The sequence below is a fragment of the Mesoplodon mirus genome, assembly GCF_964341445.2.
Source record: "Mesoplodon mirus genome assembly, chromosome: 4".
Classification (NCBI taxonomy): Eukaryota; Metazoa; Chordata; class Mammalia; order Artiodactyla; family Ziphiidae; genus Mesoplodon; species Mesoplodon mirus.
Genome location: NC_138979.1, coordinates 12,431,821 through 12,654,820, shown reverse-complemented (window position 1 = coordinate 12,654,820; position 223,000 = coordinate 12,431,821). Strand labels below are relative to the sequence as shown.

At 41.0% G+C, this 223,000-nt stretch overlaps 2 protein-coding genes and 1 pseudogene across 3 annotated transcripts; 1 reads left to right on the top strand and 2 right to left on the bottom strand.

Moving 5' to 3' along the window:
* Nucleotides 1-2,237: 2,237 nt before the first annotated feature.
* On the bottom strand, nt 2,238-119,333 carry LOC309802829 (uncharacterized protein C10orf67, mitochondrial; the record flags this gene model as incomplete). Its single annotated transcript, XM_082618719.1, has 17 exons — nt 2,238-2,674; nt 18,456-18,516; nt 18,603-18,689; nt 23,552-23,639; nt 31,596-31,661; nt 31,736-31,818; nt 32,483-32,542; nt 46,601-46,765; nt 47,416-47,475; nt 57,762-57,827; nt 67,946-68,004; nt 69,100-69,247; nt 75,418-75,573; nt 90,582-90,656; nt 93,035-93,178; nt 99,952-100,072; nt 119,170-119,333. 17 exons carry the CDS (start codon nt 119,331-119,333, stop codon nt 2,469-2,471), a joined length of 1,809 nt encoding a protein of 602 aa, XP_082474845.1. The 3' UTR covers nt 2,238-2,468.
* A 7,071-nt stretch (nt 119,334-126,404) lies between these two features.
* Nucleotides 126,405-127,112, bottom strand: LOC309803281 (large ribosomal subunit protein eL30-like; annotated as a pseudogene). Its single transcript has one exon. The product of its transcript is annotated as a large ribosomal subunit protein eL30-like (transcript).
* Nucleotides 127,113-186,870: 59,758 nt separating this feature from the next.
* OTUD1 (OTU deubiquitinase 1) lies at nt 186,871-190,125 on the top strand. The gene has a single exon (XM_082618266.1). The coding sequence runs from the start codon at nt 187,170-187,172 to the stop codon at nt 188,628-188,630; it is 1,461 nt and encodes a 486-aa protein (XP_082474392.1). The 5' UTR covers nt 186,871-187,169; the 3' UTR covers nt 188,631-190,125.
* Nucleotides 190,126-223,000: the final 32,875 nt, after the last annotated feature.

The following is a 223,000-nucleotide window of genomic DNA, read 5'->3' as shown; positions in this document are numbered from 1 at the left end:
AGAAATGAGACTTAACCTTAGCATTTGCAGACACCAAGGAGATTGAGCCATCTTTCACATCTCCTCAGTGTGTACAAATTTTTCTCTGCATGTCACGGGGTTGGTTATAGCCACACACATCTCTTCAACTTTCTGCCTTTATTCTAGTGGGAAGCTGCAAATGCACTCCCCTAAAGTAGAAGTGCAAAGAAATTGTGGCCACTCTTGTCTTTGTCAGTGTAACCTGTTGCTCTAAGGACATTTTATAATAAAGTCAGCCTCTAAGTCGTCATGCTTTATGGACATATTTTTTTTATGTTTTTAATGGAGATAGGCTTCACAGTTTGCACACTATCTGCAATGATTGATTTTTTTATTCAGCCAACTTTTATTTACCTTGCGAAAATGTTCTGGACCAATGTGATAAATTACAGATATGCAAATTTCTTTGAATGGTGTTGTAAGTGTGTCTAGCTCCAGCTGAATAACGCCTTGCAAGTCAGTCTGTGCGCGCTCAGGACCCCAGGGAGCTGATCAAAGCACCCATTCTCTTTCATCCCCGGTATTCTCCTCCAAACTATTTCGATACAATATGTTTCCATGATGCACTTAATGTGCTAGGGACATAGAACTCATTACAACCTAGCTAGTTCTGCCGACCTCTTTGTTCTGAGGCAGAAAGTCAAAGAAAAAAGGAAAAGCGCTGCCAGTTGCCAGCTTTCTGAAATGCTAAAGCATGCGTCATTTTTCACCAGGTCTCGTCGTGATATCCTCAAAAGACAAACTATGAAACCGGCCTCAGCCCTTTCTGGCATTAATTACACTGCTGTCCAGCCGATCTGTTTTTCCTATTATATGCATTTCTCAGCAGGGATTTTTTTTTGCAAGAGTAATGCAGCTGCAAGTTAAACTATGAATGCATTTTTTTATCACTATGGAAAAAATAAGTGAAAAGGCTGCAAAACATACAACTAAACTTTGTAAAGACTTCTAGTAGCTAAGATCTAGGGTGGGACTTAGGAGGTTTGTGCAACTTCTGTAAAACCTGAAATTGACTTAAGAGCCTCAGGCATTTCCAATGTGCCCTCGGTGTTCTTTGGAGACACTCGTGCCATGTGAAATTCTGCTTTGGTACCCAGATAAATCTTGAAGGTGAAACTTTTCAAGGTTTCTGTGAAAATTCTGACATGAAACAGTCTATTCTACACCCAGCCAGAAGACTGTTTCCAAGGAATTTCTGTCCAGGATAATAGCACAGAGAATATAAATTCTATTTCATTTCCTCCGTTTCTTGTAGGGTTGATTGGTTGGTGGAAATGGCTGGCAGCCAGTTCTGGGAAAGATTCCAGACCTGACTCCGATTAACCCTCTCTGGTGAAACTCTGCTGGAAACCAACTCACCAGCAATTGCCATTAATCTACTTACTAATTAAGCCAATTCATTTCTAAAGGAGAAAAATTCCTTTCTTTAGCCAAACTGATGGGAGGAAATTTGAAAGAAGCGCCAAACTGTGTAACTGTAATTCAGCCAAGGACTGCTAAAAAAAAGGTGTTGATATATAGCAGATTTAAAACAAGTTTCTAGGGCAACACTCCTTTGGAGACGGTGGCATATAGTGCATAGTAGATGAAGCTCGAATAATGCTCCACCGCGCTATGCCACCCCACGTATTCGAGTTAAACACGTCTCTCTCCAATTAAATCCAGTGCCTTTTACGCACAAATAACTCACCTCTGTAGCTTTCGTTTGAACCAGGGTATATCAGCTTTATGTGACAGCTACCACAAATATACTTCTTGAGATTTAATAAACAGCTTTAGAAATCTGCAATCCAGAGCCTACTGTCTTGAAACTGGGCTGCAGACTGGGCCTGACTTGTAGTCAAGGGAACAGAAAGGACCGAATTGACCACTGCGCCGGGAAGAAAGCAAACCGGTCTTTCAGGAAATGGTACCTGACATTCCGGAAAGAATAGATAGGTAAATCTTTATCTTGATCCTTACCTGGAAGCACTACTCCAAAGAGTTTCCACACTTACTAAAGGATTGTTTACGGCGGCGTTTAAGATACGTCTGGGAGTCCCATGCCTATGTCAGAGTGGACCTCCTTAGAGGAAATTTAAAATCCCCTTCGAGGTTTCCTGGTTCGCCTTTATGGGATCAGTTGGCAGCAAATCAGTTCGACTCGTGTTAGAGAGAGACGGAGTGGATTAGAGAGGGAATGACACAGGGTTAGTGCCTCAAACTTTACACTTTATAATTTTAATTGAAGTCCGTCCCTTCCCACACTAAGGCGTTGGGGCACCCCGCTGAGCCCAGGAAGCGCCTGGATGGATTTGGTGGCTGCTCAGGGTCTGTGCGCCCCGCTCACCAAGCGCCAGCGAGTGGGGTTTCCTTCTGAGCTTGGAAAGGTGCGCAGAGTGCGTACTTGGCCTTCTCTTCAAGCGCGGTGCTCCAGCGCGTGTGCGACATGTGGAGAGACAGAACAGTTATGTTAGAAACGCCTTGGAGATGGTGTCCCTTGTCAGGGAGGCAGTCCTTACGCCAGGATGGGGAGGGCCCTCTTCCTGGGGTCCCGCTCTGTGCAGCCCAGTGTCCGGTGCCTGCTCAGGAGTATCTGTGTCGTTCACTGGGGTGTTCTGGGGCATCGACGGCTTCTCCAAAGGCTCTTCTTCCAGGGATTCTGACAGCCTCACTAAACATAGGGAGAGATGAAGAGATGTGAAGTTTGTTTCACTTCTGTACATAAACCACTCCCCACCCATAGCTCTTTCCCTCCCTTTCAGTGGAGCCTCCCAGGCCTGGCTCCGGCTGGGGGGCCTCTTCAGTAACCTCGACGAGGGGGTGAGGACAGGTCAGTCAGGCAGCCAGATCCTCCTTGGCCTTCAAAATAGCATGTGCCCGTCAAGTTTTCCCCTGAGGTAGTTCTCCTGCTGCCCCAGACTGGAGAAATGGTCTGAGGTGCCTGTGACCAAGGCCTCTGACTCAGGAGTTACGAGCCATCGTAAGAGAATAAAACAAGGCAGGGGTTGTCTTGTGTTTGGGTTCTAGGATCTGACTAAGGTTTACATTTCCATTTGCGTTTTCAATCTTTCCTCTTTATGAAATAGCAAATTATGAATGACGAGAGAAGACAATCAACTTGGCGGGGTTCTGAATTTGGGGCGTGGGGAGGTTTGCCCTCCCTGCTCCCCACCTCCCGCCCCAGGCTGGGCTCTCTGCTCGGTAGGGAGGGACATTTACCTGGTGTGTAAATTGTGAGGAAAGCGTTGGGGGTCTGAGACAGCAAAGCCACAACATGGGATATGATGTTCCAGCTTTGAAGGGGAACAAAGGCCCCGAGCTAACCCCAGTGAAAGCCAGGAGCGTGGAGAAGGCAACAAAGACTTGCAGCCTGCGGTCACCGGTAGGTGTCAATGTGGACACTCACAGCCGGGGCAGTGGAAGAGGGGGACACAGAGCCAGGCTGTCATTCCAAGGCTTAACATGAACAAAGATAAAAACGCGACAAGCTCAGCTTTCAATGGTTGGGAGGTTCAAAGTGGAGTGCTAGGGAGTGTATCTGGGTCAAGTATTCTCTGAAGCAGGGCCCCTCTTTCTCTCGTCCAGTATCAGCCAGGGAAGTTCTAAGGCCCCTTTCCCAAGGTAACTTTTCTTACTAAAAGAAGAATCTTCAAAATAATGTCCGATTCTACCCACTGCCTAAGTTGAAGAAGATGGAGCTTTCAGCACTTCCGGATCCCAGAGACCCAGGTGGCTGCATTAACTTATGAACTGGAACAGCCTACCTTAACTTTTGGGATAAAGTTCATGTACTCTTGTAGGAATTTAATGAAAAGAAATAACATTCCTTTTATGAAACTGTGCATACATGTAGATGAATCGAAGGGTAAACATAATTTAGAAAGTATTCATCCAACAAAGAAGTTTCAGTAGTAAACCATTGAAAGAATAATGGAGACCTAGTAGAATTAAATATACCTGTGGTTTCAGATTCCCTATTAGAAATCAGCAGACAAGGCATTTACCAGCAAATGACTCCTCTAGAATCTGGGAAAGATAACTGGGAATCCTCCGCTAATGCAACGGATTAGCAAAGACCATCTTAGAGAATGAATAAGTGGAAATGATAACAAATTATGTTTATCCTAAGAAGGTGGACACACTGTGTTCCTTAAATTCTGCTACTAGAACCAAAATACAAGTTTTAAAAATTATAATAAAAATGTGATTTTCTTTAGCTGAAGTAAGTCTCCTAAATAATAATTTTTAAAAAGGATGTAAATATCCTTAAAAGACTAATGACATTTCACAGGTAATGCAATTTGGAAAGAAACACTTCCATGTTTTCTTTTCCGACAATGTGCATTTTTGTAAACTGCTATAAATTGCAATTCAAAAGCACTGATCTCGCCATCCCCAATCATTTTTTATACTGATCAAATGAATGCAGATACTCCCATTTGGGAGGGGCGACATGACATTTCACTTGGCAGTTCTAAACAGGTCACAGACCTTTCACAGACCCTAAGGCAGTGGGAGGGAGCTCTTTACTAAACCGTGTAACCAAATCAAACCAATGGTTACCCCTTTTCAAAACCATTGGAATGGTTTGCACAATGCTGTTCACATAGCAGCACAGAAACTGAAAGGATGGTCATCCAATGGAAATTTCTTTCCTTTTGTTTACACTTGCAGAGCTCAAAAAGTAATACTTGGAGGAAAATAATTACATTTGCTATGGTAAGAGTCTTAAATACTTAACATGCATTTCGGTTGGCGTGGCCCGGCATAGATATGACCATCCGTCGGTACATATATATATGCACATGTATGTATGTATATGCATGTATATTTATTGGAGATGTCTCTTTGTTTGAAACCTTAGGCACAAAGACACAACGTGGCTGCCCTCAAGATGACCTATTGCTTTCAAGTTGCTTGAACACATCAGAATTTCCATTGTTAAGGTTGATTAATTGAAACTGATAAGTTACCATGAATAAAGATTGTTTTTCTGTTTAATGTGGTGGGCCTGATTTGGTAAATGCCTTATTCATGTAGCTTTGCAGTGCAGCATATGGGCAAGAGTCATTCAGTACCACAAACATATACAATTTATTATGCTTGTATGGGCACAACCAAAGGCCTCTCTATTTTAATGACAAAGTTTCAATGAAAAATTCCATTTAAAGAGTCACTAGGAATATGAGGTGTGATTTTGTAGTTTATTCTTAAGAGTTTCCATCTCTGAGTTTCTGTGGGTAGTTTAAAAGATATCACATTTAAATACGGTTTAAAAAACGATGCAAACATCCACATTGCACCTTAGCGCTTGTCATTGGGAATACAGCAGAACTTATGTTACTGTCAGCAGACATAAGAAGAGGCGCCTTTCCATCAGATGCTACCTTGTGTGCTCTGCTGATGGTAAAGTTACCTCAAACGTTTCATTGAGATGCCAGCAATAAAAGCTCACACTGCCCAGTTTACAAGAAGATGCAAAGGATGCTGGTGAATAACATGTTAACTTCCTGACATCTTTTTCCCCCCTTAATAAATGAAATCAGAAGACAATATTTAAAAATAATTTAGGGACTATCACGTGAAAGTACAGCGGATTTATTAATTTTCCCACAATTTTACTACTGTTAGCTTCCTTTACTTAAAAGCTGATGTCACTTTTCAGACTACATTAAAAACTGTCATGAATATTTACCGATAAAGGTAAGTTTTAAAATTTTTTTCTAATGATGTACAGAAACGTTTTTCTCCCTTTTTCATTTTGGCTGCTCATGTAATCCCCAGAAGAATAACAACAACAACAAAAATCTATGAGAGATTTGCTAATGAACTAAAGAAATGACTGTATCAAACCATCAAAGAGATAGCTACCATATTCAGCCTTTAATGTCTTATCAAATAAATTCTCTGGTCATTCATGTCCATGAAACAGTTCAAGTTCACCCAACATTTCTCAATTAAATTAGATGGGTAATCCCAGTTCAACTCTTCGGGAGAGTAATAAACCACATTGGTCACAGTTGACCACAGCTAGTATGCGATTCATAAAGGACTGGGTGTCCATTGGAAAGCTAATCAGTGCACCGTCACTTGTAAAATTCCCTCCTGCATTTTGAAGCGATAATCTGTATCTAATTTTTAAAGAAAAATTTACTCTCCTTTCACTCTTCTGAGGCCAATTTCTTTTCTGGACCTGAATAGAGATCATTGGTGAAACAGTACCAAATAGCTCTGGTATGTGTGTAACAAAAACCCACCTCTTTGTAGAACATAACAAATTATGCAATGTTCACAGATGCGCTTCTCATTGTGTCTTTTGTGAGAAAATGAAGGCCCAAGTCAATTCCCCACCCCCCTCTTTATGAAAGCCTGGGCTCCCCATGCAATCTGTCCTAATCCTAGAGAAAAATCATTATACCTAATATGGAAGCTTCATAGTTAGTTGAAAAGGGATTTTTCATTTGCACTCTTGGTCTTTGTAATTTATTTGCACAAGTGTGAATTTGAAGTTGCAAGCAAATTTGTTCCTATAAACAAGCAAAGAGGATTAAAATGTTAACTGCTCCTCTAGCCCACATTTGATATTTAGAGGAAATGCTGTGTTCACACAATCCCATGGCTTGAATTTATAGGCTACCAAAGAAATATAGTAATTTTTCAATTACAATTAAAAAAAATTTACACACTGAAAATACTTTAAACATCGTTTCTGTATTTTGGCTTTTTATGATCTTTATGAGGGAAGGGGCTGCTAATGGCTAATCCTGATTTTCACCAGGTAGCAGTTTCTGCGGAAATGGTGACAAATGCAGAGAGGCATTTTCAGGTTCACCTTGCCTCGTGGGAACTCTGTAAATACTGCCATTACTTTTATTGAATGTGCTAATCTTTGAGTGTCCATCTTAGAATAGAAATTTCAAGCACTTAGAAGACTCTCTGCATCCTCAGTGCCTTGCCTAAGTCTTTGTTTATAGTAGGTGCTCACAGTTACCATATGATCCAACAATCCCACTCCTGGGCATATATCCAGACAAAACGCTACTTCGAAAAGATACATGCACCCCAGTGTTCATAGCAGCACTATTTCCAATAGCCAAGACATGGAAGCAACTTAACTGCCCATTGACAGACGAATGGATAAAGAAGCTGTGGTATATATACAGAGTGGAATACTACTCAGCCATAAAAAAGAATGAAACACTGCCATTTGCAGCAATATGGATAGACCTAGAGATGGTCACACTAAGTGAAGTAAGTCAGACAGAGAAAGACAAATACCATATGATATCACTTATATGTGGAATCCAAAATATGATACAAGTGAACTTATTTACAAAACAGAAACAGACTCACAGACACAGAAAACAAATTTATGGTTACCAGAGGGGGATGGGGGTGGGGAAGGGATAAATTAGGAGTTTGTGATGAGCAGATACAAACTACTATATATAAAATAGATAAACAGCAAGGTCCTACTATAAAGCACAGGGGACTATATTCAATATCCTGTAATAAATCATAATGGAAAAGAATATGAAAAAGAATATACATATGTATAACTGAATCACTTTGCTGTACGCCAGAAACTAGCACAACGTTGTAAATTAACTGTACTTCAATTAAAAAAAGTAAAATCTAGTAGGTGCTCATAAAGTCTGTGGAATGAATGAATAGATGAATGAATGAATTAACAAAAAGAAGGTGAAACCTATGAGGTTAAGAAGTGTGGGCCCCTCGCTACCCACAGCCTTTCCAGTTGCCTCCACATTGACCAGTCTTAGTCATGAAACTCGCTCTGACTAATGCGACAGAAGCCAATATGGTGTCAGCAAACTTCAACCGTCCTTGTGCGCTGGCGCTTACTCTTTTTTCCTGTTCTTGAGAACCCTAACACCACCATGAAAGCAAGACCAGGTTTGCCTGATCAATGATGAGAAATATTAAGATGTGGTTGCGACTGTCAGCCCAGCAGACGGACAGCCTGAGGCCACCGACAGCCAGCTAACTGTAGAATATAAGCAAGCCCCAGCAAGAGCAGGCACAAGACCCACCACCTAGGTGCAAGCATGTCTGAAGGCACAGAAGCATGGAATAGCATGGAAGAGTGGGGAACAGCAAGTCATTTGTTATGACTAGATTAGAGTGCTCATGTAGGGGAGAGGCAGGGATTATGCATGCTCTTATATGCTAAACTGAAGAATTTGGTTTTATCCTGAAAGCCATAGACATTTACTGAAGGATGCAGAGGAATAACAAAGTGTGTAAAAGTGAATCAAAGAATGAAATCCTTAGTGACCCCAACACTTAATGCTCAGAGCGGGGGCAGAACTGAGTAACCAGGAGAGACCGAGAAGGATGTTCTGAGAAGTAGGAGGAGAACAAGAACAGGTTGGTGTCTTGGAGTCAAGAGAAGAGCATTTCGGGATTCCCTGGTGGCGCAGTGGTTGAGAGTCCGCCTGCCGATCAGCGTCCGGAGCCTGTGCTCCGCAACGGGAGAGGCCACAGCAGTGAGAGGCCCACGTACCGCAAAAAAAAGAAAAAAAAAAAAAAGAGAAGAGCATTTCAAGAGTTAAGGGATGCTCATTAGTAACAGAATGCAAGGGGTGTGGCCCAGTGCCAGGGGGTACACTGGAGGAACTGAAAACTATTTCACATTTGAAGGATTCGCTAGGGAGGGTGCCCTAGGGAGGAACAGTGTCAGGGAGACGCAGAGCAGAAAGCAAGTGGAGTCATCTGGGGCTAGAGAAGGAGAGAGAGCAGGTTCCGATTTCTCTCCGGAGGGCTGACATTAAGGCGCTTGCCTTAAGAGGAAGGGAGGGGATGAGTGAGAAAAGAAGGCGGCGTCGACGGGATTACAGGAGGAGAGCACCGGGATGCGGGGGGACTCTTCAGCCAGAGGACAAATAGGGACGTTAGGTTGTTACGCAAGTTCATACAATTATGATGTGACGTGAACGTCAGACTCAATTTTATTCAACATTTATTGATCACTTACTGAATGCCTGGCAAGTGGCAGGCACATTTATACACAAGCCTTATCATATTTGATTCCTTAAAACGACAACATACCTTGAAGTTGGAGGAAGGAGCTTTCTAATCAATCACAGGGAGATGTCTCCATTACTTGAGACGTCAATGGCAGAACTCCTTACCCTACGATATAATGCCAACTGGAAACACAAGGTCCCTGAACTCACTTGGGATGGTGGCTGTCTATCTATTGAATGTGGATGTCATGGAAATTATCAAATTGCCATCCTGCTTTTAGCTTCCTAGAGCTGCTGTAACAAAGTAATATAAACCATATAGCTTAGAACAACACGTATTTATTCTCTCACGGATCTGGAGGCGGGAAGTCTGAAATCCAGGAGTTCACAGGACCTTGCTCGTTCTCAAACTCTGAGTACAATCCTTCCTTGCCTCTTCCTAACTTCTGGTAGTGGCTGTAGATCCTTGGGGTTCCTTGGCTTACAGCTGCACCTCTCCAATCGCTATCTCTTTCATCACGTGGCATTCTCCCTGTGTGTGTGTGTCCCAACTTCCCTCTTTTTTTTTTTTTTTTTTTTTTTTTTTTGTGGTACGCGGGCCTCTCACTGTTGTGGCCTCTCCCGTCGCGGAGCACAGGCCCCGGAGGTGCAGGCTCAGGGGCCATGGCTCACGGGCCCAGCCTCTCCGTGGCATGTGGGATCTTCCCGGACCGGGGCACGAACCCGTGTCCCCTGCATCGGCAGGCGGACTCTCAACCACTGCACCACCAGGGAAGCCCCCAATTTCCCTCTTCTTATAAGGACACCAGTCATATTGGATTAGGGCCCACCCCAATCACCTCATCTTAACTTGATTAAATCTGCAAAGACCCTATTTTATAAATAAGGTTACATTCACAGGAACCAGGGTTAGGGTGTCAACATATCTTTTGGGAGGGGGGGGACATAATTCAACCCATAACACATCCTTTTCCAGCAAAGGTAACTTATTGCCTATTTCACAGACAGAACACCTGGGGAAAGGACTTTTACTAAGGTGCAACAGAGACTTTTAAAATGTTCTTTCAAGAAATGGTAGATATTTAACACGTGCTTTTGATGTATAGGATAATAAGAAGTGGGGCCATTGCGTACAAAGGAGAAGTGTTCTTAGAACAGACTGTATACATAAGGTAGGCCTGAAATCAAATGAAGGGTCTTTGGTCTAGAAACATGAAGAAAACTGGTTTGAACATATAGGAATTTTTTGGTGGGGGGAGAAGGAAGTACAATATACCAAGTTCATGATTTATTACACTGTATGGACATGATAAATAACAATTTAAAAAGAAAAAACTCCAAAGATATACTGGGGGTCTTCCCTAGTGGCGCAGTGGTTGAGAATCTGCCTGCCAACGCAAGGAACATGGGTTCGAGCCCTGGTCTGGGAAGATCCCACATGCCGCGGAGCAACTAAGCCTGTGAGCCACAACTACTGAGCCTGTGCTCTAGAGCCCGCGAGCCACAACTACTGAAGCCCACGTGCCTAGAGCGCATGCTCCACAACAAGAGAAGCCACAGCAATGAGAAGCCTGCACACCACAACGAAGAGTAGACCCTGCTTCCTGCAACTAGAGAAAGCCTGTGCGTAGCAATGAAGACCCAACATAGCCAAAAATAAATAAATTAATAAAATAAATTTTTAAAAAACCCAAAAAACAAAGACATACTGGGATAAATAGATAAACATTTCTCAGGTAAAGAAATGTAAAACAATGAACAAGGCTGTTATGGGCTGAATTGTGTCTCCCCCAAAAGACGCTGGAGTCCTAACTGCCAGGACCTGTGAATGTGACCTTATTTGGAAATAGGGTCTTTGCAGATGATTGAGTTAAGATGAGGTCATTAGGGTGGACCCTAACCCAATATGTCTTCATCCTCATAAAAAGGTGAAATTTGGACACAGATACACACACACGGAGGGAAGACTGTGTGAAGACATGAGGAGACCACCATCTACAAGCAAAGGAACACGTGAGGTTCCTGAAGCTCTGAGAGCAGCATGGACAGGTTCCCCCTCACAGACCCCAGAAAGAACCAACCCTGCTGGCATCTTGATTTCAAACTTCCAGCCTCCAGAGCTGTGAAACCACAAATTTCTGTGGTTTAGCCAACCAGCTGCTGTACTTGGTTATGGCAGCCCTAGCACTCATACACAGGCTGAAACCACAGACCTGTGTAATTTCAGCTGCAGAAATTCACAATGACAGCCAGGAATAAAGCTCCTTTTTGGTGACAGAGGCTAAATGTGCTCCATGTTGGGTGAAAGAACAAACCACTCCTCAAAGACAGAAGCATGAATGAAAGGAAATTGGGAGAAAAAAAAAGTTTCTAACCTTGGGCTACTATGGTTTTTTAGAAAGCTCTGGGCTTAGGGAGGCTCAAAGGCAAAACTTACTTCACTCACAGGAACTGAGCCAAGTGACCTGATGGCTTAAAGGCTTCAAGACCCTATTGTCACAGCAGGACAGGCACCCCCAAACTTATAAGAACTGGCTGTAGACTGGGAGTGAGAGTGGCGGAAGTGGGTGCAGTTACCAAACTGTACTCAGGAAATACTGCATTCAGGTGGCGGGAGGGGAGAGGGAGAGAGAGAGAGAGAGAGAGAGAGAATGAATATGAATGAGACAGAGAAACTTGACCCTGTAAACCAAAATTCCAAAATAAATAAAGGAAAGGAATGCTAGGAAAGACAACAGAAAGATAAGCTATCAGAATACGAATTCACTCTAGATAAATTTCAGTTGGTGAAATAGTTTGACAAAGATTTAAAAATGTGTGTTTAGTATGCTCACAGAAATAATTGATGGTGTCCACTAAACAAATAAATTATGATGCAAAACAGGCCAGGATAAAATAAGAACTGGTGGCTCTGAAAATGAATCAATTTAAAGTCTTGGGAAATAAAAAAAGTCACTAAAATAAAACTAAAACATGGGCTAAATTGGGCATAGATGAAGAGAGGATTGGAAAATTGGAAAAGGTAACATCAGGAAATCCATCCATATGCACAACAGAGAAATAAACACAAGAATTAGAAAATGTAGATTAGAGGCATGAGAAGAGACTGTGAGGTGCTTCAGAAGAAAATAATGTGTAGGATGTTACACAAGCAATATTTGAAAAGACAATGGCTGAGAAATTTCTAGAAGTAAAGAAAGATATGAATGATCCAAATTGTACTCTGAATATTGATCAAGATTAAATACATTTTATAGAATGAGTACATTACAGTAAAACTACAGACCATCAAGAATAAAGACTAAACCTTAAAAGCTACATAAAGAAAACTTACATGACCACAAATGGTTGACAAATCTACAACAAACTTCAAGAAGCCTGAGCAGAGGCTCAAAGGCAATGGTATAATAACAAAATGTGGAGGAAAAAATAACTGCCAACCCAGAATATCGTATCTTGCTAAACTACCCTCAAGAGGGAGATAAAATTAAGACAAACAGAATTTATCATCAATAGGTCCTCACTAAACAAATTATTGAAGTAATGATACTTTTTAACATGCACATATACTAAAACATACACATACGCAATGGGTACTCAACATGTAATTCTGTGTTTTCTGAATATTTGAAATATTTCATAAAAAACAAAAACATAGTTTCTAAATTAGTCAACAAGCCCTTCCTCAATTCATTCTTACTGATATGTAAACACAAATAATAAGATTATTTTATAGTTGTCACTCTAGCTTACATTTGTGTAGCACGTAATAGTATACAACATACTTCTTCCTATGACCTACTTTTTTTCCATGTGATCATTTCATTCAAGATAAGGAACATGCATTAAAGAATCTGAACCAGCCTGGAACAGGAAAGGCTGAGGACTGAAGCCAAGTGACACTGCTCTACACTGACATAAATATCCGCTTTTCTGATCTCAATTTATTCCCTCAAATTCCAAACTCGGGGTTCCTCCCATTGAAAGGAATATTTACATGGTATCCTTCACATGCAAAGATGTCACTCCCAGTTCACTTAAGGGTGCAACTTGATATGAATTTGCATGAATCCATACACATCTTGTAACATTTTGTCATTTCTCTAACAGAACCATTCCTAAATTTAAAAATTAATACTCACTCAACACTAAAACCTCTCTCAATATTTTGTTACCACCATAAAAGGCTTATATGGTTTATAATGACTGGGCAGCAATGGGCAGCTGAGGTTTGGGATGAAATCAGTGGCCACAGGATCCAGAAAGGCTGCTGGAATCCAACTCATGGCCCAATGACTGAATAATAACACACACCAGAAACCATCTTTGCCTCATGCTACATGCTTTGGAGACCTCTGAGTACCAATTTGGGGCATAATTAGGAATATGCTTAGTGGCATTTATTCAATGAAACATTGTCTACAAATACTTAAAAGTATCACTAGACTGAATTAATACAAGATAGTCCATCAAATTAATAAAGTACACTTTTAATATGTATTAGTTGTGACCTTTTTTCCTACTAAGTTGTTATGATCTTACAAATTCAGAGTACTTTGCCTGCCTACTTGTTTCAACTATTAACATTATTTTCAAAGCATGTATTATCTGTTTTCATTTTTCACATTTTTCAATTCCCTATTTGACCAATGGACAAAGCTTCAGTTGGATAGAGAACTTCAGATTAATTCTCGAATCCAGTTGGTCATCTTGGCTCTTTTCTGTGCCATTGAGAATTCCCTGTATTTGGAAAGGTATGTTAAGAGACACACTGCTGATCTTCCAGGCTTTATTTGTCATTTAATATCCTAAATCCCATGCCTCGAATAGAAAATATCTCTAGAACACAGGCATAAAGAGCAAGGCAAATTCTTAAGAAAAGGTAGTTGAGAATCAGCCCAAATCTCAAAGACAAGGATGACGTATATAACTGAGCAATACAACATTTGAATTACAGGTAATTGGTGACAATAAGTAGAAAAGTTGGTGGCAGTGACATCATAAACATTAACAGACCCCTTAATACATTATATTTAGTAAATCAGGTTAGTCCTATTTTAACATTTTTAATAGCTATCAATTACATGCTAAGTGATGTTATATATTATGTATGTATGTGGTATATGTGGTAATACTGTAAAATATGCATTTGAATATGAATACCTTAGTAAATTATATTAATTACAGCTGAAGTCTAGAAACAATATGTAAAACAATGCTAACACTTATGCCTAAAATGCCTTCCTTTTTATCTTTTAAATTCCAATTACTTGTGTGATTTTTAAAATTATTTTTGTGTTTAAAACAAAAACAGGGTCAACTGAACTCCACTTTCAATTAATATTTATTTTTATAAATTGGTGGATAATACACTTAGTAAAAAAAAACACTTTTCAGGTCCAAAGTTTCAAAGGGTGAAAAGAAAGGTTTTAAAATCCTATCCAATGTATTGCGATTGTTCCACTATTCTTTAAAAGCCTTTAAAATCACTTCTTCCATGTTTCTTCCCTAAAAGTCTGAGAGAATTAACAATACAATGTAATCTAGGTTTAAATTTGGGTGTCTCCTGTGTTTCAGATATTTATGTTTGAGCTTTCTCTTACTGACAAGCCACTTAAAGGGTCACTGTTACTTTGAGGTTTTATCTATGAGATTTGTGTCTTTGGGGATCATTAGGAACATTTTCAAAGATTACAATGTCAATAGCACCTAATTACTGGACTGTGAGAAAGGTCTTCTTAAGTACATAAAATCTGTGGCAGTGCACAGTGCACAATGGGCAGCTCAGATCCCAAATTTTATCACAGTTAAGTAGCAAACAAATTAATAATGTTACCTGGGATCTTTTGGGATAATTACTACTGTGTAAAAAAAAGGCTTTGAAATTCTGCAGATAGTATGGTACCTCATTTTTTTATTCCCTTGTATTAATGAGGATTTATTTATCTCTTAAACTTTCTTTGTTGCAAGAATAACTCTGTTGTTCTTGCTAGAATTTTTTGGAGTAAAGCTTGCAACATAACAAAAAGTTAATTTCAATTTGCTTAGGAAAGGTATATCACCTGATATAACGTTGTTTTAAGTTATGTTTTGTTTTATTTTGCTCTTTTCAAAATATCTACCATATGATCTGATACCAGTGACAAATTTTATTCTTTCTTATGCTTGGTAGACAATTAGTTACTAAAGAATTAAAGGAGAGACCAGTTCTTTTAAATCACTAGCCTACTGCTGAGGACATTATAGCTCTCGTGTAGTAGATTAGAAAGCAGGTTTGCCTGACTTTATTTTGGGAACCCAGGGATTATATTATCCACAGCTCAGGAGGAGAGGCAGGGGTGGGGTTAGCTAGGCACTTCACCTCATTTAATCCTCATAACAAAGCTAGGAGGTGGGGTCGCCATCTCCATTTTACACAGCAGAGGGAGCTGAATAAAGTTACCCAGGGAGTGACTGGAATGAGACAGGAACCGAAGTCTGTCCACCTCCAAAGCCTTTCTGCTACATCACGTTTTCCCATTGTGTGTTGTTGAAAATGGGATCACACACTGTCATGTGTGAGTCTTGGGGCAAGTCAATATAATTGAGTGGTGACAAGCCTGGGCTCTAGGGCCACATTCTCTGGGTCTGAACCCAGCCTAATTTATAAATTAATAATCTATTTGTGGTCATAAACCTGGCAGCTTACTAAACCCCTCTGAATCCAATTGTCTCCTCTAAGGCTTGAGAAAGCAAGAGTGCTGACTTTATAGGGTTTTTGTGAGGATTAGAGTTAAAACTTAAAAGGCATTTGGAATAGTACCTACACCCACTAAATGGTAGTTATCCATAATTTTCAAAAGTATCTTGTGGTATGAAAATACAACGTAAGAACCTCTATCTTTGATGCAACACCAAGGATGCTGTTAACAGGGAGGATAAATATTCGTAGGGTATTTAAAATATTAATATTCTATTTATATAATATAAAAAACAGAACTCAATACCACAGTGACTTTACAGGGTTGAATTTGGCTTCTGTCACCATATAGGTTACCCCCGTGTTATAGAAAGTAATTAAGATTTGTCTATAAGTCAGGTACGTATGAACCATGTAGCTAAACACCTCTTTGAAAATGTATTTGTGAATTAGTGCTTGAAAACACTGATAACGTATTGAAATATTTCCTAGGGCCTGAGGGGGTTCTCCACCTTCTGAAGTACCTGAGAAGCTTGGAGTGATTTGTTTTGTGACGACAGTTTGGTCCTTTGACCGTCTAGTGTGAATACTGTTCAGTCCCCATAATCGTGAAAGGTTGATATCTAATGAGAAAATTCATCTACTCTCCAATTAGTGAATTTGTAATTCAGTTTCCTCCTGGCATTCATGTATTGGTTTTTTTATCCATTAAAAATAGAAAATTTATTTCTAGTCAATTTTGGATTAACTGGAACCCAATTAACCAGAAACTTTTGTTAACTGGATGATTTCCCCACACTATCTTCAGAGGGGAAAACATGACATGTCAACGTTATATCAGAGGTTTTGTGGAAAGAAACGTCAGGGTTATGCCCAGAGGCTTTCAGTGTGACATTGTCACCCACGCCTCTTCTGCAGTGCAGTCATGTTCAGAATGATGCGCTTTGTGGCATGCTGCAAAATTATGGATCATAAAATAGCATTTACTTTCAATTTTATTAGTAAGGCAAAAAAAGGGGGCTAATGAATTTTAGGAGGGCTTTCCGTAGACAGGGTGGAAATAACTCTACACTTTGCATTTTCAGGACAGAAGAAAGGGAGTGACTGTTTTGGCCAAAGCTGCCTTATGGCCCAGGTGGCCATCAAGGTCGGTTTGTATGACTACAAATGGACCTTTGAAAACTGGTTTGCGTGGCAGAGAAAAATCACTTTTGGATGTAAAACTGTCAATTGAATTTTTTGCTGTTAATTAAGCTCTCTAATTAAAATGTCAGGTGGAACACAGGTTCCAAATTTAACAATTTATATTTTTATGATAAATCATGAGTCTCTCTTCCCCTAATACATTGTAATATTTTAGAAATAACTTACTGTATGGGTTGGAATTTCCAACAATTCAACAGAGCTAGTCCCTTATTTAAATGCTGATATCTTCGGGGACTTCCCTGGCACTCCAGTGGTTAGGACTCCGCACTTCCACTGCAGGGGGCCCGGGTTCAATCCCTGGTTGGGGAACTAAGGTCCCCCAAGCCACATGGTGTGGCCAAAAGAAAAAACAAGGTGATATCTTTAAATTGCATGCCCTAGGCTAGCAGCTGCTACAGAGTCCAGGCTGGGTGTTACTGTCACCTAAATGCCAGTCCAGGAGGCAGCCAGCACTGTGACTGCTGAAAGATTCCTCTGCACCCAGGCAGGCACCTCCGGAAAAGATACTATCTAAGCACTACAGAAGAAGCCTCTCCACTGCATGGAGACCCAGAAGAGAGGTTCCTTTCTCAATCTAGTTTTCAAAAAGTTGATTTTAAAATTAGGGTCCAGCAGGAATAAAGATGCAGACATAGAAAATGGACTTGAGGACACGGGGAGGGGGAAGGGTAAGCTGGAATGAAGTGAGAGAGTATCGCTGACATATATACACTACCAAATGTAAAACAGATAGCTAGTGAGAAGCAGCCACATAGCACTGGGAGATCAGCTCAGTGCTTTGTGACCACCTAGAGGGGTGGGATAGGGAGGGTGGGAGGGAGACGCAAGAGGGAGGAGATATGGGGATATATGTATATGTATAGCTGATTCACTTTGTTATAAAGCAGAAACTAACACACCATTGTAAAGCAATTATACTCCAATAAAGATGTTAAAAAAAAATTAGGGTCCAGGATTTAAACTCATATCATACACTTCCTCCTTGTATAAAGATTCATTATAAAAGTCTACTTTTAAAGATTCCTAGACATGAAAAACAGAAATTACTGACACCCTTTGATTACCATCAATAATTCAAACAAATAACATTGCATTTCATTAATCCAACTTGTTTATTAGAGAAAAGCAAGCATGGTTGTTTCCTAAAGACTTACAGAAACGTGTGGACAAAATGTACTTCCACCTCCAAATGAGTCCAATTTGAGGCCGCACAAGGACTGATGGGAGATAAAGGATGCTATAAATAGTTGTCCTCTTCTTCTAAGCATTAAATTGGAAAAATAGGGATTTAACAGGAGCTCCAGGTTTGTTGGCAGTTTAATTAAAAAGAAACAGGATTCCAACTGAGACAGTTCCTGGTTTTGAAGTATGACTCAATTCATTTTCAGTTAGCAGAGATCAATATTCAGAAATACATATTAACATTCTTTTATTTATCATATCTATTAATTTAATAAATTGGCTGAAAAAAGGCATGCATTCACCCAGAAACCAAACATCTCAGGACAACAAAGAAAAGCATTATTAATCTTAATTACCCATCCTGCATGAACAATTTCTCCAACAATAAGGATTCTTACCTCTTGGTGAAGGAGGGAGGGATATGTGATCCCTGTCTAGGTCGACATACCTGTTGTCTATCTGTAGGTAAACCAAACCGTTTCATTACTGAGGCTGAATAATACTGACTGATTAAATGTTAAATAGGGAAAAAATAATCTACCTACCGAAGATGCATGATAAACATTTGCAGAAGATGTCGACGCTGTTACCGATTTCACTTTGGATTGCACAAATAAAGGTTTATTAACTTTCTGAAAGACACAAACGGTATGTACCGTGTTATCCAGGGGAAATAATGACCACCTCAAATGGATGTAGAATGTTTTTCAGTCCTTAGTTAACTGAGATATGAAAATCATGCTCTTAACTTATTTGCTCAAATATGGCTGGGGAAATCTTTTCCTTTAAACCCAAGGAATAGACCCCTTCCTAATTCAGGCTACTTTGAGAGAAAACTCAAGAAAAGTGTTTTCCTTAATGTCTCTTCTGACTCTACTTCCTTTTGATCATCCCTATGCCATATGGGATTTACTGCTTGTAACTGGTCAGGTACCACCAGGTCATCCCCAGCACCACCCAGCTCCTGGAAGCTACACAGTGATGGTCCTGGTTCCCAGGAACTGAAGAGTGAAAAAACAAAAGCATCTCTTCCAGGAGTTCGGAAGCAGTAGCACACAAGCAGAATTGCCACCAACATCATATACTGCAAAGTAAATCATGACATTAAAAACGCACAAGTGAAAAGGACCAAAAGTACACCAAGCATGATTATCAAAAAGAGGTCTGAGGTCCATGGATGCACCCTGGAAATTTATGTGACGTTCTCCCTACTCAAGGCTTCTCTCTTGTTGGTTTGTATGTGTGTATACACACATACATGTAAGTGTGTTTGCACGCATTTTTCTATTTCCCCACAGCTTGCTCCCACTCTGTTTTTGTTCCTCTCACCAAATAAACCATTTAAATATTTATTTTTATCTTTTATTTGAATACATTCTTGCAAAAATATGCAATTTTGTGCATGTATTTTAATTTGTGCTAATGGTATTATGTGATATCCTGTTTTGTTGATTCTACGGCATAGCCTTCTGATATTTTAACATCCCTAAAATCAGGATGCATCTGACAATAGATGGAGCATCACAGTAAGATTGGCAGCACTTTTTCTCTTTTAGAATCTTATAAAATCTTGAACCGATGTTGAGCACATCTTAGATTCTGGGTGAAAAACAGCATATCTTGTGTGTTCCACTTCTTTCACTAAGGACTATGTACAAAGGAATTTCACTAAGTACTATGCTTTTAAGGTCCATCCATTTTGCTGCATATACATAAAATCTAGCACCGCAGAGTACTACATAGTACTCCAGGCATGTGTCGGCCCCATTTTGCCCATCTGCTCTCCTAAGGTGGTCCAAGTCACACCATCTCTTACCAGCATCACCTCAATAGCTTCCTAATCTGCTTCTTTCCCTGCCCCTGGCCTCCATAGCTGCCAGAGTTGTCCCTTTAAAATGTTAGTGAGATTGTCTTACTGCTCTGCTGAAAACTCTGAAACGCTCCCAATTTTACTCAGAGTAATAGAAAAAAAATCAAAGTCCTATTATCCCTTTAACCATATTTATTCCTGTTCTCTCTCGTTGCTCACTCTGCTCCAGCCACACTGGATGTTTTGTTGTTTCTCAAACATGCCAGGCACACTTCTGTCTTAGAGTCTTCTGATGGTTCTTTCGCTGTCTAGAAAACTCTTTTAAATATACACATGGTTCTTTCCTTACTGCCTTCAAGTCTTTCATAAAGATGGTAAAAGAAGCCAGTGTTCAATGCATGACTGCTGAGAATTTAAGTTCCAATGTACTCCATTGTTTCATACCGTGGGTGTAGAAGAAAATACCACCTCTCTGACAGGGCTGAAAAAGGTAAAATCTGCTGAAGTTGGGGTCAGAAATAGGGGCTGTGCATATCAACCTGCCTTCCAGCTGAAATGTAAAAGGGAGATTTGAGCAACACACAAGAGAATGCAGTTGATAACACTGGGTTTCAACACATCTCACCCTGTCAAGGATGAGAGAGAAGAGTAAATAAAACAGGGACTATGAAAAAACTGTAGAGTCAGTTAAAGAAACAGTATCCTGAAATCAGAACTATATTCTTTAAAAAGTGACCTATTATGAGATCTAGATGAAAACTTCATTAAGCTTGCTGTCCCCAACAATAGAGTATAAGAATATACGACCTCTAGAAACTACTGACAAAAGTCTCTGGAAAAGAATCGGCGGAGATAAAATGCAAACTAACATAATATTGTCAACAAAAGCTATGACTTGTTTATGGATTAGACGATTCAGCACCTAAAAGGTGCCAACTGTGCCGAAACTGATCTATAGATTTAATGCACTTCTAATCAAAATCCCAATAGAATTTTTAATTTGTTTCTTATGGGGTTTTTTTAATACTGTGAATATTGACAATCTGATTCTAAAGTTTATATGGAAATGTAAAGATCCAATAAAGCCAAGGCATTCTTGAAGAACATCAGGGCAGGAGTATTTGTTTTATCAGAAAAAGATTTATAATAAAGGTATAGATATTAAACCAGTGTCACATTGATGCGAGAACAGACAAATAGAACAGTAGGACAGAATAGACAGAAACAGACTCATACATATATGAGCCCTTACTATAATATATAATGGGTGGAATTATGTATCAGGGGAGAAGATGGAATTTTTAATAAATGGTGCTAGATCTGCTGATTATCTATATTAAAAGAAAATGAAATCAGATATCTACCGTTCTGTACACTAATATCAAATCTAGGTGGATTAAACCTCTAAATATGAAAGGCAAAACAAGAAAAAAATTTTAAGTTTATAGAGAAGAAAATATTTTTTGTTTTTTAGGTTTTTTTAAATTATTGAAATATAGTTGACAAAATTATGTTAGTTTCAGGTGTACGACATAGTGATTTGACATTTGCATACATTAGAGAAGAATATATTTTTGATTAAAGGTTTTCTTAAATACAGAAAAAAAATAAAGGCAGAAAGGAAAATATTATTAAACTAACATTGAGATTAAGAACATTTATTTATGAAAAGACACCAAAACCTTGTCCACAAACTGGGAGATGACATTTGCAACCCAAGCATGCTTCTTGGTACATATTTGTACTCAAATATCTGTGAATGGACAAGTGACTAGAGTATAGGGAGCCAAGGGAAAATGTTGGTTTACCCAAAGTTCATTCCCTCATTCACTCATCACTCTCTCCCCTTCCCTCTGTCTAGTTTTCTTAAATATTCGCTGTCCACTTTGATGAGTGTCTTGAGTGCATATATACTGTGTAGCTATATAGATACGGATTCATGAGCCTGAATCCCAAATAAGTAGTGGCACACAGATGGATTCTCGACTACATAGAGTCCATCTCTCCTCCATAGGAAGACAGATTGCATGAACATCTGAGGCAGGGCCAAGATTTCTCTCAAGAAAAAACTGGATCTATTACTATGCTTGGACTGGAATGATTTTGAGATGTTAGAAGTCTGTGTCGTAAAGCCTGGACAATTCAAATTTGGACCAGAAAATTTTACCAGATAATCCTTAAAAAGCCTGCTTTTTGAGTAGCACAGCATTCTCCTGGGTCCTCCAATATTTTATTTGTCCAGCTGATTAAATATCTAAAATGAGGATTACTCCAATTAAAGTTGTAACCTTCAGTTGAGAAGAGAAAAAACAAAAAGGAGAAGAAAGAGACTTCATATATTCCCATCTATGTAGACCAGTTTTGGAACATTTCAGGGGAGTCAATTATTAAGATCCTCAGCAAGGTTCTTATTGCTATGTAAATTTAGTTAAAAATTAGAAATAATATTATCTTGCCAATGTTCTTAAGTTCTTTGATCTCTTGCAGCAACTTGGAGTTAGAAAACTGTCTTAAAGTGAAAATTGTGGGAAAAATTTTAAAAAGAAAGTGATTTTAGATTGTAAGCCTCTTGAAGCAGGAAACCAAAATTTATATTTCTTGTGACTTTTTCCACAAACCTGATTTGTCCTCAGAACACTTAGCTGTGTAGCAGTTTCTCAGTAGCATTTATAGTATGTTAAGCAACTGATTGGGTGCAATTTATTGATTATCTTTCTACACTGGTCATCATTTGCCTTTACAATTACAACTCCCAAGTGAAAACATTAAGTAAACAGTTTTAAAAATAGTCTATTTTATATCATATGATATCACTTATATGTGGAATCTAAAAAAATAATACAAATGAACGTATTTACAAAACAGATATAGGCTCACAGACATAGAAAACAAATTTATGGTTACCAAAGGGGGAAAAGGAAAGGGATAAATTAGGAGTTTGGGACTAAACAGATACACACTAGTATATATAAAATAGATAAACAACAAGGACCTACTGTATAGCACAGGGAACTATATTCATTATCTTGTAAAAACCTATAATGGAAAAGAATCTGAAAAAGAACATATATATATTCAGTTATGTATATATATATGTGTGTATGTGTATATATATGTGTGTATATATATGTGTGTGTATATATATATACAACTGAATCACTTTGCTGTACACCAGAAACTAACACAATATTGTAAATCAACTATACTTCAATTTCCAAAAAAAGTCTATTTTAGAATTGGGCTTTATCTACAGGTGACTTCTAGTATGAAAACGAATGGCTTGGTACTAGGAACAGATTCTTTTACCTCCTTTTTCCATTTGGAAGTGACTGGATACTTGGATCTTGAGCTGTGATAGTTCCTACATTCCATCCACGCACACAAATGGTCAGGTTGATAAATGCCTCCTGGGGAAATGAGTCCCCCTCCTCTGAAATTTTCACTTGCCTCCATTATAGCTCAACCATACTGTGTGGTAACAATTTGTTTACACATCTATGTCTCACACTGGATTGAGCTCTTTGGGTTCAGACACTCTGTCTTATGCCATCAGCATTCAGCAGAGTGATTCATGTACTATCTCCAGAGCCTCTAAGGTGAGGGGTTCAAAAAATGTTAACTTCAGAAAGAAACGTAACAGGTATCATCAAAGAGACAAAGAGCGTCTAGCCAGTGTGTACTTACAACATAATTGAAGGATGTGTCAGCCAGCACTGCAAACTGACGGAACAATGCGTGTCTAGTAAACATCTCGTTCTTAAGGACGTGAAAGCTGAAATAAAAGAAGCAGTGGAATTAAAATGAACAGAAGTTATAGGAAAGAGCAAATCGGTATTATGTTCTTGTGATTAGAAACTAGAATGTTCAGTGTCAGAGCAAGGAGATATAAGTAAAAATTTAAAAATATTAGTATGAACTTATCACTCTTTGATTTTTAAAATTATGTATTTTCCAGTCCTGAAAAGCAAATAGGAGGGAGTAGCCATACTAGATATTAACATATACCACAAAAATCATAGTATAAAAACAGTTTGGAAAGGAAAAATAAATGGAATAGAATAGGAACACTGAAACAGATTCGGGAATGTACTAGAACATAGTATGTGACCAAAGTGGCACCACAACCCAATCCGGAAAGGACTGGAGTAAAGACCTAAATATGAGAGGTAAATCAAGAAGGCTTGTCTAAAAACGTGGGAGAATATTTTAGTGGAGATGGAGAAAGACTTTCTAAACACACCTAAGGCAAAAATATTGATGGATAAAAATTAAGAATTTCTGTACAATAAAGGTCAGCATACACAAAGTTCATAGACTAGGAAAAGGTATTTGTAACATCTAAAATTGATAAGGAATTAAAAATAAGAATACACAAATAAATTTCACAAGCCAACAAGAAAGCAAAAGATGAAAAGAGTTCACAAAAGAGGGACGTCCTTTAGAAGGAAAACATCAGATCCAAAAAAAGCATCTGAAAGTCAGTTATTACCAAGTATTAGAACTCAATCCTTGTATCTCTCTATTTTTCTCCAACACTCATTCTTAGCTGATCTCATTTAATCCCATGGCTTTAAATACCATCTATACTAATGCATCCCAAATTTATGCCCCCAGCCTAAACTTTCTTCTGAACTCCAGACTCATATTCTCATCACTGCCACTAGACCTCTACCCTTAAGTGACTAAAGGCACCTTAAATCAAAATTGATTTCCCGCCAAAATGTACTTGCTTGCTTCAGTTGAAGGCAACTCCATCTTTCCCGTTGTTTAGGTAAAATCCTTGCAGTCATCTTTGACTTCTTTCTTTCCCACCTTATCTCCAATCTTTCAATACATCCTACTTTCAAAATATATCCCCAATTTAATCATTTCTCAACAGCTCCAGGTCTCCCATCCCAGTCAAATCACCATCATGTTTTGCCTAAGAGGGGTTTATTCTTTCTGGAGCTCTTAACTTTTCTCCCTGCTTTTCCTTTGGCTTCCCTATGGCCTTTTATCAACACAAGTCATAATTCTTTTAAGACGTCAGATCATTGGGTCTTTCCTCAGTTCAAGACTCTTCAGTGAGGTTTTAGGGTATTCTGAATATTGGTAAATATTGGATCAAGCATTTACCTTGCCTTATCTTGTCTGAAACTATATTTCAGGGTAAGCAGTGGGGAAAACTTTTTCTTTAATAGAATTTAGCTAAGAAATGCAGAAGGAAAGATAAAATTAAGGTATCACCAATTTGTAACCCTAATGAAATCTTGGATCATGGTTTGTGATCATTGATGGATGTTAAAATTATTTGGAGAAAGGTCAGTGATGAACCTTAAAATACATGAATTAGCCTGATAACACTTGATTAAAATAATATAGCCAGACACTATGTGCCCTATGATGCGATGCATAGGAATTGCATAGTAGTTCGAGTGAAATAGTCTTGCCTAAAATATTGAACCTGAGTCTAATCAACTCTCTGGATTTAAAGATCAGTTTGTAAGATACAGAGATAGAAGAACATGCTAGATGACACCACACATACATACACATGTGCACATAAACACTTAGTCAAATCCAGAATGGGGGACATTCTACATAACAAATGAGCATATTTCTCTAGCAAATCAGTGGGCTGGAAAGAACAGGGACGTAAGTGGGACCATCATAGAAAAAAAACAAAAAGATTTAAAGGATATAACACCCAAATGCAGTGGTCCACCTACCGTGAATCCCGATTTAATCAAACAACTGTAAAAGATTCCCTTGAGATAATCAAGGAATTTGAATAAGATTTGGTCAATAAGTAGTAGTAAAGGATTTATATTGCTAACTTTATTAGGTGTGGTAATGACCCAGTAGGCATGTAAAAGAGAAATTTTTCTTATCAATTAAAAACAAAGCTTCTAGTGATTTCCCATCTCAGAGCAAAACCCAAAATGTTCTACCTCACTGAGCTCTTATACCACTCGTCCCTCCCTGCTCACGTCTCTCCAGCCACCTGGCTTCCTCACTGTCCTTGAACACACAAGCAAACCCCCACCCCAGGATCTCTGCAAGTGTTGTTCCTTCACCTGGAAGTCTCTTCCAGATAATCACATGGCGTGCTCCCTCACTCATTCAGGTCTCTATATCTGAAGATAAATATTATCATGTGCAAATGAACGGAAATGTTTTAATAGCCCTACGGAGGAAGATGACTGTGTAGGCCCGATTAAACCAGGTATCAAGAGAGTCTGTCCGACACCAAAAACAACGGGAACTACGAATCTGCAGCCTCCAAAAAGGAGACCCCAAACACAGTAACATAAGCAAAATGAGAAGACAGAAAAAGACACAGCAGGTGAAGGAGCAAGATAAAAACCTACCAGACCTAACAAATGAAGAGGAAATAGGCAGTCTACCTGAAAAAGAATTCAGAATAATGATAGTAAAGATGATCCAAGATTCTATTTCCAAGATCCAAAATCTTGGAAATAGAATAGACAAAATGCAAGAAACAGTTAACAAGGACCTAGAAGAACTAAAGATGAATCAAGCATCGATTAAAAACACAAACTGAAATGAAAAATACTCTAGATGGGATCAATAGCAGAATAACTGAGGCAGAAGATCGGATAAGTGACATGGAAGATAAAATAGTGGAAATAACTGCTGCAGAGAAAAATAAAGAAAAAAGAATGAAAAGAACTGAGGACAGTCTCAGAGACCTCTGGGACAACATTAAATGCACCAACATTCGAATTATAGGGGTTCCAGAAGAAGAAGAGAAAAAGAAAGGGACTGAGAAAATATTTGAAGAGATTATAGTTGAAAACTTCCCTAATATGGGAAAGGAAATAGTTAATCAAGTCCAGGAGGCACAGAGAGTCCCATACAGAATAAATCCAAGGAGAAATACGCCAAGACACATATTAATCAAACTGTCAAAAATTAAACACAAAGAAATCATATTAAAAGCAGCAAGGGAAAAACAACAAATAACACACAAGGGAATCCCCATCAGGTTAACAGCTGATCTCTCAGCAGAAACTCTACAAGCCAGAAGGGAGTGGCAGGACATAATTAAAGTGATGAAGGAGAGAAAACTTCAACCAAGATTACTCTGCCCAGCAAGGATCTCATTCAGATTTGATGGAGAAATTAAAACCTTTACAGACAAGCAAAAGCTGAGAGAGTTCAGCACTACCAAACCAGCTTTACAACAAATGCTAAAGGAACTTCTCTAGGTAAGAAACACAAGAGAAGGAAAAGACCTACAATAACGAACCCAAAACAATTAAGGAAATGGGAATAGGAACATACATATCAATAATTACCTTAAATGTAAATGGACTAAATGCTCCCAACCAAAAGATACATATTGGCTGAATGGATACAGAAACAAGACCCATATATATGCTGTCTACAAGAGACCCACTTCAGACCTAGAGACACATACAGATTGAAAGTAAGGGGATGGAAAAAGATATTCCATGCAAATGGAAATCAAAAGAAAGCTGGAGTAGCAATTCTTATATCAGACAAAATAGACTTTAAAATAAAGACTAATAGAAGAGGCAAAGAAGGACACTACATAATGATCAAGGGATCGATCCAAGAAGAAGATATAACAATTGTAAATATTTATGCACCCAACATAGGAGCACCTCAATACATAAGGCAAATACTAACAGCCATAAAAGGGGAAATCGACAGTAACACACTCATAGTAGGGGACTTCAACACCCCACTTTCACCAATGGACAGATCATCCAAAATGAAAATAAATAAGGAAACACAAGCTTTAAATGATACATTAAACAAGATCGACTTAATTGATATTTATAGGACATTCCATCCAAAAACAACAGAATACACATTTTTCTCAAGTGCTCATGGAACATTCTCCAGGATAGATCATATCTTGGGTCACAAATCAAGCCTTGGTAAATTTAAGAAAATTGAAATTGTATCAAGTATCTTTTCCGACCACAGTGCTATGAGACTAGACATCAATTACAGGAAGAGATCTGTAAAAAATACAAACACATGGAGGCTAAACAATACACTACTCAATAACGAAGTGATCATTGAAAAAATCAAAGAAGAAATTAAAAAATACCTAGAAACAAATGACAATGGAGACACGACCACCCAAAACCTATGGGACGCAGCAAAAGCAGTTCTAAGGGGGAAGTTTATAGCAATACAATCCCACCTTAAGAAACAGGAAACATCTCGAGTAAACAACCTGACCCTGCACCTAAAGCAATTAGAGAAAGAAGAACAAAAGCATCCCAAAGTTAGCAGAAGGAAAGAAATCATAAAAATCAGATCAGAAATAAATGAAAAAGAAATGAAGGAAACGATAGCAAAGATCAATAAAACTAAAAGCTGGTTCTTTGAGAAGATAAACAAAATTGATAAACCATTAGCCAGACTCAACAAGAAAAAAAGAGAGAAGACTCAAATCAATAGAATTAGAAATGAAAAAGGAGAAGTAACAACTGACACTGCAGAAATACAAAAGATGAGAGATTACTACAAGCAACTCTATGCCAATAAAATGGACAACCTGGAAGAAATGGACAAATTCTTAGAAATGCACAACCTGCCAAGACTGAATCAGGAAGAAATAGAAAATATGAATAGACCAATCACAAGCACTGAAATTGAAACTGTGATTAAAAATCTTCCAACAAACAAAAGCCCAGGACTAGATGGATTCACAGGCGAATTCTATCAAGCATTTAGAGAAGAGCTAACACCTATCCTTCTCAAACTCTTCCAAAATATAGCAGAGGAAGGAACACTCCCAAACTCATTCTACGAGGCCACCATCACCTTGATACCAAAACAAGGCAAGGATGTCACAAAGAAAGAAAACTACAGGCCAATATCACTGATGAACATAGATGCAAAAATCCTCAACAAAATACTAGCAAACAGAATCCAACAGCACATTAAAAGGATCATACACCATGATCAAGTGGGGTTTATTCCAGGAATGCAAGGATTCTTCAATATATGCAAATCAATCAACGTGATACACCATATTAACAAATTGAAGGGGAAAAACCATATGATAATCTCCATAGATGCAGAGAAAGCTTTCGACAAAATTCAACACCCATTTATGATAAAAACCCTGCAGAAAGTAGGCATAGAGGGAACTTTCCTCAACATAATAAAGGCCATATATGACAAACCCACAGCCAACATCGTCCTCAATGGTGAAAAACTGAAACCATTTCCACTAAGATCAGAAACAAGACAAGGCTGCCCACTCTCACCACTCTTATTCAACATAGTTTTGGAAGTTTTAGCCACAGCAATCAGAGAAGAAAAGGAAATAAAAGGAATCCAAATTGGAAAAGAAGAAGTAAAGCTGTCACTGTTTGCAGATGACATGATACTATACATAGAGAATCCTAAAGATGCTACCAGAAAACTACTAGAGCTAATCAATGAATTTGGTAAAGTAGCAGGATACAAAATTAATGCACAGAAATCTCTGGCATTCCTGTACACTAATGATGAAAAATCTGAAAGTGAAATCAAGAAAACACTCCCATTTACCATTGCAACAAAAAGAATAAAATATCTAGGAATAAACCTACCTAAGGAGACAAAAGACCTGTATGCAGAAAATTATAAGACACTGATGAAAGAAATTAAAGATGATACAAATAGATGGAGAGATATACCATGCTCCTGGATTGGAAGAATCAATATTGTGAAAATGACTCTACTACCCAAAGCAATCTACAGATTCAATGCAATCCCTATCAAACTACCATTGGCATTTTTCACAGAACTAGAACAAAAAATTTCAAAATTTGTTTGGAAAAACAAAAGACCCCGAATAGCCAAAGCAATCTTGAGAACGAAAAACAGAGCTGGAGGAATCAGGCTCCCTGACTTCAGACTATACTACAAAGCTACAGTAATCAAGACAGTGTGGTACTGGCACAAAAACAGAAAGATAGATCAATGGAACAGGATAGAAAGCCCAGAGATAAACCCACGCACATATGGTCAACTTATCTTTGATAAAGGAGGCAGGAATGTACAGTGGAGAAAGGACAGCCTCTTCAATAAGTGGTGCTGGGAAAACTGGACAGGGACGTGTAAAAGTATGAGATTAGATCCTTCCCTAACACCATACACAAAAATAAGCTCAAAATGGATTAAAGACCTAAATGTAAGGCCAGACACTATCAAACTCTTAGAGGAAAACATAGGCAGAACACTCTATGACATAAATCACAGCAAGATCCTTTTGGACCCACCTCCCAGAGAAATGGAAATAAAAACAAAGATTAACAAATGGGACCTAATGAAACTTCAAAGCTTTTACACAGCAAAGGAAACCATAAACAAGACCAAAAGACAACCCTCAGAATGGGAGAAAATATTTGCAAATGAAGCAACTGACAAAGGATTAATCTCCAAAATTTATAAACAGCTCATGCAGCTCAATAGCAAAAAAACAAACAACCCAATCCAAAAATGGGCAGAAGACTTAAACAGGCATTTCTCCAAAGAAGATATATAGATTGCCAACAAACACATGAAAGAATGCTCAACATCATTAATCATTAGAGAAATGCAAATCAAAACTACAATGAGATATCATCTCACACCAGTCAGAATGGCCATCATCAAGAAATCTAGAAACAATAAATGCTGGAGAGGGTGTGGAAAAAAGGGAACACTCTTGCACTGCTGGTGGGAATGTGAATGGGTACAGCCACTATGGAGAACAGTATGGAGGTTCCTTAAAAAACTAAAAATAGAACTACCATGTGACCCAGCAATTCCACTACTAGGCATATACCCTGAGAAAACCATAATTCAAAAAGAGACATGTACCAAAATGTTCATTGCAGCTCTATTCACAATAGCCCGGAGATGGAAACAACCTAAGTGTCCATCATCGGATGAATGGATAAAGAAGATGTGGCACATATATACAATGGAATATTACTCAGCCATAAAAAGAAACGAAACTGAGCTATTTGTAATGAGGTGGATAGACCTAGAGTCTGTCATACAGAGTGAAGAAAGTCAGAAAGAGAAAGACAAATACCATATGCTAACACATATATATGGAATTTAAGAAAAAAAAATGTCATGAAGAACCTAGGGGTAAAACAGGAATAAAGACACAGACCTACGTGAGAATGGACTTGAGGATATGGGGAGGGGGAAGGGTAAGCTGTGACAAAGCGAAAGAGAGGCATGGACATATATACAGTACCAAACGTAAGGTAGATAGATAGTGGGAAGCAGCCGCATAGCACAGGGAGATCAGCTCAGTGCTTTGTGACCGCCTGGAGGGGTGGGATAGGGAGGGTGGGAGGGAGGGAGACGCAAGAGGGAAGGGATGTGGGAACAGATGTATATGTATGACTGATTCACTTTGTTATAAAGCAGAAACTAATTAAAAAAATCTAAAAAAAAAAAGAGAGTCTGTCCATCCTGTCTATGATTTAAATTTGAAACACTGAGATCAGGAATAAAACAGTTTTGAATTAGTTTTTCTTTGAAGTGACTTTGACTACTCTTTTTTTGTTGTTTTTTTTTTTGACTTTGACTACTCTTCTTTTTTAGGTCAGTTATTTTGCAACTCTTGAAAGAGGTATGTGAGGGCATTTCATATTAGTTAATATATACAGAAAAATGCAAGGCTCCCAATTTCCTTAAAAGACGATTAGTCGCATTTTTACAAATAGAATTTGTATATATCACCACACTATACCTGTTCCTGAGAATTAAGAATTTCTTTTCCCAGTTTTTGTTGATCTGATCTGATTCCTTCTTAACCCTGTAATAAATTTATAGGTGGTTAAATATCATATTAGCTGCAAATGAACAATTATGAATTACTATTACCAGTACCTCTCCAACTTCTTTTTCTCTTTCTCTAACTTAGCCTTTAACATTTCTATTTGCTCTTCCAAACCACGTTTCTCTTCTTCAATCTTTCAATAGAAAATACATCACAGAGTTAATTATACCGTAAATCTGAAAGTTTATTTCTATTAAATAGCATGCATATTCTAACTATCATCAAAAATTTGATGGAACAATGAGTTATATTTACTTGCAAATTCCCATAAACTGCAAGAATTTAAGATCCCATGCCTCCATTTCCTGTAAATGATTCACTTCAAAGCAGCCAGTGTGAGACAATATTACCAAGTAACCAAAATTTATCTTCATCACCCCTCCCCCCTACCATGTATCACTTTTTCTAAATCTCTTCATCATAGCAGCAGCTGCCCCCAGTTACTCTATTTCCTCTTTCTATCAAAACTGTTCTCAGGAAAGGATCTGACCAACTCAATCACATTAGAACTGTATGCCATTTCTCAGTATTGTTTCTACTTTACAAGGGGACAAAGTTTTGGCAAAGGAATGAAATCTGTAACAGTGGAATTGTAGGCATGTCATGAATGAGATTTCTTCGGGTGTGGCAGGGATGTACCCCAGAATCATACTAGAGAGGCAATCAGGTCCTCTGTCTCTTCATTAGACTGATTCTTGGTGTAGCTTTCAAAGTCATTGCTCCTCTCTAAGGACAGTCAGCATCAATATAAACCATATTTAAGTTAATAATAAGGGTCATATTAGTCATTATTATACCTTAGCCACTGATAGTCTCGCTTTTTCTCTATGCATTGCAGCAGGTATTCCATGTCTAACCTGGAAAGAAAATAAACCAAGGCAAGTATAACATTTCTAGTCAATGCATAAAGATGTGGTTTTTCTGCAGCTTAGAGAAAGGCAAATGAGACTAAAAATATGCCAACCCTAGTCCCATAGGGGTCTTGACTGCCTCATTTAATTTACAAGACTCAGTGTTTATACACTGCATTTGCAATTGGACAATTACATCCCATTAAAACCAACCTTCCCACTACTGTTTTTTTTTGTGTGTGTGTGGTACGCGGGCCTCTCACTGCTGCAGCCTCTCCCGCTGTGGAGCACAGGCTCCGGACACGCAGGCTCAGCGGCCATGGCTCACGGGCCCAGCCGCTCCACGGCACGTGGGATCCTCCCGGACCGGGCACGAACCCGCGTCCCCTGCATCGGCAGGCGGACTCCCAACCACTGCGCCACCAGGGAAGCCCTACTCTTTGTTTTTTAAATGCATTACTTTGTAATTATATATGGGTCAAATTTTACCATTACACTTTTTTTTTTAATGAAGTGGGCAGTTATTACCCAGTGAAGTCACAAGCTTAAAAAAAACCTTTTATTTTATTTTTCTCAACTATCTTTTGGATTAAGTCTAATGAATCCCAGTTATAGGTATAAAAACACTGCATTTCAAAATGGTTAAGTAAATCACATATTGCACTTTTTTGTTTTTTAGATTTTAATGCATTCGTTTGCTCATTTATTTAATAATAAATAAATAAACTTTTATTTTAAATGATAATTAAGACGAATTTTCACTACTATTCCTCTTGAATGATGCAGAGAGCAGATGGCAATGAGAAAATATACTGAATATAAAAACCTGCTTGGGGCCTCCCTGGTGGCGCAGTGGTTGAGAGTCCGCCTGCCGATGCAGGGGATACGGGTTCGTGCCCCGGTCTGGGAGGATCCTACGTGCCGCGGCGCGGCTGGTCGCGTGAGCCATGGCCGCTGAGCCTGCGCATCCGAAGCCTGTGCTCCGCAACGGGAGAGGCCACAACAGTGAGAGGCCCGCATACCGCAAAAAGAAAAAAAAAAAAAAAAAAAAAAAAAACCTGCTTGATTAGCTATTCTTATATTCCTCTACAGAACACAGACAGCAAAAGGTGCTTCTTATTACCACCACTACCTTCTCCAGTGGGTTCTGTGACCCAAAAGCTTTTGATCTGTTGCCCATCATGGGGGCAACAGATGGGGTGGGCTCTGCCACGCAGGGTCTGGAGCCAGGTCTTCAGAATAAAGTAAAAGGAACCCAGAGCTCCCTGGAGCAATCAGAAGTGAGGGCTGAGAAGAGCTAGAAAAGAAGAGAATGGCCAGGCAGGACCCCAAGGCTGGAGCTGCTAGTGTGTGGTGAAGCCACAAGTGCCCAGTGCCCAGGGGTGATGTCCAATATTCAATGTGAAATGGCATCTTGGTGATGCAGACTGTCCCTGTTACTCACCTTCTTCAACCTCGTCCAACTAAAGGTGTCCTGTGAGTGAGTGGTTTTAGTAGCAACCACAGAATTGGGTTGAATTCAGTGTCTGATTCAACAAAGTGTGAGCTGGGATGACACAGAGTGCAATGGGACTCAGAAATGGACTCGTTTCAGTGTAAGAAGGAGCCCAGACATAGCAACAACCACCAGAAGATGCCATGGGCGTCTGGAGAAACAAGTGGACACGTTTTCGGCTGCCACAAAGCACAGAATGTGGGTTTGAGCCAACTTTACTTATATCTGAAGGGGCAGAGAGAACCCAGCTGACATTAGCTGCCATGTAACAAAATTTGTAAGTAACAGCCATAAAAGTTATAAGTTTTTGAGTGCCTACTATGGGTCAGGCACGTCACACATATTACCATTTACTTCTATACACTAACCTATTGATTTCACCATCCCTGTCACTTTAGATTTTTAGTGATAGAGAATGCACACACATATTTTAAAAATAAACTGCAGATAGTATACGTGAACATAAAACTCTCACTTCCCAGAAGCCAAGGGTTTGGTTTTGTTTTAGTTTCTCTCGTCATTATCATTATAAATGAACAGTAGCCTTTATTGTTTGGACTCCCCACAAATAAAGATTAAGAATTCAGAGCATTCGAATTACCTTCCACCTTCTCTCTTCCCTCGCATGCCTGATTTTTTATTTGCAAATGTTTAGCTCTTACTGTGGTTGCCTTCATTATGACGTCAATATATGTAAACTTCTATATGGTGATCTACGAACTCCCTGCTGATAATTCCTGATTAGCCCCTGGCTGATAGGAGAATTTTCAGCACGGACTTAATCCTGAACTTGGACCCTAACCCACTGCTCTTACCTTAGTTCACTAAACTCTAACTCCTACTCCATCAGTCCCCTCAGTCCTGAGGAGCTTTCTGGTGGTCCTAGAACTACCCAGATTATTGTTCCCTTGGTTGTCTGCACACCTTCCTAGAGAAACCTACCACCTACAACCACCAGCATAGTGACTCAGTCTCCCCAAGGCCCATATGACAGGAAGTTAGCCAAAAACAAAGCCTGAGGCCTAGCAACACCTATTTAACAAAACAGCGGGAATCTTGGTTATCATTAGCCTCCCTTGGCTTCGAATACGTGGGGGTCACCCAAGTCATGGGAGGCATGCACTTTTGGGGCTCCCTCTACCTGTTTGCTCTCAAAGAGCACAATCCGCTTGAACTGCCTCTCTGACCAGGACGTGAGGAGTACACAGTGAATTCACTGCCACTTGGTTAACAGTAGACCAAGGAAATCATGGGAGTAAGAGCCCCAAGCTTTGGAGGGCACTTGCCCGTATGTTAACGGGAATAAACTAAACCAAATTTTAAAAACGAATCCACAGGAAGTTAGGAAAACAAACTGGCAAAACAAAATACGTTTCCACTTAGGAAGACATTTATATTTATTTATTTCACTCTATCTGAAGTCATATCAGTAATTTAAAGTTTATTAAAAAAAAAAAAGATTCTGGGACTTCCCTGGTGGCGCAGTGGTTAAGAATCTGCCTGCCAATGCAGGGGACACGGGTTCGATCACTGGTCCGGGAAGATCCTGCATGTCGCGGAGCAACTAAGCCCGTGTACCAAAACTACTGAGCCTGTGTTCTAGAGCCTGCGAGCCACAGCTACTGAACCCACGAGCCACAAATATTGAGCCTGCGTGCCACAACTACGGAAGACTAGAGCCCGTGCTCCGCAACAAGAGAAGCCACCACAATGAGAAGCCCACGCACCGCAACGAAGAGTAGCCTCCGCTCGTCACAACTAGAGAAAGCCCGCACACAGCAACGAAGACCCAACGTGGCCAAAAATAATAAATAAATAAAATAAAACTAAAAATTTAAAAAAGAAAAAAAGAGATTCTGTGTTTAAATTTGCATACAGTAAAAATTAGTTCCAATTTTCAAGGCTCCTTTTTCCTGACTCTCATATAATGATCAACTCTGTAATAACTAGAGATAAAACCATGCTAAACCATATCTTCTGTAAAGCAAATAATTATTCAATCTCTCCCAAAGACAATACTCTGACAATGACAAAGATAGCTTCTCTTTTCATTAAAAAAAAAAGCACCACATGTAGACTAGAGTGTTTGCTCTCCAGTTTGAGTTGAACTTTCAACTCCCGCTACAGCACGTTATATTCAATCCTGGCTCTGTCCACATTAAACTGTCATTTTGTTTTGCCAGCTGCTGGCGTTCCATTTTCTCTGGAATACATGTGCTGGTCTTTATGTGGCTACTTCATTGACAGGTGCAAACACTGGACTGCTAAACAGTAGATAGAGGTGAAAATGAGTGGTAATAGAAAAGGAGATAACTTCCTAAGTAGGAAAATGTAAATTAAATAATTACAAAGATAATCGAACATTGTGACTAGACATAATTCATTATAAATATTTCTCTTTTTTTGAATTTGTATATATATTTATAGCTAAAAATCTATAAAATTAAGAAATGTTTTATTTACAACAGAAATTTAAAAGTTTTGATCCTTAAATTTATTTCCCAGTTTAAGCACTTAAAACATGTTAAAAAAACACCCAACATTTAATAAATATAATCTAAATTTGGAATCAACAGCCAAGGTTTGTAATAACAGGAGTACAATTATGGTTATTAACTGTCATATGATCCACCAGATTCCTTATCATATCCTCTTTCTCCTTTTCTTGTCAATCAAAGACTCATCACATTCTTTCATTTCTCCCAATTTCCACAAACATCCCTCTTCTGAAACTTGGGCTGATCCTTCTGGGTTTAATGCCTCCTTGAGTCTCTCCTTTAAGCCATCAAATATATTTCTATCAAAACAATGTTTCTAACTCATGAAGAAAGATGATCTTCTGTCCCTAAAACGTCATTAATCTTTTTTTTTTTTTTTTCCGATACGCGGGCCTCTCACTGTTGTGGCCTCTCCCATTGCGGGGCACAGGCTCCAGACGTGCAGGCTCAGCGGCCATGGCTCGCGGGCCCAGCCTCTCCGTGGTATGTGGGATCTTCCCTGACCGGGGCACGAACCCGTGTCCCCTGCATTGGCAGGCAGACTCTCAACCACTGTGCCACCAGGGAAGCCCAAATGTCATTAATCTTGACTTCCATATTATCATTTTTTTTTCTGATTACCTTCTAAGCAAACAACTAATTTTGAATACCAGTAATGTGCCAGCGGGTGGTAGCTGGCATGGTGGTGGGTGGGGAGGGGAGAGTGATGCAACCATAGGAAGAGAGGAGAAGCGGCCTGTGTGCTTACAGTCTGGAAAGAAGAGACTTAAGAATTGAGAACACTGAGGATAGACTAGGAGGTTGTATGCAGTCAGGCACTGATCACTGTGTAAGCCAGAAGGCAAAACAGAACATTTACCTCCATATGTCACTGGTGAATTTTCTTCTAACAAAATTATTAGAATTCAATTTCAAAATTCTTTCAAAAATAGACAAGAGGGCTCCCCTGGTGGCGCAGTGGTTGAGAGTCCGCCTGCCGATGCAGGGGACACGGGTTGGATCCCCGGTCTGGGAAGATCCCACATGCAGAGCAACTAAGCCCGTGCACCACAGCTACTCAGCCTGCGCTCTAGAGCCCTTGAGCCACAACTACTGAGCTCATGTGCCACAACTACTGAAGCCCATGTGCCTAGAGCCCATGCTCCACAACGAGAGAAGCCACCACAATGAGAAGCCCGTGCACTGCAATGAAGAGTAGCCCCCGCTTACCACAACTAGAGAAGCCCATACGCAGCAATGAAGACCCAACACAGCCAAAAATAAATAAATTAAATAAATAAATTATAAAAAAATAAAGTGGCGAAAATGGTAAATATGTATTTGGCTCCCTCACAGGACGCAAATAATGTCACTCCCATACTAACAACAAGACAAATCCAGATACACCACAAAATCACAACTTTTCTTGAACTCATCTGAGAACTGAGGTCACAACCAGGTAACTGAATTCCAAAGAGGAGTGAGCCCCTCCAAGGAGAGAGGAGACACATGCACAGCCTCATCCACAGCAGAAGAAGCACCATGCCAGTTGCAACACAAGCAGGTAAGAAAAATGAGCTAAAATACAAAGTAGTGCGGAGCAAGTATGGGTTAGCAGAGCAGTCTGAAGTAGCTGGGAGCACGTGTTAAACGGTGAGTTCACACTCACTCACAGCTTTTGTCCCCATCCCCCACAAGATGCTCATGCGAAAAGCTGAGGGCAGAGCAGGGCAGGAGACTCGTGGATTGTGCAGGCTTGAAGAGAAGACTAGCTGCTGCTAAGAGAAAAGCACCTTCTATCCTAAGAAGCAAAAGTCTTAAGCCTCTGGGAGAGGGAAAGCAAACTCTCTGGCCAGTCAGACTCAAAGAAAGTGATCAGTGGAAAAGTGTCAGGCATCAAGCCCCATCCCCTTCTCTTAGGGCTTTGTTTCCTAGGAAGGAAAGTTTTGAACTGCTGGGGAGGGCAGCAAAGCCTCTCGCTCATAGGGCATAGGTGAAGGCATAGTATGGCAAGGGGGCAAATAAAGAAGATTTTTCCTCTTCTGGGTGAGGCGTCAGTAATTGTACGAGGCCTTAGTGGAGGCCTTAGTGTACTAATACCAAGTGGAGGTTTCCTATTGCAGAAGAAACAGGTATCTCCTGCCCAAGGTCAACTTCAGATACAAGGTGGAGGTAGACTGCCACAGGGAGGAGGGGCAGGAATCCTGAGAGAGCCCACCTCTGAGCCACAGGCACACAGCACTTCCCAAAGAGTAAGTTTGCTTTAGAACAACAGAGAACTCTTTCTGCCCTCACCTGTGAAGTACCAAGCAATAGCAGTCTATTACCAAGGAAGGCATAAGAGCATAGAGAGAGACTTACTCAGTGGCACAGGTGGATAGTTCTGCTGAAAGCTAAAGGTGGAGCAACACACAGAGAAAAGCACTCTGTTACCCTCATTCCCATTCTAAGCACACACCCACCGCAAGAATATCAAGGTTGTGGCCCACTAAAAGGAACCATAGCAACAACCAAACTCAATTCAACTTTTGGCTAGATTGGCTCTACCGCTTACAATAACAGTCTGTTACAGGAAGAGGCATGCCATTTCCAGGTGTGGACACTGTTTATTTCAGTCTCTACTATTCTACACATGATGACTGATATTCAATCGAAAATTATGAGACAGGGCTTCCCTGGTGACGCAGCGGTTGAGAGTCCGCCTGCCGATGCAGGGGACACAGGTTCGTGCCCCGGTCCGGAAAGATCCCACATGCCACGGAGTGGCTGGGCCCGTGAGCCATGGCCGCTGAGCCTGCGCATCCGGAGCCTGTGCTCCGCAATGGGAGAGGCCACAACACGGAGAGGCCACAACACTGAGAGGCCCACGTACCGCAAAAAAAAAAAAAGAGAAAATTATGAGACAGACAAAAAGGAAAAGAACCTATTGTCAGGAGACAAAGCAATCAACAGAATCAGATTCAAAGATAACCCATGGATCATGGAACTATCAGATGAGGACTTTAACTATAATTAAAATGTTAAAGAACCTAGGAGAAAAAGTGAACAATATAGATGGCAAACAATAAATAGATAATTTCAGCAGAGATTTGAAAAATGTAAAAAAAAAGTCAAATGTAAATATTAGAAATTTTTTAAAAAGATGAAGAAATTAATTTCTTTGATTAATCAATACAGCTGAGGAAAACAATTAGTAAATTTGAAGATAGGTCACAAAAATACCCCAAACTGAAACACAAAGAGGAAAAAGTCGTTTAAAATCAATGATCAGAATACCCAAGAATTTGGGGACAATACCAAATGGTCTAACATACGTGTAATCAGAATCTCAGAAGGAGAAGGGAGAGAGAACAGGGCAAGAGACATAATTAAAGATAATGGTAAGGAGTTAATGAAAGACACCAAACCCCAAATTCAAGAAAGTCCATCAGGACAGACAGAAAGAAATAGAGAGGAACAACAAACACTCCAAAACACATTATAGTCTAACTGTTGAAAAGCAAAGAGAAAGAGAAACTTCTAAAGGCATTCCAAAGTAAAAGACACATTACAGACAGAGAAACAAAGTTAAAATATACAGTAGACTTTTTGTCTGAAACTATGCAAGACAAAAGATAAGGGAGTGACATCTTCAAAGTATTAAAGAAAAGAAACTGTCAACCCATGCTTCCATACTCAGAAAAAAATCTGTCAAAAATACAGGCAAAATAAAGTTTTTTTCAGACAAGCAAAAGCTGAGAGAATGTGTTGCCAGCAGACTTGCACTATAATCCCTGCAAAAGGAAGTTCTTCAGGAAGAAAGAAGATGATACCAGACAGAAACTTAGATATATAAAAAAAATAAAAGCTCCAAAATGGTATAAATGAAGGTGTCAAATGCAAACCTTGCCGTGGCAAATCATATCCATTTTTGTTACATGAAAATATCTATATTAAATTATAATTTTCTGAAGAATATAACATGTTAGAAACTCCAAAGAACTGTACTTTTGATGGACACATTGGAAAAGATCCTCCAAAGGCACTCTGAGCAAGATGAATGGACAAATATGAGTTGCACAGTGACTTTCTGGAGAACTCTTAAACACTATCTTTACTGCTGAAGACTAAGCTATTTGGTGGGAGATTTCCAGGGGTTCCTACAAATTGCAATGACTTCTTACTGATCTCTTATCAACAAGCTGCTTGGGTGCTTCAGTCTGAAATCTTTTTTTTGTTGCTTTCCTAATAGATGTTCTCCTGGCTATTCCAGTGGTTGTATAAGAATCCAAAACTATTGAAACCTTTCTAATTTAAGTATAAAATTTACCTTTAAAATACACTTATGCCTTATTTAATGTAAACCAGACAGAAATGTTATGAATCTTAATCAGAATCCACTTGCATATATTCAACTAGAGAGAAAGACCACCAAAATTACTCTCTAGGACGTTCAGGCTCCTGTCTATCAGCTCTGGTGGCATGAAACACAGTATGGGTTCACCATATGCTTTCAGCCATTGGATTAACTGGACTCCATAACACTTCATGGCACTGGTTATAGGTAACTCCTTATTCTATTCTGGATATATATATATATATATATATTCATATAGTCAACAGAAGAATGTCTCCCACATAGAAATTAGTGAAGGAGATCCTCAGGATTAAAAAATCCTTCAAGATTTTTTAAAAGCCTGAAAATCAGTATACCTGATTCCCTAATAAGGCTGCATAGGCTAACAAAACATAAGAACTCTTTGGATTTGGCTGGCATAAAATCAATTCAGTGAGCTATCCTTGGTCATCTAAAGTTGATCAGAAATGCAAGTTAGCAGTAATATGTAATAGGTGAATATGGGGAAACAAATAGCTTTCCCTTAATTAGTTTAGTTTTTTGATGAACGAATGGAGACTACAACTGAGGCATTACATGAAGGAAAGTCTAAGTACCACCCTCCACGAAAATACATTACTAAAGAAAGGGGAATTGAAATATGTTGTAATTTATATAAACTAATCCCTAGGATTTGAAGAGAAACCTGAAGAGGTCAGGGCTGGAGAAACTGACAAGTTGGAAGAGCTGGACCTGAAGAGGGTGGCTGATAGTCCAATGCCAGCATCCAGTGGGGTGTAGGTACCTCAGGTTGACAGTGGTGAACGTCGGTATTAAAGCTGTTCTATGACAGTGAGTTTGTAATAGAATTCACAGCAGAACTAGTACATGCAATGATGGCAGTTAGGATGGATGGCAGCACGTCAAATGTTCAGGGGGTGAGACCCAAGTCCCAGCAGTGTCAGGACTCTGGCAAATGACCTGGTGTTCAAGACTGGCCCCAATTCCCAGGGAGAACTGGAAAGAAACCCACAGCTGAAACCCAGGTAAATGGAATAAAGCACACCATGCAGTGAGGGGTCAGGTGGCTGCCCTGTGGGCTCCTGAATGATGTTTCCTCTGTCACCACCAAGGAGACATGTGGTCAGGACCTAGCATCTGCCCTATGGCTCAGAGTGTCCAGGGAAGAATAGAAATTGATACTAATCTCTTCTTTTCCTGATTTCCACAACAATCTTAAGCCTTTAAATGAAATTATACTAAATATTGCAAACTCTACAAGTAAAATGGTATTATTCTTCCCCAGCAAAAATAAACAAGAAGACGACAAAGCATAAAACCTTTCAAGTGATTTTTAACAAAAACCATTTTTCATTTGTGGAACAAATGTTGGATATTATTTTCACTAAAATATTTTCAGTCCCAAATATACTGAAAGTACTTATTTATCATCAAACTACTTAGAGAAGAATAATACAGAAAGTCAATGCCACCTTTCAGTTGAATTTTAAATATGGTATTACTCAGATTTTTCAATTTTGGTCTCTGACAGCAGAATCTAAAGATGCATTCACTTTAGCGGCAAATGACAAATTTAATTTTAAAATAAAAAACAAGTAATTGTTGTGTATGATTTCAATTATCTCTACATTTTAAAGTTATTCCTATTCAGGAATTCCCTGGCGGTCCAGTGGTTAGGACTCAGTGCTTTCACTGCTGTGACCCTGGCAAGCTGCACGGCACAGCCAAAAAAAAAAAAAAAAAAGCTACTCCCATTAGGAAACAAAGATCCAGTACGATAAGGAAGATTCTTTTGTGTCAACATAATCTATCAAAATACAGTAAATATCCTTTGACAGTCCCTGAAGACCATACAACTGTACACGTGTCCGGGACTGTCCTAGCTCTGTATTACTCCACCACCCTGGGCTGCCAGGTCAGCAATGAGCAAAACGCTGGCTTTTTCACACAGCTCTGCAGAACAATGAACTACCTGCTTTATCAAGCCAAGCCCAGGGGAAAAATAGCGAAATAATGAAACAATGAACAGGTTATATGATTTTCTTCTCTGATGGAGTTTATTTTCAACTTCACAGGCAGCTCAGTCAAATAAAAGGGACGTACAGGAGAGGAATGGGAAAGATCTTTCTTTCACCCACCTTGCCTATAATACTCTACACCCATAATAATTCCATATCCCATAGTAATAATAATTTTTTAAAAATTACTAGCTTGGGGCTTCCCTGGTGGCGCAGTGGTTGAGAGTCCGCCTGCCGATGCAGGGGACGCGGGTTCATGCCCCGGTCTGGGAAGATCCCACGTGCCACGGGGCAGCTGGGCCCGTGAGCCATGGCCGCTGAGCCCGTGCGTCCGGAGCCTGTGCTCCGCAACGGGAGAAGCCACAACAGCGAGAGGCCCGAGTATGGCAAAAAAAAAAAAAAAAAAAAATTACTAGCTTGCAGGGTGACTATGGTCATACTTGGAAAACTATTGCAAAAGTACTTCACCTTGCAATTCTAGAATGTTTAAAGAAAAACGTTCTAGAGGTTTTAATAAGTTTTTTCTGATGTCCAAATTGCTTTGTATTGAATGAACTTTAAGAATGGGAATACGACTGACTTTGTCCCCTGTCCCATTTCCCACACGGAAGGGTCCTGATGCTTTCTGTGGATCTAAGCGCGTACCATATGTTCCGTCAGCGCAGACAGGTGACCCCATGGAAGCTCAGAGGTTTTCCAGGGAAGCATTTACTGGGTGCAGCCTTAATTAACTAATTACCCTGGAGCGGGGGCTGTGGGAGGGAAACCTGGGAATCCAAGTTAACCTTGCTTTGTGAAACCTCAGTATTTGAAATATTTTACAGCTATCAAAAAATAAACTTTACACAAAAACGCTGTCCAAATACAAATTTCATGTTGTGAAATCTTTCATAAACAGAAATCACACAGCAATGTTCCTATTGTGCTTTTCAGACTGAGGTTGAACACTCAGTTTATCACTGTGTGCGCCGCTGGGTGAAGCACGTGTGCTGTTCCCACCGAATGACACAGATTTCAAAAAATAAGTATGATTAATTAGATAAGGTAAATGACTGATGTAAAAAGTTCCTGCAGCAAGCTCTCCCTTTGGTCATTTACACGTGGTCAAGATGACAAAACCCTTTAAAGACAATTTTTAAGAAGTCCAACTACCTCAATATAATTAAATATTTAAAGGACAGAAACAGGAAAATGATAACCAGAGTGCATACAGAGAGAGCTAATCTACAATGAAGAATACACCACATGGGGAGGTGATGGAAGGGAGCACTCATTATAATAGGATCATTATTAACAAAAGTGTATATGAGAGTAATAACGGTGAGCTAGAAAAATATATTTCTCTTTAAAATCGAGTCAATTCCTATGAAAATGTAAACTCCAGCTTATGTCATCTCTCCCCTCCCCCAGTCCAATTTTTACTTATTGTTACACATTAACTTCCGAGTATCCCAGCTGACAAAATGTACTCTTAAGCTTCGGAAACATCTAGATAACAGTCATTACGGTCAGAAGGAGAGACTGTGACACTAGGAGAAAACCCTACTGAAATGACACCTTCTCAGAGACGCTGTCTGCCTTTGTCTCCCCTTCACGGTGTCTTTCCTGTAGGGGAGAACAGTGGTATTTCTGCCCCTTGTCGTTGGGACTTTGGAAGCTCAATTTTGATGGGTAAATTCGGGGCTTTGGAGTGTCTGCAATTCTAGGATTTAGTTAGGGCCCTGGGTTTGCTGTAGGGAAGGGGTTGCCCTGTCCCCGTCTCCAACCCCACTCTACAATGCCTCAGACCACAGACCCCTGGCACATACCCTGATTTCAAGGCAGCTGACAGAGGTTTATGGAACAGGACACTGCCTCGGCCACAGGCTCCCTAAGTCCCAGGCTTGGACTACAGCCCCTTGCCCAGTAAGGCGGGCCCCCCCCCCCCGCCCCAGGTCAGCAGGCAGTCCTGCATGCTCAGCCCGGGGGCGGGGGGTTGCTTTTTGTTTTCTTGCTTTGTTGTGGGCCTCCTCCCCCTGCCCCCCCAAATACTTCCCAGATCTGGATTCTAAAAATCTTACTTCTAGAACCCAGTCATTGGTCAGTCATGTACCGCATTCCCCAAATGTCCTTCTCCTCCTCAGGAAATTCTAGTTGTTGATACTTCCTAACTCTCTGCAAAGTGGAAGCGCTCTTAGAGGAGAATGCTTTTTCTCAAGTCCTGGGGTTTGCTTCCAAGTGGAGTGACTGCCACCAGTATTAACACCCCGGCCTCCCTCTACCTGCTGCTCCACTTCCCTCTTTCTCCTCCGAAAGGAGAGAAAGTGGTGGGTTCGAGTGGTGAGCCATCTGCCTGGTGAGTGAGCGAGAGAGGGCTACGCCTTTTCCTGCCCCCATTTGGAGCAAGGATGACACAGCGAGCATGATTCTGCTCTGTCCTCCTGCCCTGAGTGTTGGAGAGGTAGATTCCGCCCCCTGGGGGAGAAGGAGGAAGAACACGGGGACACATAGAAACAAGACAAAAGAGTCTGGGAAACCAAAAGATGCTAGTGGACAGACTCTTTCCAGGAAGTGCTGTACCTTGGCCATGTGTCACCCATCAGCCTCTAAGCTTTCTAAACATCAACGTGGAAAAGGAGCTTTGACCGGTTGCACGATTCACAGGGCCCACAAGACAGATCGATTGTTCAGAGAAATGTGACTATTCCCATAACTAAGCTCAGAAGAAAGTTCGCCCCAGGATCATTTTAAACGGAGGTATTGGTTAAAGCAGTGAGCAGTGTCTCTGCACAGTCCACACAATAAGCCAACACTGAGATGAACATCACAGACCTACTTCTTGATGTGCCCTTTAATATAGACCAATGGCACTGCCGTAGGCCCAGTAGAAGCAATTCTGATTATCTGGGGGTAAGGAAATTACTAGCATATAATTCACGGATGTATGTCTCTGATAGTATGAGCTAGTCCATGGTTGATTTAGAATAGTCCATGAGCAGGGCTTCCCTGGTGGTGCAGTGGTTAAGAATCTGCGTACCAATGCACGGGACATGGGGTTGAGCCCTGGTCCGGGAAGATCCCACATGCTGCGGAGCAACTAAGCCCATGCGCCACAACTACTGAGCCTGCACTCTAGGGCCCATGTGCTACAACTACTGAAGCCCATGTGCCACAACTACTGAAGCCCGCACACCACAACTACTGAAGCCCGTGCGCCTAGAGCCCGTGCTCCACAACAAGAGAAGCCACCACAATGAGAAGTCCGCGCACCGCAACGAAGAGTAGCCCGTGCTCGCCCCAACTAGAAGAAGTTGGCGTGCAGCAATGAAGACCCAACACGGCCAAAAATAAATAAACAAATAAATAAATTAAAAAAAAAAAAAAGAATAGTCCATGAGCAAATGGACTTTCCAACTGCACATCTTTCAGGGAGTCTCCAGGAAGCCTCTGATAGATACTGGGTAGTCATGAGTTACAGATTACATACCCTAGAAAGCGCTTGGAATGTGGCTTCTCTGTGTTGCTAATTTAATAGAGATCCACGAAGCCATGGTGACTAAGCCAAATAAAACACCACACTCAGGACAAGGGTGGCATCCTCCTGGGTAAGGTAAGGGGCCTGATGAGGACGCATCGGTGAGGGGAAGAGCAGCCAGAGCCCCCTGCCCAGATGCACGCAGAGGGAGTGGGGGAATCGGGTGTCTGAGACTGTTTGCAGGTGAAGGTGTCCCAGGGTGTGGTCCTCTGAGTGAGCCTTACCGTAGGCTGCTCTTCCTTTGAAGCCTTCTTTGGACTCTTGACTCTTTTGGCCTTAGAAAGCAATGAAACGGTGGAGGAAGAACGTGGCCTTGGAGCGCCTGCACTCCCAGGCTGTGAGGGCCACGGGGACAAGGTGGTTTCTTTCTCCTTGATGGCTCTGAGGCTCTGGCACAGAAAAAGAGCCAGCTCTGTTATTCTCACTATACATGCTTCCGATTCACCTCCCTCTCTTTTCCTCTCTTGTCCTCCTCTCCTGAGCTAGAATCGCAGTCCCGAAGGGCCTGGATCTACTCTTGCTCCCTGTCCCACCATCCCCGGTCCCCCAGCACCCCCAGCTCCTGCCTGATTTCATTTGCAGGTGAGGCCCGATTTTCCATTCTTCCCACTGATGCTCGTGTGCTAAGAAAAACATACCAAGAGATTAGTGTTTTCTGGAAGCACCTGGAAAGGTGGGGTCTTGGTGGAGTGGGGTGAGGTCGTAGCTTGAGGTGGGTGTCGTATTTGTACAGAGGTGGAGGTAGGCATCGGGGGCCGCAGGCAGGAGCGACGGGACAGGAGTCTGAAGGGCCAGGGCATTGAGCCCGGGGGTCGGGATGCCAGTGACACCTTCCACTCACTCCCTCCTCACTGCTCTCACCCACCAGTCCCTCGTCTCCCATGCACACGTCTTGCCTCACTTTTAAGTGTTTTCTCCTTCAAACTTGGATGTGGGAAAGTGAAAAGCCTCGGGATGGTGTGTATAGGTTCTTCAACCCAGATGCCCAAATAAGAAATGAACAGAGTAAGAGAAAAAAAAATAGAACTTAAATGCAAACCTTGGCGACTATAGTGTCAAACTTTCTTCTCATTTCAAGGTCCTCTTTCTGTTTATTAACCTGTGAAATTAAAGACCCATGTCATTTGTTATCATTTGCAAAGATTAAGAAAGAGAATTTTTGGTAAACTTCCCTTAAGCAATGAAAGAGTGGCATTTTAAACCATTTCACTGCCCAAACTATTATAGGAATATAAATTATAATACTGAATGTAAATTAGAAGAGAAAATAAATCTGCACCCAGAAAAAAAGTACTTTATAATATAGATTATAGGAAAACATGCAATTGTTTGCTTATGTGTATTTATTTTATTAACATTATTGTGTACCAGGCACTGTACTAGACTCTTAGAATAAATAATACATAAACCTTGCCATCAAGCATTTAGGTTCTAGCAGAAAATGGGTTTCTAAAATGCTCCAATTAGGGAATTCCCTGGGGGTCTAGTGGTTAGGACTCTGAGCTTCCACTGTGGGGGGCAGGGGGCAGGTTCAATCCCTTGTAGGGGAACTAAGATTCCCACAAGCCATGAGGCTGGGAAAAAAAATTAATTAAATGCTTCAATTAAAAAAATTTTTTAATATATACCAAAAAAGGAAACAGTGCAAATGTTAGTTAGAAATAATAAAAATATGACCATCCGACTTGAGGAAGAGAACAATAGCTACAGTGTTGAATCTCCCTGTGTAATTGTAAGTGTCCCATGACCACCACCCTCCCAACCAGGTAACCACTATTCTGAATTTTGTGCTCGGGATTCCCTTTTATTTTCTTGATAATTTTTTGTCGCTTTTATAGACTTATCTTTTTACCCCATTGGTATCCTTAAACAATATACAAATTTAGTTTTGCTTATTTTTAAACCTTGTTTAAAAATCATAATGTATGTGTTCTTCCTCAACTTGTTTGTTCCATAGTTTCGGAGATTAACCCATGTTGATACTGGAAGCGGTTCATTCATATTGGCTGCTGTATAGTATTCAAGTGTATGAATAGAGCATAATTTATTAATCCATTTGCTGTCAATGAACATTTGGGAAATTCTTACTTTTTTCTTTTATACATAATATGGCTTTGAATATTCCTGTACCTGTTCTCCCAGGCACATGTGCTAGGGATCTTCTGTGTGACGTTATATGCCTAGGAGCGGAACTCTGGGACAGATGTTAAGAGAATGATCAGCTTCAGAAGATAACCCAAATTTGTTTTCCAAAGTTTTTGTAACCATATACATAGTCCCCAGCAGTTTATGAGAATTCTCTACTCCACATTCTCACCAACACTTGGTACTGTTATATTATTAATGAAATCAAGCACATTTTCAATCAATGTTCATTGGCCATTGAGTTTCCTCCTTTGTGAAGGGCCTGTTAAAAACTTTTGCCCATTTTTCTATTGGGTGGTTCTTTTCTTATTGATTTGAAGGAGTTATTCACGTATTCCTGAAAACAGCTTTGTGAATACATAAATGGTGCGAATATCTTTACCAAATCGGTGGCTAGATTTTAAACTTTCTTTGAGGGGGTCTTCTGATGAAAAGGGGCCCTTAATTTTTGTGGGGTTGAAATTTTTAACTTTCCTTTTATGCTTTATTTTGTGTCTTGTTTAGGCAATAATTTCTACTTGCAGCTCATATGATTTGTAAAATTTTAAAAGACTGTTTTCCCTTTATATTTGAATACTTAATCCATATAAAATGGATATGTATCATGTGAGGTAAGGAGCCAGTTTCATTTTATGCAATTGTTGAATCAACTGTCAAGCATCTTTAGTGAAAATTTCACCCTATTTACATTGATCTGTGATACTGATAATATTATTGAGTATTTATGTATGTCTGGTTCTGCTCCTGGGTTCTCTATTTTCTCCCAATGGTCTATCCCTGGCCTAGTACCATGGTGTCCTAATTACCTTAAATTTGTATTAATAGCTTACAGGAGAAATCGCTCCCTACTCCATCATGTCATTATTTCACTTTGTTTCCTAGCTATTCTTGACTCTTGTTGTTCCATATTAATTTTAAAATAAGCTTGTCAATTCCACGAAAAACCTTGTAGTAATTTTGGTTGGAATTTTATTGAATATAGAGATCAGTTTGGTGAGAACTATTATCTCTAAGATAATCTAGTTTGCCTATGGTGACTAAGTTATAGCTCTCCATTTATTTAGTTTTTGTAATCCTCTTAAGTTTTTTTTAAAGTCTTTATTGAATTTGTTAATATTGCTTCTGTTTTATGTTTTGGTTTTTTGGCCGCGAGGCATGTGGGATCTTAGGTGCCCAGCCAGGGATCAAACCTGCACCCCTTGCATTGGAAGGCAAAGTCTTAACCACTGGACTGCCAGGGAAGTCCCAATAGGTTTTATAATTATTTTCCATGGAGATTTTTACAAATTTTTATGAGATTTATTTATGAGCCCTTTATAAACTTTGCTATTTAATTATAATTTTTTATAAATTATAATTTCTCCTAATTTTTGATTGAGAAATCCAATTGATTTTAGAATGTTGATCTTATATCCAGCAATCTTGTTAATTTAAATAATTTGTCTTTAGTGTTTTGGGAGATTGGCTAAGTGAACAATTGCTTCCTCTTTGAATAATAACAGTCTTGTTTTCCATTCTACTCCTCACACCTCTTGCTGTCTTTTTTCTTATTCTACTACACTGGCCAGAATTTCCAAAATAACTAAAAAAAATGGTATTAGGCAACCTTACCTTGTACTGATTTTAAAGAGAATGCTTCCTGTGTTTCACCAAGAAGTCTGTTTGCTGTAGGTTTTACTCTTTAGCAAGGTAAAGAACTTCCTCCTACTTCTCATGGGACAGCGGTGTGTATGGGCACATCTGTGTGTGCGTAAGATTGGATGTTATTTTTTCTCAAAGAATTTGCATGCATCAACTCAGAATATCATATACTTTTTCTCCGGTAATCTGATTGTGTGGGGAATTACATTAATAGCTTTTGCCCAATCCTTTTAAAACTTTATGCATTCTTTTGAATTTTGCAGCTTGAGCCTAATATTGTTTATGAGATTCATCCATATTGTTATATGTCACTGTAAGTTATTCCACAACTAATTTAATTTACTCTATTTTAGATGGACATTTGAATTGTTTCCAATTTGGGGCTATTACCAACAATGCTGCCCTGACATTCTTGAAAATGTCTCTCTTTTGTGAGTCATTCTAAGGTATCCTCATCTTAAACATTAGTAGAAAATTTGCCAAACAATTGTCAAAATTAGTTCTACTACCTTTTGAAAGTTATGAAAGTGCTCATTGCTTCACAACTTTGCCAACACTTAGTACTGTAAGCCTTTTATTTTTGTTTTTAAACAATCAATCTGGTGTGAGTAATACTATTTCTTCATGGGTTTACTCTGTTTCACTTATTGTTAATGAGGTTGGATATATTTTTGTAGGTTCCTCATCTGAATTCCCACTTTTCAACTCTTTGCCTATGTTTCTAGTCGATAGTATGTCTTTTATTAAATTGATTTTAGGGCATATTTATATTTTGGGGGTACTCATACCTTGTCAACTCTATGACTTGTGAAATCATCACTACAGTCAAGATAATGAACATCCCCACGACTCCCAAAAGTTTCCTTATGCCTCTTTGTAAGCCAATCCTGCCTCATCACCAGGCAACCATTGATCTGCTTTCTGTCACTATACATTAGTTTGCATTTACGAGAATTTAAAGTAAGTTGAACCGTACAAAGGTATTCTTTATTTTGCCTGGCTCCTTTCACTCAACATAATATTTCTGAGATTCATCCTTGTTGCTGTGTATAAGAATGATCCATTTCTTTTTATCTCTGAGTAGTATTCCACTGGGTAGATAAGGTACAACTTATTTACCCATTCACCTATTAATAGACATCAGGGTTATTTCTCCTACGAACATTTACATACAAGTCTTTGTGTGAATATACATTTTTACTTATCTCAGATAAATACTTAGGAGTGGAATAGCCAGATCACATGATAAGTATAGATATAAATTTTAAAAAGTATTTAAATTTAAATATTTTCTAAAGTGGTTGGATATTTTACATTCTCACCAGCAGTAAATGAGAGTTCTAGGTGTTCCTCACTTTTGACAACACTTGATGTGGTCAGATTTTGACATTTTAGTCATTTTAGTGAGTACAGAGTGAGTGATAGTATCTCACTGAATTTGTATTTCCCTAAGGATTAATGATGCTGAGCATCTGTTCATGTCATAGTTCGCCAGCCATACGTCTTCTTTAGTGATGTGTCTGTTCAGATTGTTTGCCCATTTAAAAAATTGGGCTGTTGACAGTGTTATTGAATTGTAAGACCACTTTATGTATTCTAGATGCAAATCTTTTGTTAGGTATGTTTTGCAAATATTTTTTTTCCAACTCTGTAGCTTGCCTCTTCAGTTTTCTTTTAACATTCTGAAGAGCAAAAGTTTTTAATTTTGATGAAATGCAGTCTACACTATTTAAAGAAATCTCTGCCAAACCTGATGTCACTAAAATCCTTTCTTGTGCCTTATTCTATTAATTTGTGGGTTTAGCGATTACATTTAGATTTATGAGTCATCTCAAGTAAATTTTTATATGAGGTATGAGGCAAGGGTTGAGGATCATTTTTTGCCTATAGCTATCCAATTATTCCAGCATCACTTGTTGAAAGGATCATCCTTTCCTGCTTGAACTGCCTTGGCACCTTTGTCAGAAATCAGTTCATCATATATGACCCAAAGGGTCTACTTCTTGGCTTTCTATTCTATTCCATCAATCTATATGTTTATCCATATGCCAATATCACTTTATCTTGACTACTGTGCTTTTAAAGTAAGTGCTGAATTCACGTTGTGTGAGTGCTTTCTCCAGCTTGTTCTTTTTCAAAATTGTTTTAACTATTCAAGGTCCATGAATTTCCATATACATTGTAGAGGAGTTTGTTGATTAAAAAAAAAAAAGCCTGCTGGGATTTTGATTGGGATTGTGTTGTATCTATAAATCAATTTAAAGATAACTGACAGATTAATAACATGCATCTTCTGAACCACGAACACGGTATGTTTCTCCATCTAGTTAAGTCTTCGGTTTCTCTCAGCAGTGTTTTGTATGGTTTTGTACATATTCTGTCAAATTTATCCATAACCATTTCATATTTTTATGTTATCGCAACTGGAGTTTTTTAAAATTTCAATTTTTGATTGTTCATTGTTAGTTCATAGAAATGCATTATTTTGATCTTTGTAACCTTGCTAAATTCACTTATTAATTCTAGTAGTTTTTTTCAGATTCCTTAGAATTTCCTATATAAATGATCCTACATAAAAACAGTTCTACTTTTTCCTTTCTAATCTGGATGCCATTTATTTCTTTTTCTTACATATTATACTCGCTAGGACCTAAAAAACAATGTCTAGTGGAAGTGATAAGAATAGAGAGTCTTGTCGCATTTTCTGATCTTAGACTTAAAACATTTAGGCTTTCACTATCAAATGTACTAACGGTTATGTTTTGTAGGTGCCCATTACAAGCTTTAGAAGGTTTCCTTCTATTCCCAGTTTGCTGAGAGTTTTTATCATAAATGTATATTGGACTTGCTCAAGTGCTTTTTCTACATCTATCTGCCCCCTGGCTCCAACGTTTTACATTTTTCCCACATGCAAAATACATTCATCCTCATCCAAGGCCTCAAAAAATCTCATTCTATAACGGCATCTGCTTAAAGTCAGGATCTCATTACTTAAATCAGGTCTAGGTGCAGTTGAGGCTCCTTGAATAAGTCTATCTTGATTGGAAGACCCAGGAACTAAAGAGACAAGTTATCTGACCCCACAGCCAACATACCATGGTGGGACATAGGATAACCACTAAAGACCCCCCCCTTGGATCATGGATTTATCTATTCCCACTGGAAATGTGTGATGGTTCCTAGGCAGAGAAATTCAGACATGTATTTTATTAGAGTAAATGTCTGGGTTACCAAAATATCAGTTTTCTAGCTGAATGGCCAAATGCTGGCATGTTACATGTAATAGAACTGGACAGACTTGAAGCATGGCTCAGAGGGAACTCAGGCAACAAGGAAACCAGTAATGGGATCAAAGCCCACTGCAAAGATAACTCAGTGCTGTGCCCTCAGAATGAGAGGCTAGAACAACCTTTGTAACTCCTTTCTATCTCAAGTCTGGATTGTTCCTAGAAATAAGGTGCACTGGGATGAAGTAGATAGAAAATTAGTTAAGGGTAAGAGTTCAATTATGGTAGTTTTCTGATAAGGACCCTCTTTTTTGTTAGCTTCACGATCAATGAAAGTTCAGGTTACAAAATCTACATATAAAAACCAGTAGCATTTCTATACACTAACAATGAATTATCTGTGAGAGTAAAAAGAAAATGATCCCATTTACAATATCACTAAAAGCAATAAAATATTTAGGGATAAATGTAACCAGGGGGGTGAATAATCTCTACACTGAAAACTACAAGACACTGATGAAAGAAATCAAAGAACATACAAGTAAATGGAAAGAAACTTCATGTTCATGGATTGGGAGAATTAATATTGTTAAAATGTCCATACTACTCAAAGCCATCTATAGCGTCAATATAATCCCTATCAAGATTCCAGCGGCACTTTTTACAGAAGTAGAAAAAACAATCCTAAAAATTATATGGAGCCACAAAGTCCCCAAAATACCAAAGCAATCCTGAGAAAGAAAAATAAGCTGGAGGAATCATACTTCCTGATTTCAAACTATGTTATAAACCTATAGAGTCAAAACAGTATGGTACTAGCATTAAAAACAGACCAATGGAACAGAATCAAGAATATGGTCAACTAATATTTGAAATGGCAGCCAAGAATACTCAATGGAGAAAAGATAGTCTCTTCAATAAATGGTGCTGGGAAAATTGAACAGTCACATATAAAAGAATGAAACTAGACCCCTATCTTACACCACTCATAAAATTAACCCAGAATGGATGAGGGACTTAAATGCAAGACAGGAAACCATAAAACTAGACGAAAACATAGGGAAAAGCTTCTTGACATGGGTCTTGACAATTATTATTTTTTTTTGGATATGACACCTAAAGCACAAGTAACAAAATAAACAATTTGGGACTGCATCAAACTAAAAAACTTCTGCACAGCAAAAGAAATAATCAACAAAATGAAAAGGCAACCTACAGAATGGTAGAAAATATATGGAAATCATATATGTGTAAGGGTATTATCCAAAATACATAATGATCTCATACAACTCAATAGCAAAAACCCAAATGATCCAATTAAAAAATGGGCAGATGATCTGAGTAGACATTTTTCCAAAGAAGATGTTCAAATGGCCAACAGGTACATGAAAAGGTGCTCAACATCACTAATCCCCGGGAAAATACAAATCAAAACCACAATGAGAGATCACCTCCCACTTGTTAGAATGGGTTATCACTGAAAAGACAAGAGGTAACAAGTGTTGTCAAGGATGTGGAGAAAAAGGAACCCTTGTGCACTTGTTGGTGGGAATGTAAATTGGTGCAGCCGGTAAGTAAAACAATACACAGGTTTCTCAAAAAATTAAAAATGGAACTACCATATGATTCCACTTTTGGGTATTTATCCAAAGGAATCAAAACACTATCTTGAAAAGATACATGCATCCCATGTTTGTTGAAGCGTTATTTACAATAGCCAAGACATGAAAGCAACCTAAAAGTCCATCAATGGATGAATGGATAAAGAAGATGTGGTATATTTATACAATGGAATATGATCCAGCCATAAAAAAGAAGGCAGTCTTGCCATTTGAGACAACATGGATGGACCTGGAGAGCATTATGCTAAGTGAAATAAGTCAGACAGACAAAAACAAATACTGTATGATCTCATATATGTGGAATCTTAAAAAACAACAACAATAACAAGAACAATAACAAAAAACTCATGGATACAGAGAACAGATTGGTGGTTGCCTGAGGCAGGGGGTAGAGGTGGGACCAAAATGGGTGAAGGTGGTCAAAAGGTACAAACTTCCAGTTATAAGATAAGTAAGTCCTGGGGACGTAATGTACAGCACAGTGACTGTAGTTAACAACACTGTATTGTATATTTGAAAGCTGCTAAGCGACTAAATCTTAAAAGTTCCCATGATAGGAAAAAAATTATGACGGGCATTCCCTGGAAGTCCAGTGGTTAGAAATCCACCCTTTCACTGCCGCAAGCAGTGAAACAACGAAAAGGAAAAACTGTGTAACTTCACGTGATGATGGGTATTAACTAACTAGACATATTGTGGTGATGATTTTGCAATATATGCATGTATCAAATCAATCATTCTGCTGTATACCTGAAACTAATATGATGTTATATGGCAATTATATCTCAATTTGACCAAAAAAAAAAAAAAGATAAATGAAAGCCACCAAGCGTAGGAATCACAGAAAGATTCGAAATTATTTCATATGCCTCTCCTAAAACTAACTAAGGGCACATTGTTCCATACTTCATTGCTTACCTATACTTACTGATCCTGCCTTTTCACTGCAACCTCTTTGACTGTTTAAACTAGGCTCTTAATAGGCCAGAAAATAAACTGTATTGAAAACAGTAATAGACAAGCATGGAACAAAAACCCTTCAGGGAGCACGTCTTTTAATTTTTACAAAGTGACTCTGGTCAACCCCACCTTCTTCCACTCCTCCATCTGGCCACAATCACAAATCTCCATTTCTGGAAAAAAGCACTGTAGCAACAAAGAAAGCCCTAATAGCCACAAAGCCAGCCTCCCTTGCAAGTGAATAACAGAATCCCTTGGTGGGGGGAAGGGGGGTGCCAAATAGTGATCTTGTTGGGCCCAAAATTATGCCATGGAAACCCAGTCCTAAGAAGAACCTTAAGTACACTCCCTTCTACTGAAAATATGAGGCTCCAGACCAGCTCTGAACACGCTGAAGGCTCTTGTGCTGTCGTGAGGTTTGCGACGCAAGATCTTGCTGCTTGGCAACAAGCGTGGTGCTCAACTTCTAAACAGCAAAGTAAAACATGATTGGTTCCCCGTGGGCAATATAATAGCACCAGTTAACCGCTTACAGTTCAAATAAAGCGGCAAAGTAATTCACAAACTGTGGAGTCCCTTCCTTGCATAGGCACGAACTCACTGATGGAGTAGTTTAATTTCTTCTCTAATACTGCTAACAAACTGACAGTTTAACATCTGCTTCCCACTCCATAAAAACACTTTGTATTTTAATGACAATGTGCACATTTAGTTGTTTGTTTTCAGAAGCAACTCCTGGACTGGGGGGAATGACAGAAGAGGAAGGGGGTGGGGCAGAAATCGACCACGGATACTCAGTTCATGGAGATGACTTTTATACACCAGGGATTTAAAAGCAAAGAGTTCAAAATAATACATTTGTTAACACATGGTTTCTGTGGATAGCTAACCATAATTTTTTTCCTGGCCTGCATTCCCAAGTTGGTTTCATAGAAGGCTTTATTGTAGTCCCAGAGCATTGTTTTGCATTAATTTCTATGACAAGGCACCCAAAACACATGGTGCTGAGAGTAACAAAACAGAGTTAGGGAAACAGTCATGACTTGGCACAAAGTGTGACAAGCTGTAAAAAAGGGAATGTTTCAATATCTGAAGTGGTGTTGATTTCCTATGAACAACCTTTTCTCTTCTAAACAGTATCATATTCTTTTCAAGCACATTTAGAACGCAAGTCAAGCTGTGTTTTATTTTTGATTATAATAAACACAGTCAGTTTACTGTAACAAAGACATAGTAGTGGTGATCAGTTGAAAGCCAAAGTACGACACCATGAGCTGTACGGGGGGTGAAGTCGGGGAGCCTGAGAGGGGGGCGGGTAGTCAACTGATAAAAGACCAGCCGTCTGGAAAGTTCGCTTAAAAGAACATAAAAAGGCAGTGTTTTCTTATGAGACTAACACAGAATGCCAAAATATCTGGCTGGGCTCTTTTTTGTTGTCACTTATGGCAATTTGTAACTAAAAATAGTAAATCCTTCAAAATACTGGGCTCTCATATTTGTTTTTTTTAATCCTTATAATAAAATACAAAAATTTTGTACACTGCTTTAAATTGTAATACTCTTTCTTGTATAAGACTCTTCTACATAGTAAGTATATTTATTAAAGAACTACTCAAATTGTTTTCTCCAAAACAATCATTAAAAAATATTTATAATTATGCATGCATTTAGATTATGGATAAAGGTGAAATGAAGAGTTCACAGTAAACAGTTACAAATAAAGTTTATAAAACTTTCATGATTAAGTTCCTGGATTCAAATTTATTAAGAAATAATGTAAATCCCCTTACCATTTCTTGCACTAATGATTTTTCAAAATCAAGCTCACATATTAATTTGTCTCTGCCACTGATTAGCTGAAAGAGAGGAATATTACATTTTGATTAAAGGTAAGAAAACACTCAAGATTCCTCCTCAGTGAAATCTAGTGAAACATTTTGATTCTAAATGTGAGAAAAATGGATCCCAATATGATCAAAGCAAAAATTAAATGTCCATAGATTACCATGTAATAATGATATACTACTATATAATTACTTTTATTATATAAGCAAGCAAAACATACATAAAAATGCCAATTTATTTACAACCTTTCTCACCCCACCCCCCAAAAAATGTGACTCAATGCATAATAAAGCAAGTCCTACTCTATCAAAAAGAGCAATTTTGCTTTACTCATTATATGAACCATTTCTCTTATTTTAGGTTTTGGTGCTATATTTATATGCATATCAAGCCATATTCATAACAATTGAAAATAGCCCTCAAAGCATATACTGCAGAGCCTTTGTACCAACTTGACTTGCTTCAGTATTTTATTTTTTTATTTTAATTTTTTATGAATTTATTTTACTTTATTTATTTTTGGCTGCGTTGGGTCTTCATTGCTGCACGCGTGCTTTCTCTAGTTGCGGTGAGCGGGGGCTACTCTTCGTTGCGGTGTGTGGGCTTCTCACTGTGGTGGCTTCTCTTGTTGCAGAGCACAGGGTGCACAGGCTTCAGTAGTTGCAGCACGCAGGCTCAGTAGTTGTGGCTCGCGGGCTCTAGAGCACAAGCTCAGTAGTTGTGGCACACGGGCTTAGTTCCTCCGTGGCATGTGGGATCTTCCCGGACCAGGGCTCGAACCTGTGTCCTCTGCATTGGCAGGCGGATTCTCAACCACTGCGCCACCAGGGAAGCCCCGCCTCAGTATTTTAAATGATCATTTGCAATTTGCATGTAGTATATACACTGACAAAATTCAACCCTTGGTTTTGACATCCAGTCAATTCAATTAATTCATATATTCATTAATTTAATAAACATGTATGGAACACCTTTCAGATGCCAGACATTTTGTTCGGCTGTGGAGGTAGGGAAACAAAGTTAAACAGATCCCTTCCCTGGAGCACCTACAGTATGCTAGGAGAGCAATGTGAACAAAATGACTGTAATACATAAGAAAAAAGGTTAATAAGTCAAATCTTCAGGTAGTCGAAAAGCATAAAAATCCACATAACCTGGCAACCGTAATTATAACAAGTTCTGCTATACCCGGTGTTAATGGCACAGAAGGGCCATTTGATAAGGGTCTTGAAGGATCTGCAGAAGTTCAACAAGTTGGAGGAAGAGAAAATGGCAATAAAAATAGCAAAGTAACCACAGAGAAGCCTGGAGTAATGGAGGAACTGGAAAAAGTTTGGTGTTTGTGGACCCAGGGTGCATAGAGACAGGAACGGCAGGAAATGAAGGGAGACAGAGATTCAGGGTGATATCATGAGGGGGCTTGTTCACCTCAATTAGGAGCGGAGGGCAGACTGGTGTAAAGTGCAGAATAGGGGTTGGTTCAAATCAGAGCTCTGCTGCTTACTAGCTGTGTGGGTAATTTAATTCTATGCTTCAGGTCTTCATTTTCTCATCTATAAAATTAGGATAATAAAACCTACTTTGAAGAGTTCTTCTGAAAAGAATTTGAGACAGCAAATGTGAAAGTGCTTAGCTGCTCCTGGCACATAAAAATCACCGGTAACATTTTGAGGCAGCCTGATTTTATGCTGAAGGCAATGGGAAGCCACTGAAGGTCTTAGCACATAAGATTAGGGTATTAATAACCACAGCAGGGGTGTGGAAGCTAGATTTGAAGGGGATGAGAGTGGAGACAGGAAAATGAAGTAGGAATCTATGGAAATGATGGGGCCTCAACTAAGTCTGTAACAATGTTGTTGCAGAGAAAGGGGATGGGGGTAAATTTTGGAAGGAATGTCTACAGACCTAATGACCAACTAGATATAAGGTAAGAAGGAGAGAGTAGATGGGAATTCCCTGGACTCCACGCTTTCACTGCTGAGGGCCAGAGTTCAATCCCTGGTTGGGGAACTAAGATCCCACAAGCCGTGCCATGCGGCGTGGTCAGAAAAAAAAAAAAAAAAAAGGAGAAAGTGGAGAAGGACCCTAGATTTGCCACTTGGTCCTCTGGGATAGATGCCAATGTCATTCATTTAAGTGGGGAACACAGCCAAGTCCAGATTTGAGGAGTAATGAGTTCAAGATTTGACACTGAATTTGATGAACATGTAAAGCATTTTTTTTTTTAGCAAATATTTTTGAGAGCTAATATAAAGGTAATAAAGGATAGACACAGTTCTGGACCTCCAGGGAGCAAATAGTCCCAGGTATGCGGGGGCACAGAGGAAGCCCCTAATTACCATAGGGGACAGAAGGGGACTGTCAAAGAAGTCTTCCCAGTGCATGTAACATGGAAATTGAGGGTGAGGACAGAGTTAATATTACAGATGTGATGTTCAGGGAAAACACGAAGCGGGGAGAAGGTTCGGAAGTTATCTGTAACCCGATGTGCCAGTTATGGGAGAGTTTGAAGTCAGCCAGAGAGAAAACAAAGCAAGGATAAAGAGAAATTCCCAAGAACAGCATTCAAGTGAAAGATGGAGGAGGAGGAACCATTGACAGATAGTGCTTAGGAAGGTGTGAGGAAGTGAGCAAAACATCAGAAGCAAGCATTGCTGCAGAGGGCATCTCTGACATGGGGCATAGTCCTGCCACAAAGAGTAGAAGATTCAAGAAGGAATGAGACTGAAAAGGATTGAGGGCAAGATGAACCTCATGGTGACCTTACCAACAGGGAAAAACTAGCAACAGGTGTGTGAAGAAGGGGCTAGTAGATACAGGTTTCTTTTAGTTGATATTTGAAGAAGAGTGAATGGTAATTACTTCAGGGGTGATCAGGGTCAAGGGACGCCACCCAGAATGATGGCTTGGCTATGTCTGTAGGCCAGAGGGAAATGCTTAAAGGCATGTGAGAGAGAGAGGGAGAGAGAGAGAGGCTGATGAAGAAAGGTCCCCGAAGAAGAAGAAGGAAGCTTGTGAAAATGACGATACTACCCAAAGCAATCTACAGATTTAATGCAATCCCTATCAAATTACCAATGGCATTTTTCACAGAACTAGAACAAAAAATCTTAAAATTTGTATGGAGACAAAAAAGACCCCAAATAGCCAAAGCAATCTTGAGAAAAAAAATGGAGCTGAAGGAATCAGACTCCCTGACTTCAGACTATACAACAAAGCTACAGTAATCAAGACAAGATGGCACTGGCATAAAAACAGAAATACAGAACAATGGAACAGGACAGAAAGCCCAGAGATAAACTCATGCACCTATGGTCAACTAATCTATGACAAAGGAGGCAAGGATATACAATGGAGAAAAGACAGTCTTTTCAATAAGTGGTGCTGGGAAAATTGGACAGCTACATGTAAAAGAATGAAATTAGAACACTCCCTAACACCATACGCAAAAATAAACTCAAAATGGATTAAAGACCTAAATGTAAGACCAGACACTATAAAACTCTTAGAGGAAAACATAGGAAGAACACTCTTCGACATAAATCACAGCAAGATCTTTTTTGACCCACCTCCTAGAGTAATGGAAATAAAACCAAAAATAAACAAATGGGATCTAATGAAACTTAAAAGCTTTTGCACAGCAAAGGAAGCCATAAACAAGACAAAACGACAACCCTCAGAATGGGAGAAAATATTTGCAAATGAATCAATGGACAAAGGATTAATCTCCAAAATATACAAACAGATCATGCAGTTCAATATCAAAAAAACAAACAACTCAATCAAAAAATGGGCAGAAGACCTAAATAGACATTTCTCCAAAGAAGACATACAGATGGCCAAGAGGCCCATGAAAAGCTACTCAACATCACTAACTATTAGAGCAATGCAAATCAAAACTACAATGAGGTATCACCTCACACTAGTTAGAATGGGCATCATCAGAAAATCTACGAACAATAAATGCTGTAGAGGGTGTGGAAAAGGGAACCCTCTTGCACTGCTGGTGGGAATATAAATTGATACAGCCACTATGAAGACAGTATGGAGGTTCCTTAAAAAACGAAAAATAGAATTACCATATGACCCAGCAATCCCACTACTGGGCATATACCCAGAGAAAACCATAATTCAAAAAGACACGTGCACCCCAATGTTCATTGCAGCACTATTTACAATAGCTAGGTTATGGAAGCAACCTGTCCATCCACAGACAAATGGATAAAGAAGATGTGGTACATATATACAATGGAATATTACTCAGCCATAAAAACGAATGAAATTGGGTCATTTGTCAAGATGTGGATGGACTTAGAGACTGCCATACAGAGTGAAGTTAGAAAGAGAAAAACAAATATTGTATGTTAATGCATATATGTGGAATCTAGAAAAATGGTACAGATGAACCAGTTTGCAAGGCAGAAATAGAGAACAGAAGTAGAGAACAAACGTATGGACACCAAGTGGGGGAAAGGCGGGTGGTGGGATGAATTGGGAGATTGGGATTGACATATATACACTAATATGTATAAAACAGATAACTAATGAGAACCTGCTGTATAGCACATGGAACTCTACTTCGCTGTACAGTAGAAACTAACATAACATTGTAAAACAATTATACCCCAATAAAAAAAAAGTCAGAAAACAAAAGAAGGAGGAAGAGATGGAGTCAGGCAAATGGGTGGAAGCATGGGTCAAGGCAAAGAAGAATGTCCCTTCTTCTGATGAGAAGGAGTAAAGGTGAGGCTAGGTAAGCTAAGTGACAGGGTGGGCAAGAGAGTGGAGAGGAGAAAAAAAAATCCAGGAGTCCGCTATGTTCTCTGTGAATTAGGGAACAGCGAGGAGGAATGGAGTATGGAGTTGGGGAAAGTAGTAATGATGGAAAGAGTGGCAGTGGGTGGTTAGAAAGGGTGCTAATTACAGATACAAATGACTGCCTATAAAATAGATAAACAACAAGGTCCTACTGTAGAGCAAAGGGAACTATATTCAATATCCTGTGATAAACTATAATGGAAAAGAAAATGAAAAATAATATATATGTATATATATAACTGAATCACTTTGCTATGCACCTGAAACTAATATAGCATTGTAAACCAACTGTATTTCAATCAATCAATCAGTAAGTTTTTTGTTTTTTTTTTTAAGGATACTAATTAGATCCAAGGGAAAGGATGGGTAGAGGGAGGGCATAGCACCTAAAGGCAAGGATCAGCTTGTCTCCAATGGCACAGCTCAATCCCTGAGCAGGGCTGGGGAACAGTGGGTACTGGTTACATGACAGCCTCAGAAGGGGAGGTGGTGGTGTAGTTGAAGATGTGAAAGGCTGAACAGTGGGTTTAGAAAAGTAAAGGAATGAGAAGTGGAAGGAAAGGAAAAGGTTTTGTCTTGAGTCTTATACATTGGTCTGAAGTGTCATTGTTTCCAATGGGCATCAATTACTGGCGAACACCAAGGCCACTGGCCCCAACCCTTCCTGCCTCCGTAGATGTCTCTCAGCAATTATCTCTTCTCTCTGTTGTACTTTTACCTTCTCATTCTTCTTTCCATCGACGTCATTTAAAAATACTTTAGTTTCATCTTTTAAAAAATTCCTTCCTCAACCCCATGTCCCCCTCCAACTACTCCCCAACCTCTCCCTGGCCATCCACAGCCAAACTTCTAGAAAGTTGCACATGCCCACTGTCTCCATGTCTGCATTCACCCCCCATTCTCAACTGCTTCCACGTTCCAGTAAATGACCCTCATTAATTACCAGGGTCATTTTACTTGCCAAAGCTAACTGTCCAATCCTCCCTTTTTAGCCTTTTGCACACCTGGCCTCTGGGCAGCACTGGGCACGCTGAACAAGTCCTTTCTCTTTGAAACTCTTGCCTGGCTTCTGAGATAGCCACTCTCTCTCCTGCTTTCCCCCTGCTCTACCTCTGTTGTCATTTTCATTTGAATGTCAGTCTTCACTTCTCTCTGCTTAATCTCTCCCGCCTTCAACCTTCTTAAAGACCACAGCTTTTACTGCCTAACCATCTCTTGAATTCATCCATCCCCTTCATCCCCGTGTCACCGCCCTCTTTCTGTTTCAGGACTTTATACAAGAAATCCTAGTTTATACAAGAAATCTTTTAACTGGCCTCTCTGGCTCTGGATTTTCCTCCCTCTCGTTCATCTTTTTTCTGAAACATGAATTCGATCCTGCCCCAACGTTCAAAGCTCCCCATCCGCTCAGAAGGCAACTCAAACCCCTTGGCAAGAATAACACTCCTCCACGATGTGCCCTGCTTCTCACCACCCCTGTTCCCACACCTCCTTCCGGCCAGAGCACGTCATGTGCCCTCTCCCTTCTCTCGTTCTGGCTCGTCCACCTCCTTCACCCTTGTTAACGCCGACCTTGCTTCCAGGAGTCACCTCGGTGCCCCTCCTCCAGCCTTCCCCGATCCTTTACAGTCCAGGCTGGCTGTGCGACCACCTGCCCCCACGGCAAGCTGCCCTGCTTCCTGACACTGATCACACCTGGGCTATCATCTCTGACGACTGTCCCCTCTCAGAAGGAAATTCATATTTACAAATTTATAAATTCATGTATTCAGCCACAGCTGGAACACAAATCCAGCTGTCATTTGATTATTAAAATTTAAACATAAAAGCTACTGAATCCCATAATTGACAGCATTTAGCCCATGGAGACGGCAAGAGGTCAGCCTACCGAAATTCCATCCCATTTTCAACTTGTTTTTCATTGCATCCTGGACTGAAAAGGGGAACATGTGGCTTATCCAGAGGCTGCTGAGCTGCCCCTTTCCTCTCTTCTGGTTCTGTTTACTCCTCCCTCACACCCCAGACTCGCCCCTCTTCCTGCCCCAGCACAAATTCTCACCACGTGGTCTCACCAGATCCCACCTCCTGCTCTAGCCATACCAAATCACAGAGTTCCACGGGCGTAGCTTACACTTTATGCATTCACACGCTGTATGCAGCTCTTCCGCCCTCCTACCCACCTGGAAAAATCACTTCAAGTGAAGGAGTGTGAGATAGGTGTGGACGAATTTGTGAAGCCTTTTTCTAGAACCTTCCAGGTAAAGCCAGGCATCTCTTCTCCATGTACGTACTTCTATTACTGTCCCTATCACACTGCCCTATGGTTTTTGTCTCTCCCTCCAGACTTGATCTCCTCCACAGAAAGGCTGCGTGTGTGTGTATGTGTGTGTGTGAGATGTGTGTATATAACACTTTTGTATCTCAGCAGTGCCTGGCACTAAAAGGCATCTGACGAACATTGCTGAATTAATGGATTTAGTGGAGGACATTGGAAACAAACCGGTAAATATCGGCTCTCATTTTGTTCAACAACTCCCGATCTGCTTTCCAACTGACAAAAAGCACTTGGACGTACATTATCTCACTCTGTCCACACAGTAAGCCTGGGAGACTCAGGAAGGAGGATGAGGAACCAGCCCAAGCGGCCATAGTGTCAGAAATGGAACAGGAACCCAGGGTTCTAGATTTTTCCTGATCAATACCAAATTATACCTACACTCAACATCTGGGTAAAGGCCCAGTGAATATAAAGAAAAAAGGAAAAGAAAAGAGACAGGATAAAAAAAGATGATCAAACAAACTACAGATTTGCTATGTTTGTCTAGAACAGAGTTGTCGAATAAAACTATAATGTGGGCTTCCCTGGTGGCGCAGCGGTTGAGAGTCCGCCTGCCAATGCAGGGGACACGGGTTCGAGCCCTGGTCTGGGAAGATCCCACATGCCGCGGAGTGACTAGGCCCGTGCACCACAACTAATGAGCTTGCGCATCCGGAGCCTGCGCTCCGCAACAAGAGAGGCCACGACAGTGAGAGGCCCGCGCACCGCGATGAAGAGTGGCCCCCGCTCGCCGCAAATAGAGAAAGCCCTCGCGCAGAAACGAAGACCCAACACAGCCAAATATAAATAAATAAATAAATAAAATAAATTTTAAAAATATATATATATAATGTGAGTCATATATATAATTTTAAACTTTACAGTTTATAGTTGAACTTATAGCCTTGTTAAAAAGGTAAAAGAGGGCCTCCCTGGTGGCGCAGTGGTTGAGAGTCCGCCTGCCGATGCAGGGGATACGGGTTCGTGCCCCGGTCTGGGAGGATCCTATATGCCGCGGAGAGGCTGGGCCCGTGAGCCATGGCCGCTGAGCCTGTGCGTCCGGAGCCTGTGCTCCGCAACGGGAGAGGCCGCAGCGGTGAGAGGCCCGCGTACAGCAAAAAAAAAAAAAAGGTAAAAGAAACAGGTGAAATTAATTTTAATAATATATTTTATTTATCCCAATAGCTATTCAAAATAGTATCATTTAAATGGGTAATAATCCACATTAAAAATCATTAGTGAGATATTTCACATTTCTTACGGTACCTAAGTCTTTGAAACCCAGCGTGTATTTTTCGCTTAGAGCACATCTCAATTTGGGGGCTAAAATTTCATGGGAGATACTTAATCTGCATTTAGATTTCATAAAATTTACAAATAAAAAGGTAGATTCACATATTCAAGTTATTCAAAATATACATAAAAGTTTTTCAGTAACTGAAACAAATATCAGTATTTTTATACTGAAATTTAAAAATTAAAATTAAACAACTTAAAATTCAGTTTCTCAGTTGGTGTTCAGCAGCCACCCATGGCTGGTGGCTACCACGGGGCACTGCGGCTCTAGAAAGCTGAGGCAGCATTTAATCGAAATACTTAAACCCACAGAGGGTATATAACCAGCCACTCAGGGGGGATGTTTCTTTCTAACTAATGGCTTAACGGTGAGAGTTTCTGCTTTAATTTCCTTGAACTACCCCCAGAGAAGAGTAGGCTCATCTGACTCATCTTTCCCAGCGACAGTACTGACTGAGTAGTTTAAGAAACATTTACATAAACTTAATAAACTTGCAGGTTATTAAGCGAAACTAGAAAGCTGAGATTCCTTTTTTAACCTTAGAATTTGATGCCAAGAAAGTTAAACTTGTCAGTTCTGTAGACTCTTGTTATCTCTGTAAGAATGGCATTTGCACCCTCATCACTGAAAACAGGATGAAGCACAAGAAAATGACATCATGTTGTGAAAACCCGTGATGGATTCAGTGATCACAGAAGACATCTCCCAACTCTGACCGATCATGGTATACATTTGTTTACAAAATAGTTCTTGGAAGTAATTTTATCTAAAACCTAAGAATTACCCAGAGCTGCAAAATCAGGTTGAAATCTGAATCTAAGTCACCTGAGCTCTGGATATGAGGCTAGTGTGACTGAGGAACTGAATTTTTAATCTTATCTAATTTTAATTAATTTTTATTTAAAAATTAACACTCGATTCAGTTCGCGGAAAACCTTTATGTTTATTTGGAATAAATGAGGCTGTAAATCCACGTTTCGTCTATGAATTTTATGAACTCTAAGTACATTCTCATTCTCTGAGTCACTCAGAGAGTATTTTTATTTTTAAGTGCGCCGGCACCGTGCTGAGCGCTGGGAAGAGATCAGAGACGGAAAGATAGTACTGTCTCTGGGTTGTGGGGTCTTCGGCGAGGCAGACTGACCATCACAGAAAAGGGTTTTGAGAGCTAAGAAAGCACAAAGCAGGAGCCCCTGACGTGGGTGTGGAGGGCAGGAACTGCCGCGGCAGTTCTAATGCGTGCGGCATTAGATGCCCCAGGAAATCTTGATCTTCATGATATCAAAAGAATTTCCTGCTCTAAATACAGATTTCCTGGATATACAAACCAAGTTCATTCATATACAGAAAAATGAACATAAACCAGCATCTGATTTGAAAATAAGGCTGATCATTTATAATAATATCATTTTTCCACAAGCACATCTTCGGACTCCCTGTGTCATATGCTTTTTCAGTTCTTACAGTCAATAAGGTAGATACTCAGTTATCCCAAATAAAAGAAAACATGAATTTGTTTTCAAGATGGGAATCCTTTTTCATTACTAAAGAAATAATCCTGAGTAACGGGCAAGATTAAATACAGAAACTGACTTTTCTCTACATCATAAGGCAAGGGGGACACAGGGTTATTTCACCAATTATGCTGGTATTTCCATTGAAAAGAGTCATTCATCAATGTAAAAAAGTTACAGTACCTTTTGAATGGTTTTATGATCCTTTTCTGCCATCTCTTTCAGACTTATAATTTCATCTTCTGTAAACAAAAGGAGAGAGAGGCCAACCATGAAATTACAAGCTTATGGCCCTGTATTCAATCTGCCTGCTTCAGGGCAGGCTGTACACTGCTGGCAGGCATGGTGGACGCAAGTCCTAGCAGGACTGTGACCTTCACAACTGCCCTTGACATTCACAGCCTTATTCCTGCTGTTCAGATGGCTGGTCAGATAGGGATTAAGAACTAAGTTCAAGATCCAAGTGTGGCTGAGGGTTGAAAGCTTTTCATCGATACTAGCAAGAGACATTTTTGCTGTTAGTCACAGCCAATACAAACGGCTTTAGCAGGTGGTACTTTATGACTCAGTAAGAACTACCGAAACCTGAAAAAGCATTACTATACCACATCAGAAGAGAAATGAAACTACACTGGCGTGGTATAATTTTACATGCAAGGAATATTGTCCTATATCTGATTTTATCAATGTTTTGCTGTAAATTTTGAATTGCCTACTCACAGCTTTTCATACTGCAGATTAAGGGCATCATTGTGTGACTAACATAAATACAAAGATACCAGTGCATGTAAAGACTTTAAAGCAATCTAACTTGGTGATTTAAATGCAATATTTACCAATGGTTATAGATATAAAAAAGAGGGGTTAAAGTCTACAAATGGAAATTTGTACCAAAAATTGAAGATAATGTAGTAAGTAGTAGCATATTTTTCTGAAGGGCCAACTCTGTTTCTCCACAAAGCACACCCCAATATTATGCTTAAATATTAAAATGTTATAAATTTTAGATAATTGATTAAGCACATGAAACAGAAATCAGCACAAGTTTCTATTTGTTTATAATATTTCTAAGTGATATAGAATACTGATTAGCACATTTTTTTCAGAGGCCAATGCTTGGCTTAAAAAACAACCACCCTGAGTTAAAAAGGCATGGCTAGGGGAGTATGACCAATTTCTGTCTCAAGAAAAGAATGAAAATCAAAAGTGGCTAAGAAACTGATGTTTTAAATGTAAGTAACCAAACAAACATATGTTTGGAAAAGACAAGCATGGCTATGAATTTTATAAAGTGCCCAATGTACAGAGTTTTCTCAAAAATGACTTTAAAATGTTACCTAATACTGAATTTTCTTTTAGATTGAGTTGGATTTCTTCTTTGAGTTCTGAAATGACTTGAAGCAGGCTCTCATTTTCCACTTTGTACTCCAAATGTTCCTTTTCCAGAGCTGTTCTTAGAGGGCTGCCGTCTTTGATAAAGGAGTCCTAAAAGATGGAGAATTCCATATTTCTAAGCAGGGAGCCAAGGATTTAAATATGCAACACAAGACAATACAGATACAGAAGAGCTATCATATAATTTTCTGAATTCTATTACACACTTATAATATGAATAGTAAAAAGGAAGGAGACTAAATAGAGCTTGCTGGGAGAAAGGCTGCAGTACATTCTGTACAAAGACCACAGCACATGGGGACAGTTTATTGACAGGAATAATGCATATCATACTGTTTGTGTGCCCTCATCATTCAGGTCAATTCATTATGGAGGCAGCTGGGGCCCCTCCACCCACACTTCCCTCTGTGTGTGTCTGAAGTGCTGTCCGCCCCGTAACCAGGCAGGCTGGGGAGACCGCGGATGGGCAGCAGCCGGGGGGTGGGGGGATGGGGGGGAGGGCAGCCGCGCGGGGGGGGCGGGGCAAAGCGCACGGCTAAGGAGGGGGGCTTGTCGCCTTTGTGGCATTCCCCAGTGTCAGTGCTGCCAGTGTCATGAGGAGCACATCACATGTCAAAGTGGTGACGTTTTCAGGCTGGGAGCCGCATGGAGTCCATCAGGCACACGGATAACCACACAGTTGGTTTTCTGCTTGGTGAAGGAGCCACCCAGAGGCAATTCATATTCTGAACATTAACGTGGCTTTGCATGCCTGTCACACTGGGACTGTGCAGGCGTTTAATGCTATTGAGGACTTCGGTTTAAATCTCTATGCAAACAGTGATTACCTTGTAAGAAGGTTTCAGGATAACTTACAACAAAAGACTTTAAAGTTATAGTTTTAGTAAAGCAAACTCATTTACATTTTTATTATGTGCATCTTTTGTTTAAATCCTGCCACGTCCATTATGGGAGAAGCTTTTTCTTACGCAGTAGAAGCTTATGGGGACAGCTAGTCTTCTTTTCTTCTTCTTCTTCTTGTTTGTTTCAAAGCTTTTGAAAACATCTGAATATGTTTGCTTATGGCTGTCTAGATTTCACTGCCGTACTTTTTTTTTGAATTAAGATGTAAAGAATTGGAGAAGCTGGTGTAGAACTTTATACTTCATGATGATAAAATATTAAACTGATTATGCAATCTCAAAATACTAAAGAGCGTGCTTGAAAGTCATTGTATTGTTACACTAAAAGAGAGAAGCGTCTACATGCCTTCCTTCAAAATTAATATAGACACTAGAAATACTTTTGAACTTTAAATTAATCTTCAGATGAATTATAAGCTATTCTTTTTGTAGCAATGCCATGATTGCAAATACACAAGAATAAATTCTCCTCTCAAAAACAAAACCATTCCTCCCAATATAACTGGTGTCCCTTTGGAACTATACTTTTATTTAACTTTAGAGATATCTGAAAGTAAATTATTAAAAATGTTTTCCTCTGTGGTCATAATGGTTCAAAAGAAAAATAAGTGGGTACAATGTTTTATAGTACATGAATAAATCCTTGAAAAACAAGTGACTTACTAATGAAGTTAGTTATATCAGAGTTAATACTTAAAATAATGTTAAATTTTACACTAAGCCCAATTATGAATCTTCATGATTTTGAGTCACCATTCCATTTAACCCCAATTCATTCTTAACTAACAAATCTAATAGCTAATAAACAACACTGTTTTCTTAATAAAGAATCCCAGTCATTAATTTCTTGTCCCACATGGTTCAACTTGAGAACATCACAGAATGTATTTATAGACTAAAAAAGCTTTCTTAAAGACAAACAACATCTGCCTTAATAGGCTTAAGCATACATTTCCTAACAGTGGCAGAAAATGAACATCCACTGTGGATTACGTGAGCACCCATTATTATAAACTAAACGAGAACTATTTGAATTAATCAGATGAAGTGTAAAATTTACTAGTGGTAGCAGCTAACACCTAAGTGGGTTTTCTAAAAATCTGGTAGAAAAGCAGGAAACAAGGAAACGCGTCCAACTCGAGGGGTTTTTTTCTCTACAAATCCATCGACAGCCCCTGTTCCTGAGAGGTTAACCTTTAGCTCTGTCCCCACCATCTGTCAGCTGCAGGAACTGCAAGTAATTAACTATTCAGATTCTCACAGCAACGAGGACACTCATTAGCAAAATGAACAAAGGGATAGTTCTGGGCGGCTACGGTCATCTGTTACACTCTGAGTGGCAGGTTTTGTGGTGGTGTTCCTTCTACCATCTGCCCACACCACTAGCTTTGGCTCACTTAAACCATGAGACTTCTTTAAAACAAACTGCATTAACAAACCGAAGTTAAGAAGGATGGAGATCATTAAAAGGTGGCTAACTAGTTAAAGCTATTAAAAGCCACATTATAGCCTAAGACAGCCTGTGTGTGATCCATAGTCACTCTGGAAATTTAAATTTATAAAGTAACTTGCCAATTGAGAGTTTTTCTATCGTGTAGTGAAAGCTAGGACTTCAAGTGGTGGCTTACATGCTATAGCAGTTCTCTGGTGAGCCAAGATGTGCAGTATCACTGTTCCCAGGTTTCCGAATCCCAAACTGAGTCATGAAAGAATCGTTTCTGAAAACAGGTGTACTCCAGAGCCTTGCCACTCAAAATGTGGTCCAAGGACCAGGAGCCTCAGCATCACCCGGGAGCTTTTTGAAAATGCAGAATCTCCAGCCCCAGCCCAGAATCTGTATCTTAACAAGAGCTGCAGGTGACCCAAACACACAATAACACAATAAAGGCTGAGAAGCACCGTTTGGAGCAGCGCAGGTGCCTTCCCAGCAGTCTCCCTTCTGCCATATTGGCGTCTCAATCCTGCAGGCTCCACGTACAGTACTTGGACATCTCAATTTGATGCTGCGGCTGGAGTGGGCTTCTGCTGCATGCCCATGCTGCATGACAGTCACGGAGAAGAGCAGGTGCTTTCCCAGTGAGTGACAACCAGGAAAGCGGCACACTGGGGCAGTGCAGCCCTGCAGAGCTGCCACTTTTGAATGACAGCTCTGTTTCAGAACTGTCAGCAACAAATAGTTACGTTCACCTATTGGTGGGGGGGAGGGGATGTGGGTGTGATAGTTGCATAGCTCAACCATGTTGGGTAAGAAAGAAAACTGAAAAATCTTTTCAAAACAACTCCAATTGCACTGAAAGCACATGCATGTGCCTGGGCACACGGACACACAGGCACACATACCTCGACAGGCTAGTTTCTTCAGCAACTCTCAAGTGGATTTATCAGCGTACTGCATGGCAACCTGATAACTACAGCAGTGTGCCATTAAGTCACTGCAGGTTTTTACAGAACCTGAAAAGACACTCAGCCCTTGAATGTAGTTGGTCTGGGGTTGGGGGGTGAGGTGGGGGCAGGAATTCAACATTAAACGTGTTCTGACCTGGAGAGATGAGGCTTCTGGAACTTGAAGAGATTCCTTTTTCTGATTTCCATTTTGTCATAAATATAAGTTAAACTAGCTGTTTATTAAACCTTCCCCTTCCTATCATATTCTTAGATTTCATTCTACAACAGTCCTAGAGAGGGATTATGACTATTAACTATACAGCGATTTATATAATTGGACTATGAGAAAGAACAAACTAGAGCGTTTCCTTACTGTTTATTCAGTTTGTTTATTTCAAGCTTTTTGCAAGTTTTTCCATTGCTGCATTGAAATTTTCTAATTGTTTCTCCAAATTCGGTTTTCCAAATCTAGTTTCAGATACTTGCTGTCGCAAGTTTTTTACACCACTAGAGGGAGCAGTCGTATTAGATGAAATTTCAAATTTAAAAGGTAAATCACCTAGAACTTGAGTGGCATGGCGTTCTAGGAAAGCTAGTTCTTAGAGGATCTTTAAAAAGAAAATTTCAGACGTTTATTTTATATAACCCGTGATCTGCTTTTGCAGTGTTCATGTCCGTCCTCCCAAATGTACACTAGCCCTGCTCTGCGTTGTCCTCAGTTAGCCTGGCGCTTTGCTGGGGTCCTAAGGAGCTGGGAAAAATGTATACACCCGGGTCATCAGAAGTCTCACTTTCCTCAAATCTTAAGGTGTTTACAGAAAGACTGATGTGGTATCCTTGGGGACAAACTACAGTGAAACAACCAAGGTCTTCAGGATGCCACCCGAGCCAGAGAACGCCTTCTTATACAAGAGCAGGGTGCAGCCTCCCACTTTCTGTGGTCCTCACCAAGCCCCGCCTACCCTCATCCTCTATACTCAGGCCGTCCAGACAGACCAGTTAACGTCCAGACAGACCAGTTAACGGGTTGAGGACACTCAGGGGTGTAAACACGCCAAAAAAGACCTCGTGTTTTACTGGAAGAAGCTCAATTACCAAATTGGGATGTTCTCAGCAGTGCACTTCATGGAATGTAAACCACATGGTCGTAAGGACTTGTGTATTTCCTCATAATGATAACTAGAATTTATATGCATGTCTTTCTTCAAGGAACTCACGGCATTTCACATCCACTACAACAGGTATCCTCCTCATAACTCTGTTGGCTAGGCAGGTATCACCTCCCATTTCACAAATGGGAAACAAATGGATCAAAATTGACTTGTTAACTGATACTGGACATTGGTAGCCAAGGCAGGATTAAAAGCCAAAACTGTTAGTCTTTTTTCAGCCTTTTCTATTAAATTATCTTCTCCAAAAAATAAGAGTAAATGTAGACCCAAGACAAGAAAAGTAAATGCAAAAATTGGATGTGCCTCTCCCTCCAAGGCAATCAGAACACGTAGAAAGAAATAATATTCAATTTTATTAGGTCTACGATAATAATACTTAATAACACATTGCTTAGAAGATGCTCTGGTTTTTTTTAGAACATAGAGAATTCTAACAGATTAAACAAAGCACTCCTTCCCCAGTTTGTAAATAAAGTCCTTTAGAATGGTGCAAGTTCAATTTCTTATCGTTTCTAACTTTGGGGTTTTAAGTAAGAATACTAGTGTGGGACTTAGATAAACCAAGGACTGCACTTAAAGGGCCCAGAAACCCGCAAGTGTTTCTTCTTAGTGTTAACACTTTGATGTATAACTTCTCAGGCTTTTTCCATACATTTATATGCATGTGTTGATATTTATGTGTATCTATATACAGGTATTAATATACACTATATATTAATTATAACATACATTATAATGATATACCTATAGATCATAATACCATAACCTATTATAATAATATAATGTGTGTGTGTGTGTGTATATATATATATATATATATATATATATATATATATATATATATATATATATATATAGCAACTTTAATTCTTCCTCTATACAGAGGATAAAGCTCCTCCCTCCTCATGCGGGCCTTTGGATTCAGCTGGAGCTCGGTTCTCATGCCACGTCAGCATTTACCAGCTGCGGCCGGGGTGTACGGCAGCTTCCTTATCGGTAAACTGCGCTGTGATGTGAGGAGGTACCCCTGCCAGTTGACACTCAACAGCCTGTGATTCTCTGGCCTCCCTGCTGGCCTCTCCTACTCAAACCATCCACTTCTTGCTCTTAGAACCTAATACGAAAACCCCTCTATGGCTCTGGGCTGTGCTTGGGCAGTAGAGCCGGCAGCTCAGAGCTGATCTGAGATGAAAATAAACTCGCCTCTAGGGTCCACACTTTCCAGATCCTTCACATTCACCTCCTTGACAGGCAGCTAAGCTCTCCTTTCTGCTTTCTCTCTCTTTGCATTTTTTGTTCTCGTCAGTGCTTTGAGCAGTAAAGCAGCTCCTGGCTCCTACTGCAACGGGGAGAAGAGGGTGAAAACCCTCTGAGAATTTTCCTTCTTGACATTTCCACTTAAGGTCATCCTGTTCCAAGTTGGTTTCTTGGAAGCCTCTGACTTGAGATTGTTTTGTGTCTTTCAAATTATCTGGACTGCAAAAAAGGTGGGACTCTTCCGAATTAAAACAAAAATCTCTTTACATTCTCTTCTAGGGTGGGGAAATTTTTGTAGTGGGAGATAGGTTATTTTATTTCTATTACAATTAAAAATGGAGAACAATTATATTGCTCCTATTTATAATTATTATGGGTTTTCTAGACTATGGTGTCGAGCAGAAAAGGGTTGGACTGGCTTATGTTGTGGAGAGATACCCAAAATACATGCACTGTAATCCCTTTATTCCGACCCCAAGCTTTTAGACAGTTGTAACTTCATTTATATGTATTAAAATGAATTACTCTTTGCTGTGAAACTTACAATTTTTTGAGATCCAAATTCTTCATATTGGTCCAGTTCTTCTCTTAATTCCTTAATGAGTTTTTCTTTCTCCTTCAGTTTTTTTAACAAAATCTTCATTCTGACAGTCATTGTGTCATGCACAGGTGTCTTCTCTTCTTCTACCTCAAAGTATTGCTGGGGGGAAAAAGCAGCATTAAAAGTCAGACACCATGCTAGCACCAGCAGAAACCATTTCATGTTTTATTCAAGCTCCTGTCTTGTAAAGTTATTTTATTTTTGCAACTTGCACACAAGTTTTAATAAACAACTATGTTTATATTGAACAATACACTAAAGTGCCATGGTATACGGCACAGTATTATTCTATGAGACAAAGCATGAGTCTGACTGCGTCAGCCATGCCAGTAATAATAATAATAATCGTAAACCTTAATAGTAAATCCACATCATGATTGTGAATGTCCTACCTCAATCTTCCTCCAGAAAGGAAGCCAGCAAAAATTTTTACTATGTAAGAAAGGAAATGTACTTCAGTGGTGCAACTAATCCCCTCAGCGGTTTGGAACGGAGATGTGAAAAGAAGAAGAAGCATTTCTCGACAGCCTATTTTAAGCATTGAGGTGCTCACCTATTTGCAGTCATTGCTCTGAAGAATTGTATCACAAGACCAAAACAAGGAAAAATGCTTTAAAAATGATGCTGTGCTTTACTGCCAACATATAAAAATCTCATTTTCAACACATACGTGCAAAAGCATTTTGTCCATTTTGGACTCTTGGGAATTACAGAAGAATTATTTTACTTTTGTCATTTGTTTGTTACTAATACATTTGGACACATGGACATTCAGGAAATATAGTAAAACCTAACCATATCTGCTAATATATTATATTTCAGAGAGTTAGATTTACAAACTAAAATTGTTCTAATGTTATATGATGAACCCTGGCAGACTGAGAAGAAGAATAATACGTCGAGGTAGCATTAAGAGTCAAGCTAGGGCTTCCCTGGTGGCGCAGTGATTGAGAGTCCGCCTGCTGATGCAGGGGACACGGGTTCGTGCCCCGGTCCAGGAGGATCCCACATGCCGCGGAGTGGCTGGGCCCGTGAGCCATGGCCGCTGAGCCTGCGCGTCCGGAGCCTGCGCTGCACAACGGGAGAGGCCACAACAGTGAGAGGCCCGCGTACCACAAAACAAACAAACAAAAAAAAAAAAAGAGTCAAGCTGAGGGCATAACACTGACACAGTCTACACCACACTAATGAAAAACATCAGTAAGTGAATATGCAGTAGAATTAAAAAGTGTGAAAATAGAACAATCCATATGACAATATTAGCTTTTTAATTGGGAGATTTTAAAGAACAGCACTGAGTATGTAGATCTATTCTTCACGTCTACTCTGTTTATGTCTACAGTTCAAACGCTCTGCAGAGACTAAGACAGTTACCCCACTGGTGCTCTGAGTGTAAGTGACAGGGCAGCTCAAATCCAACAGGTCTGAGCGGAGGTTTCCCATCTTCACTCTCCTCCTTTCTACCTCCCCCATTTATAACAGCAGCCCAAGCCAGAAACCGATTTTCTGTCATTTTAAGGATCCCCTCTCCCCTCACCTCACTAAATCCGTCCAACCCACCCCTAAATCACTCCCGAGCCCACCCTCCCCTTCCCTGTTCCCCCGCCTTCATGTTACCACCAAATCCGGGGGCCGCTCACCCACACGCAGCAAAGCCGATCTACCGACACCGGGTTGCGGTGCCGTGTGTTTATTGTATGGCGCCGAGCCGGGAGTCCAGGACGGCTAATGCTCAAAACACCCGAAGCCCCTGATGGGATCCAGCAAAATATTTTTAAAGGCCAGGAGAGGGAAGGGAGCCCAGGATGTGCCATCAGCTCGTGCACCATTCTCAGAGTGGCTGACGGTGAGGTAGCGGTGGGGGGGGGGGTGTCACAGGGGTTAATATTATCAGTCCTTAGGCTCCAGGAGGCCTGAGGGCTGGGTGCTCATGGTCATCAAGTGGTTAACATCTTCCATTTGGTGGAGGTTTTAGCATCTGTGAAACAACTCAGGAAATGTGCATCAGATACCGTTATCTGGGTACTTCAGAAAGGAGCTATAGCAGGAGACCTGGGGGAGGGCTCTGTCCCCGGAATGCCCCCTAGGGTCCTGCTCAGTTACAGTGGGAGTCCTTGTCTTCACCTGGACTATTGTACTAGCCCTTAACTCACCTCCCTGACTCTTCTTTTGTCCTCTCCAACCAATCTCCACCCTGTGGCCAAACGGATCTTTCTAAAATGCAACTCTCCCCGTCCCCATAGTCTAAAGTCCAAATCCCTTAGCACAGTGGACAAAATAGCACCCCTGTTGCTCTGCTGCTGGCTGACCTGCCCCCTGACTCGTGCCAGCCTTCTGTCCCCTTCCCCCGCCAGCCTGGGCATTTAATCAGTGCTGATACTCAGCAGGCAATTTCTCAGAAGCACCGTGGGACCACAGGTCTCCACGCACTTGGAATTTCTAGGCCACCTAATCAGCTCTTACTTGTCAATCTCCTGAATGGCATTAGAATAGGTTAGCCTGGGCCTGAAGACCAGCTCTGTCACTTACTTAGTAGCTTTGTGAGCTTGAACAAGTTTCTTAAATCCCCTGTGCCTCAGTTTTATCATCTGTAAAATGGGACAAACAATAACACTACCTGAATTGTTGTGAGAATTAAATAAGATAATGCATGTAAACAATTTTGGACAGTGTTTACAGCACCGTCAGCTCCCAGTATTATATCTCAGTGTTTATTATTGTTGTTACTGTTTGTCATCCAAACCCAGATGCCACCTGCTCTGGGAAGCCTTAGCATCCCTCCCCTGCCCACCTGCCTTCCACTGCTCTGTTCTTTCTATATCTTATAAACATTCTTCTTGGGTCCATTTGTTTATTACTTGTTTTTTGCTCACTAATCTTTATGTTCTGAATGGGATGGATTTATTTGTCCTCCTAAAAAATAGCAAAACAAAGATGCTTCTGACAAGCTGGCCGAGTCACCTCCTTTATAACACAGCACAAATGACCTCTGGGAGCTCATTTAAAATCCCACCAGAAACTGGGCTGAGATGCTGCACACACATGGCATCGCTGGGGCCAACCTGCCTTTAGGATGCACTCGGCCCCTCTGGACTTCAGGGCAGCGGGGGCCAGAGTTCGTTGGAAGAAAAAAAGTTTCACTTTTGACATTTCATAAAGTAATCGTAAGGCTCAAACACATTGCATTCATTTCTCTTCATCTCCAGGAATGCTTCTGATGTTTTACTAGTGTTTATTGAATGAGCTGGGCTCAAGAGGAGGTGAGCAGAAAGCAGGTTTTTATTTTTCACCACCCCTTCACATCTGATATCCTGTCTCATGTTTCAATCTCTTAGAAGAACTCTCGGGAAAGTGCCATGACTTTTTTTTTTAACTCTTAGATAGCTACAAAAACACAGAAAGAAAGAAAAAGAAAGAGAGAGAGAGAAAGAAAGAAAGAAAGAAGAAAGAAAGAGGGAAAGAAGAGAGGGGAAGGGAGGAAGGAAGGAAAGAAAGAAGGAAGGGCCCCAAAAATTTTTAAAAACCCAAAACTCAAACCCCCAAATTCCAATCCAGCTGACTCTTACCCATCAAAGCTCCTGACCTTTCCCAGTCCCAGGCTCCCTTACACTAGCAGCCTGCAGGGGAGGAGAGGGGTTGAGCCTGGCTTCCTTTTCTAGGAAGGCAGATTCTTAACCACTGCACCAACAGGGAAGCCCACCGTTCAGAGACTTTTAAAAACAATTTTAGGGTTCCCCTGGCAGCAGAGTGGTTAAGAATCTGCCTGTCACTGCAGGGGACACGGGTTCGAGCCCTGGTCTGGGAAGATCCCACATGCCGTGGAGCAACTAAGCCCGTGAGCCACAACTACTGAGCCTGCGCCCTAGAGCCCGCGAGCCACAACTACTGAGCCCATGTGCCACAACTACTGAAGGCCGCACGCCTAGAGCCCGAGCTCCGCAACAAGAGAACCCACCATAATGAGAAGCCCGCGCACCACAATGAAGTGTAGCCCCCGCTGGCCGCAACTAGAGAAAAGCCTGCTCGCAGCATCAAAGACCCAATGCAGCTAAAAAAAAACCCAAAAAACAAAAAACAAACTATTATTTTACCATTTTAACAAACTCATTTTTTAACATGACAGCCTTGAAACAGATTTGGGTAATTCTGAATTGAATCTTCATCTACATTTGAGAAAGTAAAGAAGAGGACAAACCTGAAATGCTTTCCTTGAAACAAGCACTGCTACTTGCTATCCATAAAAAGGTTGCAGTTCTGCAAAATGAACTACGAGTTGTTTGCAAGATCTCTTCAAAGTTACCAAAAAAGACACATTGAGTATTTGATGGGGAAGACATCATGGGAGAATATTTGAAGTCAAGTTATAACCATTTTCCATTCCAGTAGATGATGGCTTAGCCAGAGGGGAGAAGACATGAATATCAGGCTTTTCTCCAAATATCTGAGTGAGGACACTCAGAAGAGGAGTTAGTTCCATTTACCTTTCCTTCTGAACACCGATTATAGTCTCACCGAAAAGGAAGGCATTGAGATAAAAACTTAGGTATTAAAATCTGCATTTTTCTGCAATCCATTTGAGTTTAACTCTAGTCTTTTTTTTGTCTTTTTATAGAAATATAATCAATATGATGCTACACATGAAGCATTTTGCAGAGTGCCTGGGCCATAGTAAATACATCGCTAAGTGATAACTGCTTTCACTGTCATTAATTATCTGCCTAGGGAAAAGGAGGAAGTTTCCCCAAGCACTGTTACTCACAGATCTTTAACTAATGCCCTGTCACCAATGCCACCTAAGACAAAAGAACTGGAGCCCCAGACTATGTCAGATTCCAGGAGATCAGGTCTGCGCAGAACAATGGAGGTACAGCTTATGCAGGGCTCTCTCTACTCCTGTCCTTTTCTCAGGGCAAACATCCCTCCCCATCCCCCTCTTCTCCTCCAAAGTCCCCCCAACAGTCAGTTCCCTAAGGCCCTCTGACTGGCCCAGACTTTACTCACAGAAGAAAGAATACCCACTAAGAAGGTAATGACTTCATTCATTAGCCCCCAGTTAGTAAAGGAGAGGGAGGTGATTTGATTTGAGGAAATGAAATTCTGATGGTTCTATTTCAAGCACTCTGGATGTGCCTAAGGCTTTTGAACAATAGGACGTATTCTCCTCTTACTCTGGCACCCTAAGAGAGCTCTTCTACACAAAGAGTCCTGCAAGAACACATGAGCATCTATTCTGTACATATTCATAGGACCTACTATGCACAGTTCTGGGCTAGTCACAAATTATTCTATGTATAAGAAAAGCCTCATCATTCAGTGTAGACAGAGAACACAATAAAGCTGCTAAGTCTCTCTAAAATTCTCTTTAAAAGACCTGGGAGGCCATCATCTAAAGAAGCATCTAAGTACACACAGTACGTAAGACACAGGAAGTGAGCGTATTCCAAACTTGAAAGCAAAATTAAACCATGTTCCATGCCAAAGGGTCTGAACTGAGAATCACCTCCACCAGGCTGCCAGCCTTCATCTGCACTTCACCTTGATGCCTCTGCAACACACACATGTCTTAGTCTAATTCAGACTGTTCAGTTTTATAAAAGCCACAGGACTCTCTTCTCTGCCAGGAGCTACATGCATCACATGGGGTGTGAGGCTGGTTATAGGTTTTCCCAATGCATTAGTGCCAAAGAACTGTGTCCCTACCCCAATTCTGCTCCCTCCTTAGGATACACATTTGATTCCCCACCTTGACAAGGCGAGGAAGCGCCCAGTCCTTCTCCATTCAGGAATGAGGGGCAGAGTCTAAACCACTTGGGCCTCTGTAAAGGGACTTGATTCATCTCAGCAACGCTTTTCTGGGAGCACTTAAGAACCCAACCTCAGGAGTTAGACCACCTCTGTGTCATCCATTCTAGCCTGATTTTTCTTAATCTTCTCTGGTTCCCTGATCCCCATTTGGCTATGTACACCTAACATCCATCTCAAGTCCCTCTGACTTTAACTCTTTTTTGACCTACTTTTCTGATGCAGTTTTGGCCTTCCCGCATAAATATATATTCTATTTTTACTTTATTGCCCAATGCACCAAGACTGTAGGTTAATGACATTTCTACAATCAGCCCATCTCAAAGGACGAATTAGTCTGACCCTCCTTCCATCCAGCTGCTCCAACAAGGAATGGATTCAATAAACTATTCCAAACAAAAAGCTGTTCTTATGTTTAATGATGAATTATAGGTAGGATTCCCTTCAAATTCAGTGGAAATGATCACTCTTTTGAGTACTATTTAATATTGTTCTGCAACTTCTGTCTAGTGTAAAAAAGTGATATACATTTGAGAATTTAAGGCATATTATCATTTTCAGTTAGTAGATGTAAATATTTAGAAAATACAAATGGGACTTCCCTGGTGGCACAGTGGTTAAGACTCCACACTCCCAATGCAGGGGGCCCGGGGTTTGATCCCTGGTCAAGGAACTGGATCCCACATGCATGTCGCAACTAAGGGTTCGCATGCCAAAACTAAGGAGCTGGTGAGCCACAACTAAGGAGTCCGCCGGCCCCAACTAAGATCCGGCGCAACCAAATAAATAAATAAATAAAATAAAAAGAAAATACGAATAAATTAAGAACTGTTCAAATGAGATCTGATAATCCCACATTTGGAAATCTATCAACAAAGTGGTTGGAAACAGTAGTTATAAAAATGAGTGGTTTCACATCAAAAACATTATGCCGAAGTAAAAGTCAATTGAAAGAGCACATATTGTACAATCCCACTTATATGAAATAGGCAGAACAGGTAAATCCATAGTGACAGGAGTTTAGCAGTTGCCAGAGATTTGAAACAGGAGAGGAAAAGGGAGAGGGGAGAATAGGGAATGACTGCTCATGGGTACAAGCTTTCTTTGGGGGGTGATGAAACTGTTTTAAAATTAGCTTAGGGTGGGAATTCCCTATCAGTCCAGTGGTTAGGACTCGACGCTTTCACTGCCGGGGCCCAGGTTTGATCCCTGGTCAGGGAACTAAGATCCCAGAAGCCATGCAGCCAAAAAAAAAAAAAAAAAAAAAAAATCAATTAGGGTGACGGCTGCACAACTCTGTAAATATACTATAAGCCATTGAACTGTACACTTTAAATGAGTGAATTTTATGCTGCGTAAATTATATCTCAATAAAGCTGCTAAAAATCAACAGTTTCCATGTATATCAAAATACTCAAAATATGACAAAAATTATCTCATCTTCTAAAAACATAAACTATTTAGGAATAATTTAGTTGTATGAAAAAGATATACAACCTACATAAATAAAATTATAAAACTGCATTGAGATACATGAAATAAGACATAAGTGAATCAAGAAATATTCTTGGATAGGAAGACTGACTATTCTAAATGATACAAATTTCTTCCAAAATTCATGAATAAATTTCCAAACAGTTCCATTTTAATAAAAATGCCAAGGAGGCCGTTTTGGAATGGAAGTAAACACAATTATTTTTTAATTTATGTGGAAAAATAAGAGAACAAAGACATTTTCGAGAAAGAGAACTAATGAAAAAAGACCCAAACTTACCAGATATTAACATATTATAATGTTAAAAACATTAAATACCAAAACAGCAATGGAGAGCTATAACACTGCATAGATAATCTTATATAGCCACAAAATAGCAGAGATAACCTTGAGATAAACCTTACTGTTGGCATATGATGAGTGTTAATTAAACAAGGAGGCCATCAGACTGAGGTGGCTCTAATACCTTAGCAGCCTACTTAAGCAAACCCAAACCTGAGCCTGTAAATGCCTCAAGGTTAAGAAATCAATACCTAAGGACAACCAGTCACAAACAGACAATGAGGCTTTTCCATAGAAGGCAATCCCTTAAGCTACAGCCAATAACCTCCTTGCTTTGCTTCTTCTACCTTTTCTCTTTAAAAGTTTATCCCCTGAGTCCTGTGTTGGAGTGCTCCTAACCACTTCTGATTTAGTGCTGCCTGACTCGAATCAATTTTCGCTCAAATAAACTTAAAAAAAAATTTGTTCTTTTTACTCATCCCTCCCCCCTTTTATTGAAATATAATTGACATACAATATTATATTAGTTTCAGGTGTACAACATAGTGGTTCAATATTTATGTACATTACCAAATGATCGTCACAGTAAGTCTAAGTTACCATCTGTCAGCATACAAAATTATTACAATTTTATTGACTATATTCCTTATTTCGTACATTACCTCCCCATGACTTATTTTTGCTCAAATAAACTCTTAAAAATTTAACACGCCTCAGTTTATCATTTAACATGAGGGAAACATCATAAATCATTGAAAAAGGAAAAGATATTCAACAAATGACGTTGGGAAAATTGCTTATTAATTTGAAAGCTAGTGACAGTCTCCCAAACTTTTATCCCTCCAGTCTCTCTAAGGGATTTTTTTTTTTTTTTTTTTGGCTGTATTGGGTCTTCATTGCAGTGTGCAGGCTTCTCATTGTGGTGGCTTCTCTTGTTGTGGCGCTCAGGCTTCAGTAGTTGTGGCGCGCAGGCTCTAGAGCGCAGGCTCAGTAGTTGTGGTGTACGAGCTTAGTTGCTCCTTGGCATGTGGGATCTTCCCGGACCAGGGCTCGAACCCGTGTCCCCTGCACTGGCAGGCGGATTCTTAACCACTGCGCCACCAGGGAGGTCCTCTCTAAGGGTTTTTATATGCTCCTAAATCCCTCTGTGTCTGAGGGACCTAGAGTAGTGTGTTTTCTTATCTGAATCAGAGCTGATACATTTCCAAGACCAAAAGAAGCTAAATAAAGTGTAATTTTTATCAAAACTTTTTCTTTTATCTGAAAATAAGGTAGTATAATATCACACAAGAAATTGTTTTAACAGTTAAATAGATTTAAAACCTTGCTCCATAGCTGAAAAAGCACTTGTATCTGTATCCTAAACTGGTCTCCAGAGGGCAGCAGAGAGTCATTTACACTTAACCAAAAGTGTGTACTTGGGCTGTTTTTTCAACTCTTCTGTTCTTTCTTATGACTAAGCTTAACAAACTGGGTGGCCAGGATTTGGAAGGCTGTCTGAGGCCATGGATCAAAGTGATGCCAACAAGCCAAAGCAAAGATTCAAAGAATCACTTTTATATCTTTAAAATAATTCTTTAATTAGATAAACCAATGAACCACAATTAATACACTGTTGGCTAAGCATATTTAACTAGCACATGTTTATGAAACACTGATACATATAAAGCATTTAATCCTTTCAGGGCTTTCTATTCCTAGACATACAAAAAGTATATAGAAAGAGTGATAGTCACTTATTCTGTCATATTTTTTGAGCATTTGATACACACTAAAAGTTTATCAGTGACCCAGAAATTGTTGAAGACACAAAGGGTTATAAAAGCATGTTTCACAAAAAAAAAAATCATGTTACTCTGACTTACTTTGTAAACAACAAAAATTCTGGATCGATAGGTGAAATGCTTCTATAAGCTGACGAAGTAAGGAATAGTTCAGCCAAAATTAAGTGAATGCAGACATCCAGAGACTTATGCAGGACACTGAAGCTGGCCTGTACTCCAGGGCATTGCAAAACCAGGTAAATTTGAACTTTGGTTTTCACCTCTTAACAGGGCACAGAGAAAAGGCATCATTCACATAGGTCTTCCTCAAAGTGGTGATTCTAAATAATAGGAGACCACCCCATTAAGGTTGAGACACCAAAGGGCCATCTCTTCAGCGTGAGAAGGAACTAGAAGTAACCACCTTGAACCCTGTACCTCCTCCCATCCCAGTAAAAGTGAAATTGCCTCCTGTCTGGAAACTTGGCTCAAAGTACAGAGGTGGAGAAAAGTCTCTTCTGAGTTTTATAAGCATGAGATGGCCCACATTCATACATCTGGGTGGTCTAAAATGCCTCAAGTTGAGAATTAGGTTAAAGCGGTCACAGACCCAGGAGTCTCGCAGAAGCAAACAGAAATCTTCTCTACAGAGACTCACCTCTATTCCAGGCCTCAAAGAATTTCTGCAGAAATATGAGTTCACAGTCAAAAATCATGAAACCCGAAAGTAAAGGACATATCATGAGCGACAGCCAGTACTTATTAGACCCTCAAAGATGAAAGACATGGAAATTATGAAACATGGAAGATCAATCAAGTACACTGAAATATATTTATAGAAATAACAGGACAAGTTATGGGCAAAGAGCCAGAGCCATTAAAAAATAACCAAACAAACCAAACATAGAACTCCTAGTCATAAAAAACATTATAAGTGATATTTTAAAACCCAATGAAAATGGATAAAATAGTAATAAAAATATGCAGTGGGGTTTAAAAATATAGGATTAAAAGATACGAGAGTAATGAGATATATATTAAGCCTTTATTCCAACACATTTTTGAGTTTAAAGGAAATAAAGGCCCTAGACAAATATTTCACTATATCTGACTCGAAAGGAATACAAAACCCAAATAGTCTCATAATCAGTAAGGAAATTGGGAGTTCAAAATATGTCAATCAATCAGTCCACTCCTCTAGGCCCAGGTGGCTTCTCTGGCAGTTCTAAATATTTAAGGAAGAAAAAGTTCTAATTTTACACAAATGCTCCTAGGAAACAAAATGCGGGTAACATTTCCCAGCTCATTTTGTGAAGCTACCATAATCCTGATTCCCAAACCTAAAAAGAATAGTATAAAAAAGGAATCTCAGGGCTTCCCTGGTGGTGCAGTGGTTGAGAGTCCGCCTGCCGATGCAGGGGACATGGGTTCGTGCCCCGGTCCGGGAAGATCCCACATGCCGCGGAGCGGCTGGGCCCGTGAGCCATGGCCCCTGAGCCTGCGCGTCCGGAGCCTGTGCTCCACAACGGGAGAGGCCACAACAGTGAGAGGCCCGCGAACCGCAAAAAAAAAAAAAGAAGTATAGCTCACCACACTGATGTTCACAGGTTTAAAATATCCTAAGCAAAAGATTAACACACTAAGTTCAGGAACAAATTTTAAAAAGAAAAAACCCATCATGACCAAGTTGGGCTTATACAAAGAAAGTAAGGTTGATTTCACATTTTAAAAAATCAGCTAATTAATTTCACCACACTAACAGATTAAGGGGAAAAATCATATGGCCTCTCAATAGATGCAAAACCCCCACATTTTACAAAATTAAAATTCATTCATGATTTTTTCAAAAGTCTCTTTGCAAAAGAAATAGCCTGATAGTATCTACAGCAAGTATTATGTGTAATGTTGAAATACTGTATTCAGTATTGATATAAAATAAGGATGCTTGCTGTCATCACTTTTACTTAACAATATGCTAGATGCCCCAACAGTGCAGCTGGCAGAAATGAATGAATGAATGAAGAAATGGTGTAAAATTGTAGAACAGCAAAATTTGCCATCCCCAAATGTGTCTCTTTGGCATGAGGATTAATTGGGCTGATTATTTTTAAGAAACAGAAAACTCAGAAAGTTTTTCTTGTTACCTCCCCATTAGCTGCTTAAAGAATTTAGATAAAGGGCCTGTCTCCAGAATGGAGCTATCACCGGAGATATCTCTAAAGAATATGGACTAGGTGTGCTGGGAGAAACGTGGCAGGGCCTATAGATCAGGGTCCACACTGTATCCCATTGTCTCTGCAGGACCCAGCAAACATTTGTTTATCAAACATTTGCTTTTCCATCTCTATTTCCTTCCTCCCCCTTGAGGTCCCAAACCATACCAACATCCTCTTTTTGTCTCCAGGGAAGCCCTATAGCAGCATTTTTAAAACAAAGCACAGAACGTGGAAACCATGAGGAAAATATAGGAGTTCGACTACATTAGTGTAAAAAAAAAACCTTTGGTTTATTAAAGAACACTGTAAGAAGAGTAAACAGGGGACTTCCCTGGCGGCACAGTGGTTAAGAATCCGCCTGCCAACGCAGGGGACGTGGTTTCGAGCCCTGGGCCGGGAAGATCCCACATGCTGCGGAGCAACTAAGCCCGTGCACCACAACTACTGAGCCCACACGCAGCAACTACTGAATCCTGCGTGCTCTAGGGCCCATGCTCTGCAACAAGAGAAGCCACAACTACAGAAAGCCTGTGCACAGCAACGAAGACCCAATGCAGCCAAAAAATTAAAAAAATTTTTAAAAAGAGTGAACAAAAACCAAGAGAAGACATGTGCAACACATAAAACAAACAAAAGATGAGTATCCAAAATATGTTTTTAAAAATACTCTTATTAACCAAAAAGAAAACAAATAACACAATAAACAATGAATTTGAACAGGAACATCACCGAACACGAAAACTGAATGGCCGATACACATATTTTTAAAAGGGTTAACCGTATTAATAATCAAGGGAAACACAAATCAGACAAAATGAAATAGTTTCATGTCCATGAGATCAACAAACATTTAAACATCTGACAATATCAAGTCTCGACGAAGAAGAGTAACCAATATTTTCATATTATGATCAGTTTGGAAGGCCCTTGGCCTTAGATAATAAATATGAAAATCCACATACTCTCCATTCCACTCTTACAAACATACTTTAAAAGCACTCTCGCACATGTGTACCTGAGACAGTACAAGAATGTTCAGAACAAAACTGTAAGAGCAAACGGCAATTTCATATGCCTCAACATAATAAAAATTGATAAGGATTACAGATATCTTAAGGGCACTTTACTATATCTGAAATCTGTGGTCAGTGGACAGAAAACTGTAAGCCTAAACACTAACACAGGATAATAAAGGGCCAGAAAAAGACACCAACACCAAGGAGTGTCATCAATTTGTATAAGAGCTTATTTGTTTCACAAACATTTAGACTGCACTTATCATGTGCCCAACACTGTTGTAAGTGCTTCACAAGGATCAGTTCATTTCATCCTCAGAACAGGTCTATGAGCTGGGTACTAATAGGATCCTCATCGGACAGATGAAGAAACTGAGGCAGAGAGGGTGAGTATTTTGCCCAAGGTCACATGCAATTATGTGGCAGAGCCAGGATTCGAACGCAAGTAGTTTGACTCCCAAGTCCTTGTATTAAAACATACACTATGCTAACTCCTAACCATGATGCTATATTGTGCTGGCAGAACCACTAGGGAAGTAATTTATCCAACAAATGCAATTAAATCGCTTATTGACGTGAGCATAAGGATACCGTTCCAGCTATCTAGTTATTGCTGCATAACACAGCTCCCCAAACTTAGTGGCATAAAACAACTATTTATCATGCTCACTCACTAAGGAATTAGGACAGAATAGCAGGATGGCACGCTCTTGCTCCTTGCCAGGACCCCAGATGGCAAGACTAAATGCCTGGGGGCTGGAGGACTTGAAGGCTGGGCTCAGTTGGGCCAAGGGCCCCAGTCCCACATGCAGACTCTCCAAATGGCTTGGGCTCCTAACAGCATGGCAGCTGGATTCAGAAGGCGAGAATCCAGAGAGCAAACATCCCGAGAGCATAGGATGTAGTTGCAAGGCTTCCTTTGTCCCTGCCTTCAAAGTCGTGCAGCACCACGTTCTGTCTTTATGACCAAGTCACAGAGGACCCTCAGATCCAGGGATGGGGAATTAGGCTCCACCTCTGGGTGTGGGGGAAGCAAGGTAACCTTGCGGAAGAGCAGTTGAGTGGGAGACAGTGTCAGGGTCACCTTTGGAAACACAACTTGGCCCAGAGTCACAGAGGCTGTTGACAGGGCAATAGGTTCTGGGATATTTTTAGCCACAGGTAACTGAACAGGCAATTAACAGTGGCTTCAATTCTACGGGGGTTTTTGTCTCATGACATAAAAGGGCCAGAGGCAGGGCAAGTCCAGAGTTAGTTGCTCGGTGATGTCATCAAGGACCCCAGTGCTTTCTGTTTTTCTAGTCTGCTACCCTTAGCACATCCTAAGTATCCCACTCCTTGCTTTTAGGTTGGTTGCAGCAATTCCAAGCATCAGAAGGAGACATAATAATGTCAAACAAAGAAAAAGAGGGGCATATTTTCCCTTGAGTCTCTTTTAATTAAAAAAAAAAAAAAAGTAATAGGGACTTCCCCGGCGATCCAGTGGTTAAGACTCCGGAGCTTCCACTGCAGGGGGCAGGGGTTCGATCCCTGGTGGGGGAAGTAAGATCCCACATGCTGCAAAGCACAGCCAAAAAAAAAAAAAAAAAAAGAAGAACCTCCTTTCTAAACCTCACAGTTAACTTACCTTCAGGTCACATTGGACCTGAACTTGCCCTTGTTCATGCCATAGCTGGGAAAGAAGCTGAGAAAGGATCTAGCATTTTGGCTTCATAGTAAGAAGTGCTTCTGCTAATAAAAAAAAAGGAAGGGGAAGAATGACAGTGGAGCCACCAGTATCTGCCACAAGTTCAGGCAACCTCCCTTCATTTAGCAATTATTAGCTGATTGCTAATTGTGTACCAGGCACAGTGCTAAGGGGCAGGGCATGGCGGTGAGCAAGACAAGCAACCCTACCCTTATAAGGCTTACAGTCCAGCACAAAACAGAGACATGTAACAAGCAATCACATAATTAAATCAAAGGTGTTCAGTACCACGAAAAAGAGGTATGCAATCAAAGCACGATTTGCTGTAAATAAAGCAATATTTCTTTATGGAAACATATTGCAATGAAAGACAAGATTACAGCTATAAATACCAAAAGAATCACAAGGTCCTTGCTAAGATGAAAAAATAATGATTGGAAATGATGAAGAGAAGGAAGCATGGTGTCTGGCAGATAGATCGCGTCCCCATCATTAGAAAAGTTACTCCATTGAGGATCTGAGACTGTTCCCTGGGATTTACTACAGACCTGATGAAGCCTCTCTTGAGGCTCCCTGACCTCTTTCTATCAAACTGCATGCTCACCAAACAAACTCTGGAATACTGCATCACTTGCCCAGGTGGACTAGATACCAGACTGGAATTTTTCAGTTTCTGAAAAGTTCTATCTGTCACCATAAAGTGTTATTTTGGTCAGTTTAAAGTAAGCATGAACAGTCTTAGACCTTCAAAGCTAAAATGGCTGACTGGGAACCCACGGTGAGCCCCACCCTGGGCACTCACAAGATACCAAGCCGGTTTTACCCACGATGGCAGTCAAAACTCACCTGGTACCTTCCTTTGATAGTAGCTATGGCATCGGCCAGCTGCTGATTGTAGCATTTTCTTAAGGTATCCTCATTCTGCAAATGAAAAATAAATACACCGAGCACCACAATGTATTTCCAAATGCAACTCTCACACCTACAAGGGAGGGGCTCAGTACAAAACCATCATTCAAATCATATGCTCTCTCAAAAACTTCACTTTGTAATCATTTCCCCTATGCTTACAGCTAATACAACACATTCCATGTTCACTTACACTGAACCAAAAACAATAGAGAGCTCATATGGATAAAATAAATACAGATAACGTGAACATTTTCTCTCATCTTCCATATCATAGTCTTTTTAATGTCTTAGAACTGCTTATAAAATAGTGAAATTGGGGGATGGGATAAGTTGGGAGATTGGGATTGACATATATACACTACTATGTATAAAATAGATAACTAATGGGCTTCCCTGGTGGCGCAGTGGTTGAGAGTCCGCCTGCCGATGCAGGGGACACGGGTTCGTGCCCTGGTCCGGGAAGATCCCACATGCCACGGAGCGGCTGGGTCCATGAGCCATGGCTGCTGAGCCTGCACGTCCGGAGCCTGTGCTCCGAAACGGGAAAGGCTGCAACAGTGAGAGGCCCGCGTACCGCAAAATAAATAAATAAATAAAAATAAAAATCCTAAAAAAAAGAAAGATAACTAATGAGAACCTAATGTGTAGCACAGGAAACTCTACTCAGTGGTGACCTAAATGGGAAGGAAATCTTTTTTTTTTTTTTTTTTTGCTGTACGCGGGCCTCTCACTGCTGTGGCCTCTCCCGTTGCGGAGCACAGGCTCCGGACACACAGGCTCCGCGGCCATGGCTCGCGGGCCCAGCCGCTCCGCGGCACGTGGGATCTTCCGGGATCGGGGCACGAACCCGTGTCCCCTGCATCGGCAGGCGGACTCTCAACCACTGCGCCACCAGGGAAGCCCGGAAGGAAATCTTTAAAAGAGTGGATATATGTATATGTAAAACTGATTCACTTTGCTGCACAGCAGAAACTAATACAACATTATAAAGCAACTATACTCCAATAAAAATTAATTAAAAAATAAAATAAAATAGTGAAGTCTATTTGGAGTTCACATCCTCTTCTGGTCCTGGTATTTTTGGATGAATTATGCTCATGGAAAGAAATCTAGGGCCACTAATCCACAAACTAGAGTCATTTTCTGATTAATCAAATTATTTGATCCTATCTGTTATGGATGACAATGAAAGATAGTACATTAAAAAAATACTCTTGTATGGAATCTAAAAAAAAGAAAAAGAGTTCTGAAGAACCTAGGGGCAGGACAGGAATAAAGACGCAGATGTAGAGAATGGACTTGAGGACACGGGGAGGGGGAAGGGTAAGCTGGGACGAAGGGAGAGAGTGGCATGGGCATATATACACTAACAAACGTAAAATAGATAGCTAGTGGGAAGCAACCACATAGCACAGAGAGAATAGCTCGGTGCTTTGTGACCACCTAGAGGGGTGGGATAGGGAGGGTGGGAAGGAGACACAAGACAGAGGAGATATGGAGATATATGTATACGTATAGCTGATTCACTGTTATACAGCAGCAACTAACACAACATTGTAAAGCAATTATACTCCAATAAAGATGTTAAAAAAATACTTGTGATTCTGATATCAATTTTGATTCTAGCATGGAGTGTAAACCACCAATGGGCTTTAGAGTCAGGATTGGATTTTAATGTCACTGTGCTACTTACTGTCTGTCTGACTTTAAGCAAGTGACTTAACCTTGGTGGCTCAGTTTCCTTAACTGCAGAGCAGGGTAAGAGGATTTCCACTTAGGGATTGTTGAGGGACTTGAAGAGGAAATGCATTAAAAGGTACTTTAAATGGTGGGGTCAACAACACGTGGGTGTTTTGTTTTATAGCAGAAAAATAACACTGATGCCTGTTCTTAATGACAGATAAATATGCTAACCTGATCAAAGATTTTAGGCAATTCCTCAGAGCAGCAGAGTTTTCATGTCTTTGGCTCCTACAGAGCCATTAAAACACAAGTCATATAAAACTGTAGTTAAGGGCTGCAAGTCAAGCATTAAACTATCTGGCCTGGAAACTAAACCCTGATGGTTTTTTAACTGGTGACCTTGAGCAAGTGAATTAACCTTTCTGTGCCTTGGTTTCCTCATCTGTAAAAGGGGTATAATAATTGTACCTACTTTGTCAGGTTAGTCATGAGCCTTAAATGAGTTCATACACAGGGTACTCACAAAAGTTTCTGCACATAGTAAAGCTATAGGTACCATACAGCTTTATGTAGTCATCACATGAGACATAACACATACAAATTAAATTGCCCTCATAAGTTGCTAAGCTAAAAACTGTAGTACCTACACATCTAAACACAAAATTAATCCACATATGAAACAGAGGAAATGAGAGAACTTCTACCTGTTGGTAACGTTTTTCGATTGTCAGGATCCTGTCATGTAGAGAAGTGAAGAGTCTGCAAGATTCCTCTTTAAGACGGTCCTCAAACTTCAGTTGAATCAATTGTTTGAGGAACCCAAAATCCACCTGAAGAGATTTAACAATCTAAAAATGGAAAAACATACGTTATTGTAGAGAGTAAGGGCCCTCTGTGTAAAGATTCTAGCACCTGGTCTGGTCTGGGCAGATCACTTGGGCACCTGGGTCAGGGGCTTGTCCTGAATTGAAGATTACCTCTCCAAAGTCATGTACACTGGGGGTTCCAGTTAATCTGCTAAACTAATACATGCTGATGGACGAAGGGAGAGGAGGTTCCCAGCAGTTTCCTACCATACAGAGTAAGTTATCCTTTGCCATGAATCAAAAAATGATTGAAAAAATGATTTTCAATATGTGATTTTCAGATCAGGAAAAATGGGTAAGAATCAACATTTGTTGTGAATTTACTAGCGAAGTACTTAAATATATAACCAGTGTGTTGACTAACAACTGGTTGGTATCATCCAAACGCAATGTATTTTTGTCTCCCACTGTCTATTTAAAATGTATTCACTAGGACTTCCCTGGTGGTCCAATGGTTAAGAATCCACCTTACAATGCAGGGGACGTGAGTTCGATCCCTGGTCGGGGAACTAAGATCCCACATGCCACGGGGCAGCTAGGCCCGTGCGCCACAACTACAGAACCCATGCACTCTGGAGCCCGAGCCACAACTAGAGAGAAGCCCACGCACCACAACTAAGACCCAATGCAGCCCAAAATAAATAAATATTTAATTCAAAAAATAAAATAAAAAATAAAATGTATTCACTAGGTAGTCTTCCCTCGCCCTGAATGGAAACTGTAAGCAATTCCTACCCATTCTTGGGAACAGAAAGTCCCATCATCACTCAAAACACAGGCCGAAAGTAGCATTTAGAATGTGACACTTCCAACTTCATTCATAGGTAAGGCTGCTCTCTGCACTCCAGGCCAAGGGCAGTAACTGGCAGCTGCAGGTCTTTAAGGAAGAGAGTGGGATTCACTCTTGAGCTCTCTCCCCTCTTACCTCCTCCCCCCACACCCCAGCTGCTTCTCCACCACAGACAAGGCAGAAGGGATAAAGGGACACGGCTGTTCCTACCTGGCGGGGGGCTTCACCCTGGTCTGGTAGGGCAGGAGAACGGCCCTTATTCCCTCGGGCACCAACAAAGCTTCTCTAGAGGTTCCCGCTGCAGATACCCTCTTCTCCTGTGGATGCACAGGGACAAGCAGCTGCTTCTCTTCTCCCGGTGATCACTGCTACTCCGCCCTCAGGCCCTATGAATCTAGAGTTTTACCCTTTCTTCTCCCTTCTGTTGGGGGCCCTCTGTCCTTCTCAATCCGTCAACTGGAGAGGACCCAGAATGACCCCAAGCTGGCGCTCTCTCTCTTTTTCTCAGAGGCCACATGTGGTCCACAAGAAACAATCACACAACCCTCACCCCAGCAACTCTGGCAGTGCCGACTGATCCCAGCTCAGCCGCTCCCCCTTCTTGCCCCAGCCCACGTTAGCTTCCTTGCACATGAATCGGCACCGGTCCTCTGAGTCTTCCAATAACAGCAAACATATTTCAAGTTCCACAGAAGCCTGCCTTACTGGCTTTGGGCTGAGGAAGAGCCCTTCTGCTACCCCTCCCCCAGAAAGAGCATGGCAATAGTGTTTCCTAAAGAAACTGCTTCAGCAATTTTTCCCCTTCACCTCCTGATCCCCGTTTTTATTATCCTTGGTCTGATTAAAGAGCTAAGAGTCATTGATCTGATGTGTAACGTTCTCTTCGTAAATTCTGCAAATGGGATCTCACACTCACTTCGGAATTTGATACCTGGCTACTAGCATGCTGGGAAGAAGCTCGATTTTAGCATCCTGATACTATGTGGAAGGTTTTACTTTGCAGTTGAGGATTTCAAGACTTTGAGAGGTTAAGTGACTAACTAGTCCATCATTACATGGCCAGTAAGCAGAAGGTCCAGATTTGACCAGAGTTGTGACTGACTCATACTCCTTCTTTATACCATGTTGTCAACTTATGAAGGTTACTATTTTGAGAAATAAAAAAAAAAAATTCTACTGCAAGTGAAAGCTTAACGAATTCCTTAAATTCCAGGGACAAGATGAAATGACTTTGCCTTTAGAAGATCCAGCCCTATATGGACGGCTTGTTCTGAAGAAGGGAGGGACAGGAATCCTGGTATGGTCAAATAAACTCCTACTGGCCTAAGACTCCCATGGATCACAATTTACAAGAGATGTACCTAAGATACAATGACACAGAACTGAGGTCAGTGTAGAAATAAGAAAGTTTTACCAGGCAAACAATGTCCCAAAGAATGTTACTATAGGTATATTAATATGGAACAAAACGGACAATATGTGTATGTGCATGTAAGTATATATGCACCCATGTACATATGTGTGTGTGGACATATATATATATGTATATACACACACTCAACAAATACAGGTTATTTTTAATTTCCCATTTCCATGGCACAATAATGAAGACTGAACTCACACAAAGCCTCAGGACAAGTCGCAACAAAGACCAAATAATTCATCTCACAAAGACTGTCCGCTGACAACGAAGCACTGCAGTTAAAACTCAGCAACATAACGGTAACTAAAGAGCATGCCTGGAGATCTAACCAACTTCTTATGAAACAATGGGCCAACTAAATAAATGGGAAATTGGAGCACTTAAACCTAAATACTAATAAAAATACCACATCTCAAAATTTGTGGGATGACGTTAAAGAAGTAATTAGTAGGATTATATTGTCTTAAATATTGTCATTTATACTGTCTTTAAATGCTTATGAAAGGAAAGAAGGGAGCCTCAGAATGAATGACCTGTAGGCATGGATAGCTAAGAGCCCCGTGTCCATCACACAGGTCCTTCCTGACTGAGACAAGCACGACTTTGTCGGCGCAGTAATGTGCCTCACCAACACACTCACTCCTTCAGAACCCTTTGCAGTTAAAGGGGTCATGTGATGTAGTTAAGGCCAACGATAAATACGCTGGGGTTTTCGATGGAAAGTTTTTGCTTTTTCAGTAGAGCTACCACCACTCCATTCCACTTCTCCCCTATTCTCCTTCCTCTGTGAAATGCAGATGGAGGCTGGAAATGGAGCAGTCATCTTGTTACTGTGAAGTCAGAAATATGATAGCAAAATCCATGCACTAATGATGGACCTGTGAAAAGATAAAATGAACCTGGTACACAGATGACATCAGGGAGCTACTGCCCTAACTTGTAACTCCAGATATTCTAACCCAAGACTTCCTGTTAAGTCAATATAGTTGCACTGTCTGTACACAGAGCTATATGACATCCCAACTAATACCCAGATCCAGTTCACGGAATTAGAAAAAGAAAAGCAGAGTAAACCCAAAGATAGTAGGAGGAATTAAATAAGAAAGATAAGAGGGACTTCCCTGGTGGCGCAGTGGATAATACTCCGAGCTCCCAATGCAGGGGGCCTGGGTTTGATCCCTGGTCAGGGAACCAGGTCCCACATGCATGCCACAACTAAGAGTTCGATGCCACAACTAAGAAGCCCACATGCTGCAACTAAGACCCAATGCAACCAAATAAAATAAACAAATATTTTTAAAACACATAAATAAGTAAATAATAAGGATAAGAAAAGAAATTTATGAACTAGAAAATAAAGATATGATAGAAAGGATTAATAAATCCAGAAGTTGGGTCTCTGAAAAAAATTAATGAAATAGATAACACTGTCAGGATTCATCAAGAAAAAAGAGAGGAGGTATGAAGACCATATTAAGAATTTTTAAAGAAATATAACTACGGATACAATAAAGACCTAAAAACGATATGCAAAGACAATAATCAACACCATAACCAGCAATTTGAATATTCTGTAGAAAAATATAACATCAAACCGACCCAAGAAGATTTAAGAAAACCTTAATATAATCACAACAAAACAATAATAGCAGTAAAAATAAGCAGTTTTACATGCAAGTTCACACTGAAGAAATAGATATTTCCAATCTCAAGCCAGTAATTCCAGAGAATAGACTAGGGAACACTTCCCAACCCACTTTATGACAATACTGTAACCTTGCTACCAGGACTGAACAACAGCATAAGGAGAAAAGAAAATTATAGGACAACCTCACTTACGAACACAGATGGAAAACAATCCTTAGTAAAACAGCAGCAAATAATGCAATGCCAAAGGAAATATTATAGTCCAGTTGGGTTCGTTCCAGGTTTACCATCAAAAAATCAAATTTCTTCACATCATCAGATAAAGGAGAAAAACCGTATGACCGTACGACCATCTCAACAGATCCATGAAAAGCATTCAAATCCAGCCATTCATGATTTTTTTTTAAAAAATGCCTCTCACTAATTTGAAATAAAGAAACATCCTTAATCTGATTTAAGCATATTGCATCAGATTTTGGTTCAGCTATATTAAAAAATCCAAATAACAGAAGCATAAAAGAGAGGTAAGTTTACTTCTCTTTCACTAGGTGGTGAAAATGACCCAAGATCCTTCTATCTCCTTAGTCTTCTGTATACCTCAAAATCATGGTGTAACTGGTAGCATCCATGGTCTAGGCACTGAAGTAAAAAGAGGAAGGCAAGAAAGAGAGGAAGGAAAGAGGGACGGGATGAGGAAGAAGTAATGTGGCAGACAGTGCATTGGAACTGTGCCTTAAAGGTTGCCCAAAGCGGCCACCCAATATTTCCACCTAAATTCTACTGACCAGAACTTACTCATGTGGACGCTAGTTGCAAAGGAATAAAGTTATAACACTTTTCTGAAGGCATAAAAGAAGACAATAAATTGGGACATATGTGGGAAAAGAGACATCCTCAAAAGTGGGAGTGTAAATTGGTATAATTTCTATGCAGGGCAACTTGGCAACATCCTTCACAATGATTAATGCATGCATCCTCTGACTCAGACATTTCACTTTTAAGAATTTACATCCCAGTTTTACTGGCATGTGAGTATGAACAGAATTATTCATTGCAGTGAAAGATCTGAAACGACTAAAAAATGATGTCCATCAGTAGGAGGATAGCTAAATAAAAGACGCCAGTTTGTGATACAATGTACTTGTAAAATAGATGAGGAAGCTCTTTATGTACCAACGTACATAAATGATTTCCAAGTTATGTTGTTAAGTGAAAAAACAGAAGCAGAGCAACCTAAAGTATTTGTAGTAGTATGCCACCCTATGTCACAGTTTTATTGATTAGGACTTTTTTTTTTTTTTAAACAGTGGTTAGTAACTTTGTGTTTTTTGGTTTTTTTAAGCTATACTTTTTGTTGTTGTTGTTTTTTAAAATTTATTTATTTTATTATTTTTTATTTTGGGCTGTGTTGGGTCTTCGTTTCTGTGCGAGGGCTTTCTCTAGTTGTGGCAAGCGGGGGCCACTCTTCATCGCGGTGCGCGGGCCTCTCACTATCGCGGCCTATCTTGTTGCGGAGCACAGGGTCCCGACGCGCAGGCTCAGTAGTTGTGGCTCACGGGCCTAGTTGCTCTGCGGCATGTGGGATCTTCCCAGACCAGGGCTCGAACCCGTGTCCCCTGCATTAGCAGGCAGATTCTCAACCACTGCACCACCAGGGAAGCCCAGGACTTTTCATAATAACTCTTGATATCTAATGTGTATGAAATGTTCTGTTTCTTTACAATCAAAAAAGCCCCAAAGCTTTGCTGTACAGAGAAATAAACACAACATTGTAAATCAATTATACTTCAATAAAATTTAAAAAAACATTTTTTTAAAGCCACAAAGGAAATATGATAGAATATGGAGATCTGAAAAAGCTGTATGGTAGTATAGGGGAGCAAAATCTGCCACCTCCAAGTGTGTCTCTTTGGCATGAGGATTTATTTCGGCTGATTACTGTTAAGGCCCCAAAGGCTCAGGAAGAGCCTCTGACATTCCCCACAACTTCCTAGAAGAATGCAGATAGAGGACCTGTTCCAGGAAGGGAGTAGCGCCATAGATAACTGCAGTGTACTATGCACGACCTGTGTAGACCGGGAGGGACCTAGCAAAGCCAGTTAAAAGTCGCCTCTGTGTCCCACTGTCCCTGCGTGGCCCAGCAAACATTTGTTTACCAAACATTTGCTTTTCCATCTTCATGTGAGTTGTCTTCCTCTCCTAGGAAGTCCCAAACCACTATCCTCAACATCCTCTTTTGTCTTTAGCTGAAGGTGAGCGCTTTGGCTATTTTGGCAAGTCACTCAGTTTTCCTGGGTCTCTCCCACATATAAGTTATTAAATTTTTGTTGGATTTTTTCCTGTTCATCTGTCTCGTGTCAATTTAATTCTTAGACCAGCCAGAAGAACCTAGAGGGACAGAGGAAAATTTCTTCCTCCCTGACCATGGGTGACACAGTTATTCACTACTGTATATTATTCTTGACATTTTTCTATATGCCAAAAATATTTTGTAATTTTTTAAAATATCCTAAATAGTAAATGTTCACAGATGTCAAAAGAATTCTAAAGAGAGTAAGGAAACATTTCACTAAACAAGTTAACATATATAAGCACGACATAAATATGACACAAGTAGTAGTTTATACTAATAATTTTAAAAAACACGACTGTCTGAGCTTCCCTGGTGGCGCAGTGGTTGAGAGTCCGCCTGCCGATGCGGGGGACGCGGGTTCGTGCCCCGATTCGGGAGGATCCCACGTGCCGCGGAGCGGCTGGGCCCGCGCGTCCGGAGCCTGTGCTCCTCAACGGGAGAGGCCATAACAGTGAGAGGCCCGCGCACCGCAAAAAAAAAAAAAAAAAAAAAAAAAAAAAAAAACACAACTGTCATCCAACTCAGAATAAATCCAGATTTACCTCCACTAGCTTTTGTGTAGATGAACTCAACTCTTTTAATGGCAAAATCTCACTGGAATCTGTTTGAGTAGCATGGTCTGAGCTGAAAAAGCCAACCTTCAAATCATCTGAAATGTTAAATCTGAAAAAGAAAAAAAAGGGAGGACAGAGAGATTAACTGTGGTTTATATAATAGATATTTCCTTAAAAATATATTTAGTGAGCATATTTCATGCAAATCATATTTTACAGGTTCAAAGGATTGGTGAAGTGAGGAAACCACTGAATTATCTTCTCATGACTAGGGGTTTTCCCCAGGACTCTGCTGGATTATCAGATTCCCTGGACACTAGCACATTGCTCCACGGATACTCATCTTACTTCCGTTTTCTGAGACATGACCAATTTATGAGCCTACTTTTAATATCTTATTTACGTTTTATGTGTGCTTCTGCTTGAAGCCATTATAAATTATGCACGGGCATAGCAAGCAAAATTACTTTTAGATCGAGGTTCTCAAAGTGTGGTGTGAGGAACCCCTGGAGGTTCCAGGACACTCTTTCAGGGAATCCACAGGTCAAAATTATTTTCATAACAATATTAAGGTTCTATTTGCCTTTTCCATTATCATTCTCTCACAAGTGTTCAGTGGAGTTTTCCAGAGGCTACAGGTTATGTGACTGGATGACAGATTGAATGCAGAAGCTGACAGGAGAATTCAGCCATGTGCCATTAAGCCAGGCATTGAGAAGACTTGCAAAAATGTAAAACAATGACACTATTCTCATTAAAGTTTTTGCTTTGAAAAATAGAGTTCATTTTTCTTTAAAATACATCACTTATACTAACACAGAATTGGTTTATCATTATTTTAAACGTCTCTCCTTTAAAATTTCTAATATGGTAACTCTGAATAGATATAACATAAACTAAAGCTCTTTGAGGGACCCTATAATTTTTAAGACTGTAAAGAGGTCCTGAAAACAAAAGATTTGAGAACTTCTTCTTTAAGATAATCACACCACTGTACTATATTTGATTTTAAACAGAATTCCCCCCAAAATCTAAGTAGGAGCAAGTATTTGTAATGTTCTCCTACAGACTTTTAACTACAGGCATCTCAGACTGTAACAAGAAGGCCAGTTTTCTGGATGTACTCTCTCTGTCAATTTGACCAAACTTACCACAACTATTGGTTTCTAAAATGTCAGGTGAAAAAAGAGAGCCGTGAAAGCTCAAGTAGAATTCCCAGACTTTTCAGTGCAGGCTCGGTAGACGGAGCGTCTGTGTTTCTACCCCTCACTTGTCTGCTGACCAGGTGTGGCAGACTGTGATTGGGGGCACCCCATGGCAAGCCCTCTCTTTTTACCGCTGGCAGAGCCTCAGATTTATCTCCCATGGAACTCAGGGGAGGGTGATCATATTCCCAGTATCAAGGGTAACCCTCGTCTGGTCTCAGCCCACCACAGTGATCCCATTCTTCTGGTCAGATATTTTAGGGGTGGGTGTGGGACTCAGTTCTGGTGAGTGTGACGGGAGAAAAGATCTGTCGGGGGCTTGTGGGAAAGCTTTATACACAGAAGCACCAGGGAGAGGCTTCCTCTATGACCCTGGACATTGCCACGTGTGGAAATGAGGCCAGGAACTGGCACAGTCATCTGGTGACCACAAGAGGGGCCAGCCAGAGGGCAAAGCCAGTGCACAGATGACGAGCTTTTAAAAAGATGGAAATAATTTTGACTGCTGACTTTGTTTAGCCATTGACTCAACTCTGACACTCGTCACACTTCTGGTCTTCCTGGAATGTCATACAATAAATCAACAATTTGTGAGAGTTTCCGTCAACCACAGCTGAAAGCATCCTAACTGATATTCAGCGTGACGTTATGTAAATTACTTACCTTTTCTGTGCCTTGGTTTCCTCTTATGCAAAGTAAATAGTGCCTATTTCATAGAGTTATTGCCAGGACAGTGAGTTGAGAAGTACTCTGAATGGTGTACGTCACACGGGAAGCCTTCACGAAATGTGACCTATTTTTGGTGCTGTGACAGTAGCTGTTGCTATCACCACTGTATATTTTTAGATTTTGATATTCACTACACTGTAATGATTTTCAACTAATCCCACTAAATTTTCAACTAACCTTCCGCACACCCATCAATATTATACTGATGACAGACCTAGTCAGCAGCATTATTCAAAGCAGAGGGAGCATCCGTAATGCTGTACATCTCAATTTCAATGAAAATTTCTAGTGTTTTCCCACAAAAAAATTGTATTTTAGATTTGGCCTACTTTCTTTTAGGAGGCTATTTTTTTCTCACTAACACAGTACCTTTGGGAGAGGCAATCTCCATTGGCCCAAGGGTCCCTGCATGTTCCTTCTGGGCATGCCAAGAAATACAAAGGCCCTGATCACTCTTTCCTTGGGCCATTCCTGAGTTGCGTTTGCAGTGAGCAACCTTGAAGGATGAGGTAATGCCTTTCCCCTGCCAAGAAGCAGGCTTGCTACTCCTTACTGAAAAAGTGGAACCCCCCAAACTCAGGGATCCTCTCCTTTAATACAACTCACTACTGTGTATAGGCACCCATGGTAGGTCTTTTGTGACACCCTCATGGAACTTAGGGGGCATGGGGAATCCATGCAAATAAACATGAATCACTAATACTGTTTTTGCCATGATGAAGTCCTTTGTCTCTGACCCAGGAGTCATGTCTTCTGCCAACAGCCATGAAACAGTAACAAGCAAACATATTAGCTTGTAAGGAGGGTAAGATCTCACACACTGCACAGTCCTTGACAAGTACCTGACCCATAAAATCCTCTTGATAAATGCTTGTTGTATTCAATTCCTTAAAAAAAAACCCAAAAAAACTAAGATATAGCAATTAACTGAAAAGATCACCAATATTTAAGGCTTTGTCTATCTAAAATCTATAACCATTTTTGAAAATAACTTCTGAAAACCACTACTAAATTATAATCACTATGTTAAAGTTAAATATGTATAATATTGTACTGAACTATAGAAATGGATGAATCATATGATCAAGTATGATAAAAAAATTTTAATGTACTTTTTCTTCTTTTTTTTTTTTGTGGTACGCGGGCCTCTCACTGTTGTGGCCTCTCCTGTTGCGGAGCACAGGCTCTGGACACGCAGGCTCAGCGGCCATGGCTCACGGGCCCAGCCATTCCGCAGCATGCGGGATCCTCCCGGACCGGGGCACAAACCCATGTCCCCTGCATCGGCAGGCGGACTCTCAACCACTGCGCCACCAGGGAAGCTCTAATGTACTTTTTAAAGCAATTTATAACAAATAGGAGAAACCAACTTTTAAGTGGTGATGACATAAAATTTCAGGGAAAATGTTCTTGGTACTTTTCAAAGCTGACAAATATTGATGACAAACTGTCCATGTGGTAAATTTTTTTCTAGAATATGTGTTTTAGAAATTTTAACGAAATTCTTTTATGATACATTTGGGAATCTTTTAAAACATGAAATAAAAATAAAATCATTATACTTCTGAACAAGCGTCCCACAAAATATAGATAATAAACATTTCCTAAAATGACTGCATCTCCAAATCTTTTGTCATTTTCATCTATCATTCCCATTGTTCTAAAACTCAGGTTGTACCACTACCCCACTACGGAGGACTTTGATAGCCTTCCCCTGCTTAAGAAAATGAAACTCAATCTTCTTATTCTGACCTCCAAAATATGCAGGCAAACTACTTTTCGGAGCTTCGTGCGTTTAACAAAGAATAACTGAGTACCTACTATTTGCCGGGCACTATTTTTGGCACCAAGGATAACAGCAGTGGACAAGGCAAAGGTTTTGTTCTCGTGGAACTTACAGTCTAATGGGAGACAACCAGTAAACAAGTAAACAAAAACATGTTACATGTTCTGAGGTAGTGTTAAGCCTCATCTCTCATTAAGTATACCCCATGTGGGCTTCCCTGGTGGCGGAGTGGTTGAGAGTCCGCCTGCCAATGCAGGGGACGCGGGTTCGTGCCCTAGTCTGGAAGATTCCACATGCCGCGGAGAGGCTGGGCCCGTGAGCCATGGCCGCTGAGCCTGCGCGTCCGGAGCCTGTGCTCTGCAATGGGAGAGGCCACAACAGTGAGAGGCCTGCGTACCGCAAAAAAAAAAAAAAAAAAAAAGTATACCCCATGTACCATCTCATCTGTCACACATCTTCCTGTTAAAAGTTCCCAAAATACATCTGTACCTCAGCCTAGGACAAAGTTTCCCTACAGTTCTACCTATCAAAACCATACGTAGGGCTTCCCTGGTGGCGCAGCGGTTGAGAGTCCGCCTGCCGATGCAGGGGACGTGGGTTCGTGCCCTGGTCCGGGAGGATCCCACATGCCGCGGAGCGGCTGGGCCCGTGAGCCATGGCCTCTGGGCCTGTGCGTCCGGAGCCTGTGCTCCGCAGCAGGAGAGGCCACGGCGGTGAGAGGCCCGCGTACCACAAAAAAAAAAAAAAAAAAAAAAAAAAACCATACGTAGTCACTTTCTTTTCCATGTTCCTTTTCCTTCCCTTCCCTTCCCAGAGGACAGGAATCAACATGGTGGCCAATGAGATGGGTCAATTGTTCAATGATGAAAAAGCTTGGGAGCCATGCAGAGGAGAAGGCCAACGGTTCCAGTAGCCAAGGATGGAGGGAAGTTGGGAGAACACGGGCAGCAGCACAGAGGCAGCAGGCAGAGGAGAGCCCACATGCCTGGGAGATCGGATACATTGAACCAACGTGTAAATGTACTGAAGATGATAGAAGTCACGTTCTTTAGTCCCCGAAATGATATTTACAAACTTAAGAAAAGAGTAGGCTAGAATATACCTTGAGACAATGTAATGGAATTGGAAGTTCTGGCATGAGGGCATGGTTTTATAATTATGTACGTAGATAGATAAATAGTTATAGGTACATACATGTGCATATGAATGTGTGCATATATCATACATATGTACATATATTTATATACCTTTGTTTCTAGTTCTGTCCAATATGAGAGCCTAGAAGCAATGACACCCCAGTAACAACGAGCACACTGAACACTCAGATGTTGGTTTTTAAATACCATTCTGCACTAAAAGGAACCAGGGCTTCTTGGAAAAATGGCTGGTTCCAAAGCTGGGCTAAAAGTATAAAATGAGCCTGGAACATCTTGTTACTCCAGAAAGTGAGGAAATACTCAAAAAATGATGGGGACACCTGAGAATGACACAGAAACTAGATTGAAGAGATTCCCACTGGCCATATCTGGGACAATTTGAGCATCAAAATAAATGATGAGGGACTTCCCTGGTGGTGTAGTGGTTAGGAATCCACCTGCCAATGCAGGGGACACGGGTTCAAGCCCTGGTCCGGGAAGATCCCACATGTCTTGAAGCAACTAAGCCCATGTGCCACAACTACTGAGCCTGCAAGCCACAGCTACTGAGCCTCCATGCCACAGCTACAGAAGCCCACACGCCTAGAGCCCATTCTCTGCAACGAGAAGCCACCACAATGAGAAGCCCGCACACTGCAACGAAGAGTAGCCACCACTCGCCGCAACTAGGGGAAGCCTGCGCACAGCAATGAAGACCCAATGCAGCCAAAAATAAATAAATAAAATAATTTAAATAAATAAATAAATGATTATAAAGTATCAGCTTACAACCTATTGAATGAAATATGAATCCAGCAGTCCACACTGACATAAATGAATGAATAAACAGATAAATGAGAATGGGAAGCTCTAGTAAATGTATTAGAAAAGAATGATGAAAACAGAATCACCATTTGGCAACCACCATAGAGGTGACTGATTAAGGTGGGAGTTATCAATGGCAGCTAGGGCTAAGCTTAGCTTAAAGGCTAAGGCTGGTCAGTGGAAGTGTTTGATTAGGAAAAGGATATTCTGTTGAAAAATTAAGAACAGGACTACTAGGACTTCCCTGGCGGTCCAGTGGTTAAGACTCCATTTCTCCAGCATTCCTGCCAAGAATGCATGACCTGAGTCTGGTTATAAGGAAACACTAGATGGACCCAGGTAGAGCTGGTCATGCTACAGAATGTCTGTGCTTTTTGAAAAAGTGTCAAGGACATGAACAACAGGGAGAGGCTGAGGAACTCTTCCTGCTGAATATGTCTGAGGGGACAGGATAGCTAAAGACAACACACACTCCTAGATAGGATCCTGGACCAGAAAGGAAAGAAAGAGTCATTGCTGGTACACTTGGCACAGCTTGAAAGGGGCTTGTTATAGGGCTGTGCAATGTCAATCTGCTGATTTGAGAGCCGTGTTGGTCATGTAGGAAAGTATCCCTTCTAGGAAAAACACACTTGAATGCTTAGGAGTGATGGGAACCATGTCTATAGCTTGCTCTCAAAAGCTCCTAAAAAGACTGATAATAATGAATGTCTGAGTGTTTGTATGTGTGTGTGAATGTGTACAAGGGGAGAGGAGGAAGAGGAGAGAGAAAACAAATATGGTAAAATGTTAAGAATTTTAGAATCTAGGTGAAGGGGATGTGGGAGTTCTTAGTTCTGTTCTGACAACTTTTCTGTAGATCTGAAATTATTTCAGAATAAACTATTTTTTAAAAGTCACGTGCATCCTTCAAGCAAGCTCAAATTTTACCAATTTCACCCAGTAAGAACTGTCAGTATGTTAGGCCTTAATGAACAATGAAATGTGAATTGGGAAGCAACATATACCACATTTGTGTGTGCTACTTCAACCCGTTTTCCAAGTCCCAAGTAAGGAGCCGACTTTTATTGGAGCCTAGAGTAAGAGAAATCTAGATTGCACTGCAAGCTGCTCTTCCACTTGGACGTCACGAACCAGCAGATACACTGGGACTCTCAAGAGTGTCTGGAACAACCAGGTATGCTCTGGTTGACCCTTTGGCGAACGCCCATCACAAAATCGCAGCATAGACCTCTAGGATTTTGAAGTACATCTTATGCCGTCTTGTGTAGATGACTATCATCCTTTTGACAAAAGAGCCTCTAGCCTGCTTCTGAGCCTTGGAAGAGACTGAATGCCTAACCATGAGTCACCAAGTGACCTTATGGCCTGGGTTTCCCAGGACAAACTGGGTTTTATCTGAACCGCCAAACCATGAAGCTGGGCAAGGGCAGCTTCAATCTCTCATCAGGTGGGAGGGGCGTATCAGACACCAGACTCAGGCAGAAGGAAAGCAATTTATAGGAGTAAGTGGCCCTGTGCCTCTTCCCCCTCAATCCACAGCTATGGCCTCATGGGAAGTTCTGGATGATGAGCTGAGGAAGAAAAAACTCAAGCCTGGTTAACGATGGAGCTGCCACCAGAAGGTGGATACCTGCCGTCTTACAGCCTCACTTGGAGGTGACCCTGAAGAATAGTCATGAAGAAAAATCCTCCCACTGAACAGAACCTGAAGTAGTACATTTGATTTACTACTTTTTCTGGATGAGAAATGGCCAGAACCACACATCTGTATTGATTTATGGGTAGTTGCTCAAGGCTTAACTGGATGGTCAGGAACTTGGAAGGAACAAGATTGAGAGACTGGTGACAAGCAAGTCTAAGGGAGAGTTCCATGGATGAGGCTTTAAGGATGGGTACGGCCTGTAAAAATTTTGTGCCCCATGTGAATGCTCACGTATGATCCACTGCAGAAAAAGTGCTCAGTAATCAGGTAGGCAACAAGACACACCCTGTGGATATCAGTCAGTTTCCACAGCCATCCCAGTTCTCGCTCAATAGCCCTTCAACAAAATGGCCATGGTGGCAGGGATGGAGTTCAAAAAAATGGACTTCTCCTTACCAAGGCTGGCCTGACTGCTGCAAGCCCTGAGGGCCTAATCAGCCCACGTAGAGAGCCCCTAATATGGCCATATTTACTAGTGAGGATAGCCAGCCACCTGGTGGCAGGTTGATAACATTGAACCTCTCCCATCATCCTCATTGGGACAGACATATACTGGATATGGATTTGCATTCCCTGACCATAATGCATCTAACAGAACTGAGGCAGGAGATAGGTGGGCCCCAGGCTGAGCAGCAGGGGTTTGTCCCCTGTGGACAGATACTCCAAGTTGAAGAGGAGGAGGAGCTGAGCCCTGCCCAGATAAGAGGCCATATATTTCTCATTCTTGAGGTCAAGGAGACCCTCCTGACTATACAAGAGCAGAAAGGCTCCTTGGAGGTCAAAAGGGAGTGACGTCAACCTACGCACAGGCCTCTTCACTAGAATCCATCTTGGCTAAGAGATGCGTGCACGCAGGGGAGGACCCTGAGATAAAACAAATACGGACTCAGAACCAGGAAAAGCAAGTTGATTGGCCAAAGGAAACCCGGAAGAAATGCCCCATATAAGTGATTCAAACTACCACGAGGGCATGACTCTCTCTCTCTGAGGCCGCCTGTGTGTCTATCCACACGTACTCTTTTTCCTCCTAATAAGCACTTTGTTTCACTACTTCCCATTTCTTTGTGGAAATTCACTTTCTGCAAAGCTGTACGGGCCAGGGCCTTGTCACTGGCCACTGTTCCCTGGTGGTCTAGTGGCTAGGATTTGGGGCTCTCACTGCTGAAGCCTGACTTTAATCTTTGGCCGGGAACCAAAATCCTGCTTCATGCCACTGCGGGCCAAGGCCACCTGAGATCAGAACCATCATCCATTGATTCACAGAAGGCCTTATCCACCATCATAACATTGGGCATGGCATCAGTTCTAATCAAGGTACTCTATTTCACAGCAAAAGAAGTACAGCAATGGACTCATGCTCATGGAATTGACTGGTCTTATAAGCAGATAAGGTAGGAGGGTTCATGAAGAAAGAGAGCCAGGCATGGCTTTCTTGACATAAGAGAAGCCATTTTTGGCCTAAGCCATTTTGTGATCTAAGCCTGGCCACAATGCTTGTCCTTGAACAGGTCTCCATAATTAATGACCTTACCGGAAGTGAGGGAAATGCAGGAACAAAGGAAATGCAGTCAAGAAACAACATGTCAGTGACAAAACAGGGTCCTAGTTCCTCCTCAAGAGACATACATAATAATATATCTTTGAGTTCTGCAGGAACTAAGGCCCCCACCCAGGTGGAGGATGGAATGATGACGTTGACCCTCTTGACTTCAGTCAACTAAAGCTTGGACTCTGTCAACTTCTGCCCCAATTCTATGCTGAATTCTCCTCTACTCAAGTCCCTTCATGAATATGCATGTACTCTCAGCTTAAAACTTCCCCAATCTTGCTGCTTGGGGACACACTGCTTTGGGAAAGATCCCTGGTGTTCTCCTTACTTGTTGCAAGTAATAAATCATTCCTTCTCCCGATCTTTGGCTTGGTTGTGTCTTTTGGCTCAACACCCACCAAGAGGTGAACCCAGTTTTGGGATAACAGTCTTATCACATATCCCATACCCAGTAGAGCCAACCTAGTGGAAAGGTAGAATGGCTTATTGAAGACTCAGTCATGGCAGTTGAGAGACAAATCCACGAAAGGATGTGGTTCTGTCTTATAGGATGTAGTACATGCTTTCAAAGGGGAGCAGAATTTGCCACCCCAAAATATGCCTCTTTGACATAAGGATTATCTTGAGCTAGTTATTTTTAAGAAACTACAGGACTTCCCTGGTGGCGCAGTTGTTAAGAATCCTCCTGCCAATGCAGGGGAAGATCCCACAAGCCACAGAGCAACTACTACTGTGTTGCCACAACTACTGAGCCCACGTGCCACAACGACTGAAGCCCGCGTGCCTAGAGCCCGTGCTCCACAACAAGAGAAGCCACTGCAATGAGAAGCCCGGGCACCGCAACAAAGAGTAGCCCTCGCTCACCACAACTAGAGAAAGCCCATGCGCAGCAAAGAGGACCCAACACAGCCAAAAATAAATAAATAAATAAATAAATAAATAAATAAATTTATAAAATAAAATGGTAAAATATTTTTTTTTAAAAAAGAAAGAGGGCCTCCCTGGTGGCGCAGTGGTTGAGAGTCCGCCTGCCGATGCAGGGGATGCGGGTTCGTGCCCCGGTCTGGGAGGGTCCCATATGCCGCGGAGCGGCTGGGCCCGTGAGCCATGGCCGCTGGGCCTGCGCGTCCGGAGCCTGTGCTCCGCAACGGGAGAGGCCACAACAGTGAGAGGCCCGCATACCGCAAAAAAAAAAAAAAAAAAAAAAGAAAGAAACTACACACACAGGAGAAGCTCTGAAAATGGAATAAAAGTTACCCTTTTGTATGAGACATTTACATTTGTAAGGAAAATCTCTGTTGTAAGCTTGTCTTCCTGGCTGTACCGGGAAGAGGAGAATGACTAAATCTCTAGAAACTCTTACCAATGTAGAAGACGTGGACTTAAAGCTGCATAACAACCATCCCCTTGTTTACCGTGCTTTTCCTCGGAACCTCCCATAACTGGCTCCAACCTCACCCTCAACATCTTCTTTTGTGTTTAGCTGGAGATGATATTTAAGGTGGTGTCATGGGCCATTTCAGGGAGTTACTCAGTTTTCCTGGGTATCTCTTTTGTATACAGGAGGTATACGTGTTATTAAACTTCTGTTGGTGGTATTTTTTTTTCTCCAGTTAATCTGTCTTTTTTTACAGGGTGGGGTCGGGGGCGCTCTCAGCCAGTGACATAGAAAGGGTAGAAGGAAAATTGTTAGGGGAACCACTGACTGAAACCGCCCACCCTGGCCAGACAAGGTAGTAGCCACTTGCATGAGTTTCTTGACAACAGGAGGTCCTGGTAAGGAACGTGGAACTAACAAGCTACCACCACCCTGAAGAATTCAGGAAAGGTCAGGAGAGAGGAGATGCAAGCCCATATGTCCTACCAACCTCCCAGAATCCTTCTCGCTGGAATCCGTCTTGGCTGAGCGATGAGTGCACCACCAGGAAGGACCCTGAGTCAGAATGACTGGCCAGAGACAACCCGGAAACTAACCCCATTACCGTAGAACCCGAGACTGCAAGCCCCGTGGCAGAGCAGTCCTCCTGGGGTCCCTCATCCTGCTGCTCTCCACCCAGGCACCCCTTCCCAATAAAGTCTCTTGCTTTGCCAACACGTGTGTCTCCTCGGACAATTCATTTCTTAGTGTTAGACAAGAGCCCACTCCCGGGCCCTGGAAGGGGTCCCCCTTCCTGCAACAAAATCACTTTTCTTCCTCTACACTTTGAATCAGTACAAGACGCCATCTCTCCCACAGCCACAGGTCCAGAAATTGAGGGGTGAAAGGGGAAGAGGGTCCTCTCACCCTTACACCTAATAATCCACCCCTAAAATCACTGCTTTCCTGTCCCAGCAACTCCATGAGCTGCTGGCTTGGAGGTCTTAGTTCCCAAGGGGAGAATGCTTCTACCAGGAAGCACAACAATGTTTCCAGTGAATTAGATGAGAGTGAATTGAACTGGTACCTGGCCACACTGTGTGATCCTTACACCACTAAACCAAAGGCAGAGAAAGGGGGCACTCTACTGGTTGAAGTGATTAATTCGGATTATCAAGAGGAAAACAGCTTGTGGGTACACAGTGGAGTCCAGAACGATGTCTGGAACCCAGGAGTTTCTCTGGAGTAACTCTCAGCATTTCCATGTCCAACAGCAGAGATTAATGGAAAAATACAGCAACCCCCCCAAACAAGACAGGACTTTTGAGGACTCAGGACCTTCAAGAATGACGAGATGGATCTCCCAGCTATGTACAGAACCTTGGCTTGCCTGTATCTTTCACCAAGTTCCTTGGCCACTCAACAAGCCATGCCCATGTGAAATGGAGACGGACCCTATGGTGCTTGCCCCCCATGTCCTCAGGCTGCATTTTGCCTGTGGAAAAGCTTTAGCCAAAGAATAAGTTTAATCAGAGAAGTGAGAAAATGCAGAAACAGAGGAAAACAGTCAAAGGAGACCAAATAATAATAGTTTAGTCACTAAGCAAAGTCAAGGACCTTTAGTTCCTCCTTAAGGGCTATAGGTAATATTCTGAGCTATATCCCGTGAGCTGTCTTATAGATACGGAAACCCTCACCAGGTGGAAGAAGTTAACTACGTGATGACCAGGCTGTAGCCATGACATAAGCTGCCACAATTCCAAGAATTGGCCTCAAAGAAATGGAAACAAACCGACCCTGGAACTGAAGATTAACTGTACCTAAAACAATCGAGATGACGCAGGTCAGACCACTGATGACCAATTTCAAGACGACTGTCAGAGCTGACTGCGCTGTTTCTGCAGGTAGCCGCCTTGCTCTGTCTATAAAGGCTCTTGCTTCCTGATTGTCGGAGTTGAATGGGAGTCGGCCTTGGAACAGGCATCCGCCCTCCCCGCCTCCAGTTGCGGGCCTCTGAAATAAAGCAACCTTTCCTTCCCTACCGACCCTTGTCTCTCGACAATTGGCTTTCCAGCAGCGAGCAGCCGGACCTTGGTAACACATGGACCAGCTCTTGTTACCAGGAAGAGCTAAATCAGACTCCATGTTGGATCTGTTTCTTTTATTTTAACCTTTGCTTCCCGTTGCTTTTGTTCACTAAAAGGATACCCTCTATACATAATGGCCTGCCTTGGGGAACCCTGCCCCTCTGCCTGAATGTTAAACAAAAGTGCCTTTGTTCAGGGAAACATCCTGACCCTGTCCACTTGTGAATGGCTGCAAGAAACAAGAAATTAACACATCCCCTCCCTGAGGCTGGCCATTCCAGGAGATATTTGCAGGAATTATGGCCTTTTTACTTTACTTCCTCACCCCCTCCCCCTCTCTGTTCCATCAAAGAAATTGGCATCCAAACCCCGATAAGATGGGGTTTTTTGGAGATATTAGTTTCCCATCTTTTCCGTCTGTGGCTTTCCGAATAAAGCCTCAACACCTTGTCTCCCGATTTACTTGCCTGTAGTACGGCGAGCACTCTGGGCAGCACCCTCTGGCAGGTGTCTCTACCACCAGCCGCATCCTCTCCCAAGAGGTCTTAATCTCAGCATTTGGTGGGGTGGGAGCCTGCTAAATCTTAGTCCCTTCTGTGCTTACACCACCTCTGCCCTTGGGGTCACAGCTGCATTTGCATTCCCTACGACAATGCTGCTTAGGGTCTTTTATCACCTTTACCACCTTTTACTAGTTAAAAATCCTCTTTAATATTTAATAAGAAACGGGAAATGTTTGTTCCCTGTTCAAATACTGGTGAGGTTTCTGCCTCCTATTTGGACTCTGAGTGCTATATCAATACAATAAATACAAACAACAACCTAAACTTAACCTGTTTCTTTATATTCTGCAACGCCTCCCATTTAATAGAACTCAGTGACTCACCCCTCCAGCCTGGAAATGCAATCCTTTACCCTTTCCAGCACCAAGCGGCTCCTTTTTACTACTCAGCTGCATTTTTCAATAAGCTTGACCACATATGTTCTTTCCTTTCTTCCCACTTTAAGCAAAAGATCTGTGGTAGGTGGTAAATTATGAATGTGAGTAGGTTTTATGATAAATATATAATGTTACATGTCAATTAGATCTCAAAACTAGAAAAAAAATAGAGGTGCAAAAAAAAAAAAAACACCCCAAATACATATATCTTCAGGATATGATTTAGAAACTTGGAATAATGTTTTCAGCTATTCCGTCTGATGCCATAATATTATAGTAATACAGTATGATATTTTAAAACCAGGTTCAAGAATTTTATAGATACCTCCTCCAGGGTGTCTAGAAATAATATTAGTGCCTATTTACTGTGTTAAAGAAAGAGAAAAACACAGGCTCAAAATGGCATTACTTGTTCTAAAGCCCATGATACCAAATCTAGACTTAATACTTGACTTAACTGCAGTTTCAACCTTCCCCAGAAATGTAATCCTAATCAACCAGTCGAATTTTCTGGCAGCACCAAGAAGATAATCTGTCACGGGGGTGTGGGGGGCTCTCCATTCCGCCCCCAGAGGAAGAAGAGGCAATCTGCATGATAAAACCCCTGCCTTTCCCTTTCCCCAAAAAGATAAGCCCTAGCCTAAAAGCATTGCTTTCTTCTCTTTCACTAATAGCTTTTTCCTATAGAAACCTCCTATTTTGTACAACCCCCTTGGAGCACCCTTCTAATTGCTAGGCAGAATGCTGCCCAATTCATGAATCACCTAACTAAACCAATTAGATCTTCAAATCTACTGGGGTGAATTTTGTTTTTTAACAATTGAATGCGGACTTCCCTGGTGGTGCAGTGGTTAAGAATCCACCTGCCGCTGCAGGGGACGCGGGTTCGAGCCCTGGTCCCAGAAGATCCCCCACGTGCTGCGGAGCAACTAAGCCTGCGAGCCACAACTACTGAGCCCGCGTGCTGCAACTACTGAAGCCGCACGCCTAGAGCCCGCGCTCCGCAACAAGAGAAGCCACCGCAATGAGAAGCCTGCGCACCGCAACGAAGAGTAGCCCCCGCTGGCCTCAGCTAGAGAAAGTCCGCGCGCAGCAACAAAGACCCAACGCAGCCAAAAAAAAAAAAAACCACAATTGAACGCTTAACTTGTCCTATGTGCTTAGTCAAGATATACGTCTTGATACACACACACTTTCTTCTCAGGTTATCTACCTTTCTTGTTCTGAAGATATGGAAGCTGAGGCTCAAAGATTGTAAGTACAGTAAGTCCCCTAATACGAACCTTCAAGTTGCGAAGGTTAATCTAAAAATCACAAGCCTGGGAATTCCCTGGCGGTCCAGTGGTTAGGACCCCACGCTCTCACTGCCGAGGGTGCTGGTTCAATCCCCGGTTGGGGAACTATGATCCCGCAAGCCACATGGCATTACCAACAAAAAACAAAAAAAACAAAAAACCACAAGCCTGAAGTGACAGAGTCTTACCCTCCATCCCTGGTGAGAACAGGCCTATGGATCTACTATCCCTAACTGGTCCTAACTTTTTGAGTGACTGATTTAGAAAGTTCTGGCTCATTCAGAATCTAAGTGAAACATGAAAGTTCATTCTTCAGCTTCCCATCAAATTCCAAATGTGTCTAATTTTAGATAACAACCCCTCTGCCTAGAATGGAAACCAACATCACAACAAACTAAGTGGTTCCTACACAGTCCTTATTTACAGGTTTAACAATTTGATTTCTGAATAACAGCTTAGTTATTATGCATAAAATACAGTCTTGGAAAAATAGCAATTACAGGGGGTTTTTCAAACAAATTAGATAAAAAATTAACATGTTAACTTATAGAAAATAGATCCATGAATATTTTTTAATAGAATGCAATGACATGTCTCACTAAATCCTAGAATAATCTATCCTAACAAATGCTCATTAATGAATTAGTCAAAGAAAGTGGCATTAAGTGCACCAAACTTTCACTATGGTGTACTGCTCAATTTTAACTAAGGAAAATATTGCTTCCACCTTTTTCCTCTTCAAAGAGCATACAACTTTGATGTGCCCCAAGGCTCACACACTTCTTTTCACTCACTGCCTGGGTGATCTGACCAAGTTTCCCAGCTCTAGATCCATCTTTGTGTCAATTACCCCCACAATGGTACAGCCATCCTGAGCCTCTCTCTGAACTTTAGGGTTTAAAGGTAGCAGAATATGGCACCCTGAAATATGCCCCTTGAGCATAAGGATTATTTTGAGCTAATTATTTTTGAGAAACTGCAGACACAGGTGAAGCCCTGGAAACAGAGTAGAAGTTACCCCCCTTTGTAAGAGAAATTTACATTTATAAAGGAACTCTCCTACCAGTAAGATGACTCTAACTCACAAAAGAATCTTATTAAAGGAGAAGACACCCCTTTAAGTCTGCATAACAGACCTTACCCTTTTTTACTGGACTTCTTGGTAACCTCCCATAACTGGCCTCCCTCCACCGTACATCTTTCTTTTGTATTCAGCTGAAGATGGTATTTAAAGTGGTGGCTTGGGCCATCTTGGAGTTTTACTCATTTTTCCTGGGTAACTCCTAGGTATACATGAGACATGCATGTTAATAAACTTGTTTGTTTTCCTCTTGTTAATCTTTTATAACCGGGGCTGTCTCAGCCAAGAACTCAGAAGAGTACAGGGTAAATTACTGTTCCTTCTCTAAAGACTCACATAATCAACTACCAACTTAACAGCCTAGATGGATGGCTAAGAGTTACATCTGAGATATTATGTCCAAAAGTAAGCTTATGATATTCCCCCCAAAGCTATTCGTGTCCTAGTCTTCTCCATCCCAGTTCATGGCAACTCCATCCTTCCAGTTAGCCAGCTCCCACTCTGTGCCTATCAGTCCTACCTTCAACATAGATCTAGAACCTGACTAGTCTCACCACCTCCAACTCCTATTACCACCACGGTCATTTTTCACCAAGCATGTTGTCCTAGTCCCTTAACTGGTTTCCCTGTTTCTTCCCCGGTCCTCACTATAGTCTAATATCAAAGCAATTGCCAGAGTAATTCTGTTGAAAGATAAACCAGATTATGTCATTCCTTTCCTGCAATGCCCTCGTGTCTTCTCATCTGTGACAGTGTGATTTATAATAAACATATATATATTGGTCTTCATCCGTGCTTCCTGCCTCACAGCAGGCCAAACCCTTGGAATTTCCTAAGCGACAAGCACAATGAGAGAATCTTTTGTTATATTGATAATATTTGGTCTTCTGTCCTCAGTTTCTGAAATGGTGGGAAAAGGTGAACGGGGTGTCTTTGGCTATTCGTGAGAAGCCCCTTTCAACCACACCTGATTTTATGTGAATGAGGTGACTTTTGAAAAGCCCCTAAGGATGGGGGTGGTTGCCAGGGGAACCAACCATGATGAGAGGGTTAGAACTTTCCATCCCAACCCCCAATTCCACCTCTGGAGAGGGCTGGAGGTTGAATCAATCACAAAAAGTCAATGATTCCATCAATTCTGCCCATGCAATGAAGGTTTCATAAACATCCCTGAATTACAGGGTTCAGAGAGCTTCCAGGTTGGTGAACAAGAATGAACTCATGTGCCAGGAGGGTGGTGCACCCGAAACTCTACAGGGACAGAAGCTCTTGTGCTCCAGACCCTTCCAGACCTTGCCCTATGTATCTCTTCCTCTGGCTCTTCATTCATATCCTTTAATATTCTTTGTAATAAACCAGTAACCGAGTAGGTAAACTGGATTCTTGAGTCCTGTGAGCCACTCTAGCAAATCAACTGAACTTGAGGAACCTCTGAGTTATAGCTGGTTGTCAGAAGCACAGGTGACAACCTGGACTTGCAATTGGCCTCTTAAGAGGGAGGACAGGGGCAGTCTTGTGGGACTGAGCCCTTAACATATGGAATCTGACACTATCTCCAGTTAAACTACAGGACACAAGAACAAAATAGTGGTTACCAGTAGGGAGAGGGAAAGAGGGAGGGGCAACACAGGGGTACGGGATTAAGAGGTACAAACTATTAAGTAAGCTACAGGATATAATGTACAACATGGGGAATATAGCCAATATTTTATAAGAACTGTAAGAGTATAACATTTAAAAATTTGTGAATCACTATATTGTACACCTGTAATTTACATAATATTGTACAGCAGCTATACTTCAATTAAAAATAAATAAATAAGCAAACTACAGGACACACCCAGTCAGTGTCTGCTGAGAATGGGAGAATTGCTTGGCAGTGTTGAAAAAACACATCTGACCACCTCATTCAAGGTCAATGCTGAAGTCCTTACAAGGATCTAGGTCCCAAGCCATCCGGCACCATCCCCTTACCTCTGACCTCATCTCCACTGCTCCCTCCTCCCCCACTGCTCCCTCCTCCCCCACTGCTCCAGCCTCCTGGTGACACCCACGCCCACTCTCTTCGGCTTCCTGTCTTGCCTGGAACACTGTTTCCTGAGAGGGCTCCCCCTCCAGCCTGCAGGTCTTCCCCCCAAAGTCATCTCCAAGAAGCCTTCCTTGACCACAGTATCTAAAATTACAACCTCCTTCCCCACACCACACACTATTTCTTCGGCTCTGTTTCCCCCTTAGCACTCACCACCACTTAACTTATTTATTATAGAGTCTGCTTGTTTATCGCTGGTTTCCTGACTAGAACTAAACTTCACAAAGGACGGGCTTAGGTTGGTTTGTGGACTGCTGCTTCCTCATGGGCTGATTCTTCCCTCATTCCGGGACTGCAGTCAGTACCGAGCCTCTCCCGCTCACACCAGACACCTGAGCACCAGCACAGTTCCCCCCCCCCCCCCCAGCACTACAGGTGAAGAGAAACTCACACGGGCATCAGTGGTTCCTTTGTTCACCCAACAAGCACAAACTGAGCCCCTGGCACTGTCAGTCTGGCCGCTGAGCACCGCCAGCGCGTTTTGCTGGAGAAGCTCCCCACCACGGAATGCTGCGGAACCCAAGGCAGGGAGTCATTGCTCTCAGTCGACCACTAGAACAGGTGAGACACTGGGCCCACCGAGCTTACCATCCGCTGCTGCCAATATGTTTTCACAACCACCAATCAACCAGGTTCTGATCCCTTTTAACAAACGCACCCACTTAATACAGTTGAGCGGGGGCAGCTGGTCTGGCGGCACCATTTCACTGCGTCGGTCCCCACCACTGGGCTCTGGTCCCTTCTTCCCACTCGGGAGCGGCCTCAGTGGGCGGGGCTTGCCTCTCAGCCCGCCCACCGGGCACCACGAGGCCCTTGTGTTAGGGCCTCCACAGCAGCCAACCTAGTGCAGGCCACTTACGGATTTCGAAAGGTTTTTAGAAAGAAAAGTACCTTTTTTTTCCCCCCCAAGAAACATCACCTCTACATTATCCAAATAAAACTGGAGCAGAGGGGACAAAGAAGAATTATGAGATCGAAAAACTATAGAAAAGGGTCAATAACAGATAGTTATATTGGCAAACACTTCTGTGGTACTATGTACGCTATATGTATGGCATTCTTCCAAACACTTTCCTCAGATTAACTCACTGGAGGTTCGCTATGAACTATTAAGGAGGCACTATGCGCCACCATCACCATCGCGGCTGCTTCCCCGATGAGATAACGAGGCACAGAGACGTTAGCTAACTCGCCCAACTCTTGGGCCCTGTATCGTGTCATTAGGATTCGAACCCAGGCAGTCTGGCTCCAGAGTCCGTGCTTAGTGTACAGTAGTACATTTTAGAAATCAAAACAGCAGCCCTGTGGCCTGGAGCCCGGAGCCCGGGGAGCGGTGGAGCGCGGGAAGGGGCGCGGGGCGCCATGTTGACCTGGGGAGGGGCAGGGAGCGCGGGCCGGGGCGCCGCAGCTCGCGCCAGTCACCTGGGTCTGAACCGGAATTGTTCAATAGTGGACTCGAGGTTCTCGATGATCTTCCAGCACTCCTCGGTCTCGGGCGCGTCGGCACAGCTCTCCATCGGAGCCGCGGTGGTGGCAGCTGGGCCGGGCGCCTCCCGCCGAGTCCAGGACCCGTCGTCCGTTGCCATGGCGACTCCCGGGGAACCGGCAGAGCGCGGGAATCCTGAGGGCGCGGGCGCGGCGGGCGGCCTGGAGACTGCCCGGGAGTCGACCCGCTGCCGCTTACACTGCCCGCCTGGCTCACGGCTTCCTGTTCTCGGTGCGCACGGGCCAGGCCATGTCCCCAGGAGAGCTGGACTCCTGTAGATAACCCTGCGGCAGCCCACCACGCCCCGAACTCTCCGCGCCTTCTCCTGTGCTAAAGCTCTGAGCTCAGCCTCCTGCGAGGCCCGCGCACTTGGGGGGCGTGGATGCCTAAGCTGCCTCCCTACGTCATCACCCCTCTCCTCGCGACATTAGATGGAAGCTCGACGGCCCTCGCTTTCCTGACCTTCCTCCGTAGGCTAAAGGTCATCTTCCGGGAGGATGAAAAATAGTGCACCCATCTAATAGCGATGCCCTTTGCATGATGAGCCTTGGGATCTCAGAGCAATCCCATAATAAGAGGGAAGCAGGCAGCCTGATGAATTGCCTATACCTGCCAGTTGGCCACAAACGTAAGTGTTCGTGGACAAAAATTTTTTTGCAGAGATTAATCAGGTTTACATTCCTATTTAATATAAAAGGTCAGAACTAACGCATCGTTTTAAGCTATACTGTGTTGTGTGGAATGCATTTTTACTGCTTCTACAATAAGTTCCTTATAGTGAAACTGTTGCTAATCCTTTATTTTAAATGATGTACCACTCATTGACAATGATAGCAAACATCTATTCTGATATCATCAATATGTCATTGCCTGGTTTTGGAAGTAAGTAATTTCAATTTAGAACTAAGCATTTCAATCTGTTGTCTATAGGAAAACAAAATATTTTCTTCTCTCTCATAATAATTATGTAAAAAGTTAATTTGGTATTGGATGCTCAACATACAAAGAATAAATCACTGTAGCATTATCACTACTCTTATATTTAAAGACAAAGATGAAAAGTCCCAAATGCCAAACAAAATTCATAACCAGTGTCAACACAATCTTCCGTGAAGATTCATTTTTCCTTCGGGAAGTTGAAGAAAGGAGAAAAAGAGCTATTTTTACTCTACAGTGGTTTTTATTTTCAAAATCTAACTTCTAAGTCTACATAGGAAATTTTTACTATATAGTGAAAAGAGTATTTTAAAAATATATGTATATGTAAGTGTAATATATGTATAAATTAAATTGTCTTAAGTGAATTTTTATTTTACCACAATGCTTATGAAATTTTTTAAATGAGTAAAATTCCAAGTTAAAAAGCCTGATCCATTTTGAACCAGGCCAAGATAGTGAAAAGACTGACAAGCTGTTGGCTGTTTCACTAATGCAATGCTAAATGAATATTTTGAAACTGAGGAGGGAGATCTCACAGTAGATTTCATGAGTCATTGCTCGGTTCTGTGCAGTGTTTGTTGACCTATAGGGACTGCATAGTTACACCATCCCACAAAAACATGTACTGAACAAAACCTCTTTGTTTGCCCATGCTATATAGCATATCAAGGAGCTTCAGATTTCAGTGTCTAGGAGACCAAGTTATGATGATGATTGTTTTTTGAAACTATGAACTACATAACACTTATCAGTTACCTACATTTATCTCTCAGGTGTTCTGCCTTATAAAATTGTTCATTTCAGATCATATTCCTGCCTCCAATACTGTCACTGTCAGAGAATTTATTATACTAAATGCAGGCCTTTGGTATCACGTGTTGAGTTCATTGATGGTTGTTAATGGAAAGCTTGTGAGCTGTGGATTAAACATTTAAAAAAAATAGCTCTGAAACTTGTTTTAGTACATTGGGCAAGGTTTTTGTTTTTGTTTTAACATCTCTGAGCCTCTCTTTTCTCACCAGTATAAACTAGATAATCAACCTGTCTTGGGGTGGTTGGAAATAATCCATAAAGCAAGAAAAGCAGGCAGCACATAAAACACACTGCAAGTAGAATGCTAACCAGGACTTCAAAGAGTGTGTTCCTTCCTTCTAAACCACAGCCGAGGAATGTACTATTTTAAGTTTTCCATTTTAAAAATGTTGGATATTTCATAAGCGAAAATAATTTTTACTTGCTAAATTAATAGGACTAAGGCCCCAATTTTAAATTTTCAAGTGCTTCTCTGAAACATGTATAAATATAATGTGTCCTTATATGAAAATATCACCTACCAATTATTAAAAGTGTAAACATCTCAGATGAAATAGCATGCGGATTTGATTGAGTCAAGTGCTGGCTCTAAACATAGAAATTTATATATTGCAATTGGATATTATCAGTTCTAGAGTCTAGTAAAAGTAAAAGCCAAGAGGGTTTCAGTGTCGGTTTGTAATTTAAATTCTTTCTAGAGCATCATCCTGCGTAAAGTGCTTATTTTTCTTTTATCATCAGCTGTAATCTAAGATTATGTGGTACAAGCTCTGTTATGTAAACTTGTTTTATGTCGTGCTTCATCCAGAACCAAAGTTCTTAAATAAAGAGTTGTAACAAGAAATAGCAAGGCCCTTAGCCAGGACAATATTATGCTACTAAATCCTTCATGGAAAAACTCCTGAGACTAGATCATTTTAATGTCTTAAATTTTCCTGCCATGAGATAACATGTCCACTCTTTTTTTTTTTTTTTTTTTTTTGCGGTACGCGGGCCTCTCACTGTTGTGGTGTCTCCTGTTGTGGAGCACAGGCTCTGGACGCGCAGGCTCAGCGGCCATGGTTCACGGGCCTAGCCGCTCCGTGGCATGTGGGATCCTCACGGACTGGGGCACAAACCCGTGTCCCCTGCATTGGCAGGCGGACTCTCAACCACTGCACCACCAGGGAAACCCCATGTCCACTCTTATAAAAATCCATCAGTAAGTGTTTGTTGTCTGGCTAAAGCTGAAAACCAAGATGAGAAGCAAGATCGGGAGTCTGGACAGGAGTAACTTTGATATGGAGCTTAGATTTTACTTCCAAATGCCCTTGACTGCTGTAGTAAAGGGTATCCTCTATTTAAATCTAAGTTTACAAGGGAAATCAATAAAAATGTGAAAAAAATGGTAGAGTTTAGCCATCTGCAGAAGTCAGTCTATCTGAGATGGGGATTCCCTGGGGGTCCAGTGGTTAGGACTCCCTGCTTCCACTGCAGAGGGCACAGGTTCCATCCCTGGTCAGGGAACTAAGATTCCCCCAAGCCAGATGGCATGGGCAAAAAAAAAAAGTGAGTCCAGGGGCTTCCCTGGTGGCTCAGTGGTTAAGAATCCGCCTGCCAATGCAGGGGACCTGGGTTCGATCCCTGGTCCAGGAAGATCCCACATGCCACGGAGCAACTAAGCCCGTGCGCCACAACTACTGAGCCCACACGCCACAACTACTGAAGCCCAGGCGCCTAGAGCCCTTGCTCTGCAGCAAGAGAAGTCACCGCAATGAGAAGCCCGTGCACCGCAACGAAGACCCGACACAGTCAAAAATAAATTAATTAAATAAATTAAAAAAAAAAAAAGAAGTGAGTTCATTTGAGAGAAGATTTATGAACCTGGGGCTGAAGGGAATTTGGGAAATCTCCAAGTCTGGTCATGTGACCAGAGTGGATCTTCATGCCTGGGACATAGGGCATCTGTAACATGTCCACTGTAATATATAGTGAGGTCATCCAGGAAATGTAGAAGTCTGAATGGAGAGCAAAAAAAAGCAGTTACTGTATTTCATGCAATCTATCCAAAGGTGTTAAAAATGTGAATCTTAGAATCAGTGAAAGAAGGTATAGTAAGAACTTATCAGACAGAAATCTGTTCAGGGCGCTCCATTTCATCACATCATAGAGGGATCTAGTCTCATGAGATGTGGAACACTCATCAGGCTTTTCCATAACTTGGATAAAGTACCCGCATAGTACCTTCTAGTTCTCTGTTCTTTCTCCAGTGTCACAAGGCAGCTTGCCAATAACTAATCCAGACTCACAGGTACATAGATTTCCAAGAAAGACTTGGTGTAAACAGCAAAAATGTGATTTTGGTTAGTGTGAGTATTCCTCTGTAGCCTGACCTAACGAACTGATAAAATACAGGATTTAGACCCGCCTTCACAAGGGCTAGACTCAGAGGCAAGGCTTTCCCCACAACAAACCTGCAAGTCAGCCTTTGCCTGGGCAGTCAGCCCAACTCATTAACGTCCTGTAACTGCAATTTTAGGCATCCATCATTGTCCTTCAGCTTCAAACCCTATCTTGGAAAAGTGGTAGAAAAAAAATACAAATTGAGCAATTTCAAAGTCTTCAGCCTGATGATCTTCAAAGCAGAACAGTAGCATCAGCTCTCCTCTGGGTCTATAGCCTGCTTGTCCACCCTGCAGATTTTGGATTTGCCAGTCTCCATAGTCATGTGAGTCAATTTCCTAAAATAAATCTATCTATATACTATATTAAATATAATCATCCTATTGGTTCTATTTCTCTGGAGAACCCTAACAGAGTGACCAATGAAAAATTAACAAATTAATCAGAGGATACCATTATATTCTTTGTAGCACTTAATGTTGCTAATTGTAAATATCATGGTTAATTTTTTTTTTTTTTTTTTTTTTTTTTTTTTGCGGTACGCGAGCCTCTCACTGTCGTGGCCTCTCCCGTTGCGGAGCACAGGCTCCGGACGCGCAGGTCCAGCGGCCATGGCTCACGGGCCCAGCTGCTCCGCAACATATGGGATCTTCCCAGACCGGGGCACGAACCCGTATCCCCTGCATCGGCAGGCGGACTCTCAACCACTGCGCCACCAGGGAGGCCCCTCATGGTTAATTTTATATCAACTTGACTGGGCTAAGGGATGCCCAGAGAGCTGGTAAAACATTATTTCTGGGTGTGTCTGTGAGGGTGCCTCCTAAAGAGCTTAGCATTTGAATGGGTAGACAGAGTAAAGATCCCCCTCACCAAGGTGGGCAGGCATTATCCCATCTGTTGAGGAACTGTATAGAACAAAAAGGTGGAGGAAGGGTGAATTTGCTCTCTGCTTGAGCTTGGACATCTATCTTCTCGTGTCCTCAGACATGGATGCTCTTGGCTCTCAGGCCCCCGGAGTTAGGCAGGCACTTAACTCCATCGGCTCCCAGTTCTCGGGCCTCCAGGTTTGGTACAGAACTATATCACCAGCCTTCTTGGTCCTCCAGTTTGGTCCTCCTCAATCTACAGTGGATTGTGGGACTTCTCAGCTTCCATAGTCACGTGAGCCAATCCTTCATAATAATCTTTCTCTATATCACTTATATTCCATTGTTTCTGTTTCTCTGGAGAACCCTGACCAATAGAGTAAGTATACTAAAAGGACCGAGAAAAATAATTATTACAAGTCTAACATCTACTGAGTGCTGACAATGCCAGGAACTTTTCTAAGCACTCAACACACTACTCATTTAGTTGATTACTCACAATTTAAAAAGGAGAAATGGAGACACCAAGAAGTGGATTTTCTTGCCCAAGTTCACCTTGGCTTGCAAGGGTAAGCTCTGTGCACTTGGGCTCTGAGCACTGACGGTCACACTCCAAAGCCTACACACTTAATTGTTATGCTATATTGCTTCACCAAATTGTCATGAGAAACAAATTATTTAGTTCTTCCCATGATGTTAGTTTTGGCAAGTGGCCCGAGAATTCTCTCTAAAGCTGTCAGGCCCATATCAGCAACTTAATTATGAATCTATGTTGCTAGGGCTTGTAGAGAATTTGTAGAGAATCAAATACATTAGCACACTGTCTACCAGACCCCAGTTACTGGGAAAATTCACCTTTGTGCAGTATTAATGAGAATAAGAAATGAAGCAGAAAGATGTGTATCCTTAGAAGCTACAAAGTTCATGTTGAGGACCTATTTGCTTTACTCCTAGGAAAGCTTCTTAACCTCTTACTCAGACCCTGTATATCCTAACCATCATGTACAATTCTAACAGTCTGATATCTGCTTTCTACCTCTACAGCCAATAAAAGTTGGGGGACGAGCTGCTGAAAATGATCAGGACATTGACAGCAATGAAAGGTAATGGCTGGCACAAAAAAGACTAAAAAATTCATAACAAAAATTCAGATCACATGGGAGGCTTAGGCCACTGTGAGTAATAAGGAGACTTATACTCATCACTGGCCCTGAGACCGTCACTGTAAAATAACTAAGGTTCATAATAATGACCACGAGTCACTGATTCTCCTTAATGCAACTATTTTAACACACTCTGTTTAAAAGGCCGGTGTGTGTATAAAACAGTTAAAAAATATTGTCCCAATTCTACAAGTTATTCTAGCTGGATTCATTCTCTGAGATAATTTTCTATAAGCTGAAACTTCATTTTATTCCTTAAATGATATGTAACATTTCTCTGTCATTGGCATGGGATTGCTTTGCGGTGTGGAAATGTCAGAGATTTCAGAGCTGAAGGGACCTTAGAGCTGGTATACGTTAGTCCTTTCAGTCAAGGACATACAGATAGTTAGGCCACAGCTACATCCAGGGTTTCTTTATCCATTGGTCTGTCACAGTGTATCAGTGTATTAGGCTGTCGTATGCTACAGCAGCAACCAATCCTAAATCTCAGTGACTCAGTACAACAAAAGTTAATTCCTTATTCACACTACAAGTCCCACAGTGTTGGCAGGAAGTTCTGCTGCACACAGCCACTTAGGGATCCAGCTGATAGAAGCTCTGTCTATCTGGAACATAAGGCCTCTTGAGTTACTTTACCAAGAAAAAGAAGGAGAAAGTGTCAGGCACCAGTTATTAAATACATTGGCCCCTTCCACCCACTCCATTGATCAGAGAGAGTCACGGGGCTCCACCAGTTGCAAAGGCAACTGAAAAGTCTTTTCTTCCAAGTGCTCAGGAGGTAGAGGGGAGCTGATGCTGGGGAGCACTAGTAATATCTACCAGGATTCCTTCCATCACATCACCCTTCTTAAGTAACTTTGCAAACAAGGTAGTGATGGAGATAATAACAATGATGAAGGTGATGATGGTGATGATGGTAATATCTGATGTTTGCACAGGTCCTGAAGGTCCAGAAAATGCTTCTCTCATTTACTTTATTATTATTATTATTCTTTTAAAAAAACAAGCTTTGGCCAGTTTTATTAAAGAAAAATTGTGCATGATTTACTTTTCACCAGTCTGTTCTGGCATGCTTCTAATGATAACAGAATCACCTGGATCAATGATAGCCAGTGTGCACACTCTGTAGTATTTTCCACATGCTGTGCCCAATTCAATATTATTGCTAGTGTGGTGATAGACACCAGTTTTGGCAACATGGCATAATACTCTATTTCAGATTTCCTCAAGGCTGGGCAGTCATTGGTGAGGCTGACCGGTTTCGCTTTGCCTTGTCTGATCATTTTCAGAGTCTGCTTGTACCCCAGCGCATACTTTCCACTTTTCATAACGAGTTGGAGCCTAGAGTTGATCAACTCCAGTGACTTTTTCAAGCAGCTGCCAAGATGGCTGGGGAGCAAGAAATCTCTCATTTACATTACTTTTTTTTTTTTTTGGAAGATTTATTATTTATTTATTTATTTTATTTTTGGCTACGTTGGTTCTTAGCTGCGGCTTGCCGGATCTTCATTGAGGCACGCAGGATCTTTTGCTGCAGCGCACCAGCTTCTCTCTAGTTGTGGCACGTATGTTCCAGAGTGCATGGGTTCTGTAGTTTGTGGCACCGTGGGCTCTCTAAGTTGAGGTGCCCGAGCTCAGTGGTTGTGTCACCCGGGCTTAGTTCCCCTGCAGCCTCTGGGACCTTAGTTCCCCACCCAGGGATCGAACCTGCGTCTCCTGCCTTTACCACTGGACCACCAGGGAAGTCCCTCATTTACATTATTAATTCAACAGTGTGCAATAACATTCCTTTTTCATATGAGAGAACTGAGCTCAGAGAATGTTCAACTGAATGGAACGATTGGCTTAGGATCACATCAATGAGTATCTAGGAGATGAAATACTGAACGTTTAGTCACAGCTAAAGAGGAGGCCCTGAGGGGAAAGTGGGATAGGAGTTTAACCCAGGAAACGGCTGACATGAGAAACCCAGTCCCAGAATTCACTGCAAAGGAGCTTTGAAGCATAAGGGATGAAAGAAGTAAAGACAATAGTGGAGCTCGTTTCTAGTTGTGACTCATTTACTTCTGACCACATACGCCCTTTTCTTTCACAACAAAACATGCCTGGCCTATAAGCAGAGACACTTAATATTTATTACACTAATAAAAAAGAAAGTAGGGCCTCCCTGGTGGCGCAGTGGTTAAGAGTCCGCCTGCCGATGCAGGGGATACGGGTTCGTGCCCCGGTCTGGGAGGATCCCATATGCCGCGGAGCGGCTGGGCCCGTGAGCCATGGCCGCTGAGCCTGTGCGTCCGGAGCCTGTGCTCCGCAACGGGAGAGGCCACAACAGTGAAAGGCCCGCGTACAGCAAAAAAAAAAAAAAAAAAAAAAAAAAAGAAAGTAAAAAAACGCATGTCCCGAATAGCATGTATTAGGTGTTACGTAAGAACACTATTTGATTTGAAATATCACATCTGGCCTAGAAATTTAAGGCAACTCATTGCCTTCAACTCATTGAATCTAGATGTGACAAAACAAATTACAGTTGTGAAATAAATGGATCCCGCTTGAACTATGGGAGAACTTAGCAATCAGGATTTCAGAAGCAAAGGTAGCCAAATGAGAACGGCAGACCCAACCCCACAATAAATATTTAGCTGTACTTTTAACATTAAGTTTGGCACAGAATACAGAGGAGACGTCTGGTCTTCTGGAAACTTACACATTGATGAAGAAGACAAAACTAATACATGTAAAATGATACGCATTCCTGTAAAACAGTCTACAATAAACTGCTGTTTTGTACAGTGAAAACTCCAAATGATGTAGGAAACGTGAAGAAAACGAAATGCTAAGAAAGAAAGAGGGAAAAAACTGAAGGAGGAAGACTCAGTGAACCCTTCATAGAAAAGCTTGATGTGGACCCAGGAATGGAAGCTGAATAGTCTGGATAGGTGGAGAGGAAAAGAGAATCAGTTCTGGAAACAGCATGAACAAAGGCTCCAGATACACTGTGTTCCTGAGAAAGTGCCTGGCCCTGGCTATGGCTCACCAACTTGCGTGTTCTTAGTTGTGTATGTGTATCTCTGTCCCATAGATTATAATCATCTCCAGGAAAGGGCCTTATTTATCTTTGTGTAAGTGGTACAGGCATTGCATGTGGCACACAGAAGGTGCTCAAAACTCTTTCACTGGGGGGCTTCCCTGGTGGCACAGTGGCTGGGAGTCCACCTGACAGGGAAGGGGACGCAGGTTCGAGCCCTGGTCCGGGTGGATCCCACATGCTGCAGAGCAACTGGGCCCGTGCACCACAACTGCGGAGCCTGTGCCCTGGAGCCTGTGCACCACAACTGCTGAGCCCTCGTGCCACAACTACTGAAGCCGGCGCGCCTGGACCCGTGCTCCGCAACAAGAGAGACCACCGAGGTGAGAGGCCCATGCACAGCAATGAAGACCCAATGCAACCAAAAATAAATAAATAAAAATTTATTTAAAAAAAACCATATGGTAATGTATGGAAACTAAATTTAAAAACAAAAACAAAAACAGAAAACTCTTTCATTTGGAATTCCCTTGTGGCCTAGTGGTTAGGATTCCAGGCTTTCACTACCGGGACCCCAGGTTCTATCCCTGGTCAGGAAACTAAGATCCCGCAAACTGCAGGGCCAAAACAATAAAAAATAAAAAGAACCTGGAAGAATGGGTAGGATTTTAAAATAAAGAAGAAGAACTAACCTTCAATAATACCAACAGCAACATCTGGGGGTTTATCTAAACTTGACAAGAGTTGTGAGTAGTATCACCTCAAAGACAGGGAAACAGATGATGATGCCTTCTCAGACGTAGTGGTTATGGACGTTTCTGCTGCATTGCTAATGAAATGTTAGTTTAACGAACTTTTATTTACGTCTCAGTTTTCTGAGACAGAATCTATATTTTATTGGCCTTTGGGCAGATCAGTAGAGGAAGGACTGAATGGGTAATTTACCTCCTCAGTCAGGAAATCATTCTGCCTAAATGGGTTTCTTAATGAAGTGCAGCATCTTAGCCTATCTCTACTTCCTCTCCTTTGGCACAAAGGAAATGTTCAGCTCTTTTGTTTTCAAAAACCTCAAGGTGTATCAGTTAACCAGCTGTCCTGGATGTGGCTTTGCTGGTTTGTGTACCACTATTGAATGAATTAGAAAAGAAAAGAAAGAAAGAGAGAGAGAGAGAGAGAGAGAGAGGAAGGAAAGGAAGGAAGGAAGGAAAAGAAAGAGAGAGAAAGAAGGAAGGGAAAGAAAGAAAGAAAGAAAAAGAAAGAAAGAAAGAGGGAGGGAGGAAGGGAGGAAGGGAAAGCAAAAAACGGCCAGGCGTGGAGAGAAGTGATTATAGTAAAAAGATCCAAAGCACCAGTGGGTGAGTTTCAGCCTTGTTTAGAAACTCTAGTGACAGTAGAGGCCACTCAACACCTACTTGATTGTTTTTTTTTTCTTAAAAAAGAACTCCTTTGCTTTAGGAATCAAAACATCTAATCGTTTTCACCAACACTGTGCTCTGTGGATGTCTCTCAATGCATTTTCTCACAAAGATTTAGTAACAAAAGTTCCAATTAGGTGTCATGTTCTCAAGACTTTCCTCTTAGACAACATTGAGTCAGGTGGTCTAAGTGCTCAACCTACCACCTGGGCATCAGCAAAACATCTGAGGGACATGCATGGATCCTTCAGTGGACCTCAGCCCCAGACATTTAAAAAAACACATTTCCCTTGCAAAGTCCCAGGAAAGCAAGTACATGGGCTGATCTGTGGACGCATAGAAGATTATATTCGATTTTTATTTGGTTCAATGAATCAGAGGTGCATTTAGATGGTGATGTTGTATACTTTGGTTGGTACTGCCTCTCCCCTGGAGCCTGCCAGGACCATGCAGCAGGCGGCACCCCAGCAAACCAGCCAAAGACAGAGCAGGGATACTTCAGGGCTGACTTATCTCCATTACCCTGGAATTTAAAACCACCACCACTATGCTGTGTAAAATGACCTCCCAGGATATTTTGCTGCTTTCTCCAGCCCTGGGCTTGTACGAAGCTTTAATAAATACTTGCTTTGAATTTTATCTGCTCGGATCCTTTTAATGGAATCATTTATTTCTCAATCATCTCTATAACTTCTCTTTGACTTCAATCCTCAGCTGTTGGAAATAGCACTTCTAAAAAAGCCTTCCCTGACCACGCTGGCAGAAACTTGTCTTTATTCTCCATTTCCCTCTTTTGCTTCATTTTTTATCATAGCACTTATCACCACCTGACATAGTATATATTCACTTGTTGATTGTTTATCTCATGTGCAAGCACACACATGTGCATGCACACACTAATATAAGCTACACGAGAGAAGTGAATTGTTTCATCTGTACCTTATACCAAATGCCTAGAAAAATAGATGGACAATAAATTTTTTTTTTTTTTTGCGGTACGCGGGCCTCTCACTGCTGTGGCCTCTCCCGTTGCAGAGCACAGCCTCCGGACGCGCAGGCTCAGCAGCCATGGCTCATGGGCCCAGCCACTCCGCGGCATGTGGGATCCTCCCGGACCGGGGCATGAACCCGTGTCCCCTGCATCGGCAGGCTGACTCTCAACCACTGCGCCACCAGGGAAGCCCAACAATAAATTTTTTACAGGATAAATAGTTCATTGAATCTGCCTCTCTATTCATTGATTCATCCATTTAAATACATAGCTTGCATACAGGTTAGGATCATGGGCTCAGGACACAGACTGCTTGAATCCCAATTCCTCCACTTAGAAGCTGTGTGGCCTTTGGGCAATCACATAACCTCTCTGTGCCTCAGTTTTTTTGGTCATTAGTGTAACAAATAATAACAATATATATCTCACAAAGTTTTTATGAGTATTAAATGAGACATTAGACAGAAAGCACTGAGAACAATGTCTGGCCCATAAATAGCACATAAGCACAGCGCCTATGAAATCTCATGTGCTCAATAAATGTTAACAATCATTGCTCATTTACTCAGCAAATATTTTTTTTTAGTTTTTTAAAATTTATTTATTTATGGCTGCGTTGGGTCTCCGTTGCCGCGAGCAGGCTTTCTCTAGTTGTGGCGAACAGGGGCTACTCTTCGTTGTGGTGTGCGGGCTTCTCACTGCGGTGGCTTCTCTTGTTGCCGAGCATGGGCTCTAAGCACACGGGCTTCAGTAGTTGTGGCATGCGGGCTTAGTTGCTCCACGGCACATGGGATCTTCCCGGACCAGGGTTCGAACCCGTGTTCCTGCGTTGGCAGGCGGGTTCTTAACCACTGTGCCACCAGGGAAGTCCCAGCAAATATTTATTGAATGTTTACCACAGGCCAGGTGCTATACTAGGTGCTGGGAATACAATGGTGGACAAAACCAAAAATGGACCCTGCTCTTATAGAGCTTATAACACAGTGGGAGAGACAGTTATTAATCTAAGTAACCACACACATGAATGCAGGATTAAAACTGCCTTAAATGTTAAGAAGAGCTTGGGTGAGAGTATATTTATAGGGTCACTTGATCTGGTCAGAGATGGAAGAGAAAAATTTCTGGGGCAGTTATGTATGGTGGGGTGAAAATGGATATGACATCCAGTGTCAAGTTGTTCTGTGTTCTGTACTATTCCGTCACCCCCTCTTTTTCTTCAAAGAGTCAGCAAGATAAGCATGAGTGAACAGCCTTGAGTTAATGGTGATTTTGCCTTGAAGGAGAAGAGGCTGGTCTCTGCTTAAGGAGCTGTGCTGAGAATGGACTTCAGCCCCAGGCACGTGGGCAAGTGGAAATGGACAGGAGACTGAAGTCTCCTCCCCCTGCATCTATGCTGGGGGTTTAAAAAAAAAATCCTAGGAAAATATGGGGATGTATAATTAAGCCATTTTATTTGGACATAAAGGAAAAGTGGGAGTGAATTCTAGAGGGGTTTTGAACATCTGTTCATTTAAATAAACATTTGTTCATAAATAAAATAATTGTTTTATTTATAAATAAAATTTTGTAAAATGTTTACCTCTGTAAAAAATAATTGTTTTTCCTTTTTGGTTTTCCCTTTCATTCTTGGGCTATTTAAACTGTAGCCATTCTTAAGTGGTTGTACTCATGGGGCACAAATAATTTCATGGCTTGCTTTTATGTGGTGGTGCATAGTCTTCATAATTATTCGTATTAATCATCATATTTTTATAAGGAGAGAAACTGAGCCTTAGAACATTACTGATTGCCATCCTCAGCAAATTAAAGGCTAATGGCTCTTTGTTTGAAAGGCAAGTGTTTGGACTGGGAGAATTCAGTTAGTTGCACTTCATCCCCTCAGCTAACCCAGCACTTCGGCCGGATGACTACACAGGTGCATTTTAGAGATGGGGGTTAAGGAGTCTAAAGGAAAAAAGCCACTCCTGTGTGTCTCCTCTATTCTCAGTACTCCACTACAACGCTACTTCACTTCTGACCCCAGATGTGTGGGTTTTCTACACATCAAGCCATTCTGCAACATCAGCTGGGCGTCCTACAAGTTAACTCAATTCTGACACTATTTACCTGGAGCCAGCATCAGATCCCACAGGCTAAAGGCTCAGTACCGCAAGAATGCCCCTGTCCTCCCCCTTCCGGGGCCAATTGAAAGTCCAGGTTGTCACTTGTGCTTCTGACTGACCAGCTAATTAAGTTAGCTATCAATTCATTTCCTAGAGTAGCTCACAGAACTCAGGAATACAGTGTACTTACTCAATGACTGGTTTATTCTAGATGGAAGAGATGCATAAGGCAAGGTCTGAGGAAGACAGCGAGGACGCCTTCTCCGGTGCACCAGCTTCCCAGTACTTCCATGTGTTCCCAGCCTGGAAGCTCTCCAAACCTTTCTTATTGGGTATTTATGGAGGCTTCATTACATAGCCATGCTGGACTATAACTCTGGTCACTTGTGACTGATTTAACCTCCAGCCCCTCTCCCCTCCCTGGAAGTTGGTGGGTGGGATTGAAAGTTCCAATCCACTAATTTGATTTAATCCTGATTGGTTCCCCTGGCAACCAGCCCCCATCCTTAGGGCTTTCCAAAAATCATCTTTTATTTTTTTTGGTCATGCCGTGTGGCATGCAGGGATCTTAGTTCCCCGACCAGGGATGGAACCAGTGCCCCCTGCAGTGGAAGCGGGGAGTTTTAACCACTGGACTGCCAGGGAAGTCCCCCAAAAGTCACTTATTAACATAAATTCAGGTGTGTCGGAAAGGGGCTTGTTATGAATAACAAAAGACATCTTTATCACTCTATCTTTTAGGAAATTCCAAGGGTTTTAGGACCTCCATGTCAGAAATGAGGTGAAGACCAACATATATATATATATATATATATATATATATATATTTTTTTTTTTTTTTTTTTTTTTTTTTTTGCGGTACGCGGGCCTCTCACTGCTGTGGCCTCTCCCGTTGCGGAGCACAGGCTCCGGACGCCCAGGCTCAGCGGCCATGGCTCACGGGCCCAGCCGCTCCACGGCATGTGGGATCTTCCCAGACCGGGGCACGAACCCGTGTCCCCTGCATTGGCAGGCGGACTCTCAACCACTGCGCCACCAGGGAAGCCCTATATTTCTTATTACAAATCACAATATGGGTGGGGGGAGGGTCAGAGGGACAGTCTGTGGCCGGAGGGAAGGCATCACAAGCCAAGCCCATGATCTTGGACACATTGGTCTCATCAGCTTATTCACTGAGCTGGCCGTCTGAGAAGACAACGAGAATAAAAAACAAAACTACAAATTGTTTCAAGCTTTGGAGTCCGAAGAATTATTAAAAGTGATCAAAGTATAGTAATAAATAAGACACTGTTGACATCAAGATAGGGAGAGATACAATTAAAATTCATTAAGACACAATAAGACACTCTCATCTAGGCTTGCAGTAAAAGGAACTTTGCCAAATGAATTATTCAAGGAGAAATGAGCTGAATGAGGGAATCCTCTCTTGGCTTGGCAATAGTTTAGACTTAGTGCAAACTTTCTCCCCAGGTAATAGTATAGCAAAAAGTTACAAAGAAGCATGTTCATTTGTTACTTGAGTACTGTACAACAGTACAAAGCTTGGCATTAGTCCTCTGATTATAGTCTGAACCTTTCATAGTAACTGAGGAAAATGAACATCTGGAATGTAATCTTCTATTTTAAAATTAATAACAGATTCAAGAAAAGTTTGTGGAATCCATGTGAATCCTTTTCCTACTATTCTAAGGGAAATTTTTAAGCAATATCAATGAAAGTGTTTGTGGGGTGTTTGTTTGTTTGTTTGTTTTTGTCATTCTTGAACATGTGCCCAAGGAAAGAACCCAGATACAAAAAGCCATGTGCTGGATGATTCCATTTACGTGAAGTATCCAGAATAGGCAAAAGAGACAAAGTGGATTAATGGTTGTCAGAGGCTGCAGGGAAAAGAGAAGAGGTACAAGGTTTCTTTGGGGGTGATGAAAATGTTCTGGAATTAGATAGAAGTGATGGTTGTCAGTGGCTGCAGGGAAAAGAGAAGAGGTACAAGGTTTCTTTGGGGGTGATGAAAATGTTCTGGAATTAGATAGAAGTGATGGTTGCACAACTCTGTGAGTATGCTAAAACCACTGAATTGTACACCTTGAAAGGGTGGAGAAATTCCCTGGCAGTCCAGTGGTTAAGACTCCACGCTTCCAATGCAGGGGGCGCGGTTTCCATCCTTGGTCGGGGAACTAAGATCCCACATGCTGCACGGTGCAGCCAAAAAAAAAAAAAAGTAAAAGGGTGGATATTACGGTGTGTGAATTATATCTCAATTAACAAAAGAAGAAGCATGAACACTTCTTTACCAGAAATTCTCAGAAAACGTCTCCTTACATATCAATGATCTGAACTACAGTACGTGAATGAACCAGTGTCCTGGGGGACGCCCTGTGTCCAGTGAGAAGCATGTGGGTCCTGAGTGGCTTAGATTCCTCAGGGCCCATCCCCTAGAGCTAGGATCAACCCTCTTCACCCTATGACTGCTACATAAAAGAAAGAGGTGCCAAGGATGTGGGGCAAACACAATTTCTATTCTTGTACTTCTTTTCTCCTGGCATCCCACATCTTGGGCATGTCTTTATACCTGCTCGTATTCTATTATAATGTATTATAATTGTCTCTTTGCTGTCTCTGCTACTATATCGCAAGCTCCTTGAATGCAAGGGCATCTGAGTATCCCCAATGGCTAGTACAGTGTCTAGTCATGGAAGGTAATCAGTAAATGCTTACTGAATAAATGATTGATTTGAAACTTGGAAATATCTCCTATTCTGGCTGATGGTCAAAATCCCCAGAATCAGCAGTTCCTTATTTGTATGAAGCAATGCCTTCTGATACATCCTTAATGCATTACCCCCAAAAAGTTAAGTATTGAATCACTCACAGCTTTGTGTGAGCTTGTTTTATCAGCTCCTCTCTGACTCAGGGAAGAAAACTAGCCTGGGCTTCCCAGAAGTAGAAAAACATGGAGAGGAACTTGTCAACCTGACCTTTTAGTCTGGAACCAGCTCATGTGACAAGATCATGACCTAATAGTTTTTTCTGTGTGTGTGTGTTTAAAATATGAATTTCCAGGCTTCCCTGGTGGCGCAGTGGTTAAGAATCTGCCTGCCAGTGCAGGGGACACAGGTTCGAGCCCTGGTCCGGGAAGATCCCACATGCTGTGGAGCAGCTAAGCCCGTGAGCCACAACTACTGAGACTTCAGTGCTGCACCTACTGAAGCCCACATGCCTGGAGCCCGTGCTCTGCAACAAGAGAAGCCACCACAAAGAGAAGCCTGTGCACCGCAACAAAGAGTAGGCCCCGCTCGCCACAACTAGAGAAGTCCCATGCGCAGCAATGAAGACCCAACGCAGCCAAAAATAAAATTAATTAATTTAAAAAAGTATGAATTCCCAATTGTTTAAGATATACCAATGCTTGATCCAACTTGTTATATCTCACACACACACACACAGTCACATCCTCAGAGATAACTCTCTCCAGTTTCTGAAATGGAAAAGAGGCATTAGGCATCTTGAAGCAAAGATAAAGGGGAAATGAAGTCTTAGTAATTTAAAACAGTTCTTTGAGGTGGTAAATCAGCGTGGACAAAGGGGGAAGGATAGAGATAATTTATATTTTGTTTGAATCCCAGGGGCCTCTGATAAGGAGCTTAAAAATTTTTTTTTTATTTATTGGCTGTGTTGGCATTGCAGTGTGCAGGCTCTTTGTTGCAGCACAAGGGTTAGTTGCCCTGCAGTCTGTGGGAGCTTAGTTCCACAACCAGGGATTGAACCCGCATCCCCTGCATTGGAAGGCAGATTCTTAACCACTGGACTACCAGGGAAGTCCCTAAAAAGGAGCTTTTGATAAGATATATAAGGATATCTTCAGCTCTAAAGCCTTAAAGTTGTGGGATTCATCACAGAATAGTTTGTTTGGGAAAGCAGTTAAAAAGAGGTCATAGGGGGCTTCCCTGGTGGCGCAGTGGTTGAGAGTCCGCCTGCCGATGCAGGGGACACGGGTTCGTGCCCCGATCCCGGAAGATCCCACATGCCGCGGAGCGGCTGGGCCCGCGAGCCATGGCCGCGGAGCCTGTGTGTCCGGAGCCTGTGCTCCGCAACAGGAGAGGCCACAGCAGTGAGAGGCCCGCGTACAGCAAAAAAAAAAAAAAAAAAAGAGGTCATAGGAAATAATCTACGGCTTCAATTCTTTAGCTAAAAACTTTTATAGTGCTATAGTTAATTTGGAAAAGCAAGTATACCATGAGCTCTGAGATTTATGGATACAGTAAACTCACTAAGCAGGCATTAACAAATCAGTGAAGGGAGGAAATTTCAAGTCTACATTTGTAGGCAGAAAATAAGGCAGGCGGAGCTTTATTAAGGGCAAGTGACAAGTAATGCAATTAGAGAAAAACTATCTAAGTCTGTAAATTGACAAATTTTGAGCTATCAGATACAACCTGGGAAAAGGATTAAACATTATCATGGATATGAGAACTATATTCTATAGAAATACACACAAAATTGGATGTTTACATCAATACTATTTATAACATTGAAAAACTGGAATCGTAATCATTTTTAAAATGAAATTGTTTTTAATAAGTTATTGTACACGTATCCATGAAATAATATATAGGTAAGAAGATACACTGTTCTAATAACTACCTGGAGGCACTCTGGGAATTTGATGAATTACCTTGATGCATGAAATACTGGCTTGTGAATCCATGATGTCAGTACAAGTAACAGGTATTATTAAAAAATGATAAAAATGTAAAACGTGTCTGGTGACTCAAGAAGGTTTTCGTGGATTGTCTGGGGCCAGTTATACTAATTCTAGGGGACTCATTGGGACGCAGAAAAAGGTCTCCTGCAAAACCACATGGGGGATGGAGGACAAGGTGGGAAGGTGAGGAAGGAGCTATTTGGTTGTTTACATCTTTTTCAGGAAGCATGCCTGAACTCCACAAGGAAACAAGGCAGAGGATTCAGGGCTGACACTCAGAAAACCCCTCAGGACCAGGGGGCCTGAGCTGCTGGCAATGCCTTCTCTTAGAATTACAGCCCAAATGTTTTCAAAAGACACTTTAGAAGATATGATTAAATAGATGACAACCTATTTTTAAGAAGGTAGATAAAAAAAATCTTTCCTCCAGAGGTGTTCCATGTGAGTCCACTTGGATCAGAAGATGGAGTCACTTCTGAATGTTTCCCGCAGCCTCCGAAATTCAGTAGCCCATTACTTCCACAGAGAACAAAACTCAAGAGTGAAGGGAAGAACGGAAGAGCTTCGAAGGGCCATTTCCACTTGCTCGTAAACACTCTGAATGAAATGTAAGCTGTTCCAAGTGGTACCAGATTGATTGTATATTGCTCCATCTTTATCTTGGCTGTCCAGACAACACATTCTGTCTGGGATTTAATTGTCCTTTACTTCCTCGTACCTTCTCCTCCCAATCAATTAATATTCAGTAAGACTTTAATTAAGCATTCTCATATACAGTGTGTAGGATCCTTTGATAAAGACACTACTGAAGAGCGCGGAGCGGGAGCGGGAGCGGGAGCGGGAGCGGCAGCGCGCGAACCACCAGAAATTCATCTACATGTGGAACAACTCCTACAGAACACCTACTCAACGCTGGCAGGAGACCTCAGACCCCCCAAAAGGCAAGAAACTCCCCCACGTACCTGGGTAGGGCAAAAGAAAAAAGAATAAACAGAGACAAAAGGATAGGGACGGGACCTGCACCAGTGGGAGGGAGCCGTGAAGGACGAAAGGTTTCCACACACTAGGAAGCCCCTTCGCGGGCGGAGACTGCGGGTGGCGGAGGGGGAAAGCTTCGGAGCCACGGAGGAGAGCACAGCCACAGGGGTGCGGAGGGCAAAGCGGAGAGATACCCGCACAGAGGATCGGTGCCGACCGGCACTCACCAGCCTGAGAGGCTTCTCTGCTCGGCCGCTGGGGCGGGCGGGGCTGGGAGCTGAGGCTCGGGCTTCGGTCGGAGCGCAGGGAGAGGACTGGGGTTGGCGGCGTGAACACAGTCTGAAGGGGTTAGTGCACCACGGCTAGCCGGGAGGGGGTCCAGGAAAAAGTTTGGACCTGCCGAAGAGGCAAGAGACTTTTTCTTCCCTCTTTGTTTCCTGGTGCGCAAAGGGAGGGGATTAAGAGCGCTACTTAAAGGAGCTCCAGAGAGAGGCGCGAGCCAGGGCTAAAAGCGCGGACCCCAGAGACGGGCGTGGGACGCTGGGGCTGCTGCTGCTGCCGCCGCCAAGAGGCCTGTGTGCGAGCGCAGGTCACCGACCATGCCCCCTTTCCGGGGAGCCTGTGCAGCCCGCCACTGCCGGGGTCCCGTATCCAGGGACGGCTTCCCCGGGAGAGCGCACGGCGCGCCTCGAGCTGGTGCAACATCACGCCGGCCTCTGCCGAAGCAGGCTCGCCCCGCACTCCGTACCCCTCCCTCCCCTCCGGCCTGAGTGAGCCAGAGTCCCCTAATCAGCTGCTCGTTTAACCCCGTCCTGTCTGAGCGAAGAACAGATGCTCTCCGGCGATCTACACGCAGAGGCGGGGCCGAATCCAAAGCTGAGACCCGGGAGCTCTGAGAATAAAGAAGAGAAAGGAAAATCTCTCCCAGCAGTCTCAGAAGCAGCGGATTAAAGCTCCACAATCAACTTGATGTACCCTGTGTCTGTGGAATACATGAATAGACAACGAATCATCCAAAATTGAGGAACTGTGTGGATGAAAGGCTCTTGGTGCTGCAGCCAGGAGTCAGTGCTGTGCCTCTGAGGTGGGAGAGCCAACTTCAGGACACGGGTCCACAAGAGACCTCCCAGCTCCACATAATATCAAATGGCGAAAATCTCCCAGAGATCTCTATCTCAACACCAGCACCCAGCTTCACTCAACGACCAGCAAGCTACACTGCTGGACATCCTATGCCAAACAACTAGCAAGACAGGAACACAACGCCACCCATTAGCAGAGAGGCTGCCTAAAATCATAATAAGGCCACAGACACCCGAAAACACACCACCAGACGTGGACCTGTCCACCAGAAAGACAAGATCCAGCCTCATCCACCACAACACAGGCACCAGTCCCTTCCAACAGGAAGCCTACACAACCCACTGAACCAACCTTAGCCACTGAGGACAGACACCAAAAACAACGGGAACTACGAACCTGCAGCCTGCAAAAAGGAGACCCCAAACACAGTAAGTTAAGCAAAATCAGAAAACAGAAAAACACACAGCAGGTGAAGAAGCAAGATGAAAGCCCACCAGACCTAACAAATGAAGAGGAAATAGGCAGTCTCCCTGAAAAAGAATTCAGAATAATGATAGTAAAGATGATCCAAAATCTTGGAAATAGAATAGACAAAATGCAAGAAAAAGTTAACAAGGGCCTAGAAGAACTAAAGATGAATCAAGCAACGATGAGCAACACAATAAATGAAATTAAAAATACTCTAGACGGGATCAATAGCAGAATAACTGAGGCAGAAGATCGGATAAGTGACGTGGAAGATAAAATAGTGGAAATAACTACTGCAGAGCAGAATAAAGAAAAAAGAATGAAAAGAACTGAGGACAGTCTCAGAGACCTCTGGGACAACATTAAATGCACCAACATTCGAATTATAGGGGTTCCAGAAGAAGAAAAGAAAAAGAAAGGGACTGAGAAAATATTTGAAGAGATTATAGTTGAAAACTTCCCTAATATGGGAAAGGAAATAGTTAATCAAGTCCAGGAGGCACAGAGAGTCCCATACAGAATAAATACAAGGAGAAACATGCCAAGACACATATTAATCAAACTGTCAAAAATTAAACACAAAGAAATCATATTAAAAGCAGCAAGGGAAAAACAACAAATAACACACAAGGGAATCCCCATCAGGTTAACAGCTGATCTCTCAGCAGAAACTCTACAAGCCAGAAGGGAGTGGCAGGACATAATTAAAGTGATGAAGGAAAAAAACCTGCAACCAAGATTACTCTACCCAGCAAGGATCTCATTCAGATTTGATGGAGAAATTAAAACGTTTACAGACAAGCAAAAGCTGAGAGAGTTCAGCACCACCAAACCAGCTTTACAACAAATGCTAAAGGAACTTCTCTAGGCAAGAAACACAACAGAAGGAAAAGACCTACAATAACGAACCCAAAACAATTAAGAAAATGGGAATAGGAACATACATATCGATAATTACCTTAAATGTAAATGGACTAAATGCTCCCAACAAAAGACACAGATTAGCTGAATGGATACAAAAACAAGACCCATATATATGCTGTCTACAAGAGACCCACTTCAGACCTAGAGATACATACAGACTGAAAGTAAGGGGATGGAAAAAGGTATTCCATGCAAATGGAAACCAAAAGAAAGCTGGAGTAGCAATTCTCATATCAGACAAAATAGACTTTAAAATAAAGACTATTAAAAGAGACAAAGAAGGACACTACATAATGATCAAGGGATCAATCCAAGAAGTAGATATAACAATTGTAAATATTTATGCACCCAACATAGGAGCACCTCAATACATAAGGCAAACGCTAACAGCCATAAAACGGGAAATCGACAATAACACATTCATAGTAGGGGACTTCAACACCCCACTTTCACCAATGGATAGATCATCCAAAATGAAAATAAATAAGGGAACACAAGCTTTAAATGATACATTAAACAAGATGGACTTAATTGATATTTATAGGACATTCCATCCAAAAACAACAGAATACACATTTTTCTCAAGTGCTCATGGAACATTCTCCAGGATAGATCATATCTTGGGTCACAAATCAAGCCTTGGTAAATTTAAGAAAATTGAAATTGTATCAAGTATCATTTCCGACCACAATGCTATGAGACTAGATATCAATTACAGGAAAAGATCTGTAAAAAATACAAACATATGGAGGCTAAACAATACACTACTTAATAACGAAGTGATCACTGAAGAAATCAAAGAGGAAGTTAAAAAATACCTAGAAACAAATGACAATGGAGACATGACGACCCAAAACCTGTGGGTTGCAGCAAAAGCAGTTCTAAGAGGGAAGTTTATAGCAATACAAGCCCACCTTAAGAGACAGGAAACATCTCGAGTAAACAACCTGACCTTGCACCTAAAGCAATTAGAGAAAGAAGAACAAAAGCATCCCAAAGTTAGCAGAAGGAAAGAAATCATAAAAATCAGATCAGAAATAAATGAAAAATGAAGGAAACGATAGCAAAGATCAATAAAAGTAAAAGGTGGTTCTTTGAGAAGATAAATGAAATAGATAAACCATTAGCCAGACTCATCAAGAAAAAAAGGGAGAAGACTCAAATCAATAGAATTAGAAATGAAAAAGGAGAAGTAACAAGTGACACTGCAGAAATACAAAAGATCATGAGAGATTACTACAAGCAACTCTATGCCAATAAAATGGACAACCTGGAAGAAATGGACAAATTCTTAGAAATGCACAACCTGCCAAGGCTGAATCAGGAAGAAATAGAAAATATGAACAGACCAATCACAAGCACTGAAATTGAAACTGTGATTAAAAATCTTCCAACAAACAAAAGCCCAGGACCAGATGGCTTCACAGGCGAATTCTATCCAACATTTAGAGAAGAGCTAACACCTATCCTTCTCAAACTCTTCCAAAATATAGCAGAGGGAGGAACACTCCCAAACTCATTCTATGAGGCCACCATCACCTTGATACCAAAACCAGACAAGGGTGTCACAAAGAAAGAAAACTACAGGCCAATATCACTGATGAACATAGATGCAAAAATCCTCAACAAAATTCTAGCAAACAGAATCCAACAGCACATTAAAAGGATCATACACCATGATCAAGTGGGGTTTATTCCAGGAATGCAAGGATTCTTCAATATATGCAAATCAATCAATGTGATACACCATATTAAGAAATTGAAGGAGAAAAACCATATGATCATCTCCATAGATGCAGAGAAAGCTTTCGACAAAATTCAACACCCATTTATGATAAGAACCCTGCAGAAAGTAGGCATAGAGGGAACTTTCCTCAACATAATAAAGGCCATATATGACAAACCCACAGCCAACATCGTCCTCAATGGTGAAAAACTGAAACCATTTCCACTAAGATCAGGAACAAGACAAGGCTGCCCACTCTCACCACTCTTATTCAACTTAGTTTTGGAAGTTTTAGCCACAGCAATCAGAGAAGAAAAGGAAATAAAAGGAATCCAAATCGGAAAAGAAGAAGTAAAGTTGTCACTGTTTGCAGATGACATGACACTATACACAGAGAGCCCTAAAGATGCTACCAGAAAACTACTAGAGCTAATCAATGAATTTGGTAAAGTAGCAGGATACAAAATTAATGCATAGAAATCTCTGGCATTCCTGTACACTAATGATGAAAAATCTGAAAGTGAAATCAAGAAAACACTCCCATTTACCATTGCAACAAAAAGAATAAAATATCTAGGAATAAGCCTACCTAAGGAGACAAAAGACCTGTATGCAGAAAATTATAAGACACTGATGAAAGAAATTAAAGATGATACAAATAGATGGAGAGATGTACCATGTTCTTGGATTGGAAGAATCAACATTGTGAAAATGACTCTACTACCCAAAGCAATCTACAGGTTCAATGCAATCCCTATCAAACTACCACTGGCATTTTTCACAGAACTAGAACAAAAACTTTCACAATTTGTATGGAAACACAAAAGACCCCGAATAGCCAAAGCAATCTTGAGAACGAAAAATGGAGCTGGAGGAATCAGGCTCCCTGACTTCAGACTATACTACAAAGCTACAGTAATCAAGACAGTATGGTACTGGCACAAAAACAGAAAGATAGATCAATGGAACAGGATAGAAAGCCCAGAGTTAAACCCACGGACATATGGTCACCTTATCTTTGATAAAGGAGGCAGGAATGTACAGTGGAGAAAGGACAGTCTCTTCAATAAGTGGTGCTGGGAAAACTGGATAGGGACATGTAAAAGTATGAGATTAGATCACTCCCTAACACCATACACAAAAATAAGCTCAAAATGGATTAAAGACCTAAATGTAAGGCCAGACACTATCAAACTCTTAGAGGAAAACATAGGCAGAACACTCTATGACATAAATCACAGCAAGATCCTTTTTGACCCACCTCCTAGAGAAATGGAAATAAAGACAAAAATAAACACATGGGACCTAATGAAACTTAAAAGCTTTTGCACAGCAAAGGAAACCATAAAGAAGACCAAAAGACAACCCTCAGAATGGGAGAAAATATTTGCAAATGAAGCAACTGACAAAGGATTAATCTCCAAAATTTATAAGCAGCTCATGCAGCTCAATAACAAAAAAGCAAACAACCCAATCCAAAAATGGGCAGAAGACCTAAATAGACATTTCTCCACAGAAGATATACAGACTGCCAACAAACACATGAAAGGATGCTCAACATCTTTACTCATTAGAGAAATGCAAATCAAAACTACAATGAGATATCATCTCACACCAGTCAGAATGGCCATCATCAAAAAATCTAGAAACAATAAATGCTGGAGAGGGTGTGGAAAAAAGGGAACACTCTTGCACTGCTGGTGGGAATGTGAATTGGTACAGCCCCTATGGAGAACGGTATGGAGGTTCCTTAAAAAATTACAAATAGAACTACCATATGACCCAGCAATCCCACTACTGGGCATATACCCTGAGAAAACCATAATTCAAAAAGAGACATGTACCAAAATGTTCATAGCAGCCCTATTTACAATAGCCCGGAGATGGAAACAACCTAAGTGTCCATCATCGGATGAATGGATAAAGAAGATGTGGCACATATATACAATGGAATATTACTCAGCCATAAAAAGAAATGAAATTGAGCTATTTGTAATGAGGTGGATAGACTTAGAGTCTGTCATACAGAGTGAAGTAAGTCAGAAAGAGAAAGACAAATACTGTATGCTAACACATATATATGGAATTTAAGAAAAAAAAATGTCATGAAGAACATAGGGGTAAGACAGGAATAAAGACACAGACCTACTAGAGAATGGACTTGAGGATATGGGGAGGGGGAAGGGTAAGCTGTGACAAAGTGAAAGAGCGGCATGGACATATATACACTACCAAACGTGAGGTAGATAGCTAGTGGGAAGCAGCCGCATAGCACAGGGAGATCAGCTCGGTACTTTGTGACCGCCTGGAGGGGTGGGATAGGGAGGGTGGGAGGGAGACGCAAAAGGGAGGGGATATGGAAACATATGTATATGTATAACTGATTAAATTTGTTATAAAGCAAAAAAATAAAATAAATTAAAAAAAAAAAAAAGAAAAGAAATTCAAAAAAAAAAAAAAAAAAAAAAAAAAAAAAAAAAGAAAAGGAAATAAAAGGAATCCAAATCGGAAAAGAAGAAGTAAAGTTGTCACTGTTTGCAGATGACATGACACTATACACAGAGAGCCCTAAAGATGCTACCAGAAAACTACTAGAGCTAATCAATGAATTTGGTAAAGTAGCAGGATACAAAATTAATGCATAGAAATCTCTGGCATTCCTGTACACTAATGATGAAAAATCTGAAAGTGAAATCAAGAAAACACTCCCATTTACCATTGCAACAAAAAGAATAAAATATCTAGGAATAAGCCTACCTAAGGAGACAAAAGACCTGTATGCAGAAAATTATAAGACACTGATGAAAGAAAGATGATTCAAATAGATGGAGTGATATACCATGCTCCTGGATTGGAAGAATCAATATTGTGAAAATGACTCTACTACCCAAAGCAATCTACAGATTCAATGCAATCCCTATCAAACTACCATTGGCATTTTTCACAGAACTAGAACAAAAAATTTCACAATTTGTTCGGAAACACAAAAGACCCCGAATAGCCAAAGCAATGTTGAGAACGAAAAACGGAGCTGGAGGCATCAGGCTCCCTGACTTCAGACTATACTACAAAGCTACAGTATGGTACTGGCACAAAAACAGAAAGATAGATCAATGGAACAGGATAGAAAACCCAGAGATAAACCCACGCACATATGGTCACCTTATCTTTGATAAAGGAGGCAGGAATGTACAGTGGAGAAAGGACAACCTCTTCAATACGTGGTGCTGGGAAAACTGGACAGGTACAGGTAAAAGTGTGAGATTAGATCACTCCCTAACACCATACACAAGAATAATCTCAAAATGGATTAAAGACCTAAATGTAAGGCCAGAAACTATCAAACTCTTAGAGGAAAACATAGGCAGAACACTCTATAACATAAATCACAGCAAGATCCTTTTTGACCCACCTCCTAGAGAAATGGAAATAAAAACAAAAATAAACAAATGGGACCTAGTGAAACTTCAAAGCTTTTGCACAGCAAAGGAAACCATAAACAAGACCAAAAGACAACCCTCAGAATGGGTGAAAATATTTGCAAATGAAGCAACTGACAAAGGATTAACCTCCAAAATTTATAAGCAGCTCATGCAGCTCAATAGCAAAAAAACCAAACAACCCAATCCAAAAATGAGCAGAAGACCTAAATAGAGATTTCTCCACAGAAGATATACAGACTGCCAACAAACACATGAAAGAATGCTCAACATCATTAATCATTAGAGAAATGCAAATGAAAACTACAATGAGATATCATCTCACACCAGTCAGAATGGCCATCATCAAAAAACCTAGAAACAATAAATGCTGGAGAGGGTGTTGAAAAAAGGGAACACTCTTGCACTGCTGGTGGGAATGTGAATTGATACAGCCACTATGGAGAACAGTATGGAGGTTCCTTAAAAAACTACAAATAGAACTACCATATGACCCAGCAATCCCACTACTGGGCATATACCCTGAGAAAACCATAATTCAAAAAGAGTCACGTACCAAAATGTTCATTGCAGCTCTATTTACAATAGCCCGGAGATGGAAACAACCTAAGTGTCCATCATCGGATGAATGGATAAAGAAGATGTGGCACATATATACAATGGAATATTACTCAGCCATAAAAAGAAATGAAATTGAGCTCTTTGTAATGAGGTGGATAGACCTAGAGTCTGTCATACAGAGTGAAGTAAGTCAGAAAGAGAAAGACAAATACCATATGCTAACACATATATATGGAATTTAAGGGAAAAAAATGTCATGAAGAACCTAGGGGTAAAACAGGAATAAAGACACAGACCTACTTGAGAATGGACTTGAGGATATGGGGAGGGGGAAAAGTAAGCTGTGACAAAGCGAGAGAGAGGCATGGACATATATACACTACCAAACGTAAGGTAGATAGCTAGTGGGAAGCAGCCGCAGAGCACAGGGAGATCAGCTGGGTGCTTTGTGACCGCCTTGAGGGGTGGGATAGGGAGGGTAGGAGGGAGGGAGGCACAAGAGGGAAGGGATATGGGAACAGATGTATATGTATAACTGATTCCGTTTGTTATAAAGCAGAAACTAATACACCATTGCGAAGCATTTATACTCCAATAAAGTTGTAAAAAAGAAAAAAGAAGACACTATTGAATAAAATATAACAAGGGGATGTGCATTCTATTTGGGAACGTATGTTTATTGTGACTCCTGAGTCGTTCTTTTTTTTTTTTTTTTTTTTTTTTTTTACATTTTCCTGAGTTCTTAATCCACTAATGTAAAAATGACCCATCAGGGGAAATGGTGCCAGCTGATGAACCTGTTCCCTGCAACGTTTCAATGCAATTCCCAAACCCTGTATACTCGAGTGGACCTTTCTGTGCAAATTTGTTATTGTTATTCTTCAAATCTGATCCATCTATGCCATATTACGTAACAAATAATAGGCTACAAATGAATCCATGGTACAAACCTTGATTTCACCAAGAAAGAAAGTATATCATAATTACTAGGTTTCTCTTTGGTGATTAATCAGAGAACTTTGAACTTGCCTTCCACAAAACACAGAGGAATATTCCCATGCCATTGCAGAACGTTTGGGGTATCACTGCAAGAATGGGTTTCATGCTCCCTGAAATATTTTAGCAACCTCTGACTCTGCCAAATTGTTTAATAACTACAGGATAACACAAAAGAATTTGAATAGTGTTTCAATTATAAATGCTTCAGAAGAAATCTAGTGATGTGAATATTACAAGGAAAAAAAATCCACGGTCCATTTATTGAACTCGATGTGAAATAAGCACACTGCAAACAGTTGCTCTGATTCATGCCTCAAGGCTGTTCTACTTAAGCAGGCTCTCAAGATCCAACAAGTCATCTGGTGACTCAGGCAACTACTGAGCAGAAAACAAAATTGCTCCGTCCAGTATGTGTTTCTGAAGCATTTACTGGGTGTAGCTTTTATGATCCAGCTGAATCCTTTTTTTGCAAGCCTTGCAACAAATTATTGAATCAACAAAGTGAAACAAGTCTGTAGCATTCCAGAAGGATCCCTAATCTAGATATAAAATATGCAAGTTACAACTAATCTGCACAAATGCACATAGGGAGGACTGTGCTAGACCAATGTAATAAAAAGGCTAATGCTGGCAAAGTGCATTTAATTTGGTACAGTTTCATCAATTAGTTATACTTGACAAAATCAGAACAAAAATATTTTAAAATTTGACAGTTTGGATTAATGAGATCAACTCAATGGACAATCTGCTTAAACAAATCTTATGCACTATTAAGGTTATTAAGAAAATTATAAGCTATGGTCTATATTCTGACATCTTAAAGAATAGGAACTCAAAGCATTTTTATAATTACACCTTGAAACTTTATTCACCTTTTTGCTGTTGGATATGATCACACGGGCAAACACAGATGGGATTTCTGAAAACTCAGGAATAAAAAGACTTGTGAATCATGAGAAAATGACTCTACATTTTAACTTTTATAGTACTTATTTTCCCCCAGTTTTATTGAGATATAATTGACACAGAGCTCTGTATAAATTTAAGGTATCCCACATAATGACTTGACATATCTATCTATATATATTGCAAAATGATTTAGTACTTTTTTGCATTTAATTTTTGTAGCACTTAATTTCTTAGCTTTGGAAATTTTTGTACTTAAAGCAAATACTTCTTGAAAGGCAATTATTAAATTGAGAATAAGAGAGTCTACAAGAAAATAATGACACAAAAAGAAGTTCACTTCCGTTTTTATGTCAAATATTGAAACTATATTGGTGCTTAACTATATATTGGGGTTTGTTAACTGCACTATTTTGAAACACTTCCATGCCTCCCCCGCAATTTTTATTTTGAAAACAAATAAACCAACAGCAACAACAAAAAAAACTATAGAAAAGTTGAAAGGATAGTACAATGAAGACATATATTCTTTACCTAAATTCACCACTTTTTAATATTTTATCACATTTGCCTCACCTATTTATCTATCTATGCACATATTCATACAAATATATATCTGAAATATTTTGACTTGATTAAATTCTTTGCTATTCATATATATACACACACACATGTAGAAGGAAAGAGAGAAAGGGAGAATTGTTTAAGAATAAGGATATCTTTTCTAATTTTACTCTTTTTGCCTTTTTTTTTTGGCTGTGCTGAGCAGCATGTCGGATCTTAGTTCTCTGACCATGGGTCAAACCTGCGCCCCCTGCACTGGAAGCGCTGAGAAGGATATCTTTTCTATAACCTATCCCAGTATAATGATCATACTTAAGAAAATTAACGTTAGTTATATAATACCATTTAATATACAGTCTATATTTGAATTTCCTCTGTTGTTCCAAAAAAACCTCTCATAGCTGGGTTTTTTTTTTTTTTCCTAATCTGGGTTCCAACCAAGATTGCACTTGGTTATTCTTCTTTAGTTCTAAACTTAGAGCAATTTCCCTGACTTGAAAAACAAAATTCTACCTCAGTGACTTTTCTTCCCCAAGAATCTTGAACAATGTCCCACATTTTGGATTTCTCTAACATGTTTCTTCATTATTAGATTTAGATTAATCAAATTTGGTGGATATACTTATGTTGCTGGAAAGCAGTATTTAAAAACAAATCTTGAAATTTCTTTTCTTGATATTATTGCTCCCCTAAATTTCTGGTGTATCAATAAACAAGTTTTGTTTTAAAAAATTATTCTATATAATAAACAGCACGGTCCTACTAGCAAATAGAACATGTGTTTCTTTAGTATATGTAGTTTTTGTGAGGCCAGAAGATGTGTCTCACAGTCTTTCATTTTAAACCTTCCTGGGACTGCCCTGGTGGTCCAGGGGTTAAGACTCCACCCTTCCAATGTAGGGGCTGTGGGTTCAGTCCCTGGTCGGGGAGCTAAGATCCCACATGTGGGCGGCACAGCCAAAAAAAAGAAAAAAGAAAAGAAAAAAAACCTTCCTAATACCAAGCAAATGCCCGGTATACATAGTTCTTTACTCTCACTCATGCAGTGAGCACTCGTGGGCATGTATACACAGCTCATCATCTGAACCTTAATGAGTTTACACAGTTGTTGAGAACACACACCATGAAAATAAACATCAAGTAAACAACACTACAGATAAAAGTACATGTTGGCTTATGACATTCTGATCTTTAACAATTTTTCTTGTTATTAAAATTGCCATGTGGCTTTGAGTTACTGGCCGTCACAATTAAACCTATACAATAAGCACAATTCCCTATGACTTCCCCCAAATTTACTAGAGTTTTTAATGAAGCAAGGTTGCAATCAGGGAGATTAAATCTTCTAATAATTAATGAATTGGTCTAAACATCAACAGAAGTGGATTCTTGTCTCCATCAGTATTGTCACGATCATTATTGAATCACATTTCCTGGATTACCACAAGGTTTATTACTCATCCAGATTATTAGGATCTGATGGAGATCTTTGACTTAACTTTGAGATTGGGATCTCACCAGCTAATTTAACATTAGCCTGTTCACTTACAGAAAGAAATAATCCTAGAATCGTGAAACTGATAGAAATTTCAAAAGGACATTGTATACATTTCTTATCATTAGGTCAAAACTCTCCTATCTGGCAGCTGAATATCTACCCTATTTGTAACAATCCTTTGCATAGCAGTTTTCTACGGCTTTTGGGGTAAAGTACTCCATTGTGAGGATATTTTATATTTACCTTAAATTCATTCTATATGTAACTGAGCAGTACCCCATGGGAGCCTTCCTGGGACAGGCTTTCCCCCATGTCTTCTGCTTTAGCTCTTCTCTGAAATACCTAGATAATAGTATTTGATGCACATTACCTGAGTTGTTTTGCAGATGTAAAAAAAAAAAACCCTCTCCAGCAAATGGAAGATGTTAACTTCTTGATGACCATGAGCACACAGCCCCCAGGCCTCCTGGAGCCTAAGGACTGATGATGTTAACCCCTGTGACAGCCCCCCCCCGCCCCGCCTCACTGTCAGCCAATCAGAGAATGGTACACAAGCTGATCACACCCCCTGTGACCCGCCCCACCCCCATTCCCCTGGCCCCCACTTACCTGGGTTTTTTTTTTTAATTGTTAATGATTTATTCATATATTGCTCACAAGGGTTCTCTTTTGGTCAGTTTAATGATAAACTGTCTCCAATATTTATGAAAATCTTATGCTCAATCTTTGGGGTTTTTTTCTTGTATTATCTACAGAGATAGAAATCATATATGGACAATAAGAGTTATAAAGAATTTCCTTGCCATGGAGTGAGTTGTATATAACAAATTGAGTTTGAAATGTACCAAAGTGAAATAGATTAGAATGAGTCTATTTAGAAACTTTATTTCATTTGAATTCAGATTCACTATGAAATCAGAACAGTGCTGGCTTGATCTATTATGGTTTCTAAGACCACACCATCCTGTGGTCCCTCGTGAGCTCAATGCCATGGCTCGGGGCTCAGTAGGGGCTGTCTCCCCTACACCCACCCCCACTGTCACCCACAGTCTGTGGCAAATGACATCCACAGTTCTTTCAATTCAGTTCAACCAAACTTTATGGAGCATCAGGCTCTATGCTTAGTGGGTTTGGGGATTTTTGTTTGTTTGTTCATTTTGTTTTGTTTTGTTTTTAACATCTTTATTGGAGTATAGTAGCTTTACAATGGTGTGTTAGCTTCTGCTGTATATCAAAGTGAATCAGCTATACATATACATATATCCCCATATCTCTTCCCTCTTGCGTCTCCCTCCCTCCCACCCCTCTAGGTGGTCACCAAGCACCAAGCTGATCTCCCTGTGCTATGTTATCTGGCTTTTAAAAGTGCTTTGCCAAAACCCTTCGGGGAGTTAGGTAGGGGCTTTTAGACCATGAGCCACCTGTCTCCTTGCATGGCCTTGTAATAAACCTTTCTCTGCTCCAAACTCTGACCTTTCAGTTTGTTTGGCCTCACTGTGTGTTGGGCACACGAACTTGCGTTAACATATATGGTAGCTTGGAGACAATAGCTATCCTTAAGTTGAAAGTTTTTTCTCAAGTTTGGAATCACTCTTGTGGCTGCAGACAGAATAAACAACGTCTCGTTAGCCTTTCCTCATGGGTCTTGTTTCCCAAACCTTTAATCATTTTTATGGTTTTCCTTTAAACTCTCTCCAAGTTTTCCGTCCCCTTTTAGATACAAAGCAGAGAATTAAATATAGTATTTGCAAGAATATGATTAGTACCAAATTTAGAGGACAATTACTGCACAGTTCTTACATTCTGTGCTCTAAGATTTGTTAATTGTTTTCAAAAATTATCAGACTTTCCATAAAAAACAACCAAGATCCCAAGGAGTAGTCTTGAATACTATATGGTCATGTTTTAAAACTCATTTGACCTTGGTCCACTTTAGTGGGACAAAAGCCGTCAAAGCCCACCTAAGGGACTTCCCTGGTGGTGCAGTGGTTAAGAATCTGCCTGCCCACGCAAGGCGCACAGTTCGAGCCCTGGTCGGGGAAGATCCTACATGCCACGGAGCAACTAAGCCTGTGAGCCACAACTACTGAGCCTGCACTCTAGAGCCCATGCTCCGCAACAAGAGAAGCCACTGCAATGAGAAACCCGTGCACCGCAATGAAGAGTAGCCCCTGCTCGCCACAACTAGAGAAAGCCCGTGTGCAGCAACAAAGACCCACGACGGCCAAAAGTAAAAACAAACAAACAAACAAATAAATAAATTTATTTTTTTAAAAAAGCACACCTAAGTCTCACTTTCAGTGAAAAAGTTACTCAAAACTGCAGAAACATCTCAGAAAGAATTATAAGTATAATTCCTTTGAGCCACAATGCATTCATGTCTTAAGGTCTAGTTACTGCAAAATTATAGGCCCAGAAGAGCTGATGCAGATTTACATTACTGCTTACTCTGGAGTTAACCAAACAATGCACAACTGCTACACGCGTTCTGAGGAAGCTACACCAAAGTATTTTATATTTAAAAGGAAGATGACCCAACATTAAAAATCACAATGAACTCAAAACTCTGTTGATCATGACCTGATAACATGGTAACCTTCTGGAAAATTGTGGAAATTTTAATCATGTGCGAGTATGGGTTTGCAATGTGAGCCTTTGCATCATTGCCACGCATTTCGTAGCAGGGAAAGCTCCTAGTGGATAACTGAGGACTGTCTTTGGGAAACTCTAGCAATATGTTAATTTTCCTTGCTAGTAATATCAGCCAAGCTATCATTTACTCAGTGCTTACTATGTGTCGGACAGTTTATTACTCCCTCTGTACACATTTTCTCCTTTGAATTATATCAGCTTTGTGAGGGACATGTTATTAGTATAGCCTATTTATAGATGAGCCAATTGAGGCCCAAATATACATGGTTAGTGAATGTCAGAAAGAGGATTCAGACCCAAGTATTTCCAACCCAGTATAACTATTGTTATACTGCCTACGCATATTAAATTTCAGTAATTTAATAGTTTACTAAAAGCAGAACTCATTCTTATTTTAAAATGAAGTTCTCTGAAGATGTACACCATTCATGTGTAAAATCAGAGGAAAGGACTAGCGTTTTTAGATGTGTTCCTGGTCCCAGGAGAATGTTTTAAAACCACTTTTGTACAGCACTTACACATAAAATAGATAAGCAAGGATTTACTGTATAGCACTGGAAACTATATTCAGCATCTTGTAATAACCTATAATGGAAAAGAATTTGAAAAAAAAGTATATAACTGAATCACTTTGCTGTATACCTGAAATGAATACAATATTGTAAACCAACTATACTTCTATATAAATAAATAAACTAATAAATAAGAATTACTGCTGGGATTTCTGTACTGGATGACCTTTATTTTTTTTAATTTTAAAAATTTTTAGCCATGACGTGTGGCTTCAGGACCCAGACCAGGGATTGAACCCGGCCCCCCTGCAGTGGAAGGGTGGAGTCCTAACTACTGGACCACCAGGGAATTCCCTGAAGGACTTTTAATGTTTCAGAACTTAGGCAAGGTTAAAAGACTGGAATTCATTTTAAAAGGAAATGTTGGCTGTTGCTTCTCTGAAAGTGGCTCTGAGGACTACAGTCAACACCTCCTGCCCATAAGCCCCAGAAGGAGGGGCCCTATGTCTGGGGAACCTTGCTCTGCTCTTCTCTAGCTGTAACCTCTGGGTGAGGAGATGGGGCCAAAGAGATGTGTCTGCCCAACACCCACGCCTTCTCCTTCTAGATTATGCTCCAAAGTACTCAGGACCCCAGCTTTTCCTACCCAAATGGCCTCAGGTTGATTTACAGTGTTTGTCCTGACTTCATTTGGGGTCTCTTTCCCCAGCAGGAGATTGTGCAGCCAGGACCCTGGTGGGTGATGCTTAGTGCAGAGCTCTTATCCACTAGGAGCACAAGAGCCTTCACTGTGTGGGAAGAGGAGGACCAGCGAGGTTCCTGTGCAGCCACCCTTGGCTTCTAATGCCAAGGAGTCAGAGACACCTCTGAGATGGAAGTCGCACCTTCCAGGTCATCACAAAGGTATGTTCATCAAAGTATACAGATTGAATGCAATCTGTTTAACAATGTGCTAGCTTGGTGTATAGTCAAATATTTAGTCATATGGCCTGTGGGCTACCATTTTACTCATGTCCTGGACCACAAGTAACAGGGGCAGCCATGCGCTTGACTGCGTAAAACAATGCCTCTCCCAGAATCATTTTGACTGTTGTCAAACCCAAGCTCCTGCGCCCACAGTGCGGCCAAACAAACTGAAATGTCGGAGCTGGAGCAGAGAAAGGTTAGTATAGCAAGGGTCAAGTAAGGAGAACAGGAAGCTCATGCTCCCAAAATCCAGAGTCCCCAATGGTTTTCGGGGAAGAGTTTTTATAGCCAAACTTTGGGCGGAAGGCTACAAGGTGACTTTCTTCTGATTGGTTGGCGGTGTGATTTGTGCTCCAAGAATCTTGTGCTCAGCCTGAAGTTACCATCCTCCAGCTTGGCGGGGGGCCTTAGTTCCTATAGAAGAACTCAAAGGTATATTGTTATGTATATTCCTTGAGGAGGAAGTAGGACTCTGTTTTCTCACTGCACTATTGTTTCTTGACTGCTTTTCCTTTGTTTGTGCATTCTCTCCCTTCCCTGATTGGAAACTGTTTGAATCTGCCCTTTGGAACTCAGGGAAGGTCTAGGAGCCTGAAGCCTTTTCCTACAAACTAGAAACGGGGGACAAGGCAAGGCTTTTGTATCAGGGAGGACCCCTCTGGGTGCTGCTTGATTTCAATTACACTTATAACAAAGGCACAAATGTTAGAGTGCTAATTTTCTGATGCACTTCATCAGCATAAAAATCCATTTTTGGAAGCAGTGGAGTCTGGACTGCCAGACCCTATTTGAACTCCCACTGTCGCATCCCTTACGCACTTGACCTTGGGGAAGCTTCTTTTGTAAGCCTGTCTGGAACCTGGCTGACCCAGGATTAAATGGGAACATCCATGAAGTACTTTTGGCACCTGCTACATAGCAGTACTCACTGCAAGTGCTCTGACTAGTGGCTTGTAAATCCACAACTTTTGTCTTTGACCTGTTTTCACATTACCATTCACATTTAGGGCTGAAGACTGTAGAATAATTAAGCTGAAAGAATATGTAGTCGTTTTGCAGAACATAATATTTAGGAGAACAAACTTTGGGCTCAAACCGACCTGAATTCTGGTCTCCCTCTATCCCCTGAGTTCTGGTCTCCCTCTATCCCCTGCCAGGTGTATAAGTCACTGAACCTCTTTGAGACTCAGAGTCCTCAATTATAAAATGACATTAATAATAGTAACTAATTCATTGCACTATCATAAGTATTCAATGAGAAAAATTTGCAAAAATCCTCGTCACACAGAAAGTTGATTATCTTCTTTAAGTGTTATACTTCAAACCTATACTGAATTGCATTCAATATAATATTCTATTGAATTTTATTCAATAGACAATTTCTCTCATTTACTGGGATATTCCAAATATTGGTGAGGTCAACCAAATGAAAATCAAATTTGTGTGTAATTATTCGGTAAATGCAGGACAGATACTTTTTCTAAATGTTGTTGTTGTTATGTGGTTGTTTTTGTTTTCACTGGAGAATTGTATTATCCTCTGCTTTTGATTCCATTTATACTGCTGACAGAACCTTGTCTTTCATACTTGGACCTTCAAATGAAAGATAATTATCACCCAAACAAAATCATAAAATACGGTGTCACTTCCAGCCCTTTTAAAAGCCTAAGAAAATAGCGATCGTATTTGAAGTCAAAATAAAATGTTACAGAAGAGCTGAGAAAAAGAGAGGTATGTGCTTTTTTGAAGTCTCTGGAACTTTCCTTGACAGTCACATGCATGTCTTCCTTTCTTCCTTGTGAGCACTTTGTGAAGAGCCGTGACCTTGAATTCACTCAGAGGGACACAGAGACCCATGGAGCTTGGCTCAGAGCATGGGAATTCCGCAGACACACAAAGTCCAAGAACCAGAGTTACTCAGACACAGGCTGACACTACATTTGGACTGTGACTAGTACAGTTTGGAGAGAGAAAGTGCCAGCGACTCAGACTCACTTTTCCTTTTCTCCTTCCTCTTCCAAAGAGACTATTTAATAGTCTGTTTACACACCCAGCACTTGCTCACTCTAATAATAGCCCCTGCGTCACTGCCTGTCATACAGCGTCCTCAGCTGTTTCCACGACTTGCGTGGCTGGCTCTCAGTGCTATCTGGAAACCTCCAGGAATGTGCAGGGCAATCGGTGATTTTATTTTATTTTATTTTTTTTTATTATTATTTTTTTTTTTGCTGTACGCGGGCCTCTCACTGCTGTGGCCTCTCCCGTTGCGGAGCACAGGCTCCGGACACACAGGCTCCGCGGCCATGGCTCGCGGGCCCAGCCGCTCCGCGGCATGTGGGATCTTCCGGGATCGGGGCACGAACCCGTGTCCCCTGCATCGGCAGGCGGACTCTCAACCACTGCGCCACCAGGGAAGCCCGCAATCGGTGATTTTAATTTTCACCATGCATGACATGAGGGATCTTCTATTTATCTCCAGTGACCTGTCTTTAAAATACAGAGTGTAAGGATGAAAGAAAATCAGGAGAAAACTTTGGTGTGAACCCCTGTGCAATAATATACGTGGGTACATACAAATGTATTTTAAATATGGTCACACAAAATGCACATTACTACTATTACTACAACATGTAGTAGTATCAATTTGCTTACACAATTGGGACAAATACCTGTATAGATTAAAACTGTTATTCAGTGGGCTTCTGGGGTGCTGAGAGTGTCCAGTTTCTTGATCCTGTGCTAGTTACATGAGTGAGTTCAGTTTGTGAAAATCCATTGAACAAAAGACTTACTGTGTGTGCATTTTTCTGTGTTACATTTCAATAAACAGTTTTATTTATTTATTAATTTACTTGGCCATGCCCTGCTGGCATGCAGGGTCTCCCCCGCAACCAGGGATCGAACCTGAGCCCCCTGTGGTGGAAGGGCAGAGTCTTAACCACTGGACTGCCAGGGAAGTCCTCAACAAACAGTTTTAAACACTTACTATTTAATCTCAGTTTTCTGAGGAAAAATGTGATCAAGTGCAACAGCACACCATATACACAAGACAATACATATCTGAACTGTATCAAAGACCAAATAATGTTTGAAAATTTTACAAAAAGTCCAATAGACCTAAATCTCTCATTTAAAGGGGGTTCTATTTTATCTTTTAGAAATTTCCCTCCCCAAAACCAAAATAACATTTCTTATCTCCTCACAGTTATAGCGATGTAATGAATTGAATTTTAAAATAACTCCTCCCTTTGGTCTAACATATTTTTGTTGTAAAAAAGTCTTAAAAACTAAACTGGTACATATTCTCTGCAGGGCAATATGTATAAAAATACAAGATGTTCATGAATTCGATGAAGAAACTTTGCTTTAGGAATTATTCTAGAAATACACTGCGAAGTCTGTGGCAGTTTTGATATTTATTCATTCATACACTCAACATGCAATTGACCTATTTATTGAGTATCTACTCCATAGTAGGTGTGAGGCTGGGTTCTGGGGATACATTAGTGAACAGGACAGCTGTAATCCAGCTTTATTTTTTTCAAATTTATGAGTAACTTATTATATTATAGAGTATATGCCCCAAGTAAAAGAAAAGGATTTTAAGATTGGATAATAAATACTTAGGTATTTTAAAACTTCACAAAGTGTCTGTGTATAGAGAGACATTTAAAAAGTAAGGGTAGTATAAGATTGAGAAATTAAAGAAAAGCAAGCTGATTTAACTACTGATACACTTACTGATGAGCCTCATTAAGAAGTTGGACAGTAGGGATCCTTGTTCCCCTCTTCTTGTCCCAAACATGGGCAAATGTCTAGGGGAAGAGCCTTCATTACTGCACTGCAGATGCGCTTCTGTCTTTCCATCCAGCCTGGCCACTACTGTTCTGCCTCTTCCAGGAAGCCACTTCTCCATCACCAAAACTGTTGGACCTGTGATTCAGTAATTCCCTTCTTAGCCTGTTTGTATTGGTTCCCTTTGTCCTTGAGTCTCTCAGGGGTGACACAGAGGGTCCACGTGGAGTCTGCACATAGGTTGGGCTGTCTTTGTAGTCCAGCTTTGATGGAGGACTCCCACAAATTTTATATGCCAGAAGAGAACACAGATATCAAACAAGTCACATAAGTCATGATTTGGTTACACATTTAATTTAAAATTACAAAAAAACCCCAAAACCCCACAACATCTAAAACATGACAAATTATTCAAATATTATTTAATCCCAAATGAAGGATGAGTACAGGCCATTATGATTATGAAAACATGCAATTAAAAGATGTGGATCAGTCTGGAGAAGTGAAATAGGAAAAAAAAATTGGAACGAACTAAGGATCATGAAAGGTTAAAAGTTTTAAACCATTTTGACAAATCTGTAAATAGAATCATATACAGCTGTCTTAAAGAGTTAGGCAGTTGAAAAGCATGTAAATATGCCCAAGATAAATTATAAATTTGAAAAAACAAGTTGCAAAATAATATGTGTTGTGGTGTTGTCCTATACTTGTAAATGAAAACAGTTATAACGTACAGTTTTATGTATCTAATACATAATGAAAATATAAAATATGAATATTTGTGTGTGTGTGTGTGTTTGCTTGTGGCTGGATGTTCACCATAATCTGCTTTTAACTTTTGCCTGGGCATCTGTGTAGACATTTCCCAGCTTTCTTTGCAGTGAGGTGAGGTCAAGTGACTATAATCTCACAATAGAATATGACTTGGAGTAGTGGGTGGGTCTAGGGTCTTGCACTCTACTTTCTCTTCTTCCTTTCCACCAACGGGAACCTGGACTTGATGGTGGCCTGTCTCTAACTATGACAATATCATGGGGATGGCAGAGCAATGACTTGGAAGGAACCTGGGTCCTTAAATGACCATATGGAGTAGAATTTCCCTAACAGCTGGAAATTTCCCTAACAGGTGGAATTTTCACCTTAACATTTTTTAAAAGACTTTACTTTCTTAAGCAGTTTTAGGTTTACAGAAAAATTGAACAGAAAGTCTGTACTCATCATCCCCACAACCCCCCTCTCAGTCTCTCCTATTATCAACATCACGCATTAATGTAGTATATTTGTTGCAGGGGATGATTATTATTAACTAAAGTTCATAATATTCATTAGGGTTCGCTCTTTGTGCTGTAGACTCTCTAAGTTTTGACAGATGTAAAATGACAAGTGTCTACCATTACGATATCATGCAGAGTAGTTTCATTTCCCTAAAAATGCCCCGTGCTCCACCTATTCATCCTTTACCTGCCCCCCTCCTCAACCCCACAACCCCTGGCAACCACTGACTTTTTCTCTGTTTCCATAGTTTTGCCTTTTCCAGAATGTTATATGTAGTTGGAGTCATGTGTTATATAGCCTTTTCTCACATCAGCAGTTTTAGGTGAGAGAAAAATAAATGTGTTTTTAAAGTCATTTATTCCCTTTGTAATAACAGCTTAATCTTTATCCTAATGAAGTTAGTAAAGGCGTAGAACAAATTTAGAAGACTGTATACTACATTAATAGAGACTTTGTCCCCACTTGGGGTTTTGGGAAATTATCACTTTAGGATATTTATTTTACTGACAGGGGCTCTCCCTGACTTAACTTGAATTGGACTCCTAAGCCTGATCTTGGGTTTCCCTCTCTGTCCTCACAGAATCCAGTTTGAGCATGAACACTGCTAAATCAGTTTAAAGAAAATACCCCACCCTTGGCATCTGATCAAATTCCTCATTCCCCACCCTCCACATTTTACCATTCTGGCCTGCCTTCAGCAAGAATTCTGTTGGATCTAGTAAGAATTCCTTACTGTCGATGTTTCCTCTCAGTAATTTTTTGTCCACTGCCACCCCAGCCTGTTCCTTGCATGTGAATTCCCACTTGTTCTCGTTGGAGTGGAGTCTCTCCTTCTATGAAGCCCTGTTGTTGTAGCCCCTCCCCACCCCTTGAAAAATGTCTGCCTTACCATCTTTAACAAGTGTCATGAATTATTTTTTAATGCTGTAATGTTTGAATTTTTAATGATTACTTATGATTTTGTGACTGGAAAAATAATATATATACACATGTAGATTTACAAATTGTCTTAAATTCAGAGGGATCAAAAGTAATCACGAGGGCTTCCCTGGTGGCGCAGTGGTTGAGAGTCCACCTGCCGATGCATGGGACATGGGTTCGTGCCCCGGTCCGGGAGGATCCCACATGCCATGGATCGCCTGGGCCCGTGAACCATGGCCGCTGAGCCTGCGTGTCTGGAGCCTGTGCTCTGCAACGGTAGAGGCCACAACAGTGAGAGGCCCGCATACCGAAAAAAAAAAAAAGAAAGTAATCACGATATTAATAAGTTTAATCTACCTACAGTGCTGTTATAACCGATTGACAGGTGTTATACAACTGAGGCCAAAACATGCAAATATGACTCTGCCCATGTGCAGGTAACTTAGCGCAGGGGAGTAATACAAAAAGAAGGCTGCTTTTTAAAGAAACTACACAGTAAGATAAAGATATAGAGTAAAACCTGGAGAGCCTGCCAGCTAAACATTCATTGACCAGAGGCAAATTAGCTTGGAAAGGCTTAGATCTGGGACACTATCACATAGAGTGATGTTTTTCGATGGCTGTGCAGAAGCCATTTTACCCCGGAACGCAGGGCTGAATAATCCCACTGGTAGGGGTTAGTGGTATGAACAAGTAAGCTTTAGGAAGGGATGTAAAATTGTTTCAAGATAGTTTAAGAAATGTGAATACGCACCACTATTCCGCAAATACTTTGTATCAAGACTTTCTTACTTTCGCCTAAAAGTTTTGTTTTTTTGTTTGTGTATTTTTAATTCAACACACCTGGCTGACTGTGCCTTAAGGACACTCTAAAAGGAAAGTTGCCTTTCAAGGTTGTTATTGATATTTGTTCATGTTTATTGGTTGCTTTTGATGGGTCCAGTACAGTACTAAGCAAGTCTATGTGTATGGTCTCATGTCATCTGCACAACGTCTGAGGTAGATACTAATATTAAACTCATGCCAGCTCTCCCAACAACCCTATGAGGCGGTTACTATTATTAGAAGATCCATTTCACAAATAAAGACCCTTCCCAAGGATGCATAGCAAGTAAGTGGGCAGAGCCAGTGTTTGAAGTCAGGTTTGTTTCCATTCCAGGCTTCAACTCTTACTCACACTGCTTTGTCTAAGAAGAAATACAGGGGAAACGTTCTTGAGAGGATGGCCTCAAGAAGGAAAACCCCCTAATCGCAGACGCACGAAGCTGGTGGACCTTCACTATCCAGATGGGGAGGCTAAGTCATGTGGCTCTCAGTCACATGCTTGTGGCTGAGCCAGTGCGTGGAACCAGGACCTCCAGATGCAGAGGCCAGTCCTTTGCCATTTCTGTCTGTACTTGCAGACGTTGGTGTGGTGGTGATGGGAAGCTTATCTGCCTACCGGAGAATGTCTGTAAGTCCTCCATTGTTGGTGAAAGACACAGTCAGGTCCATGGCTTCCACGCTCCTGTTACTTAACATTGAACTGTGTGGCTCTCTGAGCAAGAATTCCACGTCTAAAGTTATTACTGAGCTACGCCCGTCATTTTAAGCATCATTTAAAAATTTTGCTAAATGTATAATCTAGACAAAACGCTTGATTAAGAGCAGGTGGTTGCCAGGGGACGCGAGACGGCATTCACAGAGCACAAACATCTTCTTAATATAGTTTTTCTAATAAAAAATAGAACGCTGAGAAAGCAGTACATTTAACTAGGGTGAGGGAATTGAAAAAATTAACCATGTTTCATGGACTTTTTTTTTTTTTTTTTTTTGCAGTACGCGGGCTTCTCACTGCTGTGGCCTCTCCCGTTGCGGAGCACAGGCTCCGGACGCGCAGGCTCAGCGGCCATGGCTCATGGGCCCAGCCACTCTGTGACATGTGGGATCCTCCCAGACCGGGGCGCGAACCTGCATCCCCTGAATTGGCAGGCCAACTCCCAACCACTGCGCCACCAGGGAAGCCTCTTTTTTTTTTTTTTTGGACCTTTTTTTTTTTTTTTTTACCATGTTTGATACCATTATTTAAACTCCAGTCAGTATCACAGTCAGTATCAAACTCTGATGGAGTCAAACTCTTAGAACTTGCCTCTGTGTATTTGGAGTGTCTTATACCTGTGTTACCGTTAACTATAAATAGATGATCTTCAAAACTACTTACTGATCAGGTGTGCAGTATAACTACTCTGTCACTAAACATGCCTGTGGTGTCTTGTCAGGGGCACAGGACAGAATATCACAGAAAGGCTGAGAGAAATGGACTCTAAACGCACCTGGCCCAGAACGTTCTATACACACACACACACACACACACACACACGCACGTGTCTCTTTCTACATGAGACAAAGTGATACCTAGTTGCATTACCAATTAACGTATCTTTCTAGAAGCCCCTCTAAGCATTCCTCATGATACAGTTTGGGGGAAGACACTAGTAATCCCTGAACACCCTCACCCAATACAGATTTCTCCCCTGTGGTTTGCTGTTGCAGCCCCTCATCTGTTTCCCTTGAGAAAGAAAAAAAAAAAAGAGGAGCCACCAAAATTCAGAAGCTGTCCAGGCATTCACAGCTGGGCCATGTTTTTCTGCTCTTAGACATAAACAGTCTCATGGCACATCAAGCTCAGACCAGGCTACTCTGAGACCAGGATAAAATGAGACAAGGCAAGGCCACTTCATCATCTTGTCTCAGCACAGACAAAGCCAGGCCACTATACAAGCCACAGAATAGCAAACATTCGCTCTCTTACTGAATGTGTAATGGCTGCGTCTGTACCCAGGCAGAGAAACACCCCCGCTTTCTGGCAGCATCCAACGTGAAGCGAAGCCCCACTTCCTTAGACCCTCCCCAAGTCACCCAACTGGGTTCTTCCAACCAGATTTTTTCTAACACCCTCTCATGGAGATGCTCCACAACTCCACATGGTGTGGGTTCTCTTTGCTGTGACTAGTAATAAACCAACTTGTTCAGCCACAGGTGGTCTTTGGCTGGAGGGAACTGACCCCTCATAGAGTGGACTAAATGTTTTAATTATTTTATCTGTATACTTTTTCTCCCATTTCCTCAACTAGACAGCAGGCTTCCAGAGGTCAGAGACCATGCCTATTCTGTCCTCTATTATATTCAAAGTACCTAGGCCTTATCTGGACTATAGTAGATGCTCAGTATTTGCTGACTAAGTGAAAGAAGGTTTGCGCGGGGGGGTAAGGGGGTGGAAATCTTGAGTAGATTCATATTCCCTGCATTCCTCACATCTCTCCTATAAGAGAGGAATTCAGCAATTAGGTAGTTGTCAGCCCGTGGGGAGGAAGTACTATCAACGTACACTGGAAAATGTACACAAAACCACATTATAAACCATACTTGCTCTTATCCTAACATTACTGTTAGCGGTAATAAAAATCATTCCCCTCAAGTTTGGATTTCAGCTGTTCCCATCAATAGCTGTGAAGATGATTTCTTAGTTCCCCCTCCTATATTCTTTATTGCTTTATTGTTTTGCTCTCTAATTACAAAAGCAATACCTATCTGTTTCAGTATTTGGAAACTGTGGAAAATGTAGACATATGAAGTACAGAAAATAAACCCATGTCCTGTTCTCAAAGCAGGCTCCTTTTCCCCAAATTCAAGTTTACGTAACCTCGTGGTTTGGAAATTGAGACTCAATATTTAAGTATTTAGAGATTTAAAGAGCAATGCAAATTATGTGAGGTGATTAAGAAAGGAATTTTCGAAGGTATTAATAAGAGGACTCAGGAATGCCAGCATCCTGCCCTGTCAATCAGCCAATCACCTTTCTGCCTCTTAGGCTTGCTCATCCCACCCTGAATAATGGCCACAGGAAACAAAGTTTCCCTTTATTATTTGTTCCTGAGCTTCAGAGAACCTGGGTAAAACTAGGCTGGCATTGGTAGTTAGGCATAGAGCAGTAGGACAGGTAGGGATGGGACAGGAATGGTAGTGGAGAAGTGGTGGTGTGTGTGGGGTGCTTCCTATCTCTGACTGCAGTCCAAGTCTTGTGGCCAGCCTTATATACAGTTCAGGAACCATCAGCCATGACCAGCAGGCTCAGAAATACATATCTATATCATCTATCTTTTCCATTCCCTTTCCATCCATGATAATTCTTTTTATTATCTTCCTCGATGGATTGCAATCCTTTGAACGAGTTCATCTGACCAAATTGCATATATTGGGAGAGCATCAATTGCAATTGTGTACCTCCTTTCTTCTCTCACAAAATCGAGTCATATATTTATCAGACAAAAATCATTATCAAAAAGTTGATAATAGGGCTTCCCTGGTGGCGCAGTGGTTGAGAGTCTGCCTGCCAATGCAGGGGACACGGGTTCGTGTCCCGGTCCGGGAAGATCCCACATGCCGCGGAGCGGCTGGGCCCATGAGCCATGGCCACTGAGCCTGCGCGTCTGGAGCCTGTGCTCTGCAAAGGGAGAGGCCACAACAGTGAGAGGCCTGTGTACCGCAAAAAAATTTAAAAAAAAAGTTGATAATATAAAAACTACACAGACCAGTGCTGTGGTTCTGATGTCAATAAGCAAAAACGTTAGTTGATACCAACAAACAATATTGTAAGTAATACACAGACACTTTAGCACTATTTACTCATTACTGCTCACAATTTAGCAGTCCCTCTGTACTTATGCATGATGTTAATTATGTGTTAGGTTGATAAAACTGGGATTGTTAAAACTCTAGCATGTTGGAACACACTAGTAACCATCTGCTCCATCAGGAATCCCTATGATGTCATCAGCAGCCGATCAGAGCTTTTGTTGGCATGTAGTCACTCGACTAAATAACTGTTTACTCCCTACCATGTGCCAGGCATGTACTGAGTACTGTCCCAAGGTAGATGGATGAAACAGTTCCTTTGTGGAGAGCTCATAGTGAATCACCGGTGTAATAACCACCCTGTCAGTGTATTACAATAAAAAGCAAAGAAATTGATATTTAACTGGTTTGTGTAACCTTATGAAATTATGATTTTTACTCATCTTTAAAAAATATTAGAAATAGCGCTCATTCCCCATTATTAGGTTCCTGGACTGCTGGTGGGGACCACTGATAATGTCACAAATTTCAGATAATAACACCAATGTCTCAGTAGGTCAGAATCTCTATTCTCAGTTTATTATTATTAGCCTATGGTTTTAAAAAGGCTTAAATATGAAAAGCTCTTAGTTATCAGTTATAAAATGAGGAGAAACATAATAAAGTACTTTGAAGTTGTGAAACATATCTGAATTAAGTGGTATTGCTTCCAACTGGATCCCAAGATGCTGAAGTTCTTACAGTTTTTATCAGGATGGTCTTAGATGCAAAACTCCAGTCATCACTGTCATAAACTTAAAGTCACTCTTTAAAATAAGATATTATTTAAGAACTTTGTATATTAGGAGCCCCCTTTCTATTCCTGTCAAAGATCATCATTCCATTTACTCAATTAATTGCTGATCTGACTCAACTAGATAAACACAACACTTACAGAGTAACACACTCCATTTCAGTTTCATAAGGTTTTCAGATGGGTCTTAGAAATTTCATTCCAAAAAGCACCCAAAGATCTTCAGAATCTGCTCTAATTAGACTCATCTTCGTCACAAAGATCTACTCATGAGACTGAATGGAATTTCCTTTCTCCCCAGGAAAGACCTTGGACCTGGGAGTTGTATGGTGCAACAATAGAGTGTTTGCTCTGGAGTGGCACTGCCTAGGGTTCAACCCCTCTCTTGCCACTTACTGTATATTCTGCACCTTAATTTTCTCACCTGTAAAGTGGTATAAATAATAGTGCTTACCTCATAAAATGATTGTGAGGGTGAGCTGAGCTAATATATGGAAAATTCTTAAACAGTGCCTGGAACATACTGAGGGTTCAATAATGTTAGTCATTAGTATGTGGTTTTACTCAAAATTGTTCTGTTAAAAATGGCATTTCCTGGGCTTCCCTGGTGGCGCAGTGGTTGAGAGTCTGCCTGCCGATTCAGGGGACACGGGTTCGTGCCCCTGTCAGGGAAGATCCTACATGCCGCGGAGCGGCTAGGCCCGTGAGCCATGGCCGCTGAGCCTGCGCTTCCGGAGCCTGTGCTCCGCCAACGGGAGAGGTCACAACAGTGAGAGGCCCGCATACCACACACACACACAAAAAAATGGCATTTCCTGATGTGAAGGTAATCAGAAAATTTCTCAAGTAGTGGCTTGAGGAGAGGTGGGCTCCCCAAATAAGTTTTTTTTAATTTGTTTTTTAATAAAGGTCCTTTGATCTTGGCTTATTAATGAGTAAACAGAGATCCAACAGAGAGTGCCTTTCTTCCTAGATGGCTTTTCAGTAGTAATGCAAAAATTGCTATGTACTTAAAAGTTTGCTTCCTGAGCCTAGTGGGGTTTTTTCCCAAGTATCAAATAATGACTGATAGAATTTATTGACGTAGTAAGAATATTCTGCCTACGTCTAGCTATCATACTCACAAGGAATCCATTAAATGAATCAATATATGTTCATGGTAGCCAAGATGCAAAGAAATTCGATATCCCTAATGTTGTAGTGAAGGGACCACAGTTTTAGCAACATTTATTGACTCATCTTGCATCTCTCTGAGTCATTTGTAACCTCCCAAACTCTTCCTAAACTTAATCCTCCTCTGAGAAAAGGTCCAAGTAAGTGATACAGTGCGGTATTTTTGAGGCTCTGATCTCACTTACAGAGCAAGAGATAGAGGAAATTTCTCTATGGAAAAAAGAAGAAAAAAGCCCTATAGAAAAGGAGAAGTTTCTATTTTCCACCAACTATTTTGAGATTGTTTTCCTACCCTCGTTTTTTTTAGCTCTGGAGACTCGTGAGTACCTGAATGGGTAGGAGAGATTGCATTCAGATTTCTTTTAAAAAAATGACTTAGCAATCCAAAAATATTTAACCAGAAGCTATTTTAATGAGTGATTAATCTTTACATTAGTGAGATTTCCAGAGTGACGGCAGAAGTTTTGTGGTGCAAGCCAATTTAGTATAGTGTAGGTTAGAAAGTCTTATGGAATGACAAGAATAGCTTTTTTCTATTTGGAGGATTACTCAAATATCTCGGTGGAGATTACTTCCTTTAGACTCTCAATTTCATTTTTTAAAAAATAAATTATTTATTTTATTTATTTTAGGCTGCATTGGGTCTTCATTGCTGTGTGCAGGCTTTCTCTAGATGCGGCGAGCAGGGACTACTCTTAGTTGTGGTGCGCGAGCTTCTCATTGCGGTGGCTTCTCTCATTGTGGAGCACGGGCTCTAAGCACATGGGCTTCAGTAGTTGCAGCATGTGGGCTCAGTAGTTGTGGCGCCCAGGCTTTAGTTGCTCCACGGCATGTGGGATCTTCCTGGACCAGGGCTCAAACCCATGCCCCTCGCATTGGCAGGAAGATTCTTAACCACTGCACCACCAGGGAAGTTCCTAGACTCTCAATTTTAGAACAGTAATTCCTCACACAAGAAAGAGGAAGAAGGAAAACGCCTATTTAGTTATTTGGTTTTTAAGAGAAAAATAGAAAATGTTCAACTCAATTTACTCAGGTACAAGGGATATATGTTTTATTCAAGAATTATGGTCAGTTAAGGGAATGAGACACATTTTGAGGAAGGAAGTAAAAGGATAAAAACTGTGTTGATAAAATGCCTAGTAATTCATTCTCTTTTAGCAGCTTTATTGAGATATAATTCACATACGGTACAATTCACCAGTTTAAAGCATACACTCAGTGTTTAAAAATATATTTACAGAGTTGTGCAACCATCACTGTAATCCAATTTTAGAACATTTTCATCACCTCCCAAAGAAACTTTGTACCCATTGGCAGGCACTCCCACTTCCCCATCCCCCCTCATTTCCCCGCCCAAAGACCTAGGCAACCACGAATATACTATCTGTCTCCATAGATTTGTGTTTATTTTGGTTAAAGATTGTCCAGCGGTGAGAAGTTTATCTTATTATTTTTTTTTTTGGCCTCGAGGCATGTGGGACCTTATTTCCTCCACCAGGGATTGGACCCATGCCCCCTGCTGTGGAAGCACGGAACCCTAACCACTGAACACCAAGGGAATTCCTATATCTAATTGCGGTTTTGATTTACATTTCCCTAAAAACAATGGTGTCGAGTATCTTTTCATGTGCTTACATTTCCTTTGGAGAAATGTTTATTAAAACCCTTTGCTTATTTTAAAAATTAGTTTGTCTTTTTATTGTCGAGTATAAGAGGTCTTTTACACATTCTGGAGAAGCCCCTTTTCAGATATGTGATTTGCAAATATTTCTCCCAGTCTGTGGGTTGTGTTTTCACTTAGTAATTGTTCTTTTGACCACTCCTTATCCCTGGAAACTCCAAGTCTTCAATCCAGTTCAACAGATCCAACTCTGCCTCCCTCCTTAAACTTGAGCATCTTTACTTGCAACCCTCCCTATTTTTTTTTTTTCAGCAGGCAGTCTAATAATCCATTCCCACTTCGCTATGTCTTCTTCCACAAAAACAAGTAGTTCTGGTAGATTTGCCTCCTTAATCCTTGGCTTCCTTCAGAAAATGTGATCTCAGATCTCCGTGGGAAAGCCTACACACAGTCTAAAGACAGGTACTCTCCTTTATTTGTAACAAGAAATGTTTTCAATTTTCTGCTTGAGAAGGTGTTCTAGACATTTGGTTCAAAAAAAATTCAGAAGGCTAAAGGCCTCTCTCTCATTTTCAGGCATTAATTTTTAACTAAGTCATTATCTGAGGCTTGTCACATTGTTTTCATCAAGAATAAAGAATAGGATTTACCATTGCAACAAAAAGAATAAAATATCTAGGAATAAACCTACCTAAGGAGACAAAAGACCTGTATGCAGAAAATTATAAGACACTGATGAAAGAAATTAAAGATGATACAAATAGATGGAGAGATATACCATGCTCCTGGATTGGAAGAATCAATATTGTGAAAATGACTCTACTACCCAAAGCAATCTGCAGATTCAATGCAATCCCTATCAAACTACCACTGGCATTTTTCACAGAACTAGAACAAAAAATTTCAAAATTTGTTTGGAAAAACAAAAGACCCCAAATAGCCAAAGCAATCTTGAGAATGAGAAATGGAGCTGGAGGAATCAGGCTCCCTGACTTCAGACTATACTACAAAGCTACAGTAATCAAGACAGTATGGTACTGGCACAAAAACAGAAAGATAGATCAATGGAACAGGATATGTGGCACATATATACAATGGAATATTACTCAGCCATAAAAAGAAATGAAACTGAGCTATTTGTAATGAGGTGGATAGACCTAGAGTCTGTCATACAGAGTGAAGTAAGTCAGAAAGAGAAAGACAAATACTGTATGCTAACACATATATATGGAATTTAAGAAAAAAAAATGTCATGAAGAACTTAGGGGTAAAACAGGAATGGAGACACAGACCTACTGGGGGTGGGCTTGGGGATATGGCGGGGGGCTGTGACGGGGCGGGAGAGAGGCATGGACGTGTATACACTGCTGGGCACGGGGTGGATGGATGGTGCGGGGTGGCCGCGTGGCGCGGGGGGATCGGCTCGGTGCTTTGTGGCCGCCTGGAGGGGTGGGATGGGGAGGGTGGGAGGGAGGGAGACGCAGGAGGGAGGGGATGTGGGAACAGATGTATATGTATGACTGATTCACTTTGTTGTAAAGCAGAGACTAATAAAAAAATAAAAAATAAAAAATAAAAAAAAGAATAAAGAATAGGGAATTCCCTGGCGGTCCAGTGGTTAGGACTCGGCGCTCTCACTGCTGGGGCCCGGGTTCGATCTCTGATGCGGGAACTAAGATCCTGCAAGCCTCTCGGCCTGGCCAAAAAATAAAATAAAATAAAGAAAAAGTTTTACCACTCAAGAGTAGAACTATAACCAGGTATCATGGTATATATAAGTAATTTCAAAGAAGAGTCCTAATTAAGGACTCTTCTATAATAGTGCAATTAATTACACTCATTATTAGTATCTATTTTAAGGTTTAAGATTCATCTACCCCTTTTACTTCTAAATGTATATATGAATATTTATATCTCTCTTATGACATGATAGATGTGATTAGTTTCCTTGGGTTAAAAAAAATACCTACACCAACATTAAAGATACTCTAATCATGACATATATAACTAGATGCCTATTAACCTACTATTAAAAATTAATCATAAGCATACATTGTATTTATAATTTCTTCTTTGCTCCACAGTCCTCAAAGTTTAATACAATGGAGTAAATATCCTTTCCCATTTTATAGGCTGTGAAATGAAAGCATAGGCTGCAGTCTAAGATGTGAGAGGCATTTATATATGTACACATAGTAAATATAAGTACAGATTTGTTTTGTTTTAGTCTTTTTAGGTATATGTGAACTTCCTCAAACTGAAAAGATGTATTGTTTTCATGAGGAAAGTGCCAGTTCCTCTTTAAACATTGATTTATTCAACAAACATGGTATTTTTTTAACAGCAATATTACCTTTTATTAATTTATTAATTAATATATGTATTTATTTTTGGCTGTGTTGGGTTTTCATTGCTGCACGTGGGCTTTCTCTAGTTGTGGCGAGCGGGGGCTACTCTTCGTTGCGGTGCGCGGGCTTCTCATTGTGGTGGCTTCTCTTGTTGCGGAGCACGAGCTCTAGAGCACAGGCTCAGTAGTTGCAGCACAAAGGCTTTGTTGCTCTGCAGCATGTGGGATCTTCCCGGACCAGGGCTCGAACCCATGTCCCGTGCATTGGCAGGTGGATTCTTAACCACTGTGCCACAAGGGGAGCCCAACAATCATCGTATTAATGGAGAGCCTAAGTGATAATTCAACAGGGAAAAGGAACTGATCATTTCCTGACCTTTACAAAGCTTGTTTGTAATCCAGGAAATGGGCAAGTAACGGAATGGTACCCAGACTTGCATGGAATAAGCATCACCTAAACTGAGACCTCATGGGTGAATCAGTTATCCAGATGAAGTGTTCAAGCAAAGGGAGCAGAATGTGCAAAAGCCTAGAGGTTAGAGAGACAGGGTCCCGTTAGGGGACTTAATGTCATTTCCTATAACTGGAGGATAAAGGGGAGACAAATCATGAGTGTTGGGAGGTGAGGGCTGAAAAGGAAGCCAAGAGCCTGACCACCAAGCCCACTAAACTGTTAGGAAAAGCCATGGGGAGCCACACAGGATCTGAAGCAGAGGAGGGTAACAGGATGAGATTTGTAGTTTAGAGATATAAGAGTAATGATAATAACAATAATGATTGCTAATATTTATTGTGTTGCTAACATACCAGACAGTATGCTAAATGTTTTATATCATACACTTTCTAATATATATATATATTTAAAATATTTATTTTATTTGTTTATTTTTTTGGTTGCATCAGGTCTTAGTTGTAGTGCAAGGGGTCTTCGTCGAGGTGTGCAGGATCTTTCGTTGCAGCGCAGGCTCTTCCTTGAGGTGCGTGGGTTTCTCTCTAGCTGTGGCGTGTGGGTTTTCTCTCTCTAGTTGTGGCACGTGGGCCCCAGGATGTGTGGGCTTTGTAGTTTGCGGCACGCGGGCTTCTCTAGTTGAGGCGCGCATGCAAGCTCAGTAACTGTGGTGTGCAGGCTTAGTTGCCCTGTGGCATGTGGGATCTTAGTTCCCCGACCAGGGATCAAACCCGTGTCCCCTGCATTGGAAGGTGGATTCTTTACCACTGGACCACCAGGGAAGTCCCTCTAATATATTTTCGAGTAAGATGACTGTAGCTGGCACTAAAAGCTATATACATTTTGTTATAATTGTCAGAAACTGGAAAGGAGAAACACATTTTAGTTCACTTAAGTAGGGCTTTGTTCAGTAATCACCAGTACGAGTGTGACTTGATGTGAAGAATGGACCCTAGCTTTAGAGAACATAATTTGAAATTGTAAACAAACAGGATACTTTTCATTTTGAGAACATAGAATTATTTGGGGAAAGTGGTTAAACTATAGAGTACTTTTGAATAAGTTTGAATTATTTTTAATTTATTTCCCTATAGTGCAGTTTTGTGTCAGCGTAATAACTGTGTGTGTGTGTGTATGTGTGTGCGTGTGCGTGTAAGTGGTAAATCGGGATTTGGTGGAAAGGCCTTGGAAGAATGTTACAAATGTGTGCCTTGGATGGAAGTATACATAACGTTTTTTTTTTGTTTTTTGTTTTGTTTTTCAGTACGCGGGCCTCTCACTGTTGTGGGCTCTCCCGTTGCGGAGCACAGGCTCCGGATGCGCAGGCTCAGCGGCCATGGCTCATGGGCCCAGCCGCTCCGTGGCATGTGGGATCTTCCCGGACCGGGGCATGAACCCGTATCCCCTGCATCGGCAGGCGGACTCTCAACCACTGCGCCACCAGGGAAGCCCTACATAAAGTTTTGAGAAGACATAAAACTATCAGGAAGATAGCATCTTCATACTGAGTTGTTTCTCAAAGACATTGTTGAAATGAAGAGCTATAGAAACTATTATGAAGTAACTTTGCCAGCTATAGTCTGGACATGCTCCCAGAAATGACATAAAAATATTTAGTAACCGAAAGGATACAAGTACCAATTAATCAAAAAGTATTCAGATCGCAGAGCTGGAGGCTCCCTGCTGGTTTCTGGGTGCTGCGGATATCCAGGGGGGCTGAAGAATGCACCATAGATGTTAGAGCAGCTGGGAGACCTTGGAGGTCATAGGGAGTTGGCTGTTTCTCAAGGAATATGTAACTATTTCAATATTTTATTACCAACCAGTATGACCAGAGCAGTAGGTATTGGCTTAATATTAGCTGTACATGTTCCTATTTTTAGTATGATAAGAAGAGCTATCCAAAGACAGCAAGATGGTAAGCATCTGCACAAGGTACAGGAAAAATGTGCTCAGAGGACACTGCATTTGAAAACAATCAGTAAATTTAACATCCTTCAAATAGTCTTATGTTCCAAAGAAAATGAGTCAGAACCTCAAAACAGAGCATAAGCAGAGTCCAACTTTTTTAAAAAAGTGTAACATTCATCATGATGGAGATAGATTGAACTCAACATTGGAGGAAACATAGCTTTGGTTCTTCACTAAATAAGGATATAAATTTGTCAGAATGAACTCCCATTTTCAAATATTTATTGAGCTCTTAGAATATACAAGAATGTCAAGAGCAAAAATAACATTCTGCATTAGTAAGGACCTTTTCCTTGTCAAAGTGTATGTCAGGAGGTGAAAGAGTAGAAGTTGGAAAGTGAGGATGTTTCAGGTCTATCACTTGCTGCTGGATGATCTCCGACAAGTTAATGTATTAGAATACTGGTTTAACTGCTTCCATAGAGATCAAAATAACAGTGGCTTAAATAAAATACATTACTTTGTTTCTCTCTCACTTAAAAGTCCAAGCTGGTAGGCAGCTTCATGTGGTCATTGGAGGACTAGGATTTTGCTATGCCATAAGGTGTGGTCTTACCTGCATTGTGGAAGCTGACTCAACGCTACATCTGTGTTCCTGCCTACTGGGAATGGGGGGAATATAGGGCAGTGGAAGGTATTCCTGTAAAAGGCAGGACCTACAAAGTACACTCATCAATTCTAGTCACATTCCATTGGCTATTATTCCACTTGGCCGTACCTAGCTGCAAGGGAAGCTGAGAACCAAAATCTCTAGATGACTAGTCATGCACTCACCTAGAACTATGGAGGTTCTAGTACTAAAAGGAGAAAGAGGGAGTCCCCTGGTGGTCCAGTGGTTATGACTTGGTGCTTTCTACCGTGGGCCTGGGTTCAATCCCTGGTCGGGGAATTAATATCCCATAAGCCACGCATCATGGCCCAAAACCAAAATAAAAATAAAAGGAGAAAGAAAAACTTGGTTATTGGGGAACAATTAGCAGACTCTGCCACCTTTAGCTACTCTGAGCCCTCAGTTTCACCTTTGTGAAATGTAGACAATTGTATTGAATGATCAGTGTGTAGAAAACACCTAGCCCAGTGCCTTGCACATGCTCAACAGTAACCCTAAGTCTTGGGCCTGTGGGTGTGTTTGATGCTGCAGCATAGGTCAAATCCTGGATCTGGTTTCATGGAAGGCTGGGAGAATGGATCCAGGCTTCTAGCTAGGGAGGAAATATCAGAAAAGGGTATTTAGGGACTTCCCTGGTTGTCCAGTGGCTAAGACTCCATGCTTCCACTGTAGGGGACATGGGTTTGCTCCCTGGTTGGGGAACCAAGATCCTGCATGAGGCACACACGTGGCCAAAAAAAAAAGGAGGGTGTTTTAAAGAAAGATGCTGGGCAGTGAAAAATATGACAAATGCCCTCTATAGTGTATGTGTGCTGTAGCTCATTTAACTTGCACACAATTATGACTATTAGCTTATTAGGCAATTGTGATTTTAAATAGGGAGTGCTCTTTTTTTAAAATTGAAGTATAGTTGACATACAATATTACATAACTGGCAGCTGTTCAATATAGTGATTCACAATTTTTAAACATTGTACTCCATTTATAGTTATAAAATATTGGCTATATTCCCTGTGTTGTACAATATATCCTTGCAGCTTGTTTTATACACAGTGATTGTACCTCTTAATCCACATAGGGTGTGCTCTTAACAAAACTGTGAATTTGACAGCGTGTTTGACCTCGCACTTAAACTCTTAGCATCATTTTCTTCAATCACAGACTCTCTCTCTACATATATTTTTCTGTGTTTCATCTGAGAAACTTGCTCTTACCTAATCACCTTATCTTTTTTTTTTTTTTTTTTAATTTTCGCTGGGTTGACAGAAGAAGCGAACTCTCTTGAGGCCTCCAATTCTGTTATGTATTTGGTTGCTCACATTTTGAATCCAGCCCAGGTATTGTTACTCAGGTATTGTTACTCAGGTATTGGTATTGAAATGCTCTAAGAAATTGTATTTTGGGGGAAGGCTAGGATATTACATAAACCAGTTACCCCATTTATACTTTTTAGTCTTTTTATAAAGCTGTTTTCATATCATTTCTTATGGCATAAAGTCATATAATTTTAAGGTCAAAAGGAATCACGGAGATCACTAAACCCTCATCTTATAGATGAAATAATGAAGGGCCAGGGAGATGTAATGGTTTGCTCCAAGTCAATCATTTAGTTTTGACATTGAGAGTAGAAGTCAGAGCTCCCAATTCTAGCTTCTATTAGCAATTATAAGACTCCTACACCAAATATCAGAGATCCTGGGTTTTCATGGATATAATAGAGGAATGAGGGCTGGGGGAGAAAGTAGGAAAACATATGAAAATAACTATTTTCTCTTCAGTCAGAATTGATGGGGTGACCACACATGCTATTTTGTCTGGGACACTTCTGATTTACCCCTCACGTCTGGAATAATTATTAAGAAGAAGCCCTTTCCCTCTCAAAAGTTTACCGGTTCAGAACATAAATTATAGGTTAGCTCACTTAATGAAAAATTTCTTTGTTCTTCAATGATTCCATTTGCTCAGCAAATGTATTGATGTAAAAGAGTTGGCTTATACTGTAATACAATGATTAATCAGAGTAAAACTGAAGCTGTAACGCTGTGGTTTTCCAATTCCGAGTCACAACCATTGGTGGGCCACAAAATGAATTTGGTGTTATGATCCTTCAAAAGGAGGAAAAGAATAGTACATAAAATAGAGTGCATATACTTAATAAAGGGAAGTGGGGTTTTTTGTTTGTTTGTTTTGAGGGGGAGGGGGACTGCACCACTCAGCTTGCAGGATCTTAGTTCCCCGACTAGGGATTGAAAGAGCCGAACCCTAACCACTGGGCCGCCAGGGAATTCCCCTTGTTATTTTTTGAAACTTGTTTTGGTTATACATACATATAGTAGTGTGCTTGTTCTCAGTGGAAAACCTATTTCTTGTTGTGGGCCGCAGTAAAAAAAAAAGTGGGGAAGCCACTGCATAGAGAAATTCAGGGCTTAAAAGAGCTCTACAAAACTAGATGCAAGCTCATGGCAGTTTATACCACTTTTCAGTCAGCTACTAGATGAACTGGCTGTATCAACAAGGTAACTAAAATTGACACACTTTGAGACACAGTAAAGAATAAATATTAGAGTTTTCACTGCAATTATAGAGTCAGAGGAAGCAATAATCACCTTAAAGTGTATATTTTTTAGTTGCTTTAGTTGTCTTCATATTCCAAGGTATTATTAAGCAGATAACAGAAAACAAATCCACCTGCTGCAAATACTATTTGGCACTTACGGAGTGCCTTTATGTGAGACTGTTACAAGATTTCTAAAAGACTCAAGGATAACTGATTTATTAAAATGCTATTAGAGAAAAATGTTGTAGAAGTGTGTTTTTAATATGAAAGATATTTTGACATATCAAGTAAAAAAATAGTATACTTTTCTTTTAGTCATCATACCATAGATACGGCATGGTATCTATGGTATGATCCCATTCTTGTCAAAAATAGTGTGTGTGTGGGCCTCCCTGGTGGCGCAGTGGTTGAGAGTCCGCCTGCCGATGCAGGGGATACGGGTTCGTGCCCCGGTCTGGGAGGATCCCATATGCCGCGGAGCGGCTGGGCCCGTGAGCCATGGCCGCTGGGCCTGCGCATCCGGAGCCTGTGCTCCGCAACGGGAGAGGCCACAACAGTGAGAGGCCCGCATACCGAAAAAAAAAAAAAAAAAAAAATAGTGTGTGTGTGTGTGTGTGTGTGTGTGTGTGTGTGTGTGTGTGTATCAGGATTCGTCAGTCTTGGTACTGTTGACAATTTGGGCCAGATAATTATTTGTTGTAGGGCTGGCCTATACACTATAGGACACGTAGAAGCATCCTTGGCCTCTACCCACTAGATGCAAGCAGCAGTACCACCACGCCCAGCCCCCAACACACACACACCAGTTTCTCCAGTTGTGACAAAAAAAATGTCTCCAGATCTTGCCAAGCCACCTCTGTTGAGAACCACTGATACAGATATAACTGATTAAGGAGTTGACTCTTTAGTGGATGGACTTTTTTTTTTTTAATTTTCTATCTCTTTCACTTATTTAAAGATTCTGATTTTTCTATGTAATGAGCATGTATTATTTTCATAATAAAAATCCCATAAAACTGTATTTATATTGAAAAAATGTATTGGCTTCATAGCAGTTATTTTTATAACTTTGATGACTGAGATTCTTAAGCAGAAAGATATTCCTGGAAAATCAAGTAGGAAGCTCACATGTACAATTGCTGTGGTCAAGTATAATTTCTTTCATTTTGTTTCCATTCATTCTTTCATTCATTCATTCAAAAATGTCTACTTATTAGCACCATGTCTGTAAGTGTACATATGATACAGAGAGAGCCTTCAGAAATACAGTAAGTGCTATTTTCCGTGTCTCACAGAAAATTGGAGTTACAAAATATATTTTGTCGATACAACAATTTCCAAAACAAATCAGATACATTGACATTCAAAACCTCCCCATGTTTTGAAGGTAAGCCTTCTCATGAATTACCTTCTAAAATGTTTATAAGAAATTGTCCCTCACATAAAGGTGCAAATGTAAGTACAAAGATGTTCTCTGTGACACTGCTTGACTAGTAAGTGACAAAGTTAAAACAATCTAAATGTCATTAAAAATATATTATCACACGTCCACACTTTGGAATTCTTTTTCTAGACATTAGAAGAATGAGGTAGAGCTGTATATTGTCACATGAAAAATGCCGAGTATAGACTAGTTAAGGAAGAAGCATAAGGCAGAGAAAAGATGCACAGTATTATCCTACTATGAAAAAATTTTACAGGTACATATGTATATGGATATACAATCTATATATGCTTATAAAAGTTCCAGAAATATCTAAAACAAATTGTTAACAGCGCTTCCCTCTGGAGTGTGAAATAGGGGAGATGGGATGGAAGGGAATTTCACTTTTATTTTTACACGTTTGCATCGTGTTACTTTTTTACAACATACATATACAATGGAATACTACTCAGCCATAAGAAGAACGAAATAATGCCATTTGCAGCAACATGGATGCAACTAGAGATTATCACACTAACTGAAGTAAGTCAAAAGAGAAAGACAACTAGCATATGATATCACTTATATGTGGAATCTAAAATATGGCACTATTGAACTTGTCTACAAAACAGAAACAGACTCACAGACATAGAGAACAGACTTGTGGTTGCCTAGGGGGAGGCGGGTGGGGGAGGGAAGGATTGGGAGTTTGGGGTTAGCAGATGCAAACTGGTATATATAGGATGGATAAACAACAAGGTCCTACTGTATAGCACAGGGAACTGTATTCAATATCCTCTGATAAACTATAATGGAAAAGAATATTTTAAAAAAGAATGTAAGAAAGAAAGAAAGAATAATAAAACATGATTTATTAAAACGTGAAGTAACTTCATGTCTACCCTCCATCTTTTCCTTTTCTTAAGTCTTGGCAAAATAGTTACATAATGGTTGGGCATTTTTACAATTGACTTCTTAGTCATTAAGGGTGTATCACTCAGCCTGGCCTTCTACCCATATAGAAGGAGAGCAGTGTGACAAGGTACCTCCTCCCTCCCCATTCGTCTCTAAGAGGGGTAAGCCAGGCTATCATGTTCATTTGCTTACAGCTATTTAACTACTATGCAAACATTGAAGATTGTGGATATTTAAAATGTTGGCCTACAACTACCAGACAACTGGGTTGTAATAGAACCACCCTTGGCAACAGATTACTGCATACACTGCATTGTTATTTAACATTGGTGTGTGTATGGTGTCTTGTTTTCCCTACCTTATGTTAAGTGCTTTATAAACAGGAGCTGTCTTAATCCATTTGGGCTGCTATAACAAAATACCACAGATACCAAAATATTGGTATACCAAATTTTGGTATACCAAAATACCCAGCTACCACTGCGTAGCTTATAAACAACGGATGTTTATTTCTCATGGTTCTGGAGGCTGGAAGCCTGAGGGCCCTCTTCCGGGTTACAGATAATCTTGTTTTGTCCTCACAAGGTGAGAGGTGTTAGGGACCTCTGGAGCCTCTTTTATAAACACTTATCCCATTGCTGAGCTCTCTACCCTTGTGATTTAAGCGCTTTTCAAGCCCCTACTTCCTAATACCATCTTCTTTGCAGGGATTCCCATGAATGAATTCTGGGGGGATACAAACATTCAAACCACATCATTGACCAAAGGCTATATTTCTCATTCTCCCTCTGCAACTAGCAGGACTAGTTATTATTAGTAGATCTCATCATTATACTGGTTAAGGCAACCAGAAGCAGGCAACAGAGTACGGAACAAACTGGGTCTGGTCTAACTACCCATTTCCTAACATAATCCCAAATCTGATGAACGGAATTCAGGAAACAACTCAGGTTTGGGGCTTCTCCCCTTCGTGCTGGAATGATTCAAAAACTGTGTGTGGGAACTGATTATTCTGTGCAAATGATGTGATCTGAACCTCTATGCGAGTGACAGCTCCGACTTCCTTTCTCTCAATAGTCCACTGAATCCACAAGATGAAAAATGCCATTGCATAGGTAGCGACTTGAACCATATTCTAATCACCAGGGGAACTGTGGGCTATTTATCAAAAGGATCTGCACATTTTCCAAGCCTAAATATAGGAGTCAATGATTATGTATACTCTCCAGCTTTTTCTCCATTCTTTGTTCTATTTTTTTTCCTACAAAAAGCAAAAACTTCTTGATTACCTGATCTAGTTATCATCAATTGATTTATATTTCCTGGAGTTATAAGATCTTTAGATAATAGGATTTTCAGTGATACTAATATAATTTTAGAAGAGCCATAACGTTTAAATAATTGAGAGGAGCTTTCCCTTCTGCCTGAAAATTTCACTTCCAGCCAGTGACATGTCAGCAGTGGAAATATGCTAGAGAAAGAATATTGTGGTGTTTTCATGAGGTGGTGCCCTTTATTTATTTGTTCACTTTAAATTGTCAGTTCAATAGCATGAATATATATCAACCTACACAATACTTCCCAAGTTGCTTGCCTTTATTGCTTATGTTCCATTTTATTTGACAATATTCAGAGAAAATTTACTAAGGGCCTGATGTGTCTCAGGCACTTTTTGGAATCTTTCCCACACATATTATATATTTTAAGTTTGGTTGGTTCTATATATGGTTAAACTGGGACATATTCCCATATGCTTTATGCATATTAGTGCTCATTAAATGTTTATTGAAAAGAATATAAAATTATTTTTTATATCATGATGACTACATAAAAAACTCAAGAAAAAACAAAATTATAAATTCAAGTAGCATTTCACTAGCCCAGCTCTTCAAATATCCCTTTCACTTGGGCATAAATGATCGATTTGGTTTCAGTAAGTTTCAACTCCTTTATATCATATAACAATTATACTTAAGTGCTATATAGAGTACTGTGCATTTGTTAGAAAAATCATTAAGATACATAAAATGCCCATAATTTATGAAATAATGTCACAAAGTAAGTGTTGTTGCTGCTGAGACATTTATAAATAATACATAATCATCTTTTTATATCAAGCACTTAGCACAGTACCTTGCTCATAGTAGGTTTTTTCTTTTAAAAACAGTTTCATTTAGATGTAATTCACATGCCATAAAATTCATCTTTTAAAAATGTTCAGGACTTCCCTGGTGGGGCAGTGGTTAAGAATCCGCCTGCCAATGCAGGGGACATGGGTTCGATCCCTTATCTGGGAAGATCCCACATGCCATGGAGCAACTAAGCCTGTATGCCACAACTACTGAAGCCCGTGCACCTAGAGCCTGTGCAGCAACAAAGACCCAAAGCAGCCAAAAATAAAAAAATAAAATAAATAAAAAATAATAAAAATGTTCAGTTTAGTGGTTTCTAGTGTACTCACAGAGTTGTGCAATCATCACCATAATCTAATTTTAAACATTTTCATCACTCCAAAAGAAATTCATTCCCATTGGTAGTGACTCCCTGTTCCCCCTTCTCCCCAGTTCCTGGCAACTACTAATTATTTCCTATCTCTATAGATTTGCCTATTCTGGACACGTCATACAAATGAAATTATACAACATGTGGCCTTTTGTGTCTGGTTTCCTTCACTTACAATAATGTTTTCAAGGTTCACCCGTGTTGCAGCAAGTATCAGTACTTCATTCTTTTTATGGCTGCATAGTATTTCATTGTGTGGATATACCACATTTTGCTTACCCATTCATTAGTTGATGGAAAACTGGGTTGTTTCCACTTTTTGGCAATTATGAATAATGCTACTATGAACACTGATATATACATTTTTGTGTGGACATACATTTTCACATCTCTTGGTTATATGCCTAGCAGTGTAATTACCGGATCATACGGTAATTCTATGTGTAAACTTTTGAAGAATCGCCAAATTGTTTTTCAAATTGCTTTCAAAGTTCCATTTTAAAATTCTACAAGCAATGTATAAGGGTTCTAATTTCTCCACATTTTCACCAACACTTGCTATTGTCTGTCTTTATTTATTTCAGCCATTCTAGTGGGTATGAGGTAGATCTCACTGTAGGTTTTGATTTGCATTTCCCTAGCGACTAACGATATTGAGTATTTTTTCATGTGCTTATTGGCTGTTTGTATATCTTCTTTGAAGGAACATCTATACAAATTATGTGTCCATTTAAAAGTTGGGTTATTTGTGTTTCTACTATTGAATTATAAGACTTTTTAATACATTCTTTATATATTTCAAAGTCCCTTATCAGATGTATGACTTGTAAATATAGTTTCCCATGCTTCAGTTTGTCTTTTCACTTTATGGTGTCCTCTGAAGCACAAAGTTTTTAGTTTTGATGAAGTCCAACTTACTATTTTTTTCTTTTGCTGTTTGTCTTTTTTTGGTGTCATATCTAAGAACAATTGCCTGATCCATGCGCACTGAGATTTCTGCCTCAAATCTCTTACACAGATTTGATAATCTTAGCTCTTACTTTTGATCCATTTTAAGTTAATTTTTTTTTAAATTTATTTATTTATTTTTGGCTGTGTTGGGTCTTGTTTCTGTGCGAGGGCCCTCTCCAGCTGCAGCGAGCAGAGGCCACTCCCCATCGCGGTGCGCGGGCCCCCCACTATCACGGCCCCTCCCATTGCGGAGCACAGGCTCCAGACGCGCAGGCCCAGCAGCCGTAGCCCACGGACCCAGTCGCTCCGCGGCATGTGGGATCCTCCCAGACCAGGGCTCGAACCCGTGTCCCCTGCACCGGCAGGCAGACTCTCAACCACTGCGCCACCAGGGAAGCCCCTAAGTTAATTTTTTGAAGGTCCAGCTTCATTCTTTTGTATGTAGATATCCAGTTGTCCCAGTACCATTTGTTGAAAAAGCTATTCTTTCTCCCATTTAATTGTCTTGGCACCCAGGCAAAGACAATTGATCATACACATATGGCTTTATTTCTGGACTCTCAGTTCTATTCCACCAATCTATATGTTTACCTTTATGCCAGTACTACACGGTCTTGATGACTGTAGCTTTGTAGTAAGTCCTGGAATTGGGAAGCACGAGTCTTCCAACTTTATTCTTTTTCAAGATGATTTTTCATATTAGGTTTGTAAATAAATGATGATTTAATGAGTGACTAAATGAATGGATGTTAGCTTTTTTTTTTCTTTTGGCCACACTATGTGGCAAGCGGGATCTTTATTTCCCCGACCAGGGATCGAATCTGTGCCCCCTGCAGTGGAAGCCTGGGATCTTAACCACTGGACTGCCAGGGAAGTCCAAATTGTTTGCATTTTTTAAAGTTTTATTTTGGTAGGAGGGGAAGAGGTTAGGAATTTTTTTCTTTAAAGGAATGCAGCTAAAATACATACATACATGCACATATCTTCAAAAAACATGCTGGGATTGGGTCCTATTTTACAAAGATGCCTTTAGTGGTTAGGTTTCTGCTGCCTGGGCTGCAGGACAGAATCTGTGTCTGAATTCCCTGTAATTGGCACCATGCTGGGAGCAAAGCTGGTGCTCAATAAATATTCATTGATTAAATGCCTTGTCCTTTTTGTTTTGTTTTAACCTATTGATTGTCTTGTTGCTAACTTTTGGTGGCTAGTTGCTGAAATTTTCTGTTTTTTCTAGCCTACTCAAGAAGCCTATTTTTCTAAACTTCTGCCAGTTTTCTGCACGGCACCGAAATATGCTAGACAGATGATTTTCCAGAAGACAATCATTAGGAATTCTTTTCAGATGGCACTTCAAGGAACTGAACTTGCCTCCCTCTCTTTCATACCCTAATCTCTTTGCTATCACTTGCAGGCCTTGCCTTCTCTTACACTCCAAGGGCAGAAAACAACTCCCATTTCCAAGACTGGCAATCATCCCTGCTTTGAGTCTCTTGAAGTACCATCTCCTCTAGGAAGATTTTCCAGACCAAGATATAGAGTGGACACTGACTCTCAGAGTGAATATGCATTGAGGTATAGTCTACCATCCCCACACAGACTAAAAGGAAAAATTTTTAAAAAGAGGCTTCACGTACATTAAAGTTCTGAATCTTCACATCTTTGTTGATATTTGTTCCTGTTTTAAAAAATAAAGAAAAAATAGGCCCGAAAATGGTCCCACAACAACAAACCAAGACTTAATTGCAGTTTCAACCTTCTGCTGAAATGTAATCTTAATCATATATGGGAAAACAATCTGGAAAAGTGTATCTATCTATCTATATGTATCTATATCTATATCTATATATATATCTGAATCCCTTTGCTGTACACCTGAAACTAACACACTGTAACTTAACTATACTCCAAAATAAATAAATTAAAAAATAAAGGAAATATCTATGAAAAAAAATTTTTAAATGTAATCTTAATCAACCATTTGGAATTATTCTGATTGGCACCATTGAGCTCACCTGTCATGTAGGCCTTCTCCATTCCCCAGAGGAAGAAGCAGTCTGCATGATAAAACACTCACACGCCGCCACCCCACACCAAAGTCCTGACCTAAAAATAATTTTCTTCTTTTTTGCTAATAATGCCCTTACCCCACCCTTCTTCCTATAAAAAAACAATTTCCATTTTCTACAACAGGTGGAAGCACACTTCTAGCTGCTGGATGGGACGTTGCCTGATGGAATTAAGCCCGAATCTCTTAATAAAGCCAATCAGATCATCAAATTTACTCAATTGAATTTTTTTTTGACATTCTTAATTTGGTACATCAGACCTAGCCTGTCTTCTGTGTACCTAGCCTTGTTTGTTTTGTTTTCCCGTGTTTTTACTCCAGTCTATTCAAAACACATTCTTGCTCTAGGATTTGCATTTTTTTTAAGTTTTCTTATCTCCCTCCATGCTCCTGTTTGCTAGCTCGGCTAGGCACACGATGGCTGCTCAGTAAATACGATTTAGGGGTTATTTTATTGTTAATTGTTTTGTCTTCTGTTCCAGAACGCCAGCTACTGAAAGACTACAGGTAGAACTCAGGGTGAACTGCTGAATACACAGAGCAACAGATAACCCTCAAAGCAGTGATGAAATCTAAGTAATTTCCCTTTTCTAATTAGCCAGTGGGGTCTACAAGCTCCCAATGGGGTGTCACCAGAAGCTGAAAAGACGGTTAGACTTTTAAGTGGTTGTTTTTCCTTCTGAGTTGATTTGCCTAACAGGTTCATGTGACCCGAGCAAACGCTGCTGGGATCCTGCAGTCACACCCACCACAGCAAATTAAAAGCCCTGGCTGAGGTCAGGAGACCGGGATCGTAATTCTGGCATCTCCAGTGTCTTGGGAACTCCTCTTCCATTAATTCATTCATTCAGTAGATATTAATTAGTTCCAACTACGTGCCAGGCTCTGTGCTAGGGTTCGTAACTCTAACAAACCTTTTGTTTCCAAGACTAAGTCTTCCATTCATGGAATTTACGTTTCAGCGGAAGGGTCGGGGGAGGCGTATGCCACAACGTAAGCTATTTCCTCATCAGTAAAACGGTGGGACAGCTTCCTAGGTTCCCTTTGAACGTTTAGGGCCTGTTAGTTTAGCATGTGATCAAAGCTCAGAATACAGCAAGAGCTGCCTACTACTATACAGTCAGTACACGGTTGATCATGTGCGTATTACGGCTTTCCTTTACAAACAGGGACAACTAACACAATTGGGTAGAACTATGTTCAAAATTCTATTCAATTTCAACACATTCGCGATGCATCACGACCCTCTCTACTTTGCCTCTGACCCATGGTTAGCAGCTGCCCCTAATTTCGAAAGGCTCGGTTAGGCATTTGGTATTTCGCCCGTCTTGTATTTGCTCGTCGTCACGGGTTAGGGCTGCAAAAAAGTTGGTTTCGGTTTAGCAGGGCAGCAAGGTGCTGGGGAGAAAGGGAGGCATCACGCTACGTTAACATTACAACCCAAGGGACTGAATGAAAAAGACGGCAGTGGTGCTATGACCAGGCAGAGGCCGTGCAGGTTTCAGGGTAGTTCTCCGTTCTCCATACCGAACCCGGAAGCTTCTTCCGAAACGCGCACTTTCAGCATTCTAGCCCGCCCCAAGAAGTGCCCATCCCGCCACGACCGCTGCAGCAGCCCAGAAAAGCGCGGCGTCTAAAACTGCGGCTGAGATGGTGCAGCGGCAAGGAGCCCCTTGACCATACAGAGAGTTCCGAGCCTCCTCGCTCTCCCACCCGCGCGCCCGCGCCGCGGGCCACGCCCATGACGTCGCCGAACGGGGCGGAGCGAGCCGGAGGGGCAGGACGAACCCGGGCGGTTGAATGGGGCGACGCGACGAGCCGTGCATTCCAGCGGGGGCACGTGACGCGGCCGCGCGGCCTGAGGTAAACAACCGCGGCCCCGCCTCCTGGCCCCTTCGCGAGCCGCGCGCTGCTCTTCGCGGGTGGGACGCGCTCCAGCAGGGCGGGCGGCTTCCTCCGAGAGTCCCAAGCGGCCGCCGCGGGCCGGAGCAACGGCAGCGGGCGCACGCGTCCCGGGTCTGCGGGCCGAGCGCGCCGGCAGGGGTCGAGCGCGCGTCCCCTCCCCGCCCCCACCGCGTGCTGTGGCGCAGCAGGAATTTGGCGGGGCCCCGCGCGCTATATGCGGCTCCTGACGCGCCGGCGGCCCTTTGGTCATTGCTATTCTAGGGGCACTGGGTCACCGCGCTCGGCCGGCCCCCTCTCCCGGGCCCGGAGGGTGTGTCCCCCTCACAGGGGCTCGGCGCGCCTATAAGGGGCCGAGCGGCGGGCAGGGACATGCAGCTCTACAGCAGCGTCTGCACCCACTACCCAGCCGGGGGCCCTGGTCCCACGGCCGCAGCCCCCGCTCCGCCCGCCGCCGCCGCCGCCGCCGCCGCCCCGTTCAAGGTCTCGCTGCAGCCCCCGGGACCAGCCGGCGGAGCGCCGGAGCCCGATACCGGTGAGTGCCAGCCGGCCGCGGCCGCCGAGCCCCGCGAAGCCGCCGCCGCCCCCGCCGCCAAGATGCCCGCCTTCTCCTCCTGCTTCGAGGTGGTGTCTGGGGCCGCCGCCCCCGCTTCGGCCGCCGCCGCCGCCGCCGGGCCGCCCGGCGGGTCCTGCAAGCCGCCGCTGCCGCCGCACTACACATCCACGGCGCAGATCACCGTGCGGGCCCTGGGCGCCGACCGGCTCCTGCTGCGCGGCCCGGAGCCCGGCGCCGCGGCGTCCGCCGCCCCGCGCGGCCGCTGCCTCCTGCTGGCCCCGCCATCCGGCGCCCCGGTCCCGCCGCGGCGGGGCTCCTCGGCCTGGCTCCTGGAGGAGCTGCTGAGGCCCGACGGCCCCGAGCCCGCCGGCCTGGACGCGGCCCGCGAGGGACCCGACAGAAACTTCCGACTGAGCGAGCACCGCCAGGCCCTGGCCGCCGCCAAGCACCGCGGCCCCGCGCCGCCCCCGGGGAGCCCGGAATCCGGCCCCGGCCCGTGGGCCGAGGAGCGCCCGGCGGAGAGGAGCCTCCGGGGCTGGGACAGGGCTGGCGACCGCGGCGACCCTTCTCCCAGCGCCGACGAGCCGCGGCGGCCCGACCCGGAGGCCGAGGCGCCTCCGGCGCGGAGCGGCGAGGCGGTCCCGGGCGGCGCGGCCGAGGCGGCGATCGTCTCCAGGTCGGATCCCAAGGACGAGAAGCTGGCCCTGTACCTGGCCGAGGTGGAGAGGCAGGACAAGTACCTGCGGCAGAGGAACAAGTACCGATTTCACATCATTCCCGACGGCAACTGCCTCTACCGAGCGGTCAGCAAGGCGGTGTACGGGGACCAGAGCCTGCACCGGGAGCTGCGGGAGCAGACGGTGCACTACATCGCTGACCACCTCGACCACTTTAGCCCCCTGATTGAGGGCGACGTGGGGGAGTTTATCATCGCCGCTGCTCAGGACGGGGCGTGGGCCGGGTACCCTGAACTTCTGGCCATGGGGCAGATGCTGAACGTGAATATACATCTAACTACTGGCGGGAGGCTGGAGAGCCCCACGGTGTCTACCATGATTCACTATTTGGGCCCAGAGGATTCCCTAAGGCCTAGCATTTGGCTCAGTTGGCTCAGTAACGGACATTATGACGCGGTGTTCGATCACTCCTACCCGAATCCGGAGTATGACACTTGGTGCAGGCAGACTCAAGTGCAAAGAAAACGCGACGAAGAACTCGCCAAGTCCATGGCCATATCCCTATCCAAAATGTATATTGAACAAAACGCATGCTCTTGAAGTGTCTCAACCCCTCCACCCCGGGAAAACTGCAGACCTAATTTGTGTTTGCAGAATCACGTGAACTCTAATCAGGGTAATAGCACTTTTAAACTTTCAAGTAGATTTACTGTAGGTGTAATGCCTTAATCCTTTTTTTGAATGTTTTCTCAGAGCTGAAGGTTGCTGGGCACCTAAGTGATGTTTCATGATAGCTTTGGGTGATCCTACTATTTATCATTTGCTGTATAAAGTTGGCACTACTTAATTTGCAAGCTGATTTCTCAGTGTAAATTTTGTTCATTCCTGGTAATCTATTTTCTATAAAAATGTATTTTTGCACAACATTTTTAACAATTGGTGTATCTTCATCTATGACGTGTTCCATTTTGACACACAGCTTTCCGGCATAAATCCAGAGAAGTGCTTTATATGAAGTTTATTATTTTGAACAGAGTTTGTGATTTAGTATTTTTTGTTGTTGAATTTGAATTTTACAGTTCGTAGGTAATTATTTAAAATGGATATTGAAGCATTCATATTACCAGGTGATTGGCCCATTCCGTTTTTTTTTTTTTTTTTTTTTTTTTTTTTTTTTTTTGCGGTAGGCGGGCCTCTCACTGCTGTGGCCTCTCCCCCTGCGGAGCACAGGCTCCGGACGCACAGGCCCAGCGGCCATGGCTCACGGGCCCAGCCGCTCCGCGGCATGTGGGATCCTCCCAGACCGGGGCACGAACCCGTGTCCCCTGCATCGGCAGGCGGACTCTCAACCACTGCGCCACCAGGGAAGCCCGGCCCATTCCGTTTTGATGAAACAGACTTGTTTGGAAAATCATTATTTTTCTAGAAATGGTCAACCTTTTAAAGAGAAAATACTTAAGGGGAGGTTATGGGAAGAATTTTTTTTTTTCTTTAAAGAATAGTACCAGCTCTTACTTGAATGAAAGTCTGATATTTGCTGATGGCAGAGTGATTATTCTGTACTCTGGTTGAGGTTTAGAGTAGATTGTCTGGTGCTCTCAATTGTTTTTATTTATATTTGTCATTTTGTTGAAAAAATAATTTTAACGTGATAGAAGAGTTTGTGACGAGATAAGCCTCCTGCTTTATATATAGCCTCTTGGATTCAACCGAGAGATTGAAAAACTAATGGCATAAATGCCCCCAACCAACCTTGGCAGTTATTTTCCAGCAGAAGAATACTGTCTTCATAGTCTTTTCCTTTTAAATTCTTTCACAAGGCAAAATAGGATTGCCCTGAATTATGTACAAATAAAAATGTCTGTATACAAGAGCTTGTATGGTTTGCTGGGTCAAACAATGTTTCCAACCTAAAACCTATCTCATTTCCACTTTAACTACTTTTAGTCGTATTTATTAAGTAATGCAGTTTGTACTTTTTTATTTTGTAACATTTTGTGATTTTTTTGTACAATATCGTATTTGTACAATTGGGCAATTCTCAGCTGATGGAATGAATGAATAAAATGTGTAATTTTACTTTTACGTCTTTTTGGCTAAAGTGATTTTTTTTTTTTTTTTTTTTTGTGGTACGCGGGCCTCTCACTGTTGTGGCCTCTCCCGTTGCGGAGCACAGGCTCTGGACGCGCAGGCTCAGCGGCCATGGCTCACGGGCCCAGCCGCTCCGCGGCATGTGGGATCCTCCCAGACCGGGGCACGAACCCGTGTCCCCTGCATCGGCAGGCGGACTCTCAACCACTGCGCCACCAGGGAGGCCCTGAAGTGATTTTTAAATGATAAAGTGACATCTGTAGGAACATTTCTTACATGTATACAATTTTTTTTCATGTGCAAAGATGTTAGAATTATGAGAGGTTTCTTAAGTTCTCACGTAAACAGGATAGCACAACCAGTAATTTCAGAGGATAAGTCTCAATGAAATGTAATTTAAAGGTGGAGTAACTCAGGAAATTGTTCTCATTATTTCTCATTATAATTCCTATCTAAGACTATAGATGTACCAATGGCTAATGAACAGGGAAGTGCAAGTATTGTGTTAATCAGCACAACGTCTAAGTATAGTTTTGTGTGCCACTCACTGTCAGCACAGATTTTAATGTTAAAAAGTAAACAAAGCAGTGGCCTAACTTTTATCCAGTCTGGCCTTTTGAGATCAAGGGAATGCATTAATTTTAAGATGTGTTATCAGATTTAGTTGAGAAGTGTGTCTGTATACGTAATGCTGGTATGCCTATTGCAGGATAAGCACAGCTAGTTTGGATTTTTTAGTTTTCAGTTGATGTCATGGTTATAGACAACTGACTTTGAGTTCCTCGCTTGACTGTGGAAGGATGGCCAAAGACCAATGGAGGGAATTCCCTGGTGGCGCTGTGGTTAAGAATCCGCTTGCCAATGCGGGGGACACGGGTTTGAGCCCTGGTCCGGGAAGATCTCACATGCCGCAGAGCAGCTAAGCCCGTGAGCCACAACTACTGAAGCCCACGCGCCTAGAGCTTGTGCTCTGCAACAAGAGAAGCCACCACAATGAGAAGCCCGCACACTGCTATGAAGAGTTGCCCCCGCTCGCTGCAACTAGAGAAAGCCCATGCGCAGGAACGAAGACCCAACGCGGCCAAAAATAAATAAATAAATAAATAAACAAATAAACAAGGACGAGTGGAAGGATCCCCTTGGTTATCAAGGAAAGGCAATTGGTCAAAGGTTTAAATGTTACCTGATCATGAATCTCTGGTTTTTAGGTAAGATAAGGTTTGCTTCATGGCTTCCCTAATTATGTAACTTGGGAAGAAAGAAATACTTTTATTTGAATTATGCAGCTAAATGTGTTCCCCCTTTTCTCCACCTTATTTAGAGACATATAAAATTTGCGGTTGCTTAAAGTTTACAGAAGGAATGAATAGACTTAATTAGGTATAAGTTCCTAAAAGGCATCTGTAAGCCCATTACTATTTTGAGGAAACAGTTTCCTCTATGTTCTGTTTCATTTTCAAATTAGGATCCCAAGTCCTTGATTTAGACTCCCAAGGAGGGTGATATGTTTAAATAAAATTCAATGGGTCCCAAGATTGTATTACGTGGCACCGTGTTATTTTGGTTGTCTTGCCTGAAAGGTTTATGTTTTTCTCATCCTCTTTCTATAGTTTTTCGTTGTCGTCGTTGTTTGGAAGAAATGTAATATTCGTCACTCCTTATGCTACATGTTTATTTTCTACTGCCATACCAGTTTTGTTTGTTAGTAGTAGCAATTCTGGATCACTGAGGACTTGAACAGTGGAAGGTATGGAAGTGTGGTTGACTCTGATTTCCTTTTAGCAGACAGATTTATTAAACAGTTCATTCCTTCAGTTACTCATATAGCAGCTAAGAGGCTCAAAACCTTGTGAAGGAAGCAGGAAGCAGTTGATGCTATGAGCTAAAGTTTCTTTAGAGTTTACTCCCCCATAAATTATGATGGGGGAGTGTAGAATCTATAAGTAAATCCAATTGTGTTTTCAGGTAAAGTAGTATGAAAATCATACGAGTAACTTAAACTTTTATTAAAGTGGTACCTAGATAAAAACTATGAGACAAATAACTATTAGTGTGATTTTTTTTTAAATTACTGTCATTTAAAAACTAAAATGGCCTAGTAGGTCAGGAGTTCAGTGAAAACCTAAAACCCAATTCCTTGATCCTCTTGTTCATTTTCCACTCACATTTTTCTCTTAAGATAAAACAGACTCATGGTATCATTTTTAATTGAACTTAGTAAACCACTATGGCATGTACCTGTGATTCTTCAGTTACATTTCTCTAAACTGGTAGTCTATATGCTTTATGTAGTAACATTTCATTAGGCACAAAGCCTTTTCTCAGAAACCACATTTTATAGAGGAGAGGAAATGGATTAGCATCCTTTGAACATCAGAATTGGTTATCTTCAGCTTGGGTAAATACAGTCTTATACTGCAATGTTTTTGTCATAATTTTTGTACTGAAAAAAAAAGGGATCGAGATAATCTCACTACTTTATGTGTTTTTCCTCTTTCCCAAAGAGATGAGAAAGTTTAAACTCTAAAATTTTACTGTGCTATTCAGTGTGCTCATATGAAGGAAGAGCATTGAAAATAAAAATAGATTTCAGACCTTTGGACATCGGATAAATTCATATGTAGGTAAATGTAGTGGAATAATTCAAGAGTGTATACTTCAAATGTGTAATGTATTCAAATTTAAGGTATTTGTCACGAGATCATAAGTCCAGACCTTATTATTTATTTATTTTTAAATTTTTATTGGCGTATAGTTGATTTACAATGTGTTAGTTTCAGGTGTACAGCAAAGTGAATCAGTTATACATATATCCACTCTTTTTTTGGTGTTTATTTCTTTTGACATCCCTAGAGTGTCTATAACTATCTCAAAGAGGCACTGAGAAACTAGATGGCATTTCATTCAGTTTCATTCCCCAAATGTACTAACTGCAATGGGCATGGGCTCTATTATGTTCCCTCATGAGTCTCCTGGGTTCCAGCCCAGTACCTAGCAGAGTAAATGTTCAGTAAATACTCACTGAAAGAAGAAATTTTTTTTTAAATAAGGCATCTCATTTTTATTTAACTTTGCATACCTTTTATTGAATGGGCCATATCCTTTTTTATATATAAATTTATTTTATTTTATTTTTGGCTGCGTTGGATTTTTGTTGCTGCACGCGGGCTTTTCTCTGGTTGCGGCAAGCGGGGGCTACACTTCGTTGTGGTGCGCGGGCTTCTCATTGTGGTGGCTTCTCTTGTTCAGGGGACCACAGGCTCTAGGCACGTGGGCTTCAGTAGTTATGGCACATGGGCTCAGTAGTTGTGGCTCGTGGGCTCTAGGGCGCAGGCTCAGTAGTTGTGGTGCATGGGCTTAGTTGCTCCATGGCATGTGGGATCTTCCCAGACCAGGGCTCGAACCCGTGTCCCCTGCATTGGCAGGCGGATTCTTAACCACTGTGCCACCAGGGAAGCCCCTGAAGGAAGAAATTGAAGGGAAGTATGAGCTTGGGAATATTTAGTTGGTGGATGTGAAAATTAAATAAAGATGATTTGCCTGTACAATTACTGGGAATCATCACTGCCAAAGTAATTCTGAGCATTTTAAACGGAAGTAGTATTATAAAAAGGGTATTAAAGTATTGAATTCTATAATGGGAAAAAATAAGTTTTGGAACCAAAAATTAGAATTTACTGATTTTATCTTTGTGTCATGTTCCAAATCTTGAGGCCTCAGCTCAGAAAGATTATTTAAAAGTAGAACTTCACTAATTTGAAGTGATTTTGAAGGTCCATATCCAAAAGGAGTTGCTCTGACTTGCTTTAGGGGTAACATCCAACCCAAGTCCAGTCTACAGCAATTCCTAGTTTTGCTATGTTTTCTTTCTGTGGCTTGGTTGGGGAAGAAGTGTTGCACAGATTTCAAGCATTCTTTAGGACTGTTGTGTTCAATAGTCCTGGCTGCATGCTTATGCCATTGGTATGGGGCCTGGGCAAGTAGCATGAATCAGATCAAAACAGATCTATTGGGAGAAAAATCAGTGTATTTCTTCCTACTGTAAATTAGGCCAGTGGCGATTATTCTATGAGCAATGTTCAGAGAGTTCACGGTCATCAGATTATTCGTAGTAAAACGTTATCTAGGCTGCTTTCTCACAAGTGAATTTTCTAAATAAATGAACAGTCCATTTATGTGTAAAATAAAAAACAGAAAGACTGCTTTTGATAGAATTCATTAAAAAGTAATCTATGGGGCTTCCCTGGTGGCGCAGTGGTTAAGAATCCACCTGCCAATGCAGGGGACAGGGGTTCGAGCCCTAGTCCGGGAAGATTCCCCATGCCACGAAACAACTAAGCCCATGCGCTACAACTACTGAGCCTGTGCTCTACAGCCCATGTGCCTAGAGCCTGAGCTCCGCAACAAGAGAAGCCACCGCAATGAGAAGCCTGCACACCACAGCAGAGAGTAGCCCCTGCTCGCCGCAACTAGAGAAAAGCCTGGGTGCAGCAACAAAGACCCAGTGCAGACAAAAATAAATAAATTTAAAAAACCACCATTCACTTTATAGCAGTATACCATATATACTCAATACATTTTTTTTAAAAGGAATCTATGGTACACTTATTTGCCTTTGTAAAATAACAATACAGTTTAATCTTCCCTTAATGACTGAGGGGCCTCATGATGGCATGGGTCAATGGCCGTGAAGCCTTGGAAGATTGCTGAGATGTGACAGTCCCTTTATACTTTAAAGGCTCTCAGAGAATTGGGACTTTTATCTTTGTGTTTTATTCTTTCCTGTCTCCTCCCTCACTTTCTGATTGTTCCTCTCACCACTGTCTCTTTCCAGCCTTAATTCTCCATCATAATTTCCCATGTTGAATTAGAGACACCATCAAACATGCTTGTCAGAACTGACTCTTTTTTTTTTTTTTTTTTTTTTTTTCTTTTTTCGGTATGCGGGCCTCTCACTGTTGTGGCCTCTCCCGTTGCGGAGCACAGGCTCCGGATGCGCAGGCCCAGCGGCCATGGCTCACGGGCCCAGCCGCTCCGCGGCATATGGGATCCTCCCAGACCAGGGCACGAACCCGTATCCCCTGCATCGGCAGGCGGACTCTCAACCACTGCGCCACCAGGGAGGCCCAGAACTGACTCTTAAGATAATAGGAAATGGGTTTCTCATTCGCGACCAGGATGCTCTGCTATGAGTACTGTGTTTAAGCTTTAGTTTTTGGTCAACCAGAGAGCTTTTTGCCTTTGTCTTCTTCTTTGCATTCTTTAGTGGTATCCTGGAAATGCTGAATTTGTCTGATTAAGGGACTTGTGAATGTGTGCAGTGGCACATTAAAACAAAAAAACAAAACAAAACAACATGGGTTAGTTGTCCTAATCCTCAAAGTTGGAGTTGACTTGTCACTGCCTGGTTAGTATTTTGCTCCATCTCTGGCATATGGAATCCTTTATAGCATGTACCTGCCATTGTCTTCCCTTTGCTTATGCATTTTTATCGATAGTGTTTATGTTTTCTAATGGTGTTTTTAAAAAATATATCAAAGTTTTAACTTTTTAAATAGTCAAATCTTTTGAATTTTTGTGATTCTTTTTTTCTTCCAGTTTTCTTGAGATATAATTGGCATACAGCCTTGTATAAGTTTAAGGTGTACAACATAATGATTTGACTTAAATACATCGTGAAATGATTACCACAGTAAGTTTAGTGAACATCCTTCATCTGACAGATACAAAATTAAAGAAATAGAAAAAATAATTTTTTCCCCTGTGGTGAGAGCTCTTAGGATTTCCTCTCAACAACTTTCATGTGTAACATACAGCAGTGTTAATTATATTTATCATGTTGTACATTACATCCCTACTACTAAGTTATAACTGGAATTTTGTACCCTTTGTCTTCATCCAGTTCCTCCTCCCCTGACCCCTGACCTCTGGTAACCACAAATCTGATCACTTTCTCTGTGAGTTTGTTTGTTTGTTTTTGAAGTACAATTGAACTACAACACTATATTAGTTACTGGTGCACAACATAGTGATTTAATATTTCTGTACCTTTCAAAATGATCACCATGATTAGTTACCATGCTATGCATTTTTGTATTTAGTTCTCCAGTCCACCAAGATGTGCTAATGATGAAGTAATTCAAATATCAGGTCTTCATCGAAGACTCCAAATCACAGTACACATAGGTCTAGTACAGATAAGAATTTAAAAAAAAATTTCCTCTAATACTTCTTTAATAAATGTATATTATGTCTGCATTGTGTAAATAAGTTAGTCTTCCTCATCCTGGCCTTCCCTTTCCTTGAAAGTAAAATTTTTTCCCCATACTGATTAGAATGGTTGAACAGGTTCAGTAGGCATCTTGCATTAGTATGCTGACAAATAGAAGTTAGACAATTTTTGACAATAGACAATAGAATGACAATTTTTAAAATTTAATTTTTATTTTATATTAGAATATAGGTGATTTACAATGTTGTGTTAGTTTCAGGCGTACAGCAAAGGGATTCAGTTATACATCGCTTCTCGGCCTTTTGGCTAAGATCAAGTGCAGCTATACTTATCAGCTATACTTATACATATATCCATTCTTTTTCAGATTCTTCTCCCATGTAAGAATCTTCTCTTATGTAGGTTATTACAGAATATTGAGTAGAGTTCTCTGTGCTAGACAGTAGGTCCTTGTTGATTATCTATTTTATATATAGTAGTGGGTATGTGTTAATCCCAAACTCCCAATTTATCCCTCCTCTCACCTTTCCCATTTGGTTACCATAAGTTTGTTTTCAAATAGACAATGACAATTTGACAAAAGTCCAGTGGTATGTGTGTATTTTATGTTAAAGCAGTTAAAGTAGAACCCTCTCCCTTTCTTCCCACTCCCTGCCCTACTCCCTTCCAGCCTTTTATACTTTGAATTGGAATGATTTTAGGAAGTGTTGATGTCAAGTAGATTGGCAGTGTGTAGAGAGGCAGTCTCAGTGATTTTGCTTGAAGTAATGATTGAGTCTAAACGAATGTTCCACTTAGAAGTTCTCTGAATAATTTTAGCAATGGACTATGTGGTTGCATTTCTTAGCTTATCAAGGTTCAACGAAGTGGTGTGCAAAATAGGTAATTGTGGAGGGAATTTATACCAATGTGTCACAGAACACCTGTGCAGCCAGTTTGTAAAATAAACTCAAATAAGGCTTTCAGTTCTAGTGACAAACAGGAAACATTCACACTTTTTGTTTCTTGCAGTGAAATTTGAGCTATACTGGTGATGTAATAGGAATGAAAGAAAAGGAACACAGGAAATTCTTGGCTGTCATTTCACTGCCTTTGCTGTCGTGTTGAAAAGTGCAAACCTGGGGGAGTAAACAATTATGCCTTTTACTTTAAACAATGCTCATGTCTCTATAAACAGTAGGTGCCTGAGACGGACACCCCAGTAATTCCAGGTATATACAGAATTCCTCAGTAATTCTAGCTTATACAGAATTCCAGGACAATGAAGAGAGAGACTTAAGATGTATGTTGAACTTTTCCATAGAAGATAGTTCTCTGACAGATTTTTCATTACTTTTTCATTTTATTGATTGACTGTTGGCAGATGTCACTACTACTCAGAATTGTGGCAATTTGTAAAGAGATGGCTATACTGATTTAGAAAACAGCTTGACCCTACAGGAATAGACAGCATAATTTTAACAGTTAAGCTAAGCTGTTGTAATAAAAAGAAATTAAGAAGAAAATTCTTTAAGAAGAAAATTATAATATTGAAGTATCTGGGAATAAAATGAATAAAATATACATTAACTTGTTTTGCATTACAAAGATATAAAAGTAGAATTAATAGTTGCCATAATTTAGGGTTCCTGATCAGCTCCTCAACAATGTGTTTGTCACAGATTAAATATATACATGTTGCAAAGCCTTCCATATTTTGAGAAGGCTGCTATTCTTCTATTTCTATTCTTAATTGTTCTTTAGTATATCAGAAATATCTCAATAACCTGGCCTTCAACACAAGCCTTGGTTTTCTTCAGAAAAAAAAGTATATAAAACTTTTTCCTTTTTAGGTTTTTATGGATCATGCGTCTTTAGGATGTTGCTGGTTTTACTTTTCCCTCTTTCTCTATTTTTTAAAAAGTTAATTAATTTTTGGCTGTGTTGGGTCTCTGTTGCTGCACGCGGGCTTTCTCTAGTTGCGGTGAGTGGGGGCTACTCTTCTTTGCGGTGTGCAGGCTTCTCACTGCGGTGGCCTCTCTTGTTGCAGAGCATGGGCTCTAGGTGTGCGGGCTTCAGTAGTTGTGTCAGGCAGGCTCAGTAGTTGTGGCTTGCAGGCTGTAGAGCACAGGCTCAGTAGTTGTGGCACATGGGCTTAGCTGCTCCGCGGCATGTGGGATCTTCCTGGACCAGTGTTTGAACCCATGTCCCCTGAATTGGTAGGCGGATTCTTAACTACTGCACCACCAGGGAAATCCCCCTCTTTCTCTATTTTTTTTTTAAATTTTATTTTATTTTATTTTTTTGCTTTATAACAAATTTAATCAGTTATACATATACATATGTTTCCATATCCCCTCCCTTTTGCGTCTCCCTCCCACCCTCCCTATCCCACCCCTCCAGGCAGTCACAAAGTATCGAGCTGATCTCCCTGTGCTATGCGGCTGCTTCCCACTAGCTATCTACCTCACGTTTGGTACTGTATATATGTCCATGCCGCTCTTTCACTTTGTCACAGCTTACCCTTCCCCCTCCCCATATCCTCAAGTCCATTCTCTAGTAGGTCTGTGTCTTTATTCCTGTCTTACCCCTATGTTCTTCATGACATTTTTTTTTCTTAAATTCCATATATATGTGTTAGCATACAGTATTTGTCTTTCTCTTTCTGACTTACTTCACTCTGTATGACAGACTCTAGGTCTATCCACCTCATTACAAATAGCTCACTTTCATTTCTTTTTATGGCTGAGTAATATTCCATTGTATATATGTGCCACATCTTCTTTATCCATTCATCCGATGATGGACACTTAGGTTGTTTCCATCTCCGGGCTATTGTAAATAGGGCTGCTATGAACATTTTGGTACATGTCTCTTTTTGAATTATGGTTTCCTCAGGGTATATGCCCAGTAGTGGGATTGCTGGGTCATATGGTAGTTCTATTTGTAGTTTTTTAAGGAACCTCCATACCGTTCTCCATAGCGGCTGTACCAATTCACATTCCCACCAGCAGTGCAAGAGTGTTCCCTTTTTTCCACACCCTCTCCAGCATTTATTGTTTCTAGATTTTTTGATGATGGCCATTCTGACTGGTGTGAGATGATATCTCATGGTAGTTTTGATTTGCATTTCTCTAATGAGTAAAGATGTTGAGCATCCTTTCATGTGTTTGTTGGCAGTCTGTATATCTTCTGTGGAGAAATGTCTAGGTCTTCTGCCCATTTTTGGATTGGGTTGTTTGTTTTTTTGTTATTGAGCTGCATGAGCTGCTTATAAATTTTGGAGATTAATCCTTTGTCAGTTGCTTCATTTGCAAATATTTTCTCCCATTCTGAGGGTTGTCTTTTGGTCTTGTTTATGGTTTCCTTTGCTGTGCAAAAGCTTTGAAGTTTCATTAGGTCCCATGTGTTTATTTTTGTCTTTATTTCCATTTCTCTAGGAGGTGGGTCAAAAAGGATCTTGCTGTGATTTATGTCATAGAGTGTTCTGCCTATGTTTTTCTCTAAGAGTTTGATAGTGTCTGGCCTTACATTTAGGTCTTTAATCCATTTTGAGCTTATTTTTGTGTATGGTGTTAGGGAGTGATCTAATCTCATACTTTTACATGTCCCTATCCAGTTTTCCCAGCACCACTTATTGAAGAGACTGTCCTTTCTCCACTGTACATTCCTGCCTCCTTTATCAAAGATAAGGTGACCATATGTCCGTGGGTTTAACTCTGGGCTTTCTATCCTGTTCCATTGATCTATCTTTCTGTTTTTGTGCCAGTACCATACTGTCTTGATTACTGTAGCTTTGTAGTATAGTCTGAAGTCAGGGAGCCTGATTCCTCCAGCTCCATTTTTCGTTCTCAAGATTGCTTTGGCTATTCGGGGTCTTTTGTGTTTCCATACAAATTGTGAAAGTTTTTGTTCTAGTTCTGTGAAAAATGCCAGTGGTAGTTTGATAGGGATTGCATTGAACCTGTAGATTGCTTTGGGTAGTAGAGTCATTTTCACAATGTTGATTCTTCCAATCCAAGAACATGGTACATCTCTCCATCTATTTGTATCATCTTTAATTTCTTTCATCAGTGTCTTATAATTTTCTGCATACAGGTCTTTTGTCTCCTTAGGTAGGTTTATTCCTAGATATTTTATTCTTTTTGTTGCAATGGTAAATGGGAGTGTTTCCTTGATTTCACTTTCAGATTTTTCATCATCAGTATATAGGAATGCCAGAGATTTCTGTGCATTAATTTTGTATCCTGCAACTTTACCAAATTCATTGATTAACTCTAGTAGTTTTCTGGTAGCATCTTTAGGATTCTCTATGTATAGTATCATGTCATCTGCAAATAGTGACAGCTTTACTTCTTCTTTTCCAATTTGGATTCCTTTTATTTCCTTTTCTTCTCTGATTGCTGTGGCTAAAACTTCCAAAACTAGGTTGAATAAGAGTGGTGAGAGTGGGCAACCTTGTCTTGTTCCTGATCTTAGTGGAAATGGTTTCAGTTTTTCACCATTGAGGACGATGCTGGCTGTGGGTTTGTCATATATGGCCTTTATTATGTTGAGGAAAGTTCCCTCTATGCCTACTTTCTGCAGGGTTTTTATCATAAATGGGTGTTGAATTTTGTCGAAAGCTTTCTCTGCATCTATTGAGATGATCATATGGTTTTTCTCCTTCAATTTGTTAATATGGTGTATCACGTTGATTGATTTGCGTATATTGAAGAATCCTTGCATTCCTGGAATAAACCCCACTTGATCATGGTGTATGATCCTTTTAATGTGCTGTTGGATTCTGTTTGCTAGTATTTTGTTGAGGATTTTTGCATCTATGTTCATCAGTGATATTGGCCTGTAGTTTTCTTTCTTTGTGACATCCTTGTCTGGTTTTGGTATCAAGGTGATGGTGGCCTCGTAGAATGAATTTGGGAGTGTTCCTCCCTCTGCTATATTTTGGAAGAGTTTCAGAAGGATGGGTGTTAGCTCTTCTCTAAATGCTTGATAGAATTCGCCTGTGAAGCCATCTGGTCCTGGGCTTTTGTTTGTTGGAAGATTTTTTATCACAGTTTCAATTTCAGTGCTTGTGATTGGTCTGTTCATATTTTCTATTTCTTCCTGATTCAGTCTTGGCAGGTTGTGCATTTCTAAGAATTTGTCCATTTCTTCCAGGTTGTCCATTTTATTGGCATAGAGTTGCTTATAGTAATCTCTTATGATCTTTTGTATTTCTGCAGTGTCAGTTGTTACTTCTCCTTTTTCATTTCTAATTCTATTGATTTGAGTCTTCTCCCTTTTTTTCTTGATGAGTCTGGCTAATGGTTTATCAATTTTGTTTATCTTCTCAAAGAACCAGCTTTTAGTTTTATTGATCTTTGCTATCGTTTCCTTCATTTCTTTTTCATTTATTTCTGATCTGATTTTTATGATTTCTTTCCTTCTGCTAACTTTGGGATGTTTTTGTTCTTCTTTCTCTAATTGCTTTAGGTGCAAGGTTAGGTTGTTTATTCGAGATGTTTCCTGTTTCCTAAGGTGGGATTGTATTGCTATAAACTTCCCTCTTAGAATTGCTTTTGCTGCATCCCATAGGTTTTGGGTCGTCGTGTCTCCATTGTCATTTGTTTCTAGGTATTTTTTAATTTCCTCTTTGATTTCTTCAGTGATCACTTCGTTATTAAGTAGTGTATTGTTTAGCCTCCATGTGTTTGTATTTTTTACAGCTCTTTTCCTGTAATTGATATCTAGTCTCATAGCATTGTGGTCAGAAAAGATACTTGATACAATTTCAATTTTCTTAAATTTACCAAGGCTTGATTTGTGACCCAAGATATGATCTATCCTGGAGAATGTTCCATGAGCACTTGAGAAAAAAGTGTATTCTGTTGTTTTTGGATGGAATGTCCTATAAATATCAATTAAGTCCATCTTGTTTAATGTATCATTTAAAGCTTGTGTTTCCTTATTTATTTTCATTTTGGATGATCTGTCCATTGGTGAAAGTGGGGTGTTAAAGTCCCCTACTATGAGTGTGTTACTGTCGATTTCTCCTTTTATGGCTGTTAGTATTTGCCTTATGTATTGAGGTGCTCCTATGTTGAGTGCATAAATATTTACAATTGTTATATCTTCTTCTTGGATCGATCCCTTGATCATTATGTAGTGTCCTTCTTTATCTCTTCTAGTAGTCTTTATTTTAAAGTCTATTTTGTCTGATATGAGAATTGCTACTCCAGCTTTCTTTTGGTTTCCATTTGCATGGAATATCTTTTTCCATCCCCTCACTTTCAGTCTGTATGTGTCTCTAGGTCTGAAGTGGGTCTCTTGTAGACAGCATATATATGGGTCTTGTTTTTGTATCCATTCAGCCACTCTGTGTCTTTTGGTGGGAGCATTTAGTCCATTTACATTTAAGGTAATTATCGATATGTATGTTCCTATTCCCATTTTCTTAATTGTTTTGGGTTCGTTATTGTAGGTCTTTTCCTTCTGTTGTGTTTCTTGCCTAGAGAAGTTCCTTTAGCATTTGTTGTAAAGCTGGTTTGGTGGTGCTGAACTCTCTCAGCTTTTGCTTGTCTGTAAAGGTTTTAATTTCTCCATCAAATCTGAATGAGATCCTTGCTGGGTAGAGTAATCTTGGTTGCAGGTTTTTCTCCTTCATCACTTTAATTATGTCCTGCCACTCCCTTCTGGCTTGTAGAGTTTCTGCTGAGAGATCAGCTGTTATCCTGATGGGGATTCCCTTGTGTGTTATTTGTTGTTTTTGCCTTGCTGCTTTTAATATGATTTCTTTGTGTTTAATTTTTGACAGTTTGATTAATATGTGTCTTTGCGTATTTCTCCTTGGATTTATTCTGTATGGGACTCTCTGTGCCTCCTGGACTTGATTAACTATTTCCTTTCCCATATTAGGGAAGTTTTCAACTATAATCTCCTCAAATATTTTCTCAGTCCCTTTCTTTTTCTCTTCTTCTTCTGGAACCCCTATAATTCGAATGTTGGTGCGTTTAATGTTGTCCCAGAGGTCTCTGAGACTGTCCTCTGTTCTTTTCATTCTTTTTTCTTTATTTTGTTCTGCAGCAGTTATTTCCACTATTTTATCTTCCACCTCACTTATCCGTTCTTCTGCCTCAGTTATTCTGCTATTGATCCCGTCTAGAGTATTTTTTATTTCATGTATTGTGTTTTTAATCGATGCTTGATTCATCTTTAGTTCTTCTAGGTCCTTGTTAACTGTTTCTTGCATTTTGTCTATTCTATTTCCAAGATTTTGGATCTGGGAAATAGAATCTTGGATCATCTTTACCATCATTATTCTGAATTCTTTTTCAGGTAGAGTGCCTATTACCTCTTCATTTGTTAGGTCTGGTGGGTTTTTATCTTGCTCCTTCTCCTGCGGTGTGTTTTTTTTGTCTTCTCATTTTGCTTATGTTACTGTGTTTGGGGTCTCCTTTTTGCAGGCTGCAGGTTCGTAGTTCCTGTTGTTTTTGGTGTCTGTCCCCAGTGGCTAAGGTTGGTTTAGTGGGATGTGTAGGCTTCCTGGTAGAGGGGACTAGTGCCTGTGTTCTGGTGGATGAGGCTGGATCTTGTCTTTCTGGTGGGCAGGTCCACGTCTGGTGGTGTGTTTTGGGGTGTCTGTGGACTTTTTATGATTTTAGGCCACCTCTCTGCTAATGGGTGGCGTTGTGTTCCTGTCTTGCTAGTTGTTTGGCTTAGGGTGTCCAGCACTGTAGCTTGCTGGTCGTTGAGTGAAGCTGGGTGCTGGTGTTGAGATGGAGATCTCTGGAAGATTTTCGCCGTTTGATATTATGTGGAGCTGGGAGGTCTCTTGTGGACCAGTGTCCTGAAGTTGGCTCTCCCACCTCAGAGGCACAGCACTGACTCCGGGCTCCTCAATTTGGGATGATGTGTTGTCTATTCATGTATTCCACAGATGCAGGGTACATCAAGTTGATTGTGGAGCTTTAATCCGCTGCTTCTGAGGCTGCTGGGAGAGGTTTCCCTTTCTCTTCTTTGTTCTCACAGCTCCTGGGTCTCAGCTTTGGATTTGGCCCCGCCTCTGCGTGTAGGTCGCCGGAGGGCGTCTGTTCTTCGCTCAGACAGGACAGGGTTAAAGGAGCAGCCTCTTCGGGGACTCTGGCTCACTCAGGCCGGGAGGGAGGGAGGGGCACGGAGTGCGGGGCGGGCCTGCAGCGGCAGAGGTTGGCGTGACGTTGCACCAGCCCGAGGCGCGCCGTGCGTTCTCCCACGGAAGCCGCCCCTGGATCCCGGGACCCCGGCAGTGGCGGGCTGCACGGGCTCCCGGAAGGGCGGTGTGGGCAGTGACCTGCGCTCGCACACAGGCTTCTTGGCGGCGGCAGCAGCAGCCCCAGCGTCCCACGCCTGTCACTGGGCTCCGCGCTTTCAGTCGCGACTCGCGCCCGTCTGTGGAGCCCCTTTAAGCAGCGCTCTTAATCCCCTCTCCTCGCGCACCAGGAAACCAAGAGGGAAGAAAAAGTCTCTTGCCTCTTCGGCAGCTCCAGAGTTTTCCCGGACTCCCTCCCGGCTAGCTGTGGCACATTAGCCCCCTTCAGGCTGAGTTCTCGCCGCCTGCCCCAGTCCTCTCCCTGCGCTCTGACCGAAGCCCGCGCCTCAGCTCCCAGTGCCGACTGCCCCGGCGGGCGAGCAGACAAGCCTCTCGGGCCGGTGAGTGCCGCTCGGCACCGATCCTCTGTGTAGGGATCTCTCCGCTTTGCCCTACCCAGGTATGTGGGGAGTTTCTTGCCCTTTGGGAGGTCTGGGGTCTTCTGCCAGCGTTCAGTAGGTGTTCTGTAGGAGTTGTTCCACGTGTAGCTGTATTTCTGGTGTATCCGTGGGGAGGAAGGTGATCTCCGCGTCTTACTCTTCCGCCATCTTGAAGTGCTCTCTTTCTCTATTTTTGAATTATTTTTCTTTTATATTGTCCTCTTGGTTTTCTTTTCGAATAGTTTTATGTGGTCTACTCTGCTTAAAATTAGGTGGTCTTTCCTAATTTTCACTAATTTACTAGGTCTTTAAAAGAAAATAAGGAAACTTCACCTCAGCCGCTAAAAAAGAAAACAAACAAACATACCATTAGTGGGTACTTAGTGGGCTAGAGGCTCCATATAAGAGTCATAATTTAAGCATGAGACTTCCCCTCTCAAGTTAAGGTTAATAAGAATATTCATATACATGGGTCAGAGCAGCCAACTGCAAAGATAACTCACCCCAAGAGATGGTCACTAAAGTTCTTTTTGAGCAGGATGGGGTGGTTCTCCCAGTTAAGTCAGGGCAGCTGTACTACAAGCATATTCTTAGCAGGAGTAATCAAAAGTAATTGATATAAAGAAAGCCATAACTGACCCAAGTATCTATATCTAAATTATCTATCTGTATGTCTGTCTGTCTATCCATCCTGTTGCAGGAATGTACTGTCACAAGACAAGAGTGGTGGTCTGTATGATGCCTAGAGAAAAGACAGCCAAGGAACAGAGATGGCAATACATGGATCAGTGTATCTCTACTTTTATTGAGGTGAGAAGGTGCTCTGGGCAAGCCATGCTAATATGCTGAATAGAGAAGAAAAATAAAGGAAAATAGTTCTTGGAAATAGGAAGTAAATATTCATTCAACAAATATTGACTGCCTGGAGTAGGTACTGTGCTAAGTACTGTGTAAACTCATAGGTTATATGGTAGATCTTTAATAACTAGAGGCTATAATAATTGTATTTTGCACAAATTATTTTGCTCATTAAGAAAGGTCTTTGGAGTCAAGTTGGCTGGGGTTCAAACTGAGGCATTTTACATCCTATCTAAAGCAAAAGAGGGACACTGACAAATGAAAAAGAAACAGCAAGTGAAAAGAAAAAACAAAGGAGACAGAATGCAGTGAATGGAAGAAAAGCTAAAGTAAGTAAAAAGTAAATCTATAATTGATATCTTCAGAGAGATAAGATCAAGATCCTGGAGAAGGAATTGCTATATTTAGAAAGAACTCTTGTGAATTAAAAATAGCACAGCTGAAGTTAACATAGCACAGGTGAAGTTTGGAAGATAAATTGGAGGAAATCTCTCAGAAAGCGGAGCAAGGAGACATGCAATGGAAAATAGGGACAAAATAAGAAAATGAGATTAATCTTGGAAGCCCAATATTTGACTAATAGGTTTTCCAGAGGTAGAACAAAGACAATGGTTGAGAAGAAAGACTATACAAAAGATTTCCCAGAACTCAAGAATGGTCGTCTCCAGATTGTAAAGTCCCACAGAGTGTCCAGAGGGTCTTTGTGGACAGCCATACAGGTGTGTCTATGGATTAAGATGAGACTAGTGCTCCCTAAAGTGGTGCAGTGCACAGCATGTACAACTGTGTGTGGTCATCAAATGAATGCAAAAAGACCCACGCCACAGCATTTCAACTAGAAATTTCAGAGTATTAGGCATAAAAAAATAACCTCAAATCCTTCAGTGAGGAAAAATAAGTCACATCCAGAACCTTAGGAACAAGAATGGCATCAGACTTCTCAAGAGAAACATCATAACAGAAGACCATGGAAAAGTGCTTTGCAAATTCTGAGGGAAAATTATTTCCAAGCTATAATTCTATACCTAGCTATATCAGTTAGTATTCTTAATTGTCAACAGCAGAATCTATATAGTTAGTTTAAGCAGATAAGAAATTTACTGACTTCAGATTGCTTAGGTGGTTTATGGAAATTTCTGGTGAGCCAGAGAATGCAGGCTTGTATACCAAGGTGCCAGGTCCACACCCAAAGACCACTGTAGGAGCTGCACTTGAGAAGACATCTCCACTACCACACCTGGCACAGACAGCACAGCGGCAGCATGATGAAGAAGCTTCACTCTTGAGCCATCCCTCCCCTCCAGACTAGATGTCTCTATTTCCATCATTTGCCAAAAAGATGGATTCTGCAAACAACTACTATCTCATGTTGCTTACTTCTGAACTGAAGTCTCAATAGTGTCATTAGAAGAGCTTAGGCTGCATACCTCCTTCTCCCAACCCCAGTAGCAAAAGAGCACATTCAAGATTCTACCTTGGAAAAGTGAGACTCAAAGTGTGGGAAATTTACCAAGGGAAGGTGATTAAAAGATCTTGGGGGCTTCCCTGGTGGCGCAGTGGTTGAGAGTCCGCCTGCCGATGCAGGGGACACAGCTTCATGCCCCGGTCTGGGAGGATCCCACATGCCGCAGAGCGGCTGGGCCCGTGAGCCGTGGCCGCTGAGCCTGCACGACTGGAGCCTGTGCTCTGCAACGGGAGAGGCCACAACGGTGAGAGGCCCGCGTACCGCAAAAAAAAAAAAAAAAGATCTTGGGTGGTATTGAAAATAATATTTACTACACGCACGAAACTATTAAGAATGAGGGTAGAATAAATACACTTTCAGACATTCAAGTCTCAAAACAATGTACCACCCCCTCAACTTTTCTCAGCAATCTGCTGAAAGAAGTTCTACCTATATGAGGCTGTAAACCAAGGAAAATTAAGACACAGGATCTGGGAAACAGGCATCCATCTCAGATAAGATAAAGGGAATCCCCATAATGGTGGTGGCAAGAACCTTCAAGTTAAAGACTGGGCAGCTGGTCAGCCTGGAGCAGGAGGACTCTGGACTTCAGGAGGCCTGGCTGTAAGAAGGCAGTTTACCTAACGAGTGTGAATGTTGTTGGTGGAGATTGACACTGTGTTGAATAGTTTTGGGATAGACCAGTGAGAGGAACAGAAAACTAAGCAAATGGAAGAAAAGACAATTACTACTTTTAGGGCAAACAAAAAGTTATACAAGGAAAGGAAATATAACCAAAACCCATTAAGTATGTGTATTGAACTGTGAAAGATAATTTCATAATCATATACACCCTGAATATTGATTTAGCAAAAATGAAATATATAATTATATTGAGAATGGAGGAGGAGTATGTGTATGTGTGTGGGGTGAGGTAAGAGTTAAATTCTTGTTTTCCATAGTAGAAAATAAAAATATAATATCTAAAAGTAAAAATCAAGAAGAATTTAAGTATTTCTATTAAACTTAATGGTACCATGTGTGTATATGAATATAAATTACATTTATATTAATAATTCACACGACTATAATATAAGCACATTATTTTGTTTTATTTATTTATTTATTTATTTATTTATTTATTTTTGGCCTTGCTGTATGGCTTGCGGGATCTTAGTTCCCCGACCAGGGATCGAACCCGGGCCCTTGGCTGTGAGAGTGTGGCGTTCTAACCACTGGACCACCAGGGAATTCCATAAGCACATTATATTAAAATATAGAGGCAGAAAAAGACCTGTATGCAGAAAACTATAAGAGACTGATGAAAAATCAAAGACGACACAAACAGATGGAGAGATATACCATGTTTTTGGATAAGAAGAATCAATATTGTGAAAATGACTATACTACCCAAAGCGATCTACAGATTCAGTGCAATCCCTATCAAATTACCAATGGCATTTTTCACAGAAAATTTTACAATCTGTATGGAAACACAAAAGACCCCGAATAGCCAAAGCAATCTTGAGAAAGAAAAACGGAGATGCAGGAATCAGGCTCCCTGACTTCAGACTATACTACAAAGCTACAGTAATCCATACAGTATGGTACTGGCACAAAAACATGGAACAGGATAGAAAGCCCAGAGATAAACCCACACACCAATGTTCACCTAATCTATGACAAAGGAGGCAAGAATATACAGTGGAAAAAAGACAGCCTCTTCAATAAGTGGTGCTGGGAAAACTGGACAGCTACATGTAAAAGAATGAAATTAGAACACTCCCTAACACCATACAAAAAAATAAACTCAAAATGGATTAAACATCTAAATGTAAAGCCAGACACTACAAAACTCTTAGAGGAAAACATAGGAGAAACATTCTCTGTCATAAATCACAGCAACATCTTTTATGACCCACCTCCTAGAGTAATGGAAATAAAAACAAAAATAAACAAGTGGGACCTAATTAAACTTAAAAGCTTTTGCACAGCAAAGAAAACAATAAACAAGACAAAAAGACAACCCTCAGAATGGGAGAAAATATTTTCAAATGAAGCAACTGACAAGGCATTAATCTCCAAAATATACAAGGAATGCATGCAGCTCAATATTAAAAAAAACAGCCCAATCCAAAAATGGGCAGAAGACCTAAATAGACATTTCTCCAAAGAAGACATACAGATGGCCAGCAAACACATGAAAAGATGCCCAACATCAGTAATTATTAGAGAAATGTAAATCAAAACTACAATGAGGTATCATCTCACACTGGTCAGAATGGCCATCATCAAAAAATCTACAAGCAGTAAATGCTGGGAGGGTGTGGAGAAAAGGGAACCCTCTTATACTGTTGGTGGGAATGTAAATTGGTGCAGCCACTATAGAGAGCAGTATGGAGGTTCCTTAAAAAACTAAAAATAGAACTACCATATGACCCAGGAATCCCACTCCTAGGCATATACCCAGAGAAAACCATAATTCAAAAAGACACATGCACCGCAATGTTCACTGTAGCACTATTTACAGTAGCCAGGACAGGGAAGCAACCTAAGTGTCCATCGACAGAAGAGTGGATAAAGAAGATGTGGTACATATATACAATGGAATATTACTCAGCCATAAAAAGGAACGAAATTGTGTCATTTGCAATTGTGTCATTGGACCTAGAGATGGTCATACAGAGTGAAGTAAGTCAAAAGAGAAAAACAAATATCGTATTTTACCGCATATATGTGGAATCTAGAAAAATGGTACAGATCTTATGGTACAGGTGATCTTGCATAGCAGAAGTAAAGACACAAACATAGTGAACAAATATATGGACACCAAGGGGAAAACAGGGCTGGGGATGAAATGAGAGATTGGGATTGACATATATACACTACTATGTATAAAATAAATAACAAATGAGAACCTATTGTATAGCACGGGGAACTCCATACTCTGTGGTGACCTAAATGGGAAGGAAATCCAAAAAAGAGGGGATATATGTAGATGTATGGATGATTCAATTTGCTGTACAGCAGAAACTGACACAGCAGTGTAAAGCAACTATACTCCAATAACAATAAATAAATATAAATACACACACACACACACACACACACACACACAGAAAATAAAATACAGAGGCAAATACCAGAATAAAGTTAAAAGAGCGAAACTAGTTACCTCTGGGGAGTGGGAGGGTTGTAACAGGGACAGTTTTCCATTTTAAACTATTGAACTATTTGATAAAAAAATTTGTAAATAATAAAAATTACAGAGTAAATTCAGTATATTAAAGATTCTTTTTTTTTTTTTTTTTTTTGGTATGCGGGCCTCTCACTTCTGTGGCCTTCTCCCGTTGTGGAGCACAGGCCCCGGACGCGCAGGCCCAGCGGCCATGGCTCATGGGCCCAGCCGCTCCGCGGCATGTGGGATCCTCCCGGACTGGGGCACGAACCTGCATCCCCCGCATCGGCAGGCGGACTCTCAACCACTGCGCCACCAGGGAAGCCCTATTAAAGATTCTTGCAAGCTCTATGTCACAGATTCTAGCTCAGTGCTGGTTTTTTTTTTGTTTGTTTTATTGAAGTATAGTTGATTTACAACGTTGTGTTAGTTTCAGGTGTACAGCAAAGTGATTTTGTTGTATGTATATTTTTTTCAGATTATTTACCATTATAAGTTATTACAAGATATTGAATATAGTTCCCTGTGTTATACAGTAAATCCTTGTTGCTTATCTATTTTATGTATAATAGTTTGTATCTGTTAATCCCATACTCCTAATTTATCCCTCCCCCCATTCCCTATGGTAACCATAAGTTTGTTTTCTGTGTCTGTGAGTCTGTTTCTGTTTTGCATATAGATTCATTTGTATTATTTTTTAGATTCCACATATTAGTGGTATCATGTAATATTTGTCTTTCTCTGTCTTATTTCACTTAGTATGATATTCTCTAGGTCCATCCACGTTGCCACAAATGGCATTATTTCATTCTTTTTTATGGGTAATATTCCATTGCATCTCTTAATTCCATACGCCTATCTCACTTCTCCCCTCTTCCCCCTCCTCACTGGTAACCACTAGTTTGTTTTCTGTATCCGTGAATCTATTTCTGTTTTGTTATATTCACTAGATTTATTTCTCAAATTCCACATATAAGTGATAACATAGAGTATCTATCTTTGTCTGACTTATTTCACTTAGCATAATACTGTCTAGGTCCATCCATGTTGCTGCAAATGGCAGTATTTTATTCTTTTTATGGCTCAGTAATATTCCATTGTTATACCACATCTACTTTACCCATTCATCTGTTGATGGACAATTAGTTTGCTTCCATATCCTGGCTATTGTAAATAATGCTGCTATGAGCATTGGAGTGCATGTATCTTTTCAAATTAGTGTTCTCATGTGCTTTGGACATATACCCAGGTGTGGAATAGCTAGATCATGTGCTATTTCTATTTTTAGTTTTTAAAGGAACCTCCATACTGTTCTCCATAGTGGCTGCACCAATTTACAATCCCACCAACAGTGTACAAGGTTTCCCTTTTCAGGGAGTGATTTTCCTCGATGTATCTTGGCTTAAGATATAATTTTGTGTTTTTTCTTATAGAAATAAACATGCTAATTATTGAAAATACAAATATCTTAGATATGTTTTGGTAAGATCCCTAGAGTAGCCCAAGTGAGGCTCGGGCTACTCTAGCAAACAAAATAGGAATGAAGGAAAGACATTGTGGATCATACCCTATCCTGGATCATGAAAATATATCACTGATCTGATTAGGTAAGAGTTCAATTTGAGCCTTTAAGCATGATTTGAAGTCTCCTTCGAGAATCCAGATAGCTCTTTCACTTGCCTAACCAAGTATAAATAAATATTAGTTAAATAAGAGGTAAGAAAATAATAATCTAGAATAATAGTCTATGTTTTCAAACTAAACCTATATTTTTATCTGAAATCTTTTACTTTTCTAAATGTAAATTTAAGTAACAATCTGGGTTACTTTACTCTGAGATTTACCCAAGTAAAATTGAGGGCTTTATCTGCACTCTATTTTTTTTTTTTTTTTTTTTTTTTTTTTGCGATACGCAGGCCTCTCACTACTGTGGCCTCTCCTGCTGCGAAGCACAGGCTCCAGACGCGCAGGCTCAGCGGCCATGGCTCACGGGCCCAGCCGCTCCGCGGCATGTGGGATCTTCCTGGACCGGGGCACGAACCCGTGTCCCCTGCATCGGCAGGCGGACTCTCAACCACTGCGCCACCAGGGAAGCCCTGCAGTCTATTTTTGTATCATGATAATTTACCCATTGGGGGACTTCCCTGGTGGTCCAGTGGTAAAGAATCTTCCTTACAATGCAGGGGACACGGGTTTGATCCCTGGTCAGCGAACTAAGATCCCATATGCCGCGGGGCAACTAAGCCCGGTGCGCCACAACTACTGAGCTTGCACACCTCAGCTAGAGCTGGCGTGCCACACACTACAGAACCCACACGCTGTGGAAACTAGAGAGAGGCCTGTACACCATAGTGAAAGATCCCGCATGCCTCAGCGAAGATCCCACATGCTGCAACTAACACCCAACGCAGCCAAAAATAAAATATATATAAATAAATAATAAATTAAAAAATAAATTTACCCATTGGAAGCAAGTTTGACATCTTGAGGGTAAAGCAGTGTCTTCTGATGAGGGTTCCCACAACAGAATCGGCAGTTTAATAAGCCTGCCCATCGTCCAACTGAAATCCAGTAACTGAGTAATGTTTGTCAGCTATTCACAGATCATGCCTGTACTGACACTTCTCAGTCTTTTAATCTGACTAACTGCTGGCTATTGACTTCATTAAATGCACTTGTAGATCAGAAATGTAGTGAGCTTAGCAAAATGACAAGCAATGACTGTTTACTTAAATTCTAAAAGCAGATTCTTTTAAAACAACACCTTTTGTATGAATTTTAAAGAACCTCTAATTGATGTTATGATTAATTAACAATCAAATCTGTCATCACCAGAAGAGCTACTACTACTTGATTGATTTTAACTAATAGATATCAGCCAACTGATGATCCTTAGTACAAACATGATGCCCTCATAGAGTATACTATTTGGCTAATATATTCTGGATATTATGGCAGGATTTTGCATTCAGTTGTCAGCCAAAAAAAGAAAAACTAAGAGTCTTTCACAAAATATCAAAGGGGGTTGGGTGGGAGTGGAGTGAACTTTCTTTGCTTGAACACAACAGAGATAAAGATGAATAATAGACATGTTTACCTGCACCGACGACCAACTAGTAGCCATCCAGATGAACACATGAAAATTAATTTGTTATGTTCTGGCACTATGGTTTTTGGGAAACTGATTTCTATCTGAAAAGTTAAGAAAGTGTTATTCATTCATTTATTCAACAGATATTTATGCAATGAGATATTATGTGAGTGGAGATGTAGCCAGACGACAGGCCATATAGGGTCTTGTAGGCTATGGCAAGGAGTTAGGACTTTATAATCAGCAAGTCAGGAAGAAGTTGAAGGATTTTATATTTTATTTTTCCTCCATCACTCAGGGCTCCTCTCTCCCCCCCTCCCTCAGGGCTCCCCCCAAGAAGTTGAAGGATTTTATAGGACAGTAAAAAATAAAACATTTGACTTAGTGTTTAGAAATATCACTGTGCTGAGTAGAGAATAAACTTCAGTAAGGTAAGAGGAAGGGGCTATTGCGATAGTCAGGGCAAGAAGGCTGGCAGCGTGAATCAGGTGAGGGGCAATGACCACGGAGAGAAGCTGGCCGACTCAGGTTGTATAGGTCCAGAAACTGGTAGTGAGTGAACAGAGAATCTGAGCTCCACCCAATACCTAGAGATATTTTTCTTAGGTGAAAGGTTATCTTTACCCTCTTTTATTTTTCACCTGAAGTTTTGGAAGAGATCTATACATCATTGCCATCTCATCTATCTATAGTAAGGTACTGAACAGAAGTATACTACTGGGTATGCAAAACAGACAACAGAACCTATAGACTCACTAAATATTAAACATGGTGTCCTGCCTTAACTTTTTCAAGTTCCAAGTGAATAATACAGGATACAGTTCCTGTGTTGCTGTGGTCAATTTTCTACTGAGTGGAGCTGTATCACACAAGGAGGTCACACAGGGTATGAAACCTCCAGGAACAAATGGTAAGATTGCCTGAGCAGCAGTCCTATATTCCGGGAACATCACCAAAGGATTTCTCATTCTGGTACAGGAATTCTGAGAAGTCAGTCTGGTTGAGTTTTTTGATTTGGCGATTTCAGATGAGGTTGGTGTGGCTGAGGAGAGAAGTCATTACTTCTTTCATGGCATTCCTGCTGCCTGCTTAGCACTCCATGTTTAAGCATTTATTTTTTATCTATTTGAGGAGATAATTCATACACATGGGAAATAATGAACAAAATAGCTTGAACACTGAGTATCACAATATGGTGGAAAAAGCACGGACTTCAAAATCAGACACAATAGCTTTCAAATCTTGCTTCTTTCTCCTACCAGGTGCGTGATTTTAGATTAAATTAAAATGCAAATGATTAACCTCATGAGTCTTTCTCTTTTAGCTTTATCTGAGGGAAGAAATGGAGATGTGGATACCTTTTCTCCCCCAGTCTGTTAAGATTAAATAGAAAAACCTGAATGGAAATTAAAAGAAAACTTGAACAATAAAAGGTACTTAAAGTACGTTTTTAAGTTTCAAGAGAGTGATTTTGATTTCAGAGCAAGGAAAGCTTCCTTACATTGAAGGAGTTAGGGTAACAGTTGATAAGGAAATAGCACACCCATTTGTTCCAATTGCCTCGAGGTTGGAGATGTATGGCACAAAGTTTAGACGTGTTAGTTTTTGCTTACTGAATAATCAGAGACTAGGAAAGCATAAAATGTGCAAATCAGGCAAGCGTAAAAGGAATTAGAAAGGGAACGATGAGTACGAGCTTTTAGTAAATAGGAAACTATTAGTCTCAGAAGGTTGATTAGAATGTGGATAAGCCTGTGGGAGAAGAGGTGTGACAGGAAACTGGAAATATCTATTACCTTTCTCTTCTCCACTGAAATTCTCTTCCCCGGCCAGGATCCGGGCTAGGAGAGCAAGCCAAACCAGATGATCTTTCTGTTTTCCTTTTCCTGGTTCAGTTTCTGAAGGACTCTGAGTCTCAGCCAGAGTAACTCAAAAGGTCTCTGCTTTCAGCAGCGGGTTCCACTGCCAACTTCTGTCTCCACATCTGCAAAATCAAGGTAGGCTTTTCCACTGCCAAAGGCACTGGACAAAAAGCAGAATGACCCTTTGATGTCTTAGAAGCAATGCTGTGTATGGAGCTCCTATGTTATGCAAAGAAGTTTACTGTGTGCTTTCTAAAGAAAACTGAATCGGTGTTTAATCTCAAAGGCATTAGAGAGCTCAGAATCTAATCTAAGAAACTATGAATATGTAAAATGAGATCGCCCTGAGATTCAAATGGTAAAATCCACCTTTCGTGGATTGGTGAGCATACTCTGCGAAATGAAGCTGAGACAATACTGCATGGAGCTGCTGTTAGGGGTAAATGAGCAAATACACTCAAAGCACTTAGAACTGACCTGCATGCAGTGTGTGTTCAATAAATGTGAGCTGCTGCTGACTTCAAGCAGTGTTTCCTAATTTGCCTAGTGATAAAAATTGCTTGGAGGGATTTGTTACATTTAAAGATTACCAAGCCCCTCCCAGAAAATAATTCTATTTCAATTGTCCTGAACAGGGTGTGGGAAATGTAATCCTTACACTTAACAAATGTCTCAGAATTCTTTAGATTTTTCGAGTTTAGAAAACACCACCTTAGTCAAAAGGTACAAACTTCCAGCTATAAAGTAAATAAGGCCTGGGGATGCAATGTACAGCATGGTGACTATAGTTAATAATACTGTACTCTATATTTGAAAGTTGCTAAGAGAATTGTTAAGAGAGTGGATCTTAAAAGCTCTCAGCACAAGAAAAAAAATTTATAACTATGTGTGGTGATGGATGTTAACTAGACTTTGAAGGGGTTCAGAATAGGCCTCCCTAAAATGTGTCACTTTGGCATGTGGATTGTTTTGAGGTGAAGACAATCAAGGTCCCCCAAAGACTCAGGAAGAGCTTTTAATCTCACCCTTAACTACCTAAAAGAATTTAGATAGGGAGCCTGGCTCAGAGAGAGTGCTATTACCAGAGATAACTTTTATTGGAATGACCTACCTGATGGCAGAACAAACATCTAACAACCAAACACCTGCTCTTATTGTCCTGTGAATGACCCTCCTTCCCTTTGAAGCCCCAGGCCCCTATCCCATTCTTTAGCTCAGGATGGCATATAAGCCTTGACTGCCTGATTTGCCTGCCCTTGGATCTCATATCTTTGAGATTCCCAAGTTAAATTTGTTTTTCTCCTGTTAATCTTATTCAACTTAATTATTAGACCAGCCAAAGAACCTAGAAGATAGATCACATTTTTTTCCTTCCCTACAATTTACTGTGGTGATCATTATGCAGTATATACAAATATTGAATCGTTATGTTGTATACCTGAAGCTAATATAATGTTATATGTCAGTTATACCTCAATTTAAAAAAAGGAAAGACTACCTTAAAGCAATGGTTCTCAAGGTTTGGGTACTTCAGAGTCACCTGGGTACTCCACCCTTAGAGTCCTGGGTAGGAGTGAAGAATCTGCATGTTTACCAGAGTCCAGGGTAATTCTGATACTAATAATGATGCAAATGGGTTTTTCCCACTGAAAATAAATGTGCCCCTAAAGAGATTTACTGATGTCTTGTAAACTATTCCCAAACTTTATTTCTTGGTGCAAATATCAAAATTATGGGGTGGGGGGTTGGGGAAAAGGGAGGTTGGTGGTGTCTTAAAATTCAGATTTCCAGGTTTATCCTGCTGAGATGTTTAATCAGTAGATTTGGGGTGGGTCCTGAGCATCTGTATATTTTACGTTTCCCAGGCAAGTCTGTTGTGCATACTGATTTGGGACCTATTAGACTCTACCCCAGAGCAAAGCAGCTTGATTGGTATTAATGTGCCTTATGAAGGAATATGTCGACAAGAAATGATTTGAATTACTTTAGATCCGTTATTCTCTGTGACCCCTTGGATTTCTATTTGTGTTTAATTTAAAAGAGTGGAAAAGAGTGTGAATTGCATACACACTACTATATATAAAATAATCAACAAGGACCTACTGTATTGCACAGGAAACTACTCAGTATTCTGTAATAACCTATGTAGGAAAAGAATCTGAAAAAGAATGGATATGTGTCTACTGTGCTGTACACCTGAAACTAACACAACATTGTAAATCAACTGTACTTTAAATTGCAAAGTGTACAGGCGTACCTCATTTTATTGTGCTTTGAAGATACTGTGTCTTTTACAAATTGAAGGTCTGTGGCAACCCAGCATACAGCCTGTCTATCTGTGTATTTTTTTCCAACAGCCTTTGCTCACCTCAGGTCTCTGTGTCACCTTTTGGTAATCCTTGAAATATTTCAAACTTTTTCATCATTTTTATTATGTTTGTTACGGTGATCTGTGATCAGTGATCTTTGATGTTACTATTGTAAATACTGTAATTGTTTGGGGGCACCATAAACCACACCCATGTAAGATGGTGAAATTAATTGTAAATGTTATGTGCGTTCTGACTGCTCCACCAACTGGCCATTTCCCCATCTCTCTCCCTCTCCTCAGGCCTCCCTATTTCCTGAGACACAACAAATATTGAAATTAAACCAGCTAATAACCCTACAATGGCCTCTTAAGTGTTCAAGTAAAAGGAAGAGTTGCACGTGTCTCACTATATTTATTTTTTTTAATAAATAAATATTTACTTATTTATTTATTTTTTGGCTGCGTTGGGTCTTTGTTGCTGCACGCGGGCTTTCTCTAGTTGCGGTGAGCGGGGGCTACTCTTTGTTACGGTGTGCAGGCTTCTCATGCGGTGGCTTCTCTTGTGGCTCGCGGGCACTAGGCGCGCGGGCTCAGTAGTTGTGGCACGTGAGCTCAGTAGTTGTGGCTCACGGGCTCTAGAGTGCAGGCTCAGTAGTTGTGGCGCACGGGCTTAGTTGCTCCACGGCATGCGGGATCTTCCTGGACAAGGGCTCGAACCCATGTCCCCGGCATTGGCAGGCGGATTCTCAACCACTGCGCCACTGGGGAAGTCCCCATGTCTCACTTTAAATAAAATCTAGACATGATTAATTTAGTGAGGAAGGCATGTCAAAAGCTGAGACAGGCCAAAAGCTAGGCCTCTTGTGCCAAAGAGTTAGCCAAGTTGTGGATGCAAAGGAAAAGTTCTTAAAGGAAATTGAAAGTGCTCCTCCAGTGAACACATGGATGATAAGAAAGTGCAACAGCATAATTGCTGATATGGAGAAAGTTTTATCAGTCTGAATAGAAGATCAGACCAGCCATAACATTCCCTTAAGTCAAATCCTAATCCAGAGCAAGGCCCTGACTCTCTTCAATTTTATGAAGTCTGAGAGAGGCGAGGAAGCTACAGAAGAAAAGTTTGAAGCTAGGAGAGGTTGGTTCATGAGGTTTGAGGGAAGAAGCCGTCTCCATAACATAACAGTGCAAGGGGAAGCAGCAAGTGCTGACATAGAAGCTGCCTCAAGTTATGCAGAAGATAATTAATGAAAGTGGCTACACTAAACAACAGATTTTTAATGTAGATGAAACAACCTTCTGTTGGAAGAAGATGCCATTTAGGACTTTCATAGTTATCGAGGAGAGGTCAGTGCCTGATTTCAAAGCTTCAAAAGGCCGGCTAACTCTCTCAGGGGCTAATGCAGCTCGTGACTTTAAGTTGAAGCCAATGCTCACTTACCATTCTGAAAATCCTGGGGCCCTTAAGAATTATGCTAAATCTACTCTGCCTGTGTCCTCTAAATGGAAAAACAAAGCCTGGATGTCAGCACATCTGTTTACAGCATGGTTTATTGAATATTTTAAGCCCACTGTTGAGACCTACTGCTCAGAAAAAAAGATCCTTTCAAAATATTACTGCTCTTGGGCAATGCACCTAGTCACCCAAGAGCTCTGGTGGAGACGTACAATGAGATTAATGTTGTTTTCATGCCTGCTAACACAACATCCATTCTGGAGCCCATGGATGAAGAAATAATTTTGACTTTCCAGGTTTATTATTTAAGAAATACATTTTGTAAGGCTACAGCTGCCATCAACAGTGATTCTTCTGATGGATCTGGACAAAGTAACTGGAAAACCTTCTGGAAAGGATTCACCATTCTAGATGCCGTTAAGAACGTTTGTGATTCACAGGAAGAGGAAAAAATTTCAACGTTAACAGGAGTTTGGAAGAAGTTGGTTCTAACACTCATGGAATACTTTGAGGGGCTCAAGCCTTCCGTGGAGGAAGTAACTGCAGATGTGGTAGAAATAGCAAGAAAACTGGAATTAGAAGTGGAACCTGAAGATGTGACTGAACAGCTACAATCTCTTGATAAAACTTTAACAGATGAAGAGACATAACACTTGCACATTTAATAGATTACAGTGCAGTATAAACACAACTTTTATATGCACTGGGAAACTAAAAAATTTGTGTGACTTGATTTATTGCAGTAATCTGGAACTGAACTCGTAATATCTGTGAGATACGCCTGTAATATTTTTATTTGTTAAATGCAAATTTCAGCTCATATGTGAGATATTTTATTAAATTTGAATAATGTCTTCAAAATTGAAATTGCTTTTTTATTTTGAGCATAAATTATTTGTTTTAAAAGTAAAGAAGAAGAAAATAATGATTACTAGTGATTACTGCACGATTATTACTTTTTGGCATATAGAAGGGGATGTTAAAAATGATCCACTTAGGGCTTCCCTGGTGGCACAGTGGTTGAGAGTCCGCCTGCCCATGCAGGGGACACGGTTCGAGCCCCGGTCCGGGAGGATCTCACATGCCGTGGAGCGGCTGGGCCCGTGAGCCATGGCCGCTGAGCCTGCGCGTCCAGAGCCTCTGCTCTTCAGCGGGAGAGGCCACAACGGTGAGAGGCCCGCGTACCGCAAAAGAAAAAAAAAAAAGATCCACAAAAAAAAAAAAATGATCCACTCTGATTGTTCAATATGCTAGATGTACTAGATACGTCACTGGTTGCTCCAAGTACCACTGTTCGTTTTAACTGAATTAGAACAGGTTAATCAGAGTAGAGAGAAAACAGACTTTATAATGTAAAGATTAATAAACCAAAAGCTCAGAAGAGTCGGGAGGCCAGGAGGGGGACCTCTCATGCCCTGCGACAATAGTAGAGCCCACCAGGTATAAAGAAGACTTGTTTTTCTCACCTGGCAAGAGCTCAGCCAATGAGAGACTGCCACAACTCAGCCAATGAAAAGCCACTATACTTTGAACTCTCATTTCCTCCAATGGACTCTTTGTTTACTAGAGCACTTCTGACTTTCTTTTCTCCTCTTTGAAAGAGTTCTCTGCTTGCTGTGCTTGCTTTAAAAGAGTTCTCTGCTTGCACAGTGGTTCAGCATGGTTATCGACTACATTTGCAATTCTTTGTTGATCTCAAGTAAGCCACCTTTTTTTTTTTTTTTTTTTTTTTTGCGGTACGCGGGCCTCTCACCGTTGTGGCCCCTCCCGCTGCGGAGCACAGCCTCCGGACGCGCAGGCTCAGCGGCCATGACTCACGGGCCCAGCCGCTCCGCGGCATGTGGGATCCTGCCAGACCGGGGCACGAAGCCGCGCCCCCTGCATCGGCATACGGACTCTCAGCCACTGCGCCACCAGGGAAGCCCAAGTAAGCCCATTTTTGCTGGAGAAATAACTGACAGTCTATTTGTTTTAGGGCAATAATAACCAACTTTCTGTTTCCCTCCTCTTCCATAATAATTCAAGAAAAGCCAAGGGACCAATTAAGACCTCCAAGTATGCTTTGATTTGTGACCTACGAGTATGCTTCACAGACCAGAGGAGCTTGTTTCTTGAGTGTTTGGCATTTCAAAATTTGTATATGCTTGTAAAATGGTAATTTCAGCAGGAGTTGCATTTTATTTTATTTTATTATTTTTTTGGCCATGCCACACGGCATGTGGGATCTTAGTTTCCCAACAGGGATCGAACCTGTTCCCCCTGCATTGGAAGCGTGAAGTCTTAACCACTGGACCACCAGGGAAGTCCAGGAGTTGCTTTTTTTTTTTTTTTTTTTTTTTGCGGTACGCGGGCCTCTCACTGTTGTGGCCTCTCCCGCTGTTGAGCACAGGCTCCGGACGCGCAGGCCCAGCGGCCATGGCTCACGGGCCCAGCCGCTCCGCGGCATGTGGGATCCTCCCGGACCGGGGCACGAACCCGTGTCCCCCGCATCGGCAGGCGGACTCTCAACCACTGCGTCACCAGGGAAGCCCCAGGAGTTGCATTTTAAATGTGGTAAACATGTTGAAGGGTATTTTAAATTTGTTGATTGTCTATCATCTTGTGGCAAAAAGGTTCCTAATTGTTCTTAAATAAGCATATTTTCTTGGCACTGAGTAGTACAATTTAGGAAGTAGTGTAAGATACTGTCACTAAGTTTAATTTATATCGTAAAGTGTTTTGCATGTTCTAATGGCAGCACTTAGTGAAAGTTATGTTTGCAAACATAATTTCTCCAATGAGCTATTTGTGAATTTGTGGATGCAGGGCGACCAGCTGCTTGGGTTCTGCTTGACCTCCTGGGCACACGCTCAAGCATCCATCTGTAGCAGATCACCAGCATGATTTAAATTGTTTTCTCTTCCTCCCTTTTGCCCCCTCCCCCTGCTCCTTCTTCCTTGTCACCCCTCTGCTTCATCCTCCTCTTCCCATTTTTACTCAATACCAAAGGCTTATAGTTAAATTCGCATGATACATTCTGATATATTAATTTGTGTCTGGCACCACTCCGCAGTGTTTGGCAAATCATGGTATTTTGGCTTCTCTATTCATTTCACTGACATTAAATCAATTCAAGAAATGCAGAATGCAGGATTTAGCTAAATGCGTGTAACAGCATTGCAGGTTGGTTATGTGCATTTTTTTTTTTTTTTTTTTTTTTTTTTTTGCGGTACGCGGGCCTCTCACTGCTGTGGCCTCTCCTGTTGCCGAGCACAGGCTCCGGACGCGCAGGCTCAGCGGCCGTGGCTCACGGGCCCAGCCGCTCCGTGGCATGTGGGATCTTCCCGGACCGGGGCACGAACCCGTGTCCCCTGCATCGGCAGGCGGACTCTCAATCACTGCGCCACCAGGGAAGCCCTATGTGCATGTTTTTGTAAAGCAGTCGGAGCTTAAAAGGTAATTGCTTTAGGACCTTGCCAAAATCAGGGATAAAGAATTTCTCTTAAAAAGCATACTTTTGATTCTCTAGGGTTAACAGGGAGCGGGACTTCACGGGCACCAAAAGTTAGTGATTTAGTCAAAAGGTTTTTCAACTGTCCTCTTTGTTTTCTACCCTCAACTATGTTAAGCTGTACCCAGATAGTACGCTCACTGATTTTCAGGCATCTACAAATGAGATATTTCTTCGTAAAATCTTTAAACAGTCTTAGACTCTTATTTACTCTGGCAAAAGTGAATACAAAGGGATTTGCCTACAGCACACAGAGGGGCTCTGTGACCCAG

Bases quoted from the DNA above. Each gene is read 5' to 3' on its own strand.
- OTUD1 (XM_082618266.1), top strand. From the start codon at position 187,170: ATGCAGCTCTACAGCAGCGTCTGCACCCACTACCCAGCCGGGGGCCCT.